Below are 275,448 nucleotides of genomic sequence, written 5' to 3'. Positions count from 1 at the left end.
ACAAGCTCGGCAATGGCAGGTCATTGTTTAACTCAACCCTTTCTTTAGCAAAGTTCAAGCCTCTACCATAGTTCTAACCTCGCGTCCTCTTGTTAGTCTTTACAAATTCGATTTCCATTTTTGAACAAGGAGGGGAGCAGTTCAAGGAAAGGACTGTTATGGCCTCCACACAAGAATGAGCAAAAGCAAGTTAGCCTGGTAGAAGCAAGATAGTCAGTTATGTCAGATTTCCCTGACTATAATTTTGCAAAGGCAACTTTAGGGCCCTTTCTGGAATGGGGGTCTTCTGACTATAGTCAAACAAGGTAGGTCAGATAATTTCTTTTTCTTTTTGAGACAGTCTTGCTTTGTTGCTCAGGCTGGTGTACAGTGGTACAATCTCGGCTCACTGCAGCCTCTGCCTCCCTGCGACCTCTGCCTCCCGGGTTCAAACAATTCTCGTGCCTAATTTTTGTATTTGTAGTAGAGACAGGATTTCACCGTGTTGGCCAGGCTGGTCTCAAACTCCTGACCTCAAAAGATCTGCCCACCTTGGCCTCCCAAAGTGCTGGGATTACAAGCGTGAGATAATTTCTTTATGGTCAGTTTTTACACAGAAAGGCAGAGGGAAAGTTCGAGTGATATTTTTAGGTTTTATGGCTTTGGGGAAAAATGGTCTGGTTGCCAGGATCTGCCTTGGGGTCTATAGGCAGCCTCTGGGAAGGATGGGACTCAGAGACAGAAGGGCAGGAGAAAGTCAGAGAAAAACCTTTGCTCCTGAAGCTACCCCTGAGGCCTTCATTTTCGGGTATTGTTTTCTGAAACCCAACAATAGTTTGTTATTCACAGTTCCCAAGAGGAGGAGGCACACCATGTTACAGGGGCCATATGGGGAAGCACCAGGATCAAGTAGGAGGTAGATGGAGTGAAGAGGAAATGTGGGCAAGAGCCTGCATTGTGGTGTCTGCGGGAAGAAATGGAGAGGCAGTCAGCAGGCCTGGGATTGGCTAGCTTGAATAACTTCAATAGATTCTGGGGTATACCGGCTGTCTTTAGCTGTCTGGTACCTGGCCCTGGGGTGATGGTGGCATGGAGTGGAAGACGCCTGGGAAGGAAGTGCTTGCAGGCACAGAAGCTGATTTGGTTGCATTGCATGTGAAAGGCGCCAGCCCTTTGCTATGTTTGGGAATCAGCTAGCCCTGGTAGGGGCAGTCCCTCCAGAGCCCGCAAGGCCCTAGATGTCAAAGCGTCAGCATTAAAAGACATGCTTTAATATAATAGGAAGTAAGGAATCAGGGATTTTTTGATCTGAGCAACTGAAAGAATGAAGTAATCACTTAGTGCAAATAACGGTCACCACTGATGATACTGATGGTCTTACTGTAAATCTCCTGCCCTTTCTCAGTTTTTATTTCTATTTCCAAAACAGTCCATTAATTTCTTCATGGTCCAGCTCCCTCTTGTGGTGAGGATTTAGTCTCATACTGTTTCTGACATGCTGTAAAACAAACATCTCTAGGGAAAGGATGATTTAACACATTTTAAAATCTGAACACAGGAGGTGGAGGTTGCAGTGAGCCAAGATCAGTGCCATTGTACTCCAGTCTGGGTCACAGGGCAAGACTCTGTCTCAAAAAAAAAAAAAAAAAAAAATCCCAGCAGAGGGCCAAGCTCGGTGGCTCACGCCTGTAATCCCAGCACTTTAGGAGGCCAAGGTGGGCGGATCACCTGAGGTCGCGAGTTCGAGACCAGGCTGGCCAACATGGTGAAACCCTGTCTCTACTAAAAATACAAAAATTAGCTGGGTGTGGTGGTGCACGCCTGTAATCCCAGCAACTTGGGAGGCTGAGGCAGGAAAATCGCTTGAACCTGGGAGGCAGAGGTTGCAGTGAGTGAGATCATGCCATTGCACTCCAGTCTGGGCAACAAGAGTGAAACTCTATCTCAAACAAAACAAAACAAAACAAAAATCCCAGCACATTGGGAGGCTGAGGCGGGTGGATCACCTGAGCTCAGGAGTTCAAGACCAGCCTGGCCAACATGGTAAAACCCTGTCTCTACTAAAAATACAAAAATTAGCCAGGCATGGTGGCAGGCGCCTGTAATCCCAGCGACTCAGGAGGCTGAGGCAGGAGAATCGCTTGAACCTGGGAGGCGGAGGTTACAGTGAGCTGAGATCATGCCATTGCACTCCAGCTGGGGGCAAGAGCAAGACTTTGTAAAAAAGAAAAATAAAATTAAAAAAAAAAAACATGAAAACTCAGCTGACATTCTTTCCTATCATCAATTTGAACTTTGATTAGCTAAATTAAGACACCACTTCCAGGGCTTTATTTATTTATTTATTTTTTTGAGACGGAGTTTCGCTCTTGTTGCCCAGGCTAGAATTTAGTAATGGCGCAATCTCGGCTCACTGCAACCTCCGCCTCCCATGTTTAAACGATTCTCCTGCCTCAGCCTCCCGAGTAGCTGGGATTACAGGCACCTGCCACCACACCCGGCTAATTTTTGTGTTTTTAGTAGAGATGGGGTTTCACTCTGTTGGTCAGGCTGGTCTCAAACTCCCGACCTCAGGTGATTTGCCCACCTTGGCCTCCCAAAGTGCTGGAATTGCAGGGATGAGCCACTGCACCCGGGCTTTGTTTTTAAACAAGCCCAAATTTCAAGAGGGCTAATAGCACTTCTGGAGCCTACAGTAAACAAAGTTGAACAAAACTGGTTTATCTTTTAAAACAAACAGAAGCATTTCCGTGTCATACAGCTCTTTAAAATCTCTCTCTGCCTAGAGCACAGTTATCTGTAAAACATGGGTTATAAGATTATTAGTACTGGCTGGGCATTATAGGCGTAAGCCACTGTGCTTGGCCTCTGAAATTTCTTTACACATCAGAATTATTATAGCACTTGGACTCTGTGTGTGTGTGTGTGTGTATGTGTATGTGTGTGTGTGTACATGAACACAACTTATCTAGGTAAGATTACAGAACCTACAGCTATGTGGAACACAGCCAGAAACCTGAGACTGAGTGACTTCTGAGCAGTCAATAGCTATTTCAGTTCATGCACTTTACTCTGTAGAAGAACAACCATAACACAGTCCCCGTGGAACATCAGGTTCCAGCCTTAGAGTCTCTGACCCAGTGAAAAGTCAGAGCCAGCAAAAGAGAGAGGATGGAGAAGATTTAGAAAAATGCAGTTGGGTTTCTAAAAGTCTCCTGTTGGCTTTTCAACACCATGGCTTGAGATCTATGTATCTTAATAATCTCTGAAAATGTTAGCAGCCAGTTGCTTCTCCAATTTCAGTGGCCAGAAGAAACACCTGGGAATGGGTAAAAGATGCAGATGATTGGGCTCCACTCCCAAAGATCCCACATCTGGATCGGGCGCCCTGGGCAGAACCAGAAAAGCTGGCATTCCTCCTTACAGTGCAGCCCGAGGGCTGACGCTCATCATGATGTTCCTGAGTAATTAAGAGAAGATAAAAGCGAATGGAGTGTACTCTGCCTAATGATAATGGCAATTGTCAGAACATAGGCTTCCCTCAGGAACTCAAAATCACACTCTGGGAGCCATTTTAAGATCTGAAAAGAGATACCTAATAAGAGAGAAATCAATAAATAAAGTCACCAGAGCGGGGAAAAAGACCCTCAAACCAGCAGGACTTGATTAGATAAAATATCTTTTAAAACAATCAGGATATTTGGAATTTTCTTCAGTCTAATATGGGAGGTAAGGGAAGTGAAGTGTAGGTGTAAATAAAACCAGATTGGCTACATGTGGATAAGGATTTCAGCTGGGTGATGAGTACAAGGAGTTCATGATCTTATATGTGTGTTTTTATATGTTTTTGAAATCTCCACAATAAAAAATTACAAAACAATTTTAACCCAGGTTATTAGGTATAAACATACGGAAAAAGTGTCACAGAGGCAAATATTTCCTAACTCTGCCCAAGCAATCACGCTCCTTGAATTTTCTGGCCCTACTGGCAACTAATCCCTATTATAAAGTGGATATATCAGAGATCATTAAACATTACATTTATATAACTGAAAACTCCCTGATATGGTTTGGATCTGTGTCCCCACCCAAATCTCATCTTGAATTGTAATCCCCACATGTGGTGGGAGGGATCTGATAGGAGGTAAGTGAATCATGGGAGTGTTTTCCCCCATGCTGTTCTCATGATAGTGAGGGAGTTCTCATGAGACCTGATGGTTTAAAAGTGACAGTTTCCCCTGCTCTCTCTCTCCTGCTGCCTTGTGAAGAAGGTGCCTGCTTCCTCTTTGCCTTTTGCCATGATTGTAAGTTTCCTGAGGCCTCCCCAGCCATGCAGAACTGTGAGTCAATTAAACCTCTTTCGTTTATAAATTACCCAGTCTCCGGTAGTATTTTTAAGGCAGTGTGGAAATGGACTGATACATTGCCACTGGTTCTGATTTCCTACTCACTAAGCAATTCTCTGATTGCCGAGGAAAATTTTCGAAGGTAATGAATCTGTCCTGATGTAACCTCTAAAAGAAGACAGCCAGGTGAATAAATACCCCATGAGCTTGCGGTTGCTTTCCTTGAATTTCTGGAGAAACAATAGCTGTAACTTATTGAATGGCTTACTCTGCAGCAAGCACTGAACTGGGTACTTTTCATTTGTTAATTCATTTAATTTTCATAGTAGAAATGGTATTACTTGGAGAGATTTCCATCCAAACTGGTTAAAGGAAAAAAGTACAAAAGAATGAATGAAAGAGATTGTGCATTAATCTAGAAAAATATGTCTATTTTAAATACTGCTTACAATCTGTAATATCATATTCTGGCTATAGTGCCATTCCCCCTTTATAAATTAATCAAATAAGAATTGCCACATCTATTTCACAGTCTTGTTTCAGATACAGGGCAGATGACCCTAGTGGCAGATACTGTGGATTGCCTACCCAAAAGACATTCACAAGCCATTTTCCCCTTGTCTTCCTGTGCCTAAAATAGTTACATTCCAAGGATCTCTTGCAGCTAAGGCTGGCCACCAGATTCAGTTTTGGCCAACGGTAGGTTAAGCAAGGGAGGCAGGCAGTCACTGAGTCAGCCTCCAGAAAAGTTATGTACAAGAAATAGAGTCCATTGGCATGCTGCCTTCATTGCTTACCCTCCAACCCACTTTTCACAAAGCAACCAAAGTAATGTAAAACAGTAAAGCAACCAGACGCAGTGGGTTACACCTGTAATTTCAGCACTCCGGGAGGCCAAGGTGGGTGGATCACTTGAGCCCAGGAGTTCGAGACCAGCCTGGACAACATAGCAAAACCCCATCTCTACAAAAAATACAAAAAGTAGCCAGGCCTGGTGGCACTTGCCTGTAGTCCCAGATACTTGGGAGGCTGAGGTGGGAGGATTACTTAAGCACAGGAAGCCAAGGCTGCAATGAGCTGTGATTGTGCTACTGCACTCCAGCCTTAGGCAACAGAGTGAGACCCTGTCTCAAAAAAAAAAAAAAAATAGTAAAGCACATCTTGCCATCATCCTGCTGAAACACTTCAATGGCTTTCCATTGCAGCTAGAATAAAATCCAAACTATTTACAATGGACTGGCTCCTGCTCCCTCTCCAGTATCATTCAGTCAGTTCTCCCCGATCCACTGTACTCCAGCCAGACCTTCTGTTCCTCAAACTTGCCAACCATTTTCCTGGCTCCAGGCCTTTATACCTGCTGATTCCTCTGCCTGTTTGCCCCTAGCTCTTTGCACAGCTTCTCTCTCACACCCTTCAGCCCTTGACTCACACTGCCCTCATCAGAGATGCCTTCCCCAACCCTCATGTCTCAGAAGGCCTCCTCGACTTACCCGCTGTCTTACCACCAGAGTGTTTCATTGTTATCCCTAATCCACAGTTATTTTGTGTATTTGTTATTTGTCTGTCTTCTGACACTGTAATATAAGCATCACTGGGGAACAACCTTTGCCTGTCTTGTTTATTGCTACATCCTTAGTCCCTTACACAGTGTGTGAAACATAAGGGATGCTTGTTTAATATTTACAAAATAAAAGAATGAAACTTCCCTATGAATCTCCATCTCCTATGTATTCCTCTTCATCAAAGGAAATGCAAGGCTAAACATGAGTGCAAAATAGGAATAACAAGTGTTAACACAGGACTTGCATGATGGGTGGATGATTTCCAGGAAAAAGCAATCAGAGGAGCCAATTTGGTGGTAAAAAAGGAAAGAAAGAAAAAGGAAAAGAAAGAAAAAGGAAAGGAAGGAAGGAAGGAAGGAAGGGGAAAGAGGGAGGGAGGGAAGGGGGCAATTGTGATTGGGTGGGAGCAGAAAGCAGTGGAAAATGCTGTGTCTGCATTATCAACCAATAGCTAGGTGGATTGCCACAGCTACAGACACCTCAGGAGGTCTTGGAAGAAGGCATTTGGAGGAGAAGGCAGCCTAGTCAAGGTGACATGCCTGCTTCCTGCAAATTCAAAATCACATGCCAGGGGTGAGGTGGCTCTCACTGTCCATATGAATTTCCGTTTCTTTTCACTTCCTTTCTTTACCCACCTTCTCTATCCTCCGGCTACTCTGATTCATCTCCTTTAAGGTTCCCTGTATTGGATAAATTTTAACCCAAGGATTAGGCAGCAAAGGTTTCTGGGAAGAGCAGAGGCTGCAGAATCAGACAATCCTGGCTTTAAATTCTTGCTGTATTCCATTGCTCTATTCCTTCTAGCAATATTATTTTAGTAAAGTTAACTTCTCTAAGAGAAGCAATAATACCTGTCTCATAAAGGTTATTGTGAAGATTAAATGAGATACTATATTAAGCACCTGTCCCAGTACGGAGCCAAGTAATAAAGTTATATAACTTCAAAACAAGCAGGGTGAGGCTGGGGAGGAGAGGGGTGGTTAACAAGAAAAAGAAAAAAAAAACAGTATTTGTTAAAAACCTACAGCAGACATCATATTTAATGGTGAAATGTCAAAAGCATTCTACTTTAGATAAAGAAAAAGACATGGATGTCAGCTGTCACCTCTCTTGTTCAATAATATGCTGAACATCTTGCCCATTGCAATAAAACAAGAGAAATGCAAAAAATGTATAGGAGTTGGAAAGAATGAAAAAAGCTATTTTTATTTGAAGGTGATATAATTTTTGTAGAACACCAAAAAGAATCTCCAATAATTAGAATTAATAAATGTTTCACTTGGTTCTTCAATACAAAATTAATATATACAAATTGGCCAGGCACAGTGGCTCACATTTGTAATCCTAGCACTTTGGGAGACCAAGACAAGAGAATCACTTGAGGCCAGGAGTTCCAGACCAGCCTGGCCAACATTGTGAAACGCTGTCTCTACTAAGAACACAAAAATTAGCCAGGCGTGGTGGCACACATCTGTAATCTCAGCTACTCGGGAGGCTGAGGCACAAGAATCACTTGAACACTGCAGAGGTTGCAGTGAGACGAGACAAGATCATGCCACTGCACTCCAGCCTGGGTGACAGAGCGAGAAAAAAAAGAATTCAATCAATCGAACCCTTTAAGAAGAAAATTATAAAACTTCACTGAAAGACATTAAAGAGCAGGGGATGGTGGCTCTTACCTCTAACCCCAACACTTTGGGAGGCAGAGGTGGGAGGATTGTTTGAGCCCAGGAGTTTGCAATCAGCCTGGGCAATATAGCAAGACCCTGTTTCTACAAAAAGTAAAAGAAAAAAAATTAGCCAGTCATGGTGGGGTACACTGATAGTCCCAGCTACTTGGAATGCTAAGCCAGGAAGATTACTTGAGCCCAGGAGTTCAAGTCTGCAATAAGCTATGATTAGGCCACTGCACTCGACAGAGTGAGACCCTGTCTCAAAATGAAAGAAAGACTTAAAGAAAACCTAAATAAATGGAAAGATTTATCATATTCTTGGCCAGGAAAACTCAACATTGTTAAGATATTGATTCTCTTAAGTGGACTGATAAATTCAAAGCATTCCAATTAAAATCCCAACATTGTTTTTTATTTGATGAGTTGAATCTAAAATTTAGGTAAAAAACAAAGGCCCAAGAATTACCAAAACTGTGGATGAAGAGCAAGATGTGGGACTTGACCTACCAAATATCAAGTTAGAAAGCTTTAGGAATTAAGGACATGTAGTATTGGCCAGAAACAGACAAATAGGCCAATTAAATGAAATTGCCCAGAAACAGACCCAGGCATGTATGGAGCCTTCATTGATGATAGAGTGGTCGCTATTGTTCAATAGGGAAAGAGACGGTGATTTAATAAATGGTGCCAGGACAATTAGATATTCATATAAAAAATACAGAATTAGATCTTCAATTCATACTATACAAAAATCAGTTATAGGTGGATTAAATACTTCATTTTTCTAATGTGAAAAATACAGCCATAGAACATTTAGAATAACATATAGATGGAACAGTTTTTTTTTACTTCAGAGTAAGAAAAATGTTATTAAACAAGACACAAAAGCACACACCATAAATAAAATTATCAATAAATTCAGTTGTATTAAAATTAAGAACATCTGTTCTGGCCAGCTGCAGTGGCTCACACCTGTAATCCCAGCACATTGGGAGGCTGAGGCGGGTGGATCACCTGAGGTCAGGAGTTGGACACCAGCCTGGCCAACATGCAGAAACCCCATCTCTACTAAAAATACAAAAATTATCCAGGTGTGGTGGCAGGCACCTGTAATCCCAGCTACTTGGGAGGCTGAGGCAGGAGAATCGCTTGAATTCAGGAGGTGGAGGTTGCAGTGAGCCAAGATTGCACCACTGCACTCCAGCCTGGGCAACAGAGTGAGACTCCATCTCAAAAAAAAAAAAAAATCTGTTCTTTGAAAGACACTGTAAAAAGAGTGAAGAGACAATCTATAAACAGAGAGAAGATATTTGCCTCACATATGATCAGCAAAGGAATCATATCCAGAACATATAGAACTTTACAGATCAGTAAGAAAAAGACAAAGAACCCAACAGACAAATGAAAGACCTGACAAAAATTTCAAGAAAACAACACATGACCAGAATTTAACAAAGAAATGAAAGTTGCTCATTAGTAAACAGAAAAATACAAACTAAAATCATTAGAATCCATTTTACTTTCACCAGATTAACAAAACATCATTTAGTTGGATAATATCAAGTGTTGTGAAGTCCTGCCTCAGGACCTTTGCAAGTGCTGCCTCCCTGAGCGGGATACTCTTCCTTCAAATCTTCACGGAGCTTGTTCCTTCACTTCATTCAGATCTGGTTCAGTTGTTACCCTACTGAGAGGATTTTTCTGACCATATTATCCAAATAATGCCCTTCAGCTGCCAACATTCTGTAGCCTGTTGCCTGCTTTGTTACAGTTTTCAAAGCATTTGTTAACATTCTGCTACATTTATTCTCTCTCTCTCTGTATGTGTGTGTGTGTGTGTGTGTGTAGTATAGTATAGTATAAGGATTCACACACATTTGTTATTATTTTGCAGAACCTTTTGAAAGTAGGTAGCTGACATACTAAGTGATTTTCAGATGGCAAACACTTTGGGGAAAAGGATGATTATGTAGAAAACAAATAACATTCAAATAGAGCATACTGAGTGTGAAGAGGTGGAGATTATTATAAATATTCAAGGCTACCGTAACCAGAATTAAGGAAATTAGTTCCCCCTTAAAGTATAGTTGTTATTTCGCAGAACATTCTGAAAGCAGATTGTTGACATCAGGACACTTCACCCCTAAATACTTCCATATGTATCTTCTAAGATTCTCCCACTTAACCTCAATACTATTATCACAAGTAAGACAATTGACAATCATTCCCTAATACCATCTAACACGCAGCCTGTATTCAAATTTCCAAGTACTCCTTCTTTGAGAGGTCATAATCATATCAGTTATACTGAAATGCACCCATGGTACCCTGAGTTTTTTCTAAAAAATTTTTAAAAGATAATTTTGCTTCTGAAATGATTTAGCTACAATCAAACCACTTAATTTGTAATCAGTTATAGTTTCTCAGCAAGCATAGTACATGCTTGGGAACTCTTTTGAAGGAAAATAATCTGATCCACTAAATGTTTTCAAATGTAATTACTATTATATTTTTATGAATACTAGCATTTTATCAACTACTGATGTCAGCATTAATTTTTAGTTTGCAGACATTTAATTAAATGCTCTTTAATTCTGTTTTATTCATTTTTATTTTCATATTTTGGGGTCAATTCTTTTTTTTTTTCAGGTCTCAAAAATTTTTATAGGCCATCTGAAAGCTCCTTGGTCCTAGGCATGGTACAGAAGCTGCCTATTTGATAAAGAGGGCTTGCCGAGGGCGGGAGATAGCTTTCAGTGAATGGCATTTGAAATAGAAACTGACTTAAGCCCAGCACTTTCTCCCCACTAAGGCAGTTTCTGTGGTTTAAGTTCTAAAAACTGGATGGCAGTGAGACGTCCTGAGGCTCAGAGGAGAAGAAAGAGAGAAAGGTGAAAGCGGCTTCTGGGAGACATCACTTTTCTGCCTGTGTCACCCATGGTGGAAATCGTCTTTGAGAAGGTAACAGGACATCTTCTGAGCAAAACTGGTCAGAAACTCCAGATTGAGGCACATAGTTTGGAGAATCTGCTGACTTTTTTTGTTTTGTTTTGTTTCTGCTAAGGAGTATATCTGAAATGGAGGGTATTTAATTAGAAATCATTCAAGGCCATATAAGGTTCTGGCTGTAGTAAATTGGGGATAATGAGAGATAATACAAAATACAATAGGAAGTACAAAAGTTTGTGTTAGAAACCAGTTTGTCAGTTGCAGAAGAATGAAGTCCTCCTTATGTTGCTAAGAGGACGTAATTAGTATAAGTCAATCTGATAATAAGTAAGTGTCTTAAGGCTTAAAAGGGGGCAGGTATTGTTATCATCCCCACTTTGCAGGTGGGAAAACTAAGGCTGAGAGAGAGTTGCAGCTGTTTGTAGGAGTCTTGGCTGAGATGAGGCTGGCAGAACTGGATCTTGTTTGCTATCACGATACAAGAGAAGAGATGAGGAATTCGATATTTTAAGTTCATTGTATTTTTTAAATTCAGAAATGCAGATTTGTTTTCTTTCTCTCTCTCTCTTTCTTTCTTTCTTTCTTTCTTTCTTTTTTGCAGTGGCATGATCTCGGCTCACTGCAACCTCTGACTCCCTGGTTCAAGCTATTCTCCTGCCTCAGCCTCCTGAGTAGCTGGGATTACAGGCACGTGCCACCACACCCAGCTAATTTTTGTATTTTTAGTAGAGATGAGGTTTCACCATGTTGGCCAGGATGGTCTCAATCTCCTGACCTTGTGATCTGCCCGCCTCAGCCTCCCAAATGCAGCTTTGTTTTCTTAAGCTTAGCAGAGACATTACAAGCAAAGTGACTTTTAATTTTTACTGTCGTGTAGCAAAACTCTCAGAAGACACATATTCTAGGCAAAGTCAAAAAAAAAAAAATAAGCAAAGGCCAGGCGCGGTGGCTCACGCCTGTAATCCCAGCTCTCAGGGAGGCAGAGGCGGGAGGATAGCTTGAGCCCAGGAGTTCGAGACCTGCCTGGGTAATATAGCAAGACCCCGTTCTCCACAAAAAGGAAAAAAAAAAAAAAAAAAAAAGGCAAAGTCTTAGTGCAATTTGGCCATAGCACCACGCTAGGCATAAATTGCTCATTTTCACAAACCATGACTCACCATCATGTCACGAACATTTTCCTCTTGTAAAGCTCTTAGAGCCAAATTGTTAAAGAATCAAGAGGAACCACTTCAGGATATGAGTGATTTTCAACTGGCAAACACTTTGGGGAAGAGAATTATTGTGTAGGAAACAAGTGACATTCAGTTACAAGATACTGACCACAAAGATGTGGAGACTATTCAACATAATGAAGGCTAATGTAAGCAGAATTAACAAGGCTAGGTGCACCTTTTCCCCACAAAAATACGCTAGGGGGACTGGAACAAAGGGAAGATGCTTAGTATAATATAAATCCTCAAGCAGTGGCTCCTGTCTCTGCCTCTTCCCACGCAGCAAAGAGGCCGTGAAGCCATGGAGTCACAAAGCTGAAGAAGACACAACTGCCCCTCTGCAAAGGGCTGTTGTACAGACCACTGACACTCTTTAGATCACATCCTTGTCAGAAAAAGTGTTTCAGCAAGCACTCCCAATGCATGTTCACTGGTTCACCTAAAATTATAATCACAAAGCATACTAGCTAGTAGATTAAGAAACATTTACAAAATAGAAATTTAAAAGGATGAAAAGATGAAATAAATAATTTTTAAAATAATTTGTATTTTTCACTTACCAGTCCAAAAAAAAAAAAAAAAAAAAAAAAACCTGTTTATTCGCAGATACACCAGCCTATATTGTTGATAATATTTTCTTTTTCTTTTTCTTTTCCTTTTTTTGAGATAGAGTCTCACTCTATTGCCCGGGCTGGAATGCAGTGGCACTATCTCAGCTCACTGCAACCTCTGTTTCCCGGGTTCAAGCAATTCTCCTGCCTCAGCCTCCCGAGTAGCTGGGATTACAGGCGTGCGCCACCATGCCTGGCTAATTTTTGTATTTTTAGTAGAGACGGGTTTTCACCATGTTGGCCAGGCTGGTCTTGAACTCCAGACCTCAGGTGGTCCGTCCACCTTGGCCTCCCAAAGTGCTGGGATGACAGGCTGACAGGTGTGAGCCACTGTACCCCTGCACCCATCCAACAATATTTTTCAACGTCATTTTTTGAAATTAAATATGCTTCATTATTTTGAAAGTTTTGATTCACTACTTCATGATGAAACAAGGTGAAGGTTGTTTCTAAATGCAGTTTATGTTGATGCTTGCATTTAATAACTATCAATGGTGAAAACAAATGACCTTACAAAGATCCTCAGATCCAAAATGAAGAAAAGCATCATCAGCCAGGCTTGTTAAACCCTGATCCAGAGTTTTCAATTCCACCTACCAGCTATGCAGAAGGTGGTATGTTTATACTGAAGTTTAACTTCAGTATAAAGTTATGCAGAAGTTTATACTGGAATTAACTTGCTAGATTGCCATCTCCCCAAATTGTTCTTGCAAACCAATTAAGCATTATATTTATATTTTTAACAAAAAGATCCAAAGCCTAGTCTTAGTTTGGAAGAATTTTAAACAGGATGGAAAATTCTAACTCTTAAAATGCTTGAGTAGGAGAATTTTTATAGGTGACACAGAAATAGAAAAAACACACGCATCAGATGGAAACATTTCCAAACATCTACTAGGAAGAGATAGATTGTTTATCTAACAATAACTATTAAGGTAGCATATTCCTTAGTATGAAATATATTTCACCTGCCATTATAGAAATGGTAAACAATGGCCGGGCGCTGTGACTAACGCCTGTAATCCCAGCACTTTGGGAGGCCGAGGCAGGTGGATCACGAGGTCAGGAGGTCGAGACCATCCTGGCTAACATGGTGAAACCCCATCTCTACTAAAAATACAAAAAAATCAGCCGGGCGTGGTGGCGGGCGCCTGTAGTCCCAGCTACTCAGGAGGCTGAGACAGGAGAATGGCGTGAACCCAGGAGGCAGAGCTTGCAGTGAGCAGAGATTGCGCCACTGCACTCCAGCCTGGGTAACAGAGCAAGACTCCATCTCAAAATACATACATACATACATACATACATACATACATATATAAATGGTCAACAATTTGAAACAGGTATCTGTGGGAAAAAAAATGTATAGCACATTTTTTCAGTTTAATAAGTCTTTTAATTACTCTGTCATGAGATAAACAGTGGACCATCCAAATAGTGCAAAACATCTTCATAGTCACTCTCTGTGATGGTTTGTAGAAAGGTCCACAGGTTTTCGGACAGGCTTCTCATTCACAGAATTTGCATCTCCTCCCCTTAAACCCAAGCAGGATTTTGCGATTGCTGTTCTACATGGATCAGAGTGACCTTCGAGCTAAGTTAGAAAACGCCCCAGGGCTTTGCAGGTTTATCTCGGGCCACTTACTCTGGGTGCTTGCAGCCACCATGTAAGAAGTCCTGCTACATTGAGGCTGCCATACAGAGCAGCACAGAGAGAGAGAGAGACATGCCAGAGGAGTGCCCGCTGCTCTGCCCCAGCTGCTGCATCTTCACCTGGCCTTCAGATGACTGCAGCCTCAGGAGAGACCTCCAGCCTGCGCTGCCTGCACACTCCTGCCTCGCCGCAGTGGTGAGACAACCAGTAACTGTGGTCTTATCTACTCAGTTTTGGGGAAGCTTGTTATATAACACTAGATACTACACATATATTATTTCATTCTCACAATAACCCTGTGGGTTAGTGTCAGCCCTTTTTAAAAATGAAGAAATTGAAGAATGGAGAGGTTTGACTGTTAGAACATCTAGGATTTAGGCTGGGCACAGTGACTCATGCCTATAATCCCAGCACTTTGGGAGGCTGAGAGAGATGGATCACATGAAGTCAGTAGTTCGAGACCAACCTGGCCAACATGGCAAAAACCCTTCTCTACTAAAAATACAAAATTCAGCCAGGTGTGGTGGCACACTCCCGTAATCCCAGCTACTTGGGAGGCTGAGACAGGAATTGCTTGAACCCGGGAGGCAGAGGTTGCAGTGAGCTAAGATCATGTCACTGCACTCAAGCCTGGGTGACAGAGCAAGACTGTCTCTAAAAAACTAAAAAATAAAATAATTTGTTTATAAAAGAACATCTGGGTCAGGCTCGGTGGCTCATGCCTGTAATCCTTGCACTTTGGGAGGCTGAGGAGGGCTGATCACCTAAGGTCAGTAGTTCGGGACAAGCCTGGCCAACATGATGAAACTCCATCTCTACTAAAAATACAAAAAATTAGCTGGACGTGGTGGCACACGCCTGTAATCTGACCACAATACCTGTGGTCCCAGCTACTCAGGAGGCTGAGGCAGGAGAATCACTTGAACCCAGGAGGTGGAGGTTGCAGTGAGCCAAGATCGCGCCACTGCACTCCAGCCTGGGAAAAACTCTGTTTCAAAAAAAAAAAAGAACATCTAGGGTTCAGTTTCTTTGTGGTCTCACTCCACAGTTAGAGTGTGGAGTCCTCTGCCTCTCAGCAAAAGAGGACAGAAGCCAGGGTCAAAGGCAGTGGAAGTGATAGATCCAGGTGGGAGACTAGATGTGGGAGCTGGGGGAAGGGAAGCCGCGATAGAACCTCTCCAGTTGTTTTGAGGAAACACAGGAAGAAAAACAAATTTAAGGAGGAAGATTGAGTTTATACATTTTATTTTATTTTTTATTTATTTTTTATTTTTTATTTTTTTGAGACGGAGTCTTGCTCTGTCGCTAGGGGCTGGAGTGCAGTGGCCGGATCTTAGCTCACTGCAAGCTCCGCCTCCCGGGTTGACGCCATTCTCCTGCCTCAGCTTCCCGAGTAGCTGGGACTATAGGCGCCTGCCACCTCGCTCAGCTAGTTTTTTGTATTTTTTAGTAGAGACGGGGTTTCACCGTGTTAGCCAGGATGGTCTCGATCTCCTGACCTCGTGATCCGCCCGTCTCGGCCTCCCAAAGTGCTGGGATTACAGGCTTGAGCCACCGCGCCCGGCTTATTTTTTATTTTTATTTTTTGAGATTGAGTCTCACTGTTGCCCAGGCTGGAGTACAGTGGTATGATCACGGCTCACTGCAGCCTCAATCTCCTGAGCTCAAGCGATCCTCCCACCTCAGCCTCCTGAGTAGCTGGGACCACAGGTACAGACCACCACAGTCAGCTAGGTTTTAAATTTTTGGTAGAGATGGTGTCTCTCTTTATTGCCTGGGATGGTCTCAAACTCCTGGGCTCAAGTGATCCTCCCACCTCAGCCTCCCAAAGTGCTGGGATTACAGGTGTGAGCCACTGTGCCCCACTGTTTATACATTTTAAATTACATGTTTGAGTGGTCCACAGATACTGCAAAAGAAAGATGGCCCACATGCAGCTGTCAATTCAGGAACTGAGAGGTAAAGTTGAGGCTCTAAACATGGGTTCAGGAATCAAGTGCCTCTGAAGGTGAGATCGTAAAGGAAAGGATGTTTAGCCAGAAGAGGATGGAGGACAAAGGCTCAGGGAGTGCCTCCTTGTTTAGCTGGTCATACACCTTATCTTACGTGATTAAGTTCCCAATGTTTTCAGAATTTAAAAATGTGTGCTCCATAGCGCCTTTGGATGTACAGTGGAAGAATACACTCTCAGAAGCAGGCAACATTTACTAATCTTACATTTGCATAAGGAGTTTACAAAAATATAACAAATCACCAAATTAGCAAGGATTTTTTAGTTCACACTTTAGAAGTACTTCAGAAATGCATGAAAATAGCAGTATGCTGTGTTTCCCAGTGAAGAGCTTCAGAGGCGTAAGCTAGTATCACTTTCTGCGGCAGATGCTGACTGGCTTACTCGACGCCTCTCCATCCTCTTCTAGTGTGCTTTCCTGCTGCAGAGCCTGGGGTGATAAAACCTGTCATTCCCAAGATGTATTTGCAACTTGAGTTCTAGGAAGTGAGCAGGGAGAGGGTCACAGGGAGAATGGCCTTTCTTGCCAGTGTAATGTTGGAAGATTTCAGTACTTCTGGGACAGCTTTTGGGACATTTTGTGGCCAGTCCTGAGTGCCATAGGTGCTGAGGAGAGAGAGTGGTGGCAGTGAACTTCCTGCTACAACATCGGGGCATTTCTCTTGGCTACTATTGTTCCTGTCTTTGTAGCAACCAAATTTTGGGCCCAGGTTCTCCTAAAGATAATATAAGCTACCCCAATTCTCTAAGTCCCTTTCTTCTTCTTCTTCTTCTTTTTCTTTTTTTTTTTTTTTTGAGACAGAGTCTCACTCTGTTGCCTAGGCTGGAGTATAGTGGTGGGGTCTCAGCTCACTGCAATCTCCACCTCCCAGGTTCAAGTGATTCTTCTGTCTCAGCCTCCCGAGTAGCTAGGACTATAAGCATGCACCACCACTAATTAGCCCAACTAATTTTTGTATTTTTAGTAGAGATGGGGGTCTCCCCATATTGGCCAGGCTGGTCTCGAACTCCTGACCTCGTGATCCGCCCGCCTCAGCCTCCCAAAGTGCTGGGATTACAGGTGTGAGCCACCGTGCCCGGCCAGTCCCTTTCTTAAATGAGCTAGAAGAGATCCCTAACGTATACCAGTTCCATAATAGACTTTACACGTATATTTATTTTCATACAGTAGTAAAACTGTATACCATCAATTTTATCACAGACTGACACATTTTAACAATTTGAAGCTAGATATACTTTTCTAGGATAACTTAGATGAGGTATTAGTTAAGTCCAAATAACATTGGCTCAAACCAGATGGAAGTCTTCTGCTTGACTCTCACTTACTCTTCCAAGCGTAACTGTCTGGGGCTGTGGTGGTAGCAGAACAGCATCTGGGACCCCAGTTCCTTCTCTTTGGTTGCTCTGCCACTCCTAGGGTGTTGCCGAGGAATGACATCTGCATGGCACACCCATTTTTCACCAAGTCCCTAAAAGGGTGTTTTCCCCTGGGGCAGGTTTAAAGGCTGGTAGAAAGGCACTAACTCAGGCTCTCCCAGCAAGTTTCTACCCTTGAAGGACTGATGCACTGGGGCAGTGAGTGGGCCCCAAATTGCTCCCTGACCACACGGGCAGTCCCTAAACAGAGATAGTGCAATCGTCATCCAAAAGTTTTAGTCCCAGTGTCCCCAAGTCTCTTCCACATTTCACCTCAACTGTTCTTCCAGTTAGAATTGCATTCGTCTACAGGTATCCAAATCCCCCAAACAGTGGGGATTATTTTTCTCACCAGAAGTCATGAGATAAGTAGCCTGAGCTGGTGTGGTAGCTGCAGGACACTGTTCTCCAGAGCATTTTGTAATGCCAAGGCATCCACGCCAGCACTATAGCCTCCCTCCCACGTGCCAGCCATGGACAGAGGAGGAGGAAGCAACCAGAGGAAAGGGCAGGCCTTTTACAGGAAAGCAAAGTTTCCCTGGAAATCCCTAGTAACTACCTGCTCATATCTCTTTGGCCAGAACTGTAACATGTGGCCATACCTAGCTGCAAAGGAGGCTGGGAACTGGTTTTCTCCTGTGGGCTATGTGGCCAGGCCAAAAGAAACCAGGGTTCTGTTAGTAAGAAAAGAGGAAGATGTGTTACGAGCTGAATTATGCCCCTGCCCCCCCCAAAAAAGATATTGGAGTTCTAATCCCTAGTACCTCAGAATGTGACTTTGTTTGGAGATAGGGCCTTAAGTGAGGTCATCAGGATGGGCCCTAATCCAGTATGACTGGCGTCCCTATGAGAAAAGGAAATCTGGGCTGGGTGGTGTGGTTCACATCTATAATCCCAGCACTTTAGGAGGCTGAGGCTGGCGGATCACCTGAGGTCAGGAGTTTGAGACCAGCCTGGCCAACATGGTGAAAACCTGTCTCTACTAAAAATACAAAAATTAGCCAGGCGTGGTGGTGCACGCCTGTAGTCCCAGCTACTCGGGAGGCTGAGGCAGGAGAATCACTTGAACCCGGGAAGCAGAGGTTGAAGTTAGCCAAGATCACGCCACTGCACTACAGCTTGGGCAACAGAGTGAGACTCCATCACACACACACACACACACACACACACACACACACACACACACACACAAAAGAAAAGAGGAAAAAATCTGGCCAGGCGTGGTGGCTCACCCCTGTAGTCACAGCACTTTGGGAGGCTGAGGCTGGAGGATCACTTGAGCCCAGGAGTTTGGGATGAGCCTGGGCAACATAGGGAGACTCCATCTCTACCAAATTTTTTTTTTTTTTAATTAGCTGGGCCTGGTGGCATGCACCTGTGGTCCCAGCTACTTGAGGGGCTGAGGTTGGCGGATCACTTGAGCCCAGGAGGTCGAGGCTGCAGTGAGCCAGGAGAGGAATGGAACAGATTCTCTCCACAGTCTTCACAAGAAATCAACACTGCTGATACTTCCAGCCTCCAGAACTGTGAGACAATACGTTTCTGTTTTTTATGCCACCCAATTTATGGTACTTTGTTCCTGTAGCCTAGGAAATTAATACAAGAGGGAAGACAAAAATTGGGTAGGCAACCTGCAGTCTCTGACACATCTATTTAAAAAAATAGGGTTTATAATCATTCTCAGCAAACTACTGCAAGGACAGAAAACCAAACATCACATGTTCTCACTCATAGGTGGGAATTGAACAATGAGAACGCTTGGACACAGGGTGGGGAACATCACACACTGGGGCCTGTAGTGGGGTGAGGGGACGGGGGAGGGATAGCCTTAGGAGATATACCTAATGTAAATGACGAGTTAATGGGTGCAGCACACCAACATGGCACATGTATACATATGTAACAAACCTGCACGTTGTGCACATATGCCCTAGAACTTAAAGAATAATAATAATAAATAGGGTTTATATTTAGAGCAGGTTTAGGGTCACAGAAAAATGGAACAGAAACCATCGAGTTCCCACAGAGCCCCTGCCCATCCACACACACACACAGCCTCCCTCACTATGTACATTTATTACATTTGATAAACCTACATTGAGACATCATAATTATCCAGTCCATAGGTAACATTCACTTGTGTGTGTGTGTGTGTGACAGAGAGACAGGGTCTCACTATGTCCCACAGGCTGGAGTGCAGTAGAACAATCTCAGCTCACTGCAACCTCTGCCTCCCAGGTTCAAGTGATTTTCCTGCCTCAGCCACCCAAGTAGCTGGGATTATAGGCGCCTGCCACCACGCCTGGCTAATTTTTGTATTTTTAGTAGAGACTAGGTTTCACCATGTTGGCCAAGCTGGTCTTGAACTCCCAACCTCAAGTGAGCTGCCCGCGTGGGTCTCCCAAAGTGCTAGGATTACAGGCGTGAGCCACCTCATCTGGCCAAGAATTCTTGTATTATCTCAGGCAAGGTTAGTCTTTATAGTTATGACACAAAACTATAATCATGGAAAAGACTACTAAGTTTCACTACATTAAAATTATTTTCATACCAAAAACCATTAGGAGCAATGCCATTTGGCAAAAAACAAACTAGAAAAAAAAAATAAAACTCTTACCACTAACTTTCCCAAAATACTCAGTATCCCTACAAAAAGAAAAAAAAAAAAAAAAAACCCTGACAGAATATGAAGACAATTCAACAGAAAACGAAATATAAACATTAAATATAAAGATGCTCAACCCTATTCATAAGATAAATGCCAGTTAAAACCACAGTGAGATATCATTTTTCACCTATTAATGTTCCAAATGTCAAAACCTTTGATAACAGACTGTGTTGTGAGTGTGTGAGGAAACAGGCATGCTTTTTATTAGCAGTGCAACCTCGGAGGAGGGCGATTAGAAATCCAAATTGCAAATGCATTTACCTTTCATCTAGCAATGTCACTTCTGGGAATTTTCCCTTTGTATATACTCACACATTTGAGAAATGACTTACGTAAAAGGATATTCATTTTGGTAATGCTTGTAATAGCAAGATTTGAAACAACCTAAATGTTCATAAATAGAGGGCTGTCTAAATAACGGCCAACTAAAGGAACTCCATGATGCCTAAAAGAGAATGATGAAGCTTACATATTTTAACATTAATTCATCTCCAGGGTATATTGTTATGTGAAGAAACACACCAAATTCAGGGGCTGGGTGTGGTGGCTGGTGCCTGTAATCCCAGCGTGGGAATCAGGGCAGGAGGCCAAGGTGAAAGGATCACTTGAGCCCAGGAGTTCCAGAACAGCCTGGGTAAGATGGCAAAACCCTGTCTCTACAAAAAGTACAAAAAATTAGCTGGGTGTTGTGGCACGCACCCGTAGTCCCAGCTACTTGGTAGGCTGAGGTGGGAGGATTGCTTTAGCACGGGAGATGGAGCCTGCAGTGAGCCGAGATCACACCACTGCACTCCAGCGTAGGTGACAGATTGAGATCGTCTCAAAACAAAAATGAAAACAAACAAACAAAACTTTATGGTACTGGTTCCTTGTGATAAGAAGTGGGGAGCTGGGAGAAAGAATGGGAAGGAGAATTCACCATTTACTCTTTTGTGAATGGTCCAAATATTGAACCATGTGAATGTATTTCCTATACAAAAATTTAACTTAAAAAAAGGAGTCCCATTACTGATCACATTTTATGGAAACATGGAACTCTCCATTTCCAGCAAGATTAATAATGAGTTGAGAAGTAATAAAATGGCTCCATATACTCTGTTAAGTCTATGGAATGAATAACCAAAACAAAAGTTGTTTTCATAATTTGAAGAATGTTCTGGGACTCAAAGAAAAATATACAGAATCTTCTATAATTAAATTACTCAGAACAAGAAAAATATCAAAAAGCTTAGGATATAAAACTTAAATAATTTCAAATGACAAGTTTCATCTGACTCAAAACACTTTGAAAAACATGTATGAAAATAGCATCACAGGAATCAAACTTTTGATAAAGGCGAATTAAAGCAATGTAATAATCTAAAGAATAAAACCAAAGGCTGACTTTTTAAAAAAACATTTGGCCACATACATGAGTGCAACTAGTAGCCCTAGAAAAGAATACTGACTGTTTCATGCAATGAAATTCCTGACCTTGGTCTTTAACTCCTGGGGATTTTAGTTCTAAAGTGCCTCAAATCCATATTTTTTTCTGCCAGTGTTCCAGTTAAAGCTCTTTCTTCTAGGCTATTTCAGTAAGCTGTCACCATGACTTCATCCCCTCATATCTTTCCCATTGCCGCTGGAATTTATAGCATAAATCTAATGGTCTCACTACCTTGCAAAATGCTTTCATAAGTTACCCATTGCCTAAATAGTAAAGTTCAAATGTTTTTGTGTGACTGTCTTCTTTTTTTGCTCCCCTTCCCCCAAAATACCTTCTCTCCTAAATGTGGAAATTGCTTATTTTATCTTTTTTGGCTATTGGTCTTGGGTGGACACCTGGCTCTTGCCAGGCCAATTAACAGTCTATGCTGGAAATTTCAACTTTGGGACTGAGAGTTCATCTCTCTTTGGATGCCTGCAGCATTCAAAAGTTCAGAAGTACTCAGTGGCTATGTTTTCTGCTAATTAAATCTAAAAATTGGAAAAGTCTAGTTATAAAAGAAAGAGAAAATGAAGATGTGCAGAGAAGCTGGACCCAGAGTTGGGAAATTGTGTGCTCAATCCCAGCTCTTCGAGTCCAGTCACATCCTTGTCTTCAAGTCCAGCGAGACAAGTCCGACTCCTTACATTAAAATCCCCGTTACAGGCTGGTTCAGACTGAGTTTCAGATACTGCACCTAAGTCAGTCCTAATCCCACTGCATATGGCAACTTGGCAGTTTAACCACAATCTACCTTGCTAGCTTCACTTCCGTGTTCTGACCACACCTCCATTCTATCACATACTCACACTGACCTAGCAGTCATTCCCCTCAAATTCAACTCCACTCTTGAGCCCTGCAGTGCATTCACCTGGGATGACTTTCTTCCTTCTCCTTTACATGGAGAATGCCTCACATTTACCCTGAGATGCTGCAAAAATGCTTCCACTCATTGTGAAGCTTTTTGATTATCTACTGCTCCCATATCCAAGTCAAAAGACCACTCCATTCTCTGTGGTTCATTGTCCTTTGTAGATGCTTCTTTGATTACACTGATCACATTATATTGTAGAATTCCCATTTGTTCATATACTGTTTTTTAAGTTCTTCAAGGACAGTGTCTATGTAGCTCCACTAACACAAATAGAGAACACATGACCCATACTTCTTAAATGTTTGATAAATCAGGTTATTCCAACAAATCAAATGCATTCCCCCTTGCCACACGGGCTGTAGCAAATGTGCTCCCAAAAGACATGACCAACTTCTTAATATCTGATTAAGAAAGCAGTCTTTCATGAATAATGTCAATTTTGTGTTTGAACACAACAAGGGTAACTTATACGTAAAATAAACTGACCAGGGGAAGCAGAATCAACATCAGAGCCCCCCACATCCCTAATCCTATGGGGTCTAAATCAGTAACTACAATCTTATACCTGAGATGTTGTTCGTTCTCTTTTCTTATACTTTTTATACTTATTCATTCTGTTAAATGCTTTTACCTCTAAATACACATCAACCCCACTTGCACCATTTGCTTTTTGCACCGAAGTATTCTAAAAAAAAGTTGGATTACTAAACCACACAAATGCAAAAGCTATGTTATCAGCTAATTTTAATACTCTGTTAAGTTTTTTTCCTGAAGTTCTTGTATACATTTAACCTCAAATGTACACAAGAAAATAAATTTCCAATGGGTTGCAGGCTTTTTGTTGTTTTTAAGTGTATCAGATATATAACATTATCTGGAAACCAGGAGGAAAAAAAGATTGTTTTATTTTATACTCTACCCAGTAACAAAACAAAGGAAATAGAACACAATTTCTTTGTGGCTAAGCTGGTTTATTGAACTTCATGGGGGAAATGTAACAGTGACACTATTCCACAACAAAATTATTTAACTTTAGATTTCATGAGGAAACATGTATTTGCAATATACTTTCAATAATGCATTGTTATTAACAGCTAACTACATTAGATTCTGGGGTAGTTTCCTTTGGTATTCTCAAATTAAGACTTTTCCAAAACATGTCTGATATTTTAATTATTTTCAATTAAAGGTCATAGTTAAAATAAATTCTGCAGATTTTTAAAATGTGTGATTTTTTCCTTAAAAATTAATAATTAGTTGTTAGATAGCTATCATTTTGGAAGTGATTTGCAACAGGCAATGAACTGTTTTATAAATATTTTAAGATATTGAAAGCTTTATCCCCATTCAACTGGTAGGTTCTTTTTAAAAATAAAAACATACATATAAAAAATTAAAACAAATTGTTACAAATGAGATACAAATATTTTAAAACTAATAAATATTAAAGTTAAAAAATAAGTCCTTTCACAGAACTGTGAAGGATACTACTAATTCCTTACAAAAAGAAATAAAGTTACTCTTTTTAAAACCATAATAACAGTAATAAAAAACCATAAATGTGCTTGGAAAGTCTATAAACTTTCTTCCCCAACTTTAGAAAATATTTTGAAAAGCAATAAACAGATTCCCTTCTTTAAAAAAAAAAAGTTGTTACATCCATCACAGTTACTACAGCTGTCACTGTTTTATTACAAAAATAGTTATAAATCAAGGTTAATTTCGATACAAGTAAAACAATTTTTAATTTTTAATTCCAGCATGATTAACAAAAATGATCTCCCTAAATGCAAATAAAGCCAATTTGAGTTCTAATACTTAAAATGGAATAATCACTTCCTATAATTATTATTTTCAGTTAGTTCATTTAATAGAATTACCTTGTCTTTATATTTAAATTATCCAGTTAGGACCACCATGATGATTAAACAAAAATCTTAAACTAGATTAGATTACATTTTTAATTGATTTCCCACATTCTGAAAATATTTTAAGTACAATAATCTTTTGGCTTAATTTCCTCCAAAATTATTAAGGACAGCAATCTATCAAAATTAGTGAATGTGAACACTTCGGTTAAAAGTCATGGCTTACATTCCATTTACGTAAATAGTTTAATATGTAAGCTTGCTATATTTTATGTGCAAAGATTTAAATTCAAAATAAAAGTATTTAGGTTAAAAAACTTTTTGAAATATTATTTCCATCACTGAAGGACAGACATTTTTCAATATCTAATTTATTTTTCACACTGAGGAGGAACAGCTTCTTGTGACCATAAAATTTAGATATCTTAAAAATTGATACAACACAATACTATTACAGAAATACATGTAGACTAATAGCAATTAGAGTTGTGCCTTCACAGCTACAATCCAAATGCAAGTTCATTTGTTAACTTGGCAGTTGTAATTAAATTTATTGGAGTTGAAGGGAGAGCAAGAGATACCGTACCAGATACACCGCTTGAAATTACTAAAGGCCAAGTAAGAATAGGTCTCCTGTGTTAGCTAGAAGCTATGTTTACCTATTTTCCCCCAAGTTACAACTCTTCATATGCTTTCAGTTAGTTTTACACTGTTTAAATATACCAAAATAAAATATAAAGCACCTATGTCACTTTATTTGCCTTAAAATGTGACTTATTTTTGCATATTTTAATAGGATTTAGTAAGAAAGCAATTTGACCAGGTATGGTGGCTCACACCTGTAATCCCAGCACTTTGGGAAGCTGAGGTGGGTGGATCATGAGGTCAAGAGATTGAGAACATCCTGATCAACATGGTGAAACCCTGTCTATACTAAAAATACAAAATTTAGCTGGGCGTGGTAGCACACGCCTGTAGTCCCAGCTACCCGGGAGGGTGAGGCAGGAGAATCACTTGAACCTGGGAGGTGGAGGTTGCAGTGAGCCGAGATCACGCCACTGCACTCCAGCCTGGAGACAGAGCGAGACTCCGTCTCAAAAAAAAAAAAAAAAAAAGAAAGAAAGAAACTCAAATAACTCTTTTAAAAATAACAATGATTTTTGTAGATCTGATAAATATTAATTAGAAAATCAAACATCTAGAACTCTTGGAAAAGTCATTCTTTATGGACTGGGAACCAGGAAACATTCTGTGCCTTCTTATCCCACTGGAACTAAAGTGTTAGCTCTAAAACTACCAATAATAACAAAACTAAATATGTTAGTAAAACAAAGGAAGGCCAGATGCAGTGGTGAGTACCTACAGTCCCAGTTACTGGGGAGGTTGAGGTGGGAGGATTGCTTGAGCCCAGGAGCTCAAGGTCAGCCTGGGAAACATAGCAAGACCCTGTCTCTACCAAAAAACAAAAAAAGTACTCTGGGGAGAGGCAAATACCAGTTTTTACCCTATTAAGAACACTTCCCATTTAAAGGACATACTATTAAGTGTGTGCTAAACCTTTAATATTTTATTCCAATCCTAGGAACACAACATGGAACGGTTACTGATTCTTTATTCCATCATGTTCTCGTTTGAAGCTTCCTTCACTGGGCTCTAGATGGAGAGATGTTCAGATTCATCCTATCTTTGCTTCATTTTCAATCTCACCTGAAAACCAACTTTTCCTGTGTTGTCACAGTGACAAACTTAAGTAGATACAAAATACACAAGTGTGACAATGACAAACAGCAAAGTGTCAAGATGACCCATTACAGTTGAGATTAAATCTTATGACTTATTACTGTCATACTTGAAAAGTATTTCTTTAGCCAAAATTAGGTAATATAATAAAGACTGTTATTTAGCACCAGCACGTCGTTGCAGGCTTTGGTTCAGGCTTCAGGATAATTTCATTATCAGGGGGTTGACTAAGCATTAATGGTTTGTGGCTCTTAAGCTTATGAGCCAAGGTCATAAATATAGCTTCCACGTGGTCATTATCATTGGGGTTTTTAGCAGACGTTTCAAACAAAGGCATACTGTGTGTGTCAGCAAATTTTTGTGCCAAGTCTGTGGGTACCTGAATGGCACTTCTCAAATCACATTTATTTCCAACAAGAATCCGTGGTATATCATTGGCTAGCAAATGTTGCTTGCATTCTTCTATCCAAGATGGTAGGCTATGAAAACTAGCCATGTTGGTCATATCATACACGAAGACAACAGCATGTACATTTCTGTAGTAGTGCTGAACCATGCTCTTTCTGAATCGTTCTTGTCCTGCTGTGTCCCATAGCTGGATCTAAAAATGGGAAGAAAAAGAAGAAAACTGAAAATCTCATTCAAATTATACATATCAAGAAATGTAATCATCTTGCACTGTCTTTATTATCTCGTCACTTAAAATATTTTGATTTCTCCCTTCCATAATGTCTTTTCAGTGTTACCTATGGGATCCAGACTTCATGATACCAGTTACCTCATAATTAAATTATAATACAAGTGTCGGAACAAATATTTCAATACAGGATTTTCTAAATTTCTGTAAGTCCAATTTGTTTAAATAAAATTATACCTCAAAATTTTATTTTAAAATGTTGAGAAAAATATATCAGGTGTTAACATGTTAAGCATTTAGTTCCTGTAAATTTGGTTACTATATACTCCTCTTTACCTTTCACTAGTCTAATTTAAAATATTAAACCTAGGAAAGATGTTGTTATGAGATCCAGCCTCCAAACAAACATACATGTATGTGTATGTCTATGAAATCCAGGCCCCCTTGAAAATTTAAGAAGGCTAGAAAAAAAGCAAGAATAAAAACACTCAACATACAATTAAAATGCTTAAAACTATAGATGTCAAAACTTACTACAAAGCTACAGTAATCAAGACTGTGAAACTGGCCTAACATTAAACACATAAATCAATGGAACAGAACTGTGGATCCAGAAATGAACCCATATATCTATAGTCAACTGATTTTTAACAAGATTACCAAAACAATGCAACAGCAGGAAAGATTAGTCATTTCAATAAATGGTGCTGGACAACATGCAAAAAATGAGGCTGGATCCCTACCTCACACCATATATAAAAACTTAACTCAAAATGGATCAAAGACCTAAATTTAAGAGCTAAAACTTTATAACTCTTTGTAACCCTGAATTAGGCAATGGTTTCTTAGATATGATATCTAAAGCACAAGCAACCAAAGAAAAAAATAAACTGGACTTCATCAAAATTAAAAATATTTGTGCAGCCAAGTATGGTGGCTCAGCACTTTGGGAGTCCAAGGCATCAGGGTCACCTGAACCCAGGAGTTTAAGACCAGCCTGAACAAATAAAATTGGAGGGTGGAGCAAGATGGCAGAATAGAAAGCTCCACCTATCATGCCCCCAACTCCCCGACAAGGACACCAAGTTAGTAACTATCTACACAGGAAAAACAAAAAAAACAAAAAAAAAAACAACTTCATTAGAATCAAAAATCAGGTGAGCACTCATAGTACCCAGTTTTAACTTCATACTGCTGAAAAAGGAACTGAAGAGATAGAAAAAACAGTCCTGAATTGCCAACACCCACTCCCCGCACCCCCAGCAGCAGCGGTGTGGTATAGAGAGCTTCTCTGGGCACTGGGAAAAAGAGAACACAGCAACTGTGAGGCACTGAACTCAGTTCTGTCTTGTTAGAGCAAAAAGGAAAACCGGCCAAACTCAGCTGATGTCTACCCACAGAGGGAACATTTAACCCAGCCCCAGCCAAAGGGGAACCACCAATCCCAGCAGTCCAAACATGAGTTCCCACAAACCTTGCCTTCTGTGTCTCCAAGTAAACTTGAAAGGCAGTCTAGGCCAAAAGCATTGCAATTCTGAGGCAAGTCTTAGTGCTAAACTAGGCCTAGAGACAGTGGACTGAGGCAGGCAGGAGACATACTAAGACTCCAGCTGGGGCAGCCAAGGGAGTGCTGCCATCACCCCTTCCCTAACCCCAGGCTGCACAGCTCACAGCTCCAAAAAAGACCACTTCCTTCCATTTGAGGAGGAGAGGAGAGATGAGAGGACAGGACAGGAGAGGGAAGAGTGGGGACGACACTGTCTTGATCTTAGATACCAGCTCAGTCATAGCAGGATAGGGCACTGGTCAGTTGTGAGGTCCTCATTCCAGGCCTTAGCTCCTGGATGACATTTCTAAATACATCTTGGACAGAAGGGAACCTGCTGCCTTGAAGGAAAAAACCCAATCCTGGCAGCATTCATCACTGCTAAATGAAGAGCCCCTGGGCCCTGAAAAACCAGCAGCCATACCCAGGCACTACATTGACAGCCTTGGGTGAACCTCTGAGACTTGCTGGCTGCAAGTGAGACTCAGCACGTAATTAGCTGTGGCAGCTATAGGGCAAAACTCCTGCTTGAGAAAAGCAGAGGCAAAAGTAAAGGGGACTTTGTCTTGTACCTTAAGTACCAGCATGGCCACAGGGGGGCCTGTGGGGTCCCAGATTTCAGGACTTGACTCTTGGACAGCATTTTTGGACCTGCCCTGGGCCAGAGGGGACCCCACTACTCTGAAGGGTAAGGCCCAGACCAGGCAGCATTCATGACAACATGACTTAAGAGCCCTTGGACCTTAAGGGAACACTGGTGGTAGTCTGGCAGTACTCCTCATGGCCTGGGGTGGCAGTAGCTACAGGTGGGAAGCTCCTCTCTTTGGAAAGGGGAGGGAAGAGTGGGAAGGACTGTGTCATGCAGTTTGAGTGCCAGCTCAGCCACAGTACAACAGAACACCAAGTAGACTTCTAAGATTTTTAACTCTAGTCCTTGACTTCTGGAAGGCACTTCTGGACCAATCCAAGACTTCGGGAAACTTGCCACGCTGAAGAGATGGACACAGGCCTGGCTGGCTTTGCCACCTGCTGATTGTAGAGTCCTAGGGCCTTGAGTAAACACAGGCAGTAGCAAGGGAGTGGTTACAGCAGGCCTTGGGTGAGACACATTGCTATGTTGGCTTCAGGTCTAGTACAGTCTAGACCTAGTGCAGAGGCAAAAGTAAAGGAGACTTTGACCTAGTGCAGTCATAGTGGTGGTGGTCACAGGGGTGATTGTGTCACTCCACTCTCAGTATTAGGTGGCTCAGAACAGAGAGAGAGAAAGAGAGACTTTGAATGTTTGGAAGAAAGGGAAGGGAGCAAGCATCTCTGCCTGGTTGAGAATTCTCCTGGATGTTGTCTAAGACCATCAAGGTGGTACCCCTACAAGTCTTCAAGAACCACAGTGTTACTGGGCTTAGGGTAACGCTTAAGGCAGATACAGCTTAGATCATGACACTTAAGTCCTTTCAAATGTCTGAAAAGCCTTCCCAAGAAGGACAGCTACAAATAAGCCCAGACAGTGAAGACCTAACCCTTCATTGTCCAGACACAGAAGAATATCTACTAGCATCGACACCATCCAGGAAAACATGACCTCACCAAATAAACTAAATAAGGCACCAGGGACCAATCCTGGAGAAACACATATGTGACCTTTCAGAAGAGGATTCAAAATAGCTGTTTTGAAGAAACTCAAGATAACACAGAGAAGGAATTCAGAACACTACCAGATAAATTCAATGAAGAGATTCTTGAAGAATGCATCAGAGTCCTTTAACAGCAGAACTGATCAAGCAGAAGAAAGAATAAGCAAGCTTGAAGACAGGCTAATTGAAAATACACAGAAGAGACAAAAGAAAAAAGAATAAAAAACAAGGAAGCATGCCTACAGGATCTAGAAAATAGTCTCAAAAGGGCAAATCTAAGAGCTACTGGCCTTAAAGAGAAGGTAGAGAAAGAGACAGAGACAGAAAGTTTATTCAAAGGGATAATACAAAAAACTTCCCAAACCTAGAATAAGATATCAAAATTCAAGTACAAGAAAGTTATAGAACGCCAAACAGATTTAACCCAAAGAAGACTACCTGAAGGCATTTAATAATCAAACTCCCAAAGGTCAAGAATAAAGAAAGGATCCTAAAAGCAGCAAGAGAAAAGAAACAAATAACATACAATGGAGCTCCAATAGGTCTGGTAGCAGATGTTTCAGTGGAAACCTTACAGGCCAGGACAGACTGGCATGATATATTTCCAACTGCTGAAGAAAAAAACCTTTTACCCTAGAATAGTATATCTGGCAAAAATATCATTCAAACATGAAGGAGAAATACTTTCCCAGACAAACAAAAGCTGAGGGGTTTGATCAATACCAGACCTCTGCTACAAGAAATGCTAAAGGCAGCACTTCAATCAGAAAGAAAAGGACATTAATGAGCAATATATAATCATTCAAAGATATAAAATTCACTGGTAATAATAAGTACACAGAAAAACACGGAATATTATAACACTGTAACTGTGGCGTGTAAACTACTCTTATCCTAAGTAGAAAGACTAAATGATGAACCAATCAAAAATAATAACTATGATGACTTTTCAAGACATAATCAATACAATAAGATATAAACAGAAACAAGAAAAAGTTAAAAAGTGGGAAGGATGATGTTAAGGCATACGGTTTCTATTAGTTTTTTGTTTGTTTATATAAAGAGTGTTAACCTGTTATCAGGTGATATGGTTTGACTGTGTCCCCACCCAAATCTCATCTTGAATTCCCATGTGTTGTGGGAGGGACCCTGTGGGAGGTAACTGAATCATGGGGGCAAGTATTTCCTGTGCTGTTGTCATGACAGCGAGTAAGTCCCAAGAGATCTGATGGTTTTAAAAAGGGAACTGTTCCCTGCACCAGCTCTCTTCTCTTGTCTGCTGCCATGTGAGACACGCTTTTCACCTTTTGCCTTGATTGTAAAGGCCTCCCCAGCCACATGGAACTGTAAGTCCAATAAACTTGTTTCTTTTTTAAATTGCTCAGTCTCAGGTCTTTATTAGCACCATAAGAAATGGACTAATACATCAGGTTAAAATAATGGGTTATAAGATAGTATTTGCAAGCATCATGGTAACCTCAAGCCAAAAAATATACAATGGATACACAAATAATAAAAAGCAAGAAACTAAATCATATCACTGGAGAAAATTACCTTCACTGGAGGAAGACAGGAAGGAAAGAAGGAAGGAAGAGAAGACTATAAAACAACCAGAAAACAAATAACAAAATAACAGAAGTAAAATAAAATACCTAGGGATTAACCAAAGAAGTTAAAGATCTCTACAATGAAAACTGTAAAACATTGATGAAAGAAATTAAGGCGTACACACACAAGAATGGAAAAATATTCCATGTCAATGGATTGGAAAAATCAATATTGTTAAAAAATGTCCATAGTACCAGATTAATTTACAGACTCAATGCAATCTCTATTAAAATACCAGTGACATTCTTCACAGAAATAGAAAAAACAATCCCAAAATTTATATGGAACCACAAAAGACTCAGAATAACTCAAACTCTCCTAAGCAAAAAGAACAAAACTGGAGGAATCACATTACCTACCTTCAAATTGTACTTCAGATCTGTAGTAACCAAAACAGCACGATACTGGCATAAACACAGACCTGCAGACCAATGCAACAGAATAGAGAATGCAGACACAAATCCACACACCTACAGTGAACTAATTTTTGACAAAGTTGCCAAGAACACACTGGGGAAAAGACAGTCTCTTCAATAAATGGTGCTGGCAAAACTGGGTATTCACATGTAAAAGAATGAAACTAGACCCCTATCTGTCGCCATATACAAAAATCAAATCAAAATGCATTAAAGGCTTAAATCTAAGACCTCAAACTATGAAACTACTACAAGAAAATATTGGGGAAAATCTTCAGGACACTGGTCTGGGCAAAGAGTTCTTAAGCATTACCCCACAAGCACAGACAACCAAAGCAAACATGGACAGTGGAATCACATCAAGTTAAAAAGCTGCTGCGCAGCAAAGTAAATAAAAAAGTGAAGAGACAACCCACAGAATGGAAGAAAATATTTGCAAACTACCCCTCTAAGGGATTAATAACCAGAATATATTAGGAGCTCAAATTCTATAGCAAAAAATCTAATAATCTAATAAAAAATGCGCGAAAGATTTGAACAGACATTTCTCAAAAGAAGACATACAAATGGCAAACAGGTATACGAGAAGGTGCTCAACACCAACAATCATCAGAGAGATACAAATCAAAACTACCATGAGATATCATCTCATTCCAGTTACAATGGCTTGTATCTAAAAGACAGGCAATGACAAATGCTGGGGAGGATGTAGAGAAAAGGGAACCCTCCTACACTGTTGGTGGGAATGTAAATTAGTACAACCACTATGGAGAACAGTTTGGAAGTCCCTCAAAAAACTCAAAATGGAGCTACCATATGATCCAGCAATCCCACTGCTGGGTATATACCACAAAGAAAGGAAATTAGTATATCAAAGAGATATCTGGACTCTTATGTTTTTTGCAGCACTATTTATAACAGCTAAGATCTGGAAGCAACCTAAATGTCCAACAACAGATGAATATATAAAGAAAATGTGGTACATATGCACAATGGAGTACTATTCAGCCACAAAAAAAGAATGAGATCCAGTCATTTCCAACATCATAGATGGAACTGGAGATCATTATGTTAAATGAAGTAAGCCAGACACAGAAAGACAAACATCACATGTTCTCACTTATTTGTGGGATCTAAAAATCAAATCAATTGACTTTATGAACATAGAGAGTAGAAAGATGGTTACCAGAGGCTGGGAAAGGTAGTGGGGTTTCAGGGTAGGGGAGATGGGGATGGTTAATGGGTACAAAAAAAATAGAAAGTATGAATAAGACCTACTATTTGATAGGCAATAGGATGACTATAGTCAATAATAATTGTATATTTTTTAATAACTTAATGTAATTGTTTTTTGTTTTTTTTTGAGACAGGACATTGCTCTATTGCCTAGGCTGGAGTGCAGCAGCACGATCTCAGCTCACTGCTGCCTCGACCTCCTGGGCTCAAGGAATCCTCCTGCCTCAGTCACCTGAGTAGCTGGGACTACAGGTGCGAGCCAATATACCCGGCTAATTTTTTTATTTTTTTGTAGAGATGGGTTTTTGCCATGTTGGCCAGCTGGTCTAAACTCCTCAGCTCAAGCGACCTGCCTGCTTCAGCCTCCCAAAGTGCTGGGATTACAGGCATGACCCACTGCATCTGACCTGAATTGTTTGTAACTCAAAGGATAAATACTTGAGGGAATGAACACCCCATTCTCCATGATGGGCTTATTTCACATTGCATGCCTGTATCAAAACATATAATGTACCTGATAAATATATACACCTATTATGTATCCACAAAAACTTTTAAAAAATTTTTAAAAATGAAATCAAAATATTCCATTAAAAAAAAAAAACCAGTCTGAACAACATAGGGAGACCCTGTCTCTTAAAAAAAAAAAAAAATACCGGGGGTGGGTGGAGGGCCAGGCACAGTGGCTCGTCCCTGTAATTCCAGCACTTTGGAAGGCCAAGGCAGGCGGATCACATGAGTCCAGGAGTTCATGGCCAGCCTGGCCAACATGGTGAAACCCCATCTCTACTAATAATACAAAAATCAGCCAGGTGTGGTGGCAGGTGTCTGTAGTCCCAGCTACTCGGGAGGTTGAGGTGGGAGAATCACTTGAGCCTGGGAGACAGAGGCTGCAGTGAGCTGAGATCATGCCACTGCACTGCAGTCTGGGCGACAGAGCAAGACCCTGTCTCAAAAAAAAAAAAAAAAAAAGGTTTGTGCTTCTAAGGACACTATCAAAGTGAAGAGACAACTCACAGAATGGGAGAAAATATCTGCAAATAAAATATATCTGAGACCAGACATGATGGCTCACGCCTGTAATCCCAGCGCTTTGGGAGGCTGAGGCGGGCAGACTGTCTGAGTTCAGGAGTTCCTTAAGACCAGCCTGGTCAACAGGGCGAAACCCCGTCTCTACCAACAATACAAAAAATTAGCAGGGCATGGTGCATGTGCCTGTAGTCCCAGCTACTTGGGAGTCTGAGGCACAAGACTCGCTTGAACCCGGGAGGTGGAGGTTGCAGTGAGCTGAGCACTGCACTCTAGCCTGGGTGACAGAACAAGACTATGTCTCAAAAACAAAAAACAAAACAAAAAACAAACAAAAAAGGAAAAGACCCTTGAAATTCTATATTTAGCATTTAGAAAGATATTTTGGTAATAAATTGGATGACCTATATAAAAGCTATCCAAGGGAACTAGAGCTGATTTTTTTCTCTTTTAATAACATTTTCTGTAACTCAGATGTTCAAGCATCACTTCATTAATGAAAAATGACTTATGTTTTAAGCAAATTATATTCACAAGATAAAAAATAAAAAGCACACAAAAAGGAAATATACCAAAATATTAACAATGCTTGTTTCCAAGTTGACTTCTCCCTTTATTTCTACTTTTCTATTTTCCTTAACAGACATGCATGTCATTTATAAAAACAAACTAAAAAAAAAAAAAAAAAATGATTACACAGAATTTAGACCTGCCTCAAAGAACTGTGGATGTCCTCAAGAAATGTAAGCAGTAATGATAAATGTTAACCCCAGGCCGGGTGCAATGACTCACACCGGTAATCCCAGCACTTAGGGAGCCTGAGGTGGGAGGATTACTTGAGCTCAGGAGTTTGAAACCAGCTTGGGCAACACAGTGAGATCCTGTCTCTACCAGCTTGGGCAACACAGTGAGACCTTGTCTCTACTTTGTTTCTACCAGTAAGACTCTGTCTCTTAAAAAACAAAAAAAAAAGTGAGCTGGGAGTGGTGGCATGCACCTGTGTTTCCAGTTACTTAGGAGGCTGAGGTAGGAGGATCACTTGAGCCCAGGAGATCAAGGCTGCAGTGAGCCATAATTGTGCCACTGCACTCTAGCCTGGGCGACAGAGTGAGACCTTGTCTCCAAAAAAAAAGAAGTTTTAACCTTAAGAAAAACCTTTGTTTTTAGATGAGACTGACTAAACAATATTCCTCTTCCTATTCCCTATTTAATAAATGGTGCTGGGAAAACTGGCTAGCCATATGTAGAAAGCTGAAACTAGATCACTTCCTTACACCTTACAGAAAAGTTAATTCAAGATGGATTAAAGACTTAAATGTTAGACCTAAAACCATAAAAACCCTAGAAGAAAACCTAAGCAATACCATTCAGGACATAGGCATGGGCAAGGACTTCACTACTAAAACACCAAAAGCAAAAGCCAAAATAGACCAATGGGATCTAATTAAACTAAAGAGCTTCTGCACAGCAAAAGAAACTACCATCAGAGTGAAAAGGCAACTTACAGAATGGGAGAAAATTTTTGCAATCTACGCATCTGACAAAGGGCTAATATCCAGAATCTACAAAGAAACAAATTTACAAGAAAAAATCAAACAATCCCATCAAAAAGCGGGCAAAGGATATGAACAGACACTTCTCAAAAGAAGACATTTAAGCAGCCAACAGACACATGAAAAAATGCTCATCATCACTGGCCATCAGAGAAATGCAAATCAAAACCACAATGAGATACCATCTCACACCAGTTAGAATGGTGATCATTAAAAAGTCAGGAAACAACAGATGCTGGAAAGGATGTGAAGAAATAGGAACACTTTTACACTGTTGGTGGGACTATAAACTAGTTCAACCATTGTGGACGACAGTGTGGTCATTCCTCAAGGATCCAGAACTAGAAATACCATCTGACCCAGCCATCCTATTACCGGGTATATCCTCAAAGGATTATAAATCATGCTACTATAAAGACACATGCATACATATGTTTACTGCGGCACTATTCACAATAGCAAAGACTTGGAACCAACCCAAATGTCCATCAATGATAGACTGGATTAAGAAAATGTGGCACATATACACCATGGAATTATGCAGCCATAAAAAAGGATGAGTTCATGTCCTTTGTAGGGACATGGATGAAGCTGGAAACCATCATTCAGAGCAAACTATTGCAAGGACAGAAAACCAACACCACATGTTCTCATAGATGGGAACTGAACAATGAGAACACTTGGACACAGGGTGGGGAACATCAAACACCGGGGTCTGTCGTGGGGTGGGGGGAGAGGGAAGGGATAGCATTAGGAGAAATACCTAATGTAAATGACGAATTAATGGGTGCAGCACACCAACATGGCACATGTATACATATGTAACAAACCTGCACATTGTGCACATGTACCCTAGAACGTAAAGTATAATAAATAAAACAAAAACAAAAAAACAATATTCCTCTTCCCATCAATCCTGTTCAAAATTCTATGCTTTCTAATCATATCAAGTCTTCCAGAACAGAGAGGTATGAAATTACCCCTTTTTTCTTTTTATTTTTTTGAGACGGGGTCTCACTCAGCTCCCCCAGGCTGGAATGCAGTGGCACAATCATGGATCATTGCAGCCTCCACCTACTAGGCTCAATCTTCCTGCCTCAGCCTCCCGACTAGCTGGGACCACAGGCGAGTGTCACCAGGCCCAGCTATGTTTTTAATTTTTTGTAAAGACTGGGGCGGGGGGTCTCACTAGGTTGCCCAGGCTGGTCTCAAACTCCTGGGCTCAAGTGATCCTCCTGCCTTGGCCTTCCAAAGCTTTGGGATTATAGTCATGAGCCATCATGCCCAGCCTGACATAACTCTTTACACTTTACTGGAGACCCATAAAAGTAACTAATAATTGATGAGGCATTTACAAAGGAATATTTAAAAAGAAGCTTCAAAATTTCTCCTACGGAATAACTAAATGATGGGAAGGCTTAGGGCTACTGCTGCCTGCTGCCTTCCAGGCCTGCACACTGAGATGAGGAGACAGGAAAGGAGCAGCGAGAGACCCAGCCATTACAGGACAGGACAACTGATTAAAAACTGTTGGCCATAAAAGGCTAGAGAAAACTTTGAAGGAGACAGACAGACAGTAGGCAAAAAGCAAAGCCTAGAAAACTCTTGAGGCTTAGCTATGAGTGGAATGGTTTATGATGTTTAAAAAAGAAGAGAAAATGACACTTTTGAACCCAAGGAAGTGAGATGCTTTCATCTGGTAAATGTTAAATTAGGAAATATTTTCAGAGAAATTTTTCCCAATTTAATACTTAAATATCTTAGGAAAAATGGCTAATATGTGCTCACACCAATCTTATTCCCATTTTAAACATTATAAAGACAACATAATATATACTTGGCCAGGCGCGGTGGCTCACGCCTGTCATCCCAGCACTTTGGGAGGCTGAGGTGGGTGGATCACTTGAGGTCAGGAGTTCAAGACCAGCCTGGCCAACATGGTGAAACCCTGTTTCTACTAAAAATACAAAAAAATTAGCCAGGCTTGGTGGCACACGCCTTTAATCCCAGCCACTGGGGAGGATGAAGCAGGAGAATCGCTTGAACCTGGGAGGCAAAGGTTGTGGTGAGCCGACATCGCGCCACTGTACTCCAGCCTGGGCGACAGAGACTCCATCTCAAAAAAAAATATTTTTTATGACAGGGTCTCCCTCTCGCCCAGGCTGGAGTACAGTGGCACAATCTTGGCTCACTGCAACCTCCACCTCCCGTGCTCAAGTAATCCTCCCACCTCAGCCTCCTGAGTAGCTGGGACTACAGGAGTGTGTCATCACACCCAGCTAATTTTTGTGTTTTTTGTAGAGATGGGATTTCTCCATGTTGCCCAGGCTGGTCTTGAATTCCTGGGCTCATCTGATCGGCCTCCCAAAGTGCTGAGGTTACATGTGTGAGCCATGGCGCCTGGCCCAAATTCTTCATTTTAAAGGCAGGATTCCTTTCAAATAGTCACAAAACTTTGTTACTTGTCTTCTTAGGAAGCTAAAATTTATTTATTTTAAAATTTTAACAGGGTTTAAGTGAACACAGACCAATACATGAATTGGCAGCACTCAGAACCAGTAGAGGCTGAGAGAGATTCCAGAAAGCTAAAATTTATTTCAAAGATTTGCCATTTGATTCCGTACACCAGACGCACAAATTTGTACTCCACATACAAAAAGCAAAAAGTTCTCTTGAGATGTTACTAATACCAGTTATGATGTTGTTTTACAACTTAAAATGTTAACAGAAGCTCTTATGTTGTTCTTATATAGATGATCTTTCACGTAAAAGAATAAAAATGTGTTCTTTGAAGAAACAGGGGAGAAGGAAATTTGATCGCTAATTAGGGATGGAAAATTTGGATTAAAACCTTTAACATTTTAAGTCAAGCAAAAAGAGTATTAAATCAATTTAAAGTCAGATCATTTCTCATTTTGGATAATAAAACTACCAAAAGAGCTGTCATGAACAACAATCTACTATTAGGATTTAGCAGTAGCTAGGTTGCCATTTTTGTTAAAACTTGATATTGGAATTTAGAGATTTATGAAGTATTATATAAAGGAAGTATACATATGCATGAATTTTTTTTTTTTTTTTGAGATGGAGTCTTACTTTGTCACCCAGGCTGGAGTGCAGTAGCATGACGTCAGCTCATTGCAACCTCTGCCTCCCAGGTTCAAGCGATGACAGGCATGAGCCACCACGCCCGGTCAAAAAATTTTTTTAAATGAAGGATTAATTACAGAATAATAATGGTGATAAGGAAGAGAGCAAGCGGTGAGAGAAAGGACACAGAGGCAAGACCTGTATTCCCAGTACAGTTATCAACTTGTATAACTTTGATCCAGTCACTCAGCCTTTCAAGAGGCTGTTTTAATCTTAAAACCTGGGCTAACTTCTGCAACATTATGGGCTCATCTTTTTTTTTTTTTCAATTAGTTATTGCCTTAGAGGAAAAAAATACACACAATTTGGAACAGTAATCTTGGTTATCCATCCTCTCTCCCTATTCTTTCACTGTTTTTTTGTTTTGTTTTGTTTTGTTTTTTTCCCATTACCATCTCTCTCCTGAAGGAATAAGCATTTACTCTTAAACTATTATTATTGATTTGGGGCTTAGCACATTCCAAGTACACTCCAGGAACTCTGCTAAATTCTTTACATGCTCTTATTTTAATATATATGACCCTATGTAATAATTACCCAATCTTCAGATGAGGAAATTGAGGTTTAAGTAATTCAACCAAGGCCACAAAATGAGTAAGTCTTAAGGCCAGAATTTAAACCTAGACTACCTGATTCTGTAGAGAATGCATGTTGTTTCTCCAGCCTAACCCTCATTCTCCCTTCTATTAATAGCACCCTATTTTCCTTGGGAATCAGCCCTCCCCTGCTTTCCATTCACATGAACCACTGGCTCCCAGAGAGGGCGTGTGACCTACGTCTGAACAATCAGAGCATCGCACCCCCGCACTCCCTGTCACTACCATAGTTTAGGAAATGGGCATGTAGGACTGTAGTTGGAACTGACAGACAGAGAAATTTACTTCTAGGCTTTTTAGTTACGTGAAACAATAAATTACCTTTTTGCTTAAACTAATTTTCTTAGAGTCCTCACACAGTATCCAAAGCAAGAGATCTTGACCACTGACTCCAGAGAAGTAATTCTGTCTCTTCTCACCACCTCTGAATGTACACACCAATGCTGCCATCTTCATAAGAAGTGATAGAAGAGAATCATAGGCTTCTGAAATCAGGGTGGAAGAACAATAGGAATTCTAACCTGGTTCCTGGGATCCTTCAGATAGTAGGAAGGCCTGGGTCTGTGATAACGTATATTACTTACGCCGTGCCAGCCCCAGGACCAAATCCTAGCAATTCAAAGTCTTTTTCAGACCAAACCCAACTGCCCAAAAGTTTCTGAGCTACGAGATCACAAGATTCCTGAGCATTCTTAAGATACCTTAATTGCTCATATTCTCATTCACTGAATTTCAATGTAAATCAAATCAAATCAAGAGAATCAATTTGGTATCTCTCCAACCACCAACACCACATTTTAAGAAATAAAGTATCAATTTGATTCTGTTTTAAGATAGGGTACAAGGTGATTTCATATAATATATTTTTTGACTTATAAACATTAATTTACTTTTAACGAAGATCAACACAGAACAAAAATTAGGATAAGTAACCTAATTGATATTTTATATTTACACAGCATTCACTGAATGTCATCTTCATCATGCTATAAAAAAATTTAACAAAATTTCTACTCTTCTCTCTAGGCATGTTAGCTACATTTTGTTCTATCTGTGCTTCCAAACTTCAACTTCATGTGCATAATTATTTCTCCTGTGTGCCAATCCGGTATTTGTAGCTGCCAATCAGATATTTCCATTTGAAATAGGACCACCTCAATAAACACATGACTAAAACACAATGTTACAGAGCCCGTCCAAATTCGATGTTTCACGTAGTCCCCCGTAGCTCCACTACCTACCTCCCATCACCCAGACTCAACCTCACTCATCTAGTCATCTTCTTTCTCATCACCAAAAGCCAGTCACTGAAGCCTTTGGCTTTATCTTCAAAACACCTCTTTTATCACTCCTTTATTTTCCCCTGTCACCTCAATTCTGGATTTCCAGAGCACCCTATCAACTGATCTCTCTGCCTCTATATATTCAACACTTTTCCCTGAATACTTACTACGTGGTTTAAGAACTGAACTAGGTTGGGCGTGGTGGCTCACACCTGTAATCCCAGCACTTTGGGAGGCCGAGGCAGGCGGATCACGAGGTCAGGAGTTTGAGACCAGACTGGCCAACATGGTGAAACTCTGTCTCTACTAAAAATACAAAAAATTAACCAGGTGTGGTGGCAGGCGCCTGTAATCCCAGCTACTTGGGAGGCTGAGGCAGGAGAATTGCTTGAACCCAGCAGGCGGAGGTTGCAGTGAGCTGAGACCGTGCCACTGCACTCCAGCCTGGGCAACAGAGCAAGACTTTGTCTCAAAAGAAAAAAAAAGGCCGGGCGCGGTGGCTCAAGCCTGTAATCCCAGCACTTTGGGAGGCCGAGACGGGCGGATCACGAGGTCAGGAGATCAAGACCATCCTGGCTAACACGGTGAAACTCCGTCTCTACTAAAAAATACAAAAAACTAGCCGGGCGAGGTGGCAGGCGCCTGTAGTCCCAGCTACTCGGGAGGCTGAGGCAGGAGAATGGCGTGAACCCGGGAGGCAGAGCTTGCAGTGAGCTGAGATCCGGCCACTGCACTCCAGCCTGGGCGACAGAGCGAGACTCTGTCTCAAAAAAAAAAAAAAAAAAAAAGAAAGAAAAAAAAAAAACTGAACTAGACATTGGAAGAAGTCTATGAAATTACCAGACATGGATTCTGCCCTGAATAAAACTTAATAAGGGAGGTAAGACAGGTACGTACGAAATGAGATAGAGATCATCTAAACGTTCAGATAAGTTGCTAAAAAAGTTCATAGAAGGAAGTAGAGTGAAGGTGTGAGGAGAACTTTTTTTTTTTCTTAAGAGACAGTGTCTCATTCTCTTGCCCAGGCTGGAGTGCAATGGTGTGATCATGGCTTACTGCAGCCTCCAACTCCTGGGCTCAAGCAATCCTCCTGTCTCAGCCTCCTGAGCAGCTCAGACTACAGGTGCATGCCACTGCACTTGGCTAATTTTTTAAAATTTTTGGTAAAGATGGGGCTTCACTAAGTTGCCCAGGCTGGTCTTGAATTTCTGGGCTCAAGTAATCTTTGGCCTCCCAAAGTGCTGGGATTACAGGTGTGAGCCACTGGAATCTGGCTGGCTGCAAGTTTTGTTTTTTTTGTTTTGTTTTTTTTTTTTGAGATGAGATCTGTTCCTAATAGAAACAACCCCATTAAGAAGGGGGCAAAGGACATGAACAGATACATTTCAAAACAAGACATACCCGTGGCCAAAAAGCATATGAAAAAATGCTCAACATCACTAATCATTAGAGAAATGTAAATCAAAACCACAATGAGATACTATCTCGCACCAGTCAGAATGGCTATTATTAAAAAGTCAAAAAATAACATATGCTGGCAAAGTTGCAGAGAAAAGACAACACTGCTGGTGGGAGTGTAAATTAGTTCATCCCCTGCGGAAAGTGGTGTGATTCCTCAAAGAGCTAAAAACAGAATTATCATTTGCCCCGGCAATCCCATTATTGGGTATATACTCAAAGGAACATAAATCATTCTGCCATAAAGACATCTACACACGTATGTTCATTACAGTACTATCTACAATAGCAAAGACATGGAATCAGCCTAAATGCCCATCAATAGTAGACGGGATAAAGACAATGTGGTATATACATACCATGGAACACTATGCAACCATGAAAAGAACAAGATTGTGTCCTTTGCCCCCTTCTTAATGGGGTTGTTTCTGTTGCAACATGGAGCCGGAGGCTATTATCCTAAGCAAACTAATGCAGGAACAGAAAACCAAATACCGCATGGACACAAAGACGGGAACAACACACACTGGAGCCTCCTGAAGGGTGGAAGGTGGGAGGAGGAAGATCAGAAAAAATACCTATTGGTACTATGCTTAATATGTGGGTGACAAAATAATCTGTACACCAAAGCCCCGTAACATGAATTTAACTATACAACAAACCTGCACATGTACCCCCTGAACCTAAAATAAAAGTGTTAAGGTGGGGGGGGCTAGACAGAGACAGGATCTGGCTCTGTTGGAGTGGCTCGATCATAGTGCTCTGTACCCTTGAACTCCTGGCCTCAAGCAATGTTCCCACCTCAGCCTCTGGAGTAGCTGGGACTACAGGCACAAGCCACAACACCCAGCTGGAATTTTATAATATAATGGGGAACCACCCAGGGCACTTGAGTCAGGGGAGATAAATCTCTTTGCAGTACAACATTAATCTGGCATTTCGGCAACAATGTACAAAATAGATTAATTGAGGACTGGGAGAACAGGTGAGCTGCTGCAACTGTTAAGCTGCTCCAACATTTCAAAGAGAGGTTAAAAAAAGGACTTGAACTAGAATGTTGAAGACAAGACAGTTAACAGAAAGTGTGCAGGTGGAAAACCAATTGGACTCAGAGAGCAAAGGAGAGGGGTGACACTACAAGGATAAGAAGGATTACAGCAGTACAACCTAGGTGAATTTTGAATTTCATATGATTTTCATGTGTCATGAAATCTTATGATATTTTCCCTAAACATTAAAAAATATAAAAAATCATTCTTAGATTGTGGCCATGTAAAAACAGGCAACAGACCATTTTTGGCCCTCAAGCATAGTTTGCTAACCCTTGTACTGTATCATAATTCTCTGTGCTTATCAAAATGTCTTCTTTCCAGCAATTACTCATTAAATATTTGTTTTACCAGTGTGGGGAGAGGTCCTGATTATTTTCCTTTAGTTAATATGTTAATATTAACTAAATTGCACTTAACATGGGAACATTTCATTTCCACCGCTACAAAAAAGTAAGTGACTAAAATGTTCAAGTAGGAACTGCTGACCTCTAATGGGAGGCTGGATTAAATACAACACCAGGCTTTAATAGGTTGGTGTGTGTCTGTTACTGGAAAATGACTGTGCAAAAGGAATACAATTAGTCATGAAGGGGATACACACACGAGGAAGGAGCATAAGGATTAGAGTTAGGAGTCTCAATTTAAAAGCCTAATGTATTTTTATTTCAGGAATTTAATTTTATAATTTTATTCGACTTCCGAAATTTCGCAAACAAGATTTTCCTCTTTCAATTACACACACGTATTGCTTAGGAACGGATTAGCAGATATAGGCTTTCTTACGTTTCATAAAACATTTTAACAGATTCCGAAAGGGCACTGTCGTTAAGTCATGCTTTCTGAAAATTTTCTAGTCCACGATTATCAAAACATTTAACACAATATCTCATTTTTATCAAACAAATAATGTCTAGAATGGCATTTTACTAGTAAAGTAACATAGACCTTTCCAGCTTTAAGATGAAAAACTAGGAAAAATGTCATTTTAGATCAGGCTACAATTTTCCAAAGACATAATACGAACATTTCAGCAGCACTTCAGATGTATTACAGGTTAACAGAAAAGCAGCAGAAGCAGCACACAGAATAAAGCTCTTTATATCACTTTTCAGTTTTAGAAAAAAAGGGCACTAAAAAAAATTAAGCTCTGTGGTTTAAAAAAAAATGCCCAACACAGCTATATCTTTTCCTACTATAGAAACCTCAGAACATGTCTGTAGTCATTTCAACCACAATAAAAATCTCAAGTCTCACCACTGGTGGCACAAATCAATGGTTAGGGCTTTAGAAGAAAAACAATCTCAGTATCCAAGTCCACATTAATATAACAGGTTAGGCTAAAGTTCGGTAGAAGTAATCCCCCCAAAATTATTTTCTCCTTGCTCTTCCCAATCAGAATTATCAACTCTGTGCTCCCAGATTTGTCATACCTGTGGTTCTGTCTTATTTATCACTGCCAGCACTCACCTCAGTAGTTAGGTAATTGACTTTATACACTGCACATGCTTTGTATTTTTTCAATACTATTATCTCTTAAATTTGCACCTGATTCGTCTGTGATCTTTAAGTATAAACAGCAACCCAGGAACAGATAAAGGGCCCTCAAATCCCAACTCCTCCCCCACCCTCATTCTCTCCACTTTTGAAAGAATTTCCTACTTCCGTTTTGTTTTTGTTTTGTTTTTGAAATATTTCTCCCCTTAGCTGTCTACGTATGCCCTCCACTATCTCTGCTTTCACCTTTGGGTGTACAACTGCAGAACTAATGGTGGCAAATAGGAAAAATAATGTTAAGCCACCAGGAAAGACAAAGAATCTTTTTAAAGGTACCAACTATGAACCAGGTGCTTCATATATGCCCTCATCTGATCCTCACAGCAGCCTAATAAGGTATTATGATCCCAGTTTTTCAGAAGAAAAAAACAGACTCTGAGAGGTTAAAGAATCTGCCTAAGGTCCATGGTGACCAACTATTTTGGTGTGCTCAATACAGGGAGTCCCCGGGATGTGAGACCCAGTTTCAAAACCTGGACGGTCTTGGGCAAAGTTTGTCACCCTAGTAAGGACACACAGCCCATTCCTACCCTTTCGTAGGTTCAGATTTGAATCCAGGTTAGTGGGGCTCCAAAGCCCACGTACTTCCCAGATTCCCTGCTTCTCCCAAACTGAACTCCCTTCGAACTTCAGAAGCTCCATTATTTTTCACCCCAAAGGCTTCTGGGCCAAACCTAATTCTGGTGAAAAATATTTAGCCTTTTATTCTATCTTTTCTTCTGCAAGTATACAAATCTTTCTAAACTCCCTAATACAAAGCACCCCCAAAACCACCACTGAGGGCTCATATGGGACATGAAATACAAATGTGAAAAATTAAAAGACAAAAGCACCAAAGAAAGGTTAATTTCTTTTAACTCTGCTTACTTCACCTCTACCATCATTAGCAGTATAACCCATTGGGGTGGGGGTCGATGATTAGGGAACTGAAAAATAAATTGTTCTTGCCTCAAAGATATGAGGGTAGGAATGTCTGAAGCAAGCCTGTTCTCCCACCACTCCCCACCAAGAGACTGAGGTAAAGATGATCTCTGATTTAAAGCAGTGGTATAAGGCAGGGTAGTTCCACCTATGTTTTAAGAAGTGGCATCAACAGGTGGCATTTAGTGGTGGCTTGCTATGAAGGTGTGTCTAAGGTTTATACCATCAAGAGGCCTAAGCCTTGTCATTGATCCTCATTTCACTGTTGCATTCCAACCCTTCAGAACCTCAAACCTGCCCTGGGGCCTATACTACCTTCTCCACTATTACTGTCACTCAGTGTTCCCAGTACCAGGGACCCTCAATAACGACTTAAAGGGAATAAAGAATTAGGTGTGTGTCTGAGGTGGCATCGTGAGAAATGCTTTTGGCAACCTGAGTAGGAACTATCACATACAGAATATTTCTGCAGGAAAACAGATTTTTCTAAAATCAGTATCATACAGAAACTACCATAGCAAAACTGTATGCAAGAGAATACCTAAGCACTTCCTCAAAGGCAATGAGCTTTACTTCCACAACACCTAAGGCACTGCTCAAATGAATGTTTAATAACTATTACAGATTAAATGAATTTTCCATGCTAGCGAACTGTCACTGTTTTTCCTTCGTTCATATTTCACTGACTCCCAGCACATGACACACAGTCAATGGGTCGGTAGATAAACCCTACACTCTTGAACTCAAGTGTGGTCCACGGACTAGCTGCACCTGCATCATCCGCGAGATTATCAAATCATAACGTGCATTTTCAACAACTAGATCCCCAGGGAAATCGCATGCACACCGAAGTCTGAAAAACAGTGTCTCAGAAGTTTGCAGTATATGAATCCTTCCAATCCCCAACTCCAATCTCATCAGCATGAGAAAAAAATGGAGCACACACACACCGTGCACAGGGCCAGCGACCAGCCCACGGTGGGGCTGGGACACCTGTCATCCCATCCTCCCCAACAGTTCCCCATCCGCTCACCTTGATCCGCTCCCCATCAATCTCCACCGCTCGTTCTCGGAAATCCACCCCTATCGTGGCCTCGGTGCGGTCAGGGAAGCGGCCAGCGCAGAAGCGGTAGGTCAGGCACGTCTTGCCCACATTGGAGTCGCCGATCACGATTATCTTGAAGATGCGGGAGCGGGCAGGAGGCAAAAACCCGGAGGCTCCTGACACCGCCCCGCTGGACGAAAAGCTTGCCTCGAGCGACGACTCCATCTCCTCAGCCATTCCCCCGACCCGCCCCAAACTGAGGCGGAGGAAAGGAGACACAGAAAGGCTGAGAGATTACGCCACCTCGAGCGCGCGCGCCCAGCCGGCCAGTTCGGCTGCGCAACTTCCCACGAGCCACCGCCCACCAGCCCCGAGCGCGCCTGCGCACCTTCCCGCCCCACCCTCGCGCGCACAGGTGTGGCGGCCGCCCGCCCTGCCGCACTGAGCCGCCTGCTCGTGGCCACACGCCACGCGTCACTCGGGCTGGCGCCGGTCTACCTGGGCAGGCGTGGGGCCGTCGGGGGCTTTATGGCGGCGCGGAAAGCTAGCCTGCCGAGAGGCTGAGCCGAGCGCCCCAGGCCCAACGCCCTGGCTGACCCAGCCCCGCCACGTCCAACGTTCCCGCCCTCTGGAGGAAGCCGCGCAATCACTCCGGGGGCGGGGAGAGATAGACAGCTGAGAGGAAGGAGGTGCCATGGGCGCTCTCTCGCGAGAGGGCCGCAGAGCCGCCTTTGACGGGGGCGTGTGCCTGGAGAGCGACGGTAAGGATGTCGCCGGGCTCCGGCGTCAGGTCGGTTCCGGCACCGATGTATCGTTTGGTTGCCCCGGAGAAGAGGCAGGTTCCCTCAGCTTGCCGCTGGGGATGTGGCATCGGCTGCGCTCCCCACCGCCGCCGCCTCTGTGAACTGCGGGAGTTGGGACGGCGGCCAGGGCTAGATGGGTGGGACGCGAGTCATCGCCGAAAGCCTGCCTGGTGCGGGGCGCACTTGGAGGCGAGCTGTGGGCCGCACTGAGTTTTGAAGCCTAAGGTCTTCGCAGGCGCATTGCTGTGGGCTGCCGGAGAGCAGGCTGGAGTTCGAGGCCGCCCACCGGAGAGCAGGCGAGAGTTCGAGGTGTAGGCACAGCGCATTTCGCTAGGCATCCCCCAAGTCCCCAAGAATATTCGCGTGATCCTTGTGACCACAGTTTGTTGGGTTAATGTCCCCAGCCCAAAAAGTAGAGCACATCACATGTCTGCCACTTGGGAGCATTGAACCTGGGAGTTACTAGGCGCCTCTGGTGGAAATAAAACTCATTATGCCCTAGTTATGTCTTAGTGCCTGGGTGACGCTGATGTGGCGGTTAAAGATTAACTGAGCGCACTTAGAGGTTGTCTTTGTCTACCTAAGGAAAATATCAATAGATTAAACCCCCAACCTTAAAGAATCTCCGTGAATTCTTCTGAGGACACGTCCTATATTGTCATACAAAAGGTCCCAAATATGCAAACAGATTTCCTTTTTGTTAAAAGTTTGTTTTGTTTTGCAGTGACATCTGTTTGAGCAGATGAATATGCCATTGGCAAAGTCAAGGACTGTCGGAGAGGAGGACATGGCAGGCCTTAACTAAAGTGAGGGGGACAATTGAGCGCTAAAAGTCCTAGGAAAGGAGATGAGCTGCTTATTCCGTCAGATGAGATGAAAATGTAGTCAGAACAGATGAGTGGTAGAACTTAAACATGCCCGGAGTTGCCAGGAATTTGCGACAGCCTTGATATAGAGTAATTTCTGTTGCTGTAGAAAGACTTTCTACAGTCACTAATATACCAAGTTATGTTCGCTAGAGAAAAAGTTTACTTACCAAGTTTATAGAAATGGGGTGAAAAATCCTAATTACTTATCTGTGAGGTTATTTTCATGAAGATTAATCATCCAGAGACTATTAGAGAGCCTCGGAATATACTTCTTCTAATCTACTCTACCTATCCCATTCAAAGGAGGGACTCTGAAGATTTAAGGACGAAGAGCAGTTGAAAACTGAAAGCTGTGGTTAATGGGAGAATTTCAAGGATGGTGAAAAAAACTCAGCATCATTGCACCCCTGTTCTTTTTTGTATTGTGGACTTTTTAGTTTAGATCTTGGTAAGCTACATCACAAATTCTTTATGCAGAAATTCTTTATGCTAACTCTAACACACTTTTTGGGATATTGCTAATTTAGTCTTTGAATACTGTTTTTGCTATTTCATGATTATATGTTATGTCCTACCAGCTAGATTGCCAACTCTTGACTACTGACTGGAAGTTTATTGTTTATTCAGCAAATAATGAATTAAGTCAGTGAAGTGAGAGATTTCGTATGTAAGGATTGTTAACTTGAACATTTCACCAATTACACACAGTTCAGCCCCACTTAAATTTTAAAAATCATTGTTGGCCCTTGATATCGTTATGAAGAGTTTTGTATTTTCAGCTTGTATTTTGAGAGTGTCCTCATGCGACTGAAATATGTGCTACTCTTCTTAATTGAATAACCCCAGAATCTCCAGAATTGATAATTGGAGGAGATTCTGCTGTTGGGAAAAATGGATGGATTATGCAGCCCTGTTTTTTGACAGTTCATTTTGTCCTTGGAGTCACTACCACTTGGCCTCAAAGTGTGAACATGTAACCCTTTCCTGAATACTTCGCTACACAGCTGAGCAGAAACTGTAAATTTGGATCCTTTGTCAGTACAACTTAAAATGGAACAATTTCAATGGCTTAGGGTAAGATAAGTATGTAAAGATACTTTTGTAATATAAGAAAAAACATCGTTTATTAAAATCACACAGTAGTACCTGGGTGTGGTGGCTCATGCCTATAATCCCAATGCTTTGGGAGGCCAAGGCAGAAGGACTGCTTGAGGCCAGGAATTTGAGACCAACCTGGCCAACATGGTGAAACCCCATCTCTACCAAAAAATACAAAAATTAGCCTGGTGTGATGGCCCACGCCTGTAATCCCAGATACTCTGGAGGCTGAGGTGGGAGAATCGCTTGAACCAGGGAGGCAGAGTTTGCAATGAGCCGAAATTGCAAAACTGCACTCCAGTCTGGGCAACAGAGTGAGACCTCCTGTCTCCGGAAAAAAAAAAAAAAAAAAATGTGGGTGTGGTTGTGTACACCTCTACTCGCTGCTACTCAGGAGGCTGAGGCAGAAGGATCTCTGGAGCCCAGGAGTTCAAGTCTGCAGTGAGCTATAGTTGCACCGCTGCACTCCAGCCTGGGTAACACAGTGAGACCCCCATCTCTAAAACATAAAAGTAAAAAACAGGCTGGGCGCGATGGCTTACGCCTGTAATCCCAACACTTTGGGAGGGTGGATCATGAGGTCAGGAGTTCGAGACCAGCCTGGCCAACATAGCAAAACCCCATCTCTACTAAAAATACAAAAATTAGCTGGGCGTGGTGCTGGGCACCTTTAAACCAGCTGTTCAGGAGGCTGAGGCAGGAGAATCGCTTGAACCCCATAGACAGAGGTTGTAGTGAGCCAAGATTGTGCCATTACACTCCAGCCTGGGCGACAAGAGCAAGACTCTGTCTCAAAAAAAAAGTAGAAAACAGAATAGCATAAGGATAATCTTATATACAAAATAAGACTACTCAATTTCAGCATTTTTTTTTTTAACTAGAGATGCCACCTCCTGATGACGGTGCCAGTTTTCTAACTTGTCTTAGAAACAGCTCTTAGATGATTTTGCTCCTAAGTTCAGGTCTGAGCACAGGGGACAAAGAATTCCCTTGATTGCCTACGAAAGAAAGGGTTCTCAACCTTGGTACTATTGACATTTTAAGCTAGATAATTCTTTGTTGTGGAAGGTTGTCCTGTGCATTGTGGGATGTTTATTTTATCAGCATCCCTGGCTTCTACCCGGTAAATCCCAGTAGCACCCCACTACCAACCAAAACTGTCTCAAAATGTTGCCAGATGCCGCTTGGGGACAAAAATCCTCCCTCCCTCCCTCCCTCCTCCTTGAATGCCACTGGCACTCCTTGAGCCTAAAAAGGGCTCTTCTCACAAGTGTGTGTATCCCAGTTGATAGTGGGAATTACTTCTCCTTTGAAGACACAATTCCAGTTACCCTGAGAAGTATGGCATTGGCCTTGCTGGACTCCACAGAATTACCATATCACTGTGTTTGGTAACCCCAAACATCATCCTAGGGCTTTAATTTCAGTACATAAATAGCAAATTAGTATCCTTTTATAGGTTAGCTTGCTGAGTTTCAGAATTTTTCAAGTCCTATCTTCATAGTTAAGATCATTGTGGAGTTAATAGCATTTGAACTATGTATTCAGTACTATGCTAGTGGTTGGTGCAGGGGAAGATACAAAAGAAGGTGTGATTTTAGCCCATGAGGAATTTATACTGTATCTGCAGAAGCAAGTTAATATGGAACCGTTAGTGAACACCTGGATAAAATAGAATGTTAAATTTTTCCCTAGAGGTGCTCGGCCTGGACTTCAAGAATTCTAAATGAATTGAAGTATGTTCACAGTAAGAAAGGTTAAAAATGACTCTGCCCACTTGTAGGCCAACAGGAAGCTAGGATGGCAGACCTGGACAATAAACAGGTATTGTCCAAATAAATTGGACAATAAACTGAAGATGAGTGTGCCTGTGGTAGTGGGATTCTTCTAGCTAATAAACCCAAATTGTGAATTAGCAAGACTTGCAAATATTTGATATATGTAAAAAGTACAGTCATGGCCTCTTGTTGTTTCCTCCTCTATCTCGTTCTCTTTATTAGTCCAGGTTCTCTAGAGGGACAGAACTAATAGGAGATACACACACACACACACACACACACACACACACACACACACACATCTATAATAGGAGTTTATTAAGTAGTATTAACTCACATGATCACAAGGTCCCAGAATAGGCCATATGCAAGCTGAGGAGAAAGGAAGCCAGTCGAGTTTCAAAGCTGAAGAACTTGGAGTCCAATGTTTGAGGACAGGAAGCATCCAACATGGGAGAAAGCTGTAGGCTGGGAGGCTAAGCCAATCTAGTCTTTTCATGTTTTTCTGCGTGCTTTATATTCTAGTTGTGCTGGCAGCTGATTAGATGGTGCCCACCCAGATTAAGGGTGGGTCTGCCTTTCCCAGCCTACTGACTAAAATGTTCATCTCCTTTGGTAACACTCTCACAGACACACTCAGGATCAGTACTTTGCATCCTTTAATCCAATCAAGTTGACTGTATTAACCATCACAAGTCCACCCCTTGTCAAGTTGAACACATACACATCTCCTGAGATCATTCATAATCTTCAAATAATGACAATAATAAGGTCATAATTACATCTAATACAGCTATCCTTTGTACAACTGGAAACACACCAGTCCCCAACCCAAATGCTACTACATAAAGTTAACAATACTTAAATGCTGATATGAAGTAAATCTTATATCACGTGATAAAATGAGACCGGGCGCGGTGGCTCACACCTGCAATCCCAGCACTTTGGGAGGCCGAGGCGAGTAATGGCTTTTGACAGTAATAGAGGGTCTCAACCTGAGTTGTCTTAAGTTTGCATAAGGCTTAGGCGAGGATAAAATAAAGCAGGATCTAGAGATTGGTGAGGAGAAATAAAAATCCTCATTCTTGACAGCTCTCAGCACTTGCAGCCCTCCCCACACAGTCACACTTTTACACACTCACAACCAGATTTACACACATTCCTACGCATGCACACACTCATGCACTTACACTTGTGCGCTTACATATTCACGTTCATATACTCACATGCACACATTCACGACACTCACATACTCTACAAACACTCATGCAAAAGGGATTTGTAAGCTGAATGTTTAGACCTCAGAACACATTTTCACAAAAATAATATTACGGCCGGGCATGGTGGCTCACACCTGCAATCCCAGCACTTTGGGAGGCCCCGCTGGGTGGCTCACTTGAGGTCAGGAGTTCAGGACCAGCCTGGCCAACATGGTAAAACCCTGTCTCTACTAAAAATACAAAAATTAGCCAGGCATGGTGGCGCAAGCCTGTAATCCCAGCTACTCAGGAGGCTGAGGCAGGAGAATCGCTTGATCCCAGGAGGCAGAGGTTGCAGTGAGCCGAGATCTTGCCACTGTACTCCAGCCTAGGCGACGGAGCGAGACTCCGTCTCAAAAAAAAAAAAAAAAGTGAGGCTCTGTCTCAAGAAAAGGAAATGAAATGAAGATATTTTCTTAGTATGAGTATATATATGCACGAACATGTTTTTAACAAAAGAAGAAGGAAATACTCAGGACAATTACAATCTTCATTTCTGCAGCTGTTCACTTGGTTGTAGCTGGTATGGATGACTAGCCTTCTACTACCCATTCTGTTCCCTTTGCCTTCAGCAAGCACCTCAGCAGGTCGTGGTTTTTTTCCTGGTGGAGTGACCCAAACCTTCCTTCCTGAAGAGTCTGGACCATTTGTAGTCCTGCCTGGACTGGGCTCTTATAGTTTCCCATTGACTTCAACCACAGGGCATGGTAATACTGAGAGATGCCCTAATAGATCTCCTGTGTTCCATGCATATGCTTCCTTACCTCCGTTGTGGAGTAGTAGACTGATTTCATCTTGATGGTCTGGGTCAGTCACCCCAGCCAACACTGTAACTCCCTTCTTAGACTGTTGACTTAAAGGTAGGAGGAGCCCCAAGTGTCCAGTTGACAATCTTCCTGTTTAATGGAATCACTGTTGTGTTTCCTGGCGGCAGCGTTCCTCCCTTTGAAACTAAGACCTCTAATCCAGCAGAATGTAATGTTGTGGGAACAGGAAGCAAAAATTTTGCTAGTGGATCTCTAAGGGTGATGATGAGTGGTGCCACTTCCACCCCTTGATTCCTGGACCTGTGAATCCTGGCTGTGAGAGAATTAATATATATTGGACACTGATCCAGGGCATACATGGCCTTCTGGAGAACTTTGCCCCAGCCCTGCAAAGTATTGTCACCTAGTTGATGTTGTAGTTGTGACTTTAAAAGGCCATTCTGTTCTATCAGTCCAGCTGCTTCAGGATGATGGGGGACATGGTAAGACCAGTGAATTCCGTGAGCATGAACCCACTGCCATACTTCTTTAGCCATAAAATGACTACCTTGGTCAGAGGCAATGCTGTGTGGAATACCATGACAGTGGATAAGACATTCTGTGAGTCCACAGATGATAGTAGTCTTGGAAGAAGCCTTGCATGCAGGATAGGCAAACCCATATCTGGAATAAGTGTTTAGTCCAGTGAGGACAAACCTCTGCCCTTTCCATGATGAAAGAGGTCCAGTATCATCAACATGCCATCGGGTAGCTGGCTGGTCACCCCAAGGAATGGTGCCATATTGAGGGCTCAGTATTGGTCTCTGCTGCTGGCAAATTGGGCACTCAGCAGTGGCGGTAGCCAGGTCAGCCTTGGTGAGTGGAAGTCCATGTTCCTGAGCCCATATGTAACCTCCATCCCTGCCACCATGGCCACTTTGTTCGTGGGCCCATTGGGCAATGACAGGTGTAACTGGGGAAAGAGGCTGAGAACTATGCACAGAAGGGCTCATCCTATCCACTTGATTATTAAAATCCTCTGCCGAGGTCACCCATTGGTAAGCACTCACATGGGATACAGATATCCTCACAGTTTTTGACCACTCAGAGAGATCCATCCACATACCTCTTTCTCAGATTTCTTTGTCACCAATTTTCCAATTATGCTTCTTCCATGTCCCTGACCATCCAGCCAAACCATTAGTTACAGCCCGTGAATCAGTATATAATCGCACATCTGGCCATTTCTCCTTCCATGCAAAGTGCACAGTCAGGTGCACTTCTCAAAGTTCTGCCCACTGGGAAGATTTCCTTTCACTGCTGTCCTTCAGGGATGTCCTAGAAAGGGGCTGTAGTGCTGCAGCTGTCCACTTTCGGGTAGTGCCTACATATCGTGCAGAACCATCTGTGAACCAGGCCCTAGTCGTCTCTTCCTCTGTCAGCTGATCATAGGGAACTCCCCATGAGGCCATTGGTGCAGGCTGAGAGAGAGAAGTCAGGGTGGCAGGAGTGGAGACCATGGGCATTTGAGCCACTTCCTCATGTAACTTACTTGTGCCTTCGGGACCTGCTTGAGCCCGATCACGTATATACCACTTCTATTTGATGATGGAATGCTGCTGTGCATGACCCACTTTATGGCTAGATGGGTCAGAAAGCACCCAGTTCATGATAGTCAGTTCAGGTTGCATGGTGACTTGATGACACATAGTCAAACGTTCAGTTTCCACCAAAGCCCAGTGACAGGCCAAGGGCTGTCTCTCAAAAGGAGAGTAGTTATCTGCAGAATATGGCAGGGCCTTGCTCCAAAATCCTAGAGGCCTCTTCTGTGATTCACCTATGGGGGCCTGCCAAAGGCTGCAAACAGCAATCCCTTGAGGTGTCACTGACACCTCAAGCACCATTGGATCTGCTGGGTCATATGGCCCAAGTGGCAGAGCAGCTTGCACAGCAGTCTGGACCTGTTGCAGAGCCTTCTCCTGGACCCCACTCAAAACTGGCAGCCTTTCGGGCCACTCAGTAAATGGGCCAGAGTAACACACCGAAATGAGGAATGTGTTGCCTCCAAAATCCAAATGGGCCCACTAGGCATTGTTCCTCTTTCTTGGTGTAGGAGGGGCCAAATGCAGCAATTTATGCTTCACTTTAGAAGGAACATCTTGACAGCACCCACACTACTGGACCCCTAGAAATTTTACTGAGGTAGAAAGTCCCTGAATTTTAGTCAGATTTATTTTCCATCTTCTGTGTCACCAGTAAGTCCAGTGTGTTTGCTACTTGCTACTTCTTGCTCACTGGATCTGATCAGCATAATGTCATCAATGTAATGGACCAGTGTGATAGCTTGTGGAAGCAAAAAGAGATCAAGGTTTCTCCAAATAAGATTATGACATAGCCAGAGAGTTGATATACCTCTGAGGTAGTACAGTAAAAGTATATTGCTGGGCTTGCCAGATGAAGGCAGATTGCTTCTGGTGGGCCTTATGGACAGGAATGGAGAAAAAGGCGTTTGCCAAGTCAATGGCTGCATACCAGGTACCAGGAGATGTGTTAATTTGCTCAAGCAATGAAACCACATCTGATACAGCAGCCGCAATTGGAGTCACCACTTGGTTAAGCTTACGATAATCCACTGTCATTCTCCAAGATTATCTGTCTTTTGCACAGGCCAAATGGGAGAGTTGAACAGGGATGTGGTGGGAATCACCACCCCTGCGTCTTTCAAGTCCTTGATGGTGGCACTAATCTCTGCAACCCCTCCAGGGATGTGATACTGCTTTTGATTTACTATTTTTCTAGGTAGAGCCAGCTCTAATGGCTTCCATTTGGCCTTTTCCACCATAATAGCCCTTACTCTACCAGTCAGGGAGCCAATGGGGGGCGGTTCTGCCAGCTGCTAAGTATGCCTGTGCCAATTATGCATTCTGGCACTGGGAAAATGACCACAGGATGAGTCTGGGGACCCATCGGACACACTGTCAGCTGGACCTGAGCTAAAACTTCATTAATTACCTGAATTTTATAAGCTCCTATGTTAACTGGAGGAGCACAATGACATTTTGGGTCCCCTAGAATCAACGTCAGCTCAGAGCCAGTGTCCAGTAGTACCTGAAATGTTGGATCATTTCCCTTTCCCCAGTGCACAGTTTTACCCTGGTAAAAGGCTGGAGGTCTCCTTGGGGAAGAATGGGAGAAAGATTAACAGCCTAAATTGTTGGTAATGTAGTGGGGTCCTTCTTCAAGGGGACCAGCCTCCCCTTCATTCAAGGGGTTCTGGGTCTATCTTCTGGACCCTCCCAGCTGGGATGAGTATATCTAAAGTGACTAATCCACTCCACCATCCCAATATCCTTAAGCCTTTGGAGCCGTTCCTCTACATTAAACCAAGAGAGATCAGGCATTTCCAGCTTGCTCATAGTGGGCCATCTTTTAATCCATATTTCAGCTAACCAAGCAAATAAACTATTAGAACCTTTTTTAACTCCCCGAGTTGCAACATTAAATGCAGAATCCCCACTTAGTGGGCCCAAATCAATAAATTCAGCCTGATCCAACTCTGTGTTTCTTCCACCATTATCCCACACCCTTAATATCCATTCCCATGCCTGTTCTCCAGATTTCTGCTTATATAAATTAAAAAACTCAAGCAGTTATTTTCAAGTATAGCGCACCTCCTCATGGGTCACAGTCTGAACCTCACCTTTAGGGGCCTGCCAGGACTTTAGTCTAGTTATAGATCTGGAAGCAAACAAGGGTGTTGGGGGTGGCTCTTGAAGAGAATCAACATTATCTTGCCTGGCAACTGCCTCAGGGGAGGTCATCAATGTTGCCTTAGGCAGCATAGGGTTTATCTCCTCCGACAAATGTAGAAAGGCTGATGGCAGTGTGGGTCAGGGAGGGGATGTTGCCACTACTGGGGATGGGGAAGCTGTTTCTTTTGGCAAAAAAAGTTCATCAGTGTTTACAAGCTTAGTGTCCCCAACTTCATCAGGGTCCTCCCACACGTCCCCATTCCAACTTGCAGTGTCTCATTCTTTTCCAATCGATGCCCTCACTTCAACAGTAGACACCTGGTGAGGCTGTGCATGCACCTTTCATTGCAGGTCAGCCACTTGCATGATAAGAGCTTGTGTCTGTTTTTCCACAATTTCAGTTCTTTCTCTACAGGAGATAAAGACTCTCACTTAGGACAATCTTAGCAGATTTGAGGCTCAGTATCTGCTTCTGAAGCCAGGAGTTAGAATCCCTTTGGATTCACTTTGTCCAGTGAACTTAGGAACAACCAACCAACTTATTTGTGTTCCTTGGTTCTCCATATACAGTCAAAGGTATTATGTATAGAGTCACTAAACTCCTTGCCTCTCACAAATGATGAATCAGGAGTGTCAAATGCATTTATTTTTCATAACTCTCTAAAAAGTTCATGCCAACGACTATCAGTGTTCTCCATACTATTAGAGTCCTTAGCATTTTGGGGTCTAATCATATTAAGCAGCCAACTCCAGAAACCCCAAAACCAACAAAAGAACTCCATCTTTAATATTCTGTTCTTCTAGAATCACTTCTGATACCAAAATCTGTATTAGGGTTCTCTAGAGAGAAAGAACTAATGGAATAGATACATATATTTATATATAAAGGGGAGTTTATTAAGTAGTTTTAACTCACACCATCACAAGGTCCCGCAATAGACCATCTGCAAGCTGCAAGAAAGGAAACCAGTCTGAGTTCCTGAAGAACTTGGAATCTGATGTTTGAGGACAGAAAGCATCCAGCACAGGAGAAATATATAGGCTGGGATGCTAAGCCAGTCTAATATTTTCACATATTTCTGCCTGCTTTATATTCTGGTCATGCTGGCAGCTGACTAGATGGTGCCCACCTAGATTAAGGGTGGGTCTGTCTTTCCCAGCCCACTGATTCAAATGTTAAACTCCTTTGGCAACACCCTCACAGATACACACAGGATCAGTACTTTGTGTCCTTCAATCTAATCAAGTTGACAGTCAGTATTAACCGTCACATTCTCTTTCTCCTCACCTTTAGATTGTTTGATTATATACCATTCTTTGTATTTGAAACCTCAACAGGGAAGTAATAGACAATAATTTTCAAAAGAACCTAAGTATCTATACAAGATTTAACAGCTATATTAAACTTCATAACTTGCAGATAGAGAAGTTACCTTTAGTGACCAGGAAACATTTATAAAAATTGATTTTTAAGATTTACACCAAAAAAATCTCAATTTTAAGTTACACACTCTGTTAACAGAGAGCACTAAAAATAATTTTTTAGATAAAAAGATAAAAGGAAATTCATCTAATTGGAAGCTAAAGTGAAAAATGCCTTAAATCTGGGTCAAGGAGAAAATCACAACTGCAATTGCAGATTTATAAACTATTTAGAAATTAATCACAATGAGAACAAAAAAATAGAAACATGAGAGTTCAGCCAAAGTAGTATATAAAGTCACAATATTAGATGTTTAATATTAATCAATATAGAAAGAATGAAAATGAAACAAATAGAGGATTCTAGGAAAATGGCAGAATAGGAAGCACAAGAAATCTGTCTCCTTACCTAGACAAAAATTACACTGGCAGAGTCTGTCTTTATGTACAGACAATACCTGACTTAATGATGGTTTCACTTACGATTTTTCAACTTTACAATAGTCCAAAAATGTTACAGATTTTAGTATGCTTCTCGACTTACAGTGAGGTTATGTCCCAGATAAACCCGTTGTAAGTTAAAAATAATATGTCGAAAGTGTGTTTTTGACTTAAGATATTTTCAACTTGTGATGGATTTATCTGGGATATAATTCCATCATAAGTCAAGGAACATCTGTATTTTAGAACTGTAGAATTTATTGAAACTTGCAGCTTCCAGAGGAAGACTTGGACAGTACATTGTGGTTCATTTTGGTCAGTTTCTTTTAAAAAAAAATTAGTGTAATAGACACTGTCATTGCCTGAGTCCCTTAAAAAATAAAGCCTAAGGCAAAATGTATATGCTAATGCTTTGAAGAGGATTGCAGAAATGTTTCCAGTTCTTTGTTTCTCCCTATATTCATTCATTTGCAGTGTGTCTCTGTAACTCTTCTCATTAAGGAGTGGAATCTGTTTCCTCAACCCTGAGTCTGAGCTAGCCTTGTTATGAAGTTTTGCCCAATGGAATGTACTGAAAGTGATCATGTGGTTGTTTTAAGTGTAACCTTTAAGAGGTCTTGCATGCTTCCAGTTGCTTTTTTGGGATCCTACTCAGCTGCTATAGAATAAACCTGGGCTAGCCTATTGGGGGATGAGATTATGTGGCGCAGCAGTGAGCCATCTGTCTTAGACTAGCCAACACTTAGCCAACCTAGCAATTGGGGAAAAAATGCGTGAGTGAGTCCAGCAGAGACCAGAAGAATTGCCCAGCGGAGCCCAGCCCAAATAGCCAATCTATAGCATTGTGACCCAAATAAATGCATGTTGTTTTAAGACCAAAAACAAAAAAAACAAAAAGGAAAGAAAAAGAGGTGGGATTCAGTGGCTCATGCTTGTAATCCTAGCACTTTGGGAAGTCGAGGTGGGTGGATCACCTGAGGTCCGGAGCTCAAGACCACCATGGCCAACATGGCAAAATCCGTCGCTACTAAAAATATAAAATTAGCCAGGCGTGATGGTGAATTCCTGTAGTCCCAGCTACTCTGGAGGCTGAGGCAAGAGAACTACTTGAATCTGGGAGGCAGAGGTTGCAGTGAGCCAAGATCATGTCTCTGCACTCCAGCCTGGGTGACAGAGCGAGAGACTGTCTCAAAAAAATAAAAAAAAAAATTGGTCAATTTCCACTCTTAGCACAGTAGCAGCTAACCATCTTCTACCACTGAATCTCATGGCAGGCAGCTGTGCACATATTCCTAGAGTGGTTTGCACACAGCTTGTAGGAGCTAGGGGGGCAAAAAGGACAATGTCCTCAAAACATTAGATCTGAGCTCTGCTTCCTAACTGCTACTTGTGATCACAGAGGTGCAGAGTCATTAGCCATTGTTGCACTTCTATTGTTGCAAGTCCTTCACCTGGTTGAAGTGACTTCCAGGAGAATTAAAGAGCTGGTGCTTCCCTCTCCATTCCCATTCGTTTTTCTCATTTTCCTCTTTAGGGAGCCAGACAAAAACACAATTGCATATATGAGAGAAATCAGAAAGTCATGGCGCATGCCTAGGGGATGGTGCAGGCTCAGAAAAGACCTGAGAAGGCCTTAGATTTATACTTCAGACTCATCCTAGGCAAAGAGGGCTTACAACAATCAAAAAAGAAAAATAAAAACAGTAACAAAAACAGCAAACCTTGGAGAAGAGGAAGAATCTGATTTCCAGAGTTAACACATTAGTAAATTCTAATGTCTGGTTTTCAACAAAAATATCACAAAGGATACAAAGAAACAGGAAAGTGTAACCCATTCAAATGAAAACTAAAGAAACTCAAAAAAACAAAAGGAATTTAAAGTCAAGAAAATTAGGTATGAACAAAATGGAAATATCAAAAACAGATAGAAAACCTAAAAGAAACCAAAAAGAAATTCTGGAGTGAAAAAGTACAATAACTGAAATGAAAAATTCACAAGAGGGATTCAAAGGCACATTAAACAGTTAGAAGAAAGAATCAGAAAACTTGAAGAAAGGATAACGGAAATTATTGAGTCTGAGGAACAGAAAGAAAAGAGATTGAAGACATGTGAAAGGAGCCTAAGGAACTTGTGGGATACCTCAAGCAGATCAACATACACATTGTGATAATTACAGGAGAAGAGAGAGAAAAGTCTGGTGAGAGTATTTGAAGAAATGATGACCAACAACTTCCCATATTTGATGAAAAACATGAATATAAATATCTAAGAAGTTCAATAAACTTCAAGTAGGATGAACTCAAAGAAACCCATACTGAGATACATTATAATCAAACTATCAAAAGAGAATTTTGAAAGCAGCAAAAGATAAATGACTCTTCACATACAAATGATCCTCAATAAGATTATCAGCAGATTTCTTATCAAAAACTTTGGAGGCCAGAAGACAATGAGCTAATATAGTCAAAGTGGTAAAAGAAAAAATTAATCTGTCAATCAAGAATCCCATATCTGGCAGGGCACGGTGGCTCATGCCTGTAATCCCAGCACTTTGGGAGGCCGAGGCGGGTGGATCACAAGGTCAGGAGATCCAGACCATCCTGGTTAGTACAGTGAAACCCCATCTCTACTAAAAATACAAAAAATTAGTCGGGCATGGTGGCAGGCACCTGTTGTCCCAGCTACTCCAGGAGAATGGTGTGAATCCAGGAGGTGGAGCTTACAGTGAGCTGAGATTGTGCCACTGCCCTCCAGCCTGGGCAACAGTGTGAGACTCCGTGTCAAAAAAAAAAAAAAAGCCGGGCGCGGTGGCTCAAGCCTGTAATCCCAGCACTTTGGGAGGCCGAGACGGGCGGATCACAAGGTTAGGAGATCGAGACCATCCTGGCTAACCTGGTGAAACACCGTCTCTACTAAAAAATACAAAAATATTAGCCGGGCGAGGTGGCAGGTGCCTGTAGTCCCAGCTGCTCGGGAGGCTGAGGCAGGAGAATGGCGTGAACCCGGGAGGCGGAGCTTGCAGTGAGCTGAGATCCTGCCACTGCACTCCAGCCTGGGCGACAGAGCGAGACTCCGTCTCAAAAAAAAAAAAAAAAAATCGCATATCTGGCAAAACCTGTCCTTCGAAATTGAAGTAGAAGGTAAGACTTTCCAGATAAACAAAAGTTGAGGGAGTTCATTACCACAAGACCTGCCCTACAAGAAATGCTAAATGGAGTCCTGCAAGTTGAAAGGACACTAGACAGTAACTGAACCTGTATAAAGAAATAAAGATAAGTAAAGGTAAATACATGGGAAATTATAAAAGCTAGTATTATTGTAACAATGGTATGTAACTCCACTTTTTGTTTACAACATGACTTGAGACCAATACATTAACAAAAACCAATGATTAGTCCAAAAGCTAGTATTTTTGTAACTTTAGTTTTGTTGGGAAAACTCCCTGCCAGGACTGAGAACTGCCCTCTACAAGTGGAGGCAAATTACTGATTTGCCATCAGACCAAAGAAAGAGGCAGATGATTCCAGGTTGGCAGGTAGTCAAAGATTTATTCAGGGGAAATTTACAAGGCAGCCTCGGGCAGCAGCAAGATAACGTAGATTTCAGTGCTTATAGCGCATGCCTATCTAGTCTTTTATATCATGAAGAGGGAATGGAGAGGCCGGGGGAAGTCACTGAGGGTGTGTTAAACCATCTGGTTGTTTTCTTAATCTGTTTACTCTCCGCTTACAGGAACTGTTTGGGTTTTGTAGAGTCTGGTCAACATTCCTAAGGGGAGGAGGGATATTGCAGACAGCAGCAGTTATTTTAGCACTGGTATGCATTTTTAGGTCACTGCATCCTACAATGCACTTTGTGGTCATGTACCCAGAAAACATTTTCGCAACAGGTAACTCTACATTTTATTTTCTACTTAATTTAAAGGACTAATATATTTAGTTTGTTGTGGACACACGTTGTATAGAGATGTAATTATGTGATATCAGCAGCTGAAAGGGGTGGGGGACAGGGCAGTTAAGGAGCAGTTTTTGTATGTTTTTCAAATTAAGCTGCTATAAATTTATGTTAGAAGCTTCCTTATTTAGAGTGTTAAATGTAATCCGATGATAACGCAAAGAAACTAGCTAAAAGAAGATAAGAAAGGAAGTTAAGTTTCATTACAAAAATCAACTAAACACAAAAGAAGACAGATGAGAAATGAGGAACAAAATAAAGCTGCAATATATAGAAAATAGCAAAATGACAGAATTCCCTCATCAGTAATTATTTAAATGTAAATGGGTTAAACTTCAATGAAAAGACAGAGATTAGAAGAATGGGTTTAAAAAACCATGATTCAAGACTCCCGTGCCACATAACATTTCAGTCAATGATGGAATGCACATAGGATGGTAATATAATGGTAAGATTATAATACCATATTTTTACTATGTATTTTCTATGTTTAGATATACAAACACCATTGGGTTACAGCTGCCTACGGTATTTAATATGGTAACATGCCGTACAGCTTTGTAGCCTAGGAGCAATAGGCTATACCATACCATCTAGGTTTGTTTCTGTGATATTTACATGATGATGAAATTGCATAACAATGCATTTCTAAGAATATGTACCCATACATAAATGATACATGACTGTATATGCTGTCTGTAAGAGACTTAAGATCCAAAGACAAAAACAGGTTGAAAGTGAAAGGACAGGAAAGGATATTCCATGAAACTAATAACCAAATATTAAGGATGGCGATACTAGTATCCAACAAAATACACTTCAAAGCAAAAAAGGTTACTAATGACAAAGAAGGACATTATATACTAAAAAACGGTTCAGGATGAGTACGTTGGCTCATGCATTTGTAATCTCAGCACTTTGGGAGACCAAGGTATGAGGGTGCCTTAAGACCAGGAGTTGGAGACAGCCTGGGCAACATAGGAAACCCTGTCTCTACAGAAAATTTAAAAATTAGCTGAGCATGGAAGCACGTGGCTATAGTCTCAGCTACTTAGGAGGCTGAGGCAGAAGCATAGCTTGAGCCAAAGCATTGGAGGCTGCAGTGAGCTGTGATCACACCACTGCACTTCAGCCTGGGTGACAGAGCACAATCCTGTCTTAGAAAAATAAAAAACATAAAAGGTTCAATACAGCACGAAGGTATAACAGTTGTAAACATTTATGCTCCTAATGACAAACCATCAACATATATGAAACAAAAATTGACAGAATTGAAGGGAAAAGTACAGTTCTATATTAATAGTTGGAGACTTTAATATCCCAATCTCAATAGTGGATAGAACCATCAAAATCTAAGCAAGGAAATAGAGGACGTTCACAACACAATAAACCACAATAAACCACAATAAACCAAATAGATCTAACATACACAGAACAGTCCACCCAACAATGAAATACACATTCTTCTCAAGTATACATAGGATAAATTCCAAGAGAGGTCATAAATGAAGTCTGAATTGATTTTAAAAGACAGCAAAGTATCTTCTTTGACTGCAATGGGATGACGTTAGAAATCAAAAACAAAAAGAAAACTGGAAAATTTTAAAAATCGTGGAAATTAACACACTCTTAACCATTAGATCAAAAAAGAAACCACAAGACAAATAATAAAATACGTATAAAGACAAGTGAAAATGAAAACACAGCATACCAAAACTTAGGAGACACAGCAAAAGCAGTGCCAAGAGGAAAGTTTCTAGCTATAAATTCTTACATTAAAAAATAAGAGTGTGTTCTGAAGAAAGCAAAATTAAAAATAATTTTAAAAAATAAGACAAATATCAAATCACCAATCTGACTTTCCAATTTAAGGAACTGAAAAGGAAGAGCAAACTAAACCCAGAGCTAGCAGTAGAAAGGAAGTAGTAAAGATTAGAATAGATATAAATGAAATAGAGACTAGAAAAATAATACAGAAAAATCAAAATGAAACCAAAAGTTGGTTATTCAAAAATCAAAAAACTTTGCAGATCTTTAGCTAGATCTACTCATGACAAAGGAGACAAATCAGAAATGAAAATGAGGACATTACTACCATTTCCACAGAAATGAAAAGGGTTATAGGGGAGTACAATCAGCAATTGTGTGCCAACAAATTGGATAACCCCAGTGAAATGGAGAAATTCCTAGAAACACTAAACTTACCCGGCTAAACCATGAAGAAATAAAAAATATGAGTAGATTTGTAACTACTAAAGAGATTCAATCAGTAATCAAACGTCTTATGTCAAAGAAAAGCCCTAAACCTGATGGCTTCACTGATGAAGTCTCCCAAGCATTTAAAGAAGAACTGCATCAGTCATTTCAGACTTCCCAAAAATTGAAGATGAGAGCATACTCTTAACACATTCTATGAGGCCTGCCTTAACCTAATACCAAGGCTAGTAAAGGTACTACAGGAAAACTACCGACCAATATCCCTTATGAAGACTGATGCAAAAATCCTCTGAAAGGTACTTGCATACGGAATTCAGCAGTATAGTTAAAGGATTATAGAGTTTAAGTCATCACTTAATGTTGATAGGTACTTGGAAACTGTCGCTTTAAGTAAAATGGTATATCAGGAAGCCAATTTTGCCATAGGCTTGCCAGGCACACTGCCTCACACCTGTAATCCCAGCCCTTTGGGAGGATAAGATGGGAGGTTCACTTGAGCTCAGGAGCTCAAGACCAGCCTGGGCAATAGAGTGAGACTCACCTCTACCAAAAAAAAAAAAAAAGAAAGAAAGCCTGTAGTCCTAGCTGCTTGGGAGGCTGAGGTAGAAGGTAGAAGGATCACTTGAGCCCAGGAGGTAGAGATTGCAGTGAACTGAGGTTAAGCCACTGTGCTCTAGCCTGGCCAACAGAGGAAGACTCTGTCTCAAAAAAAAAAAAAAAAGACTAATTTCTATAAACAAGAATTAAGTTCCTACAGCATGTTTTTGGTCACAAAAACATCATCAAAGTCCTAAAGAAAGACCCAAAACATCTCCAGCTTTAAACACTGAAATAAATGCAAGCTACATGTACATTTAAGAAAGATTAATAAAAACAAGTAAAATATTTACCTAATTTCTGGCAAATCTATGACTGACAGTGGTTGTAGTAATTGTGGGTTAAAGAATAAATTCTTGCAAAGAGAAAATTGTAAAGAGCACACAGTTCATAAACAGTAACAGGTCATGCCTGTAATCCAAGTACTTTTGGGAGGCTGAGGCCAGAGGATCCCTTGAGCCCAGGACATTGAGACCAGCTTGGGCAACATAGTAAGACATCATCTCTACAAAAAAATTAAAAACACAAATGAGTTGAGCACGGTGGTGCACGCATGTAGTCCCAACTACTCAGGAGGCTGAGGTGGGAGAATCACTTGAGTCCCAGAGGTCGAGACTGCAGTGAGCCACTTTTGTGCCACTGCACTCCAACCAGGGTGAGAGTCTGTCTAAAAAAACAACAACAAAAATGGAGGAGGCAAAGCAAGACAGCTAAATGGAAGCCTCCAATTGTGGAGGTGTCTCCTGACAGGGACACCAAATTTAACCACTTTCTATATTAAAAAGCACCTTCATAAGAACCAAAAGTCAGGTGAGCACTCGTAGTACCTGGTTTTAACTTCACGTGACTGAAAGAGGCACTGAGGAGGGTAGGAAAGACAGTCTTGAATTGCTAACACCTCCCCTCCCCCAGCCCCCGGCAGTGGCCACGTGGCACACAGAGAGACTCTGCACTTGAAGGAGGGAGAGCGCGGTGATTGTGAGACTGTGTTGGAATTTAGTGCTCCCCTGTTGCAGTTGAGAACAACACTGGGCAGAACTCAGCCAGCACCCCCAGAGGGAGCATTTAGACCAGCCCTAGCCAGAAGGAATTTGCCCATCCCAGAGGTCGGAACATGAGTTTCAGCAAGCTTTGCCACCATGGGCTAACATGCCCTACAGTTCTAAATAAACCTGAAAGACAGTCTAGACTACAAGGACTGCACCTCCTAGAAAGTTTTTTGTTTGTTTGTTTGTTTCTATTTTTTATTTTTGAAATAGAGTCTTGCTCTGTCACCCGGGCTGGAGTGCAGTGGCATGATCTCGGCTCACTGCAACCTCCACCTCCTGGGTTCAAGCAGTTCTCTGCCTCAGCCTCCAGAGTAGCTGGGATAACAAGTGCCCACCACCACACCCAGTTAATTTTTGTATTTTTAGTAGAGATGGGGTTGCACCATCTTGGTCAGGCTGGTGTTGGGACTCCTGACCTTGTGATCTACCTGCCTCGCCCTCCCAAAGTGCTGGGAGTACAGGCGTAAGCCACTGCACCCGGCCTAGAAAGTTCTAATGCTGTGCTGGGCTTGGAACCAGTGGATTTGGGGGACATGTGACATAGTGAGACACCAGCCCAAACTTCAAAAAGATACCAATATTCAGACCGGGCGTGGTGGTTCATGCCTGTAATCCCAGCACTTTGGGAGGCCAAGGCAGGCAGATTGCCCAAGCTCAGGAGTTCAAGACCAGCCTGGCCAACATGGTGAAACCCCGTCTCTACTAAAAATACAAAAATTAGCCAGGTGTGGTGGCGTGCACCTGTAATCCCAACTATTCGGGAGGCTGAGGCAGGAGAATCGCTTAAACCCGGGAGGCAGAGGTTGCAGTGAGCTGAGCTCACGCCACTGCACTTCAGCCTGGGCGACAGAGTGAGACTCTGTCTCAAAAAAAAAAAAAAATCAATATTCAAGTACAAGATGGTTATAGAACACTAAGCCCATTTAACCCAAAGAAGGCTACCTCATGGCATTTAATAATCAAACTCCCAAAGGTCAAGAATAAAAAAGGGATCCTAAAAGCAGCAAGAGAAAAGAAACAACATACAATGGAGGCCAGGAATGGTGGCTGACACCTGTAATTGAGCACTTTGGGAGGCTGAGACCAAGTGGATTGCTTGAGGTCAGGAGTTCAAGACCAGCGTGGCCAACATGGCAAAACCCTGTCTCTCCTAAAAAATACAAAAATTAGCCAGGCATGGTGGTGTGTGCCTGTAATTCCAGCTACTCAGGAGGCTGAGGCATGAGAATCATTTGAACATGGGAAACAAAGGTTGCAGTGAGCCAAGATCGTGCCACTCTACCACAGTCTGGGTGACAGAGTGAGACTGTCTCAAAGAAAAACAAACAACCACATACAATGGAACTCCAGTAGGTCTGGCAACAGACTTTTGAGTGGAAACCTCTTCTGGTTATAGGCCAGAAGAGAATGGCATGACATATTTCAAATGCTGAAGGAAAAAACTTTTACCCTCAAATAGTATATCTAGCAAAAATGTCCTTCAAACATGAAGGAGAAATACTTTTCCAGACAGACAAAAGCTGAGGGATTTCATCAACACTAGACCTTTCTTACAAGAAATGCCAAAAGGAGTTCAATTTGATAGAAAATGATGTTAAACAAGCAATAAGAAATCATCTGAAGGTAAAAATCTCACTGTAACAGTAAATACACAGAAAAATACAGAATATTATAACTGTAATTGTGGTGTGTAAATGACTCATATCTTAAGTAGAACAATAAAAATGAATTGATCAAGCTGGGTGCAGTGGCTCACGCCTGTAATCCCAACACTTTGGGAGGTGGAGGCGGGTTGATCACCTGAAGTCAGGAGTTCGAGACCAGCCTGGCCAACATGATGAAACCCCATCTCTACTAAAACCTGTAATCCCAGCTACTTGGGAGGCTGAGGCAGGAGAATTGCTTGAACCCAGGAGGGGGACGTTGCAGTGAGCTGACATCAGGCCCTGCACTCCAGCCTGGGCGACAGAGACTCTGCCTCAGAAAAAAAAAAAAACAAAAACCTGGGACCTGATGGCTTCACTGCCGAATTTTACCAAAGATTTAAAGAAGAACTATTACCAATCCTTCTCAAAGTATTCCAAAAAATAGAGGAGGAGGGAATACTCCCAAACTCATTCTATAAGGCCAGTATTACTCTGATAGCAGAATCAGACAAAGATGAATCAAAAAAAGAAAACTACAGGCCAATATCCCTGATGAACATTTTTGCAAAAGTCCTCAATAAAATACTAGCAAACCATATTCAACAACACATTAAAAAGATCATTTATCATGATCAAGTGGGATTTATCCCTGGGATGCAAGGGTGTTTCAACAAATGCAAATCAGCCAGTGTGATAATATGATAACATCACATCAACAGAATGAAGGACAAAACCATATGGTCATTTCGATTGATGCTGAAAAATCATTTTATAAAATTCAACATCCCTTCATGATAAAAACCCTCAAATAACTGGGTATAGAAGGATCGTAACATAATAAATGCCATATATGACACACCCATAGCTGGTGTCATATTGAATGGGGAAAAACTGAAAGGCTTTCTTCTAAGATCTGGAACACAACGTGGATGCCCACTGTGACCACTGTTATTCAGCACAGTACTGTATATCCTAGATAGAGCAATCACACAAGAGAAAGAAAAGGCATCCAAATTGGAAAGGAAGAAGTCAAATTATTGTTGTTTGCTGACAATATGATTTTACGTTTGGAAAAACCTAAATACGCCACAAGAAAAGTATTAGAACTGATAAATCCCGTAAAGTTGCAGGATACAAATCAACATACAAAAATAAGTAGCACCCTTTCCACAGCTTCCCATTCTTTAGAAACCAGGCTGCATATTCCCGTTGGTGGCACGCTGGATTCCGGGCTCTCGCATCCCCACCAGCCTCCCTGAAGGCAGATGGGTGGCCATGGAGACCCATCCGGACCCATGGTCTCCAGTGCAATACAGGGTGGGTGATGCCAGTGTGCCAGAAGCCATATTTGACCAGAACATTGGGAAGGTCATAGCCATGCAGGAGGTTCTTGTGAGGAGATGAATTGGTGAAGAGAGAGACCAGGATGAAGATGCCTTCAGGAGTGGGCCTGTTTGGGACTGGCAGCTCCCCCCGGGTTCTGCTCTCGCTGCTGAGGGCAGAAGGGTTCACTGGTGAGACCCTTTGGGGAAAGACTGAGGAGGAGGCAAAGCAGCTTGCTGCTTCTGTGTCAGCCAGACCAATGACATCTTGCTGCACCAAGATATGGATCTGGTGTGCATCAGCATCTCCCCTCCACTCACCCAGCAGATATATGTCAAGGCTCTAGATTTATTGTCTGTGTCTACGATTGTTTCTGCTGCAAGCTGGCCAGATGAGTTCCCCTCCTGAGCCTGTGTGAACAGAATCCATCTTGGTATGATATGGTTTGGGTCCCTGTCCCCACCCACATGTCACCTTGAATGATAATCCCCATAATCCACATGTGTGGAAGGAGGGACCCAGTAGGAGGTGATTGGATCATAGGGTCTGTTTCTCCCATGCTGCTCTCATGATAGTAAATTCTCATGAGATCTGATGGTTTTATAAGCTTCTGGCATTTCCCCTGCTTGCACTTCTCTCTCCTGCCACCAAGTGAAGAAGGTCCTTGCTTCCCCTTCACCTTCTGGCCATGATTGTAAGTTTCCTGAGCCCTCCCCAGCCACGTGGAACTGTGAGTCAATTAAACTTCTTTCCTTTATAAATTACCCAGTCTTGGGCCAGGTGCGGTGGCTCATGCCTGTAATCCCAGCACTTTGGGAGGCCGAGGCGGGTGGATCACGAGGTCAGGAGTTCAAGACCAGCCTGCTAATAATAGTGAAACTAATAATAGTGAAACCCCATCTCTTCTAAAAATACAAAAATTAGCCAGGCATGGTGGCGCACACCTGTAGTCCCAGCTACTTGGGAGGCTGAGGCAGGAGAACCGCTTGAACTAGGGAGGCAGAGGTTGCAGTGAGCCGAGATCATGCCACTGCACTCCAGCCTGGGCGACAGAGCGAGACTCCATCTTGAAAAAACAAATAACCCAGTCTCGGGTATTTCTTTATAGCAGTGTGAGAATGGACTAATACACAGTCCATTAGGGTATTGGGAAGAATGTGGTTTGCAAGAACACAGCAACATCAGTGGATGCCTTTTGGATGGTGATGGCCTTGTGCTACTGCCTGCAGCTGATGAGCCTGGTGGGGAACGTGCTGCATTTCCTGCCTGCCTTTGTGTGCACGTGAACCAACCAATTTCGAAGCACTACACAGGAGTGGTGATGATCTGCGACACCTGCATCTACTCAGGTAGCCTGCTGAGCCCCAGCCATAGCTGGATCTGTGACGAGCTCATGGGCAGCAGGGACCTGACACAATGGGGACCTACATCATGGACCTACTGACCCACCCGACCTTCTGGAAAGCTGAGAAGGTGCACACACTGCTCAAGACATACATGAGGCAGAATGCCACCATCTGTGGCATCCAGCATGTCACCAGGAATGACTTCTGTTTCCAAAAAAAAAAAAAAAACTGCCTGCCAAAACAGGATTCAACACTGTGTAAAAGAAGGAAACAACCTCACAACATCAAGATACTAAGCAATGTAACAGTTACCACTATACAATAAAAAATTACTAGACACATGAAGATTCAACAAAATGTGATCCATACCAGAAGAAAAATCAGTCAATAGAAACAGGATCAGAAATGGCAGCGATCATGGAATTAGCGGGAAAAAAAAAGCCATTAAAACAGCTACTACTAATATAACTAAGAATTTACAAGAAAACATGAACATAAAGTTGAAGATATGAAAAACAAATGTAATTTTTAGACTTATGTAATATCTGAAAAAAATTTAAATCACTGTAGGAGTTTAAAGCAAATTTAATGTAGAAGAAAAATTGGTGACCTTGAAGCATAGCAATAGAAGCTATTCAAGCTGTAGCACACAGAGAAAAATATACCGAAAAGCCAAACTGCTATGAGTGTCTGCAGAAATAACCTTCAATAGATGTACAACTCCAAGGACTATAGGTAGTGGAATTGACAGATATGAAAAGTATAGAATTTCTGTGTTCCAAATGTTTTAAAAGGTAAAGGATGTTATAAAGATGAGCAAGAGATTACCAGGAATGAACAGACAAGTTGGAAGGTAGGTGGGAGATGGGGAGATGCTCTAGAAATATAAAATATAATTGTTAGAATAACAAAGCTCAATGGAAAGGTTAAAGAGCAAATTTGATACAGATGAAGAGAGAATTAATAAATGAAGCCACTGCGGTGGCTCATGCCTATAATCCCAGCACTTTGGGAGGCCAAGGTAAGACGATCACTTGAGGCTAGGAGTTCGAGACCAACCTGGACAACATGGTGAGACCCTGTCTCTACCAAAAAATTTTAAAAATTAGCTGGGCATGGTAGTGCATGCCTGTAGTCCTAGCTTATCAAAAGGCTAAAGCAGAGCATGACTTGAACCCAGGAGTTTGAGGCTTCAGAGTGCTATGATTATTCCAGCTTGGGCGACAGAGTGAGACCTTGTCTCTTAAAAAATAAATGAGAAGATATCTTTTAAAATTACCCAGAGTATACTAAGGAGAGACAAGGAAGTAAAAATATGAAAACAATATTAAGAGATGGAAGCTTGGATAAGAAAGTCACACATATGACTAATTGAAATCTCAGAAAGAAAAGGAGGAAAAAAGAAGAGGCAATATTCCCTGCCCCCCAATATTTTGTGAAATTGTTCAAACATACAGAAAAGTTGAAAGCATTATAGAGTGAACTTTTACATTTACCAATTAATTCTAGAACATTTTGTTATATTTACTATATCATATAGGTATCCACTTATCCATCCATCAATCCTATTTTGTATGCATTTCAGAGTAAGTTGTAGACATCACCACTAAACATTTTACTATGTTCATCATTAGTATTCAATATTGTTTTATAGCTTTTTTGTATTTAAAATGTGCATATAATAAAATGCACAGATCTTAAGTGCAACATTTGGTCAGTTTTTACAAGTGCATACACCTGTGTAACACAAACTATCAAAAAAAAAAAAAAAATACTGCTCTTCAGAAAGTTCCCTGATGCCCCTTACTAGTCAATCCCTGCCCTTTACCTCCCACTGGTAGGAAATGTCCTAATGAGAGGTATCATTTAGATAAATAGTGCTGTGATTTTTGCAAAAATGATGAAAAAAATTAATTAACAGATCTAGGAATCACAGCATAATGAAAGCAGGATACATAAACAGAAATATATGACATATTGTATAAAGAAATGGCAGAACTCATAAGATCTTACAAGCAGCTAGAAAGGGCAGATCACTTGCAAAAGAACAGCAGTGAAAATAACAGTGAATTTATTATCAGCATCAATGAAAACCAGAAGTTAATGGAATAATATCTTTCAAGTGCCAAAAGATAATGGTCAACTAGAATTATGTACTTGCCCAGACTACCTTTTAAGAACAAGAGTGAAATAGAGACATTTAAAGATAAGTGATAATTGAGAGTTTAGCTCAGAGATATGCATGAAACTCCTAAATGACACATAGTCATGCACTGCCTGACAAAGTTTTTTTTTTTTTTTTTTTTTTTTTTTTGAGACTGAGTCTCGCTCTGTCGCCCAGGCTGGAGTGCTGTGGCCGGATCTCAGCTCACTGCAAGCTCCGCCTCCCGGGTTCCCGCCATTCTCCTGCCTCAGCCTCCCGAGTAGCTGGGACTACAGGCGCCCGCCACCTCGACTGGCTAGTTTTTTGTATTTTTTAGTAGAGACGGAGTTTCACCGTGTTAGCCAGGATGGTCTGGATCTCCTGACCTCGTGATCCGCCCGTCTCGGCCTCCCAAAGTGCTGGGATTACAGGCTTGAGCCACTGCGCCCGGCCTGACAAAGTTTTGATCTATAATAGACCATGTATACAATGGCGGTCCCGTAAGATTATATTGGCTGAGTATTGCTAATCCAACAATCCAAAATCCAAAATACTTCAAAATTCGAAACTTTTTGAGTGCCAACATGATACTCAAAGGAAATGTTCTTTGGAGCATTTCTTTGGATTTTCAGGTTAGGGATGCTCAACACCAAGTATCATGCAAATATTCCAAAATAAAAAAAAATTCAAAACCAAAATTTTCTTGTCCTAAGCATTTAGGATTAGGGATACTCAGCCTGTAATACCGTATTTTTACTGGACCTTTTTTATGTTTAGATATAAATACTTACTCTTGTATTACAGTTGCCTATTCAGTACAGTAATATGCTATACAGGTTTGTAGCCTAGGAGCAGTAGGCTATGCCATGTGTAGTAGGCTATACCATCTAGGTTTGTGTAAGTACACTCTGTGGTTTGCACAATGATGAAATCACTTAAGGACACATTTCACCTTTCTCAGAATGTATCCCATCATTAAGTGATGTGTGGCTGTAGTTGAGAGATAGTATTTTACAGGAGTTAAGAATATGCACTTTGGAGACTCCATAGGTGTGAATCCCTGTTCTACCATTTGCTAGCTGTGGAACACTGGAAAAGTTAGTTAACACCTCTGTGCTTCAGGTTTTTGTTTTTGTTTTTTCTCACTTGTAAAATTTTGACAATAATTGTATTTACTTCATGGAATTGTTATGAGGATTAAATGAACTAATATAAAATAAAGCACTTAGAACCAAACCTGGAATATAAGCGCTTTGTTAAATCAGAGCTTTAAAAAAGGAAATTATCATAGAAGAATGGTCTGAAGTACAAAACAGAATGGTGAGTGAATAAAATGGTGAACAAGCTTGTCAGTCCAAACAAACATTAATCAGTCTAGAAAAATGAGGTCTGATTTGTGAAGTTTTGAACTAATGCCTTCAATAACAATAGCATGTAGGCATTTGCGGAGGGGTCAATGTAATTAAAATTATTCTAAGATCATTGCTTCGTTTGGAAGGAAGGTTAAGATATGTTTGCCTTTACATTTTGTTAAGTTAGACACTTATAAAGTGCAGGGACAGTTGTAAAAAAAGGAATAAATGGAATTTTAAAAATCTAACCATAAAATCAGTTTTTTAAAAATGCAAAAACAGGCCGGGCACAGTGGCTTACGCCTGTGATCCCAGCACTTTGGGAGGTCGAGGCAGGCAGATTACGAGGTCAGGAGATCGAGACCATCCTGGCTAACATGGTGAAACCCTGTCTCTACTAAAAATACAAAAAATTAGCCAGGCGTGGTGGCGGGCGCCTGTAGTCCCAGCTACTGGGGAGGCTGAGGCAGGAGAATGGCATGAACCTGGGAGGCAGAGCTTGCAGTGAGTGGAGATCGCGCCACTGCACTCCAGCCTGGGCGACAGAGCGAGACTCCGTCTCAAAAAAAACAAAAACAAAAACAAAAACATTGGGGCTATAAAAATAGTAGCTCAGAGAAAGCAAGGCAAATATAAACAAACAAGTAAGGTGTATAAACAAATCCAACAATATCAAGAATCACAATAAACATAAATGTATGACATTTACCAATTAAAAGACAGAGTTTGTCAGACTGAAAAGAAAAATCTAGCTGTATGACATATACAAGAATCTGAAAACATATAGGCAAAACAGTAGAAGAGATAGAAAAACATATACTAGGCAGATCTTAATACAAAGAATTCACATACATATATTAATATCAGAAAAAAGATTTTAAGACAAAAAAGATTATTAGAATAAAAAGGTCATTACCTACTGATAAAAGGTTGAATTCACCAGTAAAACAGAATAATTCTAATCCGGTTTGTAACTAATAAAATGGACTTAAGCTATGTACAGCAAAAAATCTTAGAACTACAGGAGGTGGCAAATTTCTATGCAGCTCTCTCAGTTCTTGATAGGTTAAGCAAACAAAAACCAGTGCGTTGGTCTAGGACCTGGAATACAGAAGTGAACAGGGAGACCATCACCTGCATGCTAGTGGGAAGATAAATTAACAAAAATGTCAAGTTTTGGATAATGATAAATGAATGAAGAAAATAAAATCAAATATAAAGGTAGAATCTGATGGGAAGAGGTGGTTATTTTATGAGGGTGGTTAAGGGAAGGCTTCCTTGAAGAGGTGCCATTTATGCGGACACATGAATTAGTTGAGGGAGACATTAGTTGAGGGGAACATTTTTTCAGACAAAAGGAAAAGCAACTGAAAAGACCTTGAGGCAAAAATGAGTTTCACATAATGCAAATATACATATTTAGCTTTTTGAATCTGCTTAGAATGTGTTTTCCCCCAATTTTAAGTAGAATGTAGAAACCTTACTACCATACAGGTCCACTTATCCTCTACCCCTTACGTTAGAGTTGTCATGAATTACATCTACATATGTTGAAAACCCCATCAGACAATGGTACAGTTTTTATTTTCAACCATCAAATATATTTTTAAAGAACTTAGTACCCGTCAGTGATAGACTGGATAAAGAAAATGTGGCACATATACACCATGGAATGCTATGCAGCCATAAAAAAGGATGAGTTCATGTCCTTTGCAGGGACATGGATGAAGCTGGAAACCATCATTCTCAGCAAACTAACACAGGAACAGAAAACCAAACACCACATGTTCTCATAAGTGGGAGCTGAACAATGAGAATGTATGGACACGGGAAGGGGAACATCACACATCGGGGCCTGTTGGGGGATGGGGGACTAGGGGAGGGATAGCATTAGGAGAAACAATGTAGATGACGGGTTGATGGGTGCAGCAAACCTCCATGGCATGTGTATACCTATGTAACAAACCTGCACGTTCTGCACATGTATCCCAGAACTTAAAGTATAAGTTTTAAAAAAAAAGGAGAATAGGAGAATAGACTACTGTTTTTACACAGATATTTACCATTTCTGGTGCTCTTCATTCATTCCTGATGTTTCAGGTTTCCTTCTGGTATCATTTCCCTTTGTCTGAAGAATTTTCTTTAGCAATTCTTTTAGAACAGCTCTGCTAGAAATGAATTCTTGTAGTTTGCCTTCATATGAGAATGCCATTATTTCATCTCAATTCCTGAAGAATATTTTCACTAGATGTGGTATTCTGTGTTGACACTTTCAGAGCTTTAAAATTATTGTATCACTTCTGTGGTTTGCGTGGATCCTGCTGAGAGATTTGCTGTGATTCACATTGTTTGTGTGTAGGTAGTACTTTCAATTTCTCTAGCTGCTTCCAAGGTTTTTTTCTGTGTCTTCATTTTTCAGCATTTTGATTATGATGTGTTTGGGTATAAATTTATGTGTTCATCCTGTTTGGGGTTTGTTGAACTTCTTGAATCTGTAGATTTCTCTTTTGCCAAATTTGAGACCTTTTCTTCCATTATTCTAAATTTTTCAGCGCATTTTGTCAGTATCCGAGAGGTCTCTGAGATTCTACTCATTGTTTTTTCAAATCTTTTTTCTCTCTGCTGTTAAGATTGGTTAATTTTTATTGATCTATTTACAAGTTCATTGACTCTGTCATGTTTACCTTGCTATTGAAACCATCTAGTAAATTTTTTTTTAAATGTTGGCTATTGTATTTTTCAGTTCTGAAATATCCATTTGATTCTTCTTTATGTCTTCTATTTCTTTGCTGATACTTTCTGTTTTTTATATTGGCTTAAAAAATGCTTGTGATTGCTTGTAGGAGAATTGTTATAACAAAGTCAAGAACTTCGGAGGGTCTGAGATTTTACCTTACTTGCAAGTTAACAAGTTAGGCTGCCACAATTTCATGAATAGTGACAGAAGACACGAGACTCTGGGTCAGAGATAAAGGACAGTTTATTACCCACACGAGTAGCAGAAGGCAGAGTATCACCATTTAACCCAGTTTTCTGAGCCTCAGTTCCTAGGCCTGTTGCTACCTGTATATGTTGTGGGATTTGTTATAGAAGAACTCTGTGGGAAACACCAGTCTTTGATAAAGGGCCAGCAAACCTGCCCAGCCTTGTCCTGGAGAAAGACATTATCTTCTTTTTAATCCTGGAAGGAAAAAACATCTGTCCTTGTTCCCAAAGGAAGACATTCTATCTTCCAAGGATGTTTGCTATACAAACAGCTAAAAAAGATAGTTCAGAGAAAAAGTTGTTAATGCCTTTGCCTAGAACACATGTAGAAATGTAAGAGACCTATGAAGAATAGTCTCCTAACAAATATTAATAGTTGCTTTAAAACCTTCATCAGATAATTTTATAATCTGTGTTATCTGTGTTATCTCAGCATTGTCCTTTTTTTCCCTATATGAATTGAGATTTTCCTGTTTTTTTTTTTTTTTTTGTATGCTTTGTAATTTTGGACTGTACTGTATTATGGATATTTTGAATATTCTGTTTTGAGATGCTGGATCTTATTTAAATCCTATTAAGAATGTTGATATTTTTGTTTTAGCAGGCAGTCAAGCTGGGTAGGTTCCTGCCACAAGTTCAGACTAGTCTTCTCTAGGTGAAAAAGTGCATAATGATATTCATATCCACCTCCCAAACCCCAGTGTGTATTAAATTCCTGGGTAATAAACCTAGAGGGGCCTTCTTCCTCCTCCCAAAGGAAATTCACTTACATTTCAAGATAATGAATAATTTCTCTCCTGAATGGGAGGAATGGATAGGTCACCAGCAACTTTGATAAAAGCTTGGAGTCTTCTGAATTTAAGATTCTTCTCCTGTGATGCAACCCACTGCACGGGAAACATCTGTTGCCTTATGGAAAATGGGGCATGGGGAAATGACACCAGGTGTTGCAAATGCTTTGTGCTTTCAGTAACAAATCTTTTATGGCCCAGTGGTCTGGTGTCTTCTGGCAGTATGTGTATATGAAACTGTGGCAAGCTAACCTATTAGCTTGCAAGAGGGACAAAATCTAAGACACTTCACGGTTTCTGACTTAACGGGAGAGCCGCAGGATGTAAAGGTGAAGAAGCAGGGAGGGCAAATCACGTAGAACCAGCCATAGCTAAGGTAATAGATGAATTGTTAGAGTTAAATATAATGACAGCTGGCCAGTCACGGTGGCTCACGCCTGTAATCCTAGCACTTCAGGAGGCCAAGGTGGGCAGATCACAAGGTCAGGAGATCGAGACCACCCTGGCTAAAATGGTGAAACTCTGTCTCCACTAAAAATACAAAAAATTAGCTGGGCGTGGTGGCAGGTGCCTGTAGTCCCAGCTACTTGGGAGACTGAGGCAAGAGAATCGCTTGAGCCCAGGAGGCGGAGCTTGCAGTGAGTTGAGACCGCAACACTGCACTCCAGCCTGTGTGACAGAGCGAGACTCCATCTCAAAAAAAAAAAAAAAAAAAAGAATAATGACAGCAGTAGCAGTGGAAAGGAAAACAAGACACTGCATGCTAAGAAGCCCTTCTGCGATGAGGGTGAAAGACCAGGAGGACAATAGATGACTGTACAAAAAAAGGAGAATGGATATGGTCAAGGAAACTGGAATTTTCAAAGGAGAAAAAAGGTCTGGAATTGACAGCGGGAAATAAGCAGGACACCTACCTCATCTCTAGGCTCCTTTGGTAAGTGGGTTGAGTAATTTTTAAAAGCAGACACAATTTGAGAGTATTGTAGGGAAAGCAACATTATTAGGAGATGGTTAGGTTTTGGTTAGAGTAAGAAAATGAAAGGAATGTTTAGAAAAGGTATTAAGGATTAGGGAATTTGACTGATGACAATACAATGGAAGGGTCAACACAGATTAAGAGGAGGGGGAGGCTGGGCACAGGGGCTCATGCCTGTAATCCCAGAACCTTGGGAGGTCGAGTCAGGCAGATCACCTGAGGTGAGGAGTTCAAGACCAGCCTGGCCAACATGGTGAAACCCCATCTCTACTAAAATACAAAAATTAGCTGGGTGTGGTGGCTCATGCCTGTAATCCCAGCTACTTGGGAGGCTGAGGCAGGAGAATTGCTTGAACCCGGGAGGAAGAGGTTGCAGTGAGGCAAGATTGCACCACTGCACTCCAGCGTGGGCAACAGAGCAAGACTCTCTCTCAAAAAAAAAAAAAAAAAAAAAAAAAAAGAAAGGAATGGGAAATTAGGCTAGATTAGAGGAAAGCATGATGGCGTCACAATTCTATACAATGGACTTTAAAAGATGCAAATAGGCAAATGAGGTATGACAGGGTTATTTCTATTTTTTAAAAAAAGAAGGTCTCGTTATACCTCTTGGGATTGTTCTTTTAAGCAGTTTGTGGTTATTATAATCTCTTGGAATTGTTCTCTTAGGCAGTTGATAAAGCAGGTGGATATTGTGATGGGGTCGGGGGTAGATTTACCAGGATCACACTCAGCTCTGTGTGCCTCTAAAATCCAGTTGGAGTTGTGACGACTGGGAGGAACTCTGGATGTGTTATTTAAATCCAGGAACACTGGGAATTTTAGAGGCTTTCTTTACAGTCTTAAGTCTTTGGTATTGCTGCCACAGGACAGGCAATCTCCAGGAGCTTGGAAATCCTGCTGTGACTGGGAAAGAGCATAGTGATATAAATAAATATCTACCAGGAAAACCCAAGAAAAGCAACATCACTTTAGGTGTCTCCTCAAACTTCAACTCATCAGAGGGGGCTTATTTTAATACACTATCTGAAAGAGTATCTTTCCTGGTCACTTTCCATCCTCCTTTCTATGCTTTTCCCCACCACCACTTCCTTAGCACTTATCACCACCTTTCATATATTTCTCTGTTTAGTATTTCCTCTCAGTAGGATATAAAGACCTGGAGAACAGATTTTTTTACTGCTATTTCCAGGACCCAGAATAGCATTTGGCACATTGTACATACTCAATAAATATTTGTAGAGAGGATGAATAGATAAACTGAAGAATATTAGAACCATTAAGCAAGTCTAGTAATGTGACCAATTAAAAAATCAGTCATTCTGCTGGGCATGGTGGCTCATGCCTGTAATCCCAGCACTTTGGGAGGCTGAGGCGGGCAGAACATCTGAGGTCAGGAGCTCAAGATCATCCTGGCAATCAAGGTGAAACCTCGTCTCTACTAAAAATACAAAAATTAGCTGGGTGTAGTGGCATGCGCCTGTAATCCCAGCTACTTGGGAGGCTGAGGCAGGAGAATCACTTGAACTTGGGTGGCAAAGGTTGCAGTGAGTCGACATTGTGCCACTGCACTCCAGCCTAGGCTACAGAGTGAGACCTTGTCTCAAAACAAAACAAAACAAAAAACAAAACAAAACAAAAACCAACCCAGTAATAGTAATAAAAAATATAAAATATTCAGAAGTAAACTAAATGGTAAATAACACCCAAATTTTACCGACAGAGGAAATGGATGAATGGAGAAGAGTACCATGCTGCTGGATGGAAAGACACAATATTGTAATAATGTAAACTCTCTTCAAGTTAATCTATAAATTGGACACAATATCAATAAAAATTCCAGTGGAATTTTTGGAGGAAAGGAAGGGGCAAATTTGACAAAATGATTGTAAATTTCACCATGAAGAATAAATGCTTCAGAATAGTCAATTCATATTTTGAATAAAGGCATTGATAAGGGACCTTGCTCTATTAGACACAAAACCCTATATAGGAAAAGACAAATGGGTGGTATATATTAAAAGTTTTTTTTTTAAGTACATACCTTCTGCCCAGACATTCCACTTCTGGAACATTTCCCTGAGAAATAACTAGATAGTATATGGCAAAGATGTTTATTGAAACATTGTCTATAATGTTATAATGCCAAACCAATTAAAAACATTGATTGTTTGACAAGTAGAGGATGGTTTTAACAAAGTATGGTTTAAACACATTCCTGTGGAATACCTCAGGGCTCTTAAGCATGATGTTGTAGAACTACATTAATTGATATGGAAGGTGATTGCCATATATTATGTTTTTTAAAAAGCTGTTTACAAAACAGATGTCTAATAGTGTCCACATTTTTGTAAAATAAAAATTGGCATATACCTGTGAAGAAAAAACCTAGATGGGAGATGATATGTCAAAATGTTAACAATAGTTCTGCATCTGTACACTGAAAAAAAATGATAAGCTTTCCCCAAAATGGGATGGTACTTAAACTCCTCATTACTGCCACCTGGTGGCAACCAAGGGAGGTTTCTAATTTCTTTTCTACCACCTTGAGTACAACGCACATAGCATCATAATTATATAAAGTTATAAAGAAATCTTCAGTATCACCTGGTTGTATCCATCATTTTGTAGCTGAAGAAATAAAGGGGAAAGACTTTAAGCCACTTGTCTAAAGTTGCACTGTTAGTGAAACTTAATGATAGTAGCAAACATTTGTAGAGCCGTTTTGCTAAGTACTTCAAATGAATTACATCATTTTATTGTCACAGGAGCCTATGAGGTTGGTCCTATTTTTACTCTCACTTATCCCTACTTACCAGATGAGGATCCTGAGGCTCAGAAAAAGTAAGCAACTTACCCAAGGCTGTATACTTGGGATACAGCCAGTCATTCTGAGTTTTACCTCCCTCTCCTGAACCTTCTGTACTATACCTTCTTAGTCCATTAATTGCCCCTGCCCCTTCCACTACGTGCCCTTTCCCTTTCCTTGTCCCTTTCTTCAGTATTTTGGTGGCAACTCTTAGCATATGCCCAGTCTTTGTGTTATGTTTCTCATGGATGAAAAGACAGTATAGGCCAGGTGTGGTGGCTTATGCCTGTAATCCCAGCACTTTGGGAGACCAAGGCAGGTGGATCACCTGAGGTCAGGAGTTCAAGGCCAGCCTGGCAAAACCCCATCTCCACTAAAGTAATCCCAGCTACTTGGGTGGCTGAGGCATGAGAATCACTTGAACCCAGGAGGTGGAAGTTGCAGTGAGCTGAGATCGCACCACTGCACTCCAGCCAGGGAGCCAGGGGATAGAGCGAGACTGTCTCAAAAAAAAAAAAAAGAAGGAAGGAAGGAAAGATTGATTTACTGAGAGAAGTATAAGGAAACAAAATACCCCAAGACCCTTGTCTGGAAGGAAGGAAGGAGAGGGAGGGAGGGAAGGAAAAGACAGTAAAGACAGTATAAACATTTACTGAGAGAAGTATAAGTATCAGGGAACCCACCCCCAATATTTCAGTGTAGGTTCTATTTTCCATAACTGTTGGCCAGCTGAGAAATAAAGAGAAAGAATATAAAGAGAGGAATTTTACAGCTGGGCCGCCAGGCGTGACATCACATATCGGTAGGACCATGATGCCCACCCAAGCCTCAAAACTGGCAAGTTTTTGTTAAGGATTTCAAAAGGGGAGGGGGTGTACAAACAGGGAGTAGGTACAAAGATCACATGCTTCAAAGGGCAAAAAGCAGAACAAAGATCACATGCTTCTGAGGAAACAGGACAAGGGCAAAGCAGAACTCCTGATAAGGGTCTGTGTTCAGCAGTGCATGTATTGTCTTGATCAACATCTTAACAAAAAACGGGTTTGAGAGCAGAGAAGTGGTCTGACCAACAATTTACTAGGATGGAGTTTCCCAATCTCAGTAAGCCTGAGGGTACTGCAGGAGACCAGGGCATATTTCAATCCTTATCTCAACCGCATAAGACAGACACTCCCAGAGTGGCCGTTTATAGACCTCACCCCAGGAATGCATTCTTTTCCCAGGGTCTTAATATTAATATTCCTTGCTAGGAAAATAATTAGTGATATCTCTCCTACTTGCACGTCCATTTATAGGCTCTCTGCAAGAAGAAAAATATGGCTCTTTTTGCCCAACCCCACAGGCAGTCAGACCTTGTGGTTGTCTTACCTTGTTCCCTAAAAATTGCTGTTATTCTGTTCTTTTTCAAGGTGCACTGATTTCATATTGTTCAAACACACATGTTTTATAATCAATTTGTACAGTTAACACAGTTATCACAGTGGTCCTGAGGTGACGTACATCCTCAGCTTGTGAAGATAACAGAATTAAGATATTAAAGTAAGACAGGCGTCAGAAATTATAAAAGTATTTGGGAACTGATAAATGCCCATGAAATCTTCACAATTTATGTTCCTCTGCCGTGGCTCCAGCCGGTCCCTCTCTCCAGGGTCCCTGACTTCCCACAACATGAAAGGAAAGAAAATACCCCCAGCTCCTTACCCCAAGATCCTTGTCCAGGTAGAAACTTAGACTTATTAATATATTGAATTGTTCAAGTGTCCATATACTAAGAATCTTACATCAGCGATGTGGAACTATGGATAGGCTTCCTTGGGTTCCCGGCTCCACACTATAACCCTCCCTCCTCCCACCCCTTAAGTATCTGTATAGCAGAGTTAAGAGTGTATATCACCATATGCAGTTGTTCATGTACTTCTTCCCCTTTCTCTTCTAGCTCTTGACAAAATTCTCAGGGAAAACTCTTCGGCTCTGGATGTCTCCCTTTTTGTGGATCAAACACAAAGGGCATCATTCTAAAATATATATGGAACCATAAAAGCCCCAAATAGCCAAAGAAACCCTGAGCAGAAAGAACAAAGCTGGAAGCATCATACTACCAGACTTCAAAATTTACTACAAAGCTCTGATACCTAAAACAACATGGTACTGGCATTAAAAAAAATAGGCACATAGACCAATGAAACAGAATAGATAATCTGGATATACCAACTCATCTTTAACAAAGGTGCCAAGAACATACAATGAGGAAAGGATGGTCTTTTCAATAAATGGTGTGGGGGAAAGCTAGATAACTATATGCAGAAGAATGAAACAAGATTCCTCTCTCTCACCATACACAAAAATCAAATCAAAATGGATTAAAGTCTTAAATGTAAGACCTGAAACTAGGAAACTAGAAGAACACACTGGGGAAGTGCTCCAGGACCTTGGTCTGGGCAAAAGATTTTGTTTTGTATAAGACCTCAAAAGCACAGACAACAAAGCAAAAACAGACAAATGAGATTACATTAAGCTAAAAAGTTTCTGCACAGCAAAGGAAACACTCGACAGAGTTAGGGAGACAACCCACAGAATGGGAGAAAACATTTTCAAAGTATCCATCTGACAAGGAATTAATGACCAGAATAAAGAGACTAAACAATTTAAGCCAAAAACAAACAACAAAAACCAAATAATTTAAAAAGTGGGCAGACTGGGCGCGGTGGCTCACACCTATAATCCCAGCACTTTGGGAGGCCAAGGCAGGCAGATCACAAGGTCAAGAGATCAAGACCATCCTGGCCAACATGGTGAAACCCCATCTCTACTAAAAATACAAAAAAAAATTAGCTGGGCATGGTGGCATGCACCTGTTGTCCCAGCTACTTGGGAAACTGAGGCAGGAGAATCACTTGAACCCGGGAGGCAGAGGTTGCAGTGAGCCAAGATCGCGCCACTGCACTCTGGCCTGGTGACAGAGCGAGACTCCATCTTATGAGGAAAAAAAAAAAGGTGGACAAAAGATCCGAACATACTTTTCTCAAAGGACGACATAAAAATGGCCAACAGGTATATGAAAAAATGCTCAATATCACTAATCATTAGAGAAATTCAAATTAAAACAACATGTTATTTCACCCCAGTTAAAATGACTTGTATTAGAAAAACAGATAATAACAGATGCTAGTGAGGATGTGGAGAAAAGAGAACCCTCGTACACTGTTGGTAGAAATGTAAACTAATACAACCACTACGAAGAACAGTGTGGAGGTTCTTCAAAAAACTAAAAATGAATTACCATATGATCCAGCAATTCCACTACTGAGTATATATCCAAAAGAAAGAAAATCCATGTATCAAAAAGATACCCGCACTCCCATGTTTATTGCAGCATTGTTCACAACAGCCAAGATACAGAATCAACCTAAGTGCCCATCAATGGATGAATGGATAAAGTGTGGTATATATGCACAATGAAATGTTAATCGGCCATAAAAAATAGTGAAACCTTCTCATTTGCAGCAACATGGATGGTACTGGAGACTACTATGTTAAATAAGCCAAGTACATAAAGACAAATATTGCATGTTTTCAGTCATACATGGCAGCTAAAAATGTGGATTTCATGATGACATAGAGTACATTGGTGGTTACCAGAGGCCAGAAAGGAGGGGATGGAGTAGGAGACGAAGGGGGAAAAAGGATATATTTATTACCACTGAACTGTACACTTAAAATGGTAAAGATGATATGTTATATATTACCTCAGTTTACAAAAGAAAAAACAAATGGCATCAATGTCAATAAGTGTAAAAGTTGTACTAGGGATAAATCTGCCATTTGAAAGGGAAATTAGAAATCTGAAATAACGAGTGCAGTTAGCCTGTGAAACCCTTGAAGACCCCAAAAGTCTCATTCAGAACTGGTCCCAAAATGAATACGTACTATTGTATCATTGTCTAATTAAAGGTGCTTCTATTCAAGTATTAGTTTGCTTCAAAATAAATCTTTTTATTTGTACTAGTATTATAAGTGTTATTTCCTATTCTTCAGCTACATTTTTTGGAGAACAGTGTTAGTAAAAAGAGCTTAACTGTTAGACAGTCTTGAGTTAAAATTCACATGTTAGCTGTAATGAGGAAACTTACATTAAATTTTAATTACTTAATTTTATTATATAAAATTAAGGATAATAATATCACCAAAGGTGGTGGAGACGATTTAATGGGATGACACATAAAACTAGGACATAGAGGCATCTAGCAAATACACATTTCCTTCCCTTCTCCCTTGTTATATACTTAACCACATGGGCTAGGATTTCTTTGGAGGAACCATTTCTATCTTAGCCAGTGTTCTATCTGAGGTATTTGCAGCTGTCTGCTTTTTTCTTTCATACCCCACTTTCGATCTCTCAATACATACTGTGAGCTCTGCTTTCAGACTAGATTCGTAACTCAGTGATTTCCTGCTCCTCCCTGGACCACCTCCCTGGTCCAGGCCATCATCATTTTTCATACAACTGTAGTCACTTCCTAATTGGACTCCCAACTTCCACTCTTGCTGCTTCCCATTTATTGTTCACATAGCAGCCAAAGTTATTCTTTTATAAATTAGATCATGTCACTTCTCTGCTCAAAACCTTCCAAGAGCTCCCTATCACTTTTAGACTAAATATCTGAAGTCCTTACCAAATCTTAGTAGATCTATGTGATTTGACCCCAGTCTATCATTCTGACTTCAAACCTCTCTCCTGCTACCTTACTCTGCTCCAGCAGCACTGGCCTCCTTGCTGTTATTTATTTATTTATTTATTTTTATTTTATTTATTTATTTTTTGAGATGGAGTTTTGCTCTTGTTGCCCAGGCTAGGGTGCAATGGTGTGATCTTGGCTCACTGCAACCTCTGCCTTCCGGGTTCAAGCAATTCTCGTGCCTCAGCCACCCAAGTAACTGGGATTACAGGCACCCGCCACCACACCCGGCTAATTGTTTGTATTTTTAGCAGAGATGGGGTTTCACCATGTTGGCCCGGCTGGTTTTGAACTCCTGACCTCAGGTGATCCGCCTGCCTCGGCCTCCCAAAGTGTTGGGATTACAGGCGGGATTACATCCCAACAGATGTTGGGATTACATCTGTTGTTCCCTCTGCCTGGAATGCGCTTTCTAGATCTTTAATGCCTTGCTTTCTCATTTTCTAACTCAGAGAGGCTGACGCTAGGTACCTCATTTTAAACAGATACCCCTGCAAGGCTTTCTTTCTCTCCTTATGCTTATTTTCCTCATAGCACTTACCCCACATTGATATTGAGCTACTTCTTTCTTTTCTTTTTTCCTTCCTGCCTCCCTCCCTCCCTCCCTTCCTTTCTCTCCTTTCTTTTTTCTTTCTTTCTCTCCTTCCTTCCTTCCTTCCTCCCTCCCTCCCTCCCTCCCCTCCCCTCTCCCCCCTCCCCCCTCCCCTCCCCCTCCCATCCCCCTCCCCCCTCCCCTCCCCTCCCCCTCCCTTCCCCCTCCCCCCTCCCCTCCCCCTCCCATCCCCCTCCCCTCCCCCTCCCATCCCCCTCCCCCCTCCCCTCCCCTCCCCCTCCCTTCCCCTTCCCCCCTCCCATCCCCTCCCCTTCCCCTTCCCTCTCCTCCCCCTCCCTTCCCCTTCCCCCCTCCCCTCCCCCTCCCCTCCCCCTTCCCCTCCCCTCCCCTCCCCCCTCCCTTCCCCTTCCCCCCTCCCCTCCCCCTCCCTTCCCCTTCCCCCCTCCCCTCCCCCTCCCCTCCCCCTCCCCTCCCCCTCCCCCTCCCCTCCCCTCCCCCTCCCCTCCCATCCCCTCCCCTCCCCCCCTTCCCCTTCCCCCCTCCCCTCCCCCTCCCCTCCCCATCCCCCCTTCCTTTCCCCTCCCCCCTCCCCCCTCCCCTCCCCTCCCCTCATATAGGAGTCTCACTATGTTGCCCAGGCTCTTGGACTTAAGTGATCCTCCGACCTTAGCCTCCCAAGTAGCTGGGACTATAGGCACACACCACCACACCTGACTCTATATGTAGTCCCACCTGAAATGTAAGCTTCCCACCTGAAATACAGGTTCAATACTTTGTTTTGTTCACTTTGTATCATCAGCATTTACATCTGCCAGGCATTCAAAAATATTCATTGAATAAGTAAGTGAGCAAACTTACCTGCTTCCACAGCCATCCTTTCCCGCCCCCCGCTCCTTTTAAGTAGAAGAGATGTTTTTCTTCCTGTCTCAGATTATAATGTCTCCCCTGTGTCCTGCCTCCTCAGCATTCCTTAATATTGCCTATCTTCTACGTTCGATTCTCCCCAGCTACATTTTCTGTTTTCTGGCAAGCACACATCTCTCCCATTTTAAATTAAAAAAGAAAATTCTCTCTGGGCATCCCCTGCCAGCTGCCAGTCTCTGTCTCTCCTGCTCTTAACAAATTTTTGAAATATTTATTTATACTCTTTGCATTGCCTCACTTCTCTTTTATTCTAGTTTCTCCAAACCCATAGAAACTGTTCACTCCTGCTTTAAACAGTTTCTTTCCTGAGCTCTTCCAAGATACTACTCTCATGTTTTTTTTTTATCTTACTTCCCTGATTGCTACTTTTCCTGTCCCTCCCTCAAATTTTGTGTATCACAGCATTGATACAAGTTCTTCATGTTCTCCAGATTCTTCTTTGGCAATCTTACCACATCCATCGCTTTAGTTACCACCCAAACCTGGATGCCCAGCTCACATTTCTCTGTACTAAGCTCGTGACTTATTTGACCTAGTGTCTACTTGATATCCACCTTGGTTTCCACAAGCACCTCAAAATAAAGATGCCCTCTTCCATCTCCAAACTTGATTCTCCGCCAGTGTTACTTATTTTAGTGAGTGGTAGCATCATCCAGTTGCTCAAGTAGAAAACATGGATATTGTCCTGATTTATCCTTTGCCTTCAGCCCCCTTCCCCCATCTAGCCAACCGTTGGCTTCCATTAATTCTATTACAGTGAGAGAAATTGTATCCCTCCAGAAAGATATGTCAAAGTCCCAGCCCCCACTGCTTATGAATGTGATCTTAGGATCTTTATAGATGTAATTCAGGATCTTGAGAGGTGATTATCCTGGATTAGGGAGGGCCCTAAATCCAATAACTGGTGTCCTTAAACATGAAAGGAGAGGGAGATGTGAGACACAGACACAGGGGAGAATGCCATGTGAAGATCCCTATAAGGCTGGAGAGAGAGATTAGAGTGACGCTGCTACAGGCCAAAGAACACCAAGAATTGCCAACCCTGCTGACACCCTGATTTCAGAATTCTGGCCTCCAAAACTAAGAGAATAAATTCTGCTTTTTTAAGTCATGAAGTTTGTAGTAATCTGTTATGGTAGTCCCAGGAAATTAATTTTCTTAGCTCTGAAATCCATCTATGTTTCCCTACCATCACTGCCTCTAACTAGTTCAGATCATGATTACAGTAATCTTCTGCCTCATCTCCCTGCTACTAGTCTCAGCCCATCTTTCTAAAATGCATGAAATTCATTCCACTATTTAAAATCTGTGAGTGGTTTGCCAGTGACTTGGATTAAGTCTAAATGCCTAGTATCATGGTTTATGGGACTTTATAATTTGCCTTCTGCCTACTTGTGTAGCCTTCTTTTCCCACTCACCCTCAATTCTGTTTTTTTGTTTTTGTTTTTGTTTTTGTTTTTTTTTTTTGGTTTTTTTGCTTGTTTTTGAGACAGAGTTTCGCTTTTGTTGCCCAGGCTGGAGTGCAATGGTGCAATCTCGGCTCACCACAACCTCCGCCTCCCGGGTTCAAGCGCTTCTCCTGCCTCAGCCTCCCAAGTAGCTGGGATTACAGGCACCTGACACCATGCCCGGCTAATTTTGTATTTTTAGTAGAAATGGGGTTTCTCCATGTTGGTCAGGCTGGTCTCAAACTCCCGACCTCAGGTGATTCGCCTGCCTCAGCCTCCCAAAGTGCTGGGATTAGAGGCGTGAGGCACCGCACCTGGCCCCCTCAATTCTATGGTCCAGGCATAGTAATAATTTCTGATATTTCTCAGCATTGATTCTGTGCCAGCCACTATTCTAGGGGCTGTCGCACAACAACCTTGTAAGGTACAAAACAGGTTTCTTTCAATGTCTCAGCTTTTCTTTCTCTTACCTCCAGGATTTTGTACATGCTGGTCACACTGCTGTCTGCCTGAAACACTACTTTCTTTTCCCTTGCTCTTTGACCCTCTCCTCAACTGGCTAATTCATACTAATACTTTAGGCCCCCGTTTATTCAATACTTCCTCCAATAAGCATTCCTCACTCTTTCTAAGTCTGGGTATATGTCCCACCCTCACTGCCCATATTCCCATTACACCCTGAACTCCCCCATCAGAATACAAAATATTATAGTTATCTGTTCACTGGTCTATACCCCACGCTATATGTTTCCTTTGGGAAGGGCTGTATCTCTATTACCATTGTAACTCCATTCCCAGAATCTAGCACAGTGCCTGGCATAGAAGAGATGCTCAATCACTGTATGCTGAGTAAATGAAAAAACCTTAAACAAAGGTTGCTAATAGCATTATGTCTCTTATACCAGCTAGGGCAGAAAGAAATGCATCCCAGACCTACTTGCCAACTGTCCTCTTCCTCACAATTCTGATGCCTCTGCCTGGACCAGTCCTGAAACATCTTTTCATATGAATTCCATGAGATCTCTAAGGCCAGTTAATCTTCAGTTACCTATCATATTCATCACTTCTCCAAATACAAGCCTCTCCAGGTGGCTCTCCTCTCCCAGAGAGCTTTGCAAGTTCTCCCAAACCCTCTGCTTACTGCTCTCCTTTTTCCTGGGCTTTCTGGAACTCCAGCCTATTCAAAACAAACTCACCTATATTTTCATCCTTTTTTTGTTGCTTTTTATTTTTATTTTTATTTATTTATTTTTTTTGGAGACAGAGTCCCACTCTGTCACCCAGACTAGAGTGCAATGGCACCATCTCGGCTCACTGCAACTTCTGCCTCCCAGGTTCAAGTGATTCTCAGCTTCCCAAGTAGCTGGGGCTACAGGTGTGAACCACCACACCTGGTTAATTTTTGTATTTTCAGTAGAAACAGGGTTTTACCATGTTGGCCAGGCTGGTCTTGAACTTAAGCAATCCACCTGCCTCAGCCTCCCAAAGTGCTGGGATTATAGGCATAAGCCACTGTGCCTAGTCATATTTTCATCCTTTTAACAGAATATTCTTTCCATCTCTGGCCTAAAATAGAAACCTGTTTTCCATTAGAAAAATTATCTTCCTACTGCTATCTTGGGTGGAAGTTGTTAATTTGTCTCACCCTTGTAGAAAACCCTCTCCTTTCAAGCTTTTATTTTTATTTATTTATTTATTTGAGATGGAGTTTCGCTCTTGTCGCCCAGGGTGAAGTGCAATGGCGTGATCTTGGCTTACTGCAACCTCCGCCTCCTAGGTTCAAGCTATTCTCCAGCCTCAGCCTCCTGAGTAGCTGGGATTACAGACACCCTGCCACCACACCCAGCTAATTTTTGTATTTTTAGTAGAGACAGGGTTTCGCTGTGTTGGCCAGGCTGGTCTCGAACTCCTGACCTCAGATGATCTGCCCACCTTGGCCTCCTAAAGTGCTGATATTACAGGCGTGAGCCACCACGCCCAGCCTCAAGCTTTTATTTTCAACAATCCATCTCTCTACTGCTTGTTACTGACATCTACTAAGCTACTAGTTATTCTTCTCTCTGGTTTATGGTCCCATCATCTGAGATGACTTCACTGTCCATGTGAACAGCCCTAGTCTCCATTTCCTTGAATCCTCTCAATTTGATAGCCTTTAACACATTCCACTTGGTCTGTTCTATGGCTATACCTAAGTTTGCCACTATTAGGTGGTTTGTCACAACTTTATTCTGTTCTTTGGTCTATTCTATAGCTAAATCTAAGTTTATTACAAACCAGGTGGTTTATCACCTCTTAAATCCTAAATTTCAATCTCGTCCATTCCTTTAGCTCGTCCATTTTCTTGCTAAAAGCCCTCTTTTGCCACTTCCTTATCCTAAATTTCAATCTCTTCCATTCCTTTAGCTCATCCATTTTCTTACTAAAAGCCCTCCTCTGCCACTTCCTTCCTTAAATCAGCCTAGACGCATGATCCAGGTTTTATGATCCAACTTTTCATAAATACCCTCACTCCTTTGTGCTCTTGTTCACCTGGCTCAAATTCGGCCTGGGTTTTACCATGATACTGTGCTCCACCACATTCCACGTTTGTGGCCTAAGTACTAGAATAGGTACTTTTGATATGGCAGGGGTATCTAAGATGAAAAAAGAAAATCATTCAATATAAAATGAATCCAGCCAGTATGCAATATAACAATATGATCATTTACTTCCCATCCCTGTACCTAGCCTTGTATAGGTAAAAATTCTCTCATCCTCTTATTTTTAATGTTGGTTAGGGGCTTTATGTAAAGCTCCTGTGGCTCCAAATGTATTCAAGTGTTCAATGGATATGCTCCTTTTGAAATCTTGTCACTGTTCTCATGTAGGCTAAAAATGGAACTATAACTTTCTTGCTTCTTATTGGTAGGTTTATTTACTCATGCAGCAAATATTTGAGTACCTACTATGTATTTGGCAGACACTTTGCCCTTAAAGAGCTTATAATAATATAAAAATAAGACAAATACTCAAAAAAGTTTAATACTACATATGACTGACAGAAAGATGGAATGTGTTATGAAAGATCAGAGAAGTTCTCTACTAAAAAATAAAAAAAAAACTAGCCGGGCGAGGTGGTGGGCGCCTGTAGTCCCAGCTACTCGGGAGGCTGAGGCAGGAGAATGGAGTAAACCTGGGAGGCGGAGCTTGCAGTGAGCTGAGATCCGGCGACTGCACTCCAGCCTGGGCAACAGAGCGAGACTCCGTCTCAAAAAAAAAAAAAGAAAGATCAGAGAAGAAAGAACTTATATCCAGCTGAGAAAAATCCTTAAAGAATGGGCAGAATTTGCTCAGTTGATAAGAGAGGAAATAATATTTCAGCCAGAGTGAGAGATACGAGAAAAGGCTTTGCATGGGAAAGGATTAGGAATAACCCGGTTCTTGTTTGTTTACAGGTGGATGGAAAGCCGATTTCCAGTCTTTATGATAATGCCGATGTTCCACTTGGGAAAATACTGTACAACAATGAAAGTAGCCCTTTCTTTTGTCTTTCAAAGAATGTATTTTTAACAAACAGCCTCTGTGTGATCCTTTTGACCACATAATTTGTAGAGTTAACCCTGAAATTTTCATTAGCAACAATGAAAGCACACACAGGCACAATATTAATATAGATTAATTATCAGCCTATTTTGGTCAGAAAGTCTCATTTAAATGTTTAAGAGACAGAAGTCCCAAATTGTAATTTCTTCCACTAGCAGGAGGAAGCTCAGGATTGGTTTTTCTACAACACTAGAGGAATACTACTCAAAAATCAAAAGGAATTAACCATTGATACATGCAGCAACACAGATGAATCTCAAAGTAATTGTGCTGAGAGAAACCAGACCCAGAAAAAGGTAAATTCTATATGATCTCATTTATATAAGACTCTAGGAAATGCAAACTAATCTACACATACAGAAAACTGAGGGCAGGTACTAGGAAGGGTAGGAGGGAGGCATTACAGAGAGGCATGAGGAAACTTTTTGGGATGATAGATATGTTTACTACTTTGATTGTGAGGATGAAGTCGCAACTCTGTACGTGTCAGTGATATATTTTAAATATGAACGGCTTATTTTATGGAAATTCTGCCCCTATAAAGCTGTTTAAAAAAAAAAAAAAACACTTCTCTTTGAGAGACATCACCTTTGTCTTTTAAACCATCTTATGTTGAATCTAAAAGATCAGTATAAGGTTTTAATAAGACCAGAGACCCATGTGTCTTAGTTTCCAGGACATATAAGATAATCATGGTGATTAAGACAAAAGTACACATATGATTACCTATAAACTATCATAGTTAAATGACTACCCTGCATAAGGCAAAATGATTATTTTATTCCTAAGATTGAAATTGCTAACCTTTTATTAGAGAATAATAGATTAGAGGGCATGTTGGCTCATACCTGTAAGCCCAGTGCTTTAGGAGGCTGAAGCAGGAGGATCCCTTAAGGCCAGGAGTTGAAGATCAGCTCGGGCAACATAGCAAGACCACATCTCTACAAAAAATTTTAAAATAAAATGTTTATCCAAGTGTAGTGGCACGCACTCACCTGTAGTACTAGCTGCTAAGGAGGCTGAGGCCTGGAGTTCGAAATGCACAACGCTTCACTTCAACCTGTGTGACAAAGTGAGATCCTATCTCTAAAATAAATAATTCAATTTTTATAATTAGGGAACATTTAAATTGAGATTATAAGTAAAAAATAGAACAAACAATCCTGCTACGTGATATGGTTTGGATCTCTGTCCTTATCCAAATCTTATGTTGAAATGTAATCCTCAGTGCTGGAGGTGGGGCCTGGTGGGAGATGATTGGATCATGGGGGTGGTTTCTCATGGTTTAACACCATCGCCCCCTGGTGCTGTTGTCGCGATGATGAATTCTCATGAGATCTGGTTGTTTTAAAAGTGTGTGGCACCTCCCCCTTCTGTCTTGCTCCTGCTCCTACCATGTGAGATGCCTTGCTCCCCCTTTGCCTTCTACCATGATTCAAAGTTCTCTGAGGCCTCCCCAGAAGCAGATGCTGCCATACTTTCTGTCCAGCCTGCAGAACGTAAGCCAGTTAAACCTCTTCTTATACATTACCCAGTGTCAGATATTCTTTATAGCAGTGTGAGAATGGATTAATACACTACCTCATGCAATAATGTAAAAACAGGCAACCCACTGAGAGTAAACCTAATCAACTTGTTCATTTAGATATAAACTGTAGAGATGACATTGCCATCTAGTTGTTGAATACTGAGTATATTGTTGAAACATTCTTGACAATGTTCTATTTGTCTTTTTTGTAGACTTAGAAGGAACACACTGAAGCCCCTAACCAATTACATCTCCTTTATAGGAGTGTGAATGTGACTGCCATAATGCAGTCCATGCTGCCCCTGGTAATTATATGCCTCAACCCAAGCAGGTGATTATATAACCTGTGACTACCTCATGCTCAAGGCTCTTCCATATTACACAAACACACACACTCTCTCTCACACTCAAAAGCAAAACAAAAATAAAACAATCTGCTTGATCCCTGCCCTACAGAGATTAGTCTAGTCAGGGAAACATACAACTAAGCATTTGAATACTGGGTAGTGGGTGCTACGAGAGCAGAAGTACAGAAAATATGTAAGCGCCAACAAGCACCAGCAGGAGTTAAAGGTTTAGAGAAAATTAGTGGGAAGTTTATCTAAAATGAAAACAGTGGGTAAGAGGAGATGAGATTCTGCTGTGTCCTGTAAGCTATTTTATTCTAGAAGCAATGGAAAGCTTTGGACTTTTTGAAAGATCTTAAGCAAGGAAATGAAGTAGTTAGATTTGTATGTTAGAAATAATATTCTGGTTTTAGTATGGAGAATGGATTAAAACGAGATAAGATTAGAGCATCGAGAGAGGTTGTTAGAGTAATTTAAGCAAGAGATAATGGTACTAAACTAGGATTATAAACATGGAAATGGAGAGAAGTTGGAGGGTTTGAAAGATGTTCTGCAGATATAATAAATGGGACTTGCTAAAAGCCAACTATGGAGAATTAGGAAGACGGAAACACCAAAGATGACTTCCATGTTTCTGACTTGACAACTGAGTGCATGGTGGTGTCCAAAAAGTGGAGGAGCAGGTTTTGAGATAATAAAATTCATTTTTACTCCTGTTGAGCTGGAGGCAGTCATGATGTATCTAAGAACAAACATCTACTTGACAACTGAATATATGGTGTGATGCTCACTATAGCGATCTGGACGCGTCAGCACATACATTATCACTGACACACTGAGATAGACATAAGGCACACTGAGTCTATTTCAGGAAATGTGCCTAGACTTAAAATAGATATGCACACAGAGTGGAAGGAAGAAGAGCAGAGAAAATTGAGAAGGAATAGTTAAGGAGGCTCCCTACCTTCTCACTCCACCTCAGGCTGGCAAGCAGAACTTACTGTTGCCGCTTGGGCTCCCACTGTTTTCCATCTATACATCTACCAAGGCATTTGTTATGTCATTGAATATACTTATCTTTCTCTCTCCTTCTACTAAACTGTAAGGCTCTTAGGGCAAGGATCATGTCATACTCATATTTGGATTCCCAGGACTTACAACAGTGCTTGGCCGATAGTCTTTCCTAAGACTTTTATTGAATAACTAATGATAGGAAAAATCCATTGAGTACTTTCTGTGTTCTAGGCACTTTGTATATAAGGTCTATTATACTTGGGCTATATTAAGACTCAGAAAATTTAAGTGAATTGTTCAAGAAGCTTCCAGGATTCAGACCTGGTTCTGCATGAGTCCATGCTCTTTTTTTCTCCTATATCATACTCTCTACGACAGACTGGTGAATGAAATCTATCTTTAACGATAAAGGAAAAAAGGGATTGCATCTTATATAAAGCACAGATAGTGATCCTTATGCTAAACACGGTAAAGTCCTATAGAGAAAATCCTTGGGTTCTGTCTCCTGGAGTTACATGCCATATATGCCAGAAAGTATAGCAAGTAAATGGCTGCATGTCCTAAACCATAAGGAAGTTCATATAGACTAAGCAAAATGCTACCAGTTACCATTTTGCACAGCAGCTCTTGCAAGGATCCAGCAATTACCACTACACCATGGATCTAAGACACTCTCACAAAGATAGGCCAAACACTGCCTGCGACCTTCAGCTTCTCAGTTTTGCTCAAAATAACTTGGCCAAAAGCTGAGAAACTTTAGTACCATCTAAACTTTTCATTCCGATTATGCTTGGTCACTGCTCAGAAGGCAGTTCCCTCTCATTTCTTGTCTCCAAACTGTACTGGATAGCATCCCGCCAACACACAATGCCCTCCCTCCAACCTTTCAAGTATGGGCTTTGACAACCTATTCTATTATAAATAAACCCACCTTTATTCTCAGCGCTTTTAAAAATTTTAATTCCTTTGAAGTTCGTTCCATTCAATTTTGTCACCCTTTACCTTGCTTTGTCCCTAATACCTACATCGTGTTATTCCTTTAAACCCCAAATTCATTTAATCATTTCCTAGGGGATTTCAACATTTGTGTGGAATGTCGGTTGAATATCCAACCTTCACGGTTCCAATGCCAGTTCAACCTCATTCCCTTGGTCACACCCCCCACTTTGTTATGGAGCGGTTCTGGGTGATTTTCATACCCTTATGCTTCTATTCATATTACCCACAGCGTGCCTGATCATTAACCCCATTGAGACCTCCATTCCTATAGTGTCGCCTCTTCCAGTTTATTCTTGATCCTGCTTCCTTCTGTATCTGACCTGGATCTCTTAAATTGGTCATATGACCTGCTCCAGTGCTTTTCTTTTCTTTTCTTTTTTTTCGAGACAGGGGTCTTGCTCTGTCGTCCAAGCTGGAGTGCAGTGGCCCAATCTCGGCTCACTGCAACATTCACCTCCCGGGTTCAAGTCATCCTCCCATCTCAGCCTCCTGAGTAGCTGGGACTACAGGCGCTAACCACCACACTTGGCTAATTTTTGTGTTATTTAGCCCCATGTTGCCCAGGCTTGTCTCGAACTCTTGAGCTCAAGCAGTCCTCTTGCCTCAGCCTTCCAAAGTGTTGGGATTACAGCATGAGCCACCATGCCTGGCCTCGTCAGTGCTTTCAATTACCCTCCATATTTTTCCATCCCTGGTATATCTCTTCCAACTCACATTTCTGTATCCTGCCTGGCACAAATGCTCTCAATTTCTATCCTTGTCTTTCTCCTACATCCGTTATCCAAATCACAATTCTGGATCAGTCCTGTAATCTACCTGGCCCTGTAAGCCATTCAGATGAGATGCTAGAAACAATCACAAAATCACCATACTTTCATGATTTCCAAATTCAGTTCCATGGTTAACCCTGTTCATTAATGTTTTTGTCTTTCATCAGCTCTATTCCAAACCATCTCTATTCTCTTCAAGCCTCCAAACTAACCTTTTTCCCCCTCCTACTTCATAAATAATATCACCTATCACTTCCTACTTCATAAAAAATTTGGAGAATATCTAACATAAATCTCTCTGTTCACATCTACAAACTTATAACTATTCCCTTACTTCCTTCTAGTTTTGAGAAAAGGTGTGAAGGTGTGTTTTTCTTTCTTTTTTTTTTTTTGAGATGGAGTCTCATTCTGTTGCCCATGCTGGAGTGCAGTGGCACGATCTCGGCTCACTCCAGCCTCCACCTCCTGGGCTCAAGCAATTCTCCTGCTTCAGCCTCCTAAGTAGATGGGATTACAGGCGCCTGCCACCACATCCGGCTAATTTGTGTGTGTGTGTGTGTGTGTGTGTGTGTTTTGAGATGGAGTTTGGCTCTTGTTGCCCAGGCTGGAGTGCAATGGTGTGATCTTGGCTCACTGCAACCTCCGCCTCCTGGCTTCAAGGGATTCTCCTGCCTCAATCTCCCAAGTGGCTGGGATTACAAGCATCCACCACCACGCCCGGCTAATTCTGTATTTTTAGTACAGACGGGGTTTCTCCATGTTGGTCAGGCTGGTCTCGAACTCCTGACCTCAGGTGATCCGCCTGCCTCAGCCTCCCAAAGTGCTGGGATTACAGGCGTGAGCCACTGTGCCTGGCCTAAAGTGTGTTTTTCAAGGACCACCTTTCCTGTGTCTTTTGGGACCTGACTCTGATTTTCTCCCTCCTTCTGTACTAGTTTCTTTCATTCAAATACAATCAATCCGCCGGGCGCGGTGGCTCACGCCTGTAATCCCAGCACTTTGGGAGGCCGAGGCGGGCGGATCATAAGGTCAGGAGATCGAGACCACGGTGAAACCCCGTCTCTACTAAAAATACAAAAAACTAGCCAGGCGCGGTGGCGGGCGCCTGTAGTCCCAGCTACTCGGGAGGCTGAGGCAGGAGAATGGCGGGCACCCGGGAGGCGGAGCTTGCAGTGAGCCGAGATCGCACCACTGCACTCCAGGCTGGGCTACAGAGTGAGACTCCGTCTCAAATAAAATAAAATAAAATCATCCTCAAACCTCTCAAATATCATGACCCCTCTTTTTATGATATCTCCTTCTGGTTTCTCCCCTCCACCTCTCCTTACCGTCTTATTTAAAGCTTTTTGGAAAAGTGTATTCTCTTGCTGTCTCTATCTTCACCTCTCACTTACTGTTCAACTCATATGCCTGGCTTCTATTCTCACTACTCTGTGGAAACTATGCTAACTTGACAAAGGACTTGCTAATTGCAAAATTGAATAAACATTAAAATTTGTGAGTTTATAATAGTTTGCAATAGTGTTTTCCCTCATTTTACTGAGGAGTTGATCTTTGGCCCGAGTATAACATTGCAGTTGGGGTAAAGTTACATGCAGATAGATCCTACTTTCTTGGTTTCTAATTATACTTTAGCAAGACAACCCAGCAATCTCTAATAATGAATACATGTATAACAGACAGCTCTTAGTTACTTACCTACTGGCATATTATTCACTGGAATAGTTTATTCTGCAGGACACTGTACTTCACTTAAGAGATACAGGGATTGTAATTTCTAATTCATAGATTTGGTAGGTAATCTTAGGCACTTATATTCACCATTTTAAAGAACTACCTCCCTAATGTAAGAGGAAATCTAAATGCCATTCTAACAGGGGGTTATGAAGAAAAGTTAAGTTTGAAACACAAAGCAGTGCCAACATAAAGTATGATGTATATATCAAAGTGGATAAACACTGTGTAATACATAATTTTTAAAATACTGATATTTAAAATCTCAACGTTCTTTTCTTCTAAGGAAGTCCTAAATAGCATAAGCACATTTAACTTCACTTATAGTTCCCTAGGCAAAATAATAGGATCCAGGAACATAGTGCAGTTTACTTTGCCTTAAAACTAACAACGGGTTTCAAGTTCCTGCTCTAACATTTACAGTTCAGTGACCTTGAACAACCAGCCGATAACAGGAGGAGCAACAGGGAAAAACTAGTGTGTGTGTATATATATGTATACGTGTGTGTGTATGTGTGTGTATATATATATGTATATATATGTGTGTGTATATATATATGGATCCTTTGACCTGGCTCTCTCTACTGCTATCTGCACACCCTTTAACAAGTTATTGAACATTTCTGAGACGGGTATCTATAAGGAAAGAATAATAATACCTACATATGACCACCTTGGAAATTACAAAGGGCAGTAACATTTTAGATATTATTTGAGCCTCTTTTCTTCCTGACAAATTATGTTACACATCCTAGTAACCCTCCCCCATACTTTTTTAAACTCTTTTTTCATTTTCTGGCCATTCTTGATAAATCAGTAAAAGTACCCTTGACCTTTTGGGAATGTATAGAAACCAAGCCATTATTTGGTTCAATTATAGATAGCTTCCCTGCTTTCTGAGTGAATTCGTATTATCCATTACTGTTTACCCACACTGTCATTGGGGAGTGCAAAATTTAAGTTAAAAAAAATCCCAAACAGACCCAAATTAACAAAGAACAAATCTTAAAATTTTGCCACATTTGCCTCAAATGTTTAAGAAATAAGATTATAGAGGTAAAGCCACTAATGTGTCCCTCCCTCCTTTAAAGAGAACCATTGCTCTGAATTTTGTTTATAATTCCCAAGCCTGTTTTTAAAGTTTTACGTCAGGTGAATATATTTATAAACCATATTTAGTTTTGTTTTGCATTTTTAAAAATTTATATAAAGGATATATAATATAATGCCATTTAACTTGCCTTTGGGCAGTACCACTGTTTTGGAAGGTAATCCTTGATTCACTTAATGCTAACTTATTAACTGCACATTTGGTGAACATAGCACAATGTATCCATTCTTACACTGACATTTTATTTCCAGATTTTATTATGAACAATGCTGCACTGAACATTCTTGCACACGCCATTCTGGCAAATGTGTGGGGAATGTTTACAGGGCATATACCTGAGTGGAATTACTGGTTCACAGGATATGCAAGTTTCATTTTACTAAATGAATATTGCCAATAGCCCTCATAACAATTACACCAATGTAGACTCCTGAAGACAGTGCCCGAGAATTGCTGTGTTGTTTTACAACGTCCTCATCAATATTTAATATTCAGACTTTTAAAATCTTAACAACTTGATAGGTGTAAATTATCTTAATTTTGAAGGCTTGAAACACTTCGGCTGCTCAACACTGTTATCTTCTACTTCTCTTAGCTTTTTTACTACAATCTCTTGATCTCTTGCTAGCTTCTTCCTCTACCCACTGTTGGTGTTTGCCAGTCACCATCTTTGTTCCTTCTGAGTAGTCTTGCTCAGGCCATAATACACACAACTCATTCTTTACCCACACCTAGCTGCCTACTAGACAATTTCACTTAGAGATTTTATAAGCTCCTAAAATTCATGTCTGAAATGATCTCTCTTCTTCCCTCAATTTGTTCTACCCAATTCTTACTCTGTTCAAAAACAAAACATTTTAAGTCAGAACCCTGGACATCATTGTTAACTATCCCTTCTCCATTCACCACCGTTTCCCCCCCGGAGTCAGCTGATCTGTCCCACCTTAACATCCCTTGTATTCTTGCTTTTCTCTCCGTATTTACTATTGTTATCCTTACCATTTCTTGCCTGAGGCTACCTAGATTGTCCAGTTTTTAGAAGCAAGCAGTTTTGGAGTTAGACACACCTAGGTTTGAATCCAGATTTTGTCACTTATAACCTGTGTGACCTTTGGCAGTTACAAACCTAACTTCTTTGACCCTCAGTTTTCCTTTAAAGGGCAACAATACCTACCTCATGTGGTTTTTTTTCAAGGATTAAATGTGCTAACAAATGTAGAATGTTTGCCTGGCACATAGTTAGAGCTCAGCGAATGATACTGATAGTTATTATTTATTAGCTCAACTATTAAGTGTTGATTAGTCTTGATGCCTCCAATCTTGCTCCCCTTCCCCCACCATCACATTACTAGCAGAATTATTTCAAACACGTTTTTTGTTTGTTTTTTGGTTGGCAGTGTTTCATTTCTGTCACCCAGGCTGGAGTGCATGGGCACCCACAGCTCACTGCAGCCTCAATTTCCTGGGCTCAGGTGATCCTCCAACCTCAGCCTCTTGAATAGCTGGGACTACAGGCGCACACCACTAAACCTGGCTAATTTTTTGTCCTTTTAGTAGAGATGGGAGATGGAGTTTCACCATGTTGCCCAGGCTGGTCCTGAACTCGTGGGCTTAAGTGATCAACTTGCCTCGGCCTCCCAAAGTGCTGGGATTACAGGCGTGAGCCATTGCATCCAGCCCTTACAGTCCTTTAATTCAGTAACTGTCATTTGCTTACAAAAAACTAAATCCGACCTTTTTAGTAAATCACTTTTTTTTTTTTTTTTTTTTTGAGATGGAGTCTCGCTCTGTCACCCAGGCTGGAGTGCAGTGGTGCGATCTCAGCTTATTGCAAGCTCCGCCTCCCGGGTTCACGCCATTTTCCTGCCTCAGCCTCCCCAGTAGCTGGAACTACAGACACTCACCACCACACCCAGCTAATTTTTTGTATCTTTCACCGTGTTAGCCAGGATGGGCTCAATCTCATGACCTCATGATCCGCCCGCCTCCGGCCTCCCAAAGTGCTGGGATTACAGGCATGAGCCACCGCGCCTGGCCCCTAAATCACCTAAATCTTTAATCTGAGCCCCAGTCTCATTTCTCAGATTCTGTTCACACTAGACTACATAAAGCCCCTGAATACACTGTTCTGTTTCACATACCTAAATTCAACATTCTCTGAAGCTCTTCCTAACCTATCCAAACAGAAATGAGTGCTGACTCCCAGGAGTTAAGCTACTGCTGTTGCATTCACTTCTTGTCTGTCTCCTTTAGGAACTTGTGAAAAATGTGGGAGCAAGGACAATGTCATGTTCCCCCAGTGTGAAGCAGAGCACCTAGAGATAGTAGGCATTCAGTAACTACTGGACGGATGGAGGCATTATGAAGTTTGCCAAGTTTGTTAACACTACTGAAGATTTCAATGAATGTCAAAAGAGTGGCAGATAGGTGGTTTTCTCAACTGTGGGAAAGGTAAAATAGTATAAAGTACTAGCAAGCATAAACACAGGCATACCTCATTTTATTGCATTTTGCTTTACTGTACTTTGCAGATACTGCATTTTTTACAAAATTAAAGGTTTATGGCAACCCTCCATCAAACAAGTCCGTTAACGCCATCCCAAAGTCATGTGCTCATTTTGTGTCCCTGTGTCACATTTTGGTAATTCCTGCAATATTTCAAATTTTTATTATTATTATTTCTGTTATAGTGATCTGTGGTCAGTGATCTTCGATGTTACTATTTTGACCATTTGTGGGCACCACAAACTGTACCCATATAACATCAGTGAACTTAATAAATGGTGTGTGCGCTCTACCAACCGGCCATCCCCCCATCTTTCTCCCTCTCCTCGAATCTCCCTATTCCCTGAGACACAATACTGAAATCAGGCCAATTCATCACCCTGCAATGGCCTCCCAGTGTTCAAGTTAAAGGAAGACTTGCACATCTCTCATTGTAAATCAAAAGCTAGAAATGGTTAAGCTTAATGAAGAGGCATGTCGAAAGCCAAGACAGGCTAAAAAAGCTAGGCTCTTGTGCCAAACCATTAATTCTTGAAGGAAATTAGAAGTGTTATTCCAGTGAACACCTAAGAAAACCTTACTGCTGATATGGAGAAAATTTTAGTGGTCTGGATAGAAAATACAAACCAGCCACAACATTCCCTTAGGCCAAAGCCTAATCTAGAGCAAGGTTCTACCTTCAATTCTATGAAGTCTGAGAGGTAAGGAAGTTACAGAAGTTTGAAGCTAGTAGAGGTTGGTTTATGAGGTTTAAAGAAAGAAGTCATCTCCATAAATAAAAGTGCAAGGTAAAGCAGAAAGTACTGATGTAGAAGCTGCAGGAATTTATCCAGATCCAGCTAAGACCATTGTTAAAGGTGGCTATACTCAGTGACAGATTTTCAATGTAGATGTAACAAGCCTTTTATTGGAAGAAGCCACCTTTTAGACTTTCACCACTACAGAGAAGTCAATGCATGGCTTCAAAGCTTCCAGGAACAGGCTGACTTCTTAGAAGCTAATGCTGCTGGTAACTTTATATTGAAGCCAATGTGTATTTGCCATTCTGAAAATCCTAGGGCCCTTAAGAATTATGCTAAATCTACTCTGCCTGTACTCTATAAATGGGACAAAGCCTGGAAGACAGCACATCTGTTTACCGCATGATTTACTGAATATTTTAAGCCCACCATTGAGATCTACTGCGCAAAAAGACTCCTTTCAAAATATTGCTGCTAATTAACAATCATCTCGTATCCCAAGAGCTCTGACGGAGATGTACAAGGAGATACATGCTGTTTTCATGCGTGCTAACACAATGTCCATTCTATAGCCCATAGACTATGGAGCAATTTTAACTTTCAAGTCTTATGATATAAGAAATGCATGTGGTAAGGCTATTGCTGCCATAAATAGTGATTTCTCTGATGGATCTGTGCAAAGTAAATTGACAACTTTCTGGAAAGGATTCACTATTCTAGATATCATTAAGAACATCCATGATTCATGGGAGAAGGGCAAAATATCATTTACTGGAGTTTAGAAGTTGTTTCCAATCCCCATAGATGACTTTTAAGGGTTCAAGACTTCAATGGAGGAAGTAACTGCAGATGTGGTAGAAATTACAAGATAACTAGAATTAGGCCGGGTGTGATAGCTCAAGCCTATAATCCCAGCACTTTGGGAGGGTAGAGCGGGCAGATCGCTTGAGGCCAGGAGTTTGAGACCAGCCTGGAGTGAAACCCTGTCTCTACAAAAAATGCAAAGAATTAGCCAGGATTGGTGGTGTATACCTGGAGTCCCAGCTACTTGAGAGGCTAAAGTGGGAGGATCACTTAAGCCCAAGAGGTAGAGGCTGCAGTGAGCTGTGATGGTGCCACTGTACTCCAGCCTGGGGGCAGAGCAAGACCCTATCTCAAAAAGAAAAAAGAAAGGCCAGATGTGGTGGCTCATGCCTGTAACTCCAGCACTTTGGGAAGCCAAGGCGGGAGGATCGTTTGAGCTCAGAAGTTCAAGACCAGCCTGGGCGACATGGCAAAATCTTGTCTCTACTAAAAATACAAAAGTTAGCCAGGTGTAGTGGCATGTGCCTGTAGTCTTAAGTCTTGAGAGGCTAAGGTGGGAGAATCACTTGAGCCCAGAAGGCGGAGGTTGCACTGAGCCAAGATCGTGCCACTCACTCCAGCCTGGGCAACAGAGCGAGACCCTGTCTTAGTTAAAAAAACAAGAAAGAAAACTAGAACTAGAAGTGAAGCATGGACAGGCCTGGTGGCTCACGCTTGTAGTCCCAGCACTTTGGGAGGCCGAGGTGGGCGGATCACTTTGCGGCCAGGAGTTTGAGACCAACCTGGTCAACAGGGCAAAACCCTATCTCTACTAAAACTATAAAAATTAGCTAGGCATAGTGGTACATGCCTGTAATCCCAGCTACTTGGGAGGCTGAGGCACGAGAATCGCTTGAACCTGGGAGGTGGAGGGTTGGAGTGAGCCAAGATCACACCACTACACTCCAGCCAGGGTGACAGAGCAATACTCTGTCTCAAAAGAAAAAAAAAAAAAAAAAAAAAGAAGTGGAGCATAAAGATGCAACTGAATTGCTGCAATCTCATGATGAAACTTTAGTAAAGAGTTACTTCTTACGATGAACAAAGAAAGTGGTTTCTTGAGATGAAATTTACTCTTGGTGAAGATGCTGTGAACACTGTTGAAATGATAAAGGATTTAGAATATTACATAAACTTAGTTGATAAAGTAGTGGCAGCGTTTGGGAGGATTGACTCTAATTTTGAAAGTTCTACTGCAGGTAAAAAGCTATCAAACAGCACCACATGCTACAGATTCCTACATAAAAGGAATCAATTAATGCAGCAAACTTTATTGTTTTATATTAATTGCTACAGCCACCGCAACCTTTAGCAACCACCACCCTGATCAGTCAGCAGTCATTAGCCTAGAGACAAGACCCTCCACCAGCAAAAAGGTGACTTGCTGAAGGCTCAGACAATCATCAACATTTTTTAGCAATAAAATATTTTTAAGGCCGGGGGCGGTGGCTCACGCCTGTAATCCCAACACTTTGGGAGGCCGAGGTGGGCAGATCACCTGAGGTCAGGAGTTCCAGACCAGCCTGACCAATATGGAGAAACCCTGTCTCCACTAAAAATACAAAATTAGCTGGGCGTGGTGGCGCACGCCTGTAATCGACAGGCTGAGGTGGGAGAATCGCTTGAAGCCAGAAGGCGGAAGGCAGGGGTTGTGTCGAGCCGAGATCGCACGATTGCACTCCAGCCTGGGCAACAAGAGCAAAACTCCGTCTCAAAAAAAAAAAAAAAATTAAGCTATGTACAATGTTTTATTAGACATAATATGATCACACAATTAACAGACTATGATATAGTTATAACCATAACTTTTATATGCATTGGGAAACCAAAAAAATTGTATGACTTGCTTTAATGTGATATTCACGTTATTGAAACATTTACTTTATTGTAGTGGTCTGGAACTGAGCCCACAATATCTCCCAAGGCATGACTACTAAAAAATAAAAAAGGCAAATTTGACCTGTTAGTATCTAGGAAAGAATTATAAAGTATTCCTGGCTGGGCATGGTGGCTCATACCCATAATCCCAACACTTTGGGATGCCAAGGCAGGTGGATCACCTGATGTCAGGAGTTTGAGACCAGCCTGGCCAACATGGCAAAACCCCGCCTCTACTAAAAATACAAAAATTAGCCGGGCGTGGTGGCAGGGACCTGTAGTCCCAGCTACTTGGAAGGCTGAGGTAGGAGAATCTCTTGAACCCGGGAGGCGGAGAACTGCTTGAACCCAGGAGGTGGAGGTTGCAGTGAACCGAGATTGCACCGCTGCATTCCAGCCTGGGTGACAGAGCGAGACCCCGTCTTTAAAAAAAAAAAAAAGTCCTTCTTGAAACACTGGCCAAATGTGCTGCTGTAGACAAATAAGAATAATGAACGCCGGGCATGGTGGCTCACACCTGTAATCCCAGCACTTTGGGAGGCCAAGGTGGGTGGATCACAAGGTCAGGAGATCAAGACCATCCTGGCTAACATGGTAAAACCCTGTCTCTACTAAAAATACAAAGAATTAGCCGGACATGGTGGTGGGCGCCTGCAGTCCCAGCTACTGGTAAGGCTGAGGCAGGAGAATGGTGTGAACACGGGAGGCAGAGCTTGCAGTGAGCTGAGATCGTACCACTGCACTCCAGCCTGGGTGACAGAGCGAGACTCCATCTCTCCATCTCAAAAAAAAAAAAAAAAAGAATAATCAAATATCACATTGACAAACAGAAAGGAACCTTTTATAAACATAATGACATTGTGCAGATGTTGTGGTAATCACTTTATATACAGTATATTATCCTTCCAACAGCTGTATGACCTATAAATTCTTAGTATCTTGTCTAAGGGACCTGAGCCAGGATTTAAACCTAGCTCTGTCTGACCTAAAAGCTTATTTTTAACTATATTATACTACTGTTGTACCAAAGCACTGAGTATTTATACCAGGTATTTAGCAGCTAAGTCACAAGGATCAAAGAAAAGTAACTAAAGCATAAGGCAAGGCACCTATGTGCAGACTAAAACATGTAGACCTCCCAGTTTATAAAATTATAGAAAACCATCAATGTCTATAACTCAAGAATGGCGATCAACAGTATCAACACAGCCTGACTCATTATCAAATATTCTTTAATGAGTAAGAAACAAACTAGATTGGATAGATTTGGGAGTTCTATCCAGAATGTTATTTCAACAAATCTCATAAGGTAAATTTTAGCTTGACATATGATTCTGTAGCAAATAAATCTCCTTCCCAGGTTTGACACTACAGGCCAACATGTTCAGCTTGAATTCTGTCTGTCCCAGAATTATGGATCCTTTCACATGTAAGATTTGTAACAGTAATTCATTCATTTATGGAAAATGCAGTCCTGTAGGGATAGCAAGAGAAGACGTATTTGGGGGTTAGGTATGTCTGTATTTTCAGAGAGTAGTATCTACCACTGATCCTTATTTAAAAGCCTGCTGACTCGTTGCCTTGCTCTGATACTTAAAAACCCAAGCATCTATCTATGACAACTATTATTATTATCATTTTTTCAGACAGTTTCACTCCTGTTGCCCAGGCTGGAGTGCATTGGCGCGATCTCGGCTTACTGCAACCTCCACCTCCCAGGTCCTGCCTCAGCCTCCTCAGTAGCTGGGATTACAGGCATGCACCACCACGCTTTTAGTAGAGACGGGGTTTCTCCATGTTGGTCAGGCTGGTCTCAAACTCCTGACCTCAGGTGATCCACCCGCCTTGGCCTCCCAAAGTATTGGGATTACAGGCGTGAGTCATTGCACCTGGCCCCTCTGTCCTCTGATCTTTTTGAGGAGAAAAACCAATAGTATAAAGCATTTTTTAACTACTTCTTCATCAGACAATAGTTCTCAATTTTAGATGTACCTTAGAATCACTGGGGAAGGGAGGAAAGGAAGTAAAGGAGGGGAGGAAAAGAGAGGCCAGAAAATAAAGGAGGACCAATGCGTAGTCCTGACTCCAGATCATTTAAGTCAGAATCTTTGCTGGTAAGCCTGGGCATTAAGATTTATTTTCTACAGTTCACTCAGATTCTAATACACAACCAATGTTAAATTTATGACTTAAAGGATTCAATTGCCTAGCCTCAGTAGAGATTAACTGTGGGTCACAGCTATTTGTTGTGATGGACACTGTGAGCCAAATGTCCAGAAAGAATCATAGCATATCCCTACCTTTTGTCTTCTTACTTATAATGATTAAAAGTGGAGATACTGGGCTACGAAAAACAGAGCCTTCTAGTAGGTGTGTATGTTACCAGTATTCTTATACTGTCTGAAAGATGAAAAACTGAGTGACAATCCTTGTAGTAACTTAATTCCAGTGGCATGATGTTACCTGGGTGGCTGGTTGCTAAAGACATAAAAGATGAGTAGATTCACTGCCAACCAATGCCACAATGAACAGGCAACTGAGAAATTTAGAGGATGGTCCTTCCAGGCATCCATTCACAGCCATTCCTCTGACAAACTATAGGAAAAAAGCAAAATTTAGATGTGAGAAATATATTCCTAGCATATATACACGATAATGGATTGATAGTATTTTGAAGGAATTCCTTAAGAACAACAGAGAAGGACAAGAAGATGAACGGGAATATTCTACATCAACAGATAAAGGATAAAAAATTGTGGCCTTGGCAGGTGACCTAAAAGTTAATAGTCTTTTACAGCTATTATACAATCTGTATATACTGTCGTAGTCGCTATACTTTTATACCACAATGTACCCAGGATAAACCCTTAAGATTTCATACATCATATTAAAAATGGATGAGTCTGAAACATTTAATTTCATATCATAAATGGATATTTTTCTCAAATAAAAAGCATCCTGGCAGGTGAATGAAAAATGTGACATGAAATGGAATGCTTGAAATACCAAGTAGGCTTTTAACTAAAACTGTTTATAAAAAGGTGTAAGTGAAGTAATTGGCTTATTCTTAGGTCCTTTTCTATGAACTCCCGAACAAATGTTAGTTGTACAATAATGCTAGTTAAATACGTTTCTAAATACTTTTATTGTTAATGCATAGTAAATGTATTATTAAGTCACTGAAGGAATGAATTAGTATTTAGTACTCCAGAGTTCAGAACTTGAAAGGAAAGGGAAGAATCTAAGAGACAGGTTTATTATCTACTTCTTTAAATGGTTCCCTTTTCATTTTTAAAGACATCAAGTGACAGCATGATTACTTGAAGGCAAATAAGTAGTTCGAAAAGAGATGAGAAGTGGCAGCCAATTTAATTTTTCACTACTGATAAAGAAATATCAGATAGCTTTGGAAGATCACTTTAGAAAGAAACCAGTTCCTATCCCATTTGTGATAAGGCATTAAGCACGGGACAATGAACTTGGTAAGCTTGCAGATCAAAGTAAACAAGCAGTACTTATAAAAGCCCAAAGTTGGGAAACCATGGTAGATTGGGAAGACAGCCATAGAATAAGAGACGCTTCTTGTTTTTGTTAGACAATGCACGGTAACTAAATTAGAAGATAAATGTAATTATTAGCAGAAAACAAGCCTCGGGATCCAGAACACACTCCAAAAATCCCTTCACTTCCTACCTTGTTTCTAATTGAGAGGGTAATTTGTACTTATTGAGACCTAGTTGAAGATTTAGCAACAGCAGGAACCTTTATATCACAGAGAAAATTTTCCATCACATCTTCACCACCAAGAACTTTTTTTCAGTTAGGAAGAATTATACCACTTTTATTAGATAATGCAGACCCTTAAACTAGGGACAAAGGCCTAATTTTTAAAATGTAAGAACCACAGTATAGTTTTATTAGATTGCCAAGTATCAACTTTACTTTTGGTATAAGCACCCTTGAATCAAAGTCTATATTTTGGGCCGGGCGCGGTGGCTCACGCCTGTAATCCCAGCTCTCAGGGAGGCAGAGGCGGGAGGATAGCTTGAGCCCAGGAGTTCGAGACCTGCCTGGGTAATATAGCGAGACCCCGTTCTCCACAAAAAGGAAAAAAAAAAAAAAAAAGACAAAGTCTATATTTTGGTTTTGGCACATAGAATTTAAGACTACAAGTTAGTAAAAGTTCTAATTTATATAGTACCAGTTTTTTTCTTTCTTCTGGTTACAATCCCAAGACAGCATTGTTTCAAAGGCAACTGGATAAACTGAGGCGCTAGAAACTTTTAGATCTTCTTTCCTATAATATGCTGCTCCCTCTCCCTACTTTTAATATATCTTCATAAAAGGGGGTGTGTCCTAAGCTGGGCATGGTAGCTTGTTCCTATAATCGCAGCTGTTCAGGAGGCTGAGGTGGGAGGATTGCTTGAAGCCAGGAGTTCACAATCAATAAGCCTGGCCAACATAGTGAGATCCCGTCTCTATAACAAAACATCAACAACAAAAGAGGGGGTGTGTCCTGATGGAGGCAGCTGGTTTGAATATACTATATAGCCAAGATGGCACATAAAAGATACTCTTCTGATTTATTAAAACAGCATTATTGGCTGGGTGCCATGGCTCACACCTGTAATCCCAGCACCTTGGGAAGCCGAGGTGGGCGGATCACCTGAAGTCGGGAGTTCGAGATCAGCCTGACCAACAGGGAGAAACCTTGTCTCTACTTAAAATACAAAATTAGCCGGGCATGGTGACGCATGCCTGTAGCCCCAGCTACTCTGGAGGCTGAGGCAGGAGAATCATTTGAACCTGGGATGCAGAGGTTGCGGTGAGCCGAGATCGCGCCATTGCACTCCAGCCTGGGCAGCAAGAGCGAAACTCCGTCTCAAAAACAAAACAAAACAAAAATACCAGCATTATTTTCTCCAGAACCTCCTGCACATTACCAATATTTTAATTTCAACATCCATCTCAGATTGCATACTGAAAGGTAAAAGTACAATTCAGTAATCTTTTCCAAAAATGTTTTATTGCTACAGGTTGAAATTTTTCAACCATCAAAATTAGAACAAAATTTAAGTTTCTGCTCACTATGGTTTAACACAGCCATTTCATGGGACTTTGTTTTTAATGTAGGTTGGTAGTATAGTTCAGCAAAGTTTAGATGATAGCAGAATGGTATCTTGAAACTTTGTCTATAATTTAAAGAAGTGGGGCATGAGCTGTAATAGAAAGACTGCCTTCTATCTGAAAGGTCAGTCTTTGAATTCTCAAAGATTCATTTCAAAATTTAAGGCTTTAATTATCTGACACCAGTATATACCTATCTTGCAACAAAGTCCAATATTTGATGTTACAGCTTTTCGCAAATACTATACATGGTAACTGAAATATTCTTAGAAATTGTACAAAAGACTTCCCTGAACTTATCACAACCTACCTGAATCTGGACCACACTTTTTTTTTTATCTCTTCATAAAGTCACAGCTTTCATTTCACAGCTCCAATAGCAATACAACATGGGAATACAAACAACACTGTGAAAAACAAGGGCCTGATAAAGCCCACAGCAAAGCTATTCACTAATATTGGCATTACCTTTAGCCATGCTATTAGAGATCACACTTTATTTTTGTGCATAATAAATAAGATACAGAAAAATGTTGAAAATATATGACTCAACTATCTAATTAAAGCTGAGTAAACTAACCTAGTTAGATTTTAGTTTTTCAACGAGAAATGACAAGAGTAGCTGAATATAAAGAAAAACAAAAAGAACTTTACTTTCCTATGTTAATACAGGTCAAGAGACCCTTTCTTCTCAAAAGGGTTGGTAACACCAGTTCTTAGCAATAAACATAAGGCACTTGTTTAGATTACAACATCACTCCATTTTTTCCACTTGTTTTTCTAACCCTGTTTTTCCCCCACAGTATCATTTGAAATTAATAGGATGAATGAGGCAAATGAGAGACGATCCAGTTGATACTACTCAGAGCAAGATAGTACAGTACAGTGTTTCAGGGGTGATGTCTGGACATAAAATGAACCCAGTCAAGGTCCTCTGACACCAATGTATCCACTATCAAGTAAACCTGAAAGAAAATAAAAGATTTATTCAATAGTTCCAGTAAAATTGGGTTGGAATACAATATACATGTTAGGAATTTAGCTCCTCACGGGTGGCATCTGCATCTTAAGAGTTCTGAGTACTTATGAATATTCATTCTGAGACAATCTACATCATTTGAACATTGTCAAGACAAATAGATGAATTTCATTTCAATATACAGTAGAGTTTAAACAAAATTCACACATACACCCCCTATTATATGGCTGGTACCTCCTCCAAACACCTCATTAGTGGCAGAGGTAGGACTAGTGTTCTTTCCCAACAATAAAAACTTCAGTTGCCACTCATAGGAGTTGAAAAAAAGTTTTTGTTTTTTTGCCATCTGTTAAGATGTTCCTGAGACAGGGCCAGTTAATAAAACATAACAAAGCACTGGAGTTCAGTTTGTACTTCTCTTTACATCACTACTGAACTGTTAGACTGGGATGTGGAATGCAGGTTATGTACTATGAAAGGTTGATTGTAGCACAACTGTTCAGTCAGTAAAAGGTCTTCGGCAAATTCCCTTTAGAGTATACTTTCTATAAACTACATGTTCCACAAAAAGGTCAATTATATATACAATTGATTCATTTTACTTAATCTTATTTGCTCAGATCCTGCAAATGCAATGAGAATATTAAGCCTGAGGCTAGTTCTCAGTGTATAGGTTTAACAAATTAAGGCTCATTTTCCCAATCAAAATAGTTTTTAGTTTTCCTTTTAAATTATGAGTTACATTCATAGTACCTGCCACCATCCTTGCCTTCAATGAAATCTTAATGCAGGAGCAGCATTCTACTTCATTATAGAATTTCCCTGACACCAGCACTTAGCCCCTTCTAAAAAGTTCCCATCTGCACTAGCCTTACAGCATTATTACATTGCCTCTGGCTTGCACCTCTGTTTCCACCTGTGTATTTCACAGAAGCCCAACACAGATTAGTTGAAATATTCACACAACTGTTTTTCAAAACAATTTATTGCATCATATTTGGTACCTTATGTTTGACAACAAAAAGGAAATTACATCTGTAACTGCAAGAAAAAGAAGCTGGTCTGTTATTTGAAAAAAAAAAAAAAAATCTTGGGCCCTTTAAAAATTACAAAGTCTTGGGCTTGCCTGAAACGACTGAGCAAGAAATATATTCTTAGAAATGTAGGGCTTCAAGTATTACAAACCTGTGACACTGTGGAAAAATTCCAGAGGTATCTAAACTGCAGCACTTTTTTTTCTGCATATCGTGAACAAGGCCTGCTGAGGTTTTTAACTATTAGTCTTTTGATCAGTCATAGAATGGTAGTCAGGAGTTCTGCTGTTTAACTTCAAGCCATGGTAGATTTTCCTTTTTTCACTCTTGGGTGAAAAATTCATGCTTGCTAATTAGTTGGTGCCACATCACAGTGCATTTGGTTCTTGCATTACAGTTTTAACAAGTTTGGCCAAACAATGCTGAAAGGTTTGCATTGTTGTTTTAGTTCTTCAAGTTTTAGTTAAAATTGAGACTGTTACAACTGGTTCCTTCAGTTAAAAACTGTGGTACAAGAACACCAAACTGATCATGTACAGTGAATTTTGGAAACACAAGCGTACTGAACACCTTATAGGTTTCTTATAATTTTGCTTGGTATCTATATGTCCCAGTTTCTACAACATCAAGCATCTGTTGTAGGTTTCTCTGTAAATAGTGATTCACATTGCATACTTCCTATGGTCAGAATCAACCCCGTAACAAAATCAGTCAGATGCTAAAGCCCCAACAACTCTTTGTGCTCAGTGAAAGAATCCAGTGCTAAAACAGCATTTATGCTGTCTGAGATATAGTAAAATCTCACAAGACAAATTTAAAGTAATATTTCTGCCACACACCTGCTTTGTTAGCTGTAACAGCCTCCAGATTTTATATAAATTAGTTTAAAAACATGGGTGGGTGGGTAGGAATAGGATAAGGTATCTTTTTTAACCACTCAATTTTAGCAGCTTTAATTTTTTAAGAAACTGAACCTCTATCCTGTAATGTTAGATATTTTATATATACTTTTTCAGCAGGATAAAAAACGTAAAACACTATTTGAAGGCAAGAACATTTACTCCTCTCATTCTGTGTAAGTTAGAGCAATGCAGCAGGTGCGTGACAAAAATATTATATACTAGATATGGTCCAAAGTCATTCCATTTGCTTGTTTAGTGATGTTCAAATTTCATTGGCCAGTTCTTCAGCTTCTGCAGAACTATCTCCATTAACTGTGATCTTCATATCCTCTTCATATCCAGGAGGCATGAAAGCCAAAGCATAAGGAAAAAGCTTATGACAATTTGCTCTATAAACTTCAGCAGCTTCTTTACAGTCTCCTAGGCTACCATCACACAAGGCTTCCAATACCTCCATACATGTCTAAGGAAAGAAAACAAGTCATGTTATAACTGGTCAAAAAAAGGTTCTTACTGTGAATTTATTAGACATTTCAACAGCAAGAGATTTCTAAAATAAGAAATAAATACACATATTTAGCTATTTACTCCTGGATATACATTCTATTAGAATGTTCTTCAAGGGCTAATTTAACCATTTCTCCAGAATTGCAGGATTTATACAAAAGGCTAAGCAGGGATGACTGTAGAAACCGGAATGGGACTATGGTGAGGCAAGCAAGGTATACAGGGTGCTATATTTAAAAAGTCGCTCACTCTCAGCATGTGAATGACCTTAGGCAGCAATGTTACCTCAGCCTAGCCTGGCCCTGGGTATAAACATCTAGATTTACAATGCCAATATCAATTACTGCACGTATGCCTTTTAATATTTTTGAAAGCTTAGAACCAGCCAGCAAACTCAAACACTGTATTCAACCTTGTGTTCAAATTAAAGAGCATCTTAAGGCACATCCAATAACTAAGCAGAAAAGAGTGTCTCAAACATGAAATGATTATTTGCAAGAAAAATTATTCATGAAAACGAGTAATTCTTTCAACCAAACCCCTAAGTAAGTCTGCTTCTTATCTTTTTTGTTGATTCATGTTGACTTGCATTTCTCATATTTGCTTTCTTAATATTTTCACTTAGAAAATGCTACTTAGTTTCCAGATACAAAAATCCCTACAAACTTTGCCAGGTTACAAAGCAACTTAAATCCAGGTTACAAAGGACCTAGGTTAGAACTTTAAATCCAGGTTCTAATCTAAATGGTACAACTAATAAGTCTAACTTTTCTTTCTTAAAGATACTGCCTTCAATTTGCTATTATATGAATATATTAATAACTGTCTTTCAGCATATACATGTTTATCTGGCAAATTATAACATGAGGTAGCTATCCATTTGTTTCTAGTTTAAACTACAGTATTTTACAATATACCCATATTAACTTTTATTTAACTTAATCTCATATTGTATTACAAGTTACAAAATAAGCATTTTTATTTAGCCCCTAGTAAATACATCTTTATTTTGAGAAAGGGTCTTGCCCTGTTGTCCATACTGGAGTACAGCGACACAATCACAGCTCACTGCAACTCCAACCTTTCAGGTTCAAGTGATCCTCAAATCTCAGTCCCCCAAGTAGCCGGCAATACAGTGCCACCACATCTGATTTTTTTTTTAAGAGATGGGGTCTCATTATGTTGCCCTGGCTTGTCTTGAACTCATGAGCTCAAGTGATCTGCCCACTTTGGCCTACCAAAGTGCTAGGATTACAGGCCATGAACAACAACGCCTAGCCGAAATACATCTTAAACATGTTAGAATCTTCACTGAGACCACTGCTTGCTCAGAAATGCAGATATGAGGTGAAATCCAAAAATGACTATGGAATATATATATGATTTTATTAAAACATATTTCCTAAAAAGTTATTCCAAGCTACAGATGTGAAACTAGTTACTGAATACCAAGTAGCCTAAATAAATTTTAAGATAAGTTGTTTCTGATCCAGGTTCATAATGATTTAAAGAACAGTGTGTATAAATAACCAGTTATTTCTATTGGTGAAAAAAGTTCAGTATTCTTACAGAGAGATTATGAAAAACTCTTTACCTGGAGGTTTCTGTTAGTGAGAGATTCATCAAGTGTTGTTGCCAACTCTATAGCTCGCTTCTGACTAGAAGGATCTAAATAATATACCATTTTGGCAGCTAAATGAGAGGGAAATGGGAAATTTATTTCAAGGTAAAACCAACATCTTATCCTCTACTTATTTAAATATAAAAGGCAAACAAGATACATGTGCACAGAGGATGTGGCACTTTATTAGAAGAATTGGAACAACTACTTGAGACACTGTTATTCAAAAACTAATAATTCTAAGGGGATTAGCTTAACCATTCAAAGTAAGAGAATGATAGAGGTATACCACGTATATCTACCCAATAAAATAGAATGTATATGCAAAACATGCACAGTAAAGGAGACTATGAAGAAACACAAGCATTCTAGTAATACTTGTCTTTTTGTGGTGGGACCATGATAGTCTTCTTTCTGAAATAAGCAGAATAATTTGGAGGTTGGGGGACTATCCTGTCTTGACAGTGTGAGCCAAAATGCTGAATTCAGGATTCCACAAAGACATACAAAGCTGCTGGGCTTAAGCCAGGTATCTGAAAAGTACTACCTATGTGGTCCCATAAAGGTCAGATTTTGGCTCATTGGCACAGACCTTTGCCTTAGGTTTCTCACAAACTGTGAAGATAATTTCAGGTGTTTAGCATTGTCAAGTCTGATACCTACATAAGAATGAGAAATGGAAGAGGATGGTCCTATCTGAGTGAATTTTAAGACCCCAAAGATGAAAGAAGAAATTAAAGAAAACTCTACCTTCATTTTATGATACACATTCAAGTTCAGTTACACTTGCTTCTTTGTAATGCCAATGCTGAACCAGAAGAGGCTACTGACCTTGATCTGTAGTCATTATTTTGCCGTAAGAAATTTAAAAATGTATAGAAAGCGTGTGTGTGTGTGTGTGTGTGTGTGTGTGTGTGTGTGTGTTTGTTTTGCTTTGAAGCAGGGTCTCATTATGTTGCCCAGACTGGTCTCAAACTCCTGGGCTCAAGTGATCCTTCTGCCTCAGCCTCCTGAGTAGCTGAGACTACCAGTATGTGCCACTGTACCCAGCTTAGGAAGCTTATTTAAGCTGCCTGTTTTCATAGGATCACAATGTAACATATACACATTGCCACTTCCATTCTAAAAATGTGTACCTTATATTATTGTTGATTCATTAAAATTACTGAAGTTGTTTTAGAAGGCTAAGAAAGGATAAAATAAAGTGATTACCTGATAATCTGTGTGGCAATGAATCAGAATTCCTTTTCAGAAAAGTTTCATTAAAATTCTTTGGATTCGTTGCTCCAAAAAGACGATTCATTTCTTGTTTTAATACTGTTCTAACTGTATCCGGTAAATCTTTACTTTCACACACTGCTGAATAAATTAAAAATAAAATCTTAGCAGTTGAATACTCTGATAAAGTTTACAAAAGTTTGTTTTTGTTTATGTTTGAGACAGGGTCTTGCTCTATCACCCAGGCTGGAGTACAGTGGCACAACCATGGCTCACTGTAGCCTCAACCTTCCAGGCTCATGCAATCCTCCCACTTCAGCCCCCCAAGTAGCTTGGACTTCAGGTGTGCACCACCACGCCCGGCCTGTAGGAGTTAAATTACTTAATGATGAAGCCAATGAAACACGGCAATTATATACAAAAATAATCTACTGATAATTTAACATTTGAAAAAAGAGCTTACCTATATAAATCGACTGATTGATTGAGACAGACAAGGTTTTACTGCCACCTAAGCTGGAGTGCAGTGGCACAATCATGCCTCACTGCAGCCTGAACCTCCCACGCTTCAGTGATCTGCCCACCTCAGCCTCCTGAGAAGCTGGAACCACAGGTGCAAGCTACCATGTCCAGATAACTTTTCTATTTTTTTGTAGAGATGGGGTTTCACCACGTTGCCCAGGCTGGTCTCAAACTCCTGGGCTCAAGAGATCTGTTTGCCTTGGCCTCCCCAAGTGTTGGGATTGTTGGGCATGAGCCATCATGCCCAGCAATATACATTTAAAAGAATATATGTCAGCAGAACAATCTAGTGTTCTAAAGGCATTCAAAGAATTTTATTAACACAAGATTCATTTCCAAAAAGGAACTGTAAGCAAAGTAGATGAAAAAACATGTAGTTTCAAAGCCTTCTAAACACCTAGAGCTGCCCTCCTCGACCTTAAGGTCTGCAAAGCAACAACCTACCTGGTAAATAGTATCACAGCAACTATGTAATGCTGAAGACAACAAATTTTCCTCACCCTTTCTATCTTCCTCTATACCCAAGTAAAGCACATGTGTTTCAATTAAAAACAAAACAAAATATGGTTGATGTTATTGACCTTTATTTCAGAAACTATGTATATTGAGCTATCACTATGTAATAAACTCCCAACGACCACCAAAGCATTTTCCTGTTAATAAATAGGCTGGGCACGGTGGCTCACGCCTGTAATCCCAACACTTTGGGAGGCCAAGGCGGGTGGATCACTTGAGATGAGGAGTTTGAGACCAGCCTGGCCAACATGGCGAAACCCCATCTCTACTAAAAATTAAAAAATTAGCCTGGCATGGTGGTGTGCGCCTGTGGTCTCAGCTACTCAGGAGGCTGAGGCAGGAGAACAGCTTGAACCTGGGAAGTGGAGGTTGCAGTGAGCCAAGCTCATGCTACTACATTCCAGCCTGGGTGACAGAGTGAGACTCTGTCTCTAAATAAATAAATAAATAAATGCACTGTTGTCATCATATTCCCAGGCCTTGGGATTTATAGAAAGCAGACCCTAATTCCTCTGGATTGAATCCAAGTTACGCTTTGTTTCATTATCATTTTGGTATAGAGAGTCTGGAGCTTTGAAGTTAGTAGACTTGGGTATGGATCCAGGCTTGGATAAGTCATAACCTCTCTGAACCTATTTCTTGTTCTATAAAACTGGGGTGATATCTAATCTAAAAGGTTTACAGTAAGGAAAAGCTACTGTGTAAAAGTGCTAATTATGTAATGGGGTGTAGTCAATAAATCATAGTTACTATTTTTATCATAGTGTGAAAACATTAAGTAGATTTTCCTTATGGCTGGGAACTATGGTGATGGCTTTCAAATTTTCACTTCAGTCGGGTATTTGTACTGAGACAAATACATATTCCATATCCATACCTTATGTGAAGCAAAAGTTTCACAGAACACTTACTGTGCGTAACATATGCTGATTTTTTCTACACTATTCTATTTCGATTTTGGGTTTTTGAGTGCTGGTAATGACCCACTATCCTGCCAATGGATCATTAATCTAAGTTTAAAAAATATAATGAACTCAGTAGGAAACATCTTCTAAGTGAAATATTCTATACATAATTATTAGTTGAATAATTCACTGACATGCTCTTTGTTGGTTAAATAGCATTTCTTCTATTATTCTATAAAACTGGGTGGTTCAAGTAAATGAGCTATAGTGAAATACTTTAGCTTAACTTATGGCTGTACTTTCAACTTGGTTTTGACAATTTATCAATACTTGTTTTTCAGTGGAGAAGCAGGAATAGAGAGAGAACAGGAAGCAAAGTTATTAAAATAGGTTACAGCCAACTGCAATGAACATTAATTATCTCAAAAAGTATGTATCTTCTGTACAATAAAAATTATTTACATGGGCCTTGTTGGTTTGCCTGAAAAGCTTTCAGGATACTTTACATGTAGAAAGTATCTGCATAGTTTGTATCATAGTTGATGAAGACAGGGATAGGCAAGGGATTTTTATGGTTTTCATTATCTTTTTTAACTTGTTTTAATCAGATTAAACAATCTCCCAGAAAAATTAAAACTGCGGGAAAAAAAAACTCTACAAAATTAGAAGCAAATAACTTCACTAATAGCTGATTCCAAAAAGTTTGAGGCCTACTAATTTTCTCCTAAACTTTTCTGGATATTTTCCTGGAAATTACAGTTCCAGACAACTAGAATTGTAACTTCCAGGAAAATATCAATTACAAAAAGGATAAAAAAATTCTACTGCAGTAAAACCCAGAATGTCCTATGGAATTCTGTGTAATGAAATTTTACGTGTACCTTTAAGAAAATGTCACAGATTATCAGATGTCCATTTACTGCTAAAGACTAGTGGACAGGGGAGAAAAACTCTAAAAAGCCTTTGAATGTGATAAAACTGACAAAAAACATCAAGGCCTCAGGAAAGTATAAAATCCCCTACTAACTCAATTACCTTCCACGAAAGAGTAATAAGTCTTGGGAATCAAGGAAAATAACTGATGGGCAAGAAGAGGAATAAAACCTTTTCTAAGGCGCTTTTGATTTAGGTCTTTTGACATCTTAAACTGGAATGTTTGGTTCATGCTGTTAGCTTATTAACAGAACGAATAAATTAAGCAAGCACCAATGGTTAAAACACACAATGAAAAGGTGGCTGATTCTTAGCAAAAGGGACTGTGCAGGGTTCTCAGGCTAGCTAGCATTGTCAATAATTTGGGTAGAAAATGTTCTTATTTTGTGTGAGGTAATGACTGTTCACTACTAGGTTACAGCACAACCTAGTAAGTGATTACAACTCAAAATGGCAAAATAAATGAGAAAATTAAACAAAGCTTAAAAAAATAAAAAATTTAATTAATAATTTAATAAGTATTAAACAAGGTTTAAATAATAAACAATAAATTAGATTATTAAAGAAGGTTGGAGGAGAGATACATAAGTATAAAAAAAATCTCTGCAGATAAAAGAAAAATGAGTTTAAGACCTAAGTTTCACTGTAGATCAAGGCAGCCAGTGCTAATTTTAAAAGCACTTAGGAGAATATAAACATTTAAGAAAATAATAAGACAAATAGAATATATAAGCGCCTATCTTTTATTTAGCACTGACCAGAAATATAATTTAATTGTTTTAAGTCCTAAAACTTTAAAATTTAAAATCATAAAAAAACTTTCAAAGGGTATTAAATCATTCTCATAATAAGACAAAGACAGTGCTCCTATATGGTAAATAATTGCATGTGGCATTTAGTAATAACATTGTTTTAAACCAACATATTCTAGAGATTTGGAGGGTGCCAGTAACCATGCTAAAATCCACATTCATTCAGCAAAGTTTCCACAACTGATGAAATAGGTGTGGAGGCACTGTTTTCCTCCATACTCTCCAGAAAGGTGTCTGTGAGGGTTTCTTTGTAAAGAAGCAGTTACAACAGTGTATCTTAACATGACAAATGTATTCCTGAAAATTTACTTCTAAATTAAATATTTTTTTAAAGTACCAAATATTTTAGTTAAAGAAACCCTTGGGGTATAACAAATATGCTACTATTTGGATATCTGTATTTTCACATATGCCTTTATTTTCGAAAAAGGCAATGAAGCGGTCTACCCAACTTCTTAAAGGCCTTTAAGAGACAGCTCTTTACCACTGCAAATAATCACAACCTAATTTCATTGCCTAAAGTCAGTCAAAATTAGATCACTTTGTAAAGTGATGATTTCAGCTGAACACATAGAGCAATGGGAATAGCCAGTATAGATACTCAGTAGTTCTAACTATTAATCATTCTACGCCCATGTGTATTTTAATTTTCAGAAACCAACTGTTGAAAGAAAACACTCATGTTAATCAACCTACATACTGATTATAAGCAAATACATTTAAATATGTCACTTTACATTTGTATTTCCAAAGAAAGTATCTAACTCAAAAGGATTTAGGTTATTTTACTACCTTTCAGGAAAACATGTATAAAGTATATAACAATGTGTATGTTATTTTTGAAAATGCTTCATTTTGAAAATACTTTACATATACTCCATCTTAACTGAGAATAAATTTAAACTATTATTTATATCCTTAATTTTCTGACCCATGATTGCAAAGTTATTTTTTACACTCCCCTCCCAAAAAAAAACTAAAGAGAAACAAACTACTAAATACAGCAATTCTCTCTTTTACTTTCTATAATATGGTTATATTATTTACTTTCATAATTTTTAAAAATTGAGGAAAAATACTACAATTCAGTTTTTGTAACACAAATTATTTTTTGGACAAGTGTAAGTATAATTTAAGTCTAATCTTTCTTGAAAGTCAAAACGATGTGGTTTTTTTTTGTTTTTGAGACGGAGTCTCACTCTGTTGCCCAGGCTGGAGTGCAGTAGCGTGATCTCAGCTCACTGCCACCTCCACCTCGCAGGTTCAAGCGATTCTCCTGCCTCATCCTCCTGAACAGCTGGGACTACAGGCATGTGCCACCATGGCCGGCTAATTTTTGTATTTTTTGGTAGAGATGGGGGTTCGCTATGTTGGCCAGACTGGCCTCGAACTCCTGACCTCAAGTGATCCGCCCACCTCAACCTCCCAAAATGCTGGGATTACAGGTGTGAGCCACTGCACCTGGCCAAAATGATGTTCTAAATTGGGATAATTTAGCATTTTTTTGGTGATTGGGATGCCTGATTTAATTTCCTCAGTTTTAAATGTATGGAGTTGGCAATGAGATAGTTAATATTATTTCCAAATTTTATAGATTATTCTGTTAAAGGTTCTATTTCTCCCCCACCAGTCACTTAAAAATCCAAACAATAACAATACGACCTGACTACAGGAGTACTTTATTATAAATTTAGTTTTTACAGTAGAAAAAACAATATGAAGATGTGGGCTGTAGTCACTGTTGTGTTATTAAGTTTCTATCTATGACACCTAGAATAAGTCATCTTTTAAGGTCTCAGATTTTTCCCACTGTGAAATGAGAGACAATTACTGTAACATTCTACCATTCAGGGTCTAAAATTCTGTAGTTCTACTTTACAGTAAAACTAATATAAAACTAATTGATCTGATTGCCAAAATATTTGAAGACACAGATAATTGTTTTAAAGTAACAAAAAAGTTTATGACTTGAATTGTGCTAAGAAAATATAATTCATGCAAATTCAGATCTACAATACTGATAAATAAGGAGAAAACAGTCCATTTCAAAGAGATTCTTCAATTTTAAAACAATTTACTAAGAAGTTTTACATAATGAAATATGGTTCAAAATTTCAACTTACATGTAACTTTTTAGAAACAGAAACAAAGATGATTCTCAAATATCTGGACTGAATAATTCTATGTCAAAATCAGGTAATACTTGTATCCTTAAAATAAAAACATTCATCATAAAGAAAACAGCTCTGCTTTTCCCTTAGCTAATTTAATATGCGACAGCTTTAAAATCATTTGGTTTATGATAAACTTGTACAGACCACTTATACCATCACTATCAACCACTGTATCAAATACTTAAGTAATGGAAAACAAAAACATACCAGTACTAAAGAGACGAATCATACACTCATGAAGCCAGGGATGACTAGAATCAATAGCAAATGCCCTCTTTACTGATTGTAGCATCAAAAGAAACTTTTCTATAAAAAGAGAAAGTAAGATATATTTTGATCATTGGATAAGAGGCCTCCTTTGGAGGGCCAAGATTTCACAAATAGAAAAAGTAAATTTAGAGTCAATCACATCAGAACCACAAACATGATTGAGGCAAACGATTTTCCTCAAATTTAGCAACATTAGTTAATATTTTTCACATAACATTCTTTAAGAAAAAGGGTTTTGTGAAATGTAGAAAATTTAGGTGGCATTTAGCAATATTTAATGACATATAAGCAAAGAAAATTTGAAGTGCCTTCATTTCCTAACCTCCTTAATTTCTTTTTTTTTTTTTTTTGAGACGGAGTCTCGCTCTGTTGCCCAGGCTGGAGTGCGGTGGCGCAATCTCCACTCACTGCAAGCTCCGCCTCCCGGGTTCACACCATTCTCCTGCCTCAGCCTCCTGTGTGGCTGGGACTACAGGCGCCCGCCACCGCGCCCGGCTAATTTTTGTATTTTTAGCAGAGACGGGGTTTCACTGTGTTAGCCAGGATGGTCTCGATCTTCTGATCTCATGATCCGCCCATCTCGGCCTCCCAAAGTGCTGGGATTACAGGCGTGAGCCACCGTGCCCGGCCCTTAATTTCAAAATAAAGCAACCTTTCCCACTACTTAGAAAATTTCATTGTGTATATTTGAAGGTGTTCTTTTATTTTGTGACAAGTGAAACAGCTTCCCTTCTGTTTGACTGTTCCTCTCCTGTCAATTCGTGACTCCTCCTTTCTCCTCTAAATGTAGAATAGTTACCAAGGTTGTATTTATAGTCATTCTCTGATCTTTCCCTATGCTATCCCCACTCCCATTCCCTGTATTTCCCAAGATTCAGTAGTATCTCCACCTGTTATATGGAAATTTGCACTTGAATACCAGTCCACTTCCGAATTTTATCTATAACCACCTCTTTGATAAAACTTTCCTAATTTGGTACCATTTTCCCAATATCAAAGTTCAAAACCCCAGTCTCTTCTCCTAATGCCCTTTCCCTTGTCCCCAATACTAAAAAAGCCAAAAATACGGTCATGCCTTTGTCATTACCAATTCACACAACTGCAGTGGGTTCCCAATGCTGGGGTCCTTTAGAGCTTAGGACACAGCCAAGAAGCCAACTGAATGGGGCTTCAGATTGCCCTTCCCTACTTTAAGTAGAGCAGCTTTTGAATTTTGTACTTTGGGGTTCCATTTAAGAATTTTTTTTAAAGGGGGAGTTGTATTAACTGTTAAAAGTTTGAAAATTATTGGACTATTTATTAAACTTATTTTCCACATTATAACATAGTAATTGTTGGAAGTAAAAAATACAGTAAATATTTTAATCACTCGAAATTCTATCAAGAGACAATTTGTTATCTTTTGATCTATTTCTTTCCAGCCACTTCTATATTAAGCACCTATGTAAATATATTAATAAAATTTCAATTTATAGGTAGTTCTGTATCCTATTTTGGAATAATATAGCAACTTTTCCCCAACATCATTTACTTCTGATAAACATGACCTTTTATTTTTTTTTGAGACAGAGTCTCACTCTGTTGTCCAGGCTGGGGTGCAGTGGCCGGATCTCAGCTCACTGCAAGCTCTACCTCCCGGGTTTACGCCATTCTCCTGCCTCAGCCTCCCGAGTAGCTGGGACTACAGGTGCCCAACACCTTGTCCGGCTAGTTTTTTGTATTTTTTAGTAGAGACGGGGTTTCACCGTGTTAGCCAGGATGGTCTCGATCTCCTGACCTCGTGATCCGCCCATCTAAGCCTCCCAAAGCACTGGGATTACAGGCTTGAGCCACCGCACCTGGCCAACATGACCTTTTTTTTTATTTTTTTTTGAGATGGAGTTTCGTTCTTGTTGCCAAGGCTGGAGTACAATGGCATGATCTAGGCTCACCACAACCTCTGCCTCCCAGGTTCAAGCGATTCTCCTGCCTCAGCCTCCTGAGTAGCTGGGATTACAGGCATGCACCACCACACCCATCTATTTTTTGTATTTTTAGTACAGACAGGGTTTCTCCGTGTTGGTCAGGCTGGTGTCAAACTCCTGACCTCAGGTGATCCGCCTGCCTCAGTCTCCCAAAGTGCTGGGATTACAGGCATGAGCCACTGCGCCCAGCCAAACATGACTTTTTAAATGGATGCTCATATAGAGATGTACCATGTTATTCAATTTCCTTTAGTAGGTAAATTGTTTAGAGCAACACCTTCTCTTTGATCTTATTAAACAGTTTCCCTTTCCTTTAATATGCATCACCTTTGTGATGAACTCTTTTTTCAATTAACCACTTGGATAATATTAACTCAGTACTCTAAAATCTTATTATCTACTATATATATATTCTAAGCATTCTAAACCTGGAAACCAAGACCCTTCATTATCTTTTACCTGCTCCAGGCAATTCAGACAACCTCAACATTATTTACATGTTTTCTTAACAGATACTCTTGCCTTCTATGTATCTTTTCCTTTAGAAATATAATCCATCCCTCAAGATCCAGACCCAACATTTTATCTTCTATTTATAACAATAGCTAATAATAGCTAACATTTATTTAATGCTTACTATACACCAGGTACTAGGTCTAAGCTCTGTGTATTAACTAATTTTATCCACACAATTATCAGTTCTTTGAACCATATACACGGTAATTACATCTGACCTGAATCCTAGTTATGTATGTACATCTATCATTGATTCTAATATCCTGAAAGAAGTGATCGTATCACTACATCTCCCTACACATTCTGTTCATAGCAGGCATTTCTCTGAGAAAGCTGTGTTGGCATTTGCTAAATAATCGTACAGTGGTAAGGCTATCACAGTTGGGTGACTATACCTAAGAAATACAGTGATCAGTTTTATCAGGGCCACTGTACCCTAATTGCCTACCTTTCCTAAAGTAAATCTCAAAGGCAAAAAGATGAGTCTCTATCTTGTTCTTCACCAAGTTCTTCAACGGTGTTAAAAATTTAATAGCTTCTTCCAATGGAGTTTCAACCTAACAAAAATAAAAGATATTATACAAATGAAAGTAAGGTTCTTGGGGAATGTGATTTTATTCTACTAAAAATTCTTATTTTTAAAAAATAAAACCACTTACCAGTCACCCAGAAAAATACTGTCATATTTTAACCTCCCATAACCTAAACAAAGGGGATTTTGAATTCTAGAGTTCTTAACTGATTTTTAACCCCAGATACTATATTATTGCTGGATAGAAACTACCCAAAAAGAAGGAAGTAGATAAAATAGAACCAGAGAAAGAAAGACAGAAAGAGAAACAGGTCAGATAGCCAAGGGGGAAAAAAGAAGAGATGTGAACTAGGATAGGAGAAGTACAAAGGAAACTATAGAGACCATGACAGAATGAGTGAATGTTCTTTATAATTCAAACAAAGTAAAGTATAATCAAGCGATTCAAAATCATACACTATCCATTCTGTCTTGCTTTGTTCTATAAATTCTATAGGAATTCATATTTATTCAAATGACATTAATATTGAGGTGGCTTTTAAAATATTAATATTTATAGAACTGTGTTCCTACCAATTTTTTATTAATTACATAAATGTCATAGTAATTATATACTTGTAATCATTACTAGGCAGGTATAATGCAATTGTGCTACTATTCTGAAACTCCTGGACTGAATATTGAGACAAGATTATTCCCTGTCTTATCTCAGGTAGGGCTGGAGACCACCACCATATTTATCAGAAGGGCACTGAACATCTGGATTCTATATCTGCCTTCTCTCATCACAGAGGCAGTAACAATTTACCCTAATGGAAAATGAATTTGCAATCTGGTCAACGTGCCTCTGTCAGTACGGTAATTGTGGTTTCACCAAAACAGCTTCTGGGCAAGAAAATTGTTTCACTGCATTAAAAACAAAAAAAAAGAAAAGCAATAAAGTGAATTCTATGGGATTCACCATGTCCTAGTGTGTAAAGCAGCTGACCTTACATGACAATAAAATAACCCATTAAAAGCCCAGCTCCAGTGTCAGAATGTTTTCTTTCGAAGGATACATGTTCTAAACCAGAACCAGAAATTAATATATGGCTCTGTCACTCTAGTAACTATGGATTCAGGAACCAAGAGATAGAAAATAAAGGCCCTCATAGGTATGACTTCCCCACACATTTGCACATATTTTACTTCTTGCTCCCATGACTCCATATTCTACTATATAGGAATTTCTGGTACAAGGGGAGAAATATTTGTATCAGATAAAGGCAGAGAACTGGAAACAAAACCTGCCACCTAGCTGTATCATGCTTTCATGCCTCTAGGGTACAGATTGAAATGAGGGTCAGCGTATTGACCAGGGTAATTTACTAACACAGAGATATGGCTGCTATTACAAAGGGAAACAAGGACTATAGGGCAGGTGAATCAATACAAGTATTTATATTTAGTTAAATCAAGTACTTGAACTTGGAGAGAGGAAACAGATAAATTAATTCTGTCTCCAACTTTAATAAACAAGAACATATTCCCCCAAAGGAGATCTGGGTTGGGTTTGATATTGCGATATGTAGTCTCAGTCTCTGTTTACCTCTCATAGATAAGACTTTGTCAGGGTAAATCTAAGTGTTTAAATATACGTAGATAACCACAAGAAATCTAACTACACTCTATATTTACTCATACATCGTGCAGAACAAGGTTTTATATATACATGGAAGCATGTAATCAGAAATGCAAGTCTAAAATCAGTATTTCAGGAAAAAAAAGTCAAAATATCCCTTGAAAATCCTTTAAGCTGAAGATAGGCAGATATAAAAATATAAATACTTTGTATTACGTGTATGAAAACCATGTTTTCAATACCAAATTAACAATCATCATAGCAAGATGTTCACACCAAGATAAGCACACAAGAACTGAAATGGACTGTGGCAGTCATGCCTCCCATCTCACAGTCAGCTGGGGTCCAGCGTTCACTGAGGGAAATACTGGATAGAATTAACCATCATTATGCATACTATTCTTTGTCTCCCTTAAAGAAAAAATTACATCCAGTCACGAAGAGTTGAATTCACTTAGGTTAAATGCATGTAGGATAAGACTGCACCGCACTTAATGGGCAATTTAAGACACTTCCAAGGGCAATTTTAATCATATGCAATTTTTAAACTTATAAACTGACTTGAAATCTAATCCTCATATTAAGATATGTTGTAAAGGAGTATATCTCTCTAGCATAGCAACTCCCAGCACAGCAACAAAAAGTTTAAAATGATTCAACTTTTTAAAGAAAGAATACTGTACTAAGGAATCATAGCCTTTGGAAGGAAAAGTGTATATACAACAGGGAAAAAAAATGCTAGGCTGGGTACGGTGGCTCACACCTGCAATCCCAGCACTTTGGGAGGCTGAGGTGGGCATATCACTTCAAGTCAGGAGTTCGAGACCAGCCTGGCCAACATGGTGAAACTCCGTCTCTACTAAAAAATACAAAACAATTAGTGGGCGTGGTGGCATGTGCCTGTAATCCCAGCTACTGGAGAAGCTGAGGCAGGAGAATCACTTGAACCTGGGAGGCGGAGTCTTGCAGTGAGCTGAGATCACGCTACTGCACTCCGGCCTGGGCGACAGAGTGAGATTCCATCTCAAAAAAAAAAAAAAAAAAAAAAAGCTGAGTGAAGGCAAGGAGGAACATAGGATGACTGCTACAAAAGGGAATTCTTAAATACCAACTAATGCCTCATGGTAAGTTGGAGAAACAAGTGATACAGCTTCTGCCAAGACCTGAGATTTATACTCAGTTGACTGAATGCTGACCTTACTAATTCCCATTTTCCTTTTCTCCTTCTTTACTGGAACTACTGCTAATTTAATAATGCTTTGATTTTATTTTACATAGTCATGTGCTACATAACGATGTTTTGGTCAACAATGGACTGCATAAGTGGTCCCATAAGATTATAATGCCCTATTTTTAGGGCATTTTAGTAACACACCTACTTACCATGTATCACAATTGCCTACAGTATTCAGTACAGTAACATGCTATACAGGTTTGTAGCCTAGAAGCAATCAGCTATACCATATAGCCTAAGTGTGTAGTAGACTTTACCATCGAGGTTTGTGTACATACACTCTATGATGTTCGCACAACAACAAAATGACCCAAGGCGGGTGTGGTAGCTCACACCTGTAATCCCAGCACTGTGGGAGGCTGAGGTGGGTGGATCCCTTGAGCCCAAGAGTTTGAGACCAGCCTGGGCAACATGGTAGAATCCCATCTCCATAAAAATAAAAATAAATTAGCCAAGCATGGTGGTGAGCACCTGTAGTGCCAGCTACTCTGGAGGCTGACGTGAGAGGATCAGTTGAGGCCAGGAGGAAGAGGCCTAGGTGACAAAGCGAGACCCTGTCTCAAAAAAAATAAAAGAAAGCAACAAAATCACCCAAGCATGCATTTCTCAGAATGTATCCCTGTTAAATGATGCATGACTGAATATTACCTGAACTGGTGACACTAAATTTGCTATTTACCACATAGAAGAAAGCTGAAATACAGGATCACCAAAAAAAGGAGGGGTTGAGGGGCGGGGGAGACACTATATACCGTAGAGCCAGACTTGGCAGACAGCTCTTAAAATAACCTACAAAGCCACTCCTAGTTATGATGGCTTGGTAAAATTTGACACTGTTACCACATTGAAGATCTTGGTAAGTATAGATGCTTTTAGACAGGGGCATCTTGGAGGAAGTTAGCTGAAGAAGAAAAGGGTCTTATGTACCTAACAGGTAAGAATAATATGTACTGAGGAGCAGTTCATGAAAAAGGGTACCTTGCACTAAGCTGCTTCCAAACAAAGCAGTCAGAAGCACTGTTTGTAGCCATTACTTTGTTCTCAGACTCTACAATCATGGCTACAAATAATTAGACCACAGGTTGTTATCTGGCTTGAAGGCAATTATGACACCCTGGACACAAGGATAACCTAACAGTCTTTAAGGAAATCTAGTACAAGAATTCCGCTCTGTAGGTGTACTCTTTATTAAACAGTAACTAAATAATCAAAAAAGATCCTCTCCTTAAGAAATACATGAAAACATGAAGAGGTATAATGAAAAATGTCATTAAGGAAAGTCATGGGATAAAGGGAAAAGCAAGTAGACAAAGTGATGACAGCAGCAGGCAGCCAGTGAAGGTGGTAAAAGTAGTAGTAATAAAGTGGGGGCATAAAGATGGAAGGTCTAAAGTTTAAGTCCTATGCCCTGAATGACTGAAATTCTCTGAGGTCTGAAGGTCCATTTTCTTTGCTTTCTTGTTTCCCTGTGTAGTCTTCCAATAAATTCCCAAGAATAAAAAGGTATTGTGTTTGTTCCTAGCAGGTATACAATTATTTGTAAAAAGATGTCAATAAATCCTTGTAGAATCCAACTAGATTTTTCTATATTTCGTGTGTGTGTGTGTGTGTGTGTGTGTGCTATTTTTTTTTATTTTTTTAAGAGACAGTCTTGCTGTGTCTCCCAGGCTGGAGTGCAATGGCTATTCACAGGCATGATCATAGCTCACAGCATTACTGCAGCCTCAAACTCCTAGATTCAAGTGATCCTCCCACCTCAGCCTCCAACACAGTTGGAACTATAGGCACATGGCTATATTTCACATAGCAATATTACTATGTCTATGTGATATTACTGTCCACCTGCTCTGGTGAACAGAATTCTAAACATATTCTCCAACTCTATTTGTTTGGCATTATAATTTTCCTTGGTGGCATTATAATTTATAATTTGTTTGGCATTATAATTTTCCTTAATTAAAGTCTGGGGCGATTGCTTACTATATTGCTTTAACATAACAAATTATGCAATTATTTTCACACAAAGCAGGAAGATGTCTAGGGTCAGAAGAAAGGACAAAGGAATGTTATTAATCAAAATGGTTCATGTGACAATGAATACCTTGGTTTCAGCTTAATGGTTAAAACCAGCAGGTCAGATTTTGGCCTGGGGAAAATATTTACGGCCTTAGGCTAGAAAAGAAATAATGTAAACTGACAACATAGGTAGTGGGAGATACACGTATAGTCCTCAGTTTTTAACAAACTCAATTTAGCCTAGACATAAAAACTTGCATGTTACCACTGTAACAGACACTAGATGCTTTACATATATATTTTTTCTCCAGTCCTAAATAAGGATTTTCTTAGTTTCATTTTATAGATGAAAAAACCATCAGAGAGGTTAGACAAAGTGTCCAAGGGCACACAGTGAAACTATAAGAGCTAACATCTGGACCCAGATCAGAATGACTCAAAAGCCAAAATTTTTTCCGCCATACTATACTACATGACTTTGGAACAGGATCATTATCTCAAGTTTTAAACATGAAACACGATCAGAAACAAAATATTAAAGAAAGAATACTAAAAAATAAAATAATTTTTGGCTCTAAAATCTATAATCACATTGGTCAAATAAAACAGTATGAAAATGACAACAGCTGGTCACAAAATGTCACTCAATTGTGCTAAACACTATTAAGTACCTTGGCCAGTTTCTCTGGAATAAGTTCTTCTTTTGGACCTCCAATTTCCTCATCATCATCATCCTTCTTCTTTTTCTGATTTCTCTGTTGCTTTTCTTTTTCTGCATTTTTTTTCTCTTCTTCTATCTGGGCTTTCTTTTGAGCTCTTCTTTGTTTATTACGTAACTTCTTTAGCTCTTTGTCAGACATGTTTGCTGCAGGCAATAAGTTAATAAAATTAACAAGCATGTTAATCAGATTAGTAATTTTAAGTATTATTTGATATTACCAAACTCCCATTAAAAAATATTGCATGAGGCTGGGCATGGCGTCTCATGCCTGTAATCCCAGCACTTTGGGAGGCCGGGGTGGGCAGATGACCTGAGGTCAAGAGTTCAAGACCAGCCTGGTCAACATGGTGAAACCCCGTCTCTACTACAAATACAAAAATTAGCGGGGTGTGGTGCGCGCCTGTAATCCCTGCTACTCAGGGGGCTGAAGTAGCATAATTGCTTGAACCCAGGAGGCAGAGGCTGCAGTGAACCAAGATCACACCACTGCATTCCAGCCTGGGAAACAAGAGCGAAACTCTGTCTCAAAAAACAAATTTAAAAATTTATTGCACGGTATGGACGTAAATGTCCCTATATGTACATAGACCTTTTATTTATTTTTGAGACAGAGTCTCACTCTGTCACCCAGGCTGGAGTACAGTAGCGTAATATCGGCTTACTGCAACCTCTGCCTCCCAGGTTCAAGCAATTCTCCTGCCTGAGCCTCCCGAGTAAATGGGATTAACAGGCACGCGCGACCACGCCCGGCTAATTTTTGTATTTTGTATTTAATATTTTGTATTTTTAGCAAAATACACCATGTTGGTCAGGCTGGTCTCAAACTCCTGACCCCCTGATCCGCCTGCCTCAGCCTCCCAAAGTGCTGGGATTACAGGCGCGAGCCACCACGCCCAGCAGTACGTAGCCTTTTAATGGTTCAACATCAGATAGGAAACAATGGAACCACTTCAGAAAATTTCTTGAAACCACATGGGGTATGCATGTAAACCACATGGGATATGCATGTAAACAAATGATCACAGCAAAACATACAAGTTAAACAGCAATATCAAAGTATTTGCAATCTATGAATATAACAAGCTGTTGCATATCTCTATGGCTTCAGAGGACTATGCTCTCTTATTATGCCTTCTCTAACCTGGCCAAACAATTATTCATTCTCTCTGTGCTGCCACTACGGCTAATATATTTTGCTTGTCACAATAGTTTGTTTATACAGTTGTCTCTCTTTTAAGCTATGAGATCTCTGGTAAAGGAGCTCCTGTGTCATTTGTAACCTTTTTATTTTCATGGCCTAGCAGCATGCTGAAACATACAAACAACACTCAAATATTTGTTAACAGAATAAATGAATAACTCTACAGTAAATTAAAATTTTAATATTGAAAATTAACAATATCCCTAGAAGTATAAACTATCGAATGTCTCAAAAGACTGGAAATCACTGACAAATATGTTACAATATAGTGAAAAATTTATATTATTTTGATTTCAAGGAACAAATTTGAAAGCTACAGGCTCATCTAGTATTTATTTGAATAATATGTTAATATTGATAAATGAAAAAAGTCATTCCAAAATACACTACCACTGTGGTGATTTCAAAATATGCCCTCAAGTTCTTCCTTTAAAAAGGCAGACCCTATTTCCCCTTCCCTTAAACATGGGCTACATTTAGTGACTCATGTGTAAGGAATAACATGTACTAGACACCAAGGTATGTAACATTAATATTAGGACATAAATGGTCTATAGGTTCCTCCTTGCTTTCTCTTGGATCATTCAGAGGACGCCAGCTTATGAGGAAACTCAATCAATCTTATGGAAAGACCAATGTGTGGCCAAGAACTGATGCCTCTGGCCATGCGAGTAAGCCATCATGGAAGGAGATCCTCCAAGCCAAGTCGATCCTTCAGATGCTCCAGCTGGCAACTTTCTTTTTTAAAATATAAATAGAGACAAGGTCTCACTATGTTGACAAAGCTGGTCTCGAACTCCTAGACTCAAGCAACCCACCCACCTCAGCTTCCCAAAGCATTAGGACTACAGGCATGAACCACCGTGCCCAGCCAACATCTTGACTTCAACAGCCTGAGAGACCCAGAGTCTTCCGAAACATACAGCTAAGTGACTTCTGGATTCCTGACACACAGTAACAGTCAGATAATAAATGATTGCTATTTAAAGCTGCTATGATTTTGAGTAATTTGTTTTGCAGCAATAGATAAACAATATAAATTTTGGTACCTGGACATGAGATACTGCTGTAACAAAAACCTAAAATGGAGTAACTTTGGAGTGAGGGAGTTGCAAAAGGTGGACACTTTGAGTAGGGCTTTAGTGGAAGTTGGAAGAGCCTTGGACTATTCATAGAAGTCTAGACTTGGGGGAGGCTGCAGGTGAGTCCTTAAAATGAAGTGAAGGATATGTTATAGCCACAGAGTAGCAGAAAGTTTAGCAAGTGTTATAAAATGTGTCAAATGAACTCAGTGAGCTAACTAACTGAAGGGATTTTTAGGCAAAGTGCCCAGGAAAAATGCAAGAGGAAAAAGAAACTAAAGAAAAGAGACAGGGGCTTGATGGTTTTGAAAACTCTCAGTCTCTCCAGAAATGGCTTGCTGGGCAAAGATCAAACCCAGGGAATTGTCAGGAAAATACGTCAAGAGGGAAGGCAAAGGGCTTGGCATTACAATCTTTTGTTACTCAGAATATGGTGGTGCCTCACTAGTTAGTCTGAAGAAAGGCTCTCTAAAAATTTTAAGAGTATGACTCACAGATTCTCTCAAACAATAAAACTTCTAAGAAACTTAAGGGTGTTCTCCCCTCCATAGAAGCTCAAGGTACACGTGGATTCTAGTAAGACTCACGAAAGATTCATGATGTTTATTCTATGGGCAGAAATAGTAAATCTGGATGGAAAAGAATGACAGCACAAAGTGAAAAGAGGTCTTTAGACTCACAAGATTTTACTGGCTGGAAGAATACTGAAAAACTACTCAGTTGCAAACAAATGTTAACTTCAGAAAGAAAAAAAGGATAATTCAGAAAGTGGAAGCAGGAACTCAGAGGGCAGGGCCAAGAGCCATGGAAAATTATTCCAGTCTTGGGTCCTCATCAAAGAACTATTAAGCCATGCCCCACTGGACTTGAAGATGGACGCAGTAACTCCTGTGTGCCTCCTAATAATGTCTACAGTGGTTGTCCTATGCCTGTCTCATTTTATATTGGGTGTGTAGTTGATAAATAACTTGTAATTTTAGTTCACAGGATTTCATATTAAAAGAACTATAATTGAAAAGCCACACTTAAGGTTAAAAATAAAAAATAAAACACTTATACTCAAGGAGCTGCTTCAGTACCTGTACCTGATTTACATGACAAGATTCTGAACTTTAAGCTAATGTTACAATGGGATAGACTTCTGAAAGCCTTGAAAAGGCTAACTATATTTTGCATATAAGAATAATGTAAGCTGGGCGTGGTGGCTCATGCCTGTAATCCCAGCACTTTGGGAGGCCAAGGCAGGAGGATCACTTGAGCTCAGGAGTTTGAGAACAGCCTGGGCAACATAGCAAGACCCCACCTCTACAAAGAATTTTTAAATTAGTTGGGTGTGGTGGCATGTGCCTGTAGTCCTACCTATGTGGAGGCTGAGGTTGGGGGACTGGCTGAACCCAGGAGTTTGAGGCTGAATGAGCTATGACTGAGTCTCTGCACTCTAGCCTGGAAGACAGAGTGAGACCCTGTCTAAAAATTAAAAACAAACAAACAAACAAAAAACCCAAAACAATAATGTAACCAAAATGCAGACGACGACAGTTAAAAATTATGTCTACAAATTCTTCCATTCTACTCCCCTCAAATAGGTTGTGCTTGGTGACTCTCTTCTGACCAATTAGAATATGAAGGAAGTAATGGCGTGATATCAGGTGAACAGAACATTAAAAAGGTGTTGTAGCTTCTGCCTTTCTCTGTCATCATTAGCTGCCATGTCTTCAGAAACTAGAAACTCTACAGAGAGACTAAGAACTAAGGTCTCATGCCAACAGCCAGGTTGAGTAAGTCATCTAGGAAATGGATCCCTTCAGTCCTAGCCAAGCCTTCCAGTGATGGTAGGCCCATCCAAAATCTCAACGACAACTTCATGAGAGACCCTGAGTCAGTGACATAGACACTTCTGAATTCCTGACCCAAAAAAACGGTTATTTTAAGCTGCTAAATTTAGGGATTAATTTATGATGCAGCAATAGATAACATATAGCCAACGAAAACAAATGCATTATTTATCTTTTTCCTAGCGAAGAATCCCTAATACTAAAAACAAAAAGCAAAAAACAAAAAAATTCTAATAGAGACCAAAAAATTACACTCTGGAAACACAAAACTATAAATGGATGGCAACATAAGCATTGATCTTTTTAACGACTGGTAAAATAATTGCTACCAATTGTAGCCTTGCTACATGATAGATACAATGCATACCTTGAATTTTTTCTTTCTTTCTTTTTTTCTTTGAGACAGGATCTCACTCTGTCACCCAGCCTGGAGTATAGTGGCGAACATAGTTCACTGCAACTCTGACTTCCAGGGCTCAAATGATCCTTCCACTCCTGCCTCCTAAGCAGCTAGAACTGCAGGTGCTCACCACCATGCCTGTTTTGTTTGTTTGGTTGGTTGGTTGGTTGGCTGGGGGTTTTTTTGTATTTGTAGAGACAGAGTTTCACCATGTTGCCCAGGCTGGTCTCGGACTCCTAGACTCAAATGATCCACCTGCCTTGGCCTCCAAAAGTGCTGAGATTACAGGTGTGTGCCACTGCACCCAGCCCATACCCCATACATTGCATTTCATTTGATGTCCTCAACAACCTCATGAATTAGAGTATAATATTATTTTACATATGAGAAAACTGAGGTTTCAGAGAAAAATAACTCAGTCATGGTAAAAGGCAGAGCAAGGATGTAAATCTACTTCACTTGGACTCCAAAGTCTAGGCTTCTTCTATGCTATACTAAACTCCAGATGATTAAAAAGCCAAATGTAGGTCGGCATGGTGGCTCATACCTGTAATCCTAGCACTTTGGGAGGCCGAGGTGGGCGAATCACCAGGAGTTCGAGACCAGCCCGACCAACATGGAGAAACCCCGTCTCTACTAAAAATACAAAAATTAGCCGGGAGTGGTGGCGCATGACTGTAATCTCAGCTACTCAGGAGGCTGAGGCAGGAGAATTGCTTGAAACCAGGAGACGGAGGTTGCAGTGAGCCAAGATTGTACTGCACTCCAGCCTGGGTGAAAAGAGTGAAACTCCATCTCAAAAATAAATATTAAACTTTATCATGAAGCATTAGAAGTACTACCTCTATAGAAAAAAAGGCAGCAAGTACACTTTTGTTCCTACTAATCACCACTGTTTTAGCAACTCTAACCAGACCAGAAGACATAAGGGGGAAAGGTATAAATACTGAAAGAAATAAAACTACTGCCATTTACAGATTAACATAATGGCCTACATAGAAAATTTTCAAAAATCAACTGAAAAATGAATCAACCTAGTATCAGAAACCTTCTGGAAGACAAGCTAATTCTACCATGTATGCTAAGCAAAAATCTGCATGTAAAAACACGAAAATTCTAAAGACAGTGTTAGATTGAGAAAATGGATCATAACAACAGAAACCTATCTGTACTGATGTCAATACCATGTAGTTTTAATCGTATCATGTTAGACCAAGAAACCATGCCTATGACCTACTAAATTATTTTTCCAAAATTTATTATGATAAAGGTAGCATTTGAAATCAGTGGGGAATAGAAAAACCTATTCAATAAATATTACTGAGAAGTTAGCAGTCTATTTTGGGGAAGAAGGGAGGTGGAAAGCCACCCTCCACCTTACAAAGTATATAAAAATTAACTCCAAATGTTTAAAGAGCCAAATCTAAAAGTTGCAAAGCAGACGTATTAGAAGAAAAACACAGAAGATATTCATAAATATATTTTAAATTTTTAAGTAGAAAAAGCCTTTCTAAGCAAGACCTAGAAGCCACAAAAAAGACTAAGTATTAAAAATTATATATAATGAAAGATACTATTCTTAAAGGATAAAACCTAAGTGAAAAAAAGAAAATACATAATCCACTCCATTAAAAATCTAGAAATTGGCCAAACATAGTGGCTTATGCCTATAATCCCAATAATTTGGGAGGCCAAGGCAGGAGAATCACTTGAGCCAAGGGGTTCAAGACAAGCCTCGGCAACATGGCAAGACCATGTCTCTACAAAAATAAATTAGCTGGGTGCAGTGGCATGCACCTGTAGTCCCAGCTACTCAGGAGGCTGAGGTGGGAGGATTGCCTGAGCCCAGGAGCTCAAGGCTTCAGTGAGCTATGATAACATTAGTGGACTCCAGACTGGGAAATAGTATGAGATCCTGTCTCAAACAAAACAAAACAAACAAACAAAATATATAAATTGTAAACTAGATATTTTGCCCAACATACAAAAATGTAAAGGAACAGTAATTTTCAGAGCTGGCAATAATGTAAAATAAAAGAAAATCTCAATATCCATGTTGGTGGTAATAAAAACTGATGAACCCTTTATCTCAAATTCTCATACTTTTCAATCCACCAATTTCCGCTTTTAATAATCCATGCTAAATAAATATGCACATAATTATGTACAAGGACATTTACTATAGTACTATAATGGTGAAAAAATTCACATAGATTCCTAAATAGTCATTAAAATGTTAACAGTGAAAATAATAATTATGATATGCAGACATGGAGCAATACTATTAAATGGGGTAAAAAGTCCAAATTGCAGAACACTGAGTATGATATAAACCCAATTGTGGACTAAAGAAAAATAAACAAGAAACCCTGCAAAGAACCATCCTGAAATGCATGTGTATATGTACACACAGAACTCTGGAAACTGTAGCTGTGCATAAAGGGAACTGGTCCTTTCACAGGGATAATTGCTGGAATGAATAATGGGTGGGAGAAAAGTGAAAGGGGATCTTCATATTTGCTAAGTATATTTCTGTATTAATAGTCTCAGCTTTGAAAAGTTAATTGTGTATTATTTGTATAATTTGAAGAAGAGAAGGAAGGAGGCAGAAGAATAAAAAGAAAGAAAAACAAAAGAAGCCAGAGGGTCATAGCTCTCAACTTCAACTGTAAATTGTCCAGCAGATTCTTCTTACTGGTGTTTTCTTTTAAGTTGAAGCAACACCAACAGGTAGAAAGAGATTCAAGTGGTATCTGTACAAAGGCCTCAGTATGTGACCTTAGAAATTTCTGAACTGTCCGTAGGCAACAAGAAGTAAAAATTAATGACAAATTAGCAAAATAATTCAAAAGCTCTTTAGCAGAAGGAAGGATACAGAAATTAGCCAATCATATCCTCAAAAAATAAGCTCAGAAGAAAAAAAAAATCTAGCACAGTTTTTATACAACATTTTTGCCATGAGTAAGTCACAAAATTTATATTTTTCTACATATGAGATCACTCATTCTCAGGTTCTTCCCCAAATAACTGTCTAAGGAAGACTTCTCCCTAGTCATTCTGATGCCCTGCTATAAAAATAGCACATTAAAAATGGGTCAAATGATAAGTCACTGTGCAATTTTCCTAGCTTTATCCCAAGCTGGTTTTTAATGTTCAAGCAATATTCATTTTTAGTAGGTTAATTATAAATTACTATTAAAAAAGGAATAGGCCGGGAACAGTGGCTCATGCCTGTAATCCCAGCACTTAAGAGGCCAATCCCAGCACTCTGTGGGGCCAAGGTGGGCGGATCACTTGAGGTCAGGGGTTCGAGACTAGCCTGGACAACATGGTGAAACCCTGTCTCCACTAAAAACACAAACTTAGCCAGGCGTGGTGGTGGGCACCTGTAATCCCAGCTACTCGGGAGGCTGAGGCAGGAGAATCGCTTGAACGTGGGAGGTTGCAGTGAGCCGAGATCATGCACTGCACTCCAGCATGGGAAACAGAGCGAGACTCCATTTCAAAAAAATAACTAGTAATACTAATAGCCAACACTAATGTAGAATTATAATACTAATTATACAATTAGCAATCTAGTACCTGTAAAATAGTTAGCAATTTATAATTTTGGGTAAACCAGATATTAAATGTAAAACTCATGATATGCAAACTTCTTAAATGCTAATGAATAACTGCAAATTAAATTCTTGTTTAACTTTGGAAGCATAAAAGTAAACATTTTTCTTTTGTTGTTTAGAGAACCCTGTATATCTTCCCACGTGGTGCTCAAGAAAAATATATATTACTGAAAAACATAAATACACATAGACACACCAGAGCACAAGAAGAACTCTGAATATTATACCTGTATCAGCTTCGTGTTCTTTATTCTCATCTGTAAGGGGGTTGTCATGAAGCTTCAAATAGATTTCTATAGCAATTCTTGCTGCCTTGAAGTAAAATGGATGCTGTCGAAGTACATCTTCTAGTTTTAATAAGTCCACATATGATCTAAGGGTAATCTTCCTCATACAGTATGTATGAAAGTCAAACTGGTCATCAGTGATTTCTATAAAATGCTAACAAAATTATCTTTTTGTTATTATACCGAAGTACAGCAATGGCTAAGAAAACTATAAAATCGAAGGCTTGGAATACTTGTTACTTTGGCATGAAAAAATTAGTAAAATTAAAAAAAAAAATTACAATTATTCAACAGGAATATTTTGCATTTCAAATAAGCAAATACAGTTAGCTATTGTCTAGCACAGGATATGGCATACTGAAGGCATTGAATCATTTGTTGAAAAAGGAAGCTTTAAAACTATATTTATTCATTATCCCTTCCTTAATTATACTTAAAGCTGCTGTGACAACATCAAACATAATTTATTAACATACATAGTAGTGCAAGAAAGTAGATTCACATGTTAAACATTGAGTTTTTATATTTAGAATAATTTGCAAAGGATTACAATATGTATTTGGTAATTTTTTTTGAGGACACAAATCTGAATCCTATGCAATGTGATGCTGGTATGTGGGAAAAAATCAATTAGCAAGTAAGTCAAGCAATCAGGAACCTGATGCATTTCAACTAAGCTTTGGTATTCTATACTTGACAATATTACAAATGTGAAATTAGTTATATAAACTATGTTTATCTTTGTAAAACACAAAAAAGAAAAACCAACCACTAGTCATGGAAATGAGTCAGAAGTGAAGAGGATTAAGAAAACAATTTTATCAAAAAGCATGAAATTACATATGCTATAGAAGAAATACTGTGAAAAGTCTTCAACTTTTATATCTTACCAAGGGTATATGGCATCATCAATAAACTCTACAATGAACAGGATCCTAGGAGTAATTTAATCAGCTGTGTATGTACTACTAAAGCAGCAGCAGCAATTTGAAAGGTTCAAAAATCAATAAAAACATAGCCAAGATACAAAATTTCTATCAAGTTTTTTTAAAAAGCTTTTTTTTTTTTTAAAAAAAAAAAAAAGAATTCTTACAGAAAGATAATAGAGACCCTGGCTGAAAATGTAGTCTATATTTCCATTATGAAAACTGAAAAAAGTGAATACTGATTTTAAAAAGCACCTACTATGAATTATAAAGAGGTAGAAGAGAAAAAAACTATGAAATTTGTCCAAAACCATCAACAGAATAAAACGAGAAAACGTTTATATAAAAGGTACTTACTCTCTCAATCTCATGACATTTCTTAAGTGCTTCACCAAATTTATTCATTGCTTTATAAGCCTGGGCACATTCTGTTTGGAACCACATGCACTGCATTTCATTCAAATTCTCTACCGCTGATGTTCCTTCCTATACAAAAATTAAGTATTTTCAAGATCATTTTTTATCAAAGACATTCTACCACAGAATTTTAAAAAACAAACAAAGATGTTCCGCTGATTTGGACTCTCAAAAAAAATTTTTGAAACATTCTTAAAGAATAGTTAACATGGGAAAGCAACTGAAATTCTCTAACCACTAAAAATAATTTGTAGTTTCACGAGTGATTAAACAAAAGGTCTACATAACTGAGGGTAGCGATTAGTACAAGAAAAAGAACACCACCACATAGCAGGTATTCAATAAATATTAGTTCCCTTGACCCCTAAAAAATTCATCTGAACATACATCAATATAAACCAGTTTAAAAGTCCACTGTACAATCCTCTAAAAGGAAAATCCTCTGTACCAATGTCAACTCCAGTGTCTTCTGATATAACGATTTAATTAAAATCCTGGCTATTTTGGTGTCGAAAATATTAAAGATAAACTTTGAAAAATAAGCATGGTACACAAGTATGAACTGGCTCGTGTCTTCTTTATTCATAATTAAGAACACTAGTTGTACAAACCCTTGTAAACTTTGAGCACATTTCTTCAGCTTCTTTAATTAGGTTGGCTTTTAGCATGTATTTTGCACATTTGGAGTTGATAAATCTGTCTGCTGTGTCTAAGGCCTGGGCCTCATCCATCCACCTTGCAGCTTCTTTAATATTTCCAGCGTGCTTACAAGGTACAAAAGCAAAATAAACCGGTTAATATGCTAAGTTTACTGTGCAGGTAATTCATTATCTGTTGATAAATAATTTAAAAACAAATGAAAGTAAAGGCATTCTTGTGACTCTCAGATGTTAATCAATATAAAATAATGCATTCTTCCATAATATAAGTTCTGATTCCTTTTTCCAGCCTTCTAGAATTTAAGCTGACAGTTAAGACTTATTTTAATAGTTTTGTCTACTGTTAATATCGCCATTGCCTAAAACTGCCTGGCACATAGTAAAAATACTCAAAAATAATTGTTAAAGAATAAATAAGGCTGGGGGCCGTAGCTTGCTCCTATAATCCCAGCACTTTGGGAGGTCGAGGCGGGTGGATCATCTGAGATCAGGAATTCGAGTCCAGCCTGGCCAACATGGTGAAAACCCATCTCTACTAAAAATACAAAAGTAAACCAAGGGTGGTGGCGCACGCCTGTAATCCCAGCTACTTGGAAGGCTGAGGCAGGAGAATCACTTGAACCCAGGAGGTGCAGGTTGCAGTGAGCCGAGATTGTGCCACTGCACTCTAGCCTGGGCGACAGTGAGACTCCATCTCAATAAAAAAGAATAAATAATAATAGAAACCTTTTTTTTTTTTTGAGATGGGAGTCTCACTCTGTCACCCAGACCGGAGTGCAGTGGCGCAATCTTGGCTCACTGCAACCTCCGCCTCCGGATTCAAGCAATTCTCCTGCCTCAACCTACCAAGTAGCTGGGATTACAGGCATGCGCCACCACGCCCGGCTAATTTTTGTATTTTTAGTAGAGACGTGGTTTCACCATATTTGGCCAAGCTAGTCTTGAACTCCCGACCTTGTGATCCACCCACTTTGGCCTCCAAAAGTGCTGGGATTACAGACATGAGCCATAGCTCCCAGCCAATAATATAAATCTTTAAATCAAAACATAATTAAATGTGAAAGTCATAAAAGGCATGGCCAAATCTCTAAGCTAAAGGGACCATGGAAACATTACTGATTAGGACCATTAGTAGACATTCCCCAATGTTTCTCATTCTAAGTTACCTAACTAGTCCATCTGGCAAAGCCTCAAAACTAATGAGCCATAATCTAATTTTAAAAAGTGCTTCTTGGCACATGTATACCTATGTAACAAACCTGCACGTTGTGCACATGTACCCTAGAACTTAAAGTATAATTTTTTAAAAATCTAAAAATAAAAAAATTATTAATAATAAATGAATAAATAAATAAAAAATAAAAAGTGCTTGTTTAGCCAGATGCGGGGGCTCATGCCTATAATCTCAGCACTTTGGGAGGCCAAAATAGGTGGATCACTTTAGGCCGGGAGTTCAACACCAGCCTAGCCAACATGGCGAAACTCCGTCTCTACAAATAACACAAAAATTAGCTGGGCATGGTGGTGCATGCCTATAATCCCAGCTACCACTCCGGAGGCTGAGGCATGAGAATCACTTCACCTGGGAGGCAGACATTGCAGGGAGCTGAGATTGCGCTACTGCACTCTAGCCTGGGTGATACAGCAAGACTCTCTCTCTCAAAAAAAAAAAAAAAAAAACTTCTTAAGTATTACTTAATTTCATTATTTTTTTGCTAAATAAATTACTGGTTTATTGTCAGTCCCTCAAGACCTTTCATTACTAAATTTTATTTTCAGTAAGACAGAGAAAAGCCAACATTACTTTAAGATGGTGCTAAAATATATGACTAAAAATTCTCAAGCAAGGCCCAGGAGTTGAGAAGTCAAAAGAGATAACTTGTAGAATTCACAATAGAATCTTCACAGTTTCACCTCATTAACATTGACAGATACTGATATGTTACCATACTCAAATGTTAATAGAAATATACATTTCACAGCAAACAAAATTTCTTTTGGATTACCTATATACTCTTACTCTCCAAACCCAAGAGAATTACCAGATACATGTGAATACATATACATTAATGTATGTACATAAGTATGCGTGTGTATACGGATATAGATAAATGACCAAATTAGCATGACCATGACAAGTCTCAAAGTAACTGGACTGAGAAATGTACTAAACTTGTTATTTTGTGTTTTTTGAGTTATCAAATGTCACTTTTCCTACATTTAGAATGTATAAAATAGAGAGAAAAAATTCATGACAAGTCCCATTACCTCATAAGAAAACAGAACAAAAGATTTTTACCTTATAGATTTTAGCTTTCACGAGAAACAGTTCTATTAATGTAGGTGTACTTTCAATAGCAGTATTTATGTACTCCAGAGCAATAGATGGCTGACCAATTTTGTCATAATGTTGTGCCAAGTAGTACTGGACCCAAAGTAATGTGGTTGGTGGTTCCTCCTTTCCATCATCTTAGGAGAAGAGGGAGAGAGGGAAAAGAAACCAAGGTGAGGCATTACATATATTAAGAGCACCCCCCGAAATGGTTCCTATGTTTATTAATAAGGGAGGTACTATGAAAGGAGTTTATTTGTATCTAGCTATAAAACTCCCCCTAAGTTTATAAGATCTTTGGAAAAGTCTGTATTTTCTTTTCTGTATCCTTACAACCCCTAGCACAATCCCTTGCATATAATAACTTCACGGAACAAACATGGGAGATAAATAAGGTCTAACTACCTAGAAAGAAAACTGAAACAGGTAGAGGGGAGACAAGCTGTACTAGAACTATGAGAGCATACTGATCAGGATGTTATTTACAAAATGGGAAAAATTAAAAATGTTCTCCATTTATATGAGGTTAAAAAAAAAAAAAAGCCCTGGCTGTTTAATTGAGTTTCTAGCTAATGCACCAAACTGTATATAAATATACTTGTAATGTGGTTATTTTGAATTTGGTGATTATATTCTTAATATATTTTAATATGCTAAATATGCAAAGATGCATAATTTAAGTCAAATAAAAACTATACCCCAAAAATGGGATGACAAGCAAAAAAATTTTTATATTTTAGTTCATGATTTAATTTTAATATACTCACAAGAAAATGTGTAAGTTAAATATACAACCCACACATTAAAAAATTCTTTTTAAATACAAATTTCTAAAATCTGAGAACTGATACGTGCTTTCAAAGAAAGCAACAGATTGCTGTTTTTTAAAATTTTTCCTAGTGAAAGCAGGATGGCTCAGTGGACAAATAATAGGAGTGGAACTCACCAACTCCTCATCTGATAGATCTGCAACAAAAGTGCTGCATATTCTTGGGCATGTCATTGAACCTCTTCCACATTTGTAAAATATGTAGGAAAATGCTGATAATCAAAGGAACATTATGATGATTAACCAATGAAATCATAGGAAAAAGTACTATTAAATTAATCTGAGACCTAGAAACAATGACCAACCCAATAGCAATATGCACCCAGGGTCCCATACTGGGCTTTCCCACTACAGGAACCAGAACTCCTAGGAAAAACAATTGATTCCAGATCTGCAGTGGCAGCGATAAACTGGAATATCTTGTCTTATTAACACCCAAGAAGTTATCAACTACTACTATGGTATGTAAAGAATAGGACCATTTGAGATTTGTAATGTGGTTATTTAGAATTTGGTAATTATATTCTTAACATATTTTAATATCATGCTGAATATGCAACATTCAAATATGCTTAAATCCATGAATTCATAATACTTTTAAAAAATGTATTTGCTGTCTTTGAAGGATGCTATTGAACCAACAATTCATTATTTTGAAAACTCGTAAAGAAATTTTAAAAAGCAGGGAGCGGGGAGAAAAAATCCATTTATCATGCTTTCCTATGCAAACTGAAACATTGTGTAAGCACATAATAGAGGAAGCAAATTTTCTCTTTTAAAATAATAAAAAATTATAGAGTATCACCAGTCGGTAATTCTTAACAGTTGCTAACATATAAAACAAACACTGTATGCCTACTAATATGAGGAATGGAATTTATTTTATTTAATTTTTTAAAATTTTAATTAGCCACTGTGCTACTGGCTGCCATACTAGCAACAATCTTCTACATCGAACTACCAGTTTATAGGAAATTCAGAGGGCAAGGAATAATGTGTTAAGCAACACATGGGGTACAATCAGCAAACTCTAGACTGGGAAAACTGAAAAAAAAAATTTCTTCAACAAATAAATTGCAGGAAAACGGATAGGGCAGAAACCCACAGATAAAAAGAGTTTAAGAGACACATCAACCAAATTCAAAGTACACATCTTATCTGGATCTTCATTAAAACAAACTTCAAAAACAGAAAGGCAAAAAAAAATTGACATTTATAACATAACTGGAAATGTGAACATGGACTGAATAGGTATGATTAAGAAAGTATTAATTTTTGTCAGGCACAGTGGCTCATGCCTATAATCGCGGCACTTTGGGAGGCCAAAGCAGGCAGATCACTTGAGGTCAGGAGTTCGAGACCAGCCTGGCCTGGCCAATACGGTGAGACCCCGTCTCTACCAAAAATACAAAAATTAGCCGGGCGTGGTGGCGGGCACCTGTCCCAGCTACTCGGGAGGCTGAGGCAGAAGAATCACTTGCACCTGGGAGGCGGAGGCTGCAGTGAACTGAGATCGTGCCACTGTACGACAGAGCAAGACTCCATTTCAAAAAAAAAAAAAAAGTATTAATTTTCAGGTATGAGAATGGTATTAGGTTACATTTGAGGTTAAGTCCTTCTCTTTAGACATACTGAAATATCCATAGATAAAATGATGTGATGTTTGGAATCTGCTTCAGAATAATATGAGAGTCGAGAAAAGTAGGAGAGGCTATAAATAAATTCAATCATGAATTAAAAATTATTGAAGCTGAGTGCTGGGTAAAGAGAGGATCATTATACTGTTGCATTTGATTTTGTAGATGTTTTTAAATTTTTACATAACATTCTTTTCAATAAACTAATGTGAGGTGGGACACAGTGGCCCAAGCCTATAATCTCAACACTTTAAGAGGCCAATGCAAGAAGATCACTTGAGCCCAGGAGTTTGAGACCAGCCTGGGCAACAAAGTGAGACCCTATGTCTACAAAGAATTTAAAAATTAGCCTGGCATGATGGTGCATGCCTGTGGTCCCAGCTACACAGAGGGCAGAGGCAGGAGGATCGCCTGAGCCCAGGAGGTCGAGGCTGCAGTGAGCTGTGTTCACACCACTGCACTCCAACCTGGGGAACAGAGCAAGATCGCGTCTCAAAAAAAAAACCCAAAACACAAAAAACAAAGATAATGTAATTCTCTTCTAACCAAGTATCATCACACAATGTGCAAATTAATGGATGTCCCTCTTAAAGGGAAAAAAATTTAATGCACTATGCTTCCTGCCTAAGTAATAATACTGACCTTCTGATTAAGAATTTCACAATGTATTAAAATTTTCAAGATGTTTTTAAAACATAAAACTTGAGGACTTACCATTGGGGTTAAATAACCGGCAGCTTTTTAGAGAAGTTTCATAACCTACTACTAACTCTTCTATGATTGCCACCTAGAGTACAAACACACAAACACACTTTAATAGAAAAAATACACAGTTACTATTCTTATGCAAAATGTGTTATTTTCTACTAAAACACTAAATAAACACTCCAACACACACACCCTCCTTTATTAAATATCTTAACCTCTAGATACAAATTTTAAAATACATCATACTTTTGCACAGGTGTGCATTAAGATGTAATTTTATAAAAGCTTATTGGTTACTCCTTTTCAGCTGAACCAGAAATCAGAAAAAGAGATGGACAAAGACAGGCAATATTGTGGATGATCTATATCTTGATTCTTTTATCAAAGTTTGTATAAATGAACACCCACAATAAACATTTGCAGTTAAGAATTAAATGCTCTGTGAAAAGAGAAATTGTCTAAGTAGATGACAGTAATCAACTTTCAATTTCACAATCCAGGGTAAAACACTAGCAAAACTCAAAAAATACTTTGAGAGTTTGTGAGGTCCAGGAGAATGAGTGGCCATCCACAGTTAAGTTGAATGACCTCAACTTAACTGACTCAACAGACTAATAACACCTCTCCCCAAAACCTCAGTAAATTGTGAGGACTACTCACAACTGCAGCTAGGTTATTCTGGTGCACCCATGTTCCCTACTACAAGTTGAGCTACATGCCTACTAAAACTGTTTTGTTTTCTCAAACCTCCTTGCATCAGTTGCATTTATTATCCTAATGGCAGAATTCAGTATTGTGTAAACTTAACATATGAGAATGAAAACGACTGTTCCCTAAGTTGAATACCAAGGAAAGACTAAAAAGATAAGTTAGGTATTTTTAACCAGTTTAGATCTAAATAAAAATACCGTAAGTAGAAGAAAATCATAAAAATATAGGATTCTATACATAAGACCACTTCATAAGCATCAAAGCCTGACTCTTTCAAAACTGGAAACAAAAGATCCTACTTGGCCACGCATGGTGGCTCACATCTGTAATCCCAACACTTTGGGAGGCCAAGATGGGTGGATCGCCTGAGGTCAAGAGTTCAAGACCAGCCTGGCCAACATGGTCAAACCCCATCTCTACTAAAAATACAAAAATTAGCCTGGTATGGTGGCACGTGCCTGTAATCCCAGCTACTCGGGAGGTTGAGGCAGGAGAATCACCTGAACCCAGGAGGCGGAGGTTGCAGTGAGCCGAGATCACGCCATTGCACTCCAGCCTGGGCTACAAGAGCAAAACTCCGTCTCAAAAAAAAAAAAAAAAGATATTTTATGGATGTGATTTATGCAAGAAAAAAAAAGTGAAAGAGCAATAAAAAAGGCCCATACATTGAGTCTCCAACAAAAGACTGGCAAATAAATGTACATTATGTAATTCTGGTTAAAGTGTTTCTTATGTCTCATTTGTTCCATCTTTGACTCTTCAATGTAACTGATTTTTTAGAATCCAACCAATATGTATTGATGACACTGTACTTATAAGCAAAATAGTCTAAATTAAGATTAAAATACCCTTGGTCGGGCACGGTGGCTCACGCTCGTAATCCCAGCACTTTGGGAGGCCGAGGTGGGCAGATCATTTGAGGTCAGGAGCTGGCCAACATGGTGAAACCCTGTCTCCATTAAAAATACAAAAATTAGCCAGGCATGGTAGTACACGCCTGTGATTCCAGCTAGTTGGGAGGCTGAGGCACAAGAATTGCTTGAATCCAGGAGGCAGAGGTTGCAGTGGGCCGAGGTCATGCCACTGCACTCCAGATTGGGTGACAGAGCAAGACTCAGTCTCAAAACAGAAAAAAGTTAAAATAACCTCTAAATAAGCATTCTGAATATTATTAACATGTAGCTGAAAGAGTAAGCTGACTTACTAGAACATCAAAAAAACTCTTCTGAACAGAACTTTTTGTCTATCAAATTTAAAATGGAGAAAGATGACTAAGCTAAAACTTAAAAAAAAAAAAAAAAACCTCTGGCTTCTGACTATGAACAGGACTAAAGAAAATGGTGAAGAAACCATCACCTTATCAACTTTTCATAACCTACAGTGACTCATTAAAAGTTCATAGCAGAAAGGAAACAGAAAACAAGTAAGAAATAAGTCACTGTCTAAAGAAAAAAAAAAAAGGATGAAATGGAAAAAAGAGGAATCAGAAGCATTTAAATTGCAAACTGGGAAGACTGACACGAGATTCACGAAACATGTACTACTGTGCACAGATAATCGAGAATCAATAATTCCAAATACCGAGCAAAGAAATGGTAGCCAAAAGAAAATATCATATTACACTTTACCTTTTCTTTGTCTTTGTATAATGATCTTAAAGTATTGAAGACTGGTGGGCAACCCTTGCTGAAATTCATCCTTAGGAACTTATCCAAACATTCTTTAAACTTCTCACCTTGGAAGAGAAAAATCCTTTTGGCTTATATTTATCAAATAATTACTTACATTTACCAAAGTATTTACTTACATTTACCAACTTATATTTAGTAGAGTTGTTAGACAACTCTAACAATGTATAGCTTAAACTTAATATGCATACTCATACTTAAAACCAAGAAAAGAAACTTTAAATCATAAAAGCATTTTTATTCCTTTGAAATTATTCTCACTTACCAGATAAAAAGTTTAATGGCAGCCTTCTTGGCACCAGTCCCCTGGGATACTTAGTCCAGGCCTCCTCGTAAATTTTCAGCCTTTCTAACATATTAGCTGCAGACAAAGAAAAATTCTTTGTTATATGTAATTATAAACTGCATTTTTTTTTTCCTGGAAAATTACGAACTTCTCAAAATATATTAAAATTTTAATATTTAAAAGAAAATTGGAATTATTCATAATCTTATACCTACTATTTCAACAATTATTTTAGACTATTTCTTTTCAATTTTTTTTATCTTAAGTACATAATTATCTTTATCCTGTTCTGCTTTAGGTAGGCTTTTAAAACCTGAGAACTTCTTTAGTTCTGAAAAAGCCTCCGTTATGATGTTTCCATATTTTGCTGCTTCTCCTACCATTCTCCTTAGCTTTTCCCCTCTAACTCCTCTCCTCTGATTTTGGTCGTGGCTTCTCTTCCATTCTATTAAAATTTTTATTTCAGTAAGTAGGTTTTTCATTTCAGATTCCTAATTGGTACTACTCCTAACTATTCATGTTTCATGGCAGCAATTACCTCTATCTTAGATTCCTCCATCATCTCTACTCTTCCTTTTGCAGACAGTGGTGATTACCATTCCTTGCTGGTGTTCCTAAAACAATCTGAGAATCTTTGTTACAAAGTAATCTGCAACAAGAGGTTTCTCTTGTATATTTCAATGGCTCACAACCAGCCTTGAAGGAAACAAATCAGATCACCTCTGCTGAGAATCCTGCCTATTTGTTTCTGGGCCTGTTCCCAAAAGTGGATCCCATTTATGGGACAGAGTGACTGGGGGAGCACAGAGAGTCTGAATCCAAGTTTGACTGACAGAAATTTAACCCCTCTTCCCACAAAGGAACAGTGATGCTCATTCAGCCTGGCTACATTTATGTGACCCTGGCAAGTCACTTTGATGCAGCCACAGCTTACCACAGAGCTTATTCTTGCTTTTAAGAATACATCTCCATTTCTGTCCATGGAAATTTTCTTTAAGAGACAGAGTCTCACACCATGTTGCCCATGCTGAGCTCAAACTCCTGGGCTCAAGCAATCCTCCCACCTCGGCCTCCCAAAGTGCTGTGATCATAAGTGTGAGCCCCTACACTTGGCCTCCTTTCATGTTTTTGATGCTACTATGCATTTGTGAATTTTTTTCTAAAGTTGCTGCTAAATTATTTTCTCAACCATTCTATAAATCTGTAGAAGAAAGGTTTCGGAACATGCTCAATCTGTCATATTAAATAGAAGTTTGCAAGTGTACTTTTGTATTCAGACTTTTTTTTTTTTTTTTGAGACACAGTCTCGCTCTGTTGCCCAGGCTGGAATGCAGTGGCACTATGTTGGCTCACTGCAACCTCCGCCTCCTGGGTTCAAGCAGTTCTCGTGCCTCAGCCTCCCAAGTAGCTGAGACTACAGGCACATGTCACCACGCCAGGCTAATTTTTTGTATTTTAGTAGAGACGGGGTTTCACCATGTTGTCCAGGCTGGTCTCGAACTCCTGAGCTCAGGCAATCCATCCACCTCGGCCTCCCAAAGTGCTGGGATTACAGGCAGGAGCCACTGCACCTGGCCTGTATTCAGATTTTGAATCAATTCTTAACCACTATTATTCTAGTTGTACTTTTCAATGAGTAAATAAAATATATATTAACAAAAGAAACAATAAAACTTTGTAAGTTTTAAACAATACTACCTGGCTTAAGTGCTTTTTCTAAGCCTTTGTAATAGGCCCAGTTTTCAGGATTTCTCTCTTGCAATCCTCTGTAAACATCTGCAGCATCTTCCAAACGACATAGTTGCAACAGAAGTTCCCCTGATTAAAAATAGAAAAAAAAATTAAATATCTGAGAAAACCTTCTAATTAGAATTTTAACTTTTCCTCAAATGTTCTCTTAAAATCTTATTATAAATCAATGCTGCTAAGTAGATGGACCTGGTATCCTCCTGAGTTCCCAGTTCCCTTAAGATCATTTACCAAGTTATTTTATCGTCTCCTTCCTTTTTTGAAGTTCACATTATTTAGAAATGCCATCCTCTTCACATCCTCAATTTATTCAGAAAATCTGTCCAACGCCAGGCCAGTTTCTCACATTCACTGAACACACTGTCACCAAGCCATCTTCTACTGCTCAATTATTCCTGATACCATATGGAACAACTTCAGCATCCAAATTAATGACTCAATCCAATATCCTAACCTTATGATCCCTTAATCAGCTACAAAACAATTTTGCCGTAGCAGTCCTTAATCTGGTCACATTCAAAACCACCTAGACTTTACCTTTTAATGTCTTCCAAGAAGCAAATAAGCACCCTATTTTAAGCTTAATTGCTTTTCTTTCTTTTTGTCTCACTAATCCTACTATTCAACTTCAGAGAAAAAACTATCAGCCTAACAGCAACTTGCCAACTCACTGTTTGCCTTCCCTGGGCTGCATGACCCATCACATCCCTGAATGTTATTAGCAGCCCCAATTATCAAAAATCAATCTTAAAACCTAGGCTCTTTTGTTTACTAATTTTAAAGCCCAGATCATCCCAACTGTTTACTTGCTCCACACATTCTCATGGAAGGAAACAAACCAGATGAACAGAGACAGTGGTTTCACTATTATATATGAGCTCCAAAGCCATATAAGCTTCAACTATTCAGGATTCCTTTTCTCTATCCTTAATGTGCTTCCCTTCATCCAAGGTATTATTTTTAAGCCACTATTTCACCCTTGCATCCTTCACTCTCTGTTGCATCTTTCGCTCTCATTTGATAATAAAAATGAACACTTATTGAGTACTTACCATGTGCCCATGACTTTTTTTTCTTTGTGACACCGTCTCGCTCTGTCACCCTAGCTGGAGTGCAGTGGTGCGATTGATCATGGCTCACTGCAGCCTTGGCCTCCTAAAGCGATCCTACCACCTCAGCCTCCCTAGTAGCTGGAACTACAGGAATGTGCCACCATGCCTGGCTAATTTTTGTATGTTTTTTAGAGACGGTTTTTCGCCATGTTGTCCAGGCTGGTCTTGAGCTCCTAGACTCAAGTGATCCACCCACCTTGGCCTCCCAAAGTGCTGGGATTATAGTTGTGAGTCACCGTGCCCGGCCACCAGTGACTTTTAAACATTTCACATGCATTAACTAATTCAATCCTCAGAACTCTATGAGATAGATTACTATTAGTTTCATCACTTTAAAACTTAGAGGACTTAAGTAAACTTCCTAAGAGTCTTGCAGATAGTGATAGAGTTAGGATTTGAATCCAAGCAATTTATCTGAAAGAACAGATATACATTCATTCTTTCTTTTTGAAGACAGGATCTCATTCTGTCACCCAGACTGGAGTGCAGTGGTGCAACCCTGGCTCACTGCAGCCTCAACCACTTGGGCATAAGCAATCCTTCCACCTACCGCAGCCTCCTGAATAGCTGGGACTACAGATGTATGCCAACACATCCAGCTAATTTTTTATTTTTATTTTTTGTAGAGATGAGGCTTCCTTATGTTGCCCAGGCTGGTCTCGAACTCCTGGGCTCATGTGATCCTCTGGTCTCAGTCTCCCAAAGTGCTGGGATTACAGACATGAGCCACCATGCCTTACAAGCCCATATGCTTAGTATCTGTACCAGTGGTTCCCAACCAGGGGCAGTTTTACCAACATTTAGCAATGTCTGAAGACATTTTGTTTGTCTCAGTAAGGGTGTTGAGTACTACTGGCATCTAACGGGTATAAGCTAGGAGCACTACGAAACATCCTACAATGCACAGAAGAGATCTTCACCCTCAACAACTCAGGCCCAAAATGTCAACATTGCCGAGGTTAACAAAGCCTGCACTATACTAACCAAAAGTCAACTTCATCAAAAACACTAAAAATAACCTGCAGCTGAGTACGATGGCTTACACCTGCAGTAGAAGGCTGGGGATGGGGTTTGAGGGGAGGATCATTGGAGCCTTGTTCAAGTCCAGCCTGGGCAACACAGCAAGACCTCACCTCTAAAATAAAAAATAAAAATAACCTGCACCTTTACTCCCCTCTACACTACACCCATCCTCTTTTCCTTCCCTCTGTCTTCTACCTTTTCTGAGCAGGAGGAACTGGTGGTATAAGAATAAACAATAAAAAATTTTGCCTTGGCTGGGCACGGTGGCTCACAACTGTAATCCCAGCACTTTGGGAGGCTGAGGTGGGCAGATCATCTGAGGTTGGAAGTTCAAGACCAGCCTGACCAATATGGAGAAACCCCATCTCTACTGAAAATACAAAATTAGCCAGGCATGGGGGCGCATGCCTATAATCCCAGCGACTCAGGAGCTGAGGCATGAGAATCACTTAAACCCGGGAGGCGGAGGTTGTGGTGAGCAGAGATTGTGCCATTGCACTCCAACCTGGGAAACAAGAGTGAAACTCCGTCTCAAAAAAAACAAAATTTTTTTTTTTTTGCCTAACTGTGCCCATTCATCCACTCTAAGAAGTTCCTGAGTGATCTTGACCATCTTATCTTCTCCCCAACTATCCCTACCAACAACACTGCCTTGAATTTCTAAAGATCGCTAGAATTTCCAAAGATTGAGTCTACCCTCACTTCCCTTCTATTCTCTTTATATACCCTGTCCCATTACCTAACTCAAAGTAGGTATTCAATACATATTTTGTGGAATGAGCTGATAGCCTTATTTCTCATGTCATGTAGAAAATGGAAGCAATTAGAAGGAACTCCAAAATACCCATTACATCTACACATTTACTTGCCCGCCACTTATACTCCACCACCACTTGTTGATGTGGATGAACTATTCATGTTCTTACCTAAGATTAATCCTTCACATGACATCAATCTACCACATGACATCCTCTCTACTGTATCAAATATTCTATCTCTATTGGATCACTCCCCAGTCAGCACAAATACACACTATGAAAAAAACAAAAACAAACAAAAAAAAAACTTCTTTTGAGCCTGCATCCCATTTCATCTACCAGCACCCCCATTTGTTTCCTTTACAGCAAAACTCCTCAACTGAGTCATGTATGCTTCCTATCTTCAGTTCCTCTACTCTCAATCTCTTTTAAATAGACTTCATGTTTGGGCTTTTACCATCCTTCTTCTAGAGGCTCAGAAAGTGCTTTTGTTAAGGTCACCAATGCCTTCTAAATTGCTAAAAATCCACTGGTCAGTTGTGAGTCCTTTATCTAATTTGATCTATCTGCCATTCTTCCTCATTAATACAGTTATCAAAGGGATCAAATGAAACAATCTGTCATTTATTTCCATAAAGAAACTTGAGGCCCAAGCCTTGACCCTGGTCACAGAGCTACTTAGTGGCCAATGAGGCAAGTTTTTTCCAGACTTGTAATCTTTCCAGTAAGTCAGAAATTTCCCTCCTTTATGATTAACAGACTACTAAAGTATGACTACTTCAAATGAAAGAAGTTTGTCTTGGATCTGCAGTTCACAAGAGAGCTCCCTACAGAAGCCTTAGACTTCCAGTTGTTCTTGTCAGTAGCAATATCCTCTGATGAAAGTTCATCTGGCAAACAATGGCTATACCTATTATGCACATGGATGTATACTAAACTTTTCCAGTGTTCAACCTCAAGGTGAACCAAGGGAATTTGAAACCAGCAAACTTCAGTTCCCTAGACTAGCAAGGACAAAGCAGCATTTCAGAAGGTAATTTTTTTTAAAAACTCACTTGTCCTTTCATTACTTGTTGTTATTCTTTCATTTTCTATAATCACACCCTCAACTTCTAAAACTGTTAAGACTCGTTTTTCTCAGCCCTCTGCTGAGTGGAATCTAACCCTTCTATCACAATCTACACATTATGAACCCAAATCTCTGCTCTCCCTTTCTTCCAGAATTCATATTCTTTTTATGTCATCAAAGACATTCAGATTAACCATAAAGACTCTCAGAAATATCCTATATGTATTTTAGTAAAGACTGATTCATCAATATATATTATTAGCAATACATCTGGCACACACTACATACACTGTAATTAATAAACTATTTCTAAGAAATGTAATCCTCTGTCTTATAAAACTAATTGTCTCTTATGTTTTGATTAAATTCCATAATATTTTTCATACAAAGATATTTTAAAGAATGTTATCAGTCATTTCATTCAACTACTTTTTATTGTTCACCATCAACTTTCTCCTCTATCTACAATATTGTTTAAATGTACATTTTCCCACATTACAAATTATTCAAAGTATATGAGTAAGAAATAGATTTTCTATCATCAAAAAGCTGAATTATATGAAATTGTCAGCAGCAACTAGATTTTTCAGCCTTGCTCTCTGTCGTATTTCAATATTAGAATTAATGACATTGTTTTAAAAATACCTTTGGTTTCTTCTACAGCAAGTTTATCACAAATCTGCTTTTCATAGGTACAAAGATGTTCCAAAGCTTCTCTATAGAGACCTGCTTCCCGAAGAACTTGATTCTGATATAAGAGTAGTTCACTATATTCATAATCCACCTTATCAGGGGATGTCTGCATATGGATATAAGGAATACTGACAGTAAGAATTTTATTTTCACATCAGAAAATTGTTCACAATACTCAAAAACATGTAAGAAGTCAAAGGATAACATCTGGTTGAAAAAACTAATTTCAAAAATATTCTTAAGTATCTGTCTATGGAGCAACTAAGTAAATAATGACAATATTAGGATATAACAGGTTGAAGAAAATAATAATCCACAAGTCCTTACATACAATAAACATGGGGAAGAAGGGAAAGCTCTTACTCAGCAGTAGAATACCAAATAATAAACCTACAAGGAATGACAAGAGTTAAGAGAATCACCATTTGCAACTATCATAGTAATAGTTGATTCACACAAGAATCATAATCAATGAATGCTAAAACTAGAGGGCGAAAGTTTGATGAGCAACAGACTCTTCAGTCTCAAATTGCATATTAAACACAAAGAGAGAAAAATAAGTTTACAGTTGCAAATACAACTTTCACCATGTAATCAAATGGAACAAACTGATGGCATGTGCCTCTTGATGTAACAAACTGAGAAGGACCCAACATCATTTATGTGGTTTCCTGCCAAAATTACAAGACTCTATCTGACAATGAGGAACCATCAGAAAAATCCAAACTGAGGGACATCCTACAAAAGCACAGCCTTCTTCAGAAATGTCTATGTCATAATACACAAAGGAAGTTTTCAAAACTGTTTCAGATTAAAAGAGGCTGAAGAGAAATGATAACTAAATGTAAGGTATGATTCTTAATTGGATCCTGCAATGAAATTAAATCGCTAGAAAGGCTATAACTAGGACAATTAGTAAATTTTGAATATGGGCTGGGGATAACAGTCTATCAATGTTAAATTTCCTAATTTTTATAATCTATCCATATAATACTATCTAGAGAACTGACAACTATACAGTTATTTTTAGAAAATACACACTAAAGCATTTAGGGGTAAAGGAGCATGATGTCTTCAATTACTCTCTAACGTTTAAGGAAGAGAATTAAAATAGATAAATAGATACACAGATTTTTAAAGTAAATGCACCAAATATTAACAATTAGTTTAGTATAAATGAACCCCTATGGAGAGTTCTTCGTGCTATTCTTGCAACTTTTCTTTAAGTTTGAAACTATTTCAAAATTAAAAGTAAGCCAGACAATGCCCTTTTTTTTTTCAGTTATACTTAGAATCAGACTTAGTAAAATGGCTTCTAGTTATTATTACCTGTTGTGTTTTCCTAAATTCTTCTAAAATCTTTGCTGCCATTTCATAATCTTCTAATAAATGGTAAGCAATAGCATAACCAATCCATGATGCTCTCTGTGCAGGTCGAAGCTGAAGTAATTGGTATCTCGTTTCCTGGAAAATAATAAACACTTTTTCTTAGGTTTTCAGTAACAGCAAGTGCTCCTTTAATATTAGGCCAGGCGCAGTGGCTCACGCCTGTAATCCCAGCACTTTGGGAGGCTAAGGAGGGCGGATCACGAGGTCAAGAGATCGAGACCGTCCTGGCCAACATGGTGAAACCCCGTCTCTATCAAAAATACAAAGATTAGCTGGGCATAGTGGCGCACGCCTGTGGTCCCAGCTACTCGGGAGGCTGAAGCAGGAGAATCACTTGAACCCAGGAGGCAGAGGCTGCAGTGAGCCAAGATGCGCCACTGCACTCCAGCCTGGCGACAGAGTGAGACTCCGTCTCAAAAGAAAAAGAAAAAGATCATATTAATTTATCCCACAACCCTAAGCATTTTACAACACAATGATGGGAACAATAATAGAAAATACTTCAAACATCCATATTGTGTAGCTTTATGGAGGCAAAGAAGTATTTGTTAAGAACATAATGAAGCCTCCAAGCTAATCTTAAACATTTTTTAAACTTAAGACCAGATTTAAGTTTTTAAAACTTAAGACCAAACTTAAGATCCTTCTTACTTCTTGATCTGCTTACTCCAAGAAAAGAGACAGGATGGAAAGAACAGCACAAAGGAAAAATATTCAAAAATTTTTTTAAAAATTAAGTGTCCAACTACAGAGTTAAGATATATTTGGAGAAAAATTCAGCAGGTACTATCATATAAAAAGGAAAGAATAAGAAAGAGGAACTAAATAGATCTAACACTAATTTAAGGGTTAAAACTGAAGCTACAAAAATATATTAGACTCAGAGCAGGTAGAAAGAAGAAACAAAACATTTGCTTTTGCCAGGTGTGGTGGCTCATGCCCGTAATCCTAGCACTTTGGGAGACTGAGGCAGGGCGGACTGCCTGCGCTCAGGAGTTCGAGACCAGCCTGAACAACATGGTGAAACCTCATCTCTACTAGAATATAAAAAATGAGCTGGGCATGGTGGCACATGGCTGTAGTCTCAGCTACTCAGGAGGCTGAGGCATGAGAACTGCTTGAACCCAGGAGGTGGAAGCTGCAGTGAGCACAGATCGTGCACTCCAGCCTGGGCAACAGAGTAAGACTCTAATGTCTCAAAACAAAACAAAAAAATTGAGGGCCAAGTAAATATTAAAGAGTTACACGTCAATACCAGACAAAAGCATTGTTTATTTGAGGAGTACTGATGTTAATTTTTTTTTTTTTTTTTTTTTTTTTCTTGTGACAAGAGTTTCGCTCTGTTACCCAGGCTGGAGTGCAGTGGCACGATCTCGGCTCACTGCAACCTCTGCCTCCTAGGTCCATGCCATTCTCCTGCCTCAGCCTTCCGAGTAGCTGGGACTACAGGTGACCGCCACCACACCCGGCTAATTTTTTGTATTTTTAGTAGAGACAGGGTTTCACCGTGTTAGCCAGGATGGTCTCGATCTCTCGACCTCGTGATTCACTCGCCTAGGCCTCCCAAAGTGCTGGGATTACAGTCGTGAGCCACCGCGCCCGGCCTGATGTTAATTTGTATCAAATTAAGTCAATCCTACACAGTAGGCAAAATCTGCCTCACCATAAAATAATTTATTTTTAAAGATCTGATTATTCCAATCATAAACACAACCACTATGGTAGGAGGGAAAAAAGTTCAATTAAATTATCTTCAAAATGAAACAAAAAATTTCTGTATCAGAAAGTACTCAAAGTTGTACATATTTTCCCCTTAGAATTTTTTTTAAAAAGTCCATTTTACTTACCCTATAACCCTCAAGATCTCGCATCTGAATCTGTAGTAAGGAAAGGTCCCTTAAGATTTGAAGATTGTCTTTATCCCATTTTAGTGCATTTCTGTAACACTTAATGGCTTCATCATACTTCTTGTCTGACCTCTGAAGAAGGCCATAAACGTGCCAACCTAAAGAATTTAGTTAAGGATACAACCTACAAGTCAAAAATTACTATTCCAAATGACTTCCCAAGAAACTTGGAGAACTACAGCCATTTATAAAATTATAAGCTTAAAAAGAGGGAGGGGGAGGGAGAAGGGGAGATTGATTTCAAAGATATAAAGCACTTTAATACAGTGGAAAAGAGCACAGCTTTTGGAGCCAGAGAAAATTAGGTCTAGCCTGCCTTATCAGCTCTGTAACCTTGGACAAATCAGTCTCATTAAGTTTCCTCATTACTAAAATGTAAACAGAAATAGTCTATGCAGCAAATCATACTACTGACAACTAAATGGGATAACATATATAAACTGCTCACTGGCTGGCACAAAGTCAATATATATATGTAAGCAGTTACTATATTATTAATAGTAAAAGGAAAAAGAAGGAATGGGTCTTCATGGAATATAATTATGTAAAGTCATGAAGATTTTATTTTCTTGAACCAAAAGATCCTTAGGACAACCCTAAGTGTAATACAAAGTTTCTAAAACTCAGCCACATACAAAATAAAAACATTCGTTCATTCAACCATAATTATTAAAACTTCTTTTCCTTTTTTTGAGACAGGTCTTGCTCTGTCACCCAGTCTGGAGTGTAGTGGTGTGGTCTTTGCTCACTGCAACCTCCACTCCCTGCGCTCAAGTGATCCTCCCACCTCAGCCTCCTGAGTAGCTGCGACTATAGGCGCACACCAGCATGCCAGATATTTTTTGTATTTTTGGTAGAGATGGGACCTCGCCATGTTGCCGAAGATGGTCTCAAACTCCTGAGCTCAAGCAATACCTGCCTTGGCCTCCCAAAGTGCTGGGATTACAGGCATGAGCCCCCGCACCCAGCCTAAAACTTCTTAACAACTAAGATGTAGGTCATCAAAACAGCCTCCTATATTCAAAGATCTTAAGGTCTAGTAAAGGACAGATAAATAAGCAAAATTAAAGTAGGCTGTAAAAACTGCTATAATGAAGGAAAATATTCCACTTCCCAAATACAGCCCTTTTTCACTTTAGGTCTTGATTACTGTACCAGCTACCCAATCCACCTATCTTCAGTCTCTCTTCTTTTATTCTCCTACCAAAGTAACCGGGTTTTGTTGTGAGTTTTTTTGTTGTTTTTTGTTTGTTTTTGAGATGGAGTCTCGCTCTGTCATCAGGCTGGAGTGCAGTGGCATGATCTCAGCTCACTGCAACCTCTGCCTCCCGGGTTCAAGCAATTCTCCTGCCTCAGCCTCCCAAGTAGCTGGGATTACAAGCATGTACCACCACGCCCAGCTAATTTTTGTATTTTTAGTAGAGACAGGGTTTCACCATGTTGGCCAGATGGTCTCAATCTCCTGATCTCGTGATCCACTGGTCTCCCAATTATTATGTTTTTTAAAAGAGACAGGGTCTTGCTCTATCACCTAGGCTGGAGTGCAGTGGCATGCTCATAGCTCACTGTAGCCTCAAACTCCTGGGCTCAAACAATCCTTCTACCCCAGCCTCCAGAGCAGCTAGGACCACAGGCACATGCCACCACCATATGCAGTTAATTTTTTATTTTCTATAGAGACGAGGTCTCACTATGATGCCCAGGCTAGTCTTGAACTCCTACCCTCAACTGATCCCCTTGCCTCAGCCTCCCAAAGTGCTGGGATTACGGGCATGAGTCACTGTGGCTGGCCCAAAATAATCTTTCTAAAACACACTCAAAAGAAAAAAGGAAGTCTTTCCTTTCCAGAAATTTATAATGTTTCTTTCTGAGATCAAGCTCAAACTTCAATCTGGCCAGGTGCGGTGGCTCACATCTGTAATCCAAGCACTTTGGGAGGCAGTGGTAGGCGGATCACTTCAAGTCACAAGTTCAAGACCAGCCTGGTCAACACTGCAAAATCTCGTCTATACTAAAAATACAAAAAACACCAAGGCATGGTCACATGCACCTGTATTCCCAGCTACTCGGGAGGCTGAGGCAGGAGTATTACCTGAACCTGGGAGGTGGAGGTTGCAGTGAGCTGAGATCACACCACTGTACTTCAGACTGGGTGACAAGAGTGAAACTCCGTCTCAAAAACAAACAAACAAACAACAACCTTCAATCTAACAACTTTTAGGCCAGAGGTCCTCAACAGAGTCAATAAAATACAGAATGTTGGCCGGGCATGGTGGCTCATACCAGTAATCCCAGCACTTTGGAAGGCCAAGATGGGTGGGTGGCTTGAGGTCAGGACTTTAAGACACCAGCCTGGCCAATATGATGACACCCTGTCTCTACTTAAAAAATACAAAAATTAGCCAGCTTGGTGGTGTGCACCTGTAATCCCAGCTACTTGGGAGGCTGAAGCAGGAGAATCACTTGAACCTGGGATGCGGAGGTTGCAGTGAGCTGAGATTGTGCCATTGCACTCCAGCCTGGAAAACAAGATCAAAACTCCATCTGGAAAAAAAAAAAAAAAAAAAAGACAAACAAACAAAAAAAATCCCAGAATGTTTAGGGTGGCAGGCATGAATGAAAAACACATATTTAATATTACACGTTTTTAAAGCAAACCAAAATATTACAAATTTTATTTGAAAAATAATCTTGGTTTCCGCAATATAAATGACAAAGTATAACTGGATCAAATCCTCCCGGCTGTTTGGATCATGGTTTTATAAACTAGGAAACACTACCCATTAAAATCTAGCTCCCATTACCTATCTTTCCACTCCCTCCCATTTCTATCACTAATACCTTGTATTTCAGGACTTTACTTCTCTTAAATATTACAACAGCCACATAACTTGACTTTCATCTTCACCTCCTAAAAATCCTATCCCCACGGAGTTTAATACCGCCAAAAATTTAAAGAAAATTATGTCCATCAAGAGGAACTCAAATAAGTCATAATAAAGACATTGGCAGAACACTATACAATCATTAAAAGTTATGAAAAGACATCTATCTATGACAGTCTTAACAGTTAAGCCTTTACTTATCTTTCTAGTCCTCTAGTCACTCTCAATTCACATACTTCCACTTTACTGGATTAATGACAACTATTTGAATAAACCACAACATTTTATGTAATACTCCCAAATGTTCTGTAAATGTTTCTCATCAGTATCTTCCTTCACCAGACTATAAGTTCTTTGAGAGCAAATCTTTTCTTTGTCTGTACCAAGCCAAGGGCCTGGTAAACATCTGAAAAACTGCTAAATATTTCAGCACTTAAAATTGTGTCAGCCCACAAAATAGGTACAGAAATATTTGCTAAAGTCTATCTTAAAAATAGCAACCCACAATATTTTCTCTATCCTCCTTCAGATATTTCTATTTGCTCTTACTCTCCGTTAATAAAATATTTATCCAATATGGTACTTAGCATTATCAGTGGCTATGTTATATATCTCATCATTAAATCTTTAAACCAACACAGTGAGGTAAATATGATTACCCCATTTTACACATGAAGAAACTGAGCCCTAAGATCACACAGAAAGAAGCTGAAATGGGTTCTGAACCTAAGTGAGGCACATTCTAAGCCTATACTCCAAAAGCTTGTGCTCTAAACCAGGGTATTATAATGCCACTCTAATATTCCTTATTTTATATCCTTTTTCCTTTTGAGACCCACCACTTACCACTATCACATTGGTGATGAGCTTTCAACAAATGGGGTAGGGGAGTGCCACACAAATATTCAGACCTTAGCAATGCCCCCTTTTTAAGAGTGAGAAAAGCTTTCATAGATATTTTTAAGGCAAGTCCCATTTATCTGTGAGAAAACAGAATGTTAAAACATGGTTAGGTATATAAAAATGTTCCCTGAATGCAGGCAGTTGCTTGCTGTTACCCTATTTAAAAAAGAATAATTTCCTCTGTAATTGCACAATAAGAGAGATCTAAAACTTTGACTCTCAAATTGCTGCCTTAGCTCAAAACACCCCACTCAAACCTTAAATATATCTCAAAAAGGATACACACATGACTCTTCAAGTCATTTCTCAAACCTCTACGAACCAATTCATAAGCTTCTTCCTTTTTCCCCAAACAGTTCAATGTTAATCCTTTCATAGCCAGGGTTTCTATTTTTTAAAAACAAAAAAGAAAAGGAACATTAAAAAAAATTAAATATTAAAATAACAACAAAACATAATCTCAAAAACAAATGCTACATTGCCTTAAGAACTAAAAATTTCAAGATTACTAAGATACTTTCCACTTTCTTGCAGATTTAAAACATTTTTAAAAATTGGCAATCCAAGTAAACACCGATTTCCAGACTCTAATCGGAAAGAGACTCTCCTTTTTTTTTTTTTTTTTTTTTTTTTTTAAGATAAAAGATACAAAATACATGCTATTTGACTAGAAAGATAATCTAGTAATTCATTCTTCAGGGGAATTCCATGGGATAACCTTATATATCCACTTCATTAAAATATAAAAACTTTATCTTGAAAACATACTTTATTTCTGTGAACCTAGGTTATATACCGGTTAAATTCATTCTTCAGTGATTAAAAAAATACACATAAATTTCCTACATTTTTTATTTTCCTAAATTTATCTTAAAATGATTGAGATTACTATTAAATATACAAGAAAAAGATGTCAGAAATCTGTCATTAGCAACCAAAAGATTAAAAGAGTTAAAATAAATATTAAGTTTTCAGAAAAGAGGAAAAATAAATTCTAATTCTATATGTATCCTATGAAGCCTAAAGCGAGTGAAAATATTATTTGCCTAACTTTTTAATTTATTTGATTGATTTGCTTAACTTTTAGACTAAAATTTAGACTTTAGAGAGAAATTCATTAGGTATAAAGGATAAGGATTAAAGATATAATCCTGAGGAAGAATCAATATGTACTGTTTAAAAATACTTTCGGCCAGGCGTAGTGCCTCACACCTGTAATCTCAAGACTTTGGGAGGCCAAGGTGGGCAGATCACTTGAGGTCAGGAGTTCCAGACCAGCCTGGCCAACATGGTGAAACCCCACCTCTACTAAAAATACAAAAATTAGCCAAGTGTGGTGGCGGGCACCTGTTATCCCGGCTAGTTGGGAGGCTGAGGCACAAGAATTGCTTGAACCCAGGAGGCAGAGGTTGCAGTGAGCCAAAATTGCCCCATTGCACTCCAGCCTGGGCAACAGAGTGAGATTCCGTCTCAAAAACAAACAACAAAACTTTCAATGAAATTATGACAATTTATATGCAACCTGATTTCAGATATGTTACAGTGGCAGGGTAGGGAGTTGGAGAATCACATTTCAGAAACGGAAAAACAGGCTGGGCGCAGTGGCTCATTGTAATTCCAGCACTTTGGGAGGCCGAGGTGGGTGGATCACCTGAGGTCAGGAGTTTGAGACCAGCCTGGCCAACATGGTGAGATCTCATCTCTACTAAAAATACAAAAATCAGCCCGGCATGGTGGCACACGCCTATAATCCCAGCGACTTGAGAGGCTGAGGTAGGGGAATTGCTTGAACCCAGGAGGTGGAGGTTGCAGTGAGCTGAGATTGCACCACTGCCCTCCAGCCCGGACAGCAGAATGAAACTCCATCTCAAAAAAAAAAAAAGAAGAAAAAAACAGTGAAATAATGTAGGGAAAACTGCATTTCAGAAATAATGAAATCTGATACTTTTCTATATTGACACATTATCAGTATGCCTACTTTAGAAATGATATCAAACAACGTGATGCTCAGCTGGTCAGCAAAAATAAATAATTTTTAATATGGAAAAAGAGAGAGAGAAATTTATTTCTATTTATTTGTGTTTTTTTAAATATATGTTTTGTCATAATAAAGACAGGGTCCCACTATGTTGCCCAGGCTGATCTTGAACTTCTGGACTCAAGCAATCCTCTTGCCTCAGTCTCCCAAAGTGTTGGGATCATAGGAGGGAGCCACAGCACCCAGCGGAGAGATAAATTTAGATACTTTTATCTCCATTGTTTTCCGTCTCCAAACAATTACAGTAAAAGAAAGTATCAAGTGAAATGCAGTGAAAGAAAGTGAGAATTATTATAAACACAGGCCAAAAAAAAGCAAGGAATCTAATGGAGAATTATTACTCTCCTCATCTTCAATACTAAGAGTATATTATCAATAGTTACTGAAAAGCCATGTTTCTTAACTGTACAAATGAGACCTGCGAAACCTTATTTTTCCTTTGCCTCCTCTCAAGTTTAGCCACACACTCTCCCCTTGCTCTACAAATATCTCACCATCCAACAATCTACCTTCACACAAACAAAAGCCTGTACACTTTCAGAACATTACAATATACAAATCATGTCTTAAACATAACTAGGTCTTGAAAAACTGAAAAACATAAATTAAAAATATGATAGTTCATGAGCAAAGGACCAAATGGTCACTTTCTGAATAAGCTTATTATAAAGCATAAAATTTATCCAGCTCAACCAAAGTTCTAAAGTAAATTTTGGCATTCTATCCTATTAAGTTATTTCTCTTTTCCTACAGAGCTAATATTCAAACTAAGAATAAATCAGAACTCAAGTAAAATGTGTTATCATTTTCTTGATATTAAATTCAAAATTCAGTATTAAATTTCACCTTCTCACAGAAGTCAAAGATGAGAGGGTCTGTTCTCTCTGGAAAACAGTTAAGGCAGCTGGGAAGAATACAATCCACTAAGAGAAGCCAGACAGGTATGTAGTAAAGCTTTATCTACTTGCACTTACCTCCATGCTCTGCAAATTTGGGATTAGAAAGTATTTGTTTACAGAATTTCAATCCATTTCTATACTGTTTGTGTTCATAACACCTCTGTCAAAACAAACAAAAAAAATTCAAGTTTAGCAAGGAATGCAAACAACATTAAATTAAACACTAAATTTCTCTACTCTGTTTAAAAAAAACAGAATGTTATTTCCATATGCTTCTAAATCCCGGAAAAATGCCAATAAAAAATACAAAAGGTTCAAATACAGGAAGTAAAATAAAGACAAACGAACAGAATACAGATTAGTAAAGTCCAACAACTGAGTAATGCAGAAAGAGAACAGAAAAATAAATGGTATAGAATTTTTTTTTTTTTAAAGACTGAGACTCACTCTGTCACCCAGGCAGGGCACAGTGGCGTGATCATAGCTCACAGCGGCCTTATCCACCTGGGCTCAAGGAATACTTCTATCTCAGCCTTCCAAGTAGCTAGGACTACAGGCACACGCCACCACACCTGGCTAATATTTTTATTTTTTGTAGAGACAGGGACTCACTATGTTGCCTAGGCTGGTCTCAAACTCCAAGATTCTCAAGCGATTTTGGGACTCACTCAAGCAATCCTCCTGCCTCGGCCTTCCCAGGGGCTGGAATAATAGGCATGAGCCACTATGCCCAGCTAGTTTTCTAAAGAACATTTTATTTTTACTGAAGAATATTTTCTTTTTACTGAAGCTTTCAAGCTGAAAGGGCCAAAAATGTCCATGCAAAATACACGGAAAAAATACCCAGACTGTAACATATCACAGTGAAATCTCAAAGCCTGAAAATTTAAAAAAAAGGGCCTTAAAAACTTCCAGAGAGGGAAAAAAAACAAGTCACATAAAAAAGATCTATAATCAGAATGGCAGTGCACTCTTATTCCAAAGTAAAAATGAAATACTGTTGAAATCTAGAAGATAAATATACAGCCTTCAAAATTCAGAGTGAAAATTAAGTTTCAACTTATAATTCTATACCCAGCCAAGTCATCAGTCAAGTACAGTCAGTCCCCATATCCATGGGTTCTACATCTGTGGAGTCTGCTAACTACAGATAGAAAGTATTCAGGGAAAAAAACAAAACAAAACAAAAAAAAACTGCGTCTATACAAAAGTACACTTTTTTCTTGTAATTAATGTCTAAGCAATACAGTATAACAACTATTTACACAGTATTTACATTGTATTAGGTATTATGAATAACCTAGAGATAATTTACAGTATACAAGAGGATGTGCATAGGTTATATGCAAATACTGTGCCACTGTGTATCAAGGACTTGAGCATCCCTGGATTTTGGTACCCAAGGGAGATCATGGAACCAACCTCGCAAAATGTCATTTTGCTCCCATACATGAAGACTATATAAGAGGCTAGGCATGGTGGCTCATACCTGTAATCCCAGCACTTTGGGAGGCCGAGGGGGGCAGATCATATGAGGTCAGGAGTTCAAGACCAGGCTGGTCAACATGGTGAAACCCTGTCTCTACTAAAAATACAAAAACTAGCCAGGCCTGGTGGCGCTACCTGTAATCCCAGCTACTCAGGAGACTGAGGCAGGAAAATCATTTAAACCCAGGAGGCAGAGGTTGCAGTGAGCGGAGATCGTGCCACCACACTCCAGCCTGGGCAACAGAGTGAGACTCCGTCTCAAAAAAAAAAAAAAGAAAAAAAAACCCAAACAAACCAAAATACCAAGACTGTATAAGAGCAAAATGACATTTCAAAGCTTTGCAAAAAGCTAAACTTTTGTGTCCACGTATTCTTCCTTAAGAAGCCATTAAAAGAAGATAAATTTTTAAAAAGGCACTACGGAGGGCCGGGCGTGGTGGCTCACATATGTAATCCCAGCACTTTGAGAGGCCGAGGCAGGCAGATCACGAGGTCAGGAGTTCGAGACCAGCCAGGCCAATATGGAGAAACCCCATCTCTACTAAAAATACAAAAATTAGCTGGGCATGGTGGCGGGCGCCTGTAATCCTCGCTACTCGGGAGGCTGAGGCAGGAGAATCATTTGAACCCGGGAGGCAGAGGTTGTAAGTGAGCTAAGATCACGCTATTGCATTCCAGGCTAGATGATAGTGTGAGACCATATCTCAAAAAAAAAAAGCACTATAGGACTTAGTAATTAAGTAGGGAATCTAATACAGAAAAAAGAACTAGAGAGTAGCCACTCCAGACTGGAGCAGAAGTCAAAAGCTGCTATGGAATAGGTTTCCAGCAAAAGCAAAAATTGAACTAGTGTGCTTGCTAATATGGAAAATGTTAATCATAAGCTCATGACAGAAATACAGGCACACTTGCAGAACATGAGCAACAGGTCTACAGAAAACCAGGCAACTGCCTAAATAATAGGTATTAACTCCACAAAAAACAAAAGCTTGTATAAGACTTGGATTTAGTATAAATTTGGCTCAATACTGAACAATACATGCATAGTTATAAAAATGCAAACACTCTGTACTAGTTTATAAAAAACTTGTGATATGGCTGGGTGCAGAAGATCATGCTTGTAATCCCAGCACTTTGGGAGGCCGAGGCGAGCAGATCACTTAAGGTCAAGAGTTTGAGACCAGCCTGGCCAACATGGTGAAACTCCATCTCTACTAAAAATACAAAAAAAAAAAAAAAAAAAAAAATTAGCCAGGCATGATGGCATGCAGGCGCCTGTAATCCCAGCTGCTCAGGAGGCTGAGGCAGGAGAATCACTGGAACCTGGGAGGCGGAGGTTGCAGTGAGCCAAGATCATGCCACCACATTCCAGCCTGGGCAACAGGGCCAGATTCTGTCTCAAAACAAAAAAAAGAAGAAGAAAAAAAACTCATGATATAATTATGTTGAGGAACGAGGAAAATGGAAGTGGGCAAATGTGTGAATGAGTAAGTTCTGAGTCCTCATTTTCAAAAACTAGAGGTCAACAAATATTTAAAAGCTATGTATCAAGAAGAAATAGTGATGTATTACTAAGCAACAAGAAGGCAAATACCAGACAAAATAAAGAACTGAAGTTGCTTGATTCTGGAGTAGGAAACCAAGTGGATGGGAGAAAATACAGAACATTATTTGTTTCATCATATATCTTTTAGTGCTAGTTGACTTTTAGACATCAACATATGCTTTCACATGAAAATTTATTTTTAAAGCATTGTATTTGTTACAGAAAAAAAATGTGCATCTAAAACATACAATTCGTGCCAGAACACATTGATGTAAATTTTTAAAATTTTGCTCATAATTTTTGAGGCAATATATTTAAAATCTGGGAAGGAAATTAATGCAAGTGATGGCAAAAATCATGGCAGAAAATGTGTAGAAACAGAAAAATAAAAATGTAAAAATTTACATTTTAGTATCAAGAAATCAATTAATTAAGTTCATACTAAGGCAAACTAGAGTTGTTTTACAACCACCAAATACCCATCATCTCCACTTTGTTGTTGCTTTGAGACAGGATCTCACTCTGGCCCAGACTGGAGTGCAGTGGGTCAATCACAGGCTCAAGCAATCCTCCTGCCTCAGCCTTCCAATGCTGTTGTTTTGCATCTGAAACCTAATATATCCAAATACAACTGATTTTCTTGCCCAAAATGTATTCTGCACCAAGTCTTCACCATCCTGAAGATAGAGTTGATGCCCCCGCTTCAACTCAATCAACTAGATGATTATGCAAAAAAAAAAAAAAAAAAAAAACTAATCATCTTTGGTACTTCTCCTTCCCTTATACTTCTGTCCTCTAGTAGGTCCCATCAGACCCAGTTTCTCAGCAATAGCTTCCTAACTGGTTGAATATTTTTCTTTGTCTCCCACAATCAACTATGCATTCAGCAGGCACAGTGATTTTAGGGACAAGAGGAGGAGAAAGCAGAAGCAGTTACTTGAGAGCTGTCATTCACCATATGTAGCCAAAGAAACATAGTAAGACTAAGTAGCTAAATTTAGTGTTCCCATTTACTTAGCAGAAAGCCTAAAAGTAACTTGTTTTTCTTACAATAAGAAAGCACTAAAGGAAGCTATGATGTAAAGACTAACATAATTAAAAGGAATGTTATTAACTTCTTGCTGTTTATGAAAACTATATACCTATAAAGAAGAGGGTTAAGTGTCACTGCTCATAAAACCATCAGCTTTCTGAAATTTTACATTTATAAAAATGTAGTTAGGTGACTTTCACTTTTGGCATGATGAAGTAAGTGAAGCTCAACTTGTTCTTTCATCATAAACAAAACGGGACAAAATATATGAAATAACAGGTTCAACAGGTGGTGCTAACAGGTGGCAGAAGACTGTGAACCAAGAGAAAGGGAAACAAACATGATGAGCTCTAGAAATGCCATCACTTTATACCTGGAGGCACTTTCTATATCACAGCACAGGAGGAAGGATCCTAAGCAAACTACAGGAGCCCACAGAGTTAAGAAACAAAGACTGATGTTCAATGAGGCTGAGGTACTCTGCAAGAGATGGAACTAACCTGAGAAAGAGATCCAAAAATCCATAGAAGGTCCCCATGTGTCTGTTGTTGAAAACTGTTGAGTACACTAAGTTTTGCATATGGAGGGTGAAATGTAACAAGGCCAGACAAAGAATGATCAGGACTCATTAAATTTAACAATTCTCATGGCCCACAAGGTAGTGAGAGTTCCAACTTGCCAGAATGGAGTGTCAACGAACAGCTGTAGAATTCAGCAAATACTGCAAAAATGTCATTCCTTAAGAGTAGACAAACACTAGCCCTAGAGTATTACTCTAGACCCACCCTAACAAACCCTCAAAAAAATCAAGTTGACAGACAAGCATCTTTACTGTGCACCACAACAAAGTCCAACACCACTCTTCAAAGACAGTTAAATTTAGTAAAATAATATAAAACCTATAATGTATAACATCTAATAGAAAATATCTAGACAGCTAAGAGCAGGAAAACATGATCCATAATCAGGAGAAATTAAAATGTGATGGAATTATGATAAAGAAGTTAAAACAACTATTATAAATGTGCTCAAAATTTAAGCAATGGATAAACAAATGAAGAGGAAAATATATTTTAAAAAACAAATAGAATTTATAAAGATGAAAATACAGTATTAAGGCTGTGCACAGTGGCTCATGCCTGTAATCCTAGCACTTTAGAAGGCCAAGACGGGCAGATCACTTGAGACCAGGAGTTCGAGACCAGCCTGGCCAACATTGGCAAAACCCCATCTCTACTAAAAATACAAAAAAAAAAAAAAAATTAGCCAGGCAGGGCGGTACGCACCTATAATCCCAGCTACTTGGGAGGCTGAGGCAGGATAATTGCTTGAACCTGGGAGGTGGAGGTTTCAGTGAGTCAAGATTGTACCACTACACCCCAGCCTGGGCAACAGTGTAAGACTCTGTCTGAGGGGGGAAAAAAAAAAAAAGTTGAAGGCTGGGCGCGGTGGCTCACTTTGGGAGGCTAAGGCAGGTGGATCACAAGGTCAAGAGATCGAGACCATCCTGGCCAACCTGGTGAAACCCCATCTCTACTAAAATTACAAAAATTAGCTGGGCTTGGTGGCACACGCCTGTAGTCCCAGCTACTTGGGAGGCTGAGGCAGGAGAATTGTTTGAACCCAGGGGGCAGAGGTTGCAGTGAGCTGAGATCACACCACTGTACTCCAGCCTGGCGACAGAGCGAGACTCCATCTCAAAAAACAGAAAAAGAAAAAAAAAAAAAAAAGGAAAAAAGAAAATACAGAATTTAACATGAAACCAGCCGGGTGTGGTAGCTCACACCTATAATCCCAGCACTTTGGGAGGCCATGGCAGGCAGATCACTTGAGGTGAGGAGTTCGAGAACAGTCTGGCCAACATGGTGAAACCTCCGTCTCTACTAAAAATACAAAAGTTAGCCAGGCGTGGCGGCAAACACCTGTAATCTCAGCTACTTGGGAGGCTGAGGCAGGAGAACTGCTTGAACCCGGGAGGTGGAGATTGCAGTGAGCCAAGATTGTGCCACTGTACTCAGCATGGGCAACACAGCGAGACTATCTGAAAAAACTAATAAAATAAAATTTTAAATTTAATTTTTTAAAAATGAAACCTTTCCCAGATAAGAGTAAAGCAGAGTTTATGACACTTCGGAAGAAAAAAAAATCAGTAGAAGACAGACATAGCAACAGAAACCACCTCGATTAAAGAGAGAGAAAATGTAGAAAAAGATAATTAGTGGAACTACAGTGACCTTTCTTCACAATAAAAAAAATCTAAAAACACTGCAGATCTAAATGTGTAGGTTAAAATGAAAAAGCTTCTAGAACACCTGTAATCCTAGAACTTTGGGAAGCTGAGACAGGTGGATCACCTGAGGTCAGGAGTTCAAGACCAGCCTGGCCAACATGGCGAAACTGTGTCTCTACTAAAAATACAAAATTAGCGAGGTGTGGTGGTGCACGCCTGTAATTCTAGCTACTAGGGAGGCTGAGGCAGGAGAATTTCTTAAACCCGGGAGGCAGAGGTTACAGTGAGCTGAGATTGTGCCACTGCACTCTAGTCTGGGCAACAGAGCGAGATTCTGTTTCAAAAAAAAAAAAAAAAAAAAGCTTCTAGAAGAAAACACAGAAATATATCTTCCATTAGTTGAAGTAGGTAAGATCCCTTAAATGGAAAGTTCTAAACGTCCAACATAAAGAGTCTGAAAAAAGAGAAGTCAGGAAATATGTATTTACAATGAATATATATGTCCAACAAACATCTTATATCCAGAAAATATCTTTAAAATTCATAAATATCAGTTACAGTAAGGCAGAAAACCCAACTAGCAAGAGTCTTAAACAAACACACCCAAGAAAGGATGTCTTAATAGGCAATAAACACATTAAAAGGTTTTAATTACATTTAAAAAAATGCTATGTCATTAAATTAGACAATATCAACAGTTGGAGAAATAGCAAAGCAACTGTGAACTCATACATCGCTGGTAGGGTTAAAAAAATTGGTATGACCACTTTGCAAAACAGTATGGCAGACGGACTTTTATGGCATAAACAGTATTAACTCAATAAGCCCAAATTTTAAAAAATACTGTTTAGCAGTTTTCTAACAAAACTAGTAAACAGCCAGGTGTTTATTCTCCCATGCCTATAATCCTAGCACTTTGGGAGGCCAAGGTAGTAGATCACTTGAGCAGAGGAGTTTCAGACCAGCTCAGGCAACAGAGTGAGATCTCATCTCTACAAAAAATAAAACAGCCAGGCATGGTAGTAAGCACCTGTATATAGTCCCAGCTACTCAGGAGGGTGGGGCAGGAGGACTGCTTGAGCCAGGGAGGTAAAGCTGCAGTGAGCCGTGTTCACACCACTGTACTCCAGCCTGAGCAACAGAGCAAGACTCTGTCTCAAACAAAACAAAACAAAACAAAACAAAACAAAAACAAATACACATATTATCTGATCCAATCCTTCCAACCTAGGTGTACATCCAACAGAAACAGAAACAAATATTTGCCATAAGATATGAGAAAGAATGAGAATAAGATTTACAGGTGAGGCCGGGTGCAGTGGCTCACGTCTGTAATTCCAGCACTTTGGGAGGCTAAGGTGGGCAGATCATCTGAGGTCAAGAGTTCAAGACCAACCTGGCCAACATGGCGAAACCCTGTCTCTACTAAAAATATTTTAAATTAGCTAGGCGTGGTGACGCACACCTGTACTACCAGCTATTTGGGAGGCTGAGGCATGAGAATCACTTGAACCCAGGAGGCAGAGGTTATGGTGAGCTGAAACTACACCACTGTACTTCAGCCTGGGTGACACAGCAAGACTCTGTCTCAAACAAACAAACAAACAAATAAATATTTACTGGCCTGGCACAGTGGCTCATATCTGTCATCCCAACACTTTGGAAGGCCAAGGCCTGGGGATTGCTTGAGCCCAGGAGTTCAAGACCAGCCTGCATAACATAGTGAGACCCTGTCTCTACAAAAAAATGAAAAAATTAGCTAGGCATGGTGGTGTGTGCCTTTAGGCCCAACTACTCAGGAGGCTGAGGCAGGAGGAGGATTCCTTGAGCCTAGGAGGTTGAGGCTGCAGTGAACTATGGTCACACCACTGCACCCCAGCCTGGGCAAGACAGAGAGAGACACTGTCTCAAAGAAAGGAAAAAAGATTTATTAGTAACTGATAAAAAAAATTAAAACGACAAAAAGGACACCCAAAATCAATGACATACCTAAACTAAAAGTACTAACTTATAGTCTCTTTTAACTAAAAGAGACTAAGTAAAAATCTCTTTTAATTGACTTTGTATTAATCGCCTTTATGCCAAAGGCTTAAATTACCAAAACTAATACAGTAAATATGATATAAAAGGAAATCTAGGTCTCATCCATTAAAAGTATACAATTGATAAAGTATCATCACTGTGTCATAATCCTAGCATTACATTCCAAGGTAATGTTTATATAACAGAAACATTATGAACTGAAAAATTTACTTTGAGGAATTAACAAAGTAGTGAAAAGGGCCGCTTTTGGAATCAAATAGCTCTGGTTTTAAACAGTGACTCTAGACTTTAATTCTATAATCTTATTTGGTACTTTGCTGAGTATCAAAAAGAATCCTTAAATCATGGAGAGCAATCATGAGAAAAAGACATGTAAAACACTTAGCAATAATAACAGCTAATACTTAATGAGCATTTACTGAGTCCCAGGCACTGTGCTAAGTGTTTCACAGGGAAAATTTATTTAATCTTAATAATGATATGAAGCGGGTAGTCTTACTATCTTCATTTTACATGAGATAACTGAGGTCCAGGAGGTTATATAATTTGGCCAAGGTCACACTGCTATTAAGTGATAGAAAGAGAATCTGAAACCAGACAATATAGATATACAACCATAACACCTAACCATTATAACTACTTCCCTAATCTAGTGCCTAGAACATTTTACAAAAAAAGTAAAACTGCTAACACAAGTAACAGCCATTATAGAAAGCTTTAAAAAAAAGAAAAAAGAAAATCAAGCCATAATCTCCTTGCAACTGCTATTAAACATTCTGATTTTAACAAGAAAGTTTTCACCCAAAACTTATGGAATAGTTTACTATTCTACAATACAAATGTGAACCTATACAAATATAATTCAAACTAGCATATAAAAACAGACAATGGCTGGGCATGGTGGCTCACACCTGTAATCCCAATACTTTGGGAGGCTGAGGTGAGAGGATCATTTGAGGCGGGAGTTTGAGACCCACTGTCTCTACAAAAAAATTAAAAAATTAACTGGGCATGGTGGCATGCCTGTAGTCCCCGCTACTCATGAAGCTGAGGTGGGAGGACGGTTTGAGCCCAGGAGTCTAAGGCTGCAGTGAGCCGTGATGGCAACACTGCACTCCAACCTGAGCCACAGAACAATACACTGTCTCTTAAAAAATAAATAAAATTGATATTCTTACTTGACACGCACAATGTAACTTTATTTTGCATAGCCGATTTTTTAAATATTCAGGATTCCAGTTGGTATTTTTGGTGGTGTGACTGGAAATATCTTTATTTGTTTATGGTATGTTTTTCAGAGACTTCTCGATAACATTTAATCAGCATGATCATCCTATAAGCACAAAAGGTTTAATCCTTATTGTAGAGGTAAAATTTAGAAAACAAGTAACTTACCCCACATTACATACCTAGCTAGTGGCAAAATTTAAGACTATAATTTAGGCTCTCTGACTCCTGGTTAAAAGCTCTTTCCATCACATACAGAAATTACATTAAATGTTAACATAAAGGTAATTAATGCCTGAATTTTTATCTTTTAAAAGATCTTCTAATCAACAAATTCAACTGTTACATTGTTTACTCAGTCTTATAATCAAATGGACAATAAAAATGTCAAAAATAAAGTGAGAAGTGAACACACAAAATTAAACTAGATAATCCCCTCAAAATAACTGATATGAAAATGAAAAACTAAAGATCCTCTCTTTGAATGAGATATGTTTATATTATAGCACTTAGCTTTTTACTTTATCATACTTAGAATAGTAGCTAAATTTTAGACCCTAACGATTATGTTCTCAATTAATGAAATTCAGCTATGTCCTTATTGAAATTATATTCAATGCCATTATTTCAATTATCTCCTGTCAACGTGAGCTGTATTTCAATTATCTCCTGTCAACATGAGCTGTAAAAATAATTCAGAATAATGGCTGGGCGCGGTGACTCAAGCCTGTAATCCCAGCACTTTGGGAGGCCGAGACGGGCGGATCACGAGGTCAGGAGATCGAGACCATCCTGGCTAACCCGGTGAAACCCCATCTCCACTAAAAAAATTACAAAAAAAAAATAATAATAATTCAGAATGGCATGCCCCTCCAAATAACTAATAATTCATTTCTCCTCAACAATAACCAACATGCATTTAAGTAAATAGATCTCAATTTTTTTCACCAAATGCACTAATTCTATAATAGGTCACTTAATACAAATGAGAATATAGAAAGGAAGAAGTAACAAAAAATATCCAATTTGGATGTTGGCCAGGCTGGTCTTGAACTCCCAACCTCTGGTGATATTGAACTCCCCTACCTCGGCCTCCCAAAGTGCTGGGATGACAGGCATGAGCCACTGTGCCCAGCCCTAAACTTACTTTTTAGGGAACTTACTTTACTTTTATTTAGGGAAAGTGAAACGCAAAATACTACATACGGTATACTTTCAACATATGTTTTACATTCAATTCACTTAAAACAGGTTTTATAAAATGACAGTAGACAGACATTTTCAGCTCTCCACAGAAGAATCATTGCATTGAACAGAACACAGGTCTACATTCCCTCATCTGAAACTCTTGTGTTTGGGGAGTTCTTGAAATTTCAAAACTGTGAATAAGGATTTCCCTTGCTATGGAAGGAATGCCAGATTATCTATCTGTCCTCCTACCTATAACACCTGCATATTTTAGTTCAAAATCTAACGTAATAGTTTCAAAAATACTAGAATAATAATACAGGCTATTGTTTTTCACCAGGAATTAACATTTAAAATATTAACACTGTGCTATAGAAACAATGAAGCAAAGAAGCAAACCAGGATATAATTAAAACAGACTGGGCTGGGCTGATGCCTGTAATTGCAGCACTTTGGGAGGTGAAGGTGGGCAGATTGCTTGAGCAGGACTTCCAGACAAACCTGGGAAACATAGTGAAACCCTGTCTCTACAAAAAATACAAAACTTAGCTGGGCCTGGTGGCACACCCCTGTAGTCTCAGCTACTGGGGAGGCTGAGGTGGGAGGATTGCTCGAATCTGGGAGGACAAGGCTGCTGCACCATAGCCTGGGCAACACAGTAAGACCTTCCTCAAAAAAATAAAAGCGACTGAATGGTTCTAACAGATAATAAAGTCGCATGTGCTAAATTCTGGCACCATACCCTCTGAGACTTCTGCTCCCAAATGTATAAGAATAACTGACACTAGATGAAGTTCCTGGCAACTATAAAACCGGAAAGTAACATAAAATAGTTGGTTTTCCGCTGTTGGACAAAAGCCAATAGAGGACTATGGTTTCAGAAGATAAGCAGGGTAAATTCCAAGAAAATCCCTATTTCTGTCTAGAAGCATCTTCCAGACTACAGAATAGGTGTAAGAGGTGTGGGTGTGTGGGTGGGGGACCTAAACAGAGCTTAGCAGTCTCACTGACCTGAGTAGATATGAGAATTAGAAACTGCTGGGACGCCTGGAATTTATGGGGTAGGGTGCTAGAGAGAACTATATACAGAAGAGGCTTCAGAAGTCTGCCACAGGAGTTGGACGTGGTGGCTCATGCCTGTAATCCCAGCACTTAGGGAGGCTAAGGCAGGCAAATCACTTGAGGTCAGGAGTTCAAAACCAGTCTGGCCAACATGGCAAAACCCCGTCTCTACTAAAAATACAAAACTTAGCCAGGTGTAGTGGCACGTGCCTGTAATCCAAGAACTTTGGGAGGCCGAGGCCAAGGCCAAGGTGGATCACCTGAGTTTGGGAGTTCGAGACCAGCCTGGCCAACATGGTGAAACCACATCTCTACTAAAAATACAACAATTAGTCAGGCGTGGTGGCGGGCACCTATAATTCCAGCTCCTCAGGAGGCTAAGGCAGGAGAACCGCTTGAACCCAGGAGGTGGAGGTGACAGTGAGCCAAGATCACACCACTGTACTCTAGCCTGGGTAAAAAGAGGAAAATTTCATCTAAAAAGAAAAAAAGAAAAACAAATCTGCCACAGGAATCTTCCGTCAAATACTAAGCTGAGGCTGGGAGCCGTGGCTCATGCTGGGAGCTGTGGCTCATGCTGGCAATCCCAGTGCTTTGGGAGGACAAGGTGGGCGGGTCACTTGAGGTCAGGAGTTCAAGATAACCAAGCCAACATGGTGAAACCCATCTCTACTAAAAATGTGAAAATTAGCCAGGCGTGGTGGTGCATGCCTGTAATCCCAGCTACTCAGGAGGCTAAGGCACAAGAATCCCTTGAACCCAGGAGATGGAGGTTGCAGTGAGCCAAAATTGCCCCACTGTACTCCAGGCTGGGCAACAGAGCAAGACCCCATCTCAAAAATAAAATAAAATACACACACACTGTAAGCTGAACAGGTACACAGCAAAGGTCTATGAAAGCTGGGCAAAGAACAATTACCAAGTAGCATGAGTGTAACAACTATTGGTGCTCATGCATGGCTGGCAGACATTTGAATTCCAAGTATCAAGTTAAGAGACTATGTTAAAGACTGCAGAATTCAGCAGAGATCCAGAAAGCTCACACCTTAGGATAAGATTAATCCAGACCCGTGTATTAGTCCATTTTTGTGCTGCTAATAAAGACATACATGAGACTGGGCAATTTACAAAACAAAGAGGTTTACTGGACTTACAGTTCCATGAGGCTGGAGAAGCCTCGCAATCATGGCAGAAGATGAAAGCCATGTCTTACATGGCAGCAGACCAGAGAAGAGAGCTTGGGCAGGAAAACTCCCCTTTTTAAAATCATCAGGTCTCATGAGACTCATTCACTATCATGAGAACAGCACAGGAAAGACCTGCCCCCATGATTCGATTACCTCCTACCAGGTCCCTCCCACAACACGTGGGAATTAAAGATAAGATCTGGGTGGGGACACAGACAAACCATATCAACCCATCTTTATTAAAACTTAAAAACAAGTCTCAAAAAGAAGAAGCTGATAAACAAGCAAATTAACTGTCTGCCAAAACAAAACTCTATTAAGAAAGGCAAGAGGATCCAGACACTAAATATCCTAGGATCCATACTACGCAAAATTATGGGAGGAAAATTACTATAAATTCCAAGCAGGAAACTAACCCATGACCTACAGGAGAAAGAAATTTTTAAAAAAGTCAGAAATAATAATAACAATGACGGAAGTAGCTGACACTTTAAAACAAATTACTATTATCTAACACTAAAGGATTTAAAGTAAAACAAAAATGCAACAAAAAACAAATAATGGGGCAGGGCGCGGTGGCTCCCACCTGTAATCCCAGCACTTTGGGAGGCTGAGGCGGGCGGATCACCAGCTCAGGAGATTGAGACCAACCTGGTTAACATGGTGAAACCCCATCTCTACTAAAAATACAAAAAACAAAAATTAGCTGGGCGTGGTGGGGGGCGCCTGTAGTCCCAGCTACTTAGGAGGGTGAGGCAGGAGAATGGCATGAACTCGGGAGGCAGAGCTTGCAGTGAACAGAGATTGTGCCACTGCACTCCAGCCTGGGCAACAAAGTGAGACTCCGTCTCATAAAAAAAAAAAACAAATAAGGGCCAGGAACTATGGCTCAAGTTTGTAATCCCAGTACTTCTGGAGGCTGAGGCAGGAGGATCACTTGAGGCCAGGAGTTTGAGACTAGTGTGGGAAACACAGTGAGACCCATCTCTACAAAAAAATAAGTAAAAGGCTATGAATTTTTTTTTTAAGAAGAAACAGAAAATCTCAATGAAGAAATGGAAACTATTTTTAAAATGGAAATTTTTAATAGACGTCACCTTAAGAAATTAGAAAAAACAAGAGCAAATTAAACCTAACATAAGTGGAAGCAAATAATAAAGATAAAAACAGAATCAATTAAACAGAAAAAATTCAGAAATACTTGGCTTTGGCAAAAAAAAAATACAAAAAAAATAAGACAGAAGAAATTTGTGAAATCAAAAGTTGGTTCTTTGAGAAGATTAAAACAATGAATAAATCTCTAGACAGACACAGTCACAGAATAGCTTATTAAAGGCCCAGCTTTCTAGCCAGAGAATAAAAAGAGGTGGCTGGGTGAGGTGGCTCCCACCAGTAACCTCAACACTTTGGGAGGCCCAGGCAGGAGGACTGCTTGAAGCTAGGAGTTCAAGATCAGCCTGGGCAACACGATGAGACCCAGTCTCAAAAAACACCAGCGAGGCCCAGCGCGGTGGCTCACACGTATAATCCCAACGCTTTGGGTGGTCAAGGCAGGTGGATCACCTGAGGAGTTCAAGACCAGCCTGCCCAACATGGTAAAATCCCATCTCTATTAAAAATACAAAAATTAGCCAGGTGTGGTGGTGTGCGCCTGTAGTCCCAGCTACTCAGGAGACAGAGGCAGGAGAATCGCTTAAACCCAGGAGGCAGAGGTTGTAGTGAGCCGAGATTGCACCACTGCACTCCAGCCTGGGCGACAGAGTGAGACTCTGTCTCAAAACAAAAACAAGTAAATAAATAACCTGGGGAAACATTCAGAAAGATCAGAGAAAGAACTGGGAAAAGCAACACCACAAAGTTGTTTATGAATCCCTAGGTTTGCCCGCTAACCTATACATGCAAGAATATGACCCTACTCACAATATTAAAGACTTTGAAAACTGAACTAACATATACTCTGTCCAGGCACCAGACTGGCTATGAGGCGGCACATATATGGAACAGACCCAAATAGGGATGCAAAGATGTTGGTTTTGTTTTTTGGTTTTTTTGTTTTTTGTTTTTGAGATGGAGTCTCGCTCTGTTGCCCAGGCTGGACTGCAGTGACGCGATCTCGGCTCACTGCAAGCTCCGCCTCCCAGGTTCATGCCATTCTCCCTCAGCCTCCAGAGTAGCTGGGACTACAGGCGCCCGCCACCACGCCAAGCTAATTTTTTTGTATTTTTTTAGTAGAGACGGGGTTTCACCATGTTAGCCAGGATGGTCTCGATCTCCTGACCTCGTGATCCGCCCGCCTCAGCCTCCCAAAGTGCTGAGATTACAGGTAGTGAACCACCGCGCCCGGCCAGGACTGCAAAGATGTTTAAAAATAAACTGATATTAGAACAACATCCCAAAGAGGAGTTGGTACTTGAAGCTTGAACCTAACCAAATCGCTAAAACAAAGTTATCAACATTTTCCACGGGATTGAAGTAAGATCCAGGGTCTAATAAAACAGTACGCAAAGAGGAAAGTCTCAACTTGCCTGGGAAAAGAAACAGATACCAAGGCAAAGATGAAAGAGATATCTAAGACTTTCTATTCAGTGCCATAAAAATGCTCAAGGAAGCAACAGTGAACACTTTGAAGCAATTTTTTTAAGGAGAAAATATCTCACTGTATGGACTCAAAAACAGAAAGAAGGTAACAGGAAAGTATAAGTATGCAATAAAATTTATCCAATCTGAAAAACACAGAGAAAGATGTTTAAAGAAACAAACAGTGCTTTAGGAACCTGTTGTAACAGGAATTACAGAAAGAGACATTCTCAGTGGTTAGGCACAGTGCATCAGCACCACGGCTGAGCTGAAACACCATATCATGAGATCATGGCAACTGAAACCCACAATATTAAGAAATAGAACTTGGCTGGGTGTGGTGGCTCACAGCTGCAATCTCAGCACTTTGGGAGGCCACGATGGGCAGATTGCTTGAGCCCCGGAGTTCAAGACCAGCCTGGCAACACGGCAAAACCCCATCTCTACTAAAAATACAGAATTCTCCAGGCATGGTGGTGCACACCTGTAATCCCAGCCGCCCACGAGACTGAGGTGGGAGGTTTGCTTGGGCCTGGGACATTGAAGTTACAGTGAGCCATGACCATGTCACTACAGTGCAGTGTGGGCAACAGTGAGCGCCTGTCTCTAAATAAATAAATAAATAAATAAAGCAAAAATAAAAGAAATACAACTTTTGGCCGGGCACGGTGGCTCACGCCTGTAATCCCAGCACTTTGGGAGGCCAAGGTGGGTGGATCACAAGGTCAGGAGTTCGAGACCAGCCTGGCCAACGTGCTGAAACCCCATCTCTACTAGAAATACAAAATTTCGCCAGGCTAGAGTGCAGTGGTGTGATCTCAGCTCACTGCAACCCCCACCTCTCGGGTTTAAATGATTCTCCTGCCTCAGCCTCCTGAATAGCTGGGATTACAGGCGTGCACCACCATGCCCAGTTAATTTTTGTATTTTCAGTAGAGATGGGGTTTCACCATGTTGGCCAGCCTGGTCTCAAACTCCTGACCTCAGCTGATCCACCTGCCTCAGCCTCCCAAAGTGCTGGGATGACAGGCGTGAACCACAGCACCCAGCCTACAAAAATGTTTTTAGATATACTGATCCAAACTATTGCCCTGTAACTAGATAAAGGATTATAACTCCGTAAGAATTCTGTTTTCTTTTATTCAAGCTAAACAGCTTTGTTCTTTTAGCTGTTCCATATATGAAAGTTTTAGGTTTTTTTTGTTGTTGTTGTTTTTTGTTTGTTTGTTTTTTGAGATGGAGTCTCGGTCTGTTGCCTAGGCTGGAGTACACTGGTGCGATCTCGGCTCACTGCAACCTCCACCTCCCGGGTTTAAGCGATTCTGCTGCCTCGGCCTCCCAGGTAGCTGGGATTGCAGGCACATGCCACCACACCAGGCTAATTTTTGCATTTTTCATAGAGACGGGGTTTCGCTATGTTGGCCAGGCTGGTCTTGAACTCCTGACCTCAAGTGATCAGCACATCTCAGACTCCAGAAGTGCTGGGATTACAGGCATGAGCCACCGTGCCCAGCCTCCATTGACATTTTAGACCACTCTTTGAAGTTGATATAATATTGTTACCATGTTTCTATATTTTACTTAATTTTTGTATATTTTTAAAAATATGGAAGGTTTCATGAATTTGCATGCCATCCTTGTGCAAGGGCCATGTTAATAATCTTCTCTGTACTGTTCCAGTTTTAGTATATGTGCTGCCAAAGAAGCACTCTATATTTTAAAAAATAGTATAATAGTGTTCCAAAAAAAAAACAAACTGGGAAACTGAAATGGAATTGCTAAATTTTTATTTTTCCAAATAAGCCATTAAAAAATTTTGGCGTATTTCACACAAAAAAAAGCATCTCAATATTATAAAGGTAATAAATATGTACTCTCAGAATTAAAAAGACAAGAAAGATCTGTAGGAACTTTACACCAATATTTTTGTGGAGTACAAGCATTAGGGTGTCACTGGTCTGTATCTTTGGAAGTTTTGAACCCAGAAGTGAAAATTACATATATGGTCTTACCAAAATTACATATATGGAACCCAGAAGTGAAAATTACATATATGGCAAGCAAAATTGAGTGTAACAATCACCATCCGCTTTCTGAATACTATACTCTTGTTAATGTATCATAAAATGTGCCAGATTTTATATTTCATTTGTTTTGTAGCATGAAATTATGTTACTTGAAGAAAGAACATTAAAGGGGCATTTCGGACTCCTGCTTCATAAGAGCAGAAATCTGCAAAACAAGGATTATACACATGATTGACAGACAGCTATAAAATATAACCTCATAGTTATTTCCACGACAAATACTTCCAAGAGAGTTTGAAGAGAGAACAATGCGGTGGGACACAGAAACAGAAGTATAACCAATTATCCAATTATATAAAACCTAAACTGCAAATTATTTTAAAGCAAACACAAATATTTTCAAGTATAGCACATAAAAAACACGGATTAAGTCCCCTATAGGTTAATGGCTATCCTCTAATTTGGGTTTGCTTTTTTTTTTTTTTTCCGAGACAGTGTCTTGCTCTGTCACCCAGGCTGGAGTGCAGTGGCATGATCTCGGCTCACTCCAACCTCCGCCTCCTGGGTTCAAGCGATTCTCCTGCCTCAGCCTTCTGAGTAGCTGGGATTGCAGGCACATGCCACCACACCCAGCTAATTTTTGTATTCTTAGTAGAGACGGGTTTCACTATATTGGCCAGGCTGGTCTCGAACTCTTGACCTCATGATCCGCCTGCCTTGGCCTCCCAACGTGCTGGGATTACAGGTGTGAGCCACTGTGCCCGGTCCACTATCCTCCAATTTCCACACGCTCCACAAATCCTCATAAAAACCATATAGGCCAAGAATAAGAGCAAATAAAATCATCCTTAGCTGACCCCACAGCATTGTAAGGATGAAATGACTAAAAACTCCAATTTACATGTAAGAGCATAAACATCGAAGACCAGAAGCTTCAATGGGAACTGTCCAGAAGAGCAGTATAGCAGGGTCCTAGTGGTAACTGAATTACATGTAATATGACCGAGGATTTACCATCAAGAGAGGGCCCCATCTGAGAGAAAGTACTGACGGCTCATCTGAGACATGACAGTGAGAGCAATGGCTACTGGGAAGTCAAAAATAATACACTTAGAAAGTATGTAAGATCAAAGGCAACAGTTTTAGCAAGGCACAGTTTCTGGGAGAGAAGGAGGTATCATTTGGAGGGTTGATGATAAAGGGAAAAAAGGAAGTGACCAGAGCATAAATGGCCTACTAAAACAAGACAGAACTATGGCGGGGGTTGTTGGGGGGGGTAGGTGTTAATTTATTTTTAAAACTACACTTCACTGTGGCAACAAATCAGAGTGCTCTTGAACTAAGAGACTGAGAAGGCCACCCTAACCCCATCACCAAAATAAGACAAAATAAGATAACAATATTGTTGGTACAGTAAAATCCAGCACAAACAACCTGAACAGAAAAAAGAACTCAGCATTCATACCAAATTACTTATAAGAAATAAAAAGTAAAATACTTGGGCAGATGAAAATACACCAAAAACCCTTACAGAGGAAAGATTAACAACACTATATCCATCGCAAATTTAAAGTAATTAAATAACAAATGCAGACATAAAAGAACACCTCAAATGAGAAACTCAAAATTTTAAAGAGTAGACAAATAACAGGAACTTGTAAAACATGAACAAACTGAACTTAAATGAAGACTAAATTACAAAAGATGCCCTACAGGGAACAGATAGAACAGATATGATCTAAAGAGACAGAAATGAAAGAGACAGGAATGCTTTCACATAAATGAAAAAGAAATAGAAGTGAAGACAATCAAAGAAAAGTCATACATATAGAAGAGAGAGGACAGGTGCGGTAGCTCCCACCTGTAATCCCAGCACTCTGGGAGGCCGAGGCAGGTGGATCACTTGAGGTCAGTAGTTCGAGACCAGTCTGACCAACATGGTGAAACCCTGTCTCTACTAAAAATAAAAAAGTTGGCCAGGCATGGTGGTGCACGCTTGTAACCCCAGCTACTTGGGAAGCTGAGGCAGGATAATCGCTTGAACCTGGGAGGTGGAGCTGAGATGGCACCACTCCCCTCTAACCTGGGCAACAGAGCCAGACTCCATCTTGGGGGGGGAAAAAAAAAAAGAAGAGAGGCAAATAAGATTCAATAGTCAAAGATTACTGAAGAATGAAATAGAACAGAACTACCAATACTCAAAACTGTAACTCAAGAAAATTTATTGGATGTCTAAGAAAAAAAACCAAGTCATACATTAAGAAATAAAATCAGGCTGGCGTTAGCAACACAAGCAAGATACAAGCAGGATAATATTTTCAAGGAATATTTCAAGAATCAAAGAAAAGTCATACATATAGAAGAGAGAGGACAGGTGATGGATGTGAATCAAATATTTTACATCCAGCCAAGCTGTCCTTCAAATATCAAGGATATAGGAAACAATTTAAACATGTAAAAATTTAAGAAATTGTTCCACAAGCATTCCTGAGGAATCTACTAGATGATGAGCTTTATCCAACCAAGAAGTGATTGAGAACTTCAAGAAAAGATCTGTAAATCTTTAACAATATTGTAGTACTAAATTTAAAACAAAGGTATTCATGAGGAAGAACAGTATGGAAAATGACATACTCTCACAAAGTAAATATAACTTCAAAAAATCACAGGAAAAGAGACAGAAAAAAAAACTGGAATAAGACCTCACACATAAGAAAATGAAACTAAATGGCTCTAATTTAAAGCTGATAAACCAAATGGAAGAAACCTAAATTTAAAAAAAAGGGGGGGAGACGAAGAGGAGTTTTAAAGGTATACATAAAAGTATACATAACAAAAATATAAACTCTCAAGTAAAAAATAAAAATAAAAAATAAAGCAAATAAAAACATCAAACAGAATACAAGACCCAGTAAATATAACATAAACCAAAGATGAGATCAATTCAGTGAAAAAGCTAAGGTTTAAAATAGACTACATCTACAAAAGAGCAAGTACTAATAATACACATGCTTTACCATTTGCCATGCACTTGTATACATATCTCACTACCTACTCTGTGAGGTAGTTTAAGAAAAGTACTGCTTTTCTCTTTTACTCAGATTTGCCGAGCCTTTGTTGTTGCTGTGTTGTTGAGGAGACGTAGTCTCACTCTGTCACTCTGGCTGGAGTACAGTGGCATGAACACTGCTCACTGAAGCCTGGACCTGCCAGGCTCAAGCAATCCCCTACCTCAGCCTGCCAAGTAGCTGGGATTACAGGCGCGCACCACCACACCTGGCTAATTTTTGAATTTTTGTACAGACAGGGTTTCGCCATGCTGCCCAGGCTGGCCTAGAACTCCTGGGCTCAAGTGATCCTCCCACCTCTGCCTCTCAAAGCACTGAGATTACAGGCGTGAGCCATCGTCCCTGGCCTATTTCCTGGGTTCTAAAATGTCACTTAGACTCCCCACAGAAATCTTTAAAATGAATTAGCCTCTATCAAAAGCTTCCCTAGGCTGAGGCAGAGCTTGCAGTGAGTCGAGATCGCGCCACTGCACTCCAGCCTGGGAGACAGAGCAAGACTCCGTCTCAAAAAATAAAATAAAATAAAATGAAATAAAATAAAATAAAACTTCCCTAGGCTGGGTGTGGGGGGGTCATGCCTGTATTCCCAGAACTTTGGGAGGCTGAAGCACAAGAAATATTTCAAAGAATCAAAGAAAAGTCATACATATAGAAGAGAGAGGACAGGTGATGGATGTGAATCAAATATTTTATATCCAGCCAAGCTGTCCTTCAAATATCAAGGATATAGGAAACAACTTAAACATGTAAAAATTTAAGAAATTGTTCCACAAGCATTTCTGAGGAATCTACTAGATGATTCTATAGTATTGGCTTAACTTATGATTTCCTTAAGGGAGTGTCACAAGGTCAAGAGATTGAGACCATCGTGGCTAACATGGGGAAACCCCGTTTCTACTAAAAATACAAAAATCTGCTGGGCGTGGTGGCACACACCTGTAATCCCAGCTATTCAGGAGGCTGAGGCACAAGAATTGTTTGAACCTGGAAGGCGGAGATTGAGGTGAGCCAAGATCATGCAACTGCACTCCAGTCTGGCAACAGAGCGAGACTCCATCTCAACAAAAAAGTTTCCCTAACGAACAAAAAGTTGGAAGATGCTTAAGTCTCCTTGGTTTTCATTTAGTGGCAGTGGCAACCTAAGATGGCAAAGAATGTGGCACTATCTCAGGTACTGGACGTAAGACCAGGGCTCTTGGTAAACAGCCATACTTCAGAGTTAAGAACTACTCAAACACAGGATATATGATCTCTACAACTCTAAGTGAAATCATGTACAGTTAAATTCTGTTATAATGCTTGTCTTGAAAACACACATTGGCTCCAACACAATTGATGGGGAGCATTTTGAGCATTTTAAATTTCATGTTTGCTTCTGTGACTTTCATCTGTTAGAAAATCTAGATGAACACAGAAAACAGCACCTAGCCAAAACAAGTCTCATAGGCATACACAGCAGCACCCAGACACACACCTCAACTACCTCAGTTCCCCTTGTATGCTGTGAGCCACAATGAACCACACCCATCCACATGTGATGTTACAACTTTCCATCAGATTTCAGACAACCTGCCTTTCTCCACCTCACAATGATTCACAAACTGTCATCCTTCAGATGCCCACTTCTGCAAGCAAGCACTGTCTTATCCAAAGTAAAGTGCAATATTTACATCATAGTATTATGTATTTGTTAACCATTTAACATATGTAAAACAGTACTACCATTTTAAGTTCTTGTCTTTGTTTTTAATCTGTCACTAATAACGTATTTTAATGTTGTGGCCAACCTCATTTTTCCCATAAGCCCTGTGGTTTTTATTGCATGACTTTGCAAAGCGCAGAGACTTTTAGGAATCTCTATATTCCGATACAGTGGAATTACCTGTATATAAAGCATTTAGAAATATACTGTAAAAGGCCGGGCGCGGTGGCTCATGCCTATAATGCCAGCACTTTGGGAGGCCGAGGCGGGCAGATCACCTGAGGTCAGGAGTTAGAGGCCAGCCCATGGAGAAACCCTGTCTCTACTAAAAATACAAAATTAGCCGGGCATGGTGGCACACGCCTGTAATCCCAGCTATTCTGGAGGCTGAGGCAGGAGAATCACTTGAACCAGGGAGGCGGAGGTTGCGGTGAACCAAGATAGCGCCACCATTGCACTCCAGCCTGGACAACAAGAGTGAAACTCCATCTCAAAAAAAAAAAAAAAAAAAGAAAGAAAGAAATATACTGTAACAATGTAGTCATTAAGTATTGGCTATACCTACAATTTCCTTAAAGGAGTGTCACAAACTTTGTATCAGCTAACAAGTAAAAAGTCTAGCATAAAATCTGGCTCAAAATAGATACTAAATAAATACTGCTTTGCTTAATGTACCCCTTCTTAAAAATTCTGACTTGGTCCTCAAGCATTGATAATTAAAGGTAATCTTGTACTACCCAACGACTTCTCTCTGAAAAATAGAGTCCCATTTTAAGTGTAAGCCATTTTATTGTGAGAGGAAAAAAAAGTATTTGAATTTGAACAGCAACCATGTGTAAAAGCAGACAACCAACCAAGGTCAGGCTTTTTTTCCCTAGGTCTATTGTTTTTAAAAGCAAACTTTCACTTCTCCTTTTATGTAATCAGATAAAACAACTCTTATAGATGCCATTCAGGAATGTTTACACAATCTCCTCAGTAATAAAATCAAATGGAATATTTAAGATTAAAAATATTACTGGCTTCAAATAATACTATTTCCCCAAGGTGTTTTAGTAGAAATTTCATATTATTTCAACTGAAGATTTGCTCATATTATACTAACCAAAGAAAATGCAGTAGAGCCCATGAGATAACAAAAACATCAACCTGTCCATCATTTAATTCTTACACTGCAACTTTTACCTTTTTTTCCCCCCTAGACAAAGTCTCATTCTGTCACCCAGGCTGGAGTGCATTGGCATGATGATAGCTCACTGCAGTCTCAAACTGCAATGAGCTCAAGCAGTCCTCCACCTCAGCCTCCCAAGTAGCTGGGACTACAGGTTTGCACCACCACCACACCCAGGTAACTTTTTTATTTTTTACAGAGACAGAGCCTTGCTATGTTGCCCAGGCTGGTCTCGAACTCCTGGCTTCAAGAGCTCTTCCATACTGGCCTCCCAAAGCACTGGGATTACAAGCTATTTTACTTCTAAATAACCAGGAAAGGAAAGATTGCTTTAATTAAATTAAAAGTGTAAGGGATTATTTTAATGCCACATTAAGTAGTGAACAATATAATTTCCTATCTTACCTAGGAGGAAAAAAACCACATGCAACAAGTTAGACTAGTGTTCTTAAAGTTACAACTTTAATACAAGTTTGTACAGCACATATCATAAAACAACTTAGATGTTTAAGCCTACAGCTGACATTTCAGGGAAATTTCGAAAAGAATACAACCACAGCATAAAATTCCTTCCATGCCCTAACATTTACACTGATAACTATCACTGAATTTAAGCCTCTTCACTCATCCTTCTTACTATCAGAATTAGCAACTGACATCCTTTTCACAACCATTTTTCACTAAGAATCTTAAGTTTGTCTCCTCAACAGTATATTGCCTGTAAATAGAGAGCAAACTTGTATTTAGATATGAATGCTGATTGCTGGCTAAGCTCACTGTTAAGTGACTTGTTCTCTCTTCCACACCAGCTTCTCAGCATACCAAGAATTAAACTTGATTTTTAAATTTCCCGAAAAACACAAAGCAACTCTACACTACAATTATTTTCCTTCTAATTTTTTTTAAAGAGATGGAGTTTCACTATGGTGCCCAGGCTGGAGTGCAGTAGCAATTCACAGGGGCAAAAATCACAAACTATAGCCTTGAACTCCTGGGCTCAACCAAATCTTGCTGCCTCAGACTCCTGAGTAACTGGCATGCACCCCTGTGCCCAGCTCTTCAACATTTTATATTTTAAATTTTATAACAGGTCCATTTCTTAATATCATATATAGCGGTCATCAACCCTGACTTCGTGTCAGAATCGGTTGTAAAGCTCTATGAAATGACGTATGACTGAGTCCTACTATCTGAAGATTCTAATACAGCAGCAGGCTTCTCACAACCAACTCATTTAATCCTGATAGCATTTATCCTCCAATGCCAAAACCAAAGAAACATTAATAAAATTTTCCTCTTATTATGCTTTTATGATGAAAGAAAGACTATGTAAACAAATACTATAATTCATTCATAAATTAAACTTCAAAGTCTTACCACATAATACAGGCTCTGCCCAATATCCTACAATTACTTCATATAATAATGTACTCTGTAATGCCAAAGCCCAGCTTAACTCCGTTTTCCAAATATTTATGCAAGCACACAGTCCAAAGATCTTTCTCTCTTGCCCTGTAATCACTGTTTTCACACTCACTTCACATAACAAATATTTATTAAACATCTACTATGGTACATCATTTTAACCAATATGAATAGAGCCATTAGCAGACATCCTTATCTTCATAAAACCTACATTTTAATTGTGGAAAATATGTGATAAATATACAAGTAAATGTAAGAAGCTGATAAATGAGATAAAGTAAGAAATAAGAAAATAAGGTGAGAAGGACTGACTGCTAGCCAAGGAAGGCCTCTAAATAACATTTAAAGGACACCTGTTTAGCTGGGCATGGTGGCATGTGCCTGTAGTCCCAGCTGCCCGGAAGGTTAAGGTGGGAGAATCGCTTCAACCTAGGAGGCGGAGGTTGCAGTGGGCGGAGATCACACTACTGCACTCCAGACCTCCAGCCTGGGCAACAGAGTGAGACCCTGTCTCAAAAAATAAAAATAAAAAAATTAGGCCAGGCATGGTGGCTCACACCTGTAATCCCAGCATTTTGAGAGGCCGAGGCAGGTGGATCACCTGAGGTCTCGAGTTTGAGATCAGCCTGGCCAACATGGTGAAACCCAGTCTGTACTAAAACTACAAAAATTAGCCAGGCCTGGTGGCAAGCACCTGGAATCCCAGCTACTCGGGAAGCTGAGGCAGGAGAATCGCTTGAACTCAGGAGGCGGAGGTTGCAGTAAACTAAAATTGTGCCACTGCATGCCACGCTGGGTGACAGAGCGAAACCCTGTCTCAAAAAATAATAAAAATAAAATTTAAAATCAAGAATAAATAAAGGACATGTAAGCAGAAGTCCTAAAACAACTAAGAAAAATGAGTCATGCAGGTATCTGGGGGAGAAAATTCTAAACAGTCCTTTGCACATATATGACCCTTTATATGACCTAGCTTTTTATGTCCAAAAATGCCTTTATGAAGAAAGAAGATATATTGAATCAATGCTGTCAGAACTGCATTGTCAGAAGCAGAAATATTAAAAGATATAAGACTGCACACTAAGGAGAGAGATCCCTTCAGTTGAGGCCAGCTGGACAGTATCTCTCCAGTCCCCTAATCACACAGAGCACCATTCCTGCCTCTCTGGAAACTCTTCTTTAACCAGTGCTTCAATAGTTTGGATGGCAATTCTATTATCATCAAATAACTAGTTTGAGCCCCAGTAATGACCCAGGACTTCAACACTTTGACACATCTAAAGAATGGAATATTAAATTCAGTTCCCTTTTAAGCTTTAGTCTGTTTTTCTGAAAATATAGTGTTGTCTATCTACTACTATTGAAAACTGAACTGTGGTCACTCTGCACAAGCAAGTATTTTTAACCCACTCTCTTGACGCAAAAGAATCATTTTTTAAAACATTTCAGGTTTCTAACACAATACAGAATTTTGAAACTATATGCTGTCAATTTAAAACAAAAACATGTATTTATTTCTTCATTCATACTACATCTCATTCTAGAAAAACAAAAATTAAAAAGTAAGCAAACAGGCCAGGCGCAGTAGCATGTCATAATCTCAGCTACTTGGGAGGCTGAAGCAGGAGGATCACTTGAGCTCAGGACTAGCCTGGGCAACATAGTGAAATCCTGGTCCCACGCGCATATGCGCACACACGCACGCGCGCACACACACACACACAAATTTAAAAAGCAAGCAAAGAATAAATTTACCACATTATTAAAAGATTTTCACTTCTCACTAGTTGTTTTTTTTTTTTTTTTGAGACAAAGTTTCACTCTCGTTCCCCAGGCTGGAGTGCAATGGTGCGATCTTGGCTCACTGTAACCTCCACATCCTGGGTTCAAGCGATTCTCCTGCCTCAGTCTCCCAAGTAGCTGGGATTACAGGCGCCTGCCACCACGCCTGGCTAATTTTTGTACTTTTAGTAGAGTCAGCGTTTCACCATGTTGGCCAGGCTGGTCTCGAACTCCTGACCTCAGGTCATCCACCTGCCTCAGCCTCCCAAAGTGCTGGGATTACAAGCATGAGCTACTACGCCCGACCCTCACTAGATTTTTACAGAAAAATTATTTTGTAATTTTTATAATAATTATATACACATTATATATACATATATAAAACAGCAAAACTGCATTTTGTTTTCTGGTATACTTTTAAGGAATAATTTATCCTAGTTTAAACTTATGATTAGCAGCAGGGCGTGGTGGCTCATGCCTGTAATCCCAGCACTTGGGAGGCTGAGGTGGGTGGATCACCCGAGGTGAGCAGTTTGAGACCAGCCTGGCCAACGTGGAGAAACCCCGTCTCTACTAAAAATACAAAACTTAGCCGGGCGTGGTGGTGGACACCTGTAATCCCAGCTACTGGGGAAGCTGAGGCAGGAGAATCACTTGAACCTGGGAGCCAGACGTTGCAGTGAGCCGGAGGCTGCAGTGAGCCGAGATCGAACCACTGTACTCCAGCCTGGACAACAAGAGCAAGATTCCATCTCAAAAAAATAAATAAACTTATGATTAACTACTATGTTCAGAAGGGGATTTTAGAACAGACCAAACTTTGTTTCCATTTTTTGATTTTTTGTTATATTCTAAATATACAAAGTACAAGCAAAAGTATATTAAAACCAATTTCAAAGTTACTGTCCACTCTTAGTTGCAAAACTGGAATTCTGTCACAAAGAAATTTAATCAGTTAACCTTTCATGTGCATATGGACACCTACTTGCTAACAATTCCTAATCTAAATTTCATCAGCAACTAAAGCTAAACTAAGTATCATTAACTAGCAGAAACAGCAACTTTCCCAAAGAAAATAAATCACATAAAATAATTTACCTATTATACAATGGGCTGGGTGCAGTGGCTCAAGACTATAATCCCAGCACTTTGGGAGGCTAAGGCAGGGGGATCACACGGTCAGGAGATTGAGACCATCCTGGCTAACATGGTGAAACCCCGACTGTACTAAAAATACAAAAAATTAGCCCGGCGTGGTGGCGGGCGCCTGTAGTCCCACCTACTTGGGAGGCTGAGGCAGGAGAATGGCATGAGGCAGAGGCGGAGCTTGCAGTGAGCCAAGATCGCGCCATTGCACTCTAGCCTGGGTGACAGAGGGAGCCTCTGTCCCAAAAAAAAAAAAATAATAATTTACCTATTATACAACATATGCAGCCACCTAATAAGTATTACTACTCTTTTGCCTAACAAAGAATTCCCTCACCCTTCTCCATACCCCTCCCCTAAATAGTTAAACACTAGGCAGGTGTGTGATGTTAAGTGCCCTGAAAAGAAAAAAAAGTTTTATTCCAGACTGTAACTCACACTAGCTTAATCTCAGTCTGTTTGCTTAATAAAAATGTCCCCACCTTGAAAAGTTTTGAGAATTAAGAAAGGACTCTAAATAAAGCATGCTGTGTCCAAAATGGTAACCATTCACCACATGTGACTATTTGAATTTAAATTAAGGTTAATTAAAAATTCATTTCCTCAGTTGCACTAGCCATATTTCAAGTGTGCAATAATTACATGTGGCCAGGCCAGGCACGGTAGCTCACACTTGTAATCTCAGCACTTTGGGAGGCCGAGGCAGGAGGACCGCTTGATCCCAGGAGTTCAAGACTAGCCTGGCCAACATGGCGAAACCCCGTCTCTACCAAAAATACGAAAATTAGCCAGGCATGGTGGCACGCCTGTAGTCACAGCTACTTGGGAGACTGAGCTGAGAAGATAGCTTGAACCCAGGAGGTGGAGGCTGCAGTGAGCCATGATCAAACCACTGCACTCCAGCCTGTGTGATAGAGTTAGACCCTGTCTTAACAAGTACAACAAAAAACAAACCTACACATGGCCAATGGCTATCTATTAAAGCAGATAACAAATATTTCCATCATCACAGAAAATTCTACTGTGCAGTGCTATTCTAAAGCACCTAGAGCAGAGCCTGGCAAATGGTAGATTTCTCATTTTACCTGGCAAATAGTGACAAATCACAAACATAATCATAATGCTATTTTAACTTCTCTCACCACTTTTCTAGGAAAGAAAAATTCTGTCCATTAAAAACCAAACACTGCATGTTCTCACTCATAGGTGGGAACTGAACACTGAGAACACTTGGATACAGGGTGGGGAACATCACACACCGGGGCCTGTCCTGGGATGCGGGGAGCAGGGAGGGATACCATTAAGAGATATACCTAATTTAAATAACGAGTTAATGGGTGCAGAACACCAATATGGCACATGTATACACATATGTAACAAACATGCACGTTGTGCACACATACCCTAGAACTTAAAGTATAATAAAAAAATTAAAATAAAATTCTATCCTTTAACACTTATAACAATATAAATCATTCAGGCTAAGGTCCAAAACTACATTTATTGATGTACAATATTTTAACTATTCCCAATTTAAATTTTTCTTATAACTGACATTAACATTTGGAGAGCAAAAAAGAGAGAAGGAAGCAGCAGCAACAGCAACCAACCTACTAACACTTGATTGAAAGGCATTAGGGTATGTCCACTTTTTCCAAGTGGGTTAAAATATAAGGTGTGGATTTCGTTCTACCCTGGCAACCTCATTTTTCCTACCCTTAACCTAGATCCTAACAAAGTGGTGTAAAAATCTGGTAACATCCTCAAACTTTTAGATAAACAAATAGCATCAACAGTAGGCAAAGGCCACAATTTTCTAATGACTTAATTTTCCAAATAAGTTAAAACAGTTTGTAAATACAAAAAAAAAAACCCAGCTTCTGGCAAACACAAGTCTTCCTTAAACTCTTACATAGGGCCGGGCGCAGTGGCTCATACTTGTAATCCCAGAACTTTGGGAGGCCGTAACGGGCAGAACACTTGAGGTCACTAGCTCAAGACCAGCCTGGCCAACATGGTGAAACCCCATCTCTACTAAAAATACAAAAAAATATTAGCCGAGTGTGGTGGCAGACGCCTGTAATCCCAGCTACTTGGGAGGCTGAGGCATGAACCCAGGAGGTAGAGGCTGCAGTGAGCCAAAATCACACTACTGCACTCCAACCTGGGCGACAGAGCAAAACTCTGTCTCAAAAAAACAAACAAATAAAATAAAATAAACCCTTACATAGTATATATCACATTAAATTCACTCTGTCCTTTTTCTAGACAAATTATCAGCAAGAAACACTATGTAAGCATTTTGACTAACTTATGACAATGCTTTAGTCAGAAAACAGTAGAGTAATAGTGGAAAAAAAAAAGAAGGGAAAAATATACAAAAAAAACTGAATTTTAGAGATCAACTAGACTAGATCAAGCCAGGCAAATCTGCTGCAGAAACTCTAAAATTTTTGCAAACTTATGTGTAAACCAGGTTTCCATTAAAAAATTAAGGAAAAAAAAAGTTTATTTTGAAATACAAACTAACTGCATTTCCTACATAAGTTTATCATAACAAGTACAGTACAACTAACAAAGTAGCAGCTCAAAAGTTGAATGCTGCAGGAATGATTTAACAAGTTACCAAGTGGCCAGGAACAGTGGCTCAGGCCTGTAATCCCAGCATTTTGGGAGGCCGAGGCAGGTGGATCACTTGAGGTTGGGAGTTTGAGACGAGCCTGACCAACATGGAGAAACCCCATCTCTACTAAAAATACAAAATTAGCCAGGCGTGGTGGCACATGCCTGCAATCCCAGCTACTCGGGAGGCTGAGGCAGAATTGCTTGAACCCGGGAGGCAGAGGTTTCGGTGAGCTGAGATCATGCCACTGCCCTCCAGCCTGGGCAACAAGAGCGAAACTCCGTCTCAAAAAAAAAAAAGAAGTTACCAACCTAGCAACACTTGATTACATACAGCACACACATCACATTAAAAGTCCAACGTTTCCTTTATCAGGGCAAAAAAAAAAAATCTTAAAATCAAAAGCACTAACTTACTATTGAATCTCAAGAAACTGAAGCAATTTCAAAAAATCAATACTATCCTTTTGGTCAGTAATACTTTCTTCACTCCTAACGTATGAGAACAATAAGGACATTTTAGCTCCTTTACTTTTCTTTCATTTAGTGACTTTCACATTTCTCTCACATGTAACTTATTAACAGATCTACAGCACTGTGATTTTAGCAATGAACTTACAGGTTTTTGCCCCACTAACACTACCACAAAAAAATATTTAAGATGTTTAATCAAAAATTGCTATTCTATGGATGGTTAAACACACTGTGGTACATCCATATCATGGAATACTACTCGGCAATAAAAAGGAATAAACTATTAGCTGGATGTGGTAGCCCTGTAGTGATCCCAGCTACTCCAGAGGCTGAAGAGGGAGAAGTGCTTGAGCCCAGTAGTTTGAGGTTACAGTGCCCTATTGATAGAGCCTATAAACAGTCACTACACTCCAGCCTGGGCAACAGAGGAAGACTCTATCTCTAAACCCAAAAAGTTGTATACTGTATGATTATTTTTAGTAAACACACTGGGAATGGCAAAATTATACAAATGCAGGACATGTACTGATTGCTGGAGCCTGCAGCAAGAGGGGATGGGAGTGGGGTGGGACAGATGTTGGATGTGGTTCTAAAAGGGCAACAGAGGGGTACTTTGGACTGAGGGAACTGTTCTGTAGCCTAATTGTAGTGGTGCAATCTATACATGGGATAACACTGCACAGAAGTAAATACAGTCAGCTCTCATTATCCTTGGTATCTGCATCCATAGGTAAAAACTATTTTTAAAAAGCACAATAAAAAATACAAATTTTTAAAATACAGCATAACTATATAACATTAATATTGCATTAGGTATTATAAGTAATCTAGAGATATTTAAAGTGTACAGGTGATATGCATAGGTTATACGCAAATACTACACCACTTTATGTAACGGACTCAAACACCTGCAAATTTTGGAATCTCGCGGGATCCTGAAATCAACCCCCGACAGATACCAAGCGATGACTGCACCCGCGTGCGCGAGCACTCACACGCATGTACAAGTAAACTGGGGATATGTGAATAAGATTGGTGGATCGTATCAATGTTTAATAATGAACCATGGTTCTGCAAGGTGTTAGTGTTGGGAAAACTGAGTAAAGTGCACTATATTATTCCTTAAACTATGTGATTATACAGTCTTCTCAAAATTAAAAGTTTGATTTATTTAAAAAGTGCTAACACTTGAGAAAACCTTAATATGAACCAGATAATAGACAATATTAGAGAATGACTGTTAAAAGTATACAAGACGATGTCCTTATTCTTAGGAGATGCTTGTTGAAGTATTTAGAGATGAAATTTTTTGTTTTTGAGACAGTCTCGCTCTGTTGCCCAGGCTGGAACTGCAACCTCCACCTCTCAGATTCAAGCGATTCTTGTGCCTCAGCCTCTCTAGCAGCTGGGACTACAGGCGCACACCACCACGGCTGACTAATTTTCGTATTTTTAGTAGAGACAGGATTTCACTACGTTGGCCAGCCTGGTCTCGAACTCCTGACCTCAAGTGATCCATCCGCCTGAGCCTCCCAAAGTGCTGGTATTACAGGTATGAGCCACTGTGCCCAGCCTAGAGATAAGTTTTATGTCTACAACTTACTTTTATACAAATGTATATAAACATATACATAGTGAGAAAACATATATGGCAAAATATCAAGTGTTAAATTTAAGTAAAGGTTTAGGAGTGTTCCTTGTTCTCTCAACTTTTCTTTTTTTTTTTTTCAAAATAAAGAATTGTGAAGAAGAGATTAAAGATAAATTGTTATTATAAACTTATGTTATAGTTCTACCTGCACACCAATTAGTCTTTTTAACGGTTTAAAAGTAACTTTTTTCCTAAAACTATTTTACAGCTCCACCTACACTCTTAGTCTTAAAAGAAAACAAAACAAAATGCCAATAAGAATTTCAGGGCAACAGTTTTCCGACACTGGATGTGACGTTCTAATATTTTTCAACATGAATTCACTAAATCTGTAAGGCATATGGACACTTTTGTAAAATCAAAGTTAGTTCAAATGGATGATTATTTATTTCTAGAAAAACTGAATCCCTAGAGTTGTTCTACTTTTCAAACAGGTGAACTAAATTATAACTGCAGGGGAAAAGGTTAACACTTTCACACACACATCCTAAATTTTAAAAGTCTGAAATTTGGCAAACACAGTTAATTCTATCATAAGGAAAAGTTTGCGTGAAAGGGGCAACCCACATACTAAATGCCAAACAAAAAATGTACTACAATGTGTTAATTATAGTTCCCAGGCTACAGGACATATTTTAAAATGTAAACAGTCCCAACAAACATCAATGCATTTATAGTTTTAAAAAATGCAAACTGCACACATTTGAAATGTAGGGAATAAGTCTGAGTTAGCGTCAACAAAATCCTTCTCAAAAGTTCTTATATTCTCTTTTCTCTGGTGAGTTTTTGCATGTGTTAATACACTTTAGTGTATAAGAAAAGTCTAGGTCTGGAACGTTTCAACTAAAGACTCAACTTTTTACTTCCTACCGAACCGCCCCCTCGCCAATGGGCCCCACCTCCCGAGAAGAGTGACGGGGTGGGGCTGTTTCCCGCTCGGAAACTAAGAAATAAATGCCTCATCCCTACTCCAGAAACGAGAGAACAAGGGAGGCAGAGGCACCGAAGACTCCAGTATGCAACTGACTACAAGGAGGTAGTCGTTTGAAAAGCTTTCTTTCCTTCTCTGAACTCTTTCTTTCCCTCCTCTCAGGTCATTTGACCCCGGGCCGGGCGGAGACAGGTGAATCCCAAGAGAGGAGGAAGAGGGAGGGACAGATGATGGAGGGAGAACCGCGTTTAGGCAATGAATGAGCCTGCTGCATCCGCACCACCTGTTCCTTCCAAGGGTGCCACCCCGGCCTGCCGGCAGGGTTCCCACACCAACCGGGCCGCGACTCCTGCCGGTGTTGCCCACTTGCCCGCCAAAGGCCGGGCCTCTCCTCCCCCAGATCGGGGAGAACGAGAACCGGCAGTCTAGACCCAGGAGATCGGGGCCTAGTCCGGAACCAGGGCCTCAAGCGTGGGGATGGAAGGAAGAAGGCTGTGGTCCCTGGAGCGCGGGCCATAGTAGGAACCACAGAGAGGGGGCAAAGCAATGCATTCGGCCTGACGAGGACTATGAAGGCGGGGTCCCGGGCGGGAGTGGCTCAGTGCCCGCCGGGCCGAGGTTAGGGGTGACAGGCCCGGTTACCGGCTAAATCCTCCCCACTGCTTGCCCGGAGCCTCACACTTACCAAGATCCGCTTGAAGAGCGCATTCTCCTTGGGCGGGAGGCTCACGGCCGGCATCGTTCCGGCTGCTCCTGCTGCTCCCGCCACCACCCGGCTCGGTCAGTCAGTTTGTCCGACCGTCGCCGCTGCCGTTCCCTCGCTGCTTCAGCCTTGAATATACCGATCCGCCGCCACCACCAGGCCTCGGGTGTCACCGCGTTGCCCTACCCGGACACCTCCTTTTTCCTCGTTGTCTTTTTTCCTTTCTTACTTAACGCTGCCGCCGCCTCCCCCACTACGGGTCTCCGTCGGCGGTTCACGTGGTAACTGAACAGACCGACAGAGGCAGCCAAAATGGCGGACGCAGAGGGCTTTCCCACCCGGGTCACACCTCCTAACACGCAGGCGCGGTGACCTCCTTTCCCCACCTCCTCTGGGTTTCGGAGCTTGCCGGGAAACCTGGAGGCTGGCCCGCCTGTGGAGGCCGGGAGGGTCCGGGCAGGCCCCGCCCATCCTTTCAGTGCGTGGTGCCCTCGAAGCGCCCGCTGAGCTACGGGAGGCTAGGCAAATACGATTCAGACCGCCTCCTCATCAAAAATAGCCTCTCTGGCGCCTTCCTGCCAGATTGACCTTTCATTCATTGGAAAGAGTCTCGCACACTGTGTGATAATCGTTTGAGTCCAAAGCGCTAAAATACAGGTGTAGGTGTTTGAGAAGCGCTGTAGTTGATTATGGACGAAATGCCTAATTTAAGGAGCAGAGGCGGAGTGGAAAATGAAAAAAGCTTCCCCGCAGTGGAGACTTATTAACAGCCCTGGAGAGGAAGGGGCTTAATAGAGTCTGAAAAGCGTGAAAGAGCTTGACCAATGAAATGGGCCTGGCTGTCGTATCGGTAATTTGGTGAATGTTGCTTAAGATCAGCCTGGAAAGGTAGTTAGCCAGATCCGAAGTGACATATTTGCACTGCCAGGGGAGCCTCTGGAGGTTAAAGTATGTGTTTTAATTTCGTTGTTGAGGCCATATAATGCAGAGTTGACGGACCAACCTTACGAGGCACCTTGCAGTGGAGTGGTGGAGAGTTAAAGACACTGACTTTACCCTGGAGCTGACTTCAAACTAGTGCTTAATATTGTGACTCGAACTCCCCATCCCCAGAAATTCTCAGATCTTAGAAGCCAAAGACTGGCAAGGATACTAGAGAGAACTACTCGAGTAGGCGAGGTCAGACTAGATACTGAATAGGACCCCTTCCAAAAATGTAAGTCATTTCATTAACAGGTGACAATAAAACTTTTTCAAAGTGGCATTCCATTGATCTAAAAATTTTCAAGTTATATGAGCCACTTTTAACCTTTGGTTTTTGATTACCTCTTTCCAAATCCTGATTTCACTCTGTAGCATTCTTTGCATTACGAATTATTAAACAGTATGTTATGTACATGTTTTTTACTCTTTTAAATTTATTTACAAAGACATTTTAATTTTCAAACTTCTCTTAACTGTCCCTGAAAGGTGTGAGTTGAGAAATATGTTTCCCAATATAAACTTGGGTTTTCTAGCTGCTATATTGATTGTCCTCTCCCTTCACCGGGGTCATAAATAAGGTTTTTAACAGTCAAATCCTGGAGTTTCCTTAAATTCTGTGATCTCTCTTCAAAATTTTGAGAAAATCATATGTACAGGAAACTATGCTTCAGTTTGAAATATGGCCAGTCTTTTAACCTTAACTTTATAAAACTAACGGCAAGCTTATAATTCATTTTTAAGCTGTTATTTAATAATAACCTGCAAAAAGTCACTGCCCCAAGAGGTCTTTCAACTGTCTGAACTATTGAAAGACAGAAAAATAGTCTAAATGTAGTTGATAATTTTAGCTTGGATTTCCAAATCTCTGGCTTCATATCCAAAAATCCCCACAGCAATACTATTTGCTATAGTTCTCTAAATTTCTCCTGTAAAGAATATTCTATTTTCCTTCAGAGGAAGAAAATGTCTGGTCTTTGAAACAATCAGTAGTTTCCACCAGAACCTTAGTACCTGATTAGATGAGCCAGAAATAGAGTTTGGCAAATGTTACATTCTTTTTGGGTGATGACAAACAAATGGCAATTGTAAAGGCTCGGCAAATACTAGTCTGATTCAACATTTAACTGATTCATTTCCTAGTTAAAATGCACCTACAGGTAACAGTCTGACCACATAGTAACCTGAACTGAATAAAAAAAATATATTTACTCTGATTACCACAATTTCACAAATAGAGATCCCATTTGAGTTATACTTTGACAGCCATGCTTTCAGAACGTTAACATATCCAAGGCTATATGCTGTGGCTGCTGCTGCTGCTGCTAGTTAATTCATCTTACCCCATGTGCTTGCATGTCACTATGTTCAAAATGCCAACTCTGAAAACTATTAACCAAAAAGAAAGAAATAAAATCATTTACCTTGCAAACTTTAATTCTACAAAAGGGATATGTAGAGTGAAATTTCTCCATATACGTAAGATGTTCTCTATTGAGACTGTTACATCTTATTAAGTATTTGGGGCCGGGCGCGGTGGCTCAAGCCTGTAATCCCAGCACTTTGGGAGGCCGAGACGGGCGGATCACGAGGTCAGGAGATAGAGACCATCCTGGCTAACCCAGTGAAACCTGTCTCTACTAAAAAAATACAAAAAACTAGCCAGGCGAGATGGCAGGCGCCTGTAGTCCCAGCTACTTGGGAGGCTGAGGCAGGAGAATGGCATAAACCCGGGAGGCGGAGCTTGCAGTGAGCTGAGATCCGGCCACTGCACTCCAGCCTGGGCAACAGAGCGAGACTCTGTCTCAAAAAAAAAAAAAAAGGAAAGAAAAAAAAAGTATTTGGGTCTTACTTTAAAAGAAAAAAAAAAAAAGGCTGGGCGTGGTGGCTCACGCCTGTAATCCCAGCACTTTGGGAGGCTAAGGCGGGCGGATCACAAGGTCAGGAGTTCAAGACCAGCCTGACCACCATGGTGAAACCCCGTCTCTACTAAAAATACAAAAATTAGCCAGGTATGGTGGTGCGCGCCTGTAATCCCAGCTACTCAGGAGGATGAGGCAGGAGAATCGCTTGAACCTGGGAGGCAGAGGTTGCAGTGAGCCAAGATCGTACCACTGCACTCCAGAGCAAGACTCCCTCTCAAAAAAAAAAAATAGGCCAGGCATAGTGCCTCATGCCTATAATCCCGACACTTTGGGAGGCTGAGGCAGGAAGATAGTTTGAGACCAACCTGGGCAACATATTGAGACCCCATCTCTGCAAAACAATTTTAAAGTTTGCCAGGTGTGGTGCTGTGAGCCTGTAGTCCCAGCTACTTGGTGGGCTTAGGTGGGAAGATTCCTTCGGCCCCAGAGGTCAAGACTGCAGTGAGCTGTGATGACACCTTTGCTCTCCAGCCTGGGCAACAGAGCTGAGACCTTGTTCCAAAAAAAATAAACAACATAAAAGAAATTCATGTATTTGTCACCTAGATTTAACAAATGTTAACAATTTGCCTTTGCTTCTGGGTGTTTTTGTGTGTGTATAGACAGGGTTTCTCAATGTTGCCCAAGCTAGTCTTGAACTCCTGGGCTTAGGCAATTAACCCACCTCAGCCTCCCAAAGTGCTGGGATTATAGGTGTGAGCCCCAAAACCTGGCCTGCTGCTGAGTCTTAAAAAATAAAAACTTATAGATACATCTTGGTGTGTGGGGAGGTGGGAGGTTGTTGGTTTTTTTCTTTTCTTTTGTTTTCTTTTGTTTTTATGACAGGGTCTCACTGTGTCACCCAGGCTGGAGTGCAGTGACACAATCTTGGCCTACTGTAGCCTCAACCTCCCAGGTCCAAGCGATCTTCCTCCCTCAGCCTCCCGAGTAGCTGGAACCACAGACGTGCACCATCACACCCAGCTAATTTTAAAAATATATATTTTGTAGAGATGTTTATCTACCTAGGTTGCACAGGCCAGTCTTGACCTGGACTCAAGCAATCCATTTGCCTTGTTCTCACAAAGTGCTACGATTAGAGGCCTGAGCCACTGTGACTGGCTCAAGTCCTAAGTTTGATTCATAGTATTCTCATGCATGCTATATCAATAAACATATGTGGTTTTTTGGGGGGTTTTGTTGTTTCGGTTTGGTTTGGTTTGTTTTTGTTGTTGTTGTTGTTGTTTTGCATTTTATACAGTTTTTCAATTCTTGCTCTTTCTTTACCTTCCTTCGGAGATGTGATTTTTTTTTCCCAGTGGAAAAATCTTGGACTAAAACTTTGCATTTCTGGCTGCTAACTCAAATCCTCTATCTTTTCACCTGGATCATAAATAAGATTTTAGTGTTCAAATTCTGAAGATGCTTACATGAATGTTATGAAGCAACTTCTAACAAAATATTATAGATATTAGTTCCTAGCTGGAATTACTTACTCAGGATTCTTTTCAAGATGGAGTTTCACATACAGCTGCATACTCCATACTCCAAGTGTACAGTTCCCATAAGCTCTAATATGCTGAGAAAAATGTGCTTATACTTCATCACTTTCCCAAAATACACACTAGTAAAAGGCTACAAGGGCCAAAGCTCTGAAAAAGAACAAAGCAGTCTTTCCCAACAGCAGTACCGAAATTAGTAATTTGCTTACTGGTTCTGTATACTCTGACTAAAGGTAGCATCTGTTTCAACTTGTTGGATACTAGCAAAAGCTTCGTCAGGAGAAGCTTCCAAAGGATGGTGTAGAAAGGATATACAACTGACAGGCTGCTGAGTGGACAAGAAGCCAATAAGTTGAGAACCAACAACTGGCTCAGCACATTCGTTGGGTAATTTACTTACTTGAGCATGAGTCCAGGAGGCTCAAACTAGATTACAAACTAAAGTGACTCACAATTTAGCAATCCATTTAGCCACCATTTGCATGTTAAAATGAGCCAGAAAATATCGTACAATTAATTGACTTTCTGGTCAATAATTTTTGGTTAAAAAAAGATGTTAAAATAACATTGCTAAAGAGAATATAGGAGATTTGCTAACATTTATTTTGGTTTTAAAATTAATGACATAAGGTTTAACGGATTACTTTTAAAGGGTCAAAATGTATTGTCTGTTACCTATAAATATTTTTACTAGTCTTTAGACATCAGATTGAACTGAATTGAATGTACAAAGATCTGGCTCAATTGTGCAAGATAAAACCTATTCCTCAGAACAATGTCTTTAATAGGCAAAACCAAATAAATTGTTTACTACCACCAGAGAGTTGTTTAAGCTTCTCAACAACCCTATAGGTTGTATGTTACAGATGTAAAACTTAGGTATAGAGAGGTTAGGTAATTTGCCTCTTACTAGGTTAAGAAATCATAGAGCTAAAAAGTGGTGAGCAGAATGGCTTTGAACGCTGATTCTACAGCTTATGGTCTAGGGTGGTCCAAGTCTGTTAGGTGAGCTAAGGAGGATCACTAGATCTGGGGTCAGAAGACCTCAAACTGTATCCCACCTCTGCCATCTATGTGATCTTGAGCCCTTGAGCCTATCCAAGGCACTAATTCTACTTCACAGGTTTGTGAGGCTTCAGTATGATCGTGAGTGTAAATGGTGTTAAGAAATCTTTTCAACTATAAAATATGTCACCTTGGGTGAGTAGCTGTCTTTAAGCTTCATCTGTAAATTGAGGCTTATAATCACGGCATGATATGTGCTCATTGTGAAGATGAAATAAGGCAGTGAATGTAAACCATATGATACATTAATGCACCGTGCCTGGACCACAGAATTCAATCCAAGCGCTAGTTATTATTGAGCACGACACTTTTCTTTTTTCTGGCTCATGTAGGAAAATTTTAATAAACCTCTTGATGAATAGCCGTAGAGATGGGGTGAAAAACCCCCAGAGGACAGAGAATAGAAATTCTTTTTTCTTTTAATTACTTTCTTCCTAATTCCACTGTATAGACAGAAGGCTGAGGCCGGGGTGGTAGAGAACCTTGCGGTGCTGGAACTCACGTTGACGCCCCCACGGAGCTCGGCTGCAGAGCCCTGGAGTCCCGCACTTCCGCCCGCCAGGTGGCGCTGGTTGTGTTGCCGACTCGGAGAGACTGAGCCTGGCCACGCAAGATGGCGCCGTCCGCGTTGCTGCGTCCCCTCTCTCGGCTGCTGGCCCCTGCCAGGCTCCCGAGCGGCTGTGAGTGTCCATCCTCCTGCAGGCCGACTCTACCCTCAGATTACCCCTCCTAAGGCGGACCCAGCCCACGGGTGCAGGAGGCGGCAGCGGCCCGGGTTCGTCCTGCAGTGACCTTCGCCGGCCGTCGACTCAAGGCCCAGCCCGCGCCTGTCCCCTACGCAGGACTCTCCGCTCCCCATCACCCGCCTTCAGCACTTATTCAAGTGCAACCTGAGCACTCTTGGCCTTTGTAAATGGGCTTTGGGTCTCTGCCTTCCCCACCTCTGTACGTTCGGTCCCGTAGACTGGGAGAGGAGACACCCTTCCCGGGCGCCTCCTACATGACCACTCCCGAGTCGTCTGAGGGTCCGCAAGCCCTTAAATGAGGCCTTGAAGGCCTCGGGCAGGACAGGTGCTACCTGTCTAACTCTCCCAGTGGCCCTGGGCGAAGTACTTGACCTCTCTGAACCGCTATTTCCTTGGCTGTTTAAGTGGGAGATGGGGGAGTTAAAGGGAGAATTAAATGCGATAATACGCACGTAAATGTTAGGGTTTTTTCCCTACCAGGCAGTAAGTTACAGATTTACAGACCCTCTGCCCCTTTCAGCTTCAGCGCGGTCAAAGTTCTACGTGCGAGAGCCGCCGAATGCCAAACCTAACTGGCTGAAAGTTGGGTTGACCTTGGGCACCACCGTCGTCTTGTGGGTCTATGTAAGTACTTTACTCCCGGATGTCGTGAGACTACGCCAGCGTGGCGGGGAATGAGATAACATTGCGAGATTGAATGGTGCTGTTACGTGTACGTTGTATGGCAGTGAAAGTCTCACAACAGTAGGATATTTATATAATTGCTGATACATATTTCTCCAAAAGGGAAATCTCCAGGACTAAAAAGAAATTAAGATTTCAGCAACATTGAGAAAGTATGATGGGACTGAAATTTCTGTTATTGTTCCTTAACATGGTTTTGTAAGGAATGGCAGTTTTACTAAATAGTAATTATACTTTATTTCTTAATGAGAATTGAGGCTAATTGGAGTTTTATAAAGGTACCTTTTTCAGATGCTGTAGGGTCAAACCAGCAGTGTACAAGTTGTACAAATTGAATCCCAGTAGACTTTCAAAACATTAGGTTTTAATCAATGTTTGTATAAATACATTGCTGGAAATTATATATAGTGTGTAGCTACCTTTTTAAAAAAATTTTCAGGCCAGGCGCAGTGGCTCACGCCTGTAATCCCAGCACTTTGGGAGGCCGAGGTGGGCGGATCACGAGGTCAGGAGATCCAGACCACTCTGGCTAACACAGTGAAACCCCGTCTCTACCAAAAATACAAAAAAATTAGGCGGGTGTAGTGGCGAGAGGCCGAGGTGGGCAGATCACGAGGTCAAGAGATCGAGACCATCCTGGCTAATACAGTGAAACCCCATCTCTACCAAAAATACAAAAAAAAATTAGGCTGGTGTAGTGGCGAGCGCCTGTAGTCCCAGCTACTCAGGAGGCGGAGGCGGGAGAATGGCTTGAACCCGGGGGACTGAGCTTGCAGTGAGCGGAGATATCGCCACTGCACTCCAGCCTGGGCGACAGAGCCAGACTGTCTCAAAAAAAAAAAAAAATTAGCCGGGTGTGGTGGCGGGCGCCTGTAGTTCCAGCTACTCGATAGGCTGAGGCAGGAGAATGGCGTGAATCCAGGAGGCGAAGCTTGCAGTGAGCCGAGATATCGCCACTGCACTCCAGCCTGGGCGACAGAGCGAGACTGTCTCAAAAAAAAAAAAAAAAAAAAATTCACGCCGTATGCTTTACACATAAACTTGCGTTTAATCATTTCAACAACACTATGTGGTACCTAATACTGTTGACCCGTTACAGATAGGAAACACACTTGGAGAAACTAGTTTGCTGAACCCAGTTCTCCTGACTTCAGAGGCCACACTATCCTATAAACCACTGTGAAACACTGCCTCTGTAGGACTAAAATTTGTTTTTAAAGTTAAAGTATCTGCTATATTCATATTTAAAATTTTGTTTTTTATCTGATGGGTTTGGGGCTTCCTCCACTGTCCCCCAGCTCTTAGATTTTTTAAATTTTCTTGTTAAAGTGGTTCAGATTGTTGACTTGGAAAGGGGTGAGATATTGAGTCACTCACAACTTAATAGTAACTCATCTTTTTGAATGATGTTGCTTATAATGAATTTTATACATTCTTAATTTAAGGTTTTCTCTAACAAAAAGCTTGATTACTGCTGAGAGCACTAGTGATTGAACTTGGATCTTTGATTGCCATGAATGTCATTGTATATAAACCGTTTTTCCAGTTGCATATTCTGTCAGACAGTGGTTCTAAAAATGTGACTGTCCTCCATAACATCTAATTAATACACATACAGTTTTGTGGTGGGGTTGGTCATTCAATCAAGGTATCACACTTCTAAGATTAGAAGTATAACACGCACCCACCAACCAGCCTGGATCCCATTTAATAACCAAGTTCTACTATATCATATTGATTTACCCCTTTGTGATAAGCCATTTCATTACATTTATTACCCACCAAATAAGGTAAAATTTTTTGGCAGTAGTTGAATTCAAATTTTTGGCTGGGCACAGTGGCTCACACCTGTAATCCCAACACTTTGGGAGGCCAGGGTGGGTGGATCACCTGAGCTCGGGAGTTCAAGACCAGCCTGGCCAACATGGTGAAACCCTATCTCTGCTAAAAATACAAAAATTAGACATGCGTGGTAGCAGGCGCCTGTAATCCCAGCTATTCAGGAGATTGAGGCAAGAGAATCACTTGAACCCGGGAGAAGGAGGTTGCAGTGAGCCAAGATCGTGCCATTGCACTCCAGCCTGGGAGGCGAGCAAAATTCCATCTCAAAATAAATAAATAAATAAATAAATATTTAAGGTCTCCCTTGTCAAATTTAGTATGTCAGATTGTGGTGAGCAAGTGTATACCTTTCCTGATTTTTGAACTTTTGGATTGCTTAGCCTTTTATTTCTAACTAGAATAGTTGTTTATTTTTTCTATTCTTATTCCTCTTACAAAATATAAGTATCCAGGAAGATTACATTTCTAATTTTAACTGTTTAACTCTTTATAGCTCATCAAACAACACAATGAAGATATTTTAGAGTACAAAAGAAGAAATGGGCTGGAATAAACTTTTGAAATACTAACACAGTAAGTATACAAGTTTATTGGATGAATGGATTATGCAAATTAACTTGACCTCTTTTTTAAATACTGAAAAACAAGTTGTTGTTTGTTTTGTATTAGGTTTTTACATTTTAGCACCCGCATTTCTGTCTGAGACAAATTTATAAATTTGTAATACCTTACCTCAAGCAGCTGGTTTTGTTTTGGGGGGTTTTGGGTTTTTTGGTCTGTTGTTTGTTTGTAGACCTGTTGGCCAGTCTGGTCTCAAACTTCTAGCCTCAGGTGATACTCTTGCTTCAGCTTCTCAAAGTGTTGGAATTGTAGGGGTGAGCCACTTTGCTAGGCTCAAGAATCTTTTAGCATAATCATTTTTAATCACTACTCTTTGACTCTGTTTAAAGAAAGGTATGTTTAAGAATGAAACCAAAATCATATTATTTTCTTAAATCTAATAGTGCTTTATACTTTGCTTTCATAGCACTTATGACAAATTATTATTCTTTGTGTGTGTATTTCTTAATATCTGTTCGGTATCTTGTACACTTGAGTGTGAATTCCATGAGAACAGAAACCTATTTTATTGTCATTTATTCAGCAACTTGCTCATCTGGTCCATTTAGGAGTTTAATATTTGTAGAAGTGATGAATGTATAAGGGCAATCAATTCATTTTATTTTTTATTTTTGAGACGGAGTCACCAGGCTGGAGTGCAGTGGCACAATTTTGGCTCACTGCAACCTCCGCCTCCCGGGTTCAAGCGATTCTCCTGCCTCAGCCTCTCGAGTAGCCGGGACTACAGGCACGCGCTACCACGCCCAGCTAATTTTTGTATTTTTAGTAGAGACAGGGTTTTACCATGTTGGCCAGGATGATCTCGATCTCTTGACCTCGTGATCTGCCCACCTCGGCCTCCCAAAGTGCTGGAATTATAGGCGTAAGCCACTGCACCTGGCCAGGGCAATCAATTTTTACATTTTTGTCTGTATGACTATTTCGTTATGATTGTCAACTCAACTAATATCCAACTGGACAGTTCGTGGTAAAAACCTAGTTGTGAACATGATACATGCCCAGCTAATTTTTGTATTTTCAGTAGAGACGGGATTTTGCCATGTTGGCCAGGATGATCTCGATCTCTTGACCTCATGATCTGCCCACCTCGGCCTCCCAAAGTGCTGGGATTACAGGTGTGAGCCACTGCGTTTGGCCAGGGCAATCAATTTTTAAATTTTTTTCTGCGTGACTATTTCATTATGATTGTCAACTCAGCTAATATCCAATTGGACAGTTCCTGGTAAAAACCTAGTTGTGAACAAGATAGCGTATTCTGCATGGTCCGTGATTTAAAAGAGAAAGTTTATTTTATATATAAAATATATACACCTGGCTGGGCGCAGTGGCTCAAGCCTGTAATCCTAACGCTTTGAGAGGCCAAGGGGAGTGGATCGCTTGAGGCAAGGAGTTACAGATCAGCCTGGCCAACATGGCGAAACCCCATCAATACTAAAAATACACAAAAACTAGCTAGGTATGGTGGTGCGTGCCTATAGTCCCAGCTACTTGGGAGGCTGAGGCACAAGAATTGCTTTAACCCAGGAGGTAGAGGCTGGGAGGTTGCAGTGAGCTAATATTGGGCTACTGCACTCCAGCCAGCCTGGGCAACAGAACGAGACTCTGTCTCAAAAATAAATGAATGAATAAATAAATAATATATACATCTAATAGATATGTATCAAATATATGTAAGTATACCATATACGGTGTGTGTATATATATATGGTGTATTTCTGAAAACCCTTTTTAAAAAATCCTATATTAATCCTTTTATAAGTGAAAAGTCACTTAAAAACTCAACTTTCATGATTGGGTTGATTAAAGTAAGTAACTTACATCTGCTGTATAATAAACATAGTGATCACAGACTATCCTTTGTTTTCCATATTTTATAACTCTGAAACTGAGCTCTTTACAGTTGATAATCGAAATATTTTGCCTTTTTTCTATTAGCATCCTGCCCATTTCACTACTCCAATCAGCCAATCAAGAGATAAAAATGAGCTGGGCTTGGTGGCTCATGCCTGTAATCTCAGCACTTTGGGAGGTCAAGGTAGTGGGATAGCATATGCCCAGGAGTTTGGGCAACATAGCAACTTCGTCTTTACCAAAAAAAAAAAAAGAGGTAAAAATGAAATAGGAATTTAAATACAAACCAGATGGCTTTTGCTATTCTTTCATAGTTAAGGCAAAATATTTTTTGTTAAAATTAAATAAAATCAGGTATTGGTACTCTTTGTGGGTTTCTTTTCTGATGTTCTAAGGTGAATTATTCAGAGTAGTTTAATTTTAATATTATTTCTGCTGGTTAATGCTACAGTTTTTTTTTTTCTTCATTATAGGTATGCTCCGTATAGTGATTTTAGCTGTTCCTCTGGATTCACCATCTGTTGAGTTGTAAATGTGAGAGAAAAAGTTATATGTGAATATATACCAAGTCAGCATTTGTATTTTGCATCATTAAATAAAAAGAAATAAAAATACTTCTGTATTCTTCAGATGAAGCATATTGTGACAACTTGTAGAAAATGTTAATTCTAAGGTATATTAATAGAAGTATTTCAATATGGAAGGTACCACCTGATAAGAAGGTCAGTGGTAATTAAGGACACATTGGTAAGAAAAGTTGTTGTGAACATAGATTCAAAAGTCAGGACTAGCTGGGCACGGTGGCTCAACGCCTGTAATTCCAGCACTTTGGGAGGCCGAGGCAGGCGGATCACCTGAGGTTGGGAGTTTGAGATCAGCCTGATCAACATAGAGAAACCCCGTCTCTACTAAAAATAAAAAAATTAGCTGGGCATCGTGGCACATGCCTATAATCCCAGCTACTCGGGAGGCTGAGGCAGGAGAATCGCTTGAACCTGGGAGGCAGAGGTTGTGGTGAGCTGAGATCGTGCCATTGCACTCCAGCTTGGACAACAAGAGTGAAATTCCATCTAAAAAAAAAAAAAGGGCTGAAGGATTTACTTGTTGTCACCTTTTAATTTCTGATCAGAACATTTATTTAGTATATCAGGAAAGCAGAACTACCTTGTTACTCAAAAAACGTAGGGTCACAAAGATTAGAGGAGTCATTTTGGTAGGTTAGAAAGGAAGGATGAATCCTGTTACCAGAGTTTTTCTGACTCTCTCCTTGAATTTGAATGATTTTTATTTGGGTGACTACTTGTACTCACTGTTATAGCAACACAAAATTTGCTGTCTTAAAGTTGCTAATACAACTTTAAGCCTATGATTTTGCAAACTCTGACTCTTGGTTTTCTGTTTGTTTGTTTGTTTGTTTTGGAGGGTTTTGTTTGGAGATTTTTGAGACAGGCTTACTCCCAGGGTCAAGTGATTCTCTCACCTCAGCCTCCTGAGTAACTGGGACTACAGGTGTGTGCCACCATGCCCAGCTAATTTTTTTTAATTTTTAGTAGAGAGGAGGTCTGTCTATATTGTCCAGGCTGGTCTCCAACTCTCAAACTCGAGTGATCTTCCCACCTCAGCCTCCCAAAGTGCTGGGATTACAGGCGTGAACTGCCGCGTCCAGCAACTATTGATTTTTTTTAAAAAAGATGAAGGGTTAATAGACAATTTTATTTTATTATTTTTTTTGAGACGGAGTCTCGCTCTGTCGCCCAGGCTGGAGTGCAGTGGCCGGATCTCAGCTCACTGCAAGCTCCACCTCCCGGGTTTACACCATTCTCCTGCCTCAGCCTCCCGAGTAGCTGAGACTATAGGCACCTGCCACCTCACCCGGCTAGTTTTTTGTATTTTTTAGTAGAGACGGGGTTTCATCGTGTTAGCCAGGATGGTCTCGATCTCCTGACCTCGTGATCCTCCCGTCTCGGCCTCCCAAAGTGCTGGGATTACAGGCTTGAGCCAGCGCGCCTGGCTGACAATTTTAAATGTACATTTGACTTCCACAGTAGGTGCACCATAACTTTCAACTCCCCAAAACCTTAACTATTACCAGGTACAGTAGTATGAGCCTATAATCCCAGCTACTCAGGAACCTGAGGCAGGAGGATCTCTTGAGCTCAGGATATAGTGCACTATGCTGACAGGATGTCCTCACTAATTTTGACATCCATATGGTGACCTCCCAGGAACGGGGGACCACCAGGTTGCCTAAAGAGGGGTGAACCGGCCCAGGTCAGAAACGGAGCAGGTCAAAACTCCCATGCTAATCAGTAGAGGGATCATGCCTATAAATAGTCACTGCACTCCAGCCTTAGCAACATAGCAAGACCTCATCGCTTTTAAAAAAAAAAAAAAACTATTAATAGCCTTTTGTTGACTGGAAGTCTTATCAGTAACAGTTAATTAACACATTTTGTATGCTATATGTATTATATTTTGTTTTGTTTTGTTTTGTTTTGAGACAGAGTCTTGCTCTGTCACCCAGGCTGGAGTACAGCAGCACAATCTCGCTCACTGCAACCTCCGCCTCCTGGGTTGAAGCCATTCTCCCGCCTCAGCCTCCCCAGTAGCTGGGATTACAGGCATGCACCACCAGGCCCAGTTAATTTTTGTATTTTCAGTAGAGATGGGGTTTCACCATGTTCACCAGGCTGGTCTCGAACTCCTGACCTTGTGATCCGCCCACCTTGGCCTCCCAAAGTGTTGGAATTACAGGCGTGAGCCACCACGCCCAGCCTATATACTGTATTCTTACAATAAAGTGAGTTAGAGGAAACAAAATGTTTTTTAAAACAACTTGAAGGGGCCAGGCATGGTGACTGAATCCTGTAATCACAGCACTTTGGGACACCGAGGCAGGCAAATCACTTGCTCAGTTCGAGACCAGCCTGGGCAACATGGCAAAATCCCATCTTTACAAAAAAATAAATACAAAAATTAGCCAGGCATGGTGGATGATGCCTGTAGTCCCAGCTACTTGTGGGGCTGAGACAAGAGAGTCTCTTAAGCCTGGGAAGCAGAGGTTGCATTGAGCCAGGAAACCACTGCACTCCTTAAGGAAGAGAACATGTAATTTATTAAGTGGAAGTGGATCATCATAAAGGTCTTCATCCTCATTGTCTTCACACTGAGTTGGCTGAGGAGGAAGAGGAAGAGTTGGTCTTTCTGTCTTGGGTGGAAGAGGGAGAAGAAAATTCTGTATAAGTGGATCTATGCATAAGAACCTGTGTAGTTCAAAGTCATGTTGTTCAAGGGTGAACTGTACTTCATTTGACCCTCAGGAAAGCCCATTTCCTTTTTTTTGAGACTGGATCTCCTCTTGCCCAGGCTGAGTGTGGTAATGCGATCACAGCTCACTGCTGCCTCGATCTCCTGGGCTCAAGTGATCCTCTCATCTCAGCCTCCCAAGTAGCTGGGACTACAAGGCCCATCCAGATCTCGCTAGTTGTTGTTTTTTTGAGACGGAGTCTCGTTCTGTCACCCAGGCTGGAGTGCAGTGGCTCGATCTCGGCTCACTGCAAACTCGGCCTCCTGGGTTCACGCCATTCTCCTGCCTCACTCTCCTGAGTAGCTGGGACTACAGGCGCCCGCCATCATGCCTGGCCAATTTTTTGTATTTTTAGTAGAGATGGGGTTTCACCGTGTTAGTCAGAATGGTCTCGATCTCCTGACCTCGTGATCGGCCCGCATCGGCCTCCCAAAGTGCTGGGATTACAGGCGTGAGCCACCGTGCCCAGCCTTTTTTTTTCTTAGATGGAGTCTCACCCTGTTGCCCAAGCTGGAGTGCAGTGGTGCAATCTCAGCTCACTACCATCTCCCCCTCCCGGGTTCAAGTGATTCTCCTGCTTTGGCCTCCTGAGTAGCTGGGATTACAGGCGTATGCCACCACACCCATCTAATTTTTTTATTTTTAGTGGAAACGGGGTTTTACCATGTTGGTCAGGCTGGTTTCAAACTCCTGACCTCTTGATCTGCCCGCCTTGGCCTCCCAGAGTGTGGGGATTACAGGTGTGAGCCACTGTGCCCAGCAATTTGTAAAAGTTTTTGTAGATATGGGGTCTTGCTTTGATGCCCAGGCAGGTCTCAAATGCCTGGGCTCAAGCGATCTGCCTGCCTCTGCCTTCCAAAGTTCTGGGGTTATAGGTGTGAGCCACCAGCAAAACCCTTTATTGTGAATCACTTAAAATTTGTTTCAGTTGTCACTTCGTTAATTTGTAATTTAAACATTTATCTTGAATTATGTAGTTGGGCCCAATGTAATCTCAAGATCTCTATAAGTGGGAGAGGGAGGCACAAGAATGTGTCAGAGTGATGTGATGTGAGAGTCTTCTTTGCCATTGCTTCTTTGAAGATGAAGCTAACAGCCAAGGTATGTCAAGAAAACAAATTCCCCCCTAGAGCCTACAAAAAGGAACACAGCCCTGCTAACACCTTGATTTTAGCCCACCTGCGTCAGATTTCTCACCTACAAAACAGTAAGATAATACATTTGTGTTGTTACAATAGTTGTGTTAGAGCAACAATATGAAGCTAATATGATTTGTCACATAGTAACAGAGTAAGAGTTCAAGTATCAACTACCAATTCAGGGCACTTTTCACTAAAACACTTAAAATTTCACATCTCTAAAGGGAATAGAAAACCAAGTTCCTGGCCGGGCGCAGTGGCTCAAGCCTGTAATCCCAGCACTTTGGGAGGCTGAGGTGGGTGGATCACGAGGTCAGGAGATCGAGACCATCCTAGCTAACACGGTGAAACCCCATCTCTACTAAAAATACAAAAAATTAGCCGGGCGTGGTGGCGGCGCCTGTAGTCCCAGCTACTCGGGAGGCTGAGGCAGGAGAATGGTGTGAACCCGGGAGGCGGAGCTTGCAGTGAGCCAAGATCGTGCCACTGCACTCCAACCTGGGTGACAAAGCGAGATTCCATCTCAAAAAAAAAGAAAACTAAGTTCCTGGCCATGAGGGAATGGGAGATCAGACAACTCTCATTATACCCGCTCCCTTTTGCACTTTGGATACAATAACTGGCCAGCATAAATGTTAAAATTTTAAAACCCTTGAAATTTTGGAAACTTACAGCCTTGGAAATAAAGTACACCTTTAATGAACAGAACTTAGTGTACATTGGGCTTTGAGAATATAGCTACCTTGTGTTGTGTGGACCTTCCCCCCTTTTTTTTTTTTTTTAATTTCCCTTGTCTTCGCACAACTGATGATGGACCTACCTCTTGATTATGCCCCTTTGAGTCCAGGGAGCCATTCATGGAAGACCAGGGCTGTCCAAAAGAACTTTCCAATGATGGAATGTTCTGTTTGTGCTGTCCAGTACAATAGCCACTAGCCCCTTGTGGCTGTTAAGCATTTGGAATGTGATTAGTGTGACTGAATGTTTAGTATTATTTAATTTTAACTAATTCTTTTTTTTTTTTCTGGAGATGGAGTCTCGCTCTATCACCCAGGCTAGAGTGTAGTGGTGCGATCTCAGCCCACTGCAACCTCCGTCTCCTGGGTTCAAGCAATTCTACCTCAGCCTCCGGAGTAGCTAGGATTACAGGCACCCACCACCATGCCCAGCCAATTTTTGCGTTTTTTTTTTTTTTTTTTTTTTGAGATGGAGTCTCGCTCTGTCGCCCAGGCTGGAGTGCAGTGGCCGGATCTCAGCTCACTGCAAGCTCCGCCTCCCGGGTTCACGCCATTCTCCTGCCTCAGCCTCCCGAGTAGCTGGGACTACAGGCGCCCACAACCGCGCCCGGCTAATTTTTTGTATTTTTAGTAGAGACGGGGTTTCACCGTGGTCTCGATCTCCTGACCTTGTGATCCGCCCGCCTCGGCCTCCCAAAGTGCTGGGATTACAGGCGTGAGCCACCGCGCCCGGCTAATTTTTGCGTTTTTAATAGAGATGGGGTTTCACCACGTTGGCCAGGCTAGTCTCAAACTCCTGACCTCAGGTAATCCGCCTGCCTCAGCCTCCGAAAGTGCTGGGATTATAGGCGTGAGCCACTGTGCCTGGCCTTAATTAATTTTCAATATATATTTGTTAATACATTTAAGAAAAAATGTTTTGTAGAGACAAGGTCTCATTGTTTTGCCCAGGCTGGTTCTCACACTCCTGGGCTCAAGCAGTCCTCCCGCCTCGGCCTCCCAAAGTGCTGGGATGAACAGACCTGAGCCGCCGCTCCAGCCTAACTTTAATTAATTTAGCTAGATGGGGCTGCTGGCTGCTGTACTGAACCTCACCATTTAGAGTTGTGCCACATAGCGGCGCTGGTAAAAATGCTTCCTAAATTAAATAATTGGAACCTAACTCAAACTATGCTTTAAAAAAAAAAAATTGTGAAGATAGGCCAGGTGCAGTGGCTCACACCTGTAATCCTAGCACTTTGGGAAGCTGAAGCAGGTGGATCACCTGAGGTCAGGAGTTTGAGGCCAACCTGACCAACATGACAAAACCCCATCTCTACTGAAAATACAAAAATTAGCCAGGTGTGCTGGCCGGCGCCTGTAATGCCAGCTACTCAGGAGGCTGAGACATGAAAATAGCTTGAACCCAGGAGGTGGAGGTGGCAGTGAGCTGAGATCGAGCCATTACACTCCACCCTGGGGGACAGAGCGAGACTCCATCTCAAAAAAAAAGAAAAAAAATTGTGAGGATAGAGTGACTCACAGACCCCAAGAATAGGAGTGTACCTGAGCCCAGGAATAATTGAAGCCTGGAACCCAAATGTCATTAAGATTCTTGCTCTTGGCCAGGCGCAATGGCTCACACCTCTAATCCCAGCACTTTGGGAGGCCGATGTGGGCGGATCATGAGGTCAGGAGATCAAGACCATCCTGGCTAACATGGTGAAACTCCATCTATAATCAAAATACAAAAAGTTAGCCAAGCATGGTGATACTCAACCTGTAACCCCAGCTATTCAAGAGGCTGAGGCAGAAGAATCGCTTGACCCCGGAGGCAGAGGTTGCAGTTAGCCAAGATCACACCATTGCACTCCAGCCTGGGCGACATAGCAAGACTCCATCTCAAAAAAAAAAAAAAAAAAGGTTTCCATATAAAGAAAGATGCAGACAAAATCATATGTCGAGTATAGTCAAGGAGTTTAATAGATCAAAATCGGGTAGACCTTTCTTCAAGATTTAGGTAGTCACACTTGAAATTATTAAGCTGCCTTGGAAAAAACAGGCTGTGTAAACTAAGTTTCTGATATAAGACGTTGTGGGTTGAATTGTTTCCCCAAAAAAAGTATGTTAAGATCCCAACCCCTAGTACGTCAAAAAGTGGACTTAATTGAAAACAGGTTCATTGCAGATGTAATTAAAGACGAGTTCATACTGGAGTAGAGTGGGCCCTAATCCAGTATGACTAGTATATTTAAGAGAAGAAACACATAGGAGAAAATGGCCATGTGATGACAGAGGCAGAGATTGGATGAATCTACAGCCAGGGATTGCCGGCAAACAACAGAAGCTAGAAAAGTCAAAGAAGGATTCTCCATTAACTTAAAAATCACAAGATCTACAAGTTTGGAAATGGAAACTTTATTTCTTGTAAAGGGTTACAGCCTACAAGGTGGCCATCCTGCAGACTGGAAAGTATAACCTCCAGCAGAGCCCAGAGACAGGCACTTTGGAGGAGAAGGGATTGGGGTAGGAGCTTTATGCTGAACGGTTGGGTAAGCATTCATATTCAAAAGGTTACAGGAGGAGCTATGAATATTCACAGAGGTACTTGTTTTAGTCTGTTCTCACATTGCTGTAAAGAGCTACCTGTTGGTCAAGCGTGGTGGCTCACACCTACAATCCCAGCACTTTGGGAGGCCGAGGTGGGTGGATCACCTGAGGTTGGGAGTTCAAGACCAAGTTTCTCCGCTAACAATACAGAATCAGCCAGTCGTGGCGAGGCATGCCTGTAATCCCAACTACTCGGGAGGCTAAGGCAGGAGAATCACTTGAACCCAGGAAGCAGAGGTTGCAGTGAGCCAAGATCATGTCATTGCACTTCAGCCTGGGCAACAAGAGTGAAATTCCATCTTAAAAAAGAAAGAGCTACCTGTGACGGTGATTTATAAAGGGAAGAGGTTTAATCTGCTCATGGTTTTGCAGGCTGTGCAGGCTTCTACTTCAGAGAGGCCTCAGAAAATTTAATTATGGTGGAAGGCAAAGGGGAAGCAAGCACTTATTCACATGGCCAGCAGGAGAGAGAGAGAAGATGAGCGAAGGGAAAAATTCTACACACTTTCAAACATCCAGATCTTGTGAGAACTCACTATCATGAGAACAGTGAGGGGGGAACCCACCCCCATGATCCGATCACCTCCCACCAGGTCCCTTCCCCAACGCTGGAAGTTACAATTCAACATGAGATTTGGGTGGGAACACAGAGCCAAATGATATCAGTAGTCCTGATGCATGCATATTGGCCAAACATCCATGTAATATACAACTTGTGTTCGCTTTGGAGTGGAGACTTAACATTTCAATGTATTATAATTAGGCCCTGTATATCAAAAGATCTTTTCAGGATATGAAGGACTCAAGTGCTCAGCATCTGTAAACAGGCCAGAGCCAGTCCCTGGTAGGTGGTCCTTTTTTTTTTTCCTCCAAAGAAACATGGCCTTGCAGTTCAGTGGCACAATCAGGTCATTGCATCCTTGAACTCCTGGATTCAAGGTATCCCACTACAGGTGGGTGCTACCACACCCAGCCAATTTTCTTTTCTTTTCTTTTTGTTTTAATAGAAACGGAGTCTCAACATCTTGCCCAGGCTGGGCTTGAACTCTTGGGCTCAAGTGATCCTCCTTCCTTGGCCTCCCAAAGTGCTGTGATTACAAGCATGAGCCACCACACCAGCCTGGTGGTCTTATCAGGAGAAAGTTACTGAAATCAGTCTCTCATCCAAAGCTCTAGCTATAGCTTGTGGAACGGGGCCAGTTAGTGTCTGTTGATGAGCTACAATTGTTTTAATATTCCTTATCTGGATGCCAGTGCTTGTTTAGCTGCTAGAGAGAAAGAAAAACCTGTGGCAGTTAGAAATCGTTTATTCTTTAAGTGTAGGAGTGAGTGACTTAACCCTTGCCTAGCATGGCCTTAACTCCCATTTATAATTTGGTATCTTATTGCCACAAAGTCTCATCCATCAGTTTTAGGATCTCTATTTTAACATTTATGCTGGCCAGTTACTGTATCTAAAGTGCAAAAGGGAGCGGGTTTCTGGCCCCCTCAGGGCCAGAAACTTGGTTTTTAAGATTTTTCTGGGGTCCCCTTGGCCAAGAGGAGGTCTATTCAGTTGGCAGGGAGCTCAGGATTTAATTTTAATTTACATCCTCTATAGGTTTCAGAGAGGGAATGGCCCTGCCAACATCTTCATTTTGGACTTCTATCCTCCAGAAAACTATTAGAGAATAAATTGTTTTAAACCATCCAAGTTTGTATCCTTAGGAAAATAATACAGAAGTGTTAGGAAATCTGATGTTTATTTTGTTACAGAAGAGATAGTTAATAGATGGGGATAGTACTGAGTGACATTCAAGAATAGTCAGGCCGGGCACAGTGGCTCATGCCTGTAATCCCAGCACTTTAAGAGGCTGAGACAGGCGGATCACAAGGTCAGGAGTATGAGACCAGTCTGGCGATGGTGAAACCCCGTCTCTACTAAAAATACAAAAATTATCCAGGTGTGGTGGCACACACCTGTAGTCCCAGTACTAGGGAGGCTGAGGCAGGAGAATTGCTTGAACTGGGAGGTGGAGGTTGCAGTGAGCTGAGATTGTACCACTGCACACCAGCCTGGGAGACAGAGCAAGACTCCATCTCAAAAAAACAAAAAAAGAATAGCCTGAGAATTGACCACCTTGATTATCTTTTCTCCCTCACTTTAAGTAGTTTAAACCATGAAACATACGCTTATCAGGACTTTCTTAACTGCTTGCCAATTTGTCCTCCTAGTTGCTCCTCTAAATTGTTTAAGTGTGTGTCAGTATTTATCTCCTAAAACGTATAGGCAATAGCCTAAGAATTGAGTGCTCAGAAAAACTTAGCTGATTTTTCTGTGAAATGCAGGAAACCACTCAATCTTTGAAAATTTATTTTATTTATATAGCACTTAAGCCTTGAAAGTATAATTAATGTTGCCAGTAGAGGACCTTTATAATAATGTTTTTAAGACTAATATAATCTTTGTCAATAATCACAGTTAGATGGAAGTCATCTAAGGTAAGCCGAGTTATCTCTGACCCTAAATTCTTGTTTTTCCAACCAAACGAAGAAAACTTTCAAGGATGTGCTCAAGGGCAGCATTATGAGCAGTATGATTAATAGTTAGGAAACTATTGGCTGAGCCTTACAGAGTCTTCCATAGCAAAAATATGTTAAATTTATCTGGGGTTTGGAAGAAATAGTCTGCTATGGAGTGAATTTGACAACTCGAGGGCATGTCCTCTCTTGGAAAATATTTCATCAAGATTTGAAAAGATTTTGCCATCAAAATGGAAAGCCACAGGAGCAGTTGCGTAGATAGAAATTCCCTTCAACTTGAAAGGCATGAGCTTTTAACTAAGGAAAATAATCTGGAGAAATGGCACTATTTATCTCACAGTTCTTTTATATCCCAGCTGGTATGGCCACATTCAACCTAGAGAGCGTGATAAGCTCCCCCTGGACCTTACCATCTAATAAGAGATGGTAGGATACAATGAATCCCACCATGTGCCACACTGAAAGGCAGCAGAGGGCAGCAGGAGAGCCTTGAGCTTCACCTTGGGCTGGAAGTCAGAATCTAGCACTGCTTCCTCCAACTAGCTAAGCACATTTTATATCCTTTTTCTTTTTTTTTACTTTATTTTTTACATTTCATATCTAATGTGCTTTTTTTTTTTTTTCTTTCTTTCTTTCTTTCTAAAAAAGAAACAGACAAGATTTTGCCATGTTTGCCAGGCTGGTCCTGAACTCCTGAGCTCAAGGCAATCCTTCTGCCTCCGCCTCCCAAAGTGCTGGGATTACAGGTGTGAGCCACTGTGGGTGGCTTTTGTTTTGTTTTGTTTTTTGTTTTTCAGACAGGGTCTCACTCTGTCACCCAGGCTGGAGTGCACTGGCAAGATCTCAGCTCACTGCAGTCTTGACCTCCTGGGCTCAAGCAGTTCTCCCACCTCAGCCTCCGGAGTAGCTGGGACTACAGGCATGCACCACCACACTCATCTATGTTGTAAACTTTTTTTTTTTTAACGGAGTCTCACTCTGTCACCCTAGTGATTAAACTAGTTAACTGTCTTTTTGAGTATCAAAAAACCAATCTGATCATTGGCTTGTACTCTTCATATGAGAATATGTTAAATATAATTATAATTGGGTTCAAGACTATAACTTCTGAGAAATGTTTATTTACATAGCAAATGAACAAATATTGTGCCTGTTACATGTCAACAGAACTTTAAGCTAGAAGTATTATGTTCACGTCCTTTTTGTTTTTTTAATTCATGACCACCAGTAAATCCTTGGACATTCCCACCCACCACCTTTGCTAAAGGGAATAATTGCCACCTCCCTCAGAGGGTTGCAGTGAAAATTAAAAGAGATAATAGATGTGAAAGTGCTTTATAATGTTTCAAGTGGCAAACACACATAAGGGATTATTGTAGTAGGAAATGGTGTCTTCCAAAGAGTAATCATTTAGACAATGTTATAAACTTAATAAATTATTGGTTTCCATATTCAAACCATGACAAGTTCCTGTAGCCACAGTGAGACGGAAGAAACTAATAATTTAGTATTTTTAGTTGATGTGTTTTGTTTTGTTTTTTAGTTTTGGGGTGTTTTGTTTTGTTTTGTTTTTGAGACAGGGTCTTGCTCTGTCACCCAGGCTTGAATGTAGTGGCATGATCTCTGGCTCACTGCAACCTCCGTCTCCCGGGTTCAAGCGATTCTCCTGTCTCCGCGTAGCTGGGATTACAGGCACGCGCCACCACGCCTGGCTAACTTTTTGTATTTTTAGTAGAAACGGGGTTTCGCCATGTTGCCCAGGCTGGTCTCCAACTCCTCACCTCAAGTGATCCGCCTGCCTCGGCCTCCCAAAGTGCTGGGATTATAGACGTGAGCCACTGCGCCAGGCCGCTGATGTGGAAATATTAATTTCACATCCCATAGAGGAATATACAGTGTTTTTGGAGTTTATATTTTAAAGTCATTGTAACGGTGAACTGTCTAGAAATTCAATCATTGTCTGGAGATTTTCTTACGATTCTGAGCATCACGCAGTGCGCTAATGGAAGACTGAGGCTACCCCTGCGCTCCTTGCATTTGTAAGAAACTTCCCGCTATCCTCCCCTCTCCTAGGAAAGCTAATGGAATGCGTGAGATAAAGTGGGTTCAGATTACATCCAGCGTGATAAACTGTGTCCTTATCTTAATCTCGTCCAATTCTCAAAACATTTCCAGCGTGCTGTGAGGAGATACATTCAGTGGTACAGAACGAGTCAGGCGGGCGACGGCGACTTATAGATTCCCCATCCCTTTTCTGAGATGCCGCGGTCAGCTCTCGAGACTTCAGGGAAAGCAACAGAGCTGGAGATGGGTTAGGGGAGGATGGTGAGGACTACAAAGGTCTCCCCACCTCCCGGGGGCCGCGGAGGCGGGGCTGGATGAAGGTCGACGTGCCTTCTCCGGGCGGGGCGCTGCCAGGCTCTCAGCCTCACTGTGGAAGGGCAGCCTGAGCCTGGGTACGGAGCCTGCTGCGCGGCGGACAGCGGGCGCGATGTATCTCCGCAGGGCGGTCTCCAAGACCCTGGCGCTGCCGCTGAGGGCGCCCCCCAACCCCGCACCGCTCGGGAAGGACGGTGAGTAAGGAGATCTAGCCCGGAGAGGAGGACGGGCGCCTCGGGTGCAGATTTCGCCCGCGCCCGGGTACCGGCCGGCACCCAGTTGGCCAAACCCGACCCAGAACAGCAGAAGCCTGGATTGGAGGTCGAGGAGAACGGAGGAGACTCCCGGGAAGACGTCCCGAAGCTTCTGCAGGCTTTGGAAGTAGGGAACTTTCCGGTGTGCCTCTGAGTCCAGATTAGCTGGGTTCGCATCCTGATCTTGGACAAATGCCTTAACCTGTTTCCTCATCTATAAAATAAGGGCGATAATAGTTTTGCTTTTTAATGAGTTAATGTTTGGTTAAAAGCACTTAGAAACGTGCCTGGCTGACAAAGTTGTAGCATACCACTTTTATTGTTAGAGGCACTATTCGCTCTCCAACCTCCTGAGGAAGCAGAGGAAGGGTGGGAATGAGCCGGCCCTGTAAGCATTGGGAGGCAGAGAAGCAGGGCCCGCTCAGTGGACACTGGGCGAATGTTCGTGGGGTAAATAAATCTAACCCTCGGCAGGGTCTCAGCAGCCTGAACCCCGCGAGCGCCTGGCTCTGAGATCCACAACCCCCAAAAAGGAAGCGGCCTTCGGGGCGCTTTCCTTTGAGGTTGCAGGTCGTCCTGCAGCTGCTTGGCTCTGTCCAAATATCGACACCTTTGGATCTGGGGATGCGCGAGAAAAAGCAGGGTACTCAGAAATTAACTAAAGGGGGAGTTTCAGTGTGAACTGGAAGCTTATTAAATAAAAATGGACGTATAGAAAAGCGCCTCGTATAGTGCCTGGAACATAGTAGGTGCTTAGCAGGTGTGAGCAAGGAAGATTGTTTTTCTTCCCAGCAGCCTGCGGTTCTGGGACCAGGCTTGCGCTCCGGGGCGGTTCAGCCCCAGCCGCCTTTCCCTAGTCCCCATCCGTCACCCCTCTCTCTTCCACTCCCGATTGGGGAACGGTTCTTAGACAACATCGTGAAGCGTTTTTAATGCTGTCTTCGCTTCCCCTCGCTTTCTGAGGCTTCCGAGGTAATTTTAGCCCAGAGTATCCGGCCGGAGAAAAAGACGTGCGCGGAGAATTCCGTGGGCCGATTTTTTTCACGTTGATTGGGCCTCTGTTGGTGGTGGTGGGAGAGAAGGACGAGGTCTAACCAACTCGCTTTATTTTTCTTTTAAAATGCTGGTGGGAGGAAGTTACCCCTCAAGTATCAGAAACAAGACGTCTTCGTTTTCCTAGATCTTTATTGTCTTTATTTTTCTAGACCTTTATACCAAATAATATAGAGCTTTTAAATATATATATATCTCTCTCCTGATGAAGTAGGGAGAAGCCATTTATTTTAAACTTCGTAATATAACGGGACTGCTCTGTAGGGAATGGGGAGAAAGATTAGTCCTCTGACCGTGGCCTTTCGTTTTATCTGTCTGCGTTCCCCACCGACAACGTGCGCGCCTGCACGCACACACAAACACACACACACGCACTATTTTTTGTAGCTGCAGAAATTCCAAATAATTTTCTTCCCAATTTGCGGCAAAATACAAGTAGTTTAAAAATTTTAAATACGTATCTAGCAATGCTGCTTGCAAAGGTACTGGTCTTTCTCTAATTTTCAACTAACTACTATTTTTGCAGCACTTAAAATGTAAGAACTATTATTGACTGGAAACAAATTTGTCTTCTGTCATGGACATTAATTAATCTTTTGTTGATACTTTCTACTTTGATGAAAAATAAATTTTTTTCAGTTTCATTGAAGGAAAAATTTTTAACTGTGTCTCATCACATTTTGTTCTCTCCTTTTTGCTTTTAAAAGGGTAATTTTTTTTTTTTTTTTTTTTTTTTTTTTTTTTGATACGGAGTTTCACTCTTTTTGCCCAGGCTGGAGTGCAATGGCCTGATCTCGGCTCACCACAACCTCCGCCTCCCAAGTCCAAGTGGTTCTCCTGCCTCAGCCTCCCAAGTTCCTGGGATTACAGGCATGCGCCACCACGCCCAGTTAATTTTGTATTTTTAGTAGAGACGGGGTTTCTCCATGTTGGTCAGGCTGGTCTTGAACTCCCGACCTCAGGTGATCCTCCTGCCTCGGCCTCCCAAAATTCTGGGATTACAGGTGTGAGCCACTGAGCCCAGCCTTAAAAGGGTAATTTTTAATGAATAAATAAGTTTATAATAGATAATTGGGGGAAAAACAGGTAAAATAGGAAATGGAATTCACCTGTAATCCTACCACTCAGTGAACACAACTAGTTACATTTTAGTATATTTAGTTTTCCAAACCGTTTTTTTGCCTCATTCCTTCCTTATGCACATTATTTCCACAAATCTGGGATAGTCCCATACAGAGTATTTTGCTATGACTTTTCACCTAATACATTGTAAATATTTTCTCACATAAGTAAATATTGTTCTGCAAGTTATGTCTATTTGTTTCACATTGTATGAATGTGCTTAAATTTGTCTAATTAATCCTTATTGAAAATTTCTCATTTCATTGTCTTTTTAAGTAACTTGTCCATCATTATATTTGTATTTAAGTCTATTTAAATCTCTGATAATTTTAGTTCTATTTAAAAAATATTTCTGATATTTTTGTCTGTTTGAGAAATATGAAGGCTGTATATTCCCTGTTTGATCACAGATGTACTTTTAAGCCATCAGAAGTCCCACCACAAGTCAAAGCCATAACCTCTTCTCATAGCCTTTGGGGCACATTAGAAGGAAAAAAATTTTTTTCCAAGAAATGGCCATTTATATCCAAACTAAGAACATAAACAGGAAATCATTGTGATTTTGCTACTATGAAGGTTTGTAAGCAGTGCAAATGTCTTAAGATTTGCCCTGTGCAAATCATAGTCTTCCACTAGTCCCTGCACCCCTATACTTTATGTTAGGCCACATCAAATTGCAGGTTGGACATGCTTAATCTGAAAATCTAAAACCCAAAATGCTCCAAAATTAGAAACTTTCTGAGCACTGACATGATGCCACAAGTAGAAAATTTTACATATAAGTACTTAACACAAACTTTGTTTCATGCACAAAATTATTCAAAATATTGTATAAAATTACCTTCAGGCTACGTGTGTAAGGTATATATGAAACATAAATGAATTTTGTGTTTAGACTTAAGTCCCATCCCCAAGATATCTCATTATGTGTATGCATATATCTCAAAATAAAAAATATCCAAAACCCAAAACAATTCTGATCCCAAGCATTTTATTTTATTTTAATTATTTTTTTGGGACAGAATCTTACTCTGTTGCCCAGGCTGGAGTGCAGTGGTACAATCACAGCTCACTGCAGGACTCAAGTGATCTTCCTGCCTCAGCCTCCCGAAGGGGCTGGGACTACAGACGCATACCACCACTCTCAGCTAATATTATAAAATTTTTTTTGTAGAGATGGGGTTCACCACATTGCCCAGGCTGGTCTTGAAATCCTGGGCTCAAGTGATCCTCCCACCCCTGCCTCCCAAAATGTTGGGATTACAGGCATGAGCCACTCCACCCACCACTAGCATTTTAGATAAAGGATATTCATCCTGTACTTTGTACCTTCTGGGTCACGAAACGCTCATACACGTTACACCTTCTGCCTCCAGTGCCATTCTTCTTTCCCTTATTTATCTTCAAAACTATCCCCTTATTTTCCTTCAAAACTCAGGTCTCTTCTATTATGACAGTTACCTTGGCCAACTAACTGAATTTTTTCTCTGCATGTATCTTGACTTAGCACTTATTACATTTGCCATACAACATCACAATTATTTGTCTGTATGTTCATATCCTCCTTCTAGACTATGAATGACTTGAGACAAGGGACCTTGTCTGTCTTATTCATGGTTGTATTCTTAATGCTTCTAACAGTTCCAAATACATAGTAGATGCTCAGTTGTGTTAGTTGAAAGAATACATAAATGTCTTTATGTCTTTATCTTTAAAATAAATTTGAGTTGTATATACTTTAAGCTCCTTCCAACTTTGAGTTTATTGTAAAAATTTCAATTCCAGGGCATTATAGGATATGCAAATGTTAGTACTACAAAATAAATATGTTTAAATATAATAATATAGTACTTTTATCTGTTTCTGTTAGTTTATACAGAATTATACTTCTATTTCAGATACAACCTTGTTGCAACATTTGGCTTAAAACCCTTTATATGCCCATCTTTGCTTTATAAGAGAAAAATTGAGATTTCTTTCTATATCTACATTTGTATTACAGATTTATAGAAATATGATGATTTCAACATAAATGCTTGATTTAACATATAAATACAAATTGTATTACATTTCAGGTATAAACATACTGAATTCATTATAAAATTATCATTTTCATTGAATCCTGTAGTGGAGTACATATAGTACATGGCTTTCTTTTGCTAATGTACACTTCATTTGGCTGTTAAAATTGTTTAGAGCTTTTGTCATTTCTCCTTACCCACACCTGCACCCCTTCCAAGAAGGCATGATGCTCAGCATCAAGATGACAGGTTTCATGAGTGTTTATCAAATTAGATTGGGAGAATGTCAAGTGGAATTATTACCCAGCCTTGTAATACCGTATTCCCTTAAGCTAAAATCACTTGATGTTAATGATTCTAGGTTCACTGAGGAGAAAAATTTTAAAAGATGTAATTATTTAAAATAGTTTTGCTCAAGTAGTAAAGCTAACTGTGTTTAAACGTTGTTTTCCTAGCATCTCTGCGCCGGATGTCATCTAACAGATTCCCTGGATCATCTGGATCAAATATGATTTATTATCTGGTTGTAGGCGTCACAGTCAGTGCTGGTGGATATTATGTAAGTGATTATATAACCACAGTGCTCAAGAATTCATGTATTTTACAACTCATGGTAAAGCTCAAAGCAATGTCGAGATCAGGACATGGGATTAATTAAATATACAACATAGCAATAGATTTAAGTGTCATTAAGCATACACATCTGAAAAATACCTTGCAATCATTAGAAATACAGGGTTTTCCTAAGAATGTATTAACTAGACTATTATGATGGTTCTTCATTTTTGTTTATTTTTAAATTTTATTTCATTTGAACCTCAGCTTTCTAAATTATGAAGATTTTTGTATGTGTAAAGTCAGCATTTCTTAATACCATTAATATGGATGATTTTCAGTAAAAATAATGTTATTATAAATGCTAATAATGATAGCTGATACTTGAGTGTTTATCACATGCCAGACTCCTGGATCATTTAATGATTAGAACAATTCTATAAGGTAGGCACTATTATTAACATTTTAAAATAACTATTTTGAAAGATTAACTTAAAAATTAATATAGGAGCTGGGCGCAGTGGCTCACACCTGTAATCCCAGCACTTTGGGAGGCTGAGGCAGGTGGATTACCTGAGATCAGAAGTTTGAGGCCAGCCTGGCCAACATGGTGAAACCCTATCTCTACTAAAAATACAAAAATTAGCCAGTGTGGTGGTGCATCCTGTAATCCCAGCTACTCAGGAGGCTGAGACAGGAGAATCTCTTGAATTTAGGAGACTGAGTTTGCAGTAAGCCGAGATCACACCATGGCATTCCAGCCTGGATGACAGAGTGAGACTCTGTTTCCAAAAAAAAAAAAAAAAAATTAATATAACTATTTAAAAAATTAATAGTCTTTTTTAGAGCAGTTTTAGGTTTCAGAAAGTACAGAAACGTCCATATACCCCCTCACACCCCCTCCTCCTTTCCCATATTAAAATCTTGCATTGATGTGGAATATTTGTTAAAACTGACAAGCCAATATTGATATATTATTGTTAACTAAAGTCCAGGGTTTACATGAGGATCCACTCTTTGCGTTGTATATTCTGTTTTTACAAATATATTACAATATCATACAGAATAAATTATAGTATCATACAGAGTAGTTTCATCACCCTAAAAATCCCTCTACTCCACCTACTCATTTCTCCCCCTCTCCTCCCAATCTTTTTACTGTCTCCATAATTTTGTTAGTTTTAAATTTTCACACAGTTTTATTATTTGAAAAATTCATATTTGTTCATAAGTTTTTAAAAAATGTAACATAGATATATATAAAATAAAAAGTATATTTTCCTTCCCAGTCCCCATGTTAATTCCCTCCAGGTAACCACTGTAAGACAAAGGTTTTAATAGTGAGATTTTGGGACTAAAATAACAGACATTTTTTAGGTAAGTAAGATAAGCCTGTTGAGTCATTCACCATTTTGTCATAAACTTTCTAAATCAAAATATAATCTTTATTAAGAATAAAAGTAGGCCAGGCATGGTGGCTCACACCTGTAATCTCAGCACTTTGGGAGGTCAAGGTTGGTGGATCACCTGAGGTCAGGAGTTCAAGACCAGCCTGGCCAACATGGTGAAACCTCATCTCTACTAAAACACAAAAATTAGCCAGGCGTGGTGGCAGGTGCCTGTAATCCCAGCTACTCCGGAGGCTGAGGCAGGAGATCACTTGAACCCAGGAGGTAGAGTTTGCAGTGAGCTGAGATCGTGCCACTGCACTCCAGCCTGGGCGAGACAGCCAGACTCTGTCTCAAAAAAAAAAAAAAAAAGAATAAAAGTAGTGCAGTCGCTCATGCCTGTAATCCCAGCACTTTGGGAGGCTTGAGTCCAGGAGTTTGAGTCTAGCCTGGGCAACATAGTGAGACCTCATTTCTACAAAAAAATTTAAAACTTAGCCCAGCGTGGTGGTGTGCACCTGTGGTCCTAGGTACTTAGGAGGCTGTGATGGGAGGATCGCTTAGGAAGTTAAGGGAAGTTAAGGTTGCAGTGAGCCGAGATTGCACTACTGCACTCAAGCCTGGGCAACAGAACAAGACCCTGTCTTAAAAAAGAAAAAAAGAAAAAGAATAAAAGTAGAGCCTGGAGTGGTGGCTCATGCCTGTAATTCCAGCACTTTGGAGGCCAAGGCAGGAGAATTGCTTGAGGTCAGGAGTTTCAGACCAGCCCGGCCAACATAGCGAGACCTCATCTCTACAAAAAATGTTAAGAAAGAATAAAAGTAGAATAAGCAGAAATTCTTTGTAAACTATGAGTACACAGTCACTATATTTTGGTTTGGTCCTACAACAATATGAATAAAGGCAGGCCGGGCGCAGTGGCTCACACCTGTAAACCTAGAACTTTGGGAGGCCAAGGCAGGATCACGAGGTCAGGAGTTCAAGACCAGCCTGGCCAAGAAATGGTGAAACCCCATTTTTACTAAAAATACAAAAATTAGCCGGGCTTGGTGGCGGGCATCTGTAATCCCAGCTACTCTGGAGGCTGAGGCAGAGGTTTGCTTCAAACTGGGAGATGGAGGTTGCAGTGAGCCAAGACTGCACCACTGCACTCCAGCCTGGGTGACAGAGTGAGACTCTGTCTCAAAAAAAAAAAAAAAAAGAAATATGAATAAAGGGATGTTTAGTCATAACTAGAAGCAGTTTCATAGACTATGTAAGACGGCCAAACCAAACCAAAATACATATTCTAATCCTCAGAAACTTATTTTTGTTTTATTTTATTTATTTATTTATTTATTTATTTATTTATTTATTTATTTATTTTTGAGACGGAGTCTCCCTCTCGCCCAGGCTGGAGTGCAGTGGCGCGTTCTCAGCTCACTGCAAGCTCCACCTCCCGGGTTCACGCCATTCTCCGGCCTCAGCCTCCCGAGTAGCTGAGACTACAGGCGCCCGCCACCACTCCCGGCTGATTTTTTGTACTTTTAGTAGAGACGGGGTTTCACCGTGTTAGCCAGGATGGTCTTGATCTCCTAACCTCGTGATCCGCCCACCTTGGTCTCCCAAAGTGCTGGGATTACAGGCTTGAGCCATCGTGCCCAACCCAGATTTTTTTTCTTTTTTCTTTTCTTTTCTTTTTCTTTTTCTTTTTCTTTTGAAACGGAGTTTCACTCTTGTTGCCCAGACTGGAGTGCAATGGCACGATCTTGGCTCATCGCAACCTCTGCCTCTAGGGTTCAAGTGATTCTCCTGCCTCAGCCTCCCAAACAGCCGGGATTACAGGCATGCGCCACCACAGCTGGCTAATTTTGTATTTCTAGTAGAGACGGGATTTCTCCATGTTGGTCAGGCTGGTCTCAAACTCCGGACCTCAGGTGATCTGCCAGCAACCTCCCAAAGTGCTGGGATTATAGGTGTGGGCCAGTGTGCCTAGCCCCGACATTACAGACTTTCTATTTTCACAGCATATTTTTTATTTATTATTATTATACTTTAAGTTCTAGGGTACATGTGCACAACGTGCAGGTTTGTTACATATGTATACATGTGCCATGTTGGTGTGCTGCACCCATTAACTCGTCATCTACATTAGGTATATCTCCTAAAGCTATCCCTCCCCCCTCCCCCTACCCCACGACAGGCCCCAGTGTGTGATGTTCCACATCCTGTGTCCAAGTGTTCTCATTGTTCAATTCCCACCTATGAGTCAGAACATGTACAGCATAATTTTTATACTGTAAAATTGTTTGTAATTAAGTAGTACAATTTTTAAATAAGGTATTTGGTTTCTGATTATTAAAAATTTAGAAGACACTATATATAAATAAATTTTAGAAATCTATCATCTTACCGTTAAAAGTTAAACCACTACCAACATTTTTTAAAAAGCTAAATTAATATAAACAATAGTAACTGAATAATGAGATTTTCATTTTTTTAATATCATTTTCCAATATGAACACAGGCCAAAGAAGACTACTTAAATATAAAATGAAAGGAAGCCTGCACATTTCGTCTATGATTAAAATAGCTTCCGAATACTCTCTCTTTCTTTCCTTTTTTCCTTCTTTCTCTCTTTTCTCTCCTTTCTCTCCTTTCTCTCTTTCTTTCTTTCTTAGATGGAGTCTTACTCTGTTGCCCAGGCTGGAGTGCAATGGCGCTATCTCGGCTCACTGCAACCTCCACCTCCTGGGTTCAAGCGATTCTCTCACCTCGGCCTTCTGAATAGCTAGGGCTACAGGTGTGTGCCACCGCACCTGGGTGTTTTTGTATTTTTAGTAGAGATGGGGTTTCACCATCTTGGTCAGACTGGTCTCAAACTCCTGACCTCAGGTGATCCACCTGCCTTGGCCTCCCAAAGTGCTGGGATTACAGGCATGAGCCACCGCGCCTGGCCTGATTCCAGTTTTTGACTATTACAAATAAAGGTACCATGAACATTTGTGTACAGGTTTTCATATGAACCTAGATTTCCATTTCTCAAGGATAAATGTTAGAGAATATTTGTATATGCCTGTCAGGATATTCTGGTTGTAGCATAATTTCCTTTTTTTCCTTTTTGTTATCTTTGGCTAAGATAGTGCATTTATTTCCTTCCCTTTTAAAAAAATTTTTATTTTAGGTTATGGGGTACATATGCAGGTTTGTTAACAGGTAAATTGTGTGCCATGGGGGTTTGATGTACAGATTGTTTTATCACCCAGGTAGTAAGTATGATACTCAATAGGTAGTTTTTCTCTCCTCCCCCCCGTCTCACCTTTCTTCCTTTTTAAAGCATTCAATTTAATAACAAAGGTTTCCAAAAGGGAAGTAAAAGAGTAAGTGGTGTGCACTGGTTTCTCTTCTTTGCTACATTGGGATTATGGTTTAAACGTCTAATGGTGATTACAAGGAGACTTGAGTGTACCTTGTAATGTGTAATGTGGCATGACAAATCTTAAAGTTCAAGATATAAACCTAAGCATACATTTACTTTCAGGCTTACAAGACAGTCACATCAGACCAAGCCAAACACACAGAACATATAACAGATTTGAAAGAAAAAACAAAAGCAGAGATACATCCATTTCAAGGTAAATGAATTTCTTAATTTTTTATTTTTAATTATTTTTTGAGGCACTAATTTCCATCCGTTTAGTCTAGCAATGAACACTATTTGCTTTTGGCTTCTTTCCTAGCTTAATCCAGAATGACTCTGGGTATAAGTTCATTTAGAAAGAAAAAGCTCAACTGAAACCTGAAGAACACTGTTACACCTTTTGGATGCATGCATTTGACAAATGAACGTTTTACAGTTATATTGCTGACCAGTGACTTTTGACTTCTTGTGATAATATTACTTTCCGCTGCTCAGGCATCCACCCATGCAGGCATGAGCTTTCATTTTCCTCATTATTTAAAATAATAATATAACTAATTATCTTTCAGTTTGGGCTAAGATCACCTGTGTGCCTTTGTGCAAACAAGGTCCATTTGACACAACAGGATCAGTCGTGTATATTGAGTCCTTCATTTGATAAAATGGTGACCATGGGAACAGAAACTTTATATTTTCACTCTTTCGTTCCTTGCTTCCTACACTTCTTTCTCCCTCCCTCCCTCCCTGCCTTCCTTCCCTCCTTCCCTCCCTCCTTTCCTTCCTTTCCTCCCTCCCTCCCTCCTTTCCTTCCTTTCCTGCCTTCCCTTCCCCCTTCCCTTCCCACTTCCCTCCATGGGTTCTCCCTCTGTCAACCAGGCTAGAGTGCAGTGGTGCAATCATAGCCTACTGCAGCCTTGAACTCCTGAGCTCCAGCAATCCTCCTATCACAGCCTCTCAAGCAACTAGAACTACAAGCATGCACCGCTATGCCCAGCAAGTTTATTTTTTATGTTTTGCAGAGACAGGGTGTCACTATGTTGCCCAGGCTGGTCGTCTTGATCTCCTGGACTCCTATGATCCCCTCCTGCCTCAGCCTCCCAAAGTGCTGGGATTACAGGCATGAGCCACTATGCCTAGCACCTTCTTGCTTTAAACCATACTTTTTTGCAAGCTATTATTATCAATTACTATGATCACTATTTAGGGATAGAGATATTAGAGGCTTATGAACCAGTTTTCACCTGTCATGACAATAAGAAGAAACAGAATATCATCAATACATATTATTGAATATAATCACGTGGTTATTTATAATACTAATAAAATAAGCATTTTCATAGAACTTTTTATTTTAATCCCCTTTTCATATACAGTATTGTAATTAATCTTTACAATAGCCCTGTGCAGTAGATATTATGAATACCCTATTTTACAGATGACAAAAATGAGGTTGAGAGAGGATTAGTGATTTCTGAGTCACCAGCTAGGAACTTGGCTACTCTTCCATGCTATCTCATATGAAAGGTGAATAGGGTAGCTGCTTATTTTTGTATTCTTCATCTTTGCCTAAGTAACATATTCAAGTGTATTTTTTTAAGTTCAAAGAGTTTACAGAAAAGCAGAACCCCCATTTTCCCTCCAAGAGGCAACCAATAAAACCAGTTTATTTGAATCCTCCTGGAGAGTTTTTGCAAATACAATTACGTAGGCATACAACTTACCCGCCTCCTGCTCCCCTCCCATTTTGCCCTAACAATACTAGCAGACTGTATACGTTGTTCTTTTTTTGCTGTTTCACTTGAGAGTCTACCTTGAAGACGGTTACACATCGGTGCATGTAGCTCTGTCTTACGTGTTTAAATGACCACAGTGTTTCATTGCCTTCCCGCGATCTTTAAATTAATACCTTGCTTAATGACTCATTCTTAAAGGTGAAAAGGAGAATGTTGCGGAAACTGAGAAAGCAAGTTCAGAAGCCCCAGAAGTACTTGCAGTGGAAGCCGAGGTGGTAGATGCTGAAGAAAGTCCCGGTGCTACAGTTGTGGTCATAAAAGAGGCATCTGCCTGTCCAGGTCACGTGGAGGCTGCTCCGGAGACCACAGCAGTCAGTGCTGAAACTGGGCCAGAGGTGACAGATGCAGCAGCAAGGGAAACCGCAGAAGTAAACCCTGAAACAACCCCAGAGGTTACAAATGCTGCCCTGGATGAAGCTGTCACCATCGATAATGATAAAGATACAACAGAGAACGAAAGCTCTGATGAATATGCTGAACTAGAAGAAGAAAATTCTCCAGCTGAGTCAGAGTCCTCTGCTGGAGATGATTTACAGGAGGAAGCCAGTGTTGGCTCTGAGGCTGCTTCCGCTCAAGGCTAATCTCCAGCTGGTAGACATTTCAGCAACAAATGCCATAGAGTGTCTGATAAGTGCTTTTGTGTTTTTAGTACACTTAGTTTACAAAAAAAAAAAAAGACATTTTCTAGAAAATGTTAATGTGTCTTGAAGATTTTTGGCATCCACTGATAGATTTTAGGACTGAGAGACTTGAGATTGTACATTTCTTATTACTATTCTACTGTCTGAGATCAGAATATGACATTGCAGTAAAGAGCTTAAATAGTTTCATCTTTGGCTTTTTTTTTCCTAGACATTTTTCTTTTATCACTCTATCTCTGAATTGACATTTTATATGAGAGAAATTGAGCTATCCATACAACCTGTATTTACTTTAATTTTGCTATGCTTTTAGCTTACTTTATTGTATGGTATGTAGGTCTAAAATATAGTTTGAGTCAAATAAAATTAGAAAAGCTTTGGTGCTTCTACTTTTTTCACTAATATTTGCATGTACAAATAATACATATTAACATACACATACATAACATCACATGAGAAATGCAAGCTTTCGTAATATTATTGAAGAAACAGCATATAGTCTATGGAGAACCCTGCATATAACAATATGTATGCCCTCTCCCATCTATAGTACTTACAAAGGGGACTATGTAGATATTTTCTGTTTCAGTTCAGTTCAAACAATATTTATTGAGGATTAACACTTTGTGCCAGGAATCATTCATTCATTCACGTGATCAACAAATATTAGCTGAGCACTTACAACATAATAGGCATTGTTTTAAGTGTTCCCAGTTTATATTCTAGAGTGGAACCAGGTAACAAGACAAATGAGAAAATTATATAGTATATTAGATACTGATAAGTGCTAAGGATAAAAGTAATGAAAATAAAAGGATTGTGTTAGTTCGAGGTGGAAGTTGTAATTTTAGGTAGGATGGCTAAAAGAGGCCTTACTAGGAAGGTATCTTTTGCGTAGAAACCTGCAAGATATATAAGGGACCATCCAATGGTAGGAGTTAGGGGGATCTGCCAGGTAAGGGAACAGAAAAGGGCAAAGGATCTAAAACAGGATCATGCTGGGAATTTGAGAAATTGTGAGGTGGCCAGTGTGGCTAAAGTGGAGTGAAAAAGAGGGAGAGTAGTCAGAGATGGTCTCAGAGAGAAAGGGAGTGGGGAGGCGAGGTGGGCTAGATCATGCAGGGTCATGTAAGGTTTTGGCTATGGAGTAAGTTGGGAAATTGTAGTGGACACTGCCGACGCTCTGCCTAGATCCCCTTAATTGGGCTCCTTAACTGGGTACATTTATCCCCAGCTGCTATGGGTGTTATACCCCACGCACCACCATCACCATAGGCAGTTCACAACCAATGACTGACTGCCATAGTATTACAAAAGGTGACACCGACTCTGCAGTACAATTGAATAGTTCATGCTCCAGCCCACCCCAAGGAGCAGATTGAAGTTGATCTCCGGCAAGATGACTTCCCTGCTTAGCTCTTCCCCCTGCCCTTTTCTGCTTTCGTCCCTCCATTCTCTGGGGAATACTCCTCTCATAAAAGACCGGCCAAAGAATTCCTGTTTCTAGGGAACGTCACTTTAGATCATTGGTACTGGAAGTGATCCTAGGAAGCAGGCTCTAAGAATAGGATTCTGGAGTTGTATCACTCTTCAGCTAGAGGGCAATGAGACCTTGCACACACATACAAATGCATTTTCCTCCATTTTCTACTAAAAATAACAGAAACATACTCAAGAGGGATTAAATGACAGAGATTGTTATTACATAACTAGATAGATTGTTATTATATAACTAGATATCCAGGGTTGGCTTATTTCATGGCTCAGTCATCAAGACCCTGGTTGTATCTGTTGTCCTGCTCTATCAAGAATGTTTTGGGCAAGGCACAGTGGCTCACACCTGTATTCCCAGTACTTTGAGAGGCCAAGGCAGGAGGATCACTTGAACCCAGGACTTTGAGACCAGCCTGAGCAGCCTTGTCTCTACAAAAAAAACAAAAAATTAGCCAAGTGTGGTGGTGAATGCCTGTGGTCCCAGCTACATAGGAAGCTGAGGCAGGAGGATCACTTGATCCCAGGAAGTCAAGGTTGCAGTGAGTCATGTTCATGCCACTGTACTCCAGCCTAGGCGACAGAGCAAGATTCTGTGTCAATAAAAAAAGAATGTTTTGGCTTCATCCTTCTGGTAATCATAGGATGAATCGCCACAATTCTAGGTATTTTACAGAGTCTACCAGGAGTGTTTCAAAAAAAAAAAACAACAACAACAAAAAACAGGCCAGGCAAGGTGGCTCATACCTGTAATCCCAGCACTTTGGGAGGCCAAGGTGGGCAGATCACCTGAGGTCAGGAGATCAAGACCATCTGACCAACATGGTGAAACCCCGTCTCTAGTAAAATACAAAAAATTAACTGTGTGTGGTTATGCGCACCTGTAGTCCCGGCTACTCGGGAAGGGACGGAGGCAGGGGAATCGCCTGAACCTGGGAAGCAGAGATTGCAGTGAGCCAAGATTGCACCACTGCACTCCAGCCTGGCGACAGAGTGAGACTCGTCTCAAAAAAGCAAAAACAAAAAAAAAGAGTTTCCTCATCTTAAAAAAACTTCATACTTTTTTTATTCTAATGTTTTATTGTATAAAATTTCAAACACAAGTAAAAAGAATAGTATAATGAATCCTTATGTGCACTCCACCCGGATTTACCAATTATCAACTCATGGCAAATCTTGTATTCATATTCCTATCCATTGCCTTTGACCACCACAACGGAGGGCCCACCTACAGCTAACACTAATTTGAGACATGTGAATAAGGTTATAAAGTCAAATCTATGATACTGGATATATGTCTGTAAAATAATAATAATTGTTTACTATTGTTAATTATCTAGTCAATGATCAATGATCAAATTTTCCTCAACTACTTCATAAAGGATTTCTCTCTCCCTTCAGTTTGTTTCTTAAGTCAGAATCCAATTAAAGTCCACAAATGGGTGGCCGGGTGCGGCGGCTCACATTTGTAATCTCAACACTTTGGGAAGCTGAAGCAGGCAGATCACCTGAGGTCAGGAGTTCAAAACCAGCCTGGCCAACATGGAGAAACCCCATCTCTACAAAAATACAAAAATTAGCCAGATATGATGGCGGGTGCCTGTAATCCCAGGTGCTTGGGAGGCTGAGGCGGGAGAATTGCTTGAACCTGGGAGGCGGAGGTTGCAGTGAGCCAAAATCACGCCATGGCACTCCAGCCTGGGCGACAGAGCGAGACTCCATCTCAAAAAAGAAAAAGAAGTCCACAAATGGTAAATACATCTTTAAGTCTCTTTTTCTATAGATTGCTCCTCCATCGCTCTTCTACTTTTCTTTGCAATTTATGGTTTCAATAAAGTGACTCATTTGATCTGTAGAATTTTTCACTCTGGATTTTGCTTATTGCAACCATATGTGTTTGTCTTGTTTTAACATGTTCCTCTCCCCCATATTGCTTATAAATTGGTATTTAGATTTAGAGGTTCGATCATTCCTATTTATTTATTTATTTTAGGGACAAGGTCTCCCTCTGTTGCCCAGGCCAGAGTGCAGTGGTGCTATCATAGCTCACTGCAGCCTCCTACTCCTGGGCTCAAGCAATCCTCCAACCTCAGCCTCCCAAGTGGTTGGGACTACAAGCACATGCTAATTTTTATATTTTTTTTATAGAGACAAGGTCTCTCTATGTTGCCCAGGCTGGTCTTGAACTCCTGGTCTCAAGTGATCCTCCCACCTCAGCCTCTCAAAGTACTGAGATTACAGAGGTGAGCCACTGTGCCTGGCTTTGGCAGGAATTATCTGTGGGTCATGTTCACACATCCATAAGGAGGTGCATATTTGGTGCTTTTCTCTTCGTGATGTTAGAAGCCATTGATTCATTATTTTATTAGGAGTTGTTAAATAGTGATACCCTTTCTCTATATTCTTTCCATCTGTTCCTTCCACTTCCCAATGTAGAATCATTTTGGCTTATCGTTCTTCTCATTTTTTTATATAAGCTATATATATATATGTATCTATATACCATATAGCATATATATAACATATAAAATATGTTATATATAGCTTATACAAAGAAAAAATGGAAAGGATAAGCCAAAATCCTTCTTTCTTAGCTATATATATATACACAGAGAGCTTAAGAAATTATATATATAAATATACATATATATGTATAATTATATATATAATTATATAGAGAGAGCTTAAGAAATTATATATGTAAGAATTTAGTCACAAATTATTCCCATCCTTTATATATATAATATACATAACCTATATATATTACATATATTATTTTTTCTTAGATAAGAGGTAGTTTACTATACGCATACATTTTTCTACCTTGCTTTTTGCATTCAACTATATGCCTGGAGATTACTCTAAATTGTAGATAGTAATATTTCTCATTGCTTTTCGTGGTTACATAGAACTACGTTGTATGGGCACCATGGATTTTTTATTCAACCAATCTCCTTCTGATGGACATTTGGCTTATTTCTAGAATTTGCTATTAGAAATAGTGCTGCAATGTATAACTTCATGCCTACGTATTTTTGCCACTGTATCATTGGGATAGATTTCTGAAAGAGGGATTACTAAGTCAAATACATACGTAATTTTGCTGCTATTACAAAAGTCCTTTCATAGGAGGGCTACCATTTTACATCCCCAAAACAACAATGTATGTGAGCGCCTGTTTCCTGTTTTACATGCAGAAACAGCAATGTATGTGAGTGCCCTAACATTTGGGTTTTTGCTCACGTGACAGATGAAAAATATCTCAGTGCAGTTTAAATTTGCATTTCCCTTATTAAGAGTGAGGTCGGGCTGGGCCCAGTGGCTCACGCCTGTAATCCCAGAACTCTGGGAGGCTGAGGCTGCAGATCACTTGAGCACAGAAGTTGGAGACCAGCCTGGGCAACATGGGTGAAACCCTGTCTCTACAAAAATTACAAAACATTAGCAGGGTATGATGGTGTGCGCCTGTAGTCCCAGCTACTCAGGAGGCTGAGGTGGGAGGATTGCTTAAGCCTGGGAGGTCAAGGCTTCAGTGAGTCATGATTACACCACTGCAGTCCAGCCTTAGTGACAGAGTGAGTCCTTGTCTCAAAAAAAAAAAAAAAAAAAAAAAAAAAGAGTGAGGTTGGACATTAAACATTTTTTTTTTTTGAGACGGAGTCTTGCTCTGTCACCCAGGCTAGAGTGCAGTGGTGTGATCTTGGCTCACTGCAACCCCAGGTTCAAGTGATTCTCCTGCCTCAGCCTCCCAAGCGGCTGGGACTACAGGTGTGTGCCATCACACTCAGCTAATTTTTTGTATTTTTAGTAGAGACAGGGTTTCACCATGTTACCCAGAATGGTCTTGATCTCCTGACCTTGTGATGCGCCTGCCTCGGCCCCCCAAAGTGCTGGGATTACAAGTGTGAGCCACCGCACCCCGCCAAAAAAATTTTTTTAATATACTTTTTTTGTAGCTACAGGGTGTGACTATGTTCCCTAGACTGGTCTCAAACTCCTGGCCTCAAGAGATTCTCTCGCCTCAGCCCCGCAAAGTGCTGGGATTACAGGCATGAACTACCACACCTGGACTTTTTTTTATGGTTAAGGACTATAAAAACATTTCTTTTTTTAATGGTTAAGGACTCTATGCATTTCTTTATCTGCAATCTGTCTGTTTATATCTCTAGTGCATTTTCCTGTAGTGTGTCAGTCCTTCCTTCTGTTTTTTAGAAGCTCTTTACATGCTAGGGACATTAAACTTTAGTCTGTGCTATAAATTACAAATATTCTTCCAAGTTTGTGATTTAACTTTTTATTTTACTTATGGTATTTTTGTAGTATAAGATTTTTTTATTTCAGTGTAATCAAATTCAATATTTTTATGTATTGTTTCTGAATTTTGAGCCAATGTTAACACAGTAGATTGAAAAAATATAGTCACAAATTCTTCCCACCTTTTTGTATACACTCCTGTTAAGTGTGACTTTAGGCCAGCCATGGTGGCTCACACCTGTAGTTACTGCACTTTGGGAGGCCAAGGCAGGAGAATCACTTGAGTCCAGGAACTTGAGACCAGGCTGGGCAATATAGTAAGATCCTGTCTCTACTTAAATTTTTTTTTTTTTTTTTACTTAAAAAAATTTTTTAAATAAAAAAGAAATGTGGTTTTACATATTTTCCCATCAAAAGATAGAGAATGTTTCTTCATTCCCTTGAATTTGGGCGGGACTTGTACTTTGTTTTGACCAACAGAATGCTATGGAAGTGACTTTCTGAGCTCTCACCCTCTTGAAATCCTGAGACTACCACGCAAAGAAGCCTGAGCTACCCTCCATGAGAATGAGAGATCACAGGGAGAGAGGTGCTCCATCTACAGCTAACAGTAACCTCAGATGTGTAAAGGAGGCCATCCCAGATCATCCAGCTCCAGCCACGATGCCGCATGACTTCAGTTATATGAACGACCCCAGGAGAGACCAGAAAAGAACAACCCAGCTGAACACAGACCAAATTGATGACCCGCTAAATTGTGAGCAAATAAGATGGTTGTGTTCTAAGCCATGAAGTTGGGGTAGTTTGTTAAGTAGCAATATGTAGTTAAAATACTTAGGAAATAGGCCAGACTCAGTGGCTCACACCTGTAATCCCAGCACTTTAGGAGGCCGAGGCAGATGGATCACCTGAGGTCAAGAGTTCGAGACCAGCCTGGCCAACACGGCAAAACCCTGTCTCTACTAAAAATACAAAAATTAGCTGGGCGTGGTGGTGGGCACCTGTAATCCCAGCTACTCAGGAGGCTAAAGTAGGAGAATCACTTGAACCAAAGAGGTGGAGGTTGCAGTGAGCCCAGATCACACCATTGAATTCCAGCCTGGGTGACAAAGAGCGAAATTCTGTCTCAAAAAAAAAAAAAAAAAAAAAGGAAAGAAAAGAAAAAGAAACAGAAATACTTGAATTTGACACACTTTTTTTTTTTTTTTTTAGATTTAGTATCATTGCTTTTCACATTCCTCAATGGGAATGAAGAAAGAACTAGCTGTGCTTAGCAGAAACAGATTCTGTCGGGCTTAGCCTTGTGGCCAATTGTTACCTTTTCTAAATTCTTTTCAGACTTGCTAAATGCGGAAATGTGACTGCATACAGAAGAATTTATTTTTTTCATTTTAAAGTTCAGTATTATTTAACATGCTGAGGCAGGAGGATCACTCAAGGCCAGGAGTTCAAGACCAGCCTGGGCAACACAGCAAGACCTCATCTCTACAAAAAATTAAAAAATTACCTAGGCGGCCGGGCGCGGTGGCTCAAGCCTGTAATCCCAGCACTTTGGGAGGCCGAGGCGGGCGGATCACAAGGTCAGGAGATCGAGACCACAGTGAAACCCCGTCTCTACTAAAAATACAAAAAATTAGCCGGGCGCGGTGGCGGGCGCCTGTAGTCCCAGCTACTCAGGAGGCTGAGGCAGGAGAACGGCGGGAACCCGGGAGGCGGAGCTTGCAGTGAGCCGAGATCGCGCCACTGCACTCCAGCCTGGGCAACAGCGTGAGACTCCGTCTCAAAAAAAAAAAAAAAAAAATTAGCTAGGCATGATGGCATGTGCCTGTAGTTCCAGCTACTCAGGGGGCTGAGGTGGGAGGATCACTTGAGCCCAGGAGTCTGAGGCTGCAGTGACCTATGGTAGCGCCAATGCACTCCAGCCTGGGCAATAGAGCAAGACCCTGTCTCAAAATAAAATAAGATAAAATAAAATGACCCTTTGAAACAGCAGCTATCAAATCCAAAAGCACTATGTTTTATTGATCTTTTTTGAGTATAACGAAGGTTTAACAACAGTATTCCATAAAAAGCATTTTTACTGTTATACCATTGACTGATCTTTTTTTTTTTTAGATGGAGTCTGGTTCTGTCGCTCAGATTAGAGTGCAGCAGCATGATCTTGGCTCACTGCAACCTCCGCCTCCCGGATTTAAGTAATTTCTTTTGCCTAAGCCTCCCAAAGTGCTGGGATTACGGGCATGAGCCACAGTGCCCGGCCTGACTGATCGTAATACAATAAAAATGTACTATATATTGAAGAAGTCAAAGTGAGATAGAGTGTGAGGTATAGAATATGAAATGATTGCAAAAGCTAAAAATTGGCACAGAAGGCTGGGTGCAGTGGCTCACCCCTGTAATCCCAGCATTTTGGGAAGCCGAGGTGAGTGAATCACTTAAGGTCAGGAGTTAGAGACCAGCCTGGCCAACACGGTGAAACCCCATCTCTACTAAAAATTCAGAAATTAGCCCAGTGTGGTGGTGCACGCCTCTAATTTCAGCTACTCAGGAGGCTGAGACAGGAGAATTGCTTGAACCCAGGAGGCAGAGGTTGCAGTGAGCCGGGATTATGCCACTGCACTCCAGCCTAGGCAACAGAGTGAGACTCCATCTCAAAAAAATTAAAAAATGAAAAATTAATTAATTGATTAAAAAATAGGCACAGAATCAAATAGTTCAGTTACTTCTCTTTGATGTAGACAAGAGATATAAAGGAAGCCTAAATTAGAAAATCTAACACATTTTCTGGCCGGGCGCGGTGGCTCAAGCCTGTAATCCCAGCACTTTGGGAGGCCGAGACGGGCGGATCACAAGGTCAGGAGATGGAGACCATCCTGGCTAACACGGTGAAACCCCGTCTCCACTAAAAAATACACACAAAAAAAAAAAACTAGCCGGGCGAGGTGGCGAGCGCCTGTAGTCCCAGCTACTCGGGAGGCTGAGGCAGGAGAATGGTGGGAACCCGGGAGGCGGAGCTTGCAGTGAGCTGAGATCCGGCCACAGCACTCCAGCCTGGGTGACAGAGCAAGACTCCATCTCAAAAAAAAAAAAAAAAAAAAAAGAAAATCTAACACATTTTCCAAACACTGACATGACCATAAAATTTAAATATTAATGTATTAATGGCTGGGCATGATGGCTAGTGCCTGTAATACCAGTGCTTTGGAAGGCTGAGGTGAGAGGATTGCTTGAGGCCAGAAGTTCAAGACCAGCTTGGGCAACGAAGAAAAATCCTGTCTTTACCAAAAAAAAAAAAAAAAAAAAAAATTGCCAAGTGTGGTGGCACATGCCTGTAGTCCCAGCTACTCAGGAGTCTGAGTTAGGAGGATCACTTGAACCTGGAGATTCAAGTCTACAGAGAGTCGATCACACCACTTTACTCTGGCCTGGGCAATGGAGCAAGACCCTGTCTCAAATACATAGATAAATAAATAAATATTATCTTAATTGTGAAAAAAATGTATTGAGCAGTCTTTAACAATAGAGCTGAGGTAACCATTTTTGTCCACTTTTTAAAGTGTGAATTTTCTATTACAAAGTACAGTATATGCCACAGCCAGTTTTTGAGAATTCAAGCTGGATTCAGGGGAGATTAGATTCTGAATGTGTTAGTGGTTTTGGTGCCAACTATTTGTCCTGTCAGATAGCATTCATTGACTAGAAACAACACTGTCCAGTATAATAAAACACATTATATAATGTTTTTCCCCATTGAATAGAATCACTAAAAAAATTTCTAGAAAAAAATTATTTTATTTAGCTTTTAGAGTAAGATTTTAGTGAACAAGTTGGAAGAATTATGAAAGTTAGATATTGTTATTTGATTTTCACACATGGACATATAATTTCAAATAATCGTTGCTCAATTTAATAATTAAACTAATAAAAAACTCATGTTCTGACATTATTTCTTATGGATAGTGATTTCCAGGGGAAAAAAACGGATTAAGAGCATATCAGCAGCTCACTTCGGCAGCACATATACTAAAATTGGAATGATAAAAAGAAGATTAGCATGGTCCCTGCAGGAGGCTAACATACAAATTCATGAAGAGTTCTGTTTTTTGAAATAAATTTAAAAAGAATTAAATTAGCTTTTTCCTTTATCAAGTGGCATGATGATGAGAAGATTGTGGGCATTACTGCTTCCCCTTTAGGAATGAGAATTCCTCACATATCAGAAATACTTTCATTCAGAACTAGGAAAAGGAACGTTCCTTTGCAGTAGAAGATTCTATGAAGATTGTGGTTATATCTATAATGTCTCAAATAGAAAACAAATAGAATGAAAAATTAACCCGAGTTTTAAAATTCATTTTAAGATTAGATGGTAATTAATTAAATTCACTATGCAGTGATTTTATTAAGATGTCCAGAATAACAGTTGTTATAAAGTCACAGTGCAGATATTTTAGTCATATAGAACTTTCAATAAAGAAAATATGTCACATATTTCAAGAGAACTCAAGGACTAGCAAAGTATTCTGAGCCCTTTCAATTTTACTTCTACCATATCTCTCACTCCTTCCCATTCTCTGCATCTCCAGATTGTTACCTTAGTTCACTTCTTCATACCTGTAAACTCTAAGCAAATATCCCTACTGTTAAGTTCACAGAATTACTTACCTTCTAAAATGGTAAGTCAATTGTGTTAACTCCCAGCTAAAACTTCACTAGCCTACCATAATCTGATTGCAGACATTTAATTTGTTATATCCTGCCGGGCACGGTGGCTCACACCTGTCATTCCAGCACTTTGGGAGGCCGAGGCAGGCAGATCACCTGAGGTCAGGAATTTGAGACCAGCCTGGCCCCAACGTGGTGAAATCCCGTCTCTACTAAAAATACAAAAATTAGCCGGACATGGTGGTTCATGCCACCCAGCTACTCAGGAGGCTGAGGCAGGAGAATCGCTTGAACCTGGGAGGCGGAGGTTGCAGTGAGCCGAGTTTGTGCCATTGCACTCTAGCCTGGGCAACAAGAGCAAATCTCTGTCTAAAAAAAAAAAATTTTGTTGTGTCTTTACAGTCAAACTTCTTATATTATGACATTGAAGGCAACCTATACTTGTTCATTCGACAATCCACACCTGTTTAGTCTCTCTCCACACTTATTTTCTGTCCTTACTCCTATTTTCCTGCAGCCTTCAGCTACCTTCCCTCCCCTATAGATCCAGACATCCTAAATGATTTAACTGCATTATTCCTTGAACTTGCCATCCCGTGTTGTGCCCCAAAGATCTTACACAGGTAGTTCACTCCATCTAAAAAGACACTATCCATCCCTCAACCAACCCAACTCCTTTCTAACTACTCAACTAAACATTACCTGCTTTGTAAAGTCTTTCCTTGCCTGACTGAGCTGACCCGATGACACCTTCCTTTGTGCTACCCTGTGCCTTTACTAGTGCATTCATGATTCTGATTTGCAATTATTTGTTTATATTTTAGAATCCCTCACTAGAATGAAAGTTGCCTGAAAACAAAGACTACATTAGGGCCTCAATAAATGTTTGCTGAATGAAATCGTGAGGCTTGTGGAACTGTGGCCTGTTTTATAGAGCTGAACCCTGTGAATCTGCTGGTATTTGGCCATTTCTGACCTACCAAAACAGCCATTTCATAGGGTTCAACCTAACTATATTCCAAAAGGTAAATCTTGGCCAGGTGCGGCGGCTCACGCCTGTAATCCCAGCACTTTGGGAAGCCAAGGTGGGTGGATTACCTGAGGTCAGGAGTTTGAGACCAGCCTGGCCAACATGGTGAAGCCACGTCTCTACTAAAAATATAAGGTGGTGGGAGCCTGTGATCCCGGCTACTGGGGAGGCTGAGGCAGGAGAATTGCTTGAATTGGGTAGGCAGAGGTTGCAGTAAGCTGAGATCACACCACTGCACTCCAGCCTGGGTGAGAGAGCAAGTGTATGTGTGTGTGTGTGTGTGTGTGTGTATACATATATATGCCTATTTTGTGTGTGTATATGTGTGTGTGTGTACACACACACACATATACACACACAAAATAGGCATATATATGTATACACATATACTATATATACTATACTATATACACACACAATAGGCATATATATACATATATATGTATACATACAATAGGCATATATATACATATATACACATATATATGCCTATTGTTTCTTTTCTCAGTACAAAGCCCAGTTGTTATGCTGAATGGAATGCTCATTCCATTTGTACTTTTTTTTTTTTTTGCTGGGGGATGTTGGCAGGGAGGTGAGGAAGGAGCATTCTATTTATTGATATCTTGTTCATGTTTCCATCTAGACTGTTGTCCTTCAAATCTTTGTTAACAAACTAAAGAGGCCAAATGTAGGACTGGGGTTCAGCAGCGCTCTGGGGAGCCTTTTGAGCTTTGGAACAAGCATCATCACATTAATCAGTTTACATGAGAACTGTAGCTGCAGGCAGATTCCAGTGCAATTACATGTGCCACCTCACATTATTTTAGCTTCATTGTTCCTGAAGAGATTGTTTCCCAAGTATTCAAACCTGACTCTTCATGTAAGAGTGACTAACTTTCTCCTAAGCTGAAAGTTGACAAATACTCAATATCCTCATATTATTCCTTTAAACCTGCTCAGGAATCAAGTCAGTATAATAAAGTTGATATGAGAGCTCCTAAAACCACTGTCCTTAAATATACTGCTTGTGAGCTGAGGAGAGGAGGCAGATTTGAGCCCATCTTCTGTCTCCTTGCTCAGCCATCTTGCAATAAATTTTTCTCTCTAAAATAATAAAAATAAAATAAAATAAATGAATAAAGTTGATACGAGAGCTAATACAAGTTCTTGCAAAGGCTTTTCTTATCCAATCATATCTCATTTCAAAAGACTTATTCAGGAAAACAACAGTAATGAAGCAGGGTCCCAGGACCATCTTAACTCCCTTTTACCTGTTGGCTATTTGGTTGCAGTAACATTTCCTGCTTCTCCCTACAGTTCAATTTCCTGTTTCCTCACAACTCAGTACTAATTGGAGGCAGAGTTTCTCATATTTTTGTCAGCACACACAGTTGGCCATCATCTGGACTGTCTGAAATTTCTTCGCATGAATGAATTTTTTGTCTAGTCAAGTTCCCATAGTTTGAAGTCTAATATAAATACAGGGCTAAAAAATATACCATTAAAAAATGAAGGAGCCGGGGATGGTGGCTCATGCCCGTAATCCAGAACTTTGGGAGGCGGAGGTGGGTGGATCACCTGAGGTCAGGAGTTCAAGACCAGCCTGACCAACATGGAGAAGCCCTGTCTCTACTAAAAATACAAAATTAGCCGGGCGTGGTGGCAGGTACCTGTAATCCCGGTTACTCGGGAGGCTGAGGCAGGAGAATCACTTGAACCCGGGAGGCGGAGGTTGCGGTGAGCTGAGGTCGTGCCATTGCACTCCAGCCTGGGCCACAAGAGCGAAACTCCTTCTCAAAACAAACAAACAACAACAACAAAAAAAAAAAACTGAAGGAAAGGGTGTGTGTGTAGGGGGTGACTTACTCTACTGAATATAAAGACTTACAAAGCTATTAAGAATTAAGATAGTTGGTAGAGGACAAATAGCTAATAGAAAAGAATATGGAACTGAGATAAATGCTCATACATATATGTAAATTAGTATATGACTGGTTACAAACCAGAGAGGAAATGATGGGCTCTTCAGTAAGTGATGTGGAAACTACTGGGTACCCATATGGAAAAATATAATAAAGTTAGCCTCTTACCTCGTAATATAAGCAGAAAAAAATTGCAAATGAATTAACAAAAAATGAAAATAAAAATTCCAAAATTTTTTAAAGAAAATACTTTTGTGACTTCAGATAAGGAGGGATATCTCAAAGCATAAAATTACAAAACAGAAGGAACCAATTGATAAATTGGAGTATACTAATATGAACATTTTTTTTTTTTGAGACTGAGTTTCGCTCTTGTTGCCCAGGCTGGAGTGCAATGGTGTGATCTCGGCTCACCGCAACCTCCGCCTCCAGGGTTCAAGTGATTCTCCTGCCTCAGTCTCCCGGGTAGCTGAGATTACAGGCACATGCCACCACACCCAGCTAATTTTGTATTTTTAGTAGAGACAGGGTTTCTCCACGTTGGTCAGGCTGGTCTCGAACTCCCGATCTCAGGTGATCCCCTTGCCTTGGCCTCCCAAAGTGCTGGGATTACAGGTAAACAATTTTTATACAACAAAAGTCACCATAATGAAAGTGAAAAAATAAGCCATAGGTAGAAGATATATGCAAGACATAAAACTAGGAAGGACTAGGACTAAGATTCAGAATATTTGAACAATTTCTACCAATGGACAAGAAAAAGAGAAACACTCTAAATAGAAATTCACAAAGAATAAGAATTCATAGAAGAAGAATGCTGAATAACTAATACATATATAAGACAAGATCTTCAACTTTACTGGTAACCAGGGCAATGCAAACAAAAAACAATTAATATGTAAACATTTTATACCCATCATCTTTACAAAAATTTCAAAAATCTAACAATGCCAAGCAATGCATTTGTATATATAGTGCTTATTGGTAGAGCTGATTTGAAAAGGAATTTGACAATATCTAGTAAAGATGAAGATACTCATACATACCCTACGACCTAGCATTTCATTTTTAGGTATGTACCCTATAGAAACTCTGACATGTGCTCAAGACGGTGAGTACCAGAACAGTACCAAAAACATTGTAATAGCAAAAAATTAGAAATGACGTAAATTAGACCGGGCGCGGTGGCTCACGCCTGTAATCTCAGCACTTTGGGAGGCCGAGGCAAGCGGATCACCTGAGATCGGGAGTTCGAGACCAGCCTGACCAACATGGAGAAACCCCGTCTCCACTAAAAATACAAAATTAGCTGGGCGTGATGGCAGGCGCATGTAATCCTAGCTACTAGGGAGACTGAGGCAGGAGAACTGCTTGAACCCAGGAGGCGGAGGTTGTGGTGAGCCGATATCATACCGTTGCACTCCAACCTGGGCAACAAGAGTGAAACTCCATCTCAAAAAAATAAATTAAAAAAAAAGACCTAAATTAATATTAATAGAAAATGGAGAAATAACTTATGGTTTGTTGCTACAACTGTGTCCTGGAAAAGTCAGATTCTACATGGATTTTAATCTGTTTAAATCATTTATTTATTTTTCTAGGAAGGCAACTTACTGAAAAAGAATACCCTTATATATTATATAAGTGTTATATATTAGTTATACATCTAAATTAACAAGAAAAAGTTTAATGTTTTACCCTAAACTTTTGGTTTAATTTTAACATTACTAAGAGAAATCAACCTCCTAGATCAAACATAGTCTATAATTTTTTTCTACATTTTTTTTTCCTTTTTTCCTTCTTGTACCCATGACAGTGCTGACACACAGTTTATAATTTAAACTTAGAGTCAACAAACTTTCTATAACAATCATTATAACCAATGTAATTACCTGTAATAAAAAAATATTCTTGTTGAAGCTACTAAAATAAAATTTTTGAGGTTATAGAAAATTTGTTTTTTGCCGTTTTTAATAAATAGGCTTAGAAAAGCCATTTTCTATTGCTGAGATAGAATAACCATATAGATTTCACTTAAATTTTGTGGTAACTGTTATGCAAATATAATATTCAGCCTTGTCTTTTCTGTAAACAAAAGATAATGTTAATCTTGTGTTTGACTCTCTAAAAATTTCATTTCAATGGCTTCTTAACATTTTTCATGGTGTCATTGAAATGTAGGACCTACAATTTCAGTTTTGCTTTAGCTTCACTGTTTCTGAAAAATTATTTCCCAGGTATTTATTTTTTTATCTCTTCTTTTTTTTTTTTTTGAGATGGTGTCTCCCTCTGTGACCCAGGCTGGAGTACAGTGGCGTGATCTCGGCTCACTGCAACCTCCACCTCCTTATTTCCCAAGCATTTAAACCTGACTCTTCATGTCAGAGTGACTTAGTTTGCTACTTACTGATTATAATAATAATGAATCAAAAAATTGGAGGTTTATATATTTTTATTTTTGTAAGCAGAAAATCAATAGAAAAAAAGAAAGAATGGGAATACTATATATCAGTGAAAACAGAAGAACTAGAACTACATGTATCAACATGGATAAATCTCAAAAATATAATGTTGAATGGAAAAAGCAAATTGTAAAAGGATATGTAGCGTATGATGCCATATACTTAAAAATAAGAAAAATGTTACCTGTTGTTTGTAGATACCTACATGTATTATAAAAGCGTAAAAATATGAAGGGAGATGATATGTATTTTAGGATAGTGGTTACCTCTGAGGAGGAAGGGAGAGAGGGGAATGAGATGGGGAGGAATACAGAGAAACTTTACCTGTATTTTTATTGTATTATTTATTTTGAAGGACGTGAAGCAAAAAAATGGCAAAATGTTAGGATATTTTCAAGCAAGGTGGTATGTACATGTGTATTTATTATACTATATCTTTTTCTGTATGTCTGAAATATTTGTAATAAAAATGTTAGATAAAAGTAAGATAGGGGCGTGATGGCTCATGCCTGTAATCCCAGCACTTTGGGAGGCCGAGGCAAGTGGATCACCTGAGGTCAGGAGTTTGAGACCAGCCTGGCCAACATGGGGAAACTTTATCTCTACTAAAAATAGAAAATTAACCAGGCATGGTGGCAGGTGCCTGTAATCCCAGCTACTCAGGAGGCTGAGGCAGGAGAATTGCTTGAACCCGAGAGGCGGAGGTTGCAGTGAGTCGAGAATGCGCCACTGCACTCCAGCCTGGGTGACAAGAGTGAAACTTTGTCTCAAAAAGAAAAAAAAGTGAGATAAAGCTGGGTATGATGGTTCACACCTGTAATCATGCCACCACACTCCATCCTAGGCAAGGGAGTGAGACTCTGTCTCAGAAAAAAACAAAGAGAAAGAAAAAAGAAAAGAAAAGAAAAAGGCAGGAGTGCAGTGGCTCACGCCTATAATCCCAGCATTTTGGGAGGCTGAGGCAGGTGTACAGCCTGAGCCCAGGAGTTCAAGACCAGCCTGGACTGAAACAGAGTGAGCCCCATCTCACCTTTTTTTTTTTTTTTTTTTTTTTTGAGCCTAGTCCCACTGTCTTGCCCAGGCTGGAGTGCAGTGGTGTGATCTTGGCTCACTGCAACCTCTGTTCCCCAGGTTCAAGTGATTCTCCTGCCTTAGTCTCCCAAGTAGCTGGGATCACAGGTGCCTGCCACCACGCCCAACATGGTGAAACGCCATCTCTACTAAAAAATACAAAAATGTTGTATTTTTTAGTAGAGATGGCGTTTCACCATGTTGGCCTGGCTGGTGGCAAACTCCTGACTTCAAATGATTCACCCACCTGGTGCTCCCTAAGTGCTGGGATTATAGGCATAAGTCACCATGCCCGACCTCTATTTTTTAAAATTGTTTTTAAAAAGTGGTATAACTTCACTGTTTTATGTTTATCATGGTACTTTATCATTTTTTCAAAACCTAGAAGAATAATTGGCTAACTGGTCCTTTTAAAATAGAATAAACATACATTTGGCATATTTGAAATAGAAACAAATACATTTGGGAACACTACTGAGAACCTGTAAGCCTGGGTTTTACTCTCCTTCAGCACTAAACTAACTGTGTGACCTTGAACAAATCATATATCCTCTCTAACCTGTAAACTGAGAAAGTTGAACTAGAATGTCTGCTGAGTTTCCTTCCGACTCTAAAAAGTTGAGATTACCACTGTACCTGTGAGAATGGATGGAAGAAAGAATCTGTGCTGTCATTATCAGACATATTCTGAGGCTAAACGGCTGCCAGGAGACTTGGAAACCCATGTTCGCCGTGAAGGCAGACGCTGCCTATGATGTAAAAACTGTAACCCTGCAATGCCTATAAATCCTACCAAAGAGTAAGGCAGATCATGAACTTCATCTTTTAGGAATGCTGAGTCTTATTTTCTGCCCCCTGCCCCTATAGTTAATAACTAAATTATACTGTTGTTTTTTTTCTCTGAACTTCTCATAGCTCTTCTGCTATAAACAGAACATTACCCTTCCTTGTCAATCTGGCTGATTCTAAATGGTTTATTTTCTTAAGAATCTTAAAATCCTTCTCTCAAATGCCACTTCTATGGTCTATTAGGCCTCAAAAATTCTATAGCACCCTTCTAAATAAAGTTAAAGATATTGACTGCAGGCTCCAGCACTTTCCACCAGTTAGTTCTGTCTCAATGGCCTTCATTACCCATCATGTGTTTGCTGATATACAGTCTGTAAGTCCATCAGTTACTTTTGTTTCCTTATTTTTCATAAATCATTTCCACAGTCTCCGTTTCCTTTCTGCCTCTTGGCCTTTTCAGAAGATGTTCCTAATATTTGCAAACAAATTACTTTCTCCCTTTAATTATCTCTGTTCTTCCTTTCAGCATTATCCCAAGATAAATAAAATAAACTTACATTATATATTTCTCATTTATCACCGTATATCATGCTATGTATTCGTTGATTTGATCTTTGCCAGTTTATTAGAGCTTGGTGTCACATGCTGTTACATAATTGTTGCAATTAAAACTGGGAAACATGTTCTTCTCTGCACTTGGCTCCTTTCTTTGTGGAGATGTGATTAGCAGGCTAGAGGATGATAGAAATCAGGCCAGGCTTGGGAATTAGAAACCTGTGTGTTCTAGTTATCTCTGTTTTGTTTCAAGAACAAAACCCACAGTCCCTACTATAAGACTTCTAGAAAATGTATGCACGAGTCAAAGAAGAGGCCACTAAGGAGTAAGCGGTTGGTGCAGCACAAGCTCATTAGCACTACTAGAAAAACATTTCAAAGGTAATGCCTGACTTGTGGATAAATAGTACAAATAAGGTATCAGTCCTTATCTGAGTCTCTGGGTTACAGTCTACGTAAGGATCCAAAATATTCCGAACAACTGGCTTCCGCATAAAAAATAAATAAATAAAGGACCCAAAATATCTTATTAGGTCTTCTCCATAGCATACAGAACAGTGCCAGAACACATAAGCACATAGTGATGATTAAGAAAATGTTTTAGGCCAGGCACTGTGGCTCATGCATGTAATCCCAGCACTTTGGGAGGTTGAAGCAAGAAGATCACTTAGCCCATGAGCTTGAGACCAGCCTGGGCAACATACTGAGACCCTGTTTCTAAAAAAAAAAAAAAAGAAAAAAAAATTAGCCTGGCATGGTGGAATGTGCCTGTGGTCTCAGCTACTTGGGAGCCTAAAGAAGGAAGATTGCTTGAGCCCAGGAGGTTGAAGCTGCCATAAGCTGTAATCACACGTACTCCAGCCTGGGTAACAGAGACAGACCCCATCTCTAAAAAAAAAAAAAATTTTATATTAGTTATTTACTTGTAATATTTACCCATATGGACTTCAAAAGGTATTGGCAGTAACTTGCAATAAATCACATTCACACTCTGTGAAAATGGATATAGAAAAATGTAAAACCAAGTAGAAGGAGGAGGCAATTACAGATTTGTGAGTAATTTTTTTTTTTTTTTCCTGGAGAAGGAGTCTTGCTCTGTCACCCAGGCTGAAGTACAATGGTGCAATCTCAGCTCACTGCAGCCTCTGTCTCCTGGGTTCAAGTGATTCTCCTGCCTCAGCCTCCTGAGTAGCTAGGATTACAGGCACCTGCCACCAGGCCCGGCTAATTTTTTTGTATTTTTGGTAGAGACAGGGTTTCACCACGTTGCCCAGGCTGGTCTCGAACTCCTGACCTTAGGTGATCCACCTGCCTTGGCTTCCCAAAGTGCTGGGATTATAGGCGTGAGCCACTGCACCGGGCCAAGTGAGTAATTTTATTAAATATAAACTCTTCTGGTGCTTTAAACCTTCCACTCTAAGTGAACCATTCACTACCCTGATTTCAGTTGTAATTTTAGTTTTAAGGGAGCACAAATATTATATTTCTTTAACATGGAAAAGAAACACAGTAATGAGAATTCATTCAACTAAGATCAGAATGAGTCCCAGTTACTACATTTTAAAATCTCAGGATTTAATAAAAGTCATGGAAGATAGAGAGTATCCTTTTCTGCCTCTGCATGAGTCCCAGAGATTCTGTAAGAGACTCAGAAAATACAAACAAATGACATTTTCAGGAAGGCGTTTCTGGTTCCCTGTTGCATCCTCTGCATCTAGAAAAGATAAAACCAGCTAGGCACTTCCCCCGTCACTACAGACTCAGAAGCCGAGCTGCAAGTGACAGCCAAAGCATTCCCCATGGCCAGACAATGAGACAAGGAGAAGCAGCTGGCTATCCCCCTCCTTTGGACTGTTGGGACACAGGAGATCAGAGAAGGTCCGAGTATGTTCCCAGATACCAATAATAATAACCCAATGAAAGGCGCATCCAAATATGATAGCATAATAGTGGGATAACAGCTATTTTTTTCTCTTTTTGGTCTTTAAATAATTAGACATTACTTGCTTTTTTTCCCCTTTGGCAAGTTTATTTTATTTTATTTTATTTTCCCTTTTTTTAAGAGATGATCTTGCTCTCTTGCCCAGGTTGGAGTGCAGTGGTGTGATTATAGCTCACTTTAGCCTCAAACTGCTGGGCTCAAGTGATCCTCCCACCTGAGTCTTTGGAGTGGCTGTGACGGCAGGCATGTACCACCAGGCCTAGCTAATTTTTTTTTTTTTTTTCATAGAGACAGGGTCTCACTGTGTTGCCCAGGCTGGTCTCAAACTGCTGGCCTCAAGTGATCCTCCTGTCTCAGCCTCTCAAAGTACTGAGGTTCCAGGTGTGACCCACCATCCTGGTTCCCTTTGGCAAGTTTTAATTTTTGAAAAATTCCATTCTTCTGAATAGTTTGAAAATATTTGATTTTCTTCCAGGCATTTTCTTCAAGTAATTTCCTGTTTTACTTTCAGAAATGTAAAATATGTGATGGGGATAAAGAAAGATCTTCCTGACTTTAGGACACATAATACTTATATAAGGCCCTATCTAAAGTATCCCAAGAGAGGTGTATGTTTGTCATCTTTCATAATTGATTTAAAAAGATTGGACTAAAAAGCAAAAGTCTGTCACTTGCTTGCCTTGCTATTAATGTGGGAAAGAGTTCCAGCTCCATGTTGAGGTTGCTGGACTATAGGATCAAAAACTTCCCTGTCATCCCCTCTAGGATTTGTTCCTTGTTCTGTGATTTGCGGAGCGATCAAAGACTGATGATTACATGGCTCTGCATCTGTATTTCTGTTAAATGGAAATTTAAAAACAATTTGTTTCTTAGATACAAGCGTTGCAGATTTGAGGCTAGATCCTCACATTTTGTGGTCAAGAGGGAATTAGGAATGTGCCATCCTGAACCTGGAAGAGAAAGAAAAAGTACAGAGCAGTAGGTACCTGGATATAATTTCTCTCAGTCGTTTTCACAGCAAGAACTCATGCTGAAAATAGAAATAAAGGTGATTGTCCTCATCTGAGATTTTTCTGAGCATAAAAAGAGAGGCATCATTACTTCTTAGTATCCTCCTGGAAAGAAGAAACTGAAAGAAAAGGGAACACTGCTTCTCAGTTTTTTCCTCTTAAAGATCACTGGAAAATTTTGTAGCATCAAAGTTTATTGTAGATAGAGCTCTCTAAGCACCTTTTATTTGATCAAATTAATTCACTATTTTTCTTTTCTTTTTGAGACAGAGTTTCACTCTTGTTGCCCAGGCTGGAGTGCAATGGCACGATCTAGGCTCACTGCAAACTCTGCTTCCTGGGTTCAAGCGATTCTCCTGCCTCAGCCTCTCGAGTAGCTGGGATTACAGGTGCCTGCCACCACACCGAGCTAATCTTGTATTTTTAGTAGAGATGGGGTTTCACCGTGTTTGTTAGGCTGATTTCAAACTCCTGACCTCAGGTGATCTGCCTGCCTCAGCCTCCCAAAGGGCTGGGATTACAGGCATGAGCCACTGTGCCTGGCCAATTCACTACTTTTCAAGGCTGAATAACATTTCTTAGTGTGCATTTGTTTTTGTTTGTTTTTTGTTTTTTGTTTTTTTTTTTGAGACGGAGTCTTGCTCTGCCGCCCAGGCTGGAGTGCAGTGGCCGGATCTCAGCTCACTGCAAGCTCCGCCTCCCGGGTTCACGCCATTCTCCTGCCTCAGCCTCCCGAGTAGCTGGGATTACAGGCGCCCGCCACCTCGCCCGGCTAGTTTTTTGTATTTTTTAGTAGAGACGGGGTTTCACCGTGTCAGCCAGGATGGTCTCGATCTCCTGACCTCGTGATCCGCCCGTCTCGGCCTCCCAAAGTGCTGGGATTACAGGCTTGAGCCACCGCGCCCGGCCTTAGTGTGCATTTGTTGAGCTGCCTACTGTGGTAATTGCTTTTACTAGGTGCATGAATAGACTGAGAAGCTTACCTTCTGGGCAGAGGGAAAGACAAACAAAATATGCTATGTAACGTGTTAACTACACAGAAATGTGAAAGATGCTGTGGGGGCTTATAGGAGAAGTGGGGAAGTGAATTATGCTCAAAGAGGGCTCCTCGCTAAGGAGAACATCTTACCTGAGTTTTGAAGGCTGAGGAGGGGTAGCCAAATGGAGAGGCGGGTACTTAGACTGGTCTAAGATCAGTGGGCATTCTAGGTAAAGGGATCAGTCAGGGTGAACATTCAAAGTCTAAGATCTTTGGGGTCTGCAGGTGATTCTTGTGGACACTACTAAAATTATTTATTTTATTTTATTTGAGACAAAGCCTCACTCTGTCACCCAGGCTGGAGTGCAGTGGCGTAATCACAGCTCACCGCAGCCTTGCTCTCCTGTGCTCAAGCGATCCTCCTACCCTTAGCCTCACAAGACTGAAGGTGAGTGCCACCTCACCCAGCTAATTTTACTTTTTGTAGAGACAGGGTCTTGTGATGTTTCCCAGGCTGGTCTTGAACTCCTGGGCCCAAATAATCCTCCTGCCTTCACCTCCCAAGGTGTTAGGATTAAAACCATGAGCCACTGTGCCCGGCCTACTATTTTAATCGGAGTTGCATGGCTGAGGGCAGTGGCTCAGACCTGTAATCCCAGCAGTTTGAGAAGCTGAGGCAGGAGGATTGCCCAGAGCCTGGAGGACTGCCTGGAATTTGAGGCTGCAGTGAGTCACTGCATTCTAGCCTGGGTGAGAGTGAGACCCATATCTAAAAAAACAAATAAAAAATTAGAGTTTCTGGTTACTGGAGAGTTTCTGCTGGTTAAGTTTCAGTGCTACCTAGAGCTCTAGCCCTTTCGAACATAACTGTAATGAATAACAGCGTATGGACATGTTTGGACTGGGCCATTGCCTTACTGGTCCTATTACAGTTACTGTCGCCTAATGCCTAAAGCATGTCCACGCTTTCACATGAACTAGATTTTTTTTTTTTAAATGTAGATATTATATAATCAGAACACCAGTACCTGGAGGCAACTCTTATGCCATTAATCAAGTATTTTATTGACTACTCTTAGCCTCAGCTAGCCCATCTGGATTGCATTGTACTACTTTTTGATCATGGAAAGTTCCATTTTTTATTTTTTTGAGATGGACTCTCTCTCTGTCGCCAGGCTGGAATGCAGTGGTGCGATCTCGGCTCATTGCAACCTCCGCCTCCCGGGTTCAAGTGATTCTCCTGCCTCAGTCTCCCGAGTAGCTGGGATTACAGGCACACACCACCATGCCTGGCTAATTTTTGTTACTTTTAGTAGAGATGGGGTTTCACTATGTGAAAAGTATGTCTTGAATGTCTGACTTTGTGATCCGCCCACCTTGGCCTCCCAAAGCGCTGAGATTACAGGCATGAGCCACCAAGCCTGGCCCTAAGAGAAGAAAATTTTTAATGTCATTATTATAAAGGCTATTTCCTGACACCTGTCTCCCCAAAAAACAAAACAAGCAAACAAAGAAAAAAAGCAACTCTAAGCAGGATTACAGCTGTGTTTCTAGACCACACAAAGTGATTATTTCTGTTTCTGAAACTCAGCATGTGGTCCGTCTAGAACACTCTCTATTTGTATGTGGAAAGGTCGCTCTCTTGGACAGGAGTCACGGCTCTAGATTGACACACATGGAGCAGAAGGATCAGTGAAGTCACTCCTGGTGTTCAGTGGGGTGACAGAACACCCTCACTCTTGAGTTTCCAGATGAGTTAGTGAAAAGTTTTCCTTTTATGGGTAACTCATTCTAGTCTCATTGATCACTGACTTCCAGATCTTGCCTGCCCTGCCCTGTGGCCCCCAGGGTCTCTGCCTCCCTGCCAGGAGAGCTGCTGGGGTGCTGAAACCCAGAGAAAACCACAGGTCAAGGGCTTGGCTGGGTTCCCACTCATACGCTCATCCTCTCACTCATTCATCATTCCACAAGTATTTATTGAGTGCCTTCTACATGTCAGGCACTATTCTAAGCAGACACCAAAATAGACTAAAATCTTAGTTTTCAACAGTCTTCTTCTATTCTAGGGTACATTTCCATTGGCCCTGGTAAGGCAGGAAAATAGGGTCTAGAGGCAGGGAACGTAAAGCCCATTCTCACTTCACCTATGACAGGAAATATCCTCTCCATAGGGCCTAGGCCAAGTAAATGACTTTGTAACTGTACTTCATCCTCTCCATTTACATAGCGCGTACCCCAAGTAGAGGGTATTTCAACTCTCAAAAATTCTGCAACAGGCTTTGAGACCCTATGCTCAGGCCCGCTCCCGCACCATGGAGTGTACTTTCATTTTCAATAAAACCCTTCATTCCTTCCTTTCTTGGTGCGTTTTGTCCAATTCTTTGTTCAAGAAGCCAAGGACTGGGACACCCTCCACAATTAACATTTTGGCGAATCAGGCAGGAGGAAGAGGTAAGCCGAAAGCTTGGGATTCATTTTACTCCCTTTCGTTTCCACTCCATACAGGGGCGCTCTCTCTTTTCCTTTCCAACTAGGGGAAGCTTGGTGGGCCACGCCTAAGCATGGAGACAGCTGCAGGTTTCCGGTGGTCGGTGAAACTGAGGGGTTGCCATGTTGAGGCGCCTAACTGCCCATCGCATGATTGGCTTAAGGGAACTGGGTCTTTTCACAGCTGCTTAGGGAATTCTGGGTCTTTCCTTCTTTCTTTCTTTCTTTTTCTTTCTTTCTTTTCTTTTCTCTCTTTCTCTTTCTCTCTCTCTCTCTCTCTCTCTCTTTCTCTCTCTCTCTCTTTCTCTGTTTCTTTCTCACTTTTCTTTCTTTTTTCCTTTCTTTTCAGTCTTTCAGCGGCTGTTTATAATTGCCCTGCCCAGAAGGGGGAAGGGGATTCAGGCGGTCCCTGATCCCTGCAGCTCAGAGCAAACTCCCACGTGTTTCAGGAGACTTAAACTTTCTTTTCCTATGCTAAGTTCTTCCCTTAGGTACTCTACAGGCTAAGTACAGAAAGACCACCTGGAATCCTAGTCTCATTAGAGTTCATGGCTATTCTTACAAGGCTCATAGGAGGAGGTAGGCCTTGGAGGGGAAAACCTGCACGTGGTACTGGTGCCCACCTAAGGTCTAAGACATCTAACACTCTAAGATTGGACCCCACAGGAGGATGCTCCCTGGGTCCTGTAGACCTCAACCTGTCCAAAGGGGACGCTCTTGGCAGAGGCTCTGAGGTCTAGTGCTAAATCCTCCTTAGAATTTTCTTTTCTTTTCTTTTGAGACGGAGTTTTTGCTCTTAATGCCCAGGCTAGAGTGCAGTGGCGCAATCTCGGCTCACTGCAACCTCCGCCTTCCGGTTTCAAGCGAGTCTCCTGCCTCAGCCTCCCAAAGTGCTGGGATTACAGGCGTGAGCCACCGCGCCCAGGCCCCCTCCTTAGAATTTTCTGTTGCAATTGCAATGCTGCTTGGCCCCAACATTGTTTGGAATCTGGAGTTTACTGTCTAAAGGGAAAGTGGAATGGCATTGCATGTATCTAGGCTTTTGTGCTGCTGTTCTAAGCAGGGAGCCTGGTTAATGTGTGACACCCTCCTTTGGTATGGTTTGGCCCCAGTACTCTTTGGAGTCTGGGGAGATTTGGTCTTTAAAAATCAAACTGCCATGGAAACTTCTTTAACGGAAATTTTGGTTCACAGCCTTCACTGGAGTATCTATTGGGGCAAGCTTGTATTGCTATCTCATAGCTAAGGTTCCAAGCTACCGGATCTTCATTTATGTGTGTGTATGCATGTCTAGATGTGTTTATTTGTACGTACACTTATTGTTATATGTTGTGTCTACCAAAATTAGTTTATAAGTAAAAAAGCACTTATAAATTAAGTAAATAGGTCTAAGCAATTCTCAAGTTCACATTATTTAAAGTATAACTTTAATAAACAAGCTAGCTTTAAAATTATTGGTGGAGTAAAGATAGAAATGCCTTCAGAATTGTCAGCATACATTTTGTCTGAATTTTACATTGGTTTGTCTTTGCTAGATATTTTTAAATGTCATTGTTAATTCAAGCTGGGAGCTGCTTGGGGCGAACCTGCCTCCCATTCTATTCAAAGTCTCACTGAGATAAATGCATATCTGATTGCTTCCTTGGGAATGGCTAATCAGGAAATCAAAAGAATGCAACTGTTTGCCTCCCACCTACCTGTGATCTGAAAGCCCCCAAGCTCCCTCCTCACCTCCAAACCAAGGTTCATTTTAAGTATGTTGATTGATGTCTCGTGTATCCCCTGTTAAAAGTAAAAAATAACATACAGTGAATGGGATAAATGTTTCAGGTAGACTTTTTGTGTAAATTAAAATCTTTTTTTTTGAGATGGAGTCCCACTCTGTCGCCAGGCTGGAGTGCAGTGTCATGATCTCCGCTCACCGAAAACTCCAACTCCCTGGTTCAAGCGATTCTCCTGTCTCAGCCTCCCGAGTAACTGGGATTACAGGCACACACCCCCATGCCCGGTTAATTTTTGTATTTTTAGTAGAGACAGGATTTCACCATGTTGGCCAGGATGGTCACGATCTCCTGACCTCATGATCGGCCCGCCTCGGCCTCCCACGGTGCTGGGATTACAGGAGTGAGCCACTGCACCCAGCCCATAAATTAAAATCTTAAAGTTATTTTTAATGCTTGTAGAAAGTAAAAAGTTTCCTCTTCAAAGATCCCCCTCTTGTTAAGTAATAAGTCGTTAAGTGTTAGAAATAATAGTTTCTTTTAAAGACTTTCTTCAAGCCTCCTTGCTTTGTGCTAATAACTCTTTGTTAAGCTCTATCCTATGTAACTGTTGGACATGCTCACAGTCACGTTCCAGCTCACAGCCTATGCCCCTTCCTTATTTGGAAATGTTATTTCTTCCTTAAACCTTTCATAAGCAACTTCTTTGTTCTTCCCTGCACTTACCTATTTAGAAAAGTTTTAGCTATTAGCAAATCGGGTATCAGTTTAAGAGTGTGAGGTCCCGCTACAGCCAGTGGATGCAGGGCACAGCAGTAAGGCTGACCCAAATGCGTAAGGGATAAATATGTCTGCTTTTCCTTTGTTCATGTGTGTTCTCACCCTTTCTGCAGAAAGTAAAGATTGCCTTGCTGAGAGATCTTTTGTCTCCATGCTGACTTTTCTTTGTGGCACTGATTATCTATTTCTAACAAATTTGGTATTTCTAACAATGCTCATTTAATACCTGAGTCATTTCCAATTAAGAACGGGTTGTAATATAGGAATATGTTTCTGAAATTGTGGAATTGTTCTTATCTATAAATGTCCATATCTGATAGTTCAGGATTTCTTGCTTTTTAGGGTTTCACTAAAGTTTTAGGTTAATAAGGATAAAAATTACAGTTAACCTGTAATTCTGTATACAAAATGTGCCAGAATCGGTTATTAGTGGAAAAAAGAATAATTTTGTCTAATTCAGAAGTTATGTAAAAGTTAGTTCAAATTACAGATTTGCAAAGGTTATTTATGCAACAATGTAGTAAGGAGCCATTAAGTAGGGGAGAAAGATGTGGAAAAAGTTCAAATAATAAAATATTCTTTAAAACCTGATAAAGAACTGGAGATATTTGGCTAATTAACATTTTCATAGTTAAAGCTCTTAGTCTTTATTAAAGCAAAATAAGAAGTATTGTAAAAAATGCATTGGCATTGGCAGTTTGGCAATTCTTTTTTTTTTTTTCTTTTGTTTGAGACAGAGTTCTGTTCTCGTTGCCCAAGCTGGAGTGCAATGGCGCGATCTCAGCTCACTGCAATCTCTGCCTCCCAGGTTCAAGCGATTCCCCTGGCTCAGCCTCTGCCTCCCGAGGAGCTAGGATTACAGGTGCTCACTACCACACCCAGCTAATTTTTTGTATTTTTAGTAGAAACAGGGTTTCACCATGTTAGCCAGGCTGGTCTCGAACTCCTGACCTAAGGTGATTCGCCCGTCTCTGCCTCTCAAAGTGCTGGGATTACAGGCGTGAGCCACCATGCCCAGCCGGCAATTCTTTTTTTAACATAGTTAAGCATGAAGCTGGATTTAGTGTAAAGCCAAATTTCACATACATGCTTGCATTGCTTCACACTATGTTTACTGTTTTGTGTGGATAGTGCCTAGAGTACTTACTGGTCAGGTTCCTAAAGTGGATTTCTTGATTGCACAGAATGTATAATGATATTGGTGAACGTAGGGAGATTGATTTGTGTATCAGGAACAAAATATTGATTATGTGGGTTTTTTTGGGCCCTAGGGTAACTGTAACCTCTAAGGTAAATTGAGTAGGAGAATTTAGGGTTGGTTTCCTGTTTGTTTTTACCTCTTTTTTTTTTTTTCTTTTTTGAGACGGAGTCTTGCACTGTCGCCTGGGCTGGAGTACAGTGGCACGATCTTGGCTCATTGCAAACTCTGCTTCCCAGGTTCAAGTGATTCTCCTGCCTCAGCCTCCCAAGTAGCTGGGATTACAGGTGCCTGCCACCATGCCCAGTTAATTTTTTTTTTGTATTTTTAGTAAAGATGGGGTTTCATTATGTTGGCCAGGCTCGTCTCAAACTCCGGACCTCATGATCTGCCCGCCTCAGCCTCCCAAAGTACTAGGATTACAGGCGTGAGCCACCGTGCCCAGCCTGTTTGTTTTTACTTCTAGTTTTTTTTTTTTTTTTTTTTTTTGAGACGGAGTCTCGCTCTGTCGCCCAGGCTGGAGTGCAGTGGCGCGATCTCGGCTCACTGCAAGCTCCGCCTCCTGGGTTTACGCCATTCTCCTGCCTGAGCCTCCTGAGTAGCTGGGACTACAGGCGCCCGCCACCGTGCCCGGCTAATTTTTTGTATTTTTAGTAGAGACGGGGTTTCACCGTGGTCTCGATCTCCTGACCTTGTGATCCGCCCGTCTCGGCCTCCCAAAGTGCTGGGATTACAGGCGTGAGCCACCGCGCCCGGCCGAGCACACCAGCTTTCTATCCTTAAACGAACTTTTTGGATTTTAGGCTTCCTGATACTTTAAGTTGTTGAGTATACTCTTCAAATAGAATTTGAGTCTTATTTCTCTTTCTTCCTAGTTTCTCCAAAATTTGTAAACTATCTATGAATATTCTTAATTCATAGCAATGCTTCTCTTTGCATATGGTGAAGCAGGGTCGTGAGGGCTGCTCAGGGCGAGAGAACCCAGAAACCTGGCATGCTGGCAAAAAGGTAAGAATTTCTCACCAGTCTCTGGTCTCTTTCTCTCTGTGCAAACTGGTTAAATATAAAGTGAAAGTCACTGTTTATCTCCTGTGTAAAGTTTTAAATTAATTGGTTTAATAATAATAAGAGCTTAAATCAAATATTTTGTCAGAAAACTAGAAAGTGTAATGCCTTTTAGTTCACATGACTTTAGCAATCTTTGGGAAATAAAGATGGTTTTAAAGATTGGTAAAATACCGTATCTTCAAAATGTAAACATGTGGTCTAAGTTATGTTCAAATATTAGGTTTGCTAAATGCTTTAAGGTCATAAACTGCTTCTTTGGCTTTTGAAAATTGTTTAATTTGCCTGCTTTCCAGCTAGGTAAGGCCTGGGGATGTGTGGAGTTGGCCATGCTCCTAGCTCTGCTGGAAATAGTCAAACCTTATCAGGACAGAACTTACCAGGTTTTACATTAAAGTTAAAATTGCTAAGAGTTGCCAATGTAACATGCAATTAAGACTACTAGAAACAGTTTTGTTTTTTTTTTTTTTTTGAGACGGAGTCTCGCTCTGTCGCCCAGGCTGGAGCACAGTGGCCCGATCTCAGCTCACTGCAAGCTCCGCCTCCCGGGTTTACGCCATTCTCCTGCCTCAGCCTCCTGAGTAGCTGGGAATACAGGCGCCCGCCACTTCGCCCAGCTAGTTTTTTGTATTTTTAGTAGAGACGGGGTTTCACCATGTTAGCCAGGATGGTCTCGATCTCCTGACCTCGTGATCCATCCGTCTCGGCCTCCCAAAGTGCTGGGATTACAGGCTTGAGCCACCGCGCCCGGCCTACTAGAAACAGTTTTACATGCAAGGTGTGTAAGAACAGTTGAATGTGTTTTTTATTTTTATTTTTTTGTAAAAGGTGATAAAAAGTTTTTACTAGTTTAAAATTTCTGAGTCATTTTGGCAAAATAAATAATTTATGGTAATCCGGAATTCTAAAATCAAACTTTGGTTTCAAAGTTGTCTTTCCTAATCCCTGACGTTTTGGATGGATAAGAGAGCCCTGAGGCCGGGCATGGTGGCTCACACCTGTAATCCCAGCACTTTGGGAGGCCGAGGAGGGCGGATCACAAGGTCAGGAGATTGAGACCTTCCTGGCTAACACGGTGAAACCCCGTCTCTACTAAAAATACAAAAAAAAAATTAGCCGGGCATGGTGGCGGGCGCCTGTAGTCCCTACTCGGGAGGCTACTCGGGAGGCTACTCAGGAGGCTGAGGCAGGAGAATGGCGTGAATCTGGGAGGCAGAGCTTGCAGTGAGCTAAGATCGCGCCACTGCACTCCAGCCTGGGTGACAGAGCGAGACTCTGTCTCAAAAAAAAAAAAAAAAAAAAAAAAAAGAGAGCCCTGAAAACATTCAGAAAAGAGGTAAACAGGATTTTCTGACATGTTAGGTACATGGGATTGCCAAATGATGTTCAGTCTTCTTTAGGTTATATTTTTGTGAATAGTACTAATATATGTTCCAAAATTGTATGGGATTTCTAAAGTAGTATGTGCTATCAATTATAATTACAGTTATTAAATTGTTATTGTAAACCACAGAAATAACCAGATTTCCTTGTATAAAGCTACTAATCCGAGTAGAACAAAAATTAATTAAATACCAAGAAAATACTGCCAGATTTTCATATTAAACCAGCTGATAGGCTGGGCATGGTGGCTCATGCCTATAATCCCAGCACTTTGGGAGGCCGAGGCAGGTGGATCACAAGGTCAGGAGTTCGAGACCAGCCTGACCAACATGGTGAAACCCCATCTCTACTAAAAATACAAAAACTAGCCAGGCATGGTGGCACATGCCTATAGTGCCAGCTACTTGGGAGGCTGAGGCAGGAGAATTGCTTGAACCTGGGAGGTGGAGGTTGAAATGAGGCAAGATTGTGTCATTGCACTCCAGCCTGGGCGACACAGCGCCCATCTCAAAAAAGAAAAAAACAAAAAACAGCTGATACTGAAATTGTTTAAAACATTACAACCAAAGCTTGGTTCTATATTCCTGAGAAGACAAAGTTTCACATACATTTGTTCACCTGGTGGACCATTTAAACATTTTATAAAGGGATTTCATTCAATTGTTATTTTCAATGTATGTTTTCTGGTTGTATAAAAGCTTTCCCATGCAAGAGGGCTGATGTTATAACAGTAGACTATTATGCTACAGTGTATTTTCACCAGGTGAAAAAAAAAAAGCTTTTTTATGGTTTGGATCTTCTGAAAACATCAGAGAAAGACTGTCCTTGTCATCCACACTACAACAAAACTTCAGAACCTTGGGCTTTGGGTTTATGATTTCACAACTGAGAAGGGTCCCGGGTCCCTCCACACTATTGGAACTGTGCATCCATTGGAACCCTTGAGGTAAAGCGGACCAGGGAAATGTCTCCCAAGAAGCAGATGGCATCCTTGATAAGAACAGTTTTTCCCTAATTCACAGATTAAGACTTCTACTGTCATGAAACTCTTATCTTTGAATATTTTTTCTTATGCCCCTAGGAACAATAGAAGTGGAAAAGGGGTCTGTTGTGTGCATTAATGTGGTGTATTTTTATTGTGAAGGAGTTTGCAGCCAGCCTTATACATGGATACCCTTGTACTTTGATAGATAAAAGATGAAGGCCCAATGTAGATAAGAAATTTTGTGGTACATACGTTGCCTCATAATCAGTCAAAAACAAAACATTTGTTCATTCCTCTTAACCCACATCATGGGTCAAAGAAAACACTGCCAGGAGGCCTTCACTCTTCTAAAAGGGCATCATTTGTTAGGTTCTTTTTCCGTGGTTTAAAGTAAAAGAAGCAACGATTAGAAATATATCCCTCAGGCCGGGTGGGGTGGCTCATGCCTGTAATCCCAGCACTTTGCGAGGCCAATCACCTGAGGTCCAGAGTTAAAGACCAGTCTGGCCAATATGGTGAAATCCTGTCTCTACTGAAAATACAAAAATTAGCCGAGCGTGGTGGTGGGTGCCTGTAATCCCAGCTACTCAGGAGGCTGAGGCAGGAGAATCACTTGAACCGGGGAGGCAGAGGTTGCAGTGAGCCAAGACTATTGTGCCACTGCACTCCAGCCTGAGTGAGACTCTGTCTTTAAAAGAAAAGAAAAGAAAAGAAATGTATCCCTCATGATAGGCTATGCAGCAAACTCTACTGTAAAGGCTACAGTTATACAACCAACTTTAAATTTTTTTGTGAAAGTTATGATAGAATTGGCTGAACAAGGAAGTATCTGCAGCTGCTGGCACTTTTGGCCTATGGAGAAATACATCACATGAAGACTATAAAAATTCAGTGGTAGGGGATTAACAAAGAGACTGCCTAGTTAAATGAGTAAACTCTTTAGCTCATTCTTTGATATATTTGATTTTAGGAGGTTTGGTTTTTGGGGGACCTTGGGTCAGGAGCATACTCCAAACTCTTGCTATTATCCTCCCAATAGTCATAATCATAGTCTCCCTGGTGTGCTGTTTTCTCTCAAAGGTTTTAATGCTTGCATGAAGCTGTCTCTAGAATGTCATATGGTCTCTCTTCAACTGGAATAACTGGAGCTGAAAGAAATGTGCAACCATGAGGACACTGTAACCTACAAATGATGTGCTGTGACCGGATACACAAAATGATGGTAACTGAGAGTGGCACTAAGGCCTTAACTTTTGGTCGCGTTCTTCACTTAGGTGAGAAGGGGGAATTTTTGTAAACAAAATTCTGGGAGCCCATCGTTTTGGACTAAGCTCATGCACTAGGCCCCAACAGACCAAACCAAACCAAACCAAAGTAAAGTTGGTTGCGCTAAGACTTTAAGGAAACACATGAATCCTAGAACAGATCACGTTTTGTTTTTTCTTCCGCAAATCTCTATAACAAACATTCTTGACAGCATGGGTGTCTACCCTTTGAGGTTCCCACTAACTCTTTTAACCAAATTCATGTCCTCTTGCCTAGAGACCATCAAGCTCCAGATGATCATGCAACAAAGGTTCCAGCTCGTTCCAGGTGAAGACACCACCCCTGGTCATCAAGAAGCTACCCTGCCTTCACTAGACAGAACAGGGCGAGAGTTCTGTGATCCCCAATAGGTAAGGACTATGCCCTGAGTCAGCATGAAGCATGTACAGAAAAAAGAACCCCTGTCCCTCTGCTTCCCATAAAGATTTATGAGGATCACGTCTCTTGGTGGGGAGATGAGGCAGGAAAACAGAGTCTGGAGGCAGGGAACATAAGGCCTATTCTCACTTCAGCTATTACAGGAAATATCCTCTCCATAGGGCGTAGGCCAAGTAAATGACTTTGTAACTTTACTTCATCATCTCCATTTACATAGGGTGTTCCCCAAGTAGAGGATATTTCAACTCCCAAAAATTCTGTAATGGGGCCCTCCCACACTGTGTAGTGTACTTTCATTTTCAATAAATCCTTCATTTCTTCCTTGTTTTGTGCATTTTGCCCACTTCTTTGTTCAAGATGCCAAGAACCTGGACACTCTCCTTCCTTAACACTGGTGCCCTGCTCTTTGTTCCAAAGGCAACTGAAACAGGTCTCTGCCAGTGCAGCTGGGGCTCAGCGTTTCTTCCAGGTACTTGCTCCAATGTCACTCTTAGAAGTGGCTTTCTCAGTAAGCACTTCAAACTCATCAAATACAGACATTTCCTTTAAGACATTGTACAGTATCTAAGTAGGGAGAAATTTCTAGTTCAGCTGCACATTGCACCTCAAGGTAACATCTGCCTTCAATGATTCAGGTCCTGCAGAAAGGTCTGGGTCATCCATTCAGATAGCTCCTCCCTTATAGTAAATTTCCTGTTGGGTATTTCACCCCTACTCCACCCCCATTATCATTTTAACTGTCTTGTTCTTACCAGGCTCTTTATGGTCACATTTGTCATCAGATATGTGCTAATGAACTTGAATCTTAAAAGAAAGATCCCAATTTGTAATCTTATGATTTTTCCCTCCCATCCTATATAAATTTGTAGATGCAAATGAAAATGAGAAAAGAAACACCTGGTCGGGTGCAGTGGCTCACACCTGCAATCCCAGCACTTTGAGAGGCGCAGGTGGGTGAATCACTTGAGCCCAGGAGTCCGAGACCAGCCTGAGCAATATAGCGGAACCCCATCTCTACAAGAAATGCAAAAACTTAACCGGGCGTTTTGGCACTCACCTGTAGTCTCAGCTACTCCAGAAGCTGAGGTGGGAGGATCGCTTGAGCTCGGGAGGTTGAGGCTACAGTGAGCTGTGATCAGACCACTGCACTCCAGCTTGGGCAACAGAGTGAGATCCTGTCTCAGAAAAAGAAAGAAAGAAATACCCTCCAACTTCACTAGACAGCATTCAAGATTAAAGGCCAGTAGGCTGGGCGTGGTGGCTCACGCCTGTAATCCCAGCACTTTGGGAGGCTGAGGTGGGCGGATCATGAGGTCAGGAGATCGAGACCATCCTGGCTAACACGGTGAAACCCCGTCTCTACTAAAAAAAAAAAATGCAAAAAATTAGCTGGGCGTGGTGGTGGGCACCTGTAGTCCCAGCTACTTGGGAGGCTGAGACAGGAGAATGGCGTGAACCCAGGAGGCGGAGCTTGCAGTGAGCCGAGATCACGCCACTGCACTCCTGCCTGGGCAAAAGAGCAAGACTCCATCTCAAATAAATAAATAAATAAATAAATAACGGCCAGTAGATGTTACTTCTTTTTGTTTAAGTGTCTAAGTCACGGATTTTTCTTCAGCTAAAAAAAAAAAAAAAAAAAAAAAAAAGGTCCTGTTGTTGGCTGGGGAGGTGGCTCACACCTGTGAGGCCGAGGCAGGGGGATCCCTTTGAGCTCAAGAATTCGAGACCAGCCTGGGCAACATGGTGAAACCCAGTTTCTACTGAAAATACAAAAATTAGCCATGTGTGGTGGTGCATGCCTGTAGTCCCAGCTACTCTGGAGGCTGAGGCACAAGAATCGCTTGAACCCCGGAGGTGGAGGTTGCAGTGAGCCGAGATCGTACCACTGCACTCCAGCCTGGGTGACAGATTGAGACTTTCCCTCAAAAACAAAAACAAAAAAATTCTGTTATCTATGAAATACCATAAATATTGTGCTAAAGTTGACTTTTTAAAAATGATACAATGCTGGGCGCGGTGGCTCACGCCTGTAATCCTAGCACTTTGGGAGGCCGAGGTGGGCAGATCACGAGGTCAGGAGATCTAGACCGTCCTGGCCAACATGGCGAAACCCTGTTTCATCCTGTTTTTGTATTTTGTAAAAATACAAAAAAATTAGCTGGGCGTGGTGGCACGTGCCTGTAATCCCAGCTACTCAGGAGGCTGAGGCAGGAGAATCACTTGAACCAGGGAGTCGGAGGTTGTAGTGAGCCAAGATCATGCGACTTCTCTCCAGCCTGGCAACAGAGAGAGACTCCATTTCAAGAATAAAAAATAAATAAAAATGATACAAGGCAAGACTCTGTCTCAAAAAATGAAACAAAAAAAGATTCAAGGTCGGGTGCCTGTAATCCCAATACTTTGGGAGGTCAAGGTAGGCAGATCATTTAAGCCTAAGAGTTCGAGACCAGCCTGGGCAACATGATGAAAACCCGTCTTTACAAAAAATACAAAAATTAACTAGGCTTTTTGGTGGGCACCTGTAATCCCAGCTACTGGGGAGGCTAAGGTGGGAGGATTGCTTGAGCCTGGAAAGTCGAGGCTGGAGTGAGACATGATTGCGCCACTGCACTCCAGCTTGGGCGACAGAGCGAGAATGTTTCAATCAAAAAACAAAACAAAAACCTTTTCAGATGTTTCCTGGCCTTTTATTTTAAATTAAACCCATTCAGTTTTTGTTGGAAAAGTAATATATAATCATTTTTAAATTGGCAAATGTATCCACTTCAGCAGCACAAACACTAAAATTGGAATGATGCAGAGAAGATTATCATGAATGGCATGCAAATTCGTGAAGCCTTTCGTATTTTGCTGTAGCACTGTAGGATGACTATAGTTAACAGTTGTATATTATAGTTTCAAGTAGCTAGCTGGAGGGTATTGAATGTTCCAACACAAAGAAATGATAAGTGTTTGAGATGATGGATATGCTTGCTGATCTGATCACATATATGTGTCACAACATCACTATGTATCCCATAAGTATGTTAAATATTATGTGTCAATTTAAAAATTTTAAAAGTAAAAAAACCCATAAAATTGGAAAAGAAAGAAACCTATCCAAAGGTAATACTTATAAATCTCATTGCATTTTACACATCTTAACTTCCCATCTATGAAAAATTAGTTTTTTATTACATTTTAATTTTTCATTATCACCAAAATAATCATATGGAAAGGTATATAGTATAAAAAGTTTCCCAATTTCCCCCACAACAGCATTTCTGAGTGAAACACTGTTATCCCTCTAGACAGTTTTATGTATCTATTAAACATATTTTCTTTTTCTTTTTTTTTTTTTTTTTTTGAGACGGAGTCTCGCTCTGTCGCCCAGGCTGGAGCGCAGTGGCCAGATCTCAGTTTACTGCAAGCTCCGCCTCCCACGTTTACGCCATTCTCCTGCCTCAGCCTCCCAAATAGCTGGGACTACAGGCGCCCGCCACCTCACCCAGCTAGTTTTTTGTATTTTTTAGTAGATATGGGGTTTCACTGTGTTAGCCAGGATGGTCTCGATCTCCTGACCTCGTGATCCACCCGTCTCGGTCTCCCAAAGTGCTGGGATTA

General features: G+C 40.4%; 4 protein-coding genes, 2 long non-coding RNA genes and 2 other non-coding genes across 12 annotated transcripts; 4 read left to right on the top strand and 4 right to left on the bottom strand.

Annotated features, from left to right (window-relative positions):
* Positions 1-23,366: 23,366 nt before the first annotated feature.
* RAB33B (RAB33B, member RAS oncogene family) lies at positions 23,367-47,379 on the bottom strand. The gene is made up of 3 exons (XM_015450849.3): positions 47,238-47,379; positions 46,728-46,995; positions 23,367-26,625 (listed from the first exon to the last, which is right to left on the bottom strand). The coding sequence occupies exons 2-3, from the start codon at positions 46,974-46,976 to the stop codon at positions 26,185-26,187; spliced, it is 690 nt and encodes a 229-aa protein (XP_015306335.1). The 5' UTR covers positions 46,977-46,995; positions 47,238-47,379; the 3' UTR covers positions 23,367-26,184.
* Positions 47,118-86,099, top strand: LOC107129827 (uncharacterized). The gene is made up of 2 exons (XR_010587016.2): positions 47,118-47,500; positions 84,030-86,099. It is a non-coding gene; the product is annotated as an uncharacterized lncRNA (long non-coding RNA).
* Positions 86,100-108,020: 21,921 nt separating this feature from the next.
* On the bottom strand, positions 108,021-111,436 carry LOC141410339 (uncharacterized). The gene is made up of 2 exons (XR_012435122.1): positions 109,269-111,436; positions 108,021-108,279 (listed from the first exon to the last, which is right to left on the bottom strand). It is a non-coding gene; the product is annotated as an uncharacterized lncRNA (long non-coding RNA).
* Positions 111,437-112,400: 964 nt separating this feature from the next.
* Positions 112,401-202,572, bottom strand: NAA15 (N-alpha-acetyltransferase 15, NatA auxiliary subunit). 4 transcript variants are annotated; one of them, XM_015450848.4, is made up of 21 exons: positions 202,238-202,572; positions 177,502-177,645; positions 168,048-168,132; positions 165,318-165,422; positions 161,188-161,345; positions 159,281-159,415; positions 157,904-158,057; positions 153,246-153,365; positions 151,527-151,622; positions 151,202-151,308; positions 148,869-148,941; positions 145,656-145,825; positions 143,309-143,461; positions 142,638-142,766; positions 141,295-141,508; positions 132,880-133,073; positions 127,254-127,362; positions 124,263-124,361; positions 118,188-118,334; positions 116,949-117,046; positions 112,401-115,310 (listed from the first exon to the last, which is right to left on the bottom strand). In XM_015450848.4, exons 4-21 carry the CDS (start codon positions 165,409-165,411, stop codon positions 115,110-115,112), a joined length of 2,451 nt encoding a protein of 816 aa, XP_015306334.1. In that variant the 5' UTR covers positions 165,412-165,422; positions 168,048-168,132; positions 177,502-177,645; positions 202,238-202,572; the 3' UTR covers positions 112,401-115,109. The 4 variants fall into 4 exon arrangements, with proteins under 4 accessions (XP_015306334.1, XP_005556002.1, XP_015306333.1 ...); XM_005555945.5 differs by lacking the exon at positions 177,502-177,645; XM_015450847.4 differs by lacking the exon at positions 177,502-177,645 and having other exon boundaries at positions 118,188-118,331.
* On the bottom strand, positions 185,154-185,262 carry LOC123573709 (U6 spliceosomal RNA). Its single transcript, XR_006698451.1, has one exon. It is a non-coding gene; the product is annotated as a U6 spliceosomal RNA (small nuclear RNA).
* Positions 202,573-208,283: 5,711 nt separating the features above from the next.
* Positions 208,284-214,063, top strand: NDUFC1 (NADH:ubiquinone oxidoreductase subunit C1). Its single transcript, XM_005555947.3, has 4 exons — positions 208,284-208,387; positions 208,974-209,077; positions 211,473-211,552; positions 213,925-214,063. Exons 1-3 carry the CDS (start codon positions 208,321-208,323, stop codon positions 211,530-211,532), a joined length of 231 nt encoding a protein of 76 aa, XP_005556004.1. The 5' UTR covers positions 208,284-208,320; the 3' UTR covers positions 211,533-211,552; positions 213,925-214,063.
* A 12,107-nt stretch (positions 214,064-226,170) lies between these two features.
* MGARP (mitochondria localized glutamic acid rich protein) lies at positions 226,171-238,729 on the top strand. 2 transcript variants are annotated; one of them, XM_005555943.5, is made up of 4 exons: positions 226,171-226,319; positions 231,031-231,134; positions 236,039-236,132; positions 237,850-238,729. In XM_005555943.5, the coding sequence occupies exons 1-4, from the start codon at positions 226,238-226,240 to the stop codon at positions 238,290-238,292; spliced, it is 723 nt and encodes a 240-aa protein (XP_005556000.3). In that variant the 5' UTR covers positions 226,171-226,237; the 3' UTR covers positions 238,293-238,729. The 2 variants fall into 2 exon arrangements, with proteins under 2 accessions (XP_005556000.3, XP_073896600.1); XM_074040499.1 differs by having other exon boundaries at positions 226,171-226,506.
* A 9,369-nt stretch (positions 238,730-248,098) lies between these two features.
* Positions 248,099-248,203, top strand: LOC123573734 (U6 spliceosomal RNA). The gene has a single exon (XR_006698472.2). It is a non-coding gene; the product is annotated as a U6 spliceosomal RNA (small nuclear RNA).
* Positions 248,204-275,448: the final 27,245 nt, after the last annotated feature.

Source organism: Macaca fascicularis, chromosome 5, assembly GCF_037993035.2.
Source record: "Macaca fascicularis isolate 582-1 chromosome 5, T2T-MFA8v1.1".
Classification (NCBI taxonomy): domain Eukaryota; kingdom Metazoa; phylum Chordata; class Mammalia; order Primates; family Cercopithecidae; genus Macaca; species Macaca fascicularis.
This window is presented reverse-complemented; position numbering and strand designations above follow the sequence as displayed.

Coding starts and splice junctions, on each gene's coding strand:
- RAB33B (XM_015450849.3), bottom strand. CDS start 46,976: ATGGCTGAGGAGATGGAGTCGTCGCTCGAGGCAAGCTTTTCGTCCAGC. Junction 26,626..46,727: donor TTGATGGGGAGCGGATCAAG/GTGAGCGGATGG, acceptor TCCCATTTTTAG/ATCCAGCTATGGGACACAGC.
- NAA15 (XM_005555945.5), bottom strand. CDS start 202,291: ATGCCGGCCGTGAGCCTCCCGCCCAAGGAGAATGCGCTCTTCAAGCGG. Junction 168,133..202,237: donor CGCTCTTCAAGCGGATCTTG/GTAAGTGTGAGG, acceptor TTGTTTTGACAG/AGGTGTTATGAACACAAACA. Junction 153,366..157,903: donor TGCTGTAGAAGAAACCAAAG/GTATTTTTAAAA, acceptor ATTTTTAATCAG/GGGAACTTCTGTTGCAACTA.
- NDUFC1 (XM_005555947.3), top strand. CDS start 208,321: ATGGCGCCGTCCGCGTTGCTGCGTCCCCTCTCTCGGCTGCTGGCCCCT. Junction 208,388..208,973: donor TGCCAGGCTCCCGAGCGGCT/GTGAGTGTCCAT, acceptor TGCCCCTTTCAG/CTTCAGCGCGGTCAAAGTTC. Junction 209,078..211,472: donor CCGTCGTCTTGTGGGTCTAT/GTAAGTACTTTA, acceptor AACTCTTTATAG/CTCATCAAACAACACAATGA.
- MGARP (XM_005555943.5), top strand. CDS start 226,238: ATGTATCTCCGCAGGGCGGTCTCCAAGACCCTGGCGCTGCCGCTGAGG. Junction 231,135..236,038: donor TCAGTGCTGGTGGATATTAT/GTAAGTGATTAT, acceptor ATTTACTTTCAG/GCTTACAAGACAGTCACATC. Junction 236,133..237,849: donor AGAGATACATCCATTTCAAG/GTAAATGAATTT, acceptor TCATTCTTAAAG/GTGAAAAGGAGAATGTTGCG.